This window comes from Pyrgilauda ruficollis, unplaced genomic scaffold (assembly GCF_017590135.1).
Source record: "Pyrgilauda ruficollis isolate IOZ18807 unplaced genomic scaffold, ASM1759013v1 scaffold120, whole genome shotgun sequence".
NCBI lineage: Eukaryota > Metazoa > Chordata > Aves > Passeriformes > Passeridae > Pyrgilauda > Pyrgilauda ruficollis.
In genome coordinates, this window is record NW_024510322.1 from 460,181 (window position 1) to 716,006 (window position 255,826).

At 40.9% G+C, this 255,826-nt stretch overlaps 5 protein-coding genes across 6 annotated transcripts; 4 read left to right on the forward strand and 1 right to left on the reverse strand.

Annotated features, from left to right (window-relative positions):
- Positions 1-18,182: 18,182 nt before the first annotated feature.
- C1QTNF3 (C1q and TNF related 3) lies at positions 18,183-32,409 on the forward strand. 2 transcript variants are annotated; one of them, XM_041490192.1, is made up of 6 exons: positions 18,183-18,373; positions 23,560-23,671; positions 25,874-26,028; positions 28,609-28,738; positions 29,442-29,541; positions 30,629-32,409. In XM_041490192.1, exons 1-6 carry the CDS (start codon positions 18,290-18,292, stop codon positions 30,786-30,788), a joined length of 741 nt encoding a protein of 246 aa, XP_041346126.1. In that variant the 5' UTR covers positions 18,183-18,289; the 3' UTR covers positions 30,789-32,409. The 2 variants fall into 2 exon arrangements, with proteins under 2 accessions (XP_041346126.1, XP_041346125.1); XM_041490191.1 differs by having other exon boundaries at positions 18,200-18,577.
- Positions 32,410-39,357: 6,948 nt separating this feature from the next.
- AMACR (alpha-methylacyl-CoA racemase) lies at positions 39,358-57,876 on the forward strand. The gene is made up of 5 exons (XM_041490219.1): positions 39,358-39,633; positions 42,308-42,451; positions 44,768-44,928; positions 49,482-49,668; positions 57,123-57,876. The coding sequence occupies exons 1-5, from the start codon at positions 39,375-39,377 to the stop codon at positions 57,530-57,532; spliced, it is 1,161 nt and encodes a 386-aa protein (XP_041346153.1). The 5' UTR covers positions 39,358-39,374; the 3' UTR covers positions 57,533-57,876.
- A 1,696-nt stretch (positions 57,877-59,572) lies between these two features.
- Positions 59,573-75,341, forward strand: SLC45A2 (solute carrier family 45 member 2). Its single transcript, XM_041490210.1, has 7 exons — positions 59,573-60,011; positions 61,068-61,244; positions 64,547-64,872; positions 68,745-68,888; positions 70,137-70,260; positions 71,178-71,383; positions 75,117-75,341. Exons 1-7 carry the CDS (start codon positions 59,573-59,575, stop codon positions 75,339-75,341), a joined length of 1,641 nt encoding a protein of 546 aa, XP_041346144.1.
- A 13,372-nt stretch (positions 75,342-88,713) lies between these two features.
- On the reverse strand, positions 88,714-90,067 carry RXFP3 (relaxin family peptide receptor 3). Its single transcript, XM_041490213.1, has one exon. The coding sequence runs from the start codon at positions 90,049-90,051 to the stop codon at positions 88,714-88,716; it is 1,338 nt and encodes a 445-aa protein (XP_041346147.1). The 5' UTR covers positions 90,052-90,067.
- Positions 90,068-98,820: 8,753 nt separating this feature from the next.
- On the forward strand, positions 98,821-240,980 carry ADAMTS12 (ADAM metallopeptidase with thrombospondin type 1 motif 12). The gene is made up of 23 exons (XM_041490214.1): positions 98,821-99,193; positions 103,682-104,043; positions 151,810-151,984; positions 173,690-173,886; positions 175,792-175,875; positions 177,645-177,769; positions 178,956-179,105; positions 181,683-181,826; positions 182,520-182,664; positions 187,419-187,511; positions 187,756-187,901; positions 188,741-188,910; positions 198,409-198,542; positions 205,542-205,662; positions 208,279-208,523; positions 209,886-210,027; positions 217,757-217,883; positions 224,864-225,074; positions 227,095-228,243; positions 232,820-232,972; positions 235,449-235,622; positions 239,162-239,315; positions 240,775-240,980. Exons 1-23 carry the CDS (start codon positions 98,821-98,823, stop codon positions 240,978-240,980), a joined length of 4,980 nt encoding a protein of 1,659 aa, XP_041346148.1.
- Positions 240,981-255,826: the final 14,846 nt, after the last annotated feature.

Consider the following 255,826-nt stretch of genomic DNA (forward strand, 5'->3'; position numbering starts at 1 on the left):
GATCTTGAGCACTGCATCTTGTGATGCACAAATTGGCTACAGGAAAAGGTTTCTAAACCAACATAATTCATTATTGATAATACAATAGTTGTATTTTATCTACAGATCTCTGATCTAGGAAGTCATTATTTTTCAGAGCCTTTGCCATAGCAAGGGAGAAACAGTGCACACCATTGTTCAACATTATTGTGTAAGAAGAGCATATTATTTTACAGTGTTTTCATAACCCAGTTCTGTTCCAAGTAGCAACTGGAACATGCAGGAGTGCTTTTAAACACTAGCTACAAATTCCCCATCGGTACCTGCTTCAAAGGAGTGAAACCTCCCCATTCCTCACATGCAATTCTCATCTCATCTGAAATGCACATATTTATACAGAGCCTCCCATGACCACAAGGAATCTGTTGAGATTTATCAAGTGTGTGCCCCAAATTCATAATTCATCTGTGTACTCATCTAGACTATGGACTCCTCTGCTACATGAACCCTTCCCCACTCCCCCTCTCCAACCTCACCTCCTGTTTCCCTGTTTATTCTCCTGCACATTGGCATTTCTGGCTGTGTGTCTCCATATTCCCACATGACCTTTTGGGAATGGGAGGTCACAATGTCTGCTGAGCCATTCACCCCTTGTTGTGTGAGCGTGTGGTGCTGGAGGAGCAAGTCTTCAATTCACAAAGAAAAGCCTGTTTATTTTTCTAGGTCTTTATGGCACGGGGTCAGTGATGCTGACAGTCAAATTCCTGCTGTATTTGCAAAGCAGCTCCTTGAATTTAAGCAAGAAAAAACACGTCTTACATCACAGTTGTTTTCATAACAGATCTAGAATCCTTGTATAAATTATACTTCATTTTATACTACACTAATTACTTAACTGATACAGCACCATGTACTTAGCTGATACAGCACCATGTAAAGTGCTGACTAAACTAGTCCCATAACTTATTCCCCTGAAGTTAATCCTTCACATGCAAACCTACTCCCAGCATTTATCTGCTTCCCCAGAAACCTTTCAAAGCACACAGGTCAGCCACGTGAAGTAGTTTTTCTGGTTTTATTTATGCTGCAGAAGTGAATCCCAGTGTGGCAGGACTGAGAGTGAGCGCTGGTGTCACTCTTAGCCAAAGTCATGGCGTTAGCAACGTGGAGCATCCCTGTGGTTTTCCCAGACTGGGGAGGGAGGTGAGGAAAGGGAGGTGAGGAAAGGGAGGTGAGGAAAGAGCCCTCTCCTTCAACACAATCAGATACAGCAGCAGGGCCCGCTCCACGCCTTGCCGACATGAAAATGCATACAGGAGAAACACTTGAAATTAGTAGAGATAAATTACAATGCTCACAGTTGTGCAAGATCCCTGCCCCGCTGTGCTCCTGCCTCCAGGTGGGTGCACCTCTGGCAAGGTCAGTCTGTGTCAGATATACCCCAGAGCAACCAGGGCAGCCCTATAAAGAAGGCACATCTATTCTTGCTTGCAATGGAGTCCTGTTTTCCAGCTTCTCTTCACAGCTGTGAGGGGCTATTTTCTCAAAACAGAAGGTCAGAGATGAGCCTGGAAGTAATAACTTCATCTAAAGTGTTTGTCCATACAGATGTAGAGAAGAGACATGGATGCAGTTCTCAGCCAGCCTAATTAATAGGAATCACACTCCCTATCTGTATTTTAGATACAGATAGGATAGCACTGAAGTCTTCTATGCAGTACTTTTTGACTTTTGACTCTTCTCTGACTGAGAAATTTAACATCTCACATGGCTGTCCCATGGGCTTTTAGCTCCTCCCAAGCTTGTCTCTGCTGTGGAGAGAGCTCTGAATTCAGAGCTGCTGTGTGACAGCGGGTGGAAGTGGGTGTTTCAGAGTTCTGAGGGTCAGCTTGAACTAGCAGGAGAGCTGTAACCACAGTGGTCCCTGGCAGTGCCCAGACTGCTGCAGGGAGAGAGATGTATTTTCCACCAGTCAGTCTCCAGACTATTCAAACCTCTCAAGCCTATTTCATAAAATCCCTTTGACACTGATTTTCTGCTGTGACTGCACCTGAAAGCTGCAGGGGAGTGCCTCTGTATCATCACAGGCACACGCAAGAGGAAGGACAATTCTAAGAACTAACCTTCTCCTCAGGAGTGTGGGTGAAAGACTGTTGTAGGCTAAAATGGATGCAAACCCAAAGCACCAAAAATACTGCTGATATGAACTTGCTGTCAGCTCCTCTCTCAGACACATTTTGTTCTCAGTTCCTTCCTACATGCTTCAGGCATGGCAATGCCATCAGGGTGAGTATTATTCCTTCCTGTTTGTTTGAATGAAGGCTTTAGACTTAGGTATCAGACTGTGGGTCTCATCACACCAGGATATTGAACACATATGTAAGAAACAAATATCAATGTTTGGACAATACAAAAAAATCACTTGGACATGAAACTCAAGAATTTTTTTTTTTTTCTTTCTCCTAAGAATGTGTTTTTGTGGCTTTGTGGAATCATTTTCATTTTCAGGACATAGAGAATATGTTAGCTCTGGGCAAAGTGAAATCCAAATTTAAAGGAAAAGGACTTGGATGCACACGGACTGGCATGACAGGTGTCTCTCCAACATCCTAGCTATTTTCAGATATAGAGGTGCTCCAGAGAATGTGCTGGAGCTTGAGATTTCAGTGTCTGGGCAGGACAGTTGAAGCTGCTCCTCTAGCTGGCCAGAGGAACAATGCTGGCTCAGGATAACCTGCAGCTGTGGTTGGTCTCTGTGGACTCCTTGAGGCCAGGTTATGGTTTTCCTTGCTGGCAGTTTGTACTGGTGTGGAGGTGAATAGCACGGGGTGACTGGAGAGTAAGGGGTGTTGGCTCATACGATGGAGAAAAAGACTTGGAAACATGCAGACAGTGCTGGTAAGTGTCCTGGCAGCTACAAGCAATCAAACAACTCTCTGTCTACCTTTCTTTCTTTGCCCTGAGGGTTATTTTGAGGGACAGATTTCTTCTATGGGATCTAACCAACATTTTTCACAGGGCTGGAGAAAGCGGAAGGTAAATGGTGGAGTGAGGCTGGCATGAGCACCACCATCCCAACTGCAAAGAGTGCCCAAGAAAGAAATCAAAGAGGCCAGATTGGAAACCTCTCTTGGACTACTCTTCCTCTCACTCCTCCCCTTGGGCCCAGAAGATCATGAGTGCCTGGGGGCTGGTCCCTGAGGTGTGCTGTGCTTGCCAGAAAGCCCTGGCTGTGTTGAAGCAGAGTGGAGTTTCTGCAGCCAACATTCAGGTTTCTGTGTTAAGACTGAAAAAAGGACAAGTCCATACTTAATTAAAATAATATGTTTATTGGAGTTTGTGCAAGTATCATGTGGTGTTCAAGGCCCAAAGCTGAAGGGTGCCTGTGTGTCGACAGGGGTGTTGCACTCAGATTTTAGTGAATTTCTACCTCCTGTACACACAATACTCCCTGGGCATCTTCACCAGTGTATGCTCTCAGAATTGTTCTCCACAACAGTGATGTGATCTCTGATTTATTCTGTGGGTAAAATCCAGACTTGGTGAGCTTTTTGGTGAGAAATTATTCTGGTTTTAACCTCTCTTGTGTCCAGGACTCCAACATGAAGCTTCCTGCACTCTTTCCCTGCCTGGTGCCTTTTTCTGTGGGTCAGTCTCCCTTGAAGTTGGTCTCTGGGAAATGTTTTCTGCCATGACAGAAATCTTCAGCTTTAGCCTGCCATGCTGTGGAGCTGCGACCCTACCACTGGAGGTGGGAATATTTGCTTTAAACTTCTTTTATCTTCCTCTGAGACAGTCCCTTTATTTTCTCATAACATAAAAACCAGAGCAGACAAAAGTCAAGCACTGATGTATGTATTTGCTTTCTGCAGTTTCCCAGACCTCACAGAAGGCACACCAGTGTCCTACATAAAGCACTTTTGACTGGAGAGCAGTGATATCCTAACTTTGCATTTACTATTTCTTTTTCCAGCAGCAATTGCTGCCCTGATCTAGATGGGTGTGCATAAGGAGAGTGTTAATCAGCTGTGGCTGTGCCCTGTGTGGCTACAAAATGCACCCACCTCCAACTTCTTGTTTGTGTCTTATGGTCTGTGCTTATCAAGTGGTGAGGATATCTTGAATGTGTATTGCCAGTTCCAGGCAGACCTCACATGTTCAGTCTGCCCAGGAAGGAATCCTCAAACAATTTTGATGAGTATTTTTCCATCGAAACCTGTAATGTTATTGAAGTTGAGAACTTCTGTGAAACAGCCTTGATTTTGGACCAAAATCTCAACATGAAAAGTGCAAATAAGTAACCTAAAGTAGTTCTGAAAAGCAGATAACAAAGAAAGAATGTTTAATTTGTGCACTTTAGCTTACTCTGTTTCTGTCTTTTTAAATCTTCACTTATCCCCCTTTTTTAATATTGTCACACTTTTACAGTGGGATGACAAAAGGAAAGAACCATTCCAAAAAAGTTGGAAGGAAGCCACCCTTTTTTTTTTTTTTTCATATTTCTCTTCACATTTTAAAACTTCAAGTGAAAACTGAGACTTGATGTGAAACAAATGTCAGTTTTATTCTGATATTTTATGTAAGGAAACCAAACACTTGAGTGTGGGGAATGAGGAGGGGGTTGGAGAAAGTCACATTTTCCATCAGGCACCCTTAAGGTATCTTGACCATAACACTGATATCCAATTTTCCAAACACAACTTTGTAGTAAAGGAGAACAGCAGCTGCCAATCTCCTCTGACTCTTTCAGCACCCTCCTTCAATTGCTCAGAACAGTGTAATTTGTTTTCCTCACCTCATATTCAAAATTCAGACAAAGGAAACATTTGGCCCTTGTCCTGGACAAAGCAATAGGCAAGGACTGCAGTGGGGTGGAGGTGTGCAGCTCCTGGTAGCTCTGCTCTGCTCTGGGGTGGATGCTGGAGGTCCTGCAGCCACACATGCCACCAAGCACTGTGCCCTGAAGAACACAGCACTGATACAAGACTTGTGCCCTGAGCGTCCTCCTGGGTGCTGCTGCTGCAGACATGTGTACTGCAATAACTTAGGTCACTCCAGCGCCGGCAAAAAGCACATTCCATGCTGTGCAAGTAACAATCAGCCCTGAAGATCATAACTGCCAAGTGTTTTTCTGAATAACTTAGACTGTAAGACACTCTTTACAGCAGACTTGCTGAAATAAAACATCCCCTCTCCCGTGTCTGGGTCTGTGAGCACACGGAGTTTGCCCAGCCTGCCTTGGCTCCAGCCACCTGCACTGCTGGGCTCTCACTAAGGGAGAAACAAAACCTCGATAAACAGCAGCGTTCCTCTGCTAAGCCATGGACAAGGATCTCCACCTATAAGAGTGAGCTGCAGGGTGATGAACAGTGCGAGCCTAATAGCCAGGAGATCCCTGTTCGCATTCCATGGTTTGCCCACCTCTGCTCCATAGCCCAGACACTCTTTCATATGTTGGCTCACGCTGCTCTGAGGAAAACAGAGAGGAATTTTCCACCATTGCTATCAGGGGTTAGCCACAGCAATGTGAGAGCCTGGCTGCCAGACAGCTTCCAGCTGGAAGCAGGGCTTTCAGCACAGTGTCATCTAATCCTTCTGGGAGCAAGTGACAGGAAAGCAGCCCAGAGAAATGCAGCTCCTCAACCAACCAGACAGTGATGGGTGGTGCTGCTTGGATAAGAGGCATCCTGAGGAATATACTCAACCTGATGTTTAGGGATCAGAATAAGCCTTGAATGTATTTTCCATTCTCAGTGGTTATAGCTTCTTGCGGGTCATTCCTACACTGCAAGACTGCTGGAGAAATGTGAAATCAGCACTGCTTTTACCAGGTTTTAAAAAAGCCTCATAGATAGGGCATTGTCCCTGTAAAATGAAAAAGCAGTTGTGATTCAGCCCTATGTGTTCAATGGATCAGGTTAAATTATTCCAGTCTAAGCCCACCTTGAAAATAAACATTTTCCTCCTCGTTTAATTTCTCTGGCATATAGTTCATTTCTCCTAACTGTCTTCTGGGCAGGAAAAAAGCTCCTGTGATCGACAGCACAGACAGCAACAGATGGTGCTGCCTTTGTCCAAGCACGACCGAGAGAAATAACCCTATTCAATAGCATTGTTTTATTTCCTCAGTCACTATTTTTTTTTTTTTTTGTGATGAGCTATGTCATTACCTTTTAAGTCAACTCTTTAGATACACACCAACTTTAGATTAAAAAAAAAATTAACAGAATAACCCATACTTCTAGTTTTGTATTCTTTTCCAACACCGCTCACAAGTTTAAAAGCAGATGGCTTTAAGTGTGCTGTAGTACCCAGCAGGATGGTGCAAAATTCCCTAGTGATTGCTCAAGGATGATGGCACTACTCATTATACTGTACCATGTAATGCATATGGGAGGTAAAAAAACCCCAAAGTTTCACAAGTGCAAAATAAGTTAGTTGTGTAAGTATGCATCCAGAGTAATTATAGACACAGTTTAGAAATGGATTGGCATAAGAGGATAATTTAGATTAAAAGTATTCAGCAAGTTTCTGCCTTGATTTCTCAAAGAATGGATTTTCTACACACAATTTTTTCTGTGCAGTGAAAATATAGCAGGGCTGGCAAGCAAAACCCCTGTAATCCTGATGCACAGGAAATATCCTGTGTAAAGGAGAATTTCGCGTTCTTAATCTATGGTTTTGGTCATCTAAACTAGTGATCTCTCTGTATTTTCTGATCTTGCTCTTTCAGAAGCTTATCAAACCCACATGGCTGATCAGACACATCCTCCTCTTGTGGGCCAGAGGAAGTTTCTGAATGACCTTCAAAAGCCTCCACAAGCAGCTCTGAGATACAACCTAGTATTGAATTCCCAAATTCTCCCTGGTCCTTGGGGCCAACACCATCTTCTTGAGCCCCTCCAGCATTCTACCTGCTGAGCACAGAGTGCAGCTCCTGCAGTAGCCCCAAACCAGAAAACAAACAACCTCTAAGCTGAGCAAAGGAAGATGAAAACACAGGTTTAAGGACTTTCCTCAAGTGCAACTGGAACTGGAAGTTTGGTGCCGTGCTGGAGAAAACAGGGTGTACAACTCACCCATGTCACAGAGCTGGCACAGGGAGGGCAGCTGCTGGCAGTGCTTGCCAGCAGCAGCTCCAGCTGGCCCAAGCTCCCTGGCAACATTCTCCCACAGACCTCACTGCCGTGTCTCGCACCAGGTTCAGCTCCAGTTTTTCCTCAATTAAAAGGGATGTGTGGCACCGGGCAGGATCTGTCTCCTTCATCACCAAGCTGCAGGCACGCAATGCGCTCCGGGCATGGAGACAAATGGGGCTGCCTCCTCCCTCTGCTGATGAAGCTTGTATCAAATAATCATATTTCAGATAGCTGGATCTGGCCTCAGCTGAAATGTTCCTTTCCCCCTTTTCACCCTCTTTGCCTTCCCTCTGCTCCAGTGTCTCAGTCCAGTGCAGGGATCCATACTGGGCAGTGCTGGGAGCTCCTGTGGCAGCTCCTGCTCCTCTGCTCACTGCACACTTGCTTTGATAGTAATGTCAGACCATTAGAAATTCTGGTCATTTTGGAGTTTCTCCTCCCCAGAAGCAAATATTTCCTCTCTGCAGTGCCCATCATAGACAGATCCCATAGCAACTTCCTTCAGTCACATAGCAAATTCCTTCAAGGTGTGAACCTGTTTGGATGCAGAAATTAATTTACAGCAGAATCTGCAATTAAGCCAAGCAGAAAAGTGTATTTTAAAAGAAATTTGCATATGTAGTGGGCAGTCTCTGGCCCATACTGCCTTCACTGAGGACTCAGTTCAGGCTTGCTGCTAGGGAGGAGGCAGATGAGGTCTCTCTCCCCTGTGGCTGCTGTGCAGAAGTGGGCTGGCACAGATGTGTTTGACAGAAGCTGTGAGCCTAGCAAAGTGTTTGTGGCCAGCTATAATTTCAACTTCAGCAGATCACTTCAGGTTTTCCCAGGTCCAGTTACATTCACTGCTGTGGGATGGTAAATCTGTGTTTCTGACTTGCACTTCTCTCCTGCTGGGTTGGGTTTAGCCTCAGCCTTAGATGCTCCTCTTTGCTCTGCCTGTGCAACCTCCTGGCATCCTTCTGCTGAAGAGAATTGATTTTTCCTAGTTTTCAGGAAAATGTGTGCTTTCCTGTTTCCTAGGACACAGGTAATCTGTGCCACGTTGTATGTTTCAGGAGGCAGAGTAGGAAATGGGAATGAGAATCCCATCAGCTGCAGCACATGGTAACGATATCACTTTTAGGAATTACTTGAAAGGATTGAGTTTCATCTTTCAGAGGCGCCCTGAGAAGTGCAGATTTTGTCTGAAAAAAAAAAAATTACTTAAAGGGGGATCTGTGGCTGGTCTCCTTCATCAATTTTGACAGTAGACAAGTGACACTGAGTCTTCAGAGGAGCTAAAAAGTGCTGCCCTGGGGAGAGGGGGTAACATTTGCCCCAGCCCCAATTTGCCCAGCCCCATCTCATCTGGTGGGGACGATCTTGGTCAGTGCCATCCAAGTTCCCTAGTGGGGTTGTGGTCCACCAGCTTCCAGCAGGCAGGCAGGCTCTGCTGGCTTTGCTGCTGCAACAGCAGATTTATGTCCAAAGGCTGCTGTGGGGTGCAGAGTTTGTCTCCCTTGCTCACCCTGGAGGTGCTGCTGCTCTGGCAGCTGCCTGCTTCACCCATGCCTAAGGTGGAGGTGGAGGTGGAGGCAGAGGCAGGGCTTGCTGCCTCGTGCTTCGGGAGCGTCTCTTCTCAGAGATTTGCTAACAATCCTGCGGCTGAGCCTTTCATAAAAATACTCAGGTTTCTTTCCCACCAGAACCTGAATTTGACGTTACTGAAGAAGTTAATAGAAATTACAGATGTGGAGTGATACTTGCTGAGCCAAAAGTGTCCCATTGCAGATGAACTCTTGGCCATAATTCAATGTCCCATCTGTTTTTTTTATGGACTAATGAGCTACATTAAAATCAGATCATTCATTTAATGTTTGCTTTAGCAGCTTCTGTGTCCTGAGGTTTCTGAGGCTTTTCTAGAAATGTGCTAGAGAAATCAGCTCTCTTTATTTCTCTCCAAAGCCTGAATGAATCTGAAAAATTTGTACCTCCTATGAATACATCCAGACTTCCACTCTTAGAATCATAGAATGCATGGGACTGGCAGTGACCCTTAAAGGTCACCTACTCCAATCCCCTGCAATTCAACCTTGAATGTAGATGGAGTATCTACCACCCCTCTGGGCAACCTGTCCTAGTGTTTCACCATCCTCACTGTAAAAAATATGCCTTTATATCGAATTTAAAGCAAACCTTCTTTATTTTAAGGACCCTTGTCCTATCACAGCAGACCCTGCTAAAAAGTGCGCCTCCATCATTTTTATAAGCCTCCTTTATGTATTGAAAGACCATAGGAAGGTTTCAGCAGCCTTCTCTTCTCTAGACCGAGTAATCTCATCTCTCAGCCTGTCTTTACAAGAGAAGTGCTCCAGCCCTCTGATCATTTTCAGCCTCACCAGACAAGAGACTCCACCCTGTTATCTTTAAATTGCCAAATATGCCAAGATGATTTTCACCTTCTCAAAAAAAAAAAAAAAAAAAAAAAAATTTTTTTCCTAAATAGAAACAGTAATAAGTTAACAAAAAATTAAATTAATTAATACACCTTAGCAGCAATTGATTTGGAACAAAAGACTTATCTCTGTGAGCTTTTACCCGATAAGGCTTGTAGAAAGAAATCTTTTATTTCCATAAATTATTATTAAAAATTAAAAGCAACATTTCTTTCCATAGAATGTTCCTAACAAAGTATAGTGACAGTCGTGCTGTGGGTGGCCATAACATGGCCATTACATTGCATTGCATTATAGTGGGGATTTTGAAACTGAACCTTCTGGCAGGGGATGATAGCAAAGGCACCAGCTCAGAGTCCACCCATTTCTTAAATGAATTTAATACTTTTTAGTTATTATTTGGAATAAAACCTCAGGATGCGTGCTCAAACCTACACCTTTGCAGGGATCATTTTCACCTGGAACTGGTGATGAGGTAGCTGTGACAGCACCTCACTGCCCAGTCTCTATGTTTGCGGGTGTGTGTCTTACTGGAGAGGATTAATTGCTTATACAAAGTACTTAGCTTCTCACATGACTTTTAGGTTTATGTTACTGAAAGAGAAGCTTTTTGGCTGGCCTGTTGGTTGACAAAACCGCAGCATGGGAAGAGCAAAGAAGAGGCTCCTGCTGATCTCAGCAAGAGCGTACAGAGCAATCGTGCCAGGTGGGGTGGCATGATCCACCATGTGGATCACGGCACTACAAGCTTGGGAAACATCTAACCCTTCTTAAAAGCATTAGACAGGTAAAGAGAAATGGAAGCAAAGCATAAGAAATCACTCAATTCAAGAAAGTTCACAGCTTCCCCCACCTATGGAAGCGCAGGGAGAAGAACTGGAACTGCTCTGTGAAGGATTTATCCACAATCCTGCAAGCCCATGGCTATCTCTGATGGAAACACCACTGTCTGAGGCAGGGCCACCTCCAAAAAGGCTATTCTAACCTGCTTTGGGTTATCCAGTGCATTTGTCTTACCATGAAAGTTAAAAAATATGACTCCCAGTGTTGCTAGCAGAAAGAATTTAGGGAAATCCTTCAGCATTTGAAGGCCTAAAGGGCAAATACCTTAGGCAGCGTTGTTTCACCACTAATTTTTACACTGTCTGCTGAACTGTAGTCTTTTTTATTTACTCCATGATAGAACATTTTATTCATCTTCTGAGGTTATGCTCATGGAAATCAATTCACATGATGCATCTTCCCCAAGGGCAGTGCACCATGGGCTGGAGACACTGCCTCACTGTGATGCCTTAGGATTTTTGCTTTCATGTTTTTCAAATCCTGTACTGCTTTAGAGTATAGCTCTAAAGCTCCATAGCCTGTCAGCTATTGTTCTCCTGTTTTATTCAGACAAAACAATTCCTCTCTAGGCCAGTAGCTCAAGGACACCCTACTGCCCCAGGCCCCAAAAAGTATAAACAAAAGTGATTTGGGGGGGAGAGGAAAATCAGGGGTACATGACTTCATTACCTGATGCTGTAATTGGAGGATTAACCCCTAATATGCAAATAGACCAAACTTATAATTGTCTGAAAAACTCTTGACTATCTTCCATCTTGAGTGTAGCCTCTCTTGGAGGCTTTTGACTGCCCAAGGTGTATCCATTGAAGGCCTTTAATAAACATCTGCTTTTGTTCTCTTAATCATCTTAATCATCTTGTCTATCCTTTGTTCTAGGTAGCCACTCCAAGGCATCTCCTGAGAGCAGGAGAAGGATCTTCTCCAGGAGTGAAGGGCACTCTTCTCACCACCTGAGCAGTGATACCTGAAATGGCATCACTGCTCTCAGAGGCCCCCTTGGCTCTGTGCAGCACCTCTTCCCACCACCCCGCTTCCTGAAGAGGCTGTTCTGATGGACCTGGCAGGTTAAAACATCACTCCCTTCATACACAGCCATGAATAAGTTGCTCAGGTCCTTAATTGGCAGCAAGGATGTGGCTGACAGCTCTTTTGTCTTTGATAAAGGGAAAACTCCAGATAACACAGACACCTGAAGCAGCAGCAGAAGTAGCTGTGCCTATGGCACTGTCCAACCAAACCATTTAGGTCTAGCTTGCTTTATTTCCACTTCACTCTCTCCTAATCAGTCCAGGGTTGTTGTAAGGGCATGAACAGGATTTGGTAACAAATGTGGCAGAAAAAATCTGGAGGAACTCCAGAAAGTCTTGCAAGAGCTGTCCCCTCAAGCAGAGTCACTGCTGACAGTCTCCAAACCAAAGGCTGGATGTGGCTGCTAACTGCTCTAGAAATGGTCTGTAAGTGTCTGGACCATTGTATCTATCCTTTCCTATGGATGAATAAGGAATTCCACAAGTGTATAAAGCCATTGTATAAAAGTGTAATATAAACCCCCCACCATGGTGATATAATATCCTTTTCAAAATACCTTTTTTTTCTTCACCATATGAATATTTAGAACTCAAATTAGGGAGACAAGCTTAGCTTTTTCTTGTAGGAAACTTATTCTTCTCTGTTATAAATGGTGCTAGTTGGCTAGGCTTTAACCCAGCGAGGGCTGCCAGCCCTCTAAGACAGTTTTACTTGTCTTCAGTCCATGGGCTCTTTCCCAGTTCTTATTACAGCATAAATTTTAAAAAATATTTTTAGTTCAAGCAGGCAAGCAATGAATGAAAGTGAATGTGCCAGATGTCCTCTCAATTCTGTCCAGTCTACCCATTTTTTCCCTCTTCTAGGGTAAACAGATGGTTGTGGACGGGGTATTTCTCACAAAGCTTTTACAAGGAGAACAAACAAAAAGCTAGGCCTTAGCAGCGTATTGCAGCTCCTGGCTTTATACACCAGGTTTCCCAAATGTTTTCCCAATCTTTCTAAGGCTGGCTTCTTAGGTTCTCTCAAGCTGGCCCATTTGGGGCATGTATTATTAGTGGGTGGTGATGGACTTGCCTCCTCCTACCACAGTCTGATTTATTTTATCCCTTTCATGACCCAGGCATGCTGACACAGGTTTTTATTATTTTGACTGCAGCCTGGACATAGTGTGTTCACAAGCAAGGGCTTGGACCTTTTGCCTAATGATCTCAGCAGAGCTCACCAGAAAGCTGAAATCCAAACCCAGAGTGCTGCCACTTTCCTGACAGTCCCACCCTTGAATGATGGTGTCCCATGTCCCAATATATTAATAAAACAAAGACTTGAATAATCAGATATATAATCACAACAGTCAAGAACTATCCCAGTAACAAGATCTTACCATGTTAATGGATCTGCCATAGTTAATTTTCATCCTGGGCCAAGCAGGGGAGGGAAAGCTGGGAGATTTTGACCATTAATATGAACTCTGTTTTTCACTTGATAGTCTGCTTTCTTGAAGACATACTGTCTTTTCTAGATCTTTGGAATCTGAGAAACTCTGTTAGAAATTATTTGTGTGACACTGGGTCATGCAAACTCTGGAATTCTGCTTACAGAGGCCAGACAAATATTTTACAGTTTATTCTATGACAGCACACTGAGAACCTTTTGTCTTTGTGCCTTTCATTGTGCAGGGCAGAAGAAATCTGCAGGCCTGAAACTGCTTGTCAGCTTCCCACCCAAAACCAGCACACCTCACCTGAGCTCACCACCCCTCCTGCATGTGCAGAGTTTGAGTTGAGGGTGCAGTCAGAATAGGAGCTCTCACAAGACATTCATTACTGCTTGTTGGATGGTTAACATAATGAGTAATTGTTTCTGTGGTATTTTAGCTGTGTACATTTTTGGTCCTGGCCAGGGCAAAGGAATTGCAGAGAAGAGTATATTTCAAGTAATAAATTTAAACATTTTGAAACTTGAGGGGAAAAAAAGGTGAATTAAGAGGAAGCCAAAGATTAGGGTTAGATCTTGTTTAATCCAAACTAGGATATCTATCCCTGACAAAAATGTTGACCACGGCTATTCTCTTGGCACCGAGTCTGTTCTCTCCCCACCCTGCTTTCTTGGAAGTCACTGTGCTCTGGCTCTTCAATTAGAGATGGATAACTGATGCATTGCACACTGGAAAAAGCTTATCACGCTGCATTAGTTGTTCCATCACTGGAGCCCCATCACCCCTGTGAAATCTATTTCTTCAAGTTTGAAAGGGACTTGGATAAACCACCTGGCCATCCCATCCGGGACCGTCAGCTGTCTGATCCAGGCAGTTGGTCACAGAGCAGTGAAAATGGCATTGATGGAGTGAATGTGTCTCCGGTACATATTTTGGAGAAAGGGTTTGTGCTGATGAGCTGGCAGAGGAGCAGATGAGCTGTGTTTTGGAGGATCAACCAGACTGCAGCTCTCCTGTAACTGGGAGCTCAGGCCTGAGTTTCTGCCCTTTTAGAGGGCAGTTTAGGTGTATGGATGGGGTAAGAAAAATGTTTTCAGGCTGTAAAAATAGAGGGATGAGGTAGCAGAGGTAATCCCAGGCTGCTGGAGCATATCACCTCAGGGTACTACCCTGGGGAATCCAAGAGGTGATGGACCTCTTGGTTGGAGAGGTCAGGACCTAAGCCCCAGCTCTCACATCATGTTGGAAAGAAAATTCCAGTGTCAAGCAAGGCAAGAGGACTTCCTGACTGATGGAAAAGTCAGAGTTAGGGAGAATCCTTTCTGAAAAGTCATCTTAACTGGGTGAGGGCAGAAGCCATGTAGTGGGGTTGGATTTGCCCTACCCTCATTCTCCACAACTGGTGGGATAGCTTCTATAGCCTAAGTTTGGGAAACACCTATAAAACACACTTCTCTGCTGTGTACCTCAGGGAGCTGATGTGACTGCAAACCACACACAGCTTGGGCACCACAAGCCAAACTGCACAAAGCACTCACTGCACCACCACTGCCTGCAGAGCTCAGTGGCTGTGGGTTACAGGAGAACAAAATGTTTAACCGTGGAGAAGGTGATGCATGGGCAGTGGCTGTAAGCCCTTTTTGGGTGACAAACGCCTGGAAAGCCCCATGAATCTGTCTTCCCCTTGGAGGCCCACTCTGGAGGCTCTCCTGGGGAGGAGGGTGGTGGGTTTTGCCTGAATCCCTGTTACTGACCAAAACTTCCACTGAAAAAGGAGCAGATCACAGAAGCTTTCAGTGAAAACACTTCATTTGTTCCCGTGGGTTTGGAGTGGTCAGCAAAGACATGGGAAAAGATTTCAAAGGTGCCAGGTTGAGGCTCTGCTGAGGCTGCTATAGCACTGAGCCAAAGGGCAGTGCAGTGCTGGGTGTCCTTCCTTGGCACCAGAGAGAGGAGACTTCATCCCTGTGCTGCTGCAGGAGTGGTGGAAGTTCCAGCCAGACCAAGCAGGTGGGCAGCCCGACAATGGCAGGACAAGGAATGTACCCAGGAGCAATGAGCCCAGAGAGTATTGTGGCCTGGGAGTTTGGAGTTGGTCAGTGTGTTGTGGGGCACAGGACAGGGTGGCTCTCATTCCTTCTCAACCCTTCAGCTGTGGCCTGTCTCTTTTACTGTCTCAGTGGAGACTTGCTTGTGAAACTGCAGGTGTGGATTATATCTGCGCCTGGTATGGAGGAATTATCACTGCAAACAGGATTAGCTGCGAGTGAAGGAGGCACTAATGTTTAATTACAGATACAAGCCTCTCTGGGCCACACAATACTTAACTTTTTTTTTTTTTTTTTTTTTTTTCTGTTTTGTTGCCTCTTGAAACAGTAGCCTTCAATTTTACATACTAACCTCACCAATAATCCATTTACCCAATGTCATTATGAATAACATAGTTATAAGAGTCAGTCCCCTTTCTCATGAAGCAGTTTTTACCTGCAGATAAGGTGGGAAGCAGCTTTCCCTCAACAGTTTTTGCATTTTAGGTGATATTACCAGGCATTAACAGACCCCTGTGCTTCACTTCATCTTGGGCTGCTGATTAGCAGAGAGAGGCACATCCTGCTGCCAGAGACCAACGGGACAAACACAGTGGCAGCCGTGTGTGAGTTCAGCTGGCAAAGGCTGGAGGGGTGATGCTAGGTGTGCAAATGCATAGCAAAGAGGTAGGGAAGGGGTCAGGCTTTATTTTCTTAGTCAGCATACCTGCAAAACACACCAGCCTAAAAGCAAAACCAAACCTTTTAGGTAAGTCCTTTTCATGAAGGCTCCACAGAGAATGATAATAAATTCCTTCATTGTTATTTTTACTTCTGAGTCCAGAATGTCTGCCTTTTGACAATGATTTTCAGCTATTCCTAGCTGAAGGCACAGATCAGAATAATGGGCAGCAAATATTTCTGCAGATGGGATTCTTTCAAAAAGATTGGAAATAAAAGAGCAAAGTCTAAACTCTGCTATTAATTGGGACCAAAAAATGTATGTAGCATCAAACCACAAGAGCAGTGATGGGCAGGGACCAGGTGGACTCGATTAGTGAGCCAGGAAGAGAAGGAATATTTCTTCCTCCTAATAACTGCCAAGAAACATGCTTGTTTCAGCTTTTGCATGAAATGATAGATGGTGGCTTTGAAGCCCAAATCTCTTTGGTTTTAATTCCTTCTCCTTTTGGGACATGGGTGCTGTGGATGTTCATTACTCATATTGGAAACATTTGCCACAGGAAGCTCCTGGAACAGACTTTGGAAAGCTATGAAAGCCCTAATGTCAGCCCAAAACATCAGGGCTGTCCTAGCACTTGGTGAATCAAATTATCAAGTGCCAATATAAATTAATGTTTGTCATCCCCAATTCTACAAAATCCAGGGTTTTCAAACCCCCTTCCTACCAAAAAAGTCCTCTCTATTAAAATGTGAACCCCATTTTGGCTGCAGCAGCTTCTGCAGAATCTGCAACTGTGTTTTCTGAAGTCTTGCTTCACTCGTCTGTAAATTCTCTTCCACCTCAGTTTCCCTGGTGAAATAACCAGAATATTTTCATTTTTTAAAAGATCAGGGGTTTTCAGTAGGCATAAAGCATAGGCTAATGAGCCTCTTCTGCAAGACAATTTAGTTAATTAATATTTATATACTGCAGCAAGGCTCAAGAGCTAATCTATGAAGTGTTATTTAATAATTCTGAATATCTGCCTTGGGAATCCGAGATTGAAATTCACTGCAATTGAATTAAGTTTCAATTAAAGGTTCCTGCCATTAAATCTTTAACATAGGAGCAATAAACATAACAAAAGCATGAAGCAAGAAGATGCAATTCTGCCTGGAAAGCCTGTGGGCCAAGATAATCAGGATAACCACCTCTGCTCCTGGCAGTGAAGAGTGAGTGTCACTGAGACAACTCAGTCATGTTTATCTTTGGGGGCAAGCACTGAGGCCACAGGAGCTGAGGTTTCTGCTCCTATGCCATACTTGGCTGGTGCAGAATGAGAAGAAGGGAAGACCAGCCCTTGGCTGGAGCACTGTCCCAGACCCCTGGTGTCTGTGGGGGTAGCACTGTCTCTGGGGGCAGTGCTGCAGCCCACATGCCTCTCTGTCTGCTGTTGAGTGGGAAATTACCATGGCAAGTGTCAGGGTACCAGCCAGCACTGACACTCCGTGCTTGTGACACCAGCAAACAGCCCCCAGCTGCAAAGGGCTCACCCGTCTCACTCCTCTCCAGCCAGGGTCTCTCCTGTGGCACGACTTGTCCTGCTGTCTCCCAGAGAAGGAAGCAGAATATGGAACAGAGAATCCTTTCTCACCATCATTCAGGGGCTTTCATCACTCAGCCGCCATCACATTGCAGGGCTGGGGATCTGCTTGGATCTACAAGGAGCTACTTGCTTTTGGGGAGCTTGGATGTGGATGTGTGTACAGAACTGCATCCTGCAGTTATGGCTTCCCAGAGAATACTAGTGGGTGGTTCAAAAAGTAAAATAAGGATATTATTATTATACACATATAATTTGATTCTTTTAGTCTGAAATAAGCCCCCGGTAAATTTATATTTACTTGGCAGTGAAAACATAAAACTTGGTTTGGCAATTACATTTAGGAAAACATTAGGAACTCAAGAGAGAAAATACTACTTGGCCAAGCATGTTGAACTAATGCTGAGAAATGGGGCTCTGTGAATCTGAATTCAGCCCAGTTTTTTAAAGCTACTTACCCGGCCTCCTTCCACTGTTGGCCAACTGACAGAAATTCAATATTTTTCTTCTAGTGAATGAAAAGCATAGTCAGAAACAGCCATTGGGTCAGGTTCATATGCAAAAGCTCCTCTTGTGCTTTTGTTTCCTAATTGCTTTTGGAAGGGTTTTTCGGACTGGGCTGACGCAGTTGTGTGTGTGAATTTCCTGGCAAATAAGAAAGGTGACTGTGTCCAAAAGACATTTAAGAGTGTGAATTCACAGCCTTTCCATGTCTAATCAAGGAGCGTAAACCATTAGCCACATGTTCCCCATTTCCATCACATTTTTTCACACTTAAACAAAAACATGCCAAAGGAAAGGTGCTACATTTTTTAATGCCCCCAAATAGGAACCACAGGAGTCCATTAAATGCTGTGGTCATTTCCAGCATACAAATCAATTTTCCTTGTGGTGGTGAAGTGGTGAATAATGCCTGGTTTGTTTAAAGGAGCATGACTGATTTTGGATGAAGGATCCTGTCACTTTGGCATTTTTAGTTTTATTTATTGCATGCAAGCGTATAAAACCTGGTACTGGTCTCAGTGCCAGGCTTACTAGAGGAAAAGCTGAAAGGACCACATAACGTCTGGTGCAGCAAAGAAGTTCTCCTTCTGCAAGGCATTTGCTGGACTCCTGAAAAATTTTTTTGATTAACATGGCAGAGAAGGATTTCGTCAGTTGGCATCTACTGGCTTTATTTTTTCTTCCATTTTGCCTGTGTCAAGATGAATACATGGAGGTGAGCAGAAGATCTTATAAACCAGTGGCCAAAATATTGCAGAGTCACCACCAGACTGGTCACAAAGGTTCCAGAAGCAGGGAAATATTGAAACAGCGGAATCAACTTATAGAGTGGACTGTTGATAATAGCACATCTACAGACCATAATGTCCTGAGACCAGAGGTAGATGATGTAGAACTGACTACCTCAGATAGAGTCCAGGTACTCTGAATTAATCTTCTAAAGATATCTTTAAAGCTAATGAGATTTTTTTTTTTTTTTTGCTAACATTACTAGTGATATATTTATGAAATAATTTTTATTAAAGCTGTGTATTGGTCTGTATCCTGCTGGGCTGCTTTATAGGATCTTTTAATGAGCTGGTAGAACCAGCACTGGTTGGGGACACTGGTTTCAACACAGCAGCAGCACTTTGTTCTGTTGAAACTGTGAACTTGTGAAATCATATATGCTGAAATACAGTCTCTTAATTATCCCAAGGTATTAATTATTTATGATATTAAAGTTTTTATATATTTATAACTCATTTAGAGGTGAAGGAAAATACAGCATTTCTAGAGGTATTTGGAGATATTCAATTAGCAGAGAATAATTTTACTTTAAAATTATGTATATAAAGTATATTTCTTGAGCTTGAAACAAAAATAATGAAATTCTGAATGTTCAAGAATTTTATTCTAAGGAGTAGCTTGAAAAAAAACAGATACTAATGTAATGAGTAGATTTAATAACATAAATCAACGGAGAGTTTAAGACGAAAAGAGGTTTGCAATGAAATTCTAAATTGTCTGCAGCATCTGCATTTTAAACTGACAATATTTTTCTGCCTTTCATGGCACTTTACATACCACAGTCATTAGTTTATAACACAGGGAAAATGGCATAACTTGATAATACAAAAAATATTGCAGTCCAAATTTGAAAGAAAAAATCTGAAGGGCAGAAGATTAAGCTTTTTCCAGCACTAGAAATGAAGGGGCTTTTTTGATCAATGTGTTTTATTAACAGCAAGAACATGAGTGGTTTTTCCTATAGCTGATACAAATATTTGAGTCCTGTACAGTTCACCTTTTACCCTCTGGGATTTTAAAATTTCTTCAGATCAAAATATGATATTTTGAATTGCCAAAATCAAGGGCATGCAGATAAGTGTTGAATAATAACACATATTATGATAAGCAGAGAAGAGGTCTGATTTTAATCCTGTCCTGGACTTGAAGAACTGAAACACATCCAAGTATGGGAATAGGTTTAATACACCACTGTATTCCCTGTATTAAAACTTCACAGAGTTTTGCATTTTGTATTTCTTGGGCAGGAGTTAAATGTTCCTCCAGTGAACTCAGCTGAACAGATATTTAACTGTAGGCATGTTAAACTGTGCTTGCAGAATATAAGCAGTGTAAAACACAACGTGTACAGTCCAAAGAGCCAGCCAGCATCTGCAGACCTCTCTACTGCAGGGAGAATTCTGCAGCTGTGTGCTGCAGACCATGTACAGATTCCCCTTTAACACTACACAATTTCAGATAATGCAGGATTTCATGCAAAACCACAGCTTTTTAGGGCACAAACTCTTCCCCCACAGAAAGTGTGTTCAGGCTGCATGTGTCTGTTGTCAGAGAATTTAATGTGAATTGTCTGGAGCTGCCTGCTGGGGAACTGGTTGTGACAATAAAAACAAGCCCGGTGATCTGAGTATAGCTGATGGCAGTCATTTACCTGCCAGCCCATCTCCAAGAAGCAATCTTTTCTGGGGAAATGATGCAATTTTTGGCTTACTGAAATGAAATGGAGCACTAGCAGCTGCACGACAGGGATAATCAATCACACAGTGGCTTATGCAATATGTGTTTTCCCCTTCCAGACTCCAGGAATTTCTAGGCAGAGGAAGAACAAAGGTGGCACTGACATGTTTTAATTAATGTTAAATCTCTCTCTTTCCCTTGAGTTGTATGGAAACTATTCAATTCCTGCTTTCTTGGTTGTTTTAGATGGAATAGCTCTACCCAGCTAAAGAAAATTTAGGCTGGGGAACTTTCCCCTTTTGCTGAAGTGTTTCAAAGGTCTCATTCCTGTTGTGGAAAAGAGATGATAGTATTTGTTGTTACTATTGTCCTTGCTGCGCTGGGTGCAAGGCCAGCTTCCACACTGCTGTTAACTCATGTAAAATATAACGTGCATTTCTCAAGAGCAAGACTAAGTGACTAGTGACTAAGAGTCATGACAGACCATTTTTCCATTTCAGGTTGCTCTTTGAATATCTTTAATGGCACTAGCCAAGCAGTGTTTTACCCTGAATTTTGGCAACTTTTGTTTGTTTCTTTGCTTGGAGAAGGGGCATGGAGGGCCTAAGTGCCCACAGAGACAGATATTTTGCACTCAGAACAGGAGCCAAGAATGTTGGAGGCACATCACTTGTCTTCTGCATTGTCTTAGACAATAAAACAGAAATTAATAAAATTAATCAGGAAGTCAAAAAGGGTCAAAGTCTGGGTCTCCAATTAAAACTTGTTCACAGCTTTAAATTAAGGGAATTTCATAGACCATCTGTTGCCTAGATCATTCTCCTATATACTAAATCATGGGAAATTCAGCAGATAACCTCAGAAATAGTTCCAGTTTTCTATCAGTGTTAGGATATCAATGTAGCAGATGCATTTCACAAGCTCCTAAATTATATTCATGTTCTGGCAGAAAAGCCAAAGATTCACTGACAAAATTTATGCACGAATGGCTGCAAAGGATGCCTTTGGCAAGTAGATTGCAACTAATCTCTATGTCACATTTGAGTGTAATTTTACTTTAGGAACATGTTTTTCCTTTAAATGTACTCTTCATGAAGTTCTCTGCTTTTAAAGATTAGAAGAAAATCCTAAATATTCCTCATCCTTGGCAGCTGACATGAATCATTTTTTTCTCCTAGTGAATGAGTAAAGGCAATAAATTATTTACTTTATGACTTGTATAAACAGCTATTTTTAAATCATTGGAACTGTTGCATACAACCAGACTGGCAGGACTTGCCTTATTTCACACCTAACAACCTGATGAGCTTTTTTTTTTTTTGAGGTAATGCCTACTAGCACTTGGTTATGACCATTGCTTGTATATATTTTATTTTAAAATAGCTGTTTCTCTAATAAAGTTGTTCAAGATTTCAGTGCATTGTCTGAAAAAGACAAATTGCCTCTGCACAGAGAGAGTCTCACATGCAGTCCACTTTGCTAGATTCATGTCTTCCCTCAATTACAATTTGTTCTAAGTCTTTGGATTTTTTTAGGCTGATATGACTTATTTGCTCTTGGCAGGTATGTGTTTAGTTCACCTTCCCATTTAACATGAATGTGAAGCACTATCTAAAAAAAAGCTGGAGATTTTAATCTCGATGCAAAAAGCAACGTTATTCTTTTAGGGGGTAAAACGTGCTCACACAATTCCAGTCCTCTTGTACTTGGCCCCCTTTCAAGGACTGAAAATGGGCTGAAAGCAGAGCTACTTCTTCTCTCATACCAGGAATGTTATAAAAAGTGCATTTGGTGATTGTCAGTTATGTCCTGCCTAACAACTGGAAGGTACCAAACAGCCAGAAAAATACAAACAGGTTCTCCAGGAAGAGTAAGGTCAAGAGGCAGAACCCATTTTTCTCATTAAGTACAGACCTCATCCAAAATTAATCTCAAAAGCATAGCCTTGACCAAACCCCATAAATATGAAGCCCTTCTGCCCATTGGCAAGTCTTGACTTTTCCATAACTCTTTGAATATGAAGGATATTTATTTAGCTGTCAAGTCGGCCTTTATTCCCATGGTAACTCCACTATCACTGGTTCCAGCTGGACAGGGCATGTGTCTGTCTTGTTGGAGGAGCTGCAGTATTTTGGTGGTGTCATGAAATTAATTTTCTATATCTCTAAGCTCCTAAGCCTCCTGAAATCAATGAATTCCAGGGGTGTGCTTGGTATTGTACAAAAAACAGGCAGAATGTTTCAGATGACATCAATGATGACACTGAGGGCAGGAATACAGCACACCTGCGTGTTCATTTGACAGCTGCCATCCTGACAGAGGCCCATTTTCTGCCACTAAACCAGTAAGTCTGCATTGGGAAAGTAATTTGACAATGATAAAGATTAGGGAAAAGAAAGTGAAGGAAGGCAAATAATAGAATGATTAAAGAAAAGTAGTAGTTGGATTGGTGTAACCATCTGACTCGATTTTATGAACTGCAGGTTTGCATCTCAGGATATTAGGAAAGAATTGTAGGGAAAATAAACAAAGAGGGAACAAATGAGGAGCTAGAGAAATAAAATCAAACACTGAACCTTGGCCTTATCTGACATACTGGAAGATCTATGATAACTAATTTATGAAATTCAGTCAGAATTGAATGAGTCTCCATTAGTATAAACACAATAATATGGAAAAGAAAACCACTTATTCAAAACCATGATTAAACTGATTACTATAGTAGCTGAGCTGTACATAATGAACTCATTACTTTATTTACGTTGCTGTATTAGTCAGCATACAGGTTTTCATAAAAAACACTACAAATGATCAAAAGCCCCTAACACCTTGTGTTGTGGTAAGTTCAAATTTTTATCTTGTGTCTTGGCACTTTTTTAGGGTCTCCCAACTTTAGTAGCCTGTAAATACACAGATCTGGGATCATGAAGAGGAATATGCTGCACAGATATTTTTTTAGTATCTTCTTTGGGTGGTCCAACACAGTTTTATTTATGTTTAATGTAGATTAGCTCACTGCTGAAGGTCAAATCAAGTCCCTTGTGTCCTACCACTTGTTGTACATAGGCATGTTTGTCATCAAATGTTAGTTGAAATGTGGGATCAGGATGTGAATCTAATTGAAATATTCATCTAAATTTAATTAGTTTGTGTTAATTCATTTTAAAAACCTTCATTATTTAACAGGACAAGTTGTTTTTTTAAAATATTTGTTACAGATTTTTGAATGCTTCGAGAGCTATTCCTTTAAATCTTCCAAAAATAATATCTTCAGGGATAACCTAACTATGTGAGAATTTCACGCCAGATAAGAACTGTTTTGAAAACCTACCAAGTATATAAACAGAAATGTATAATGAAGACCCTGTAACCAGCATGCATAAGATTGATGTCCTCCATGAATGAGCTACTTAAAGCTTATTTTTGTGCACTTAGCCCCCCCAGCCTGGACCGCAGAATCCAGACTGCAGTTCCTGCTGCCGAGGTGACTTTGGAGTTCGACTCTACCAAGGGCCCCCAGGACCTCCTGGGCCCCCTGGGATGCCAGGTAAAGATGAAGTTTAATTCACTTTTTTTATCAGTCTAATTGCAGGCCATAAATTACAGGTTATTCTATGAAATATCAGAGAGTGGGCCAATCATCAGTATTTGGGGACAGATTCATGAACAAGTTTTTCTATAATTTCAGAGGAGACAGATATTTTCAGACAAATAACATATTACCTTATATTCTAAGGTATTTTCCATTGAAAACCTATTTGTTATTAAAATTCAGCTTTCAGAAATTTATACTGAAAGTAATCTTATTACATCTCAAGGGAAAATTGGTCTCTCTTAAAACAGCATGAAGTTCCCAATAAGCTTGGAAGAATTTGTTCCCTGAAGCTGATTATTGTGTTCACCTTTGTATATCCAGCTGTGTTACTGTGTACTGTATTCAGGGGCTTTTCTTCATCTAGCATACTGCTAGCCAATATTTTACAGAAACACAATGCCCCTGTTCTCTCACAGAAATTCCTTCACTTTCTTCTTTCATCTTATCTTTCATAATAAAAAATCCCCTTTTTTTAACATAAAAAATGTCCACAGAAGAACAGCATACACAAGAAAAGTATATACTTTTGATCAGATAATTGATATGGAAATAGAAGAGCCTAGAGAAGGGAAAATGCTGGTTGCATGCTGGTGTGAGTTTGTTATATCATCTACCTTCAGTGATTTTGAAATCACCATTCCTAAAGCAGAGGTACAACATAAATGAACAGGTCACTGAAAGACAGACTTGTCTCTTCTTGAAAAACTTACATCTTCTGTTAACACAATAAAAATGCAATTCAGTGATCCATTACTTATCAATAAATTGTTGGATTCTTAGAAGCAGAATACGATTTTTTACTAGAGCCACATTTTCAAGGCTGCAGTGGACACACTGGGGCATGGCCCAGTCCCAGCTTTGCCCTTCCGTCCTGTCTCAGTCCCACTTTCTGTCACTGCAGGATACCACAAACCTGCATCCTGGGATTTCTGTCTCCTTCATCTGCTGGATTTCATGTTGTTGTGCCTGTAAGGGGAACAGCAGCAGTTGCTTTTCCCCTTGATTGAATCAAATGTTGCTTGCAGACTTCTGTTCTGAACTGGTAGAGCAGTTCTGGCTTAAAGGATAAAAGGATCATTCTTGTTATTTTTAAGAGCTGCAGATTCCTCTATCCAAACAAAAATGTGCATAATTTCTTTCAGCATTTGGCTTCCTTATTTGAAGGTTTTGGGTTTTTTTCTTAATAGAAAAACTCTGAAGGATTACTTCATCATCAGATTTGATCTCAAACAACACATTTCTTGTAAGTTTGTAACCAGAGAGAATAATCAAAGAACAAGCAGAGTGGCAAAGAGCCTAATTTCAATTCAGGTTGAATTAGAACAATGATGACATTAATTAATCCCCTGAGCTGAAAGATCAGCCTTTTGCTGCAGGATAATAATTGCTTGGTGATTCTAGCCAACTTTAAAATCCTGTCAGCTGCACAGACATTTGCTTAGTAATTTAGTCAGTCAACACCAGGAACTAAGTAATACTGCAGATGCATGAGTATGTTTTGCACTTAGTCTTTTTACTCATTTACTCATAGGAAGCCATCTCAAAAAAGCTTAATTATAAAAATTTAGTCTCTCTTTAAATCTAGGGCTATGCAATCAAATGATCCCTAGCCAGCACTCTGCAAATACACACTGTTCTGTTTTTAGCACAGATTTTAACAATTTTAATGCTACAGCCATTTACCATTTGTGTGTATCTGTTTTAAAGACAGCAAAATCTTATTCAAAATTATCCTCTATTATGATTGACTTAATTTACCAGGAAATTGGTGTTTATACTAAAGCAAAAGCAAAACTACTTCTACAGGTTGCCTAGTACATGTCAATAGTAAGTGGCTTTTGCTTTCCTTGAGCCTTGTGTCTGCTGAGGTCTCCCTCACATCTCCCCAACAGAGCAATGACTTGAGACACCACCAGTTTATGCAGCAACATGAGGGTTAACTCCCAAAATTTATGTCCTTCTGGAAATCTGCTCACCAAAACCTTTATCATCAACCTGATCACAGAGCAGTTGCTTATCTGTTTCATCTCAGCCTGGATTTATGGCACTGAAGAGTATCTGTGTTGCAAGCTGGTGGAAGAGGACCCTGTCACACTTATCTGTTAAAATATGATAAATTATATAAATAAAACAGAAAGCTTTGTTTCCCTTCAGGAAATCATGGAAACAATGGAAATAATGGAGCAACTGGCCAAGAAGGAGCCAAAGGTGAGAAAGGAGACAAAGGAGATATCGGACCAAGAGGAGAGCGTGGCCATCATGGACCCAAAGGCGAGAAGGGTTACCCTGGCATTCCCCCAGAGCTACAGGTACATCTCTGGCTTGTATTGGCTGCAGGAAACCTCAGATTATGGTTTTCTTGAAAAAACAGCACCTGAAGATACTTAAGAAGCAAATCCCCTTGTAAATTAATACTCCAACAGGCATATACAGCCCTTGTCCTTACTGAAAAAAGTGCTCTGCCAGGTCTTTCTGGAAAAGAAAAGTTTTAGTCAGAATCCAGCTGAGAAATAGGTAGGAAGAAACATATATGCTTCCCCTTGAAGGCAAAAAGCCAGGATGTGGGTTATTAAAGGAGAATAGCAGGGTCTATCATTTTCCTACCAAGCTGTATCACATAAATAATTGCACTTCCCACAGCATATGGAAAGAGTAAAGGAGTCATGTTTCTCAGCACAGACAGGCTTTATGAGACTCTCAGAAGCACATGTATCCAGCTCCTCAAAATACAGGCTCAAAATTTTTGAGTGCAGTACGAGTCCTCTAGTTTCAAAAGATACCCCTCAGTAGTTATCTGTACATTTAAACATCTAGATATTTTAAATATGTTTGGGGCCATGTGCGTTCTGCCTATGAATGAATAACTCAAAAGCCAGATGAGCATTTAGATATGGGTTGAACTGAGCTCTTGAGCTCAACTCTTATATTGGCACAATCTCACAGCTTTTCGTTTAAATCTTCTTCAAATCCCAGGAATCTGGCAGATGGCGGAGAGTTTGTGTATGTATATATAAATATATATGTATGTGTATATATATATTTTATATATATATACACACAGATACATATATATGCACAGATACATATATACATATTCATATAATATATGCATATATATATATTCACATAATATAAGCATGCATAAATATATACTTACAGTATAGCTGAATATCTTATAAACATGCCTTTATTTACATTCAAATTATGTTCTCCTACAATTTTAAAATTAACTACCACAGGCTTTTTTCTTACATAAAGACAATGATAGTATTGTAATTAAAATGGAGTGATGAAAGAGGGTGAACAAGGAAAGCTCATATTGCAATACTTATTTCAAGTACTTAAAATTCCATAATTTCTTTTATCAGATGTGTTTAAAAATGTTTACAGTATTTCTTACCACCATACTTAAGAATTTTAAAGTCAGGGTGGTATAGGAGAAAACACTTTTGAATACAATACTGTTTTAAGTACAGGATTATTTTGAAAAACTTTGTGTATCCATGTCGACCTGCTACTTCATAATGAGACCTAGGGAGAAAAGATATATTTTTCGGCTATTCTGTTCAGCCCACAAAAAGTAGCTCAGGGTCAAAGAGACTGTGAAATGGAATCTAGACAAAAAGCAATAAATTCCATCAATCTGCCACTGCAGCTGCTTTCCTTTAACACACTATGAACTTTGATGTGATCCTGGCTGAGAAGCAAGATATTAACAATTTGCCGTAATAGAAAATGCATCCATGCAGGGGTAAGGAAAATCAGCCCAAGCTTTCAGCTCACATCTGGAGCTCCTTAAATTTCTGAACAGATGGCTAACGATTTCCGTTGTTGGATCCAGACTTGCATTTGATTGTCTGTTTTAGTTTTTTTCTGGTTTGGATCTGAAATCAAAAGGAGTTCGGGCTGGGTTTTTTATTTTTTAAATACCAGCATAACTGGAATCTCACAAAAAATGCCATTTTTGTGATGGGCAGTAACAGATGCAATTGAATACTCGTCATTTAAGAAGCTGAGGTAGAAATAAAAAGCTAAGCCTATATTAACCTTTTGGCAACAAAGTGCAGCGACTCTGATTCTACCCCATTTATTCACATAATGGTGGGGGGATGACAGACTTACAGAAAAGGTCACTCCCTTCCCTAACCAGGCCAGCTGGCAGGGTCATTCCCTGGTATCTTGCTGAGGGTAATTTAAATTGTCGGGTGTGGGGTGTTTTGCACTGCTTCCTATGAAACATTTCTATGGCAAGAAGTAAAACATGAAGTTGAAGCACAGTTTTAATTTTCTTATTTTCCCCTCTTGGTCTCCACCACCCTCTGTTTTCAAGACTGAGGGCAACTGACAAGATAGAAAAAGCATTGAATATTGAGTGCCAGCTGCTGCACTTCTAGAAGACCTCTAGTAAAACTGCTTCATGTATTTCTAAGCAAGAAACACTAATCTGTATGGATTTTACTGAGCATTGTTTGTATTCACACATGCAGTCAAAAGCAATATCCAGTTTAAATGCATTGGGGAATACATAGAACTATATAAAACCTTTTTGTCAGAAACACCATCCATTTCAATACTATATTGCTGTTGCATCATTCTAGAAAGACTTAAAAGTAAATAAAATCTGAAATTAAGGTTCTGCAAACACTTGACCATACACTTACTTTACAGTTATGAATAGTCCAATTGAATATGAGAACCCTAGTCTTCTTCCAGTTTCATTCAATGGGAGTTTTGTTAACTGGAGTTTATTGGCCTTGGAGCAAGCCCTAGAAGAACATCTCTGTGAGGAAAATAAACAGACTGCAAATACAGGAAAAAATCTGTACCTGGTTGCTCTACACATGTGTTGTTTGTGAACGACTGCTTCAATAAGAACTGGATTTTTGCAGGTTGCGTTTATGGCTTCAATGGCTACTCACTTCAGCAACCAGAACAGTGGGATCATCTTCAGTAGTGTTGAAACCAATGTTGGGAATTTTTTTGATGTCATGACTGGGAGATTTGGTGCTCCAGTGAATGGTGAGCATTTGCAAAACAAAATAATGTAAATGTTGGAGCTGTAGGGAAATGTGTGGTCAAAAAGGGTGAGGCACTATTTAACTGCCTTTGCGCTCAGCCTGCCTAGCTCTTGCTACCTTCTTTCCAGAACAATGAATTTGAAAATTGAGCAAGCCAAGAGAGGTCTTGCCAGCCAGTGAGACTAGTGCTGACACCAAGGCAGGAGGAAGAGGCATGGCCAGGGCTGGGGAGGGAACAGGACTGTCTGCTTTGCTGTGGCTCTTTAGCCCATCAGCCACTGTGATGACAGAACCAGAGTCTTAATGTTGTAGCAAGCAGCAGCAGCTTAACAGTTGCCTCCTCCACCTTCTACCTCCTGTCAGTCTCTTCATCTTCATCCTCCCCCATGCCAATTCAGCTGCGAGCTGACCTGCAACAGATGTGTGGCTGGAAGTGAGGCACTACAGTTCTTCATGGGTTATTTCTCAGCTGCATCAATCCCCCCCTCTTACGCAGCTGTGATGCAGGAAGAACAACACCTGCCATATGCAGAATTAAAATTAATCGGATTTTAGAACGCTATAAGCAGAAACAAAATATCTGCTGACTACTGGAAGGCAGTTTTGTCCACAGCTGTTACGATTTCTAAGCAAGAAGCACAAATGTACAGCATGATTACTTCTTTCTATGAAGCAAACAAGTTGTTTTTTTATAACCTTTTCAGGGGTATATTTCTTTACTTTCAATATGATGAAACATGAAGATGTGGAGGAAGTGTACGTGTACTTGATGCATAATGGTAATACAGTGTTCAGCTTATATAGGTAAGTAAAGGGCCAGGCCATCTCAATGCAAAAAACATCTGTATGGTTGTGATAGCTTGCTCACCTTTCAAGAAACGTAAAATCGTTCATTTTTTGGAAAATTCTCTGGGGTAAAATAACCAACACGAATACCTATTTTATTTTGCCATCTTCAGCTTGCATATTTGGACCATACACACCAAAGATGCTGGACCTAAAATTCAGCCTTGATCACCATTTCCTCAAACTCAGGAGAAAAGAGTTAGCACTGCAAGTCAGGGCTTGAGTTCAGTGTTATCATGCTGTCATTCTGCTAAAATGTATCCTCATCCTCATTTTGCTTGTCAGAGAAAGGAAATAATGAAGTATTCAGTGACTAGTTACAGTCTTGTTAACATGAGGGCAAAAAAATTTATTTTAAAGTTGGGAAGTGTTTAAGCTACAGTAGTAAGGATGAGTAAGAAGCAAAGGTCTTCCATTTGCCATCTTTTTTATCATTAGCACACCACCACAGGCTGCTTCATCCCCAATAGATCTTCTCTGCAAAAGAAAAAGTGCTTCATTTCTATTCCCCCTGAAGCACTGATGTCAGAAAAGGCAAGAGGTAGAAGAAAGGGGACCAACACTCAGGCAAAGCCAGGAAATTAGCCCACATCAATGCTCCACTGAAAGGCTCAATATGGAGCAAGCTGCCTGTGCCTGCTCACTGCCTGTGCTGGGAGCACAGGGACTCAGCTCTTAAAATTAGTTGGGATGAATTCAAGGGCAAAAAAGCATTACAGGAAATCTGTAGTGTTGTGATCAATGAGCAGCGTTTCATTTTAAACAAAAAAGAATTGTTTCTGTGTCCTGGAAAAAAAATAAGTTACAATTCCAGAACTTCAGAAAGGAATGAAATAATGCATTTAAGTAAGGTGCAAAATTTGACTAGGAGATCAAATGCAGAAAGTTGCCAAAATTTCCTTATAAAGCTGAAAAAATGTTGGCAAGTCTTTCAAGAAATTTTTGCTCAGGATAGCAATGTACTTCTTGGATTTTTTTGGTAAAATTGTTTGTTTGGTCACTGTTGAGAAACAAAAAGCTGACTTGTTAAAATATTCATCCTTAGCTATGAATCCAAAGGGAAAGCAGATACTTCAGGAAACAGTGCAGTCCTAAAACTCGCCAAAGGAGATGAAGTTTGGCTGCGAATGGGAAATGGAGCCCTCCATGGGGACCATCAACGCTTCTCCACCTTTGCTGGGTTTCTTCTTTTTGAAACCAAGTAAAAAAAGGAAACAACCCAATAGATGTTTATGTGAAAAAAACATATTTTTTGGAACTTGTATATTTCACTGGACTGTGAAATAACTTTACAATATTGGAGGATCAAGAAGCCTTGTTTTGATGCAATGTGCTGCTACCTGTGTATCAGAGATTAGCTGAATACATTGGGTAGCTGACGCAGATTCACAGAGTATCTATTGTCATCTGGGTTGCACCTATTTAATCATTAAATGTTGCTATTGCTCTCGTCCCCAAAAGTGAATGAAAAACAAAGGAAAATGAATTCAAAGAATTTAAAGAGCAGTTTACATAAAGTCAATCTCATCTCTAAATATACTTTAGTTAAATATATGTCAAGAACTGAATAACTGATTCAAAATTTTTGGATCATTTATTCAGTACTTCCTACATGCTCATTTAAATTAGTATCATGGAAACAGGCCTGAATGTATTATAAGCAGGCTCAGGTGAGACCAGATCTAAAGGAAGAAGTTTGTACTGGATTGGAATGAGCTCAAATCAAAGAACAAAATGTGAAAATATAGATGTCAAGGATTCAGGTTTATTGCATTCCCATCTCAAACCTCTGAACATGTATCTGGTGTCATTTTTCACAGATTTTTAGCACATATTTATGCTTAGTCTCTCTCCCTTAGAAGAAGAATGTCAGTAGTTCTTGCCTTAGTAGCAGCTTGAAGCTAAGGTAATTTAGTTTGCAGTGTGAAGGGGATCAGGCAGGGGAACTGTAATGTTTCCCCCTAGCCTTAGAATTTTTAAAACCTGATGTACGCCAATGCCAGGTGTCAAAGAAAAGGCATATACGCTAGAGAAATCAGGACAGGCCAACAGCACAGAGATAAACAAACTTTGTGGTGTTTGGAGCTCCTCCAGAAGGATGTGCCTTATAATATTGCATATTTACTTAACAGTGAAGTTGTTGCAACAGTTTTCCTAGCAGCCTTCCAAGAATCAGTATTTCAGGAAAAGCCATTGCAAAGCAGCAGCTAAGCCAGTTCAGTATTTAAACTGGAGAAAGCAAATGCTAGCTGGCTTAGTAGTTCTGTTCCCAATACACTGGCCACTCTTCAGCATTCATGGCACTGGCTTTTCAAAATTTGGGTACCTGAAATTCTGTCTTGCTATTTTCAGTTCAATAAGCACAAAAATCAATACTGAAGTTTGAATGTATCTTGTTCTGGCTCTCCACACAAAAGTTAATGAAATATAAATTCCTTTTTATAGACATTACATTGTAATCAGGTATGACCTGCCATTGATGTATAACAAGAAGGTGGGGTTAGGAAAATATTTATTTGAAATTCTTTTATACTGGATACAGTTATCAGTAGCACAACAATAGAGCAAATGAATTGAAATCTGCCCCATGAATTTGTATGTCCTTGTACACATTCCTAGCGTATGTAACCACATCTTATGAAGAAAAATGCATGTTGATACTTGATGATTATGACTTGTGATTTTTCAGTTTTATGCATCAACCACTGAAAATATTAGCTTTAATGAACTGTTGTCTGATGTGTTTTAATAACTTCTTTATCAGCATGGGTCAGGTCTGTGCCATATAGGTTTTCAAAACCTGAGACCATGTTATTTTGTTAAGCTTACTTTGTAAAACATACATTTATCCAATAAAGATTAATGGTTACAAAGCTGTACTAGTTTGCTGATAATCTGTATTTACCAAGGACATTATCATTTGCAGACTACAGCAAGATGTTCTTTTAAATATGTTTTTCCTAAGCATTTATTTTGCTACTGAATGGGAGAAAGCCACCATTAAGGATTAAAATATATTTACTTTACACATGCGTATATACACACACACATATATACATAAAATTTAAATCTGTATGGTTTCCTTTGGAGACTTAATCTTTCTTTGTGACATGGCCATTTTAAGCCATTTTGGTCAGAAGGAAGCACTTAGAAACTGTATGACATACACTAATTTTAAGCTCCTTTTTACCTTATTATCCACTGTAATGGCCTATAAAAGAAAGTCATGTTTTGCCTTACCCATTTTGTATTGTTTTCATGAGTTTTGTGCAACTTGGCCTGCTAAGAGGGCAAGGTGACTAAGGATTATCACAAAAGCTTCTCTGACAAACAAAGAGCAGTTCCAATGTTAAAGCTAAACAGTTTTTACATCAAGGTTAAAATTCCTAGGTTGTGACTGAAATCCCAGCAGTCTTTTCTCTGCAATTTACTGCATGCAATCTCTGCTGATAATAATTTACAAATAAATAGTTAACATTAATTTCCTTCAAAAGAAGAAGGAAGATCCTTCAAAATACAGCAACTGATGTGAATATGAGTGTGTGAGCGTGTGTGTGTGTGTGTGTGTGTGTGTGTGTGTGTGTGTGTGTGTTCTTCTTCTTCTGTAAAATTAACACACTTTATATTCAGTAAGTCATGTGGACTATATGATCTTTTTTCTCAGAAATGTTCATGAAGATTAGTCATCTTTCCATTGCTGCTGATAATTGAAAGATTCTTGCTTAGCAGATGCTCAAGCCAAAATGCCTTTTACCAGACACTTTTATCCCCTGTTATAGAATACATGATATCTTGTAATTTGTGTTACAACTTAAAAACCTTCTGGAACCTGCAAAGCTTTAATTTGGAGTATACTTAATGGCTTCTTGTCTTTGCTAAAATGAATCTGTATCTCTCCCCTGTCCCTGAGCTCCTGGATTTAACAAAACTTGGCAAGACCCACAAGTCCCTGCCTGCCATGAGAGCTGTGGTTTGGTAGGTGATATTCGACCTCTGTGGTAGGTGCTGGCGCCCTGGCAGCAGAAAATGCTTCTCAACACAGAGCCAAGTCGAGTTCTGCTCTGTGTGAAACACCACCCCCAAATCCTGCTCCTCCCTTCCACCAGACTTCCAGGGACTGGAACAAGGACGTCACAGGCTGTCCTTGCTTGTGAATCCTTGCAAGCCAGCAACTCTCATCTCCAGTTCAGTCATGAGCATTAATTGCTGCATTTTGCAAATCAGGTCTGTGTTCAACTCAAGAGATGCTGGGTGCATCCCCCTGGCAGGGGTAAAACAAAACTTCTGCAAGACAAACACGAACTAGAACGAAACCAAACAGGAGAAAAATGTTACAGGTCTGGGTCCGAGTTTCACAAATGGTGTTTAAAGAAAGAAGTTTAATTGGAACTCTGTGAGAAAAGAAAGAAGTTTATGGTTTTACTTTCAGAAGTTAGTCTGTGGACTGATTGACTGAAAAAGCACTTTAGACTGACAATAGTTTGCAGTCTCAGCCTCACTGAGAAGCCTGTAAGTCAAAGGGAAATCTTTAAATAAAGTAATATTTTTCTAAAGAGAGAATAAGGAACAAACTTTACACTCAGGTCTTTCATCTTCCCCTCTCTTTCATTGAGCTTCTTATGTTACAACCTGCTGTCTTCTGAAGCAGCTTTTAATAAAAGTAGCTTTGAATTGAAACTTTTTAACCTTCTTCTTAGTTCAGATTATTAAAATGATTCTTTTGTGCTCAGAACAAAAAAAAAAAAATCACACAAGGACAAAACATGCAGGGAGTCATTGAGTGGTGTATGAAAAGACCTACAGTTCTTAATTTTGGTGAATGAGTAGCAAAGTTCCTCTGTTTTGCAGTTCTGCTTCAACAACCAAAGAAAATACAACCTGGGTGATCAGTGAAGATTTGAAAATCTGAGGCAACAAAAGGCTGTCATGCTCAGATAGCCATGAAGAAAACTCCAGAAACTATCCTCATAAATTAAAAGAACTTGATAGAAGATGCACTTCCTAGTATGACCAGGTTCACTCTTACATCAAAGGGCGAGCGCTCCTTTAGTTCTTGGGCCAAACCACACAGTTTTAGAAGGAATTAGAGCATCTGAAGCCCCCCAGTAATTTCCGGTCTTCTACCATTGGACTGATAAACTCAGTGCACACATGTTGACATGAAGACTTAAGGATGAGAGTGGGAGAGGCTCAATTTTGTGCATCTGCATTTGGAATGGAGCAAGCTATCCTCCATGAACACATTCACAGAATAATAAAACTCACGTGGGGAAAGGTTTTATTAAACAAAGAGACTTCTTGTATCAGCTGGTGAAAAATTGCACAAATGGAGGGCTATTTTCCTGCTTTTCTGGAAACAGTCCATCAGCCATTTAAAAAAAAAAAATCCACAAAAAAAAATTTTAAAAGAATCACATTGCTATAACACCAAGAGTGAAAACACCCATGTTCAAATTATCTTTGATATCTCAGCTTCTGTTTCCTGTGAATGTGTCTCATGGTGTGATCCTCCCATCATCTAGTCACATGCTACTTCTTTGGGCTTGTCCAGCAGCAAGTATAAGATGCTTGCTGAATAAGGACTTGCCCATGTACTGCAATATGATAGGAAGAAACTAATATATAGAACATCTTCATTCAGTATCCAAATGTACAGTTAACAAAGTGACTTTACTGTAGAAAATAGTGCAATACTAATATGTAAGAAAGATTGGCAGAATTAAATTAACTGCAACTACCTTCATTTTAGAATATTTTCTAAGAAGGTTTTTTTTTTTTTTTTTTTTTTTTTTTTTTCAATCCAGGAAGTTTTTTTGACAGAAAAACACTCCAGGCTCTTACAGCATAGTAAAGACTATGAAAGTTAAGAAAGTCTGCAAAGACTAGAATTTCAGGCCAGGAAATCGGAATTCAGAGATTGTGCCATTGTGTCATGTGCAAGTCCTGGTCTGCAGCTGGAAGTGATGGATGGAATTTAATTTGTCTCATGTTCATTTTTTTAACCAGAAAATAGCAGGAGCATCATTGTTTTAAGGAAAAATTTTCAGATACTGCATCACTTCAGATCAATATTTTCTTTCCTCCAAGACTACCTACTCCTCAGAATGCTTGTTCTGTCAAATCATTAAAGACTCACAAAATAAATAACATGTATAAGGTATGCCATAAGACACACAGTAAATGGCTCATGGGTGAGACAATGGAAATGGTTAATGAAAATAAAGGTTTCTCAATCCACCACCCTAGCAATGCAGGAGAAATTGTCTCTGGTGAATGTGGCAGACAGCGTTATCTGGCAGGAATGGCTCACTGGAGGTAAGTTTAGAGCAGAGTCGCTAAACAGTAGTTCATGTGACATCCAGCATAGACCTGAAGCTCAGTATTCAGGCAAATAAAATGTAAAAATAACCCCAGTTTAGAGTTTCCAGCCTCTACAATACTGGTTAATTATATACTCACAGGAAAGTATTTATTTTCTCCTGATTACCAAAAATAAGGATTAGCTATATAGAGTTTCTTGCCATTCCCTTCATCTAAATCATGAAAGCACAGTAATACCATATGCTGTGTCTCAAAGGAAAGAAAAATATTTTGCTTCAGGTACAAGGGTTAAGGTCCAAAGTACAGAAACCACCGTCACAGGCATCAGTATTTTGTAATCCTGGTAACCTGAAATTCCTACTTACCAGAGTATCAGGGGCCAAATTTCTGACAATGTGAAAGTTAAAGGCAATGCCTGTTCAGTACAGCTGGGACAGATCACCACCTCCATGACTGACTGGACTAAAAAAACTTGCAAATTGTAGTTTTTCAAGAATATGCCTATTTTAGTGAACAGGGCAGTTTATACAATTACCTTCTGTGGGTGAGACAGAGCTTTTATTTCTAAATCTATAATTTATTATCTCAGACAGACAGACAGATTTCCAAGTAGCATGAATTCACAGCTGCTTTAGAAGGATATAATGATCTCAGGATAGATTTTTTTGCTGCTGAATGGTGGACGTACACTTGGGAGAGCAGCACTGCACAAATCCACACTCACACAGAAGCACGGAAACACTGAAAAGCAAAGTGATGCTCCAAACTGATGAATCTATTGAAACTGCAGAGACTAAGGTGTTGCATTTGGCAATAACATTGTACATGGCACAGTGTGTCTGTCACAACAGCACAAGATACAAGGTTAGAAATGCAGAGTATCACCCACACTGTCTCTGTGGATATCAAGAAGTGTTATGAATGAATGCAAGCTTTGGGATAAAGCAACTCTGTTTGAAAGCTTTGACAAGCTTGGGACACAGAACTACCATCAAATTCCTTGAGAACCTTTAAAGTTCTCAATTTCAGTTTAATGCAGGTATCTTTGAAATTACTAGAGAAATTTCACCTGCTACTTACATTTTCAGGAAATTGTAGTTACCAAGATTTGAAATATTATAACAAATGTAATTTTTAGTTTTTCCTTTAACAAAATCAATACAAACTGTACAGATATCATTATCTCTTTTGCCATGCATTAAGATGGACTAAATTGTAAACAATATACACGTGAAAGAGGAGAATCCAGACTTTGTGTACAGCTGTAACTTCACATTGCTGCCTTAGTATTTTCCTAAGGACAGAAATGTACAGGTAATTGTAACCAACAAATCTGAGACCAAATGTAAAAATCTGGCATGCAGTGTGTATTACAAAAGTGCCTACACCTCTGCAAGACATACTGATATAACTCACAGTAAAAAGAATTTCAGTCTTTTAACACTAAATGTGAAAGATGAATTTCACAGGATGACAGATATAGCAACTCACTGATGTAATACAATAAAGCCACACAAGCACTATGACACAGTGTGGATTCAATCTCAAAACAACTCCTTTCCTATACCCATTACCTCTGCAAAGACAAAGTCATAGACCCTTCTGTTTACTGCTGCTTATTAATGAGAAATATTAAATGGCATCACATAGATGAACATCACACTGTTTTTTGCACACTGCAAGCCCATGGTAGAGAAGGTCTCCTTGTTTATAACACATATTTTCTGCTGGCCAACTTGCTGCTTCAGGAGAGTTTGCTGGACTCAAATCATTAGCCTTTATCTGATGGTTAATTAGAATATCTGTTTCTCTGCCATGCCTGGTTTTTTTTGTTTTGTTTTGTTTTGTTTTTTTTTTTTGGTTTGGTAAAATCCAATTTTTCAAATTGGAGTTAATGCTCATAAAATGCCGGCCTCACCTCCCTGAAACTGAAATAACTTAATAGGGTTCTGACTTAAATGTTTCTGCCACAGATTACTCACTGTAATTCTGGATGTCAACTAAACAGCAGGTGCAAAGGACTGCTCAGTTAAACCATAGCAAAATCCAGACATTATCCAGTGTGTGATTAGGGTGTTATTTAGATGGGGTAAACTAAAGAGCATCAGGTGAAATCAAAGGTTACACAACAGAAATTGCCTGTTCATATTCAACACTAACTCCAAAACCTGAAGGTGTGAGGAGACAAATGAAACTGAAAATTAGTCAGAGAAACACAATGTCACAGTAACATCATAATGTCTGTGAACACAAACCCTTACATGGAATACTGTCTTTAAGGGAGACAGATAACAAACAAAACTAGCCAGCTTCATCTGAATGAAAATGCAAGTTCTTTTCTCCTGGCCATTTCTTGTGGGTGGTACCATAGCAGTGGACATAATCAGTGCCTGCATTACAGGACCTGGTGTCTGCACAGAAAGTGAAGGGTATTCTGGCAACAGACATGTTATTGTAGAAGGAGAAAAGTTTCTGCATTCAAATTAGCAGCCTTTACAGATTTTCATAGTCTAACCAATTTAAAGAAATGTATAATGTCAGCATGGCTTACTCTGTTTGCTTCCTGGTAACCTGAAATACTGGGAGCAGAGCCTAAGCTTGAAAAGCTGTGTCAATACAGTGCCAAAGATTTCATTACCCTTTCTGGATTTATGTCTGTTCCTGTAAGCAGCTGATGCCGCAAGAACAACACGGCCAGGCTGCCCTCTTTTAGAGAAACATCTGGTGAAAAGAAACCGTAAGTTTTAATCCCATCGTGTGACCTGGGGGTCTTGGGTGTGTGGATTTTGGCCCATGCAGGTGCCCCGGGCATGGCTGGAGCCCCAGGCCAAGAACTGCTGACCCTCTTCCTAACAACGGGCCAGGAGACCGGCTGGAGACGATGACACCCAGCCTCGGACTTCAAAGGCTGGACTTGACTGTGTTGGAGGTCTCTTCCATCCTGAATGGTTCTGTGATTCTGTGACTTCCCTGCCCTTAGGCTGTAGGGGTGTAAAAGCCCATGGTTTCCTTTGATCGGGGTCCCTACACGGAGGCAGCAGATCACTATTTGTTGCTTATTGCATCACGATTAAATTATTTTAAGGATGTGGTCGTCTGAGCCTCTGCTATGGGAGAGCTAGTGTGAGTGTGGGGAGCTGTGCAGCTGCCAAGGGGCCTCGGTCCCAGCTCAGGCGGTGCGGTCTGACGGCCAGGGTGGCTGGCTCAGCATGGTCGGACAGGGAAACTTCCTCAAGAGCTGATCCCGGCCGCCCACTCCTCCTCACCGGAGGCCAGCGCGGAGGGTAGTGGCGGGCGACCACGGCTCGGGGTGAAGAAACACCCGCACAAGCAGGGCCGGTGCCCCCGGGCGAGGGGCGGCAGGAGCCCGCCCCAGCCCTCGGGGCCGCGCGAGAGCGGGCGGGGCAGCCCCCGGGCCGCCTCCGCGATCGATGTATGGGCGCTCGACAGCGGCCGAGGAGGCGGTGGCGATGGCGCTGAGCGGGGTGCGGGTGCTGGAGCTCGCCGGGCTGGCGCCCGCGCCGCTCTGCGGGATGATCCTTGCCGACTTCGGGGCGCAGGTGGTGCGAGTCGACCGCCTGTCCCAGTCCGCCGCGGCCTTAGCGCACGGAGACGTGCAGGCCCGCGGGAAGCGCTCCTTGGCGCTAGACCTGAAGCAGCCGCAGGGCGCCGCGGTGCTGAGGCGGCTGTGCGGCGGGGCGGACGTGCTCATCGAGCCCTTCCGGCACGGTGAGGGGCCGCGGCTGCCGGGGAACCGCGCCGGGGCGGCGCTGCGGCTGCGGCAGCCCGGGCCGGGCCGGGCCCGGCGGGGGCGAGAGGGGGGTTGGAGCTGCAGGGCCGCGGAGTGCCGTGCTGAGGGGCTCCCGTCTGTCTGTGGCCTCTGCGGTGCTGAGTGGGAAGCGGGCAGGGAGCAGCTCTGGAGGCACTGCATGCTGTGTGCAGGATTTTTGCAGTGCAGCTGCAGGGACGGACCGCCGAGAGCGCTCAGACAGGGCCGTGCCCCCGACCGGCTCTGGAGGAGCAGGAGGGTGTCCGAGCCGAGGGGTCCCACCGAGCTCGGAGCCCTGAACAAACAGGAGGGTGACCGAGCCGAGGGGTCACACCGAGCTCGGAGCCCTGAACAAACAGGAGGGTGTCCGAGCTGAGGGGTGACACCGAGCTGGGGGCACCATCCTGTGTGATGTCCAGGCGTGTTGCTAAAGTCCAACTCACTTCAGGGTTGCTGTGCCTGTCAGAGTTTGAGCTTACAATTCCTCTGAAGACGGGAGATCTGACATTATGGTTACACAGTTACAAAGCATATATCCCAGGGGGAGGAATATCAGAGTTAAGTGTGTTAAATAGAGTAGTATAATTCTGTTATACTCTGATTCAGGATCAAATCCAAGTTATGAACTACAGGCTTCATCTTCAAACATCATGTTTAATTTTAGGAAGTTGTGTTCTGCAGACTGATCACTTCCTGCCAGTCTTCAATCTACTTTATGAAAAGCTTCCTTGGGGTTTTGCAAGTACTTTCCATTTTTAACGTTAGGTTAAAAGTAAGACAAATTCTTCAAATACTCAATTACAGAATTTTTTCAGTTTTTCAAAACTGTCTTTTAAAGAGAACTTTCAGTTCATTTTTTAATTACAGTATGCATATTTACTAATTTACCACAAATAGGGATGCTTAACATCTGATTTTCAGTAGCAAAATTGGTGCTGTTTTAAGACCAATAGACATTTCAGGTTTACCATGTTCCCTCCATTTATAAGCCGTACACAGGCACTCACCTGATGGTTATGTCAGTATCCCTGGGTGCTCCATGAGGATGCTGTTGTGTTAGAAAAAATGCAGTTAAGGTCAGGTTGGACAGGGCTCTGTGTACACAAATCTAGTTGAAGATGTCTCTGCTCCCAGCAGGGGGTTGGAGTAACTGACCTTTACAGGTTCCTTCCGACCCAAGGCTTTCTGTAATCATGCTTCTTTGAGGAGCTAGCTGAAATGTTTTGGACATTTTACAGACAGTGTAGAAACAGGAGACTTTATCAGTTAAACATCGTACATGATGGACAGATGTGTGTCACAAGTAATTATTTTCCTTTGAAAAATGGGTTTATTGTTACCTTAAAATTGTTTTACTCCCCAGAAGCTAAGAAAAAAGAAATGAAGATGGTAAATTCCACTTCTTCCTTGTAGCTGATCTCCTGGTTTTTCCTCATGAAATTTTGTTTTCTTTGGTTTTATGGGCACTTGCTGGATTTTTTTCACAGTTGGAAATACTGGGAATTTTGTAACTAGATACTAGGTTGTAAGGGCCTGTAAATGACCTAGGGAAATCTGTGACCCATCATGAGACTGCTGGAAAACAGTGAGCAGGTGAGGGCCCAAGCTGCAGAACAGTTTCTTGCAAGGCATGTCTGACCTTACAACAATGACTTGGTGACACCAGAGGTGTTATTTGTCGTTCTGTTTCCACTTGTGCATTTGAAAATCATGCATTTTGCCAAATTTCACTGCTTTCTTCTTGGGAGTAATCACTTGCCGCTGCCCAGTAATTAGTACAATAGAAATGGGTCTGAATGAAATTGGTGATGTAGTAAAAGTATGGATTAGTTTTGTGAAACAAGCTGGAATAATAGATTCTGGGGTGGAACAGGCATTGAAATTATGTTATCCCTTCAATTCCAAATTATGTGGCCCTGCAATGCCATTATAGATAATTGTTAAAAGTCTGACCAAACTGCACCAAACCAGTAAGAAAGTACAATTTGTTTGCAACTTAAATTTCTTTTCTTAAAACCACTGTTTTAAGACTGCAAGATTAAAATTTTAGTCTTGATTTGTGTAAATCCATGTTGATTCAACTTATACACCACTGATTCTAAAAGTTCCTTACTCCCTTATTCCTTATTATTAAAAAAGAACACATTTACTCATGTGTGGTTCCAACAGATCATCTGTGGAATAGTGGCATCAGTGAGTTAAAACACACAGGAACATAAGGTATTGAGAAATTGTGAGGAAGGTATATTCCATTAAAATACGATGAAATTTCAAGTGATTTTAATACAGAAAATGTAAGTTTTCTCTTTCTGTTTTTGCCTTGTTTTATAAACCTTTGGTAGCTTTCTCTCTTGTCCAGTGGTGCATGGTTTTCTGTCAGCCTTTTGGAGAAGTAAAACAGGAATAAAAGCTGAAAAAAAGATCCCTAAAGCCTAATTTCCACTTGGTTTATATTAAAAATTTATGCAGTATGTTGGTAGTTGATGATGTTCATGTTGTAATATGGATACTGAAGTAGAATGTGCTACTTCATAAAGTGCAGTACAGTTCTGCTGTTGTATAATCTAACTGTGAGCATTATGTTTTGAGTATTATTAAATGTGAATTTTAATTCCTTGCTTATGTCTTTTTAAGGTGTCATGGAAAGACTTGGGCTTGGCCCAGAGGTCCTTCTGCAGGAGAATCCCAGACTCATATATGCTAGACTTACTGGTTTCGGCCAGACAGGAAAATATGCCAAGTCTGCGGGTCATGACATCAATTACTTGGCTTTATCAGGTAGGCTGTAAAATTTCCTGTTAAATAAAGTATCTTTCCTCCCTTTGATCAAGACTCAAGAACTTGTTGAAAGCAGATAGCTCAAAATTTATCTGAGGTGTAGTCTGGTAAAACAGCTGATCTGAAGTGTCGCTGTCAGGGAAATGGGGCTTTCCTTTCACTGTGCTTTTTCCTGATGTTTCAGTCGGCTGCAGCACTTGCTTAGCTCCTCTGTAAACTTCCTCACAAGTCAAAAACTGGTCAGAAGAAATGAGGATGTTTTCTGCCAGGTTATTAAGGTGAAGCAGTTCTGTTGAATGAGGGATCCAACCAACAGTCAGCACACAAAGGGGGGAAACATGTACTGGACAGGCTGTTTGTTTTTCCAGCAGCAGCAAGCTGTTGCAGGCTGGATCAGCATGTCTTCCCAGGCTGTACATGTTTTTCCTTCCTTTGTGCTATTCTAGTAAATATGTCTCCATTGATACCAACTGAAAGGAAGTAGGCTTCAAATAAAGTGGAAATGCTACATTCCATTAAGGTGTTGTGGATGTTATGCTGGTTTTAAGTGGTATGGTTTTACAAGTATGCAGTAGCAAACAGAAACAAAATATGGACCTCAGGTGCTGCCCATCCATGCATGGCCCTACCTCCTGCTCTTCACACTGCTTCTGTCACTGATGCATCCTGTAGAAAGAGGAGGCAAAGTGGCCCAAAAGTTCTTGGCTTCCCACTGGATAAAGTAGTTATTGTAGCCCCAAGAAAAGGACGGAGCAGAGGCAATGCAGACCTGGTGATCTGATATCTGCTACTATGAGGGGTCATAATGTTGTGGAATTAAATTTCTTTAGAGATGGATTCAGTCTTCCTCATGGAAAATTGTTAAGAGAGTAGAAAAGATTAAAGAAAAGATGTGTCGTTTGAAGCACTTTGACTTCATGTTAAGATGATTTCAAAGTATTAGGATATTTTTATCTATTATTGGAGGGAAAGAAACAGCATGGTCCATCCCTACCTTAGTTTGTAGTTCTTTCTGGTTTACAAATAGAGTGATTTTTATCTCTGGAGCTGATTCAATCGGTAGTGTGTTGGTTAGTGATAATAACTTCCTAAAATAATTTGCATGAAATTTTACAGATCAAGTTTTTCAGCCTATTAAAAGGAAATAGAGCAAGGTGTTTGAGATGTGTCAATCCTCAAAAATGAGATCTCATATTCTGAGTATTTTCCTAGTGATCTTTGGATTCCTTTAAGTAAAAAATAGTTTGTGTTAGGAACTCTAAAGAAGTCGGTATATTAATTTTCTGGTGCCTGTGATAACTTTTCAGACTATTAAAAGGAAGGTTTTAGGCAGCAGCAGGGGTTTTACTCATGCACTACAGGATTTGGAAACCTTTTGTACTGTGCACTCTGTTGTTTACTCATATGAACTGCATTAGACTATTAGTTAATTAAACAGTGCATCAGAACCATGCAATTCTCAGGAAATTCTGACCATGTATTCTGCAAGTCTCAGGCCACAGACACAGGACAGGGATGGTCACAGTGCAGTTTCTTACTTGCCCAAAGGGAATCGCTGCAAGGCAACTATAAAGAGTAAGGTCACAGTAAAGAGGTTGTTCAGGATGGCAGAGAAATGGTAACAAATTCAAAGCTCTGACTGAAGTAAACTGACTTAGCCTTTGCTCTAATTCCTTTTGTTTCTGCATAGTTGCTGGCATGAACATAGGTTCCCTGTGTTTACATTGCATGCAGTCAGAGATAACCTTCCAGTGTTAGTCACCTGTTCTTATATGCAACCTTTTTTTTCCCCAAAGGTAGTTGGCGAGGGAGGATAGGATTGAAGCACAGTTGTCAGTGTGACATCCTTTGTTATGATTATTAGTTCATTTTTTATGAGCACATAAGACTATACATCTGCATTTTTACTTTAAAATATTCAAAGAAGAACAATTTATCAAATTGGCTTTCAGACATATTCATAGTTCCTCTTTATGGGCAAGATTCAATGCATGGTCAAAGTACTAATATAGAATTACTGCACACGGGGTTGGATTTTTTAAAATAAAATTTTGTCCCTCTGTAGTCAAAATATCAACGTTTATCTGTGAGAGTTTTGTTAATCTCTTTAATTAATTACATCTTCACTAATGTGATTTCATATATTTTTACTCTTTTGTGAATTAAAGAGTCAGCCAAGCAGAAGTAGAAAACATTAGAAGATTGCCTTATGCCTTATTTATTTGCATGGTTTGAAAAGAATGGAACTTTCAGTTGTAGAAATGAGTGTTTATAATAATTTTATGCTTATCCCTGCTTTGTTTTCTCTTTTGTCAGGTGTGCTGTCAAAGCTGGGTAGAAAAAATGAAAATCCTTATGCACCTGTAAACCTTCTGGCTGATTTTGCTGGTGGAGGTGTCATGTGTGCACTGGGCATTGTTGTAGCCCTCTTTGAACGTGCCAGATCTGGCAGAGGGCAGGTCATTGATGCAAGTATGGTAAGCTTGTTTTCAAGGAGCTTCGGGTTTCTTAGGCTTGCTTGGGTGTTCTCCTACTCTAAATCTGGGAAAGGGAGGAGATTGTAAGGTTTAAAATTTAGAAGCTGGGAGAAGGAAAGTGAGTGATCTCATAAAATGGCTATTCCTTCACATGCAAGCAATTTTCATTAATCACTGCTGTCATAGCATCCTTGTGCCATGGAACACATACTGCAGCCTCTCCCCTCTGCCTGCTTTTGCCTGTCTGCCTTCTTACAAAAGTATTAGCTCTATATATTTGATGAATAAGTGTGGTGTATGGAGCTAGGGTGTATAATAAACAATTGGCTTACTGTGTAACAGCAAAAATGACAATACTGTTGGAGTAAAAATTGCATTATCTTTATTCAAGATACATCTTCTTATGAATTTGTGACAGGTCATATCTTATTTAGAAACACCGTTTCCTGGGATAGTTACACTGCCTGTGGATCATTGCCAAGAAATCAACTTCAAACACTTTGTGAATGTGCTGTAAAATAAATGAAAGGCTAAATTAGCTTAATAATGAATATTTTTCCACTGGAAGGCCACCCACTTATACACAAAGGAAAAATAGCTATTTACATTAATCTTTGAAACTTATGTTATCTGCAGGTGTTCTTCTGTTTTTCTTTTTAAAGAATGTTGTGGTTAAAATTTGACCTCCCTTTGAGATATCGTACAGTGAAGACTAATGTTTGACCTTAAATATAAATTGAAAAAAAATACATTAATTGAAACAAATCCTTTTGTTGAAGGGGTCTTGAAGAGAGTAGAGCAGCAAGAGATATTGGATTTCTTGACTTCACTAAATTTTTAACAAATTCACATGATGTTCGCAGAAGCAGTCCATGGCATTATGGTCTAGATGAAAATGTTATGGGAACAGTGCAAAACAGGACTAATGTTTTTACTTCAACAAAAGTTTTTAGTAGTTGATTGTCAAAATGAAAAACTTAACAAGCGGAGTTCTGTAGATGTTTGTTGGGGTTTTTTTCTTTGTTTTCTCCAATAAGCTGAATGACAGATGAGGGATTGCGTTTAGTAAATTTACAGATGATACACATATGTGAAGGACTACAAGTATGCTGGACTTGGAATTGAAAATGACCTTTTCAGATTGGAGCAATGACCTGAAAGAACTGGCTGCCATTCATGGACATTGCTGCTCTGTAGTCCTTTGTAGGCAGAAACAATTTGCTGCACAAATGCAGTAAAGTAAGAGAACAATTGGCTAAAGTACAGTCCTGGAGGTTTGTAGTAGTCACAAGCTGAACATGAGTCAACAATATCATGCTGTTACAAAACACATACATACTGTGTTAGGACGTATAAACAGGAAATAGAGCCAGCAAAGTTTCTGAAGCAATTATTCTAACCTATTTAATGTTTATGAAGTCTCAGGAAAATAGTGTTTCAGATGCTGACCATCATCTTTCAAAGTTTATAATTTGGGGAAGTCCAAGTAGCACAACAAAAATCATTACTCTAAAAACATGACCTAAAAGAAGAATTGAAGGAGATTGTGTATTTGTGAAAGAAAAACTGTGGAGAATTGTGACAAGTCTTTAAATACTGAAAAAAATACTTCTGGTAGATTTTAATATTATCAAATTTTCTTTGCCATAATTCAGAGAATTAAAGGAATTTGTTAGAAGATTAATCAGTTAAGTCTGCTAATGTTCTAATGAAATTTGTAGCTCATTTGGAGTGGAATGTGTTGTGAGGTTTGTAAAGCCTTTAAAATTGTCTCTTCCAATTTTTTCTTGTCTCATCAGAATTGTGGAATTTACAGTTCCCTGCTGATGTGCCTGGTGACCTATGAAATGGATGGAATATTGTCCAGTATCACAGGATGTACTTTACCTGGCCTTTGGTCATATTCCTTATTTCTTGAATAGACTTTCAGTGACACAGCTGATGAAAATCATCCATGCATCATCAGCAGTAAAAACTGCAGTAAATTGACTGGTGGATGAACCTGTTTTCACACCTAAGGGTTTTTTTTTGTGGAAGAAATTGTTTTAAAAATCACAACACTGCAGGATTTCAGCTGTTTTGTTTTAAGACTGTTTTTTGTTTAAGAGACCGTTTACTTAAGCTGTTGTACAATTTAGGTAGTCTGAATATGTTAAAGACTCAGACACATGGTAGAATTTTCTACAGTAGAAACTGCACTGTGCAAAAAGCAGACACTGGGTCCTGCATTTCATCTGTCTGTTTCAGAAGTATTAAGTGCCTGGCCTAAATTGATTCCTGCTGGTTGCTGTCCCTTCTCATTGACCCTGTAGGGATCATGGCTATCTTACAGGAAGCCAGATAGTTGCCACGTGGAGAGACACTGTGATGTGACTCAGTAGGCAGAATTGTACCTCTGCATTCTTGCACCACACTGGAGCATGTGAGTCAGGGCCACACTTGGGGTTCACTAGAGTTTCAGCCACAGAACCTTCTGCTGATGGTGGGCATCTGACTGATCATAACTCACTCTTTGTGAAAAGACAGCCACAGGAAGGCATGCTGGTAGTGATAGCTTGCATAATAGTCTCATGGCAGGAGCATTTAGCAATGCAACAGAAGACTGAGGTTCCAGGTTTTTCTCAGCCTGGAGGTGCTCAAAACCAAAACTCCCACATCCTAGAAGTCTTCATCAGTCACAAGGATAGTTTAGGTTGGTGTGGATTCATTCCCACTTTTGTTTGAGCTGTTTTCAGTCTGTGGAAAGAACAGAAGGCTTGCGGAGCAGACAGGTCACCCATTAGGGTGATGCCTCTGGATTCTTGTGCCTGCTTCAGAGACTGCAGATGTTCTTAACTTGAGGGAGACATGAAACACATAACTCTTACTATAATCATTCTACAATTACACTTAAGTGGAGTCTCTCCATGTTACAACAAGGTGACCACATTAGTGAATGTGTGGTGTTATTTTTACATGCCTTTGGAAGTCTGGTGCAGATGTTAAGACACTTTTTTTACTTGTCTCTGAATTGTGGTGGGCCTCAGGCAGAACCTAGCTGTCCAGTTGCCCAGACAGGGATATTTCTGAAGTCCCTATACCAGTCAAAAACAGATGTGCTGTTTTATTTTAAGTGTTTCCTTGGTAAGTGGCACATAGGTATTGTACAGCTGCTGACTAAGAGTTTTGTCAGCACCAAAATCTAATTTTCAGTTAGGGCTTATTCTGATATTTTCCCTGTCTTTTATTATCCTTACTTTCAGTGCTTTTTGTGTAATACTACTTTTTGTTAATACGAGAAGTGCGAGATCAGGTCATTAGTAAACAAACTTTATTGTAACATCCTTGCAATAATTTTGCAGATATGTAGATGAAGGTATGCAGTATTTTCTCATATAAAAGTACTTTAATTGACTTTAACATGTGACAGAAGTATTCCTGTCCTTGAAGCAGTACTAGAGCAGAACCCAAGTAACACACATTAAATGAAGAATCTCTCTTAACTGCATGCTTCAGCAATTTGCATGTTTTAATTTTTGCATAGAAAGGTATAAACTAATAGATCTTTCTCCATGAAAATTTCCTAGCCTTTTTTTTTGGTACAGTAGCTGTGCTTTTCTCTATAGACAGTACTAGGTTAGTTTCATGCAGCTGAAAATGCATGAATCAAGTGATACTCAGAATAATACAGCTCAGGTTTTAATCTGTTCTACTGGTATGTTTCTGGCCATACACTATGAACTGTCTTATCTTTGCTTACAGTACTTTCAATACAGTTGAAAGAAAATAAATTGTGCTGATGAGCAAATCTGCAGGATGTGATTTTTCTTGAAAGACTGGCACAACCTTGGTAATTATTGAAAAGCTGAACAAACTGAATTTTCATCTAGGTGTACTGCACAAAGACAAAATTTTGAGGAGCAGTTTGGAATGGGATTAAGCATGTTTTCTAGCACTGTATTCATCAAATTCTTATCTATGCAGAGATTCTTTTGCTATGTGTGTGTAGCTGTGGGAGTGATGTGGCAGTGATGACAGTGGGAGAAAAGTTTTTGTTTTAACTTAGTGTTGGAGATTTTATTTCCTTAAAACTTTCTGCTAAAAATAGCAGTCTTCCTATAATCAGTATATTTAAAGGAGATAAAAAATTGATATTTATGGGACTGGTACAGATACCTTGTTTCAAGAGGTTTAGAAGGTGTTGATAGCTGTCTGATGCCTAATGTTGTATAGAGCCACGAACCATCACTTGAAATTACTCACTTGTTCTCTGAACTTGCTAAATGAGGAAGCTTTGTGCATTGAAGGTGTGTTGTCCGTCTGAAGCTGCCTTAACTACATTTATGTTCTTTCTTTTTCTCTAATTCTAGATGATTTCACATATGCAGTGTAAACAGTAATTGAAAATTTTAAGAAATGGAACTGCTTACCAGAGATTCTGTCATTAAAAATCTTAGCTAAGGGCAGAATTGGTAGTAGCTTTTTGTTGCTTTGTTTTATACAGAATTTAGGTAACATGCCAACTAATTTACTGGAGCTTTTATTTATTTATTTTTTTCCTCTAAATCTTCAAGGTAGAAGGAGTAGCATACCTAAGTTCTTTCCTATGGAAGTCACAAAATTTGGGACTTTGGAACCAACCTCGAGGTGAAAACATGCTAGATGGCGGTGCACCTTTTTATGAAATCTACAAGACCTCTGATGGAAAATTTATGGCTGTTGGTGCCATTGAGCCTAAATTTTATAACCAGTTAATAAAAGGTGAGTAGGTTGGAGCAATTGTTTTATAACAGCAAAGCATGATTGAGTGAATTCTTTCACAGTTGGTTTTGATTCACAATGCATGGTTCACAGAATCACTAGATTGGAAGAGACCTTCAAGATCATCGAGTCCAACCCATGCCCTAACACCTCAACCAAACCATGGCACCCAGTGCCACATCCAGTCTTCTTTTCAACACATGCAGGGGTGGTGACTCCACCACCTCCCTAGGCAGACCATTCCAGAACTTTATCACTCTTTCAGCAAAAAACTTCCTCCTGAGTAATGGGAAATGTGATTTCTTTGTAAAAGCCAAACACTTTCTGAAGCTAGTTGGGTAGTTGTGTAACAGTTTAATTGACTTTCTTGTTCTAGCCTTTAATTTATTTCCTTTTCACCCCCAGCAACTACACTTAAATTGCAAGTTTTCTTTTGGAGTTGTTGTAAGGGTAGTTCATGATGTCACTGAAGCACTAAAAAACTTTTTTTGCAAATCACTTTCTTAAAATGATTATTATACTTTAAAAAGAACTAATTCTTTGAAATTGCAAATAGAATTTCAAGCAATTTCTATTACTTGTACTATAATTAAAAATAAAACCTATTTAAATTGTTTCAGAAAGGAATATTCACTGGAAATGGTTCATTGTATTTCTTGATAGAAAAAATTATTGTGGAAACAAATTCTGCTGAAATAATTAATTTCCACCACACAATTTCAGACTGCTTTTAGTGTCTAGCTGTGGATATAATATTTATATTTGACTGAGGTTCTTGAAATATGACCATAAATAATGATTTATCTTTTCAAGAAATTAGTATGGGTTATGCAAAATATTTAACTGTATGAAATTAAAACAAGTGTTCAGGTGCATCTTTACTTCTGAACTCGTTGTGTGCTTCAATCCTTTTGTCACATGGACTCTTAGCTTCTCATTGGTTATTTAATTAAATTTCTTTTCTGTTGTGCTTCTCTGGTAGATTGCCATGCTTTCCATACAGAATTTATGAAAATATAAACAATTCATGAAATAACTTAGTATTGTATTAAGTACAATGCAAATGAGAAGAAACTAAGGCTGCATACTCAAATACCCATATGTTTGGCTTAAGTGATCAAACATTGGCCTGCAGTATTTGTGGTCTGGAGTATTTTGTACTTTGGAGACTAAGTTGAATCACACTTAAGCTACAGGACTGGGATAGAATCTGTACTTATTCAAAAAGCACTACAATTCTGCAGTGGGATGTGGTTCTGCTTGTGACTCTTTCTCTGTGAACTTTTTCTGGACAGTCCTGCCTTCTTTTATTGATCCTTGTTACAGGGCACAACTTGGGCTTTTCTCTTTCAGCCAGGTTATATAGAGATAAGCCTGTGATGGATGAAACCAGTGGCCAGGTGATGTAACGTAGTCACTGATGGTCTCTGTTTTCTTTAGATGACTCTTTACTGAGGAAAATGCTAAAATTCTGCTTTTCTTTTAGTTGTTTCTCAGAAATTTAGAGCTTAAAGTTAGAGCAACTGTGAATTCTTCTGCTTATGTTGGGCACCCACACTGGACAACTTTATTTTCATGTTTGAAAGTACTCCTTATGTTTACAGTGCAGAGAAGTTGCTTGATTTTAACAGCTGAGGTTTCAAAAATAGCTATTCCAGCAATAAAGAACTAGTGAGTATCCACTTATAAGTAGACAAGAACTGCAATCATTGTTTCACATGTTTCAGTCTGTTTCTGCCATATTTAAAAAATCCAACATACATGCTGCAGTATTTGAGGAATTTTTTTTGCCATTAATTGTATCACTATCTTTGCTTGAATACACTCAGTGAGTTTCCTTTGTTTATTTTGTAAAAGTGTGTTGTTTAAAGTAAATTACCAAACTCAAGATTTTCTCACAATATTGAATGTAAAGGAACTGCTCTTTTGTTATTTTGTTTGAGGTGCATATTGTGATCTGTTCAGGTTTTCACATAGGAAATATTTATTCCTTCCGGTGCTTAGGATTTAAATCTTTCTGAAGCAATAGTGCACTAAATTAGAACAGCAGAATCTTCTTGTGACTTAGGGATTAATTTCTTTCTGGGATACCTATTGCAGAAATCAAATTCAGAATTTAAGCCTTTGAATATTATTGGGAAGAGAAAAGTGCCTGTGAGATTTGTGTCACTCTTTCACAAATCTGAGGATCTTTGACTTAGGCTGAGTCGTCTGTTCCAGGCATTAACTCCAGCTTTGAAGTGGATTTAAAATGGTATGGTCCAGTTACAGTTTCCATAATTTAATTTCATAGCTTTTCTCCATATTCCTGGTCACTTCTGCTGGTGAGCAATTTGATGCTGTTCCAGATAAAAGATATTCAAAAACCACTTGATGTCTCTCTGTCCATTTTCAGAGGGTAGATTAGTTCTTCCACTCCCAAAGAAAGAGAATACAAGGATATGGGTGTTGCAGATGTCAGTTGGAGATTTGAAGACTGCAGAATTGAGAAAGGAGTGTGATGTCTGAATGATTTGTCTCTGCTCACAGAATTCTGCTTAGCCAAAGCAGAACTGATTTTCTTTTGGTTTTGGTTCAGTTCAGTGTTTCACTGCAGAGTTCCAGTAGGAACCCAGTGCTGGACTCAAGTGCAGTTAATGTCGTGGGAGCCTCCTCTTAAGAAGGCTGCAGAGGGAAACTAAGTTTAAGGAAAACAGAGCACATTAGTTTGAGAATATTGTTGGCTTTGTAGATTGTGCTCAGCAGGGACAATTGCCAGAAATTGCCAGAAATTTATTAATTAAATAAATTTCAAAAAGGCTTAATGAGAAACTGAAGCTATGTAAAATAGATGGAGTAGAAAAGTATTTTGGGCTCACTATTGACTATTTGCTATTAACAGACAAGCTGTAGTCCTTTTGCCAGTATTAATTTTGTTACTACAAAAATCAGACAATAAATAGCTAAAATGCCTTGGCATCTTATGAAAACTCTGATGGAAGAAACATTTGCTACTGATGTTAAGCCTTAATCTTTCAACAGAAAGAGACAGAATGTCTTTCAACTGACCTGTGAATTGCTTCTGCAGGTTTGTTCTGTTTTTTAGCAATAGGTGCTTAGTCTTGCTGCAGCCGGGCTACAAGGGGTGTGAAGAACACAGTAAATGCTGTGGAGCAGGTGAGAGTAAAGGTTTGGTTCTGAGTTATGTGGTGTAAAGTCGGTTACCCAAGGTGAACTTAGTGTCCACTTGCATTGACGTGGAAAGCACTGACAGTCACTGAAGTATTGAACTTTAGTTCCTACTCTATGGTACCCCTTTCATACTACTTCAGTACTCCTATTTGTATTACTTCTGTTTAAAAAAAGAAGGAAAAAATTAAGAAGCCATTAAAAAACATAGTTTACATCATTATAAAGGATTTCCATGGGACTCTCCATTTTAATGTTAAGTATTGTGTACTGTGTTAAAAATCTGCTGATACACTGAAAGCAGTGCCACATTGTTATTGAGACATGCAACATGGGCAAACAGTTTCCTCTTTATGTTTTAGACTCAGTTATACATAAAGTTATGTTTTATTTATTATGATAAGCCTTAAACATTGTACAAATACTGTAGAGGGCCAAGCTCCTGCTGCATCAAAACATTTGCAGTTGTGGTAATTGAGCATGTCAGCTTGGAGTACAGCTGTGGATGCATTTGCAGTGAGGCCTGGTAGTACTTGGGCCTGATCAACTGTTACTTCCTAAAATATTCTTAAGTTTCAGAAACTATGATCAGAGAAAAAACTTCACATACTAAGTTTAATGAAAATTCACTACTCTCTTCTGAAATGTAGGATATTCTGAAATTCAGTTCCCTCTCACAGTGAGAACAAATTTTACTTGGTCAGAAAAAGAACAATGGCCTTCACCTTGCAGCTGTTGTTTAGGCCAAAATGAAGGTTTCCCATGCTAGTTGATTTTATTCAGTCATGTTATGACAACATAATTTCAAAATTATGACTCTGCTGTGACCACACAATTTTGAAAAGAAAATTAGCAAGTTAAACCAAGAAAATCCTGAACAAAACTCTGGTTTTAAAATAGTGTAACTGAAATAATATAAAAAACTGTTTCAATTTCTGACATACCAAAGCAGCTTCACTGATTTATTTAATGAATTTTGATGGTTTCTTTCTCTTGAAATCAGTGCCTGATTTTACTAGAGTTTGTCTAAGAAGTTCTGTAGAAGTAGAGATTTCAGTTTGCTTCATCAATAAACGATGTGGGGATATTTGTCAGTAAAGCTATAGCATTTGAAGGAGATTTAATGCTACATCATTATGGGGAGACAATTTTTCACTTTTCAAAAGTAATTTCAATGGTGTACTGAAGTAGCCTTCCCTGGGCTTTCCCATACAAAAACTCCTAGATGAAAATTCAAACAAAAAGGCTTGGAACTAAGTTGTGATTGCTGTATAAGATATTCTGTGTAAAAGATACTTTGTTTTTGACTACATTGAGTGACGTCTGTGCTCCTGTGGTATCCCAGACAATTATATGCCCTTTAATAGTTTCCTTGTTGAGTCAGTTGCTCCTGCTCTGATACTGCTCATCTGCACCACAAATGGTGAGCACGAGCTGGAAAATAAGAAGCTATAGTGCTTAAATGCTCTCAGTTCATCCTGTTTAAAGCTGAAGTCTTCAGTGGTAAGCAGAAAATGAGCATGTAATATTAAATTCCAGGTTCTGCATATTGTTCCAGTTTGCCAGAGAATGTGCAGTGAGGCTCAGCCAACTTCCCATCTGCCACAATCATCAAAAATAATTGTGTAATGGGATAATGGTAGAGCTCTGCTCATGTTGGACTGGCTGCTAGAAACCAAACCATACTTAATAAGAAAACGAGTACTGTGAAACAAAGTTTCCACTTGACAAGATTTCATGCTTGGAGACAGAAGCTCAGGTAGTGAGTATTTATTTTCCTTTTGTGGAAGGTAATTTTCCCTTACCTCATAGTTCATAAGTAAACTGTACCACACTGTAAGTCTCTAGTGGAATACTTTGAAAATCAATAATAAAATTAATTTTGAAAATACTGCTAGCTTTTATTTTATCGTGATATTCAGCCAGTGTGTTGCCTTCAGCTGATCTCATTTTTAGGATTACATGAATGGTTATGGACATAGGAGAGTAAGTTCAGTGATTTAAGGTGCACATGGCTTGATAAAACCATAAAGACTGATGATTTGTAGTATCATTTATCCTGGTATCCACAGGCATTTCTAATAAGATGTGAGAATGCTTATTTTGTCTTTGACTGATGAATTTCTTCTGAGAGCGAACAACTGCAAGGCTGTGCTTCTGAGTCTGGAGACTGGCAATTGCTGTGTGTTTTCCTTTGAAGTACCAAAATGCAATTTCAAAGCATGTATTCATTTTCAAAACTATGTTTAATAATCTTGTGATCAACAGTGAAATTCTTAAATACTGTGTTCAACTGGGGGGGCACTGTGGGCCCCAAGAAGTGCATGTTGTACAGATTATGAATGGAGAGAAAGATACGGCGCAGAAGAAAAGGAATTATCTCCCTTTCTTCTCCCCTGAATGTTTAAGCAGCAGTATATCTGCCTTACTCAGTGGTAAGGAAGCCACAGAAAGACAATACATTTTTCTGGCTATCTACAGCTAAAGACAAGAGGAGGTCTGCGTAAATTCTACCTGCAAACTCTATTACCCGAGCCTGTAACAGTTGTTAGTCTAATTATCAATCTGATACCAGGTAACCAAAGATATAAAAAAGAATGTTCAAAATTCAATTTAGTGGAACTCTACATTTCCTTTGCCTTTTACAGGGAACTGCTGTTTTTTAAGAAGTTAATTCTTTTTTGTTACTTGTGAAGCGCTATGATGATAGTTGTTTTCTAGTCTGTCTGATTTTTCAAATTAGCTTCTTTTGTATCTCTGCTTTTTCTGAATTTTTCATGCTGTGTTCATGCTCCTGAATTTCAAAATGTGACTGTTAGAACAGTCTTCAGTATATCACTTCTGATTTCTATATGGTATCATATATTCTGCTTATACTTCTGTACTATCTCCATTTTGAAACTGTATTTCAATTGCCTCTTTCTTGTTTTCTACCTCCTTTTTGAGATAATCTCTACAATAAGTGATAAAAATTCTTGCATCTCCTTGAAGTAGCAGAATGAAAGAGCAGAGACTGCAGAGAGCAGAATCCATGAGAATAGAAACAGATATTGGAAGCTGGCAGGACAGAAGAGATGGAAGTTCCCCAATGAGAAGGGATGTGATGCTTAGTTCAGGGATAGACCTGGGACTTGCCTGGTTCAGGCAATTGTCATTACAAGGCCTGCGTGCCCATGCTTTGCTCTGGTGGCTCATAAGGAATGTGGTTAGTGCATACCTGGGTGGTCCTTGCAAGTGAGGTGGAAAGCAGGGTTATTGAGCAGTTAGTGAGTGAAAGGGCTGAGGGAATTGGAAGCTGGGAAGTGAGCTGGAGAGAGGGAGCAGGAGATACTGCTGGAGCCTCTTTGGACAGTAGAGTGCAGAAGCAGGTCACTCAGCCTGCAGGCACCTGCAGCTGAGCTGCCACATGTGGATCGAGCTGGGCACATCCATCCACACCATCTTCTCATCTGTGGCCTGGAAATGGCCACATCACGTTGAACTTCAAACTCTGTAGCCTGCTGAATGTGCAGCTCTGGTAGATGTGCTGGCCCCTGAGAGATAAGTGTATTGCTGTAGTCCAGTGTCAGCAATGATGAGAGATGGTCAGAAGAATCCAAATTTTTTGTGGACTACATATGCTTATGTACTGTTCTAGGAGGGCTAGTAGTGTTTTCCTGCAGTGATTGGGTTAATCATCACATAAACAAACTTACACATTTTAGAACATCTCTTGCTTGCCGAACTTGATGTAATTTTCTTTTCTGATGAGTCAGTCTGATTTAATCTTCAGCTAGTCTTGATTTAATCCTCAGAGTTCTCTTTGCCAAAGTTTGCTCTTGCCAAGGCAAAGATTATATTTGATAATCCTGATTATCAAATCTCTTATGCTAACCAGGTCCAAAGTCTATCATATGTCTTGTGTGTCCCAATAGTCCAGGATGCATTCAGCAGATTTCTGTGTTGCTACTGCCAGGTAGGGAATATTATACCTGTTATACAAGCTTTTCTCAGAACATTATTACCTCGAGACAGCTGCTGCTTCTGTGAAGTGTTCATACAAATGAGTGCTTATTACAGGTATGTACTTAAAAGGTTGTAGCTGATGCAGTTTAGTTTAATTGCAAGTATCATAGAACATTTTATTCCTCTGCTCCTTGCCCTGCACAGGTACCCAAATAAAGTTCAAAGTGACTTTAATATTGCCTGCAAAATATTATCTTCTTGAGGAATATACTTAGTTGTGGGAAGCACTTAGTAAATTATCTAAGCTGTACTATAGTTAAACTTTGCTTTTCTCCTTTCAGGTCTTGGGCTAAATTTAGATGAACTCCCTGCTCAGATGAGTTTCTCCAGCTGGCCTGAAATGAAGAAAAAATTTGCATCCATATTTGCACAGAAGACACAGGCTGAGTGGTGCAGCATATTTGATAGCACTGATGCCTGTGTGACCCCTGTTCTGTCCTTTGAGGATGCTGCCTCACATCAGCATAACAAAGAAAGAAGTTCTTTTATCAACAGTGATGAGGGAGAGACAAGTCCTAGACCTGCTCCTGTTCTATCCAGGACTCCTGCTGTTCCATCACGTAAAAGAGATCCTTTTATAGGAGAGCACACAGAAGAGATCCTTCTAGAGTATGGGTTTACTAAGGAAGAGATTGCTAAACTTCATTCTGATAAAACAATAGAAATAAAGGACCTAAAATCTAGTTTATAATCTCTGACTATGCATATCAGATAAATTTCAGGCTGATACTGTAAGCTTTTATGCTTTAAAATGGAACTATATGACAAGTAAAGGTTGGCATAATATTGATTTTAAATAATTTGTATTTTTTAAATTATTGACATTTTAAATTTAATTTGAAAACAGTGAGACTTGTGTACTTGTGTACCTGGATGATCTGTTGTCTAGAATGATACTATAGCTATGTCCTGAAGATTTACACAGTTTACTTGGTGAGCACCTGTAAACTCTCAGAATGTTGTTTAAATATTGTATGCAATACATGTTAAAATTACTTGAAAGCAATTATTTTAATAAAATAAAGTTATATTCTTCTTAAATGAGTGATTGTGTTGTTTATTCATGAATTAGAAAGGATTTTTAAATTTGTTTTTCATATTAATTAATTTGCTTTATCATGCTGAAGCTGTGGTCTAACTAATGCTATTCTTTTATGTGCTGCTGCAGAGCTATTACCTCAAAGTTGATCTGTTTGACAGCCTATATTTTCTCAGTGCATTCTCCTTATTATATATTACATTTGGAATATCACCTTGCCTAGAAACTAAATTCAGAATCAAATTTTTTCATTTTAAAAATATCTGCCAACTAATAATCCTTTCCTCTCCTTATGGAAAAATGGTAGGCAACTTTGCTGCACAGGTTTTAAACAGTGGTTATTCCAAGTTGGTTTTAATTTACTTCAAACTTAAACTTTCGTTTGAAACCATCTCTTTCAAGACAGAAGAAAATATGCTTTCAAAAAGAATTAGTTATATGGCATTAATACAGTTTAGTCCAATGTTTGAGGAGTTATGACGTGAAGGGTTGGGTGTTTTGATAATTTTGTCTGTGGTTTGCCGAAGATTGGTTTGTTGGTTACAAAGGCTTCCAAAGCTGAGCTATACTTTAGCTCATTTTAATGTGTTGTGGCAAAAATGTCAACATTATTACCATAAAAAAACCTTTTACATTCCACTACATAAACCACAGCCTGGAAGAAAGAATTATCTAGTAGGTCCTGGCAAGTTGTCAAAATCATCAGCAAAACCACCTGGGGCTTCCAGCTGCTAATCAGTCTAGTGTGAGCTACTGAACATTATACACGGTTGCCATAGGACTTGACAAGTTTCTTAGTCCCAGATATATCTGATCGTGTTGGAGAAAAATCAGCGTTGTCAAATGTGATGTCCATCATGGATAAGTTTTGAAACCAAAATTATTGATGTCAATTTAAAACCTTGTGTTTCTTCAGGATGGGTTGGATCAGCTGCCTCCCTCAGGTGGCCAACCTGAAAGGTACAGTTTGAGTAAGGTCACTACAGGTTCCTTTTAAGGCCTTCCCCTGGCAAGTAAGACTGAAAAACCCACCTCTAAGTAATTCTGATACTCTCTGTTTTCAGAAACCAAGAAATAATCAGTTCTTTTGAGGGCAGTACACAGCACATACTTACCAGTGTACTGATAAAAATAAAAAAGTACTCATCAGTTGCTTCTTGACAGATTCCTGCCAAGCGTTATATCTGCCTCTAAGGCTCCCGGGCAATGGATAGGTTCACTTACTCATGCTTACGAAGTGCGTTGAAATCCTTTTCCAGATAGATTCAGATTTCTTCCCCCCAGGTTAGTCAGCAGGGAATGGTCTGATGCTCATGTTTGCTGAGTGGAAAGACGAGGACTGGGTTCCTGGTGTCACTGCTGTCTTACAGCAAGAGGAACAGCTTTGTGTCAGGCTAATCCTGTGCCCGGACCATGTGATGTATGTTCCTGTTGTATGTGTACTTCATGCGTAAACAGTAATTCCTTAGTTGTGGATAGTTGGGAGCAGTGCAGTCGCCCAAAAGCTCAGATCAGCTAATGTGAACACACGCTTCCCCGCCCCCTTCCTGGCATAACTTGTGATCGCAGAGCCATGAAAGTATGTGAGTCCCTCCCCCAGCACAGACCGATCCCACCCGGCATATGATCTGGGCCCCATGTCAGCCGGAGCAGGCAGCACCAGCTTGCCACAGCGCTGCTCGCAGCCGAGCTATGACCTTAACGAAAGAGAGCTTCCACGGGACTCTCCTGCCCACCTCTGGAGTGGCCAAGGCCAACATGGATGGCGCCAGAGAGAAGGAGGAAGCTCCGAGGCAGTCAGTGATGAGGACTGGAGCAGCGGTGCCAAGGAGGAGAGCGGTGGGAAGGCTGGTCATGCACAGCATGGCCATGTTCGGCCGGGAGTTCTGCTATGCCGTAGAGGCCGCCTTTGTCACGCCGGTGCTGCTCAGTGTAGGGCTGCCCAAGAACCTCTACAGCCTCGTGTGGCTCATCAGCCCTATCCTGGGCTTCGTGCTGCAGCCCGTGGTAGGTTCAGCCAGTGATCACTGCACCTGTAGCTGGGGCAGGAGGCGACCTTACATTCTGGGTCTGGGCATCATAATGCTGTTAGGCATGGCTTTGTACCTCAATGGGGACGTGATGATCTCAGGTGAGTGAGGGGCATGCGCTGTGCTGACAGACAAAAACTCATCTTAGCCTTTTGAATGAGAAAAAGGAGAGGGGTTCCCCTTTTCCTTCTTAAAATGCGCTGTTAAATTGTGGTATCGTGTGACTCGGGTGCACTGAAGGAGCTGGGGAGCGCTGTAATCTTTGTGTGCATTCAATCCTAACGCTGCATGTTATGTACCCTCCGCATAGTGTTCTGCATGTGATTGCGGTCTGTTGTATGTTGGTTTGGTTGCCTGATAAGCTGCTACAGGTGTAATTTGCTTAGGCCATAGAAGTTTTTATGAGCTAAGATCCACCTTATTAGCTTAAATAATGGTAATATGATATAATACATATCCAAACTGAATCCCTGTTCATCCCTATTTTAGATGGATTAGTATTCAAAATCCTTCTATTATTGCAGCACTGTCTTGACTCTTGCATTGTGCTGGTTGAAAAACAAAAATCCTTAACTGCTTTGAAACTCTGTTGCCTCTGAAACATGCAAAATCAAATGGGAGTGACATCCATATTGTTACATTTTAGCTTGGGATGTAGCTTCTTAAAGTCTTGATACAGAATTGTTGCTGACTAGGCAGATGGGGGAGGTGTGCATTTTAGGGATTTATTTATTCTCTCTTCCTCGATATTATTGATGTTGAATATACTTGGTTTTACTGACCCAGAGAGGGATATTGCAGTCAACTCTTGAATATCTAAAACAATATAAGGATTGGACAAAGAGAAAAAATGAAGGTATTACAAAATGCATGTGTTAGACTACCAGAGCGTGCCTTGAAGGTGTAAAGGAATAGATTAAGGATAGTGATGCTCTTGGTTGTGGAGCTTGAAGCATTCTGAGCATGTGCTGACTCAAGGCAGCTGAGCCTAGCCCAGCTCAGCACAGAATCAGCTCTCCTGCTTCTCTGATGAGATTCTGGTGCCACTGGACTCTCTTGTGTAACCTTAGATTTTGAGGTATCAGGAAAGACTAAATGTGGTTTTGCAGAACATGGCACTGTTGCTGTCAGAATGAGGGTGTTTTTCTTTTTTTTAGCTTTCATCGATGAGAGAGACAAGCAGCGGACGTGGGCAATAGTCATTACCATGCTGGGAGTAGTACTTTTTGATTTTGCAGCTGATTTTATTGATGGTCCCATCAAAGCATATTTATTTGATGTCTGCTCTCATCAGGATAAAGAGAAGGGTCTACATTACCACGCCCTGTTTACAGGTACACTGATCCCTTCTTTTCCTCCCTCCCTCACAAAGGAGGGGAGGGCAATTGCATGGGTTTTATCCTCACTGTGTTTCTAATCTTGAATGAACTGATCATCTGATCCTGCACTTCAGTCACGAGACTTTTGTTGTTGCGTTTTCACTACTCCAGAGAACAGCAGCTTGTGATTGCTGCTGCCAGAATTCTGAAGAAGGCTGCAGGCACAAATCATTACAGCAACACAGGCATGATATAAGAGTAGTCAGGTTTTTTTTAAATGTGAAGTAGGGTTTGTTCAGTTTGTTTTGGGTTTTTTTCAAGTTTTTGCTGAAGCAAAAATTAATGGATGTAACTTGTTTCATTGCTATTGCACATAAAAATAACTTGTTGTGTGACATACAACAAGAGCTGCACAAACCAATTGATTTCCATTCTTCAGCAGTGCTCCAGTATGTGCTGTATAGAAACAAGAGTTCTGTGTAAAATTCAGAAATTCACAACTCCCACAAAATAAGTCCAAGTAGTTCAGTTCAAGTTCCTGCAAATGAAGTTAACAGCTTTATTTGCCTTTGTACATTTTTGGAATGTTGCCAAGTTACAGAAGGAGACAAAACTATTGGAACAAGTTCAAAGGAGAGCCCCAAAGTTGATAAGGGGACTGGAGCACCTCTCCTGTGAAGATGGGTCGATTAAGTTGGGGCTGTTCAGCCTGGTGAAGAGAAGGCTGTGTGGAGACCTCAAAGGAACCTTCCAGTATCTGAAGGGAGGCACAGGGAAGCTGGAGAGCGACTCTTCTTCAGGAAGATGAGGGGAAATTTAGGCTGGATGTTAGGAAGGAATTATTCCCTGTGAGGGTGGTGAGACACTGGAATAAGTTGTCCAGGGAGGTTTTGGATGACCAACCCTGTCAGTGTTCCAGGCCAGGTTGGATAAGGCCTTGAGCAGCCTGGTCTATTTGGAGGTATCCCTGCCAGTGGCAGGGTGGGTGGGTCTGGATCATCTCTAAGGTCCATCCCAAACCCTGAACATTGATTCTACGGAATCATCTGTGCCATGGGAGACCTGTGTTGAGGAAATGCACAGGAAGACACGTAAGGCTGTGCATCTGTGAAGTGACCCGGGAGGAACCTCCTGCCATGTCTGAGAGTAATCCCTGTAAAGTAAAGCACTAGACAAAATGAGAAGTCATGCAATCTTTGTTACAGCAGATTTTTGTGAGTACTGAGCTCCCAGCAGGAGCACAGACATGTAAACTCAGTAGCAGTTACTCTGTTCAAGGAGGGAGGTGTAGTAGCTACTGACAACTCCTGATTTTGGACACATGAAATACCTATGTCCGGGAACACAGTTTATAAGGAAAGCTTAAAGCCACATGGGAATGAAATCTGTATTATCCGTCAGATAAAATGTTAAGAAATCACTTGTTTGGAAAGAGAGAGGAGTGAGTCTCTTTGTATATTCAGCACAACTCTGGCTGCAATTTTTTTATGGATGACACTTAAAAGTCTCAGAATTTGAAGCTACAGATTTAGCTGATTCAGTGTACTGATGTGTGAAAAGGGATGTGGGACAAATAACATGAAATATGACTGGGGCAGAGTGCATGACTTGGTCCAGCATCCTGTGCTCTCCACAGCAAGTTCATCTTAACCCTTCCTAACTGAAAGTTCCCTGGTCTAGTGTTGAAATTCTCTCTTGATTCAAGTTCTACAGCCTCCCAAGGCAGTCTTCTCCAGCAATTCACTGGCCTTGGTGTTTGTTTTCTTAAACTGTAGTATTAATATAAATTCCCTACAGTTTACATTTTTATCCCTATTAGACACAGACAGCAATCTTCCCATTTCTTCTCCAGGTTCTGTTTTAGATATTGTTTCTTTTTCCCACTTTAGTTCCTTCTTTCCTTTTATACTTAATACTTCTAAGATTTTACTCTCCAGCTTCCCTTCAGTTTAGGGTTTGAACATGAAACTTGATAGCTTTGCAGTTATGAAACCCATGGCCACTTATTCAAGTGGAAGAAAGAGTGCACACGTTCAACAATCAACATTCAGGCTGCATTCCAATATCCTTATGCTTATTTTTCAAAACAGTAGGCAAAGACATCCTGTAATGTCAAACATTCTGTTTGCAAACATACCTGAAAATAAGGTTGTGTAGATTTTTTTAAAAAAGTTTTAATAGTGTAATTGTTTTTTATGACAACAAACAAGGACACAATCCCCTGTGAAATGCCATAGTGCACAATGAAGGAGGACCACAAGCAGACCCAGGAGGGCAAAGAAGGTACAGAAAGCCCAGACTGAAATCAAAATCCTATGTTTTTTGTGGAAGCAAGTGCAGCTGCTGTTAGTTTTTGTTCGATGCAGGGCTTTGCTGTGGACTGTTACCAGTTCTCCTATGCAGAAGGGTAGAAATGCTTCCAAGTTCTTGGAAAGTGCCTATCCCGTGTAACTCCCAGCCATCCATCCCCCAGAGCCACCGGGTTAAGAAGGTGTCAGGACTCTACAAAGGTGCCACCCCTACCAGAGCTCTGTGCTGAATGTAACAGAGCTCCTGTGCATCTCTGTGTGCTCTTATAACAAAGAGAAGAATTGTAAAAAAACAACTGACTGAAAACTGGGTTTATTAATGTCAAGGAACAAGTAGCATTCTCATTTTACCCTTCTGTCTACCTCTTCTGAGAAAATTAGTAAATGGGATTACACACTTATGCTTGTTCCTTTCTGTTTTCTTATCCAAGTGGTGTTGTATTTGGATTTGTATAAGTACAAAACAATGCATTTGGGTTTATTTCCTTTTTCTAAAAAATTTCATGTGGAGTCAGTATTTCTGTTTGGACTAAGCCAAATGCATTTTACAAATTCTAAACTGTAGAAACTCTCAAAATAATTTTTAAAATCTTTGTTCTGTGAAAATAAAAAAAAAAAAAACCACAAAATTTTTTTGTAGAATTTAATTTAGTTTTACTTTATGGTATTATTTATCATATTTGAAATGGCATTATTTACCATTTCAAAGAAAATAGAGCTTGAAAGAGTGAAAAAAAGAGATGGAGCCTATTTTTTTTTGTGTTCAGGCAATTTCTAGAGAGCTCTGCCTGACAGATCTGAGGAGATTTTTCAAGAGATGTTTTAGTAACTGCTCATGTATGTGGTTAATTCAGTATTCCTATTTCTTGTGATAAATATCTGAAGAGTGATTATTCCATCATTTCTAGAGGGCATCACATATTGAGGGTGTTATGTACTCTTTGTTTATTTTGTCAATGCTAGTAGACATTTTCTTTTCCTTTTTTTTTTTTTCCCCTGCCATTGTAGGTTTGGGAGGAGCCCTGGGTTACCTTACAGGTGCTATGGATTGGGGTCAAACTATACTAGGATATACCCTGGCATCAGAATTCCAGGTGATTTTCTTCTTCGCAGCCTTGGTTTTCATAATCTGCCTTACCGTACATCTGTGCAGTATTCCTGAAGTCCCACTCAGATATGAAAACGAAGAGGCAAAGTTCTTGTTGGAAGTGACTGAACCCCAAAAATACAACTCCATAGAGGAGGAAATAAGGAATGGCCATTTAAAATCATCATGTACGGAAACAAAGGCTGCAGCCCAGGCAGGGAAATGCGCGGTTGCGTCACGCACAGAGGTGAGTGCAGAGGTGATTTTATAGGTTGTATCTTTGCATCCTTGGGGACCCCTTAACTAGCTGATGATGATTGTTTGTAATGGAGTCCTTTCACAGGCACAGAAAAGAACCCTCCACTGGGATACAGAGACAGGAGAAAGTCTGCTTGCCTTTTTCTTGCCTTTTTTTTTTCCTTTACAAAATATTGCCAGCAAGAGGCATGAGACCAGATAGTTCAGATGCTTTGATCCATTGGCAGGGATGAGGGAGAACCTGGCTTGGTTTTCTGCTCAATGTCAGTCTCTTGATGTCCTCCTCCTGTGAATTTTGTAAATGAGATCTACTTTGTCCTTTAGTCTTGATATAATTAGCATAAAATTGTGGACAAAGACTGCAGACCATTAATGTTTGATGTAGGTCTCTAATTCTCATTGAAGTCCACACAATTTTGTACATAATACATGTAAAATGTGTGACATTTGGGTTTTCTGCTGCTCAACATTTCATTGAACACTAATGTGTTTAAAATTGCTACTTCTACAGCCGTGCTACCTTGCTACCAGAGTTTGAATTTTATTTTGAGTGATATTGTAGCTATGCCTTTGGCAAAATTTGTGGTGAGAGAAAACAGTGAGTACTTTTAAATCCTCACTGTTATTTTGTTTCTGATGTATTTTTGTGAGAGATTTCTCCAAAATAAGGCACCTAGGAAGAGGTGAATCTACCAGAAAAATATCTGGAGACCCACTTCTAGTATTGTGTTGAGAACAGATGGTTGTTTTTATGGTTTGGTTGATGACTTTTAGTGCTAGAAATCCTCATGGTTATCTCATGGTTCCCTAGGTAAGCAAAGTATAACACAATAGTGGTGACACAATTGCTTCTCATTTTAATTCCACTTGTGATTTCTTGGCATTATGCATATCAATCCCTGATACACTGATACAAATGTTTGATAAATCAGGTAAAATATACTAAGCATGTACCAACAGTTATAAGTAGGAAAGAAATACTCTTGTTTAATCTGTAAGTAAAAAGGATTTATTATTTCTTACTATTCATAATTTGTTTTATAATAGCACTTGGTATTTCTAACTGGAAGAAAAATATTATGAAATTATTAAAATATTATTAAATTATTTCAATATTATTAGATGCAAAATACATTAAATGAGCACTGCCTGATGATAATGCCAGGCAAGAAAAATAATAAGAAATTATTAAAATATTATGAAATTATTTCAATATTATTAGATGCAAGACATATGAAATGAGCACTGCCTGATGATAATGCCAGGCGAACAGGGAGTGGGGCAGACAGCAAGGCAACAGCTGTGGGGAGAATCTGACAAAAGCACTGTGATGCTGTCTGAGCTTCCCCACGTCAGGCCAGCTTGAGCAGCAGCGTCCTTCACCAGTGCTGCTCACTCTGAGCATCCTCCCAGGTGTTGGAGATGCTGAGCCTCATCCATCGCTTGCACCATGTACCTCTAGGAGGAGGCAAATGAAGTTGAGAGAGCGATGCAGTGGAAGTGAGGGGAGCAGACTGTGGTTTGGGGCAGCCTCTGCCTTGGGAAGAAGTAATTCCATGGAGCCAGTAACATGAGGAACGTGGAGTTCCATGTCTAACTCCGGAGGTGAAGCTGTGGTGGGAGCCTGTGCCATTGCCCTACTCTCTGCCTTGGCTGGGCAGCCTGTCAGAGTCCCCCAGCGCTTTGATCAGTCTCTTGTTTCTTTGATGTGCATTTCTTTGTGTGCATGAATTCTAGACACTCACTGCTTTAATGATCCGTCTCCTGTGGCACATGTTTGCTGAGTTCATTCATTACCATAATCACTTCCTTGAAGAAATGGTTTGGCTTCCTGTTTTTCTGTCTCTTTTTTTAAATTGCAGGCATTCATGGCTATATTTCTTCTAAATTAAGGCCTGTGTTCTCACATGCTAATAGCTAACATGATTATTAATGAGATTTGACCTATTACAGTATGAACAGACACCCAAAGCAATTAGCCTTGTATTCTTTTGAATGGTGCCAAATTTTTCAGGGTCCACTGCCATAAAGCCCGAGTCATATTGCTTCTTCTGTATTCTCATCATCTTACGCCCCACATTGTAGTGATTTTGTAGAGATTATTTGGTATTCTGAGCTTTTGAAGGATAAGGTACTTAAACAGAGCAAAACTTCAGCACATTGTTTAAATTAGCATGCAGTTTGTGTGCTGGTATATTTTGAATGTGTACATTAAACATTTTTTGTTTCCATTTCCACTCTCTGGAATATTTAAATAGAAAGAAAACATTTCTGTCTTGTTGTCAAATTATTGTTTGTTATCACTGCAGTGTTCTTTCTAATTCCATGATCTTATCTTAAAACTTTGATTGGAAAGGCTATTTTAAAAAGCAGGGTGGAAGAATTACAAACTAAATAAAGCCAAGTCAAACAATAGTAATTATCCTCGAAATAACACTAATGAGTCAGTCTGGAATTCTTTTGTTTTCTTTTTATAATTGTAGAAGAATATAAAGCTTACCCTGTTTAAAAAAAGACAGTGATGCCAAGAGAAATTCCAAAGGATTTGGACAATATACAGTCCAAGGTGGAAGTCAGCAACTTGAATTTTGGCATTCCTGTGAGGATTAAAAACCTCACACTGAAGCAAAGTATTTTCCAACTTTATATGTGGTGATTATTCATAGAGTAGCTTGCAGCATAGCCTAGTTCAAAGGAAAGTAGATTAGTGAAAAGTATATACAAGACTGAAGAAAGAAAGGAAAAAATGACATTTTACAGCAAATTGAAGACAAGATCCAGTCCAGGAATTTTGAGTAATTAGCATAACTTTTGCAGTTCTTCCACATTTCATAACATACATCTTCCCTTACCATCTCTCCTGACACTGTTGTCTCCAAATATCATCAGAGAAAACTGTAAGTTTTCCATCATGCACAGTTAAAATAGTATGGTTTTTTTCACTCTCTTTAAAAGTAGTGAACCATGCAGGAGCTTTAATACAGGAAGAATTACACGTCAAAATACCTGATATCAAGCACACCTACAGTAGTTAAAAAAAAAAAGTAATACAAATTATTTGATGAATGTGACTGGAGAAGGAACTGAGAGTTTTGGGGTACAGGGCTGGGACAAGGAGGGAGATATCATGGGGCATTAAAGGCAGTGAGAAAATTTGATTTTCCTCATCAGTGAGATTTGTTAACTGGTACCAATTAAGTTTTGATTATGAAATGAGTTATTTTTCCCCTGGTATGAGGTGTTCAGATGCTGGGGCTCACATTCTCTGTGTGCTACCATGGGGAACTTCAGCTTCCCCCTGCTTCAAGGACAGCGCATAGTGGAAAGCTCATTATATGCTCAAAGAGGTAGAAGTTTCCTAGGGAATGTAGCTCATAAAATGGAAGTGAATAAGGTCTCAGAAATCCACAATTGACACTTTTTAAGTTTCAGGAAGTATTTTGAGCATAACTTTTTCTGCAGCAGCTTTAAATTTTCAGTGTAAAGCTGATGGTCTCTATAAAGACATAACTTTTGTTTCCTGTTGTTTCTGTTGTAGGTTCATTGGGGTTTTATTTAACTCTCTGAGTCTGCTTTGGCAGAAAATTTCCCTGTTATTCTACATGTAAATAATTGTCCTACTGATAATAACAGCAAAAAATGTTACATTCCTGCTGGTATACTCCATCTCTTCTATAGTTCCTGTGAATTTTATAAATTGAAGAAAATTCAATACCCAAGCAAACCTTCCTAGCAAAAAATAAAAGACTTTGGAAGTTTAGCAATGAAAAGATACTACTAAGGCCTTCTTCATTTGCTGTCAGCTATTTCTTTAGCCTTCAGGACAATAATACTGTATTATTCTTGAATATTTGCTTTTAGGAAAAGAAGCAGATGACCCTTAAATCCCTCTTGAAGACACTTCTAAGCATGCCATCCCACTATCGCTGTCTGTGTGTGAGCCATCTCTTTGGATGGATGGCTTTCCTGTCCAACATGCTTTTCTTCACGGATTTCATGGGACAGGTAAAGAATAAAATACTCTCACTACTCCTTCCTTGTAGCATCTCCTCTTCCATCAAAAAAGAAACGAAATGGTGTTACTATCTTGAGGAAATGACACTGGTGTCAGATCCATTTATATGTGGATGGCTCAACAATAGTTTTGTAAAGCAGCTAATTAAGGTCAGGCCCTTGTTCCAAGCCTGTCTGGGGAGGTCATTGGGGAAAACCTTTAGTATTTGTAAGGCTATTTGTGTCTAAATGTTCCAAGTGAAGCTCTCAGAGCTGGTCCAAACATATCCATTTTCTGCTTTGGCTTCAGAGATGCTCCCAGATGGGCAGGTTTTCTAGCTGGGGCAGTGCTTGGACGCACTGGCCTTGTCCTGGTGTGTGTGCAGCATCCCCACAAAGCCCCTCCCCATGCACTGCAGCCTCCCTGGCCTCAGGCCATGCAGCTCTTTGCACACAGGGAGCTACTTGGTAGCAGAAAGTTTTATCTTCCTGCATTTGTCTGTCCTGAGTCCCTTTTCTCAGCAACTGCTTGCCTTCACAACACCCAGTGGTGCCTTTTCCATGCCATTCCCAGGGACTGTATGTCCTTGACAGTGGTTCTTGCCTGTATGGATGTGTCTGCCTCCTTCCTTCCAGAGCACTAATATGGTCCTGGCACAAATCTCTCACTACCACTCCCTGCTCTTCTGTGGTTTCCATACAGTATTACCATTTCCTCATCTTTTTTGTCTTTTCAGGCAAGGCAAGAGGGAAGGTTTTTTTCCCTGCAGTGTAGATGAACAACTGAAAGAAAAAGGTTTTGCTTGTCTAGAAAAGTAACTGAATAAGACAATAACTGTGTGGAAAAATGAGTGTGTTGAGGAAAATCTGAAAGAAAAAAGAGAAAAAAAAAAGTTGTAGATAAATTAGGGAAAAAAGGCAAGGCAAGAAGACAGAGAGAAGAGAGACAGTTGGAAGTGAGACACCCAAAGGATAGAAGAGCAAATCAGTCGATGTAAAATAGTCCAGAAAAAGGCAGAGGGTAAGAAATGAGGCTGGGATGTGATAGTCCAGGAGATGTGAGTGTGAAACCTGGAGAATTACAAATGAGTGGTTAGGACACTGCTCAACAGATTTCTTGGGTGCTGCCTACCAGGGATGGGGCCCTGTGCCCATGAGAAGGAGGCATTCCCTACGTGGTGCTGTTCCTGCCTTCTGTGGTGATATTCCTGCCTTCTGTGGTGCTATTCCTGCCTTCTGTGACTTTGTGGTCTCTTTCAGGTTGTGTACCATGGGAATCCCTACGCACCTCACAACTCCACACTTTACCTTACCTACAAAGCAGGGGTAGAGATGGGATGCTGGGGACTGTGCATCAATGCAATTTCTTCATCATTCTATTCTTGTAAGTACCCATTAATAAACTCCAACACTGTGTTTGCTGTTTGCCATTGTTCAAAAACCATAAAAGGATGCCAAATTACCTGGAACTTTTTTTTTTTTTTTTTTTTACATTAAAGCTTTAAGGAATGTTACATTGTCAGCATTGTTAGAAACTCACATCTTAGCACAAACAATTCCTGCCCACATGATGAGGGCTGACTTTGGAAGTAGGATGTTGTTCTGCACATGAACTGACCCTGAAAATCGTTCTGAAATTAATGCCACACCAAATTCTTAGGTGTTCTTTGACCTAGCAATGCTGTAGTTGTAGGCTCTCAAAGGCGACCTCTCCCCATTTGCATTCCCACTGCTGAAGGTCTTGCCAGAAGCTTGAATCTGGCTCTCCAAAATTATGTGTAAACATGCTAGCACAGCTCCCCAGGTAGATTTCACCATAACCCTTCCCAAGGATTAAAAAACTCATGATCTGAAAACTCAAATAAGTAGCATTTTGGAGGTTGATTTAAGCATCTAAAAGAGGCTTGAGGGAAATGTTTTCACCTTTGGAGCTTAATTGCAGGCATTTCTGGGTGGCCTTTCTGTGGATGAACTTCTATTCAGCACAAGTATCTCTGGGTGCAGCTGCAGTGCAAGCTGCAGGTTGAGCTCTGGGTAGTTGACAAGGTATTCCTTGTCAAGTTTATACCTACAATAATTTGAGGTAATTTCCAAAATCATTAAGATTATCTTCTTCATTGTATTTTATAAAATTTCCAAAATCATTACGATTATCTTCTTCATTATAGATGAAGAAGATAATCGTAATTATCTTATAATTTTTAAGATACAAGGGCTTTTTTTTTTTCTTTGAAAGAACTCCCTGATAAAATGTGACCTATTTCTTTTAATCTTATCAGCATTTTCACTTTCTTTTCACAGACTTGCAGAAAGTCCTTCTGCCATACATAGGATTAAAGGGACTTTATTTCATTGGATACCTACTTTTTGGACTGGGTACTGGATTAATTGGCTTGTTTCCCAATGTCTATTCCACTCTGGCTCTTTGTTCACTCTTTGGAGTCATGTCCAGCACACTGTACACCGTGCCATTCCACCTCATTGCAGAGTACCACAGGGAAGAAGAGGTGAGTGCAATGTCTCAAGAAGCATTAAGTTTATATCTGTCTGTGTCTGTTCAACCTGTTTTGGGGGTAAACTGGATAGAAATTAGCAGTTTTAATTTCAATTTTGAACTATTAATAATGACACATATGAATGGGAAGTTTCTGACAGAGGGAGTTAACATCCCAGCTCCAAACTCTCCAAACAGACCTTCAGTGAAACAAATAATTATTTATCATCACATCTGAAACAAAGCCAATCACAGCACATGTTGAGGCAGTAAGCAGGTAACAGGGCTTGGTGTTGTCTTCAAGTCCTTCCTTATATCCTTCCTTCCAGCCAGGTTAGCAGAGGACTTCTGAGGGCCTGAGGTAAATAACAAGCCTGTAAAGGCTGTCAGAATTTTTTATTAATTGCAAAGTGTTACAAAAGCTCTTAGCTAATAAACAAATGACATTCAAGTAGAAACAGCATTATATAGTTCAGTATTAAATCATGTACCACATTCTCATTATCTTTCTAAATGTCTGTGGTTGGGTTTTTGTGCTCCATGGCCTTAAATCCTGTTTCCAAGGAAAATCTGGAAAAATGCAAACCTTGTATCATGTTACTGGGCACAGCAGGATCTTCATGTGTTGTAAAGTGTTGAGTTCTTCAATGGAAAAATCCTCTGAAGTCTCTTAAGTTAGTCAAACAGCTGGAAACAAGAAAGATTAAGGAGAGATGGAAGAAATTAGGAAAAGTCCTCAGTATATCTTGGGACATCTGAAAAAATTAATAAAGGCAATGCTGAACCATTGGAAAACCACATAAAACATAGTTGAAAGTAGCAGAGGGCTAAATCAAGTGCTACACAACATGTCCTGCTGTTTTGTACCACTTTCACTAGCACCTTCTGAATGACGATCACAAAAGAACTCTAATTATTCTACTGAATGCCGGGAGGATATCTCAAAGTGATTACATATTTCGTATATATGATTCATAATTTTTTGGTCAATTTCTTTGCTTCTTCCAACAGAGAATGATCATGATGTATTATAAACACAAAACAAAAGACTGGGAATGAGCCCAGGTTAGGGTGAAATCTCAGTTCTTACCTCAGGTCAGCCAATTCAAGAGAGGAGGAGTAAATGCAAAATCTGTTTTGAGACAGAAGTGAAGTAAAATAAGCTAAAGTGTGCATGAACTTTACACTTAATAGGCCTGTATATTCATGTGTTACTTAAAAGACAGCTAGTGGTTTCTTGTTTGGTGTATGGTATTTGCTCTGACAGATGTTAAATGATATATAATTCTATGTTAGATTTTATATTAATGGGTTGAGGTTTAGATCAAATCTTCTATAATGTACAAAACAGGGAAAAAAAAGAGTAAACATCAAGTACAAGAGTGCATTCATTTACAGATTCATGTATTTGTGGTCAGAACTACTGCCACATAGCAACACTGGGAACAGCCCAGCAAAATAAATAAAATTTATTTTTCAAAGTGTCTAAAATTGGGACTTTATCATTTCAGAACAAGGAGCAGATATCTTCCCCCACTATGCACTCTACCAAAATCATATGCTGTGTCTTATAAAGCTGCCATTTCAGCTCCTGTTCTGTGCTGCTGTTCCCTAGGATCCAAATTCAATTTTTTTTCTACTGAATTAGGAAGAGACTGTTTGTCTCCAGTATTTGTGAGCTTTGTGTAGCTCAAAGGCAAGGTAATAGAGTTTGCAAAAAGCAAAAACCATCTTAATGGCTAAGAGAATTTGGATACCAGAACACCGCGGAGCCACTGGCCTGCAGTGTGGGAACTTCTTGTCATTGGAACACAACCTCCTCCTTTTACCAGCCTATGCAGGAAGAAAAGAAATATGCCAATTATCAAATAATTTTCCAATAAAACAGAGTAATTTCTTTCTGGAGGAAGGGACCCCCAGAGATCATGTAGATCCTTCTCAAGGAGGACAACCTGGAGCAGGCTGCCCCAGGCCTGGTTTGAATGATTCCAAGAAAGGAGACTCCACATCCCCTCTAGTTAACCTGTTCCAGTGACCCACCAGCTCACAGGGTGCTAATGTGCAAGACACTTCTACATAATAAATGAAGGCTTTTGCTCTGCTATGCATATCATAGCAGATACACAGATTAGTAATTAAAAGTGGTCCTCGGCAGTATAGAAGAATCCTAGTCTGGATGTTTGTTTTCAGGTTGCTTTCATCGCCAGCAATAAAAGTATTACATTTGTATTTTAACACTGATTTCCTTTATGTGCTTTGAGCCATAACTTCAGGTTCCTGCCTATATGTGTGTGGGGCACATCAGCACTGCTGTAAAACCTTTGGATGTGGTTCCTCACAATAGCCTTCCCTGTAAAGTGGAAAGATGGATTTGATGAGTGGACTGTTATATGGATAAGAAAGTGGTCACATCCAGAGGGTCATGGGCAATGACAGAATCCAAATGGACATCAGTGACAAGTGGTGCCCTCAAGGGTCTGCACTGGGATCAGTGTGATTTTTCTTTAATGACACAGATGAAAGCATTGCACACCTGAAGGACAGGATGCCATCCAGAGGGACCCAGACAAGCTCCAGGAGTGGCCCATGGGACACCATGAGGTTTAACAAGGCCAAGAGCTGCTGCTGCACCTGGGCTGGGACAGCCCCTGGTCGCAGCCCAGGCTGGGCATGAACAGCCCCAGAGCAGCCCTGCCCAGAAGGGCCTGGGGGTGCTGTGGGTGAGAGGCTGCACATGCCCCGGCCATGGCACTGCCAGCCCAGAGAGCCAAACGTGTCCTGGGCTGCATCCAGAGCCCCGTGGGCAGCAGGGCAGGGAGGGGATTCTGCCCCTCTGCTCTGCTCTGCTGAGACCCACCTGGAGCACTGCATCCAGAGCTGGGCTCCCAGCACGGGAGGGACAGGGACCTGCTGCAGTGAGCCCAGAGGAGGGACACAAAAATGGTCACAGGGCTGGAGAATCCCTCCTGTGAGGAACAGCTGAGAGAATTGAGATTGTTCAGCTGGAGAAGGGAAGGCTTCAGATTGACATAACTGTGGCTTTCCAGTATTTGAAGGGAGCTTGCAAGAAAGATGGAGAGGGGCTTTCCACAAGGGCACATAGTGATAGGACAAGCAGGAATGGCTTCAAACTTAGAGAGAGTAAATTTAGGTTAGATATCAGGAAAAAATTCTTTACTGTGCGGGTGGTAAGGCACTGGATCAGGTTGTCCAGAGAAGTTTTGGATGCCAAATCCCTGGAGGTGTTTAAGGCCAGGTTGGATGTACCTTTGAGCACCCTGGAAAGTGTCCCTGCTCACAACAAGAGCATTCGAAGAAGATGATTTTTAAAGCTCCTTCCAACAAAACCATTCTGTGATTCTATGATGATTCTTTGTTAATATGATAGTATGGCTCCTTCAGCCATGAGTCAGAGCCAAATTATTCATGACAGGATGACCTGTACTGTTTAATGTCAGTTTGACAGAGCTCAAGTTGACCTAAACTTGAAAATCATGTCTAATTTTTCCGGTCAATTTTCAATTACTTCCTTAAGAGAAGGGATCGAGGGAAAAACTGCAGATAAGAAAAAATTTGGTGGAAGCTTGGAAAGCTCACTGTTACTTAAAATCCCTGTGATACAAGAAGGGGAGCAGTGAGCTATTGCCCTGCCCCACTGCGCCTGGGGCTGTAACAACATCTCGGCCAAGAGCTGCGCATTGCTGACACTGTCCCATTTCTGGGGTTTGTTCTGTGCTTCTTTGCAGAGCCTGAAGCTGCAGGAAGGGGAACAAGCAGGGGAGCACGGGCGAGGGAAGGGCATCGACTGTGCTGCCCTGACCTGCATGGTGCAGCTGGCCCAGATCATTCTCGGCGTGGGCCTGGGGCTCCTGGTGAGCGTGGCCGGCAGCGCCGTCACTGTGATTTCGGCATCCACGGTGGCGCTGATCGGCTGCTGCTTCGTGGCTTTCTGCATTCGGTACGTGGACTAGGACTGCAAGAAGCAGTTGGAAGGGATCTCCCCAGGGGAGCGTTTTCTTTCTGGGTCAGTGGCACTGGTGCTGTTGCTGTGCTGACGCTGCTGGCACGTCATCCTCTCTTACCTCCTTGGATCGGTTGCAATTCCAAAGCTTTATGAAATGGAGACTTGATAAAACTGGTTGCCTTATGCCTCAGACACACACACACACACACACACACACACACACACACACACAGACAGTGTGTTCACATGCTGTGACGTGATGGTGTGTGTGGCCACGGTATTTTGATACTCTACACCGGGAGTCATTATGAAACCCCTCATTACCAATTTGTGAAAGTTAGCAGATGAAGAATGTGATAAACTGAAGTAATATAAAAGGACAGAGTTAGGAAGAAAGTTTTTATTTATCTTGTTCTTCAAGTGTCCTAAGCTGGGGGCTGTTCCCTCCAGTAGTCAAAAGCTGCAGGAGATTCAAACAGGTGTCAGAGGTCATGCAGGGTGCAGTTCTGTTATGATTAGTGGTACTGCTAAATGGGATCAGTTCATTACCAGCTACTGTCTAAAGCAGATTTGAGTGTGAAAAATGACTGGAATATAAAAAAAGATTGAAACCTGTTGTTTAAAAGCATTACTGTAAAGTAATTATTTTGTACTGGATCCTGCTGCTTCTGCATGAATGAAGTGAAAGTACGGGCTGAGCTTGTCAGGAAAGTCTGCCCAAAAGTGCTTTGCAAATCCATGCGTAGGTACCTAAAAATCTGTCTATGGGAAACAGCTGCCATTTCTTCCTTCTTTAAAAAGTGGCCTCTCAGTTCTGATGCTGTAATTGAAAAAATAAACTTGGCCAATGTAAGAGTTTGACAGCTGGTTGACCACATAAATCTTGACATTGGATATGACAGCATTTATCTTAAAGTAGCATTACTCTTTTCTCTGTTTTCCTTCATGCTTTGCCTGAAATGGCATTTGCTGTCTACAGAATATTGTAGATAAATTCAGTTCTGCAAAGCACAATCAGGAATTATTGTACAGTAAATACATAAGCCCAGTTATTTGTATTTAATTGCATATGAAGCTTCTTTCTTATTTTTATAATACTGCCACAGTTTTGAAAACCTTTTTGTGAAAGCAATATACTGTATTTATGCTGTGCTTCCTCTGTCCTGAAAACTGTCACATCCATCCACTCTGTCATATGTTAAGCCACCTGAAGCCATCTGCTAATGCAATATTGTTAATGAACATTGAGAGACTATGGGCAAGTATGGTGTTTATGGTTGGTTTTGTTCTTAATGTTGCACATGTATCATCAACACTGTTCAGAGAAATGCAGTGTTGAGCTTATCAGCTCTTAGAAGCTCTGAAAGACACGAACTGACAACATCAACAATAAAAGGTTACATTTGAGCATCAAGTGCCTCTGCAGAGATACTTCATCCTTTTTCTATGTTTTCAAGAGTAGATCAAGATCAAGAGATCAGCTTCATCCTTTTTCTATGTTTTCAAGAGTAGAGTGAGTCACATATTCTCAGGAAAACCAATTTTCCCTTAGGTAAATTCTTATTAATTTCAACAAGCCTGTGGGAGCCTCAGGTACCTTTTCTTGATGATGGCTGTCTCCACTGTAGGCCCCAAAAGGGGCTCAGTGCCTGGCAAACCTCACCACAGCATCAGCATCCTGCCTTTTGAAGAAGCCACGTTTCATGGGTTTTTTGCTTTGTGGCTCTTCATTTCACACCCATGAAAGTAAAAGCCTGGGAAGACAGCCCCTGGACTGTGTTTGAAACAGTTTGCAGGTGCAGAGACAGCTGGAGCACGAGGGCCTCAACAGGCACAAACAGGAGGAAGCCAGAAAATGAAGGATTGTTGTCTTCTCAATTAGCTTTATGCCATCATTAACTCACTAACTTCCATTAACTCCATATCTCCTGGGAGGACGAATTTTCAAGGGAAGGGCAAGGCATCTATGGAGCCATAAAAACAGATAAAGGAGGAAGTGATCTGGTTTCATAGGACTGCATCACGTAAACTTGTGCACCAGGAGCTGAGGTCACAAGGCTCTGATTCCACTGTGAGGCTGCGAAATGTTTACTTATGTCTTTGTCAATATTTTCTTTGAGGTTTAACACTATTAGAACATTAATATTTAAATGGTCAATGTTGTCCTTGCTATGTTACACAAAGAAGATGCTGGCATTGATTCAGACCCACAAAGAGACCACAGATCTGGGGCAATGTAAGAAAGGTTCTGAACCTGCAGAGAGAAGTGAGAAGAGCCCACCATGTACATCAGTGCTTTTATTTACAGATTTATTCAGAGAAAATTGTTTCAGGAACTCATTATTTCTCACAACCTCGTGATCTTTCCCTTAAAAACCCACTGTCAGCTACAGATGACAGAAACATTAAAGTCATCTTTTCTCTGGAAATCTCTGTAAAAACATTCTGTATTGTTCCCAGGACTTCAAAACAGTATCTTTATGAGTCTTTGTTAGAAATGGGAAACAGACAAAAAAGTATTTACAATTTGGAAAACAGTGTCTAAACAAAAAAATGATGGTGCTCATTCTGAAGTTGAAAATGTATCTCAAGTGTTACTGAAAACAATATAAAATGTTACTAACTCATAAAAGGGGATAAAACACGTATTTTGTTTAGCAATAGAAATGTTACTAATGTATGTTACTAATATATTACTAATACATGAAAGGGGATAAAATATTTATTTCAGCAAAAGAAATGCTAAAATGTTAAAAATGTTAGAGGTTTTGAAGGATTGTACTGTAATGCTATTAATTTAAGAAGTTCCACCTCTTCTCTGCTTTTTCACTAGTTCTGGACTTGAGCCATCAATATGATTATTTACTGTACTTAACATCAACTTTAAAGCAGTGATGTGAGTATAAAGTTACAAGTACCTTGTGCCTGATCTTTCTCATCTTGTTTTATTTCCATATACATAAAATCAAATAAATAAAGACCCTCTCTGTATCATGTTTACGTAAATAATACACTTAGACGAACCACACAGAATCACAGGATGGGTCAGGCAGGAAGGGCACACAGTGGGTCATCTGTTCCAGCCTCCCTGCTCCAGCAGGGCCATCCCAGAGCACTTGGCACAGGATTGTGTCCAGAGGGCTCTCGAATGCGCCCAGTGAGGGAGGCTCTACACCCCCTCAGTCACCTCTTCTCGGGGCTGAACAAGCCCAGCTCCCTCACCTTTCCTCATGAAAGGGATGCTCCAGTCCTTTAATCATCCTTGTATCTCTCCTCTGAACCCTCTCAAAGATGAGATGTCCTGTGATAACCAACCCTCTTCCCTCTCACAGAAATAGTCATGGATGCACAAAGCAGGGCAGGAGACAAGTCTGTCACCTTATCTTTGTGGCGCTTCCCTTTTTCTTTCTCTTATGAACATCTGCCACTTACTCCCCTTTAACAAGCAGGCATGTGATGCAAGCAAATCCTTAAAGGAACTTCTAGACTCTTCTTTAGAGGACTTGAAGTCTTAGTAATGTTACAAGTATTCTGATTTTTTTCCCCACTGTTCATTCTGTGTTTCATAGTGTTCTCATTAAGTTTCTTTGACTTGCTTGAAAACAAGCAACTCAGGTGGCTTGTTGCAGATAAACCTTTTTTTCCAGAAAGGCTACACAAGTCAGGATGAATCATAAATGTCTTTGCCTTGGGAGAATTCACAGCTTTCACATTGGTGCCTATGAATCACTACCAGTCCCTGCAGCTCGTCAAAAGATGGTGCAAGCGAATGTAGCAATGGTGGCACTTGATATTTTTTGAACTGTAGAAGGATTGGGTAGAAGTATCTGCTGTAAAATATCGGTAAATGTTTTTGGCATGACAAACCTATAAAAAATGAGCTATAAAACAAAATTTTCCCCTCTAAGTTTCCAGCATTCATTTCCATTCTCTAGCTGCTCCATGTTGTTTATTTAAGAGGCAAATGTTCAGGGTCACTTGTTCAAGACTGAACTGTGAAAAGTGATTTGTAATTTTTATGGACCCTGATGTGACGCATCCACAAATGCTGAGGGAGCTGGCAGACATCATGGCCAGGGGACTCATGATCGTCTTTGAAAGGTCATGGAGATCAGGAGAGGTGCCTGAGGGCTGGAAGAAAGCAAATGTCACCCAGTCTTCAAAACAGGCAAGAAGGAGGACACAGGGAACTGGAACCAGTCAGTCTTATCTCAGTCCTTGGAAGGAGCAGAGGCCTGCTCGGGTGTTCACTGATGACACATGGCTGAGGAGTGGCCGATACCTCTGAGGGCCCTGCAGCCCTTCAGAGGGACCTGGACAGGCTGGAGAGATGGGCAGACAAGAATTGTGTGAAGTTCAACAAAGGCAAGTGCAGAGTCCTGCACCTGGGGAGGAACAGCCCCTGGCACCGGTACAGGCTGGGCCCAGCCTGCTGGAAAGCAGAAGGACGAGGAGCTGGGGATCATGGTGGACAACAAGCTGTCCGTGCGCCAGCAGAGCCCTTTGAGGCCAGGAGGGCCAGTGGTGTCCTGGGATGCATTGGGAAGAGCTTTGGCAGCAGGCCAAGGGTGATCCTGCCCCTCTGCTCAGGCCTTGTCTGGAGTGCTGTGCCCAGGTCTGGGCCCCTCAGTAAAAACAACCATGGAGCTCCTGGAGTGGGTCCAGCAGAGAGCTACAAAGGTGGTCACGGGGATGGAACATCTCTGTTATGAGGAAAGGCTGAGCAAGCTGTGCATGTTCAGCCTCTAAAAGAGATGACTGAGGGGAGACCTCATTGATGTCTGTCAGTGTCTGCAGGGAGGGGTCAGAGCACGGGCTGGGCTCTGCTCGGAGCTGCTGAGCAATAGGACAAGAGAAAATGGGCAGGAATTGATGCATGGAAAGTTCTGCCTGAACATGAAGAATTTCTTTACTTTGAGAGCAATGGAGCACTGGAACAGATTTCCCAGAGAGCCTGTGGCATCTCCCTCAGTGGAGTTATTTAAGAACCTTGTGGATACAATCCTGTGCCTTGTGTTCTAGGATGACCTAAGGCTGGAACAGATGAACACCGTGGTCCCTTCCGACCTGACCCATTCCATGATTCCGTGGCCTTCTATGACCTTCAGTTGCATGCATTGCTCCTACAGATACACAAGATGTGTTAAACAGCTGCATTTCCTAATTTTTTAATATTGGAAATAAACACTTTACCTCCCAGATATTAGTATTTTACTTTTGTATTAAGGATAGTGACTTCACGCAGAGCCATCAAACTGGAGGCTGTTCCAGTGGGCAAGCACTCGCAGCAGCAGGAGAGAACAAAAGTCAGTTTGGACTGCGCAGGAAAACAAAAGTCAGAAAACCGGGATTGCGCAGCAGACAGAGACGAGCAAGCCCTCAGTTTCCCGCGGTGCGAGGCTCCCGGAGCAGGGGGAGTTTTTGTCCCGGGTCATTCCCGAGGCTCGGCCGCGCCGGGGGAGCGGGGCCGGGCTGCGGAGCCGGGCGCTCGGCTGCCCCCTGCTGCTCGGCGGCAGCACCGCCCGCCCGGCCTGCCCGCGCCGCTGCCGGCCCGCTCCCCCCGCCCCTCTGTGCCCGGACGACCAAGGGAGGCTGCTCCTTGCCAGCTGTACCCGGTTGCCTATTGTGGGAATCCATAAAATCAGAGGGTTTTGGGAAAGCTGCAAAAGGCAGGCCTTAGGGACAGCAGAACTGCAATTAGAGCGAAGCAGTGGCCATAAAATAAGTCGGCAGAAAAATTATGTAATAAGTGGAAAAGTAAGGACAAATAGAACAACAGTCTGTGTATTAATGCTTGTCTAGAATAACTCCCTAAGCTGCAGAAAAGTATATCCAGGGAGATATTAGGAAGTTCTAAGCTTGGTAATGGAGCTCTGTGCATTGTGTTTTAAGGCTTACAAGCAGGTATTGTATTCGAAATAAGCAAGCATTGTTTTAACCAAAGGTACCTGTGCTTATAGTGATTGGACAGAACTACTGTCAATATGCTTTTGCTTTGTGTGATTGGTCAAAAAACTTATAAAATAAGTTGTAACATAATATTCTTGGTCTGCTGCCTGGGATGTGAGCTGCTGGCATCTTTCCATTGTCATAACCCTGTAATGAGACTGATGCTGGAAAATAAAACAGCTCAAGACGTGTTCCTAGCAGTCCCATCCCGTTTGTGATTTATACACAGCCCCCGGCTAAGGATAGCCTAATGCATTGCAGACACTGCTCTAGGGACATGTGGTGGTGGGAGCCCCCCATGGACACATTTAGCATCAAATTCATGGCAGAACCTGGCCATGGAAACCTTCAGTGCTGAAGCCAAGAGGCAATCCTGCAGTGCAGCCGTTTCCTGCTTGTTTGGCAGACAAGTTTTTGTTGCATTGGCTCACAGCAGCTGACGTGCATCAGGAGGCAAGGGGACATTGAGGGCAGCACAGAGGGAGGCAGCATCAGAGTCTTGGACACCTCTGTTTTCAAGGCCCCTCTGCTCGTTAGATGGTGAGAAGGAAATGTGACAAATGGCATATTTGTGGAGGCTAAGGAGTGACAAGAGGGAAGGGAAATGTCTCTGACAGAGATGCCTTTCACTGAAGTCTGGGAGTTTTACACTAGGGCCACACGGCTGGCAGATCACTACAAAAGTGCAAATGTATCTCAGATTATTTGGGGTTTTTCCAACATTCAGATCTGATTTTTAAAAAAAATGTTAGCTTGCAATGCAACTTGCAAGTTACTCAGTTTCCACAGATTTTGAGGGCTGAGGCACTTCTTTCTTTAATAACTGCTGCAGTTCTAATAAAACACCCATAAAATCCCAGCAAGCAGAAATATTTCCCAAATATTGTTAGATTGTTAGATTGCCATAATATTGCAAAACATGGCAATAAAAAAGCTTTTGGTACTATGATTCTCTCTGTGAAAAAGATGGCACCTTATCAAAGGGTGGTGTTCTTTTCTAGACAGGGATTTTGCATTTTGGAATATTTTCCTTGGAATTACTTTATATCAAGTGTGCTCAAAATTCAAGATTTCAGTTTACATCTCTGAAAATCTAATCCTAGATCTGAAATTTAAACCAGATTCTTCTTTTCTCTATCTATGATCCACTGTACAAACCGAGCAGTTATTTGCTACTGCTGTAGGATCTCTTATCTTCATTTCAGGACTGCATGGTTTGCTCTCTATACCTCTGTATCTGTCAGTGGATTGGCCTATGAACAAGGGACTGGATTTCAGCAGGAAGTGACTTTTGATGGGCAAGAGGAAGACTGTATTTCCTCTGAGCCCTCTCCACAATTTCAGCAGAAATTAAAAGTAATTAAAACTTTTAGAAAATAATTTAATAAATGATTTGAAATACATAGTAATAGATGATTTGAGGGCATAAAATTTGTAGAAGTTTTTCAGAATAAACATCAAGCAAGACAGACACTAACGCCAATTCCACTGTATTTCAACAAAGACATATCCAGAGCAATCCATTTGCTATCAGAAAATCACACAAAAGCACAGAATAGTTGGGTTTGCCTGTGGAGATGACCCAATCCAAGCCCCCTGCTCAGCACAGGGTTGCTAAAGAAGTACAATCAGCGTTAAGTCAGATTCTGAGCATCTCCAAAGCTGGAAATTCTTCAGTCTCTCCAGGCAACCTGTTCCAGTGCCTGACCCCACCATTTGAAAGGTTTTTTTTTTCCTTCTTACATTTCAATGACGGAATTTCCGTTTGTGCCTATTGCCTCTCATCCATTCCCTGGACAATACTGAGAAGAGTCTGATTTTGTCTTCTTTAATCCCCACCCACATCAGATATTTACACACACTGACAAAGCCTTCTGAGGTCCAGACTGAACACCTTCAGCTCTGTCAGCCTCCCCTCACATGGCAGATGCTCCAAGCCCTCCACCATACTGCAGCCTCCCTGGTAAATAATCCAGAACTGGTAACCTGCTCAGGGCTGGACACAGCATCCCAGATGTGTCTCACCAGGCTGAGCAGAGGAAAGCAGCCCCTCCCCTGACCTGCTGGCAGTGTCCTGCCCAGTGGAGCCCAGGATGCTGCTGGGCTGTGCTGGATGGGCCCACTGCTGGCTCACGTTCATCTTGTCCCAGCTCCTGTTCCACTGCTGGCCCATGTTCACCTTGTCCCAGCTCCTTCTCTGCTTTCCAGTCAACTGGGCTCCAGCCTGTGCTGGTGCAGAGAATGCAGGACTTTGTTATCCCTTTGGTCCAGATGCCTGAGCTTCCTGTCACACCATTTTTTCAGCCCCTTTGAATGCTGGCACAACCCCCTGGTGTGTGAGTCACCCACCTGATGTCAATGTGCTGATCAGACTTCTTCACAAATACAGACACAAGTCGTTGTCCACAAGATTCCAGTTTTATCCAGTATGAGGTTCAGCTGAGCGAAAGTGGAAAGCTTCATTGACAATGATTTTAGAAGTCAGTATTGAACAGTTAATTTGGCATTATACAACTGACCATACTCATTCAGCTGATCTGAAGGAAAACCACAAGTCCTTGGAGAAACAGTATCTCATTGTCCCAAGAAATGGATGAGTAAGGGAGCGAGCTGGTATCTGAGTAAGACAACTTATTTTATTATTTCCCACACTGAATAGTAATCAGTCCTTTCCAACCAGGAAGTCAATGTTTCCAAAAAATTGTTAACTAAAGAAACTGCTTCTGTCTGCAGCTGATATTTTGGCCCAGTTTTCTCAGCCATCCTGTGAGTCTATATTTTACAGTTAGGATTTTGAAAAGGACTCTGAGTCTATGCACAGACATAGGCAAAGAAACCTGCTGATGAGTATTGTCAGATGCACTTTAGCACAGGAATGAGTTAACTGGATACTCATAGCACTGACTGCTACTGAGATTGTACCTAGAAGAGATTCTTTTAACTGCTCTCATCATTATAAAAATATATTTCCAGTAACCCCCTTTAAATGGAAAAATAGGAATTCTCTTTTGAGAAAAAACCCTCACTAAAAAAAGAAGGTCCAAGCTCTCAACCTAATGGCCTTAAGCTGCACTGCACCCATATCTACTCCTGCTCCAGCTCAGGGATAAAAATTAGATCAGAGTTTCTGTGCACACACTCAATTGAATAATCAATTTCAGAGCAGACAGTTGTGAATGGGAATGAAGGGGACTGGACTTTTTTTACTGCTGAAGTGAGTGCCAGAATAACTCACTGGGAAAGTGAAACAGCATTTCCACCGAAGAGGCATTTCAAAGGGAAACCTGGAAATGCAATTGGAGGTTGTTATTACATTAAGACCTTGGTTAGTTATTTAAGGCGCTGAGATACTTAAACGTCCCCAAAGAATCAAAGTCTTTGCCTAATGAGAATATCCGGTCTTTAAAGGTTCTCTCAGTTTGTCACTAGATGTCAGCCTGCACCTTCAGGTCCCTACCCTTCTATAACCAAGAGCACCTCTCCACCTGCTCCCCCCCAGGAATATGTAACAGAAGGAGACCAAGCATGAAAATCTTGTCAAGAATTCAGTAAGTATTGTTTTGTATCCTTCAGCAATGTTTATTTTAGTACATGAAAAGATGATTGTTACAAACTAAGACATGGACATTTGTAGGAAACAGAGTTTTTGAAGAGTGTTGTTGTCATTACTTATGAAACCCCGGGATACTAGGTAGGATTTGTTGTTGTTGAGCTGGAATGATCCTCTGCTGAGGCCACACACCCTATGCAAACAGAGCAACTGTACCTTCTGCCAAGACCTAGGCTGGTGCCCCTGCCCATGGAACACACAGCACAGATTTCCTGCTGTTGGCTGGGACTCACGGCCGTGGTGAAGCAGAATTTCTCTCTGCTCATGCACTACTGCTCTTTGGCTGTGCACTGACCTGCACAGCCTGGGCTGCTGGTCTGGCCTAAATCAGCATTTGGCCAAGTGTGAATGTGTTGTGCCTCTTTTTTTTGAAACAGCAGATCTGTGACTTACACTGGGTGGATCAGTGGCTTGTGAGAGAGCTGCCCACTAATTTCATTGCCCAGTCCCTACACACTCTCATGGTATTTTCATGTTTGGGTGATTTGCCAAATGGGAAGTTTTTATGTCTCTAGTGATCAGACACCTGGGGTTTCCTCTGACAATGGTACATTGGCACTCTGAGCTAACTATGTGTTTGTTCCGAACACCACCCATTTTATTTACTGTATTGTTTACCTGGCACAAAATTATGTCTACAAGGACATCCACAAAAGCACGAGTTTTGCCATGCAGAGCACCACAGAGGCTGTCTTTCAGGCAGCTTGCTATCTACTGAAATTCATAGTTACACTTCAGACACTTGGAAAGCTGTTTATTTAATGCACAAGAACAGTTAAACATCAGATAGGGAAAAAAATTCCCAGCAAGTTAAGCAAGAAATTACACTGTTCAAAAGCAAACAGTAAGAAGAGCGTCTGTCTGTGAGATTCTTCCCACGTCCTTATTTTAGATACTTTCTCCTGGCCTACAGAAACATGATTATCTCTTTGAACTCTGGACTTAAGAGCTCGTGGTATCCTTTTCTCATACAACTATGCAACTTTTTTCACCTGCAACAAGACATTACGGGTTTTCTCCCAGATCAGAAATGCAGTTTTTTGCAAATCCTTTAGCACATTAAGTGGCTTTACCAGCAGGTCCAGAAAGACCGCAGGTTCCTGGATAGCATACTGGAACTTTAATTGAAACAGGACCTGGGAGGAAGTTAACCACTGTCCTTGGGAAGGGGAGACATAGAACCCAGATCTGGATCCAATTCCTCTTCTGTATTTGCTGAAAAAAATCTCTCCACAATTTCTCTTTGGAGATTATACCCTAACCACTATGCTGCCAAGCAGAGTTTGAGGGCTTTCGTTGCCATTAGGATCCAGCAACAGTGAGCAACTCAGGCAACAGGGAACTGTTTCAAGCCAGAGAATATGAGCACGTTCACAAAGCGGCCCAGAGATTCAGCCATTCCCCTGGGATGTGGAAAAAGGGAACTGAATCTCTCAGGCTGTGGGGGACAGCTGTGACCACAATTTAGCATTTCACAAGGGAGGGGAGAGGAGCATAATCTGCACATACATTGAAGCTGGAACAGAAGCAGCACATCCAGGCACAGATTCAAAGGGATGGGGGGAATGAGTTGAGTTCACAGCCGCTTCTGACTTAGCGTGGCCTGGCACAGGGTCTTCTGTGTTGGGATGCTCCCTCACAGCATACACTGTGGCCAGTCCCGACAGAGATATCCCCATTAAGCACAGAAATAAGTGCTACAGAATTAAGCAGATTTAGGCATGCTCAGGAACAAGTTTCTAGGCACAAAAATTTTACTAGAAAAAACTTGAATACCTACAGACTTCACTGGTCAACCAAGTCAGGATTTAGGAGGTTAGATAGGCAGATGTACAGTACTTAGATGCTCAAGTTCTTCTGTGGATATGTCTGATTTCTTCGGAGTCTTTGCATCTGTGTAAGTATGCCCATCAGCCACCAGCTCACTTCTGCTGCTCTTCAGACAACTTGCAAATCAGTATCTTCCCCATTAGCAAATGCCCAAGGCTGGAGAAGTCTTTTCTGCCTTGAAAAATAAGATAGCTTTTCCTTGCAAGTAGCAGAACCAGCTGCTTTCAGACCAAACACAAATTTTATAACAGGAGTTACCAACACGTACAGTACCCGTAACAGAGTCTGAAAAGTGTGATTGCCACTATGGTCTAGCAGTTTTCTCTGGACAGAAATAGCAAGTTTTCTCCATGTCAGTACTTAGAAGTGACAAACAACCCTCTGCCTTTTTACAATCAGCAGATGCTGGAGTTAGACTGCAAGGAAAGGGGTTGGAAATAGAAAACAGTTTCAAAAATTGTATTTAAATAATCATCTTATATGCAGTATTAGGGATCAATGAACTTGTTCTCTGAAACCAAAACCAGGAATGTTGCACTTTTCCATCATTTAAAACAAATACTTTGATCTTTTGATTTCAATTTTTTCCCTCATAATTAAAAAAAATATTTTAAGAAGTAGATATATAGCCTCATCATAAAAACTTTCACAGCTTAAAAATACACTTTTTTCATCCCCCTAAAAAGTTCAATTCAGATAAGCCTCAAATTATTTCCCAGGCATTTCTGTGGAACAGAGGCTGGTAAAGGCCAATCCCTGACATTCTCCAGGCCACAAAAGCACTGCAGGCCCTAGGGCTGCTCAGACTAGAGGAACTGAACTGAACTCCTCTGAAACACTGGCAAGAGTCAGTGCAAACCCTCAGCAGAACTAAAGCCTTTGTGCTTGGTTTTGAGTGAACCCAGAAGTATCCCAGAGCAAGTGATTTGAAGTGGCTAGGAGTGTTTCTTTTTTCCCCTTTTTTAAAAATTTTATTTACATTTGTGCTGATTTCCTGAAGTGAAATATGAACAGTCTGAAGTGCAGTAAAAATTAAGCCTGCAACCTCAGTGTCCTGGGAGAGATGCTGTCTTGCTACACATGGTCTGGGGCTGTGAGGTTTCCTTTCCCCTCAGTGGCCTGGAGAGAGGCTGGGGATCAGTATTAGGGGGCTCACACCCTCCCTCCAAACCCAGGCAAAGGAACACCCCATGAAGATGCAAATTCCATCCTTGGGTTTCTCCTTGGCTGTCTGGGTTGTTTTATACTCTGGCAGCAGCTGGCGGGATGGGGTGTAGCTAGAAAAGCAGATCCTGCACTGATCTGGAGGGGAGCACAGTGTTCCTTGTCCCTGCTCTTTCCCAAGTCCCTAAAAGAGGGGAAAGGTGCCAAGCCTGAACAAGCAGGAGCTTTGTACCCACTTGTCCCGGCTGTTCCACTCAGGGTAGGTTTGCAATAGAAGAGAGGCTGTCTGATCCCTGAGCCCTCAGTGGAGCCCAGGAAGCAGTGACCAGTCAGGCCTGCACCAATTACAGGGTCCTGCAGCAGGGAGAAAGCAGCTCAGCTCCCTCTCCCTGCCACAGACAAACACATAAGGTGGGAGGGCTGCCTGCAACTCCAGCTTGAGGGGACGTGGCCGAGGCCTTCCAGCTTCAGTCCACCCCACCCAGCCCCTCACCTCTCTGTGCTGCTTTGCACATCCTGCATCCTCCCTGGTTGGAGTCCCATCACCCTCATTAGTCCTAGTTCCCCAGCACAGGTAGAAGCACTAAAAGGCATCTCATAGAGACACCCCACCACTACCTCCTCCTAGTCCTGTTCTCCAGCTCAGGGTGCATCTTCCAGAAAACAAAGTCCATCAAGTGTCTCCGAGGGCAGACAAAACCGCAAAAGAGCATCTCTCACACAGAAGTCCTCCTTTACTCATCCCTCCTCCTCTTGTCCTGACCAGGCATTCAATATCCCCAGGCTACATCGGGCACTGTGCCACCCCCCAGAGCCCCCTGCCATCTCAGCAGTGCTGCTCCCTGGAGCTGGCAGGCAGTAGGTCGTAGCGGCTGCTGTACATCACCACCCCAGGGGGATAATAGGCCACCTCTGCCTGGACAGCTGCAGCACGGGGAGCAGCAGGGACAGGGTGGACAGGCATCATGGCATGCAGGGCCTGCTCCTCCTTCTCAGGCTTGGTGGTGTCAGTGAAAGGGCGCATGGTAGTGAGGGAAGGTGAGGTGATCCTCCAGAGGAGGTTCTTCAGTGCCTTGCGGAACTCCCTGCGCATGAGGCAGTAGAGGATGGGATTGAGGCAGCTGTTGGAGTGTGCCAGACACACGCTGATGGGGAAGAGGTACACTTGGGAGAGAAAGTACTCGTTACTGAAGTGCACCACGTTGAGTTTGATGAGTATCCCCCAGGTTGTAAGTGCTTGGTTAGGCAGCCAGCACAAGAAGAAAGACAGCACCACGATGGACACTGACCTAGTCACTTTGGAGCGACGCTTGATGCTGGGGCCACTGCAGGTGCTGCCCACGTGCTTTTCACTGATGAAGCGCACCAGGAGCAAGTAGCAGAGACTAATGACGACCAGCGGCACCAGAAAGCCCAGCAGCACCTTCTGGATGTGGTACAGACCCAGCCAGAATTGGGCATTGTTGCCTCGGCCCTCTGGGAACTTGACAAGACAGAGAACATCATCAAAGACAGTGGCAGTGGTGGAAAAAATGGCATGGGGCAGGGAAGCCAGGACAGCTGACAGCCAGATGAGTGCACAAAGCCACTTGGCAGAGCAGCAGCCACCCAACGGGTCCCCTCGACGCTGATTCTTCAAGGCTGAAGCCACAGAGCGGTATCGAGCCACACTCATGGCAGTGAGAAAGAACACACTGGCATACATGTTCATTGCTGTCACATAGGAGACGATCTTACACATTGCCTTGCCAAAGAGCCAGTTGAAGTCCAGCGCGTTCTCCACTGCCCAGAATGGCAAGGTCAGCACAAACTGGAAGTCAGTCACTGCCAGGCTGGTGACAAAGAGATTGATGGAGGATTTCCTCCAGCCTTGCTTGCTTTTCATCAGGTAGAGCACCAGCAGGTTGCCCACCAGTCCCAGGGCACACACCACGGAGTACACCAGCGAGATGACAATACGCACCACGTCAGAACTGTCCCCCTGCATGCCGTCGGCTCGCTCCAGGTTGATGGTCTTCAAGAACTGCAGGAAGGACACGTTGCTCCCGTTGTCCATCTGAGCGCTCTCCAGGAAACCCAGCGGCGTGTCCCAGGACTCCCTGTCCGCTCCTTCCTTTATGCCAGGGGCTGGCGAGCAGGCACCGCGCTGGCAGGGCTCGCCCATCCCATGCTAGGGTGGGAGACGGGTCCGCGGGAGCTTTTACCCCAGAGGCTGACCGGCGGCGGCGGGCCGGTTGCTGGGGCAGCGGCAGGGTGCGGGCACGGCGCGGTGCCGGGGCTGTGCGGTGCCGGGGCTGCGCGGTGCCGGGGCTGCGCGGTGCCGGGGCTGTGCGGTGCCGGGGCTGCGCGGTGGCACGGCTGGCGCCGCTCGGCTCCGCGCCCGCTTTTATCCTCGCCGGCGGGGCGGGGCATGCGCGGTGGGCGCGGAGCTCTCCCCGGTGCTGAGCGCGACCGCCGCGCCCCCGCGCCCCGCTGCCCCCACGGCTGTTCCCGCGGATCGCCCCCGTCCCGTTCCGTCCCGAACCGTCCCGTTCCATCCCGTCCCGAACCGTTCCGTCCCGTCCCGTCCCGTCCCGTCCCGTCCCGTCCCGCACACCTGCCCGGGAACCGCTCGGGTGAATCAACCGGGCGCTCCCTCGGGCTCAGTGCGGCAATTGCCCGGCCAGAGGTGATGTACTCTTCCCCCCGCCGCTGTCAGGGTCCCTTCCCCTATATGATCGCCCATCTCCTGATGTGATCCCCACTCCCCCGATGTGCTCTCCTCTCCTCTCCTCTCCCCGATGTGATGCACCCAGTCCCGCTACGATTCCCCTCCCCGATGCGGTCCCCGTGGATCAGCTCTCACAGAACCCTTCCCCTCCTGCGTGGGGACAAGTTTTGGGGATGCCGCACCTTCGCCAAGCCGCAGGATGACCCGGGAACCACCCGCGCTTTCTCGCTTGAGAAACCTCGGCACCGGGCCGGACCGCGCCTCCCCTGAATGACCGCACTCCGGACAGGGACCCACGAACGCCCCCCCTGCTTTTGGGACTTCAGGAGACGGTGTCTGTCCCTCATTTTAAAGCGAACGGCACGGACAGCGAAGCTGTAAATGCGGGCTGTCGCTGCAGCGCTCGGGCGAAGGCGGGAGCCGCAGCCGCCGCTTCCCCGGCGGCAGAGGAATCCCGCCCGCAGGGGGCCCCCCTGCCTTGCGCGGGGCCGAAAATCGCTTCCCACCAAGCCTGCCGCAGAAACAGACAGCAACCGACGGGAATAGGAACTCAGGTTTCCTTCTTCTGTTCCGCTTCTAAATAAATCAAGATCACTGCGCATTTTTAAAACCAAATAAATTCTGAATATACCTAAGTAAAGCACTGCGAATCAGCCATCTGGGGGAGATTTACGGAACATTTAACAAGTACGTTATTTTCCCATTGATTTATCTCACTGAACTTCCTGCAAAGACATAGTCTTGTGTGCTATTTGTTATCAGCAGTCCACTCATCACTTTGATTTGTATCTGCAGGGACCCTGTAAAAGTACGGGCCAGATGATGGTATGGCGGTGTTAAAGGCGAACAAGAGTAATTAGAAACTTTATACATCATTCATATTGCTTATAGTGAGGGTGCAATTTACTGGAATTAGCAATGCAAGGCTCTGGGAAGGTTTTGTCTGCAGATTACTTGGTATAATAAATAGCTTGGTGAAAAAGAGAACGATTTGGATCTTCAGAACACCGGCCACATCAGGCCTCAAAAAATGGGCTCCTGACATTTTTTCCTGTCATGGTTTAACCCCAGCCAGCAGTCAAACCCCTTGCAGTCACACATTCACTTACCCACCAGCAGAACTGGGCAGAGAATTGGAAGGGTAAAAGCTGGAAAACTCGAGGGTTGAGATGAAGACAGTTTAATAGGGAAAGCAGAAGCCACACTTGCAAGCAAAACAAAACAAGGAGTTAATTCATCACTTCCCATGGGCAGGCAGGAGTTCAGCGCCCATCACATCTAAGTGTCACTTGGGAAGACAAATGTCATCATGGGAAACATGATGACATTCCTCTTCTTCCCTCCACTTTATATCCTGAAGGTGATGTCACACGGTCTGGAATATGCCTCTGGTCAGTTGGGGTCACCTTTCCCGGCTGTGTCTCCTCCCGCTCTCCCAAGCCCCCCCAGCTTCCCCGCCAGCGTGGCAGTCTGAGGAGCAGAAAAGGCTTTGGCTCTGTGTAAGCTCTGCTCAGCAGTAACTAAAACATCTCTGTTATCATCACTGCGTTCAGCATAAAGCCAAAACATAGCTCCACACCAGCCCCTTTGAGGAAAATTAACTTCATCCCAACCAAATCCAGCACATCTTCACAATTTTTCCAAATTATGGATTTTTTTCCCTAGGTTTTCATACCTATTAATCACTGACTAGGGTTGCATCTGGGTGGCATTTTCAATACACAGCATTAAGATGCATCTCTCAACCTGCTGAATGGCAGCAGTTTTCCAAATTCTTTCAACCAGAGGAAATCATCCTTGCAGTGAAATTCAACGACCCCATTAGTCCCATCAGTGCTGCACAGTCGACTGTAAAACAGCACATGCAGAAGAGAAAGCCACTGATTCCTTAAAACCAGCAGAAGAACCATCATATAAACAAGCAATGTGAAAATGCTGAGTTTCAGCCAGACCTGCAGATGTTCTGTAAACAGTGCAGAGAGTGAGGTGTCTCCCAGCCCACAGCAGCAATGACTGCCTTAGCACTAGGGTCAGCACTTACCCAAAACCAAGGTTAGTAAAACATTTGAAATAAGCAAGTTCTTGTTCAATTTCCCCTCTCCACTTAGCCCTGCTACTATTATAGCCCCCAAAGAAAAAAACAATATGTAATCAAGACAGAGACTTGATAAATTATTAGTGAGGTTGATAGTACAGAAGTAGACTTTTTCTAGATTCAATTCTAACCTATTCTCATCATGTTGCTATCTTCACACCCAATTTTAAATATGTCACTGGAAAAATTGCAGCAAACATGTCTTGCATAGAATAATTTCTTCTACCATTTCTTCTGTTTGGCACATCTTGCTGATTATATTGCTGAGACTGAACAGTCATAATGATTCAGAAAGGGGAAGAGGAGGAAAATAATGTCCAACCTTATATTGCTTTTTCTGTTAGTCACCCAGAGAAGCAAAGGAGTGTGAAGTTTGGTACCTCCTGGGAACACCTGGTAGTGGATTTTGAACTCAGGTCTGCAAGTGTGAAATGATTGTCCAAGGTTTTTACTCATGTTTACACCCCAGAAAAATTCCTTTTTAGTCCTGGGTGGTTTTTCTTTTGTCATTCTTCATTTCGGAGACATTTTAGAGGTAGGTAAGGGAACTTGCAACACCTCGATTAATAATAAAAGAAGTATTTGCTGAATGATTTATTTAGCACACTGCCAGAACACTGCCATAGCTGAAAAAATGTTAAAAAAAGCCATCAGCTAGTTTCAAAAAGTATTGGAAAACTCATCAGATACAATCACAAGGACTGTTGTCCTGGAAGACACTGTTGTCTGCTTGTTCCCTATTCATTCCACCCATGCTGCCAAAGCTGTGTTGCAACTTTCCAGAGCCTTCTTTTTATCCAAGTGTCAATGTCTGTATTACTTACTCAAAATTTCTGAAAATTCTAATAAACTTGACAGGCAGAGGCTTCCATGATACACTCTGGCAATAACAGTGAAAAAATGGCAGATTTGTGTATTTTGTTAATCTCAAGCAAATCAGGCAGAGGCTCTTTTTTGCATATATGTAGTACTATGCTAAAATAATCCACAGGGCTGAGATTCCTAGTTTGCCTGCAGGCAGCATCAATCAGTACACTAGACTTAAAAAGGCTTTCAGTTCTTCAGACCACCAACAGAAACTGCCCACTGGTTTTGACTATATTGTGTCAGTGTCCTGCAGGTGTTTCTCAAATAGCATTAAAAAATGTTTTATTTTAATATGCCAAATAAACATTTGCTGAAATTGTAATTTTCCTACAATTTACCCCAAAGAATTCCTATAATTTTTCACTCCCTTTACAGACCTCATACATAAACAAAAGATTTATTATAATTACAACAGTGACTGAACCAGCTGTATGCTCCTCTGAAATATTTTGGCAAGAGAGATGGTGTTCTGTTTTCAATATGAAAGGCATTTTTGTAGCTTAAAGCAGATTTTAAAAATATTGAATGTATCACTAAATACAGAAAAATGGGACTATTTCTCAGGATATTTTTGTAGTAGTAAGAGATTTTAAATTTCTTTTTCATATTTGACACACAAAAAGCAAAAATTAGTAATAGTAAAGCTCTAGAACAGATTTTATTAAGAAGATTTACTAGTGTGTGTGTGGCTTAAATGGGCTTTACATTATTTAAATGTTGCATTCTTGCAATTGAATTCTGTTTAATGAATAACTCTTTTTATGGCATCCTGTCTCAAAATTCTGGATCAGGAGAAGGAAACTAGAAAACAGGAAAGGGATATTTCAAGTTTGCTTAGTTCTTCAGTTCTAATTTCTGGAACTGATATGGTCTCTTCTTTTTATGAGCTCAGGGCTACAATCTCATCCTTCTGACCAAATTCAGACAGTAACTGTTAACAGTTTCAGTTCCAGTTTCAACTGGGTTTTACAACTTCACCTTCTCCATCCTGAGAGTGAGCTTGGTGTGACTTGGTATGTGTCCACCATGGGAAGATTTTCATGGCAATTCTTCTCTTAAAGTATAGTAGGAAATGGATAAAGGCTTTCATTACAAAATCTCAGAAAACACAATGATCATACCACAATTCATGGACCACAGACATATCCTCCAGAAAGTATTATTTGGACACAGAAATAGGTTTCAGTAAAAACAGAACAGACCAAAACAAAACCCCTAAAAATACCCCAAAACCAAATAAATAACCTCCCAAAAACTTTGATTATGTTCATCATTCTCTCATAATTTACTTTCTAGGCAGACTACTGAGAATATATTTTCTGGGCACTAACTTTCTTAAAAAGGTAATTCAAACTGACCTGTTGCTGCAGAAACATGCTTTTATTTGGTCAATATGGATAGCATGACCAATTAGTTTATAAACTCACATGGTGCAAGCATGAAATTATAATTTTGTGAATTAGCTCAGTAGTCATAAAAGACAATCCATATTTGAAGACTGACTAAAAATCTGAGTGTGAGCATACAAAAAATTTCATGTTAAAGAATCAGTGACTACTTAGAGTTTGCTTCATTCTCTTGCTTAAATCTGCCCACAGACATACCAGAAGTAGAATGTCAGCAAATACTATTTTTTTTTTTTTTGCAAGAGTAACTTATGAAATTCCAAAAATCTGTAACAATTATAATGAAATGGGAGTTGAGAGATTCAACAGGATCTCTGGCTCAATCACCAACTGTTAGGTATTTTAAGAGGCTGCATCTCTAATGAGAAACTGGGAATAAGATTAAAGATTAAAAAAAAATATTCACAAACTTCTTTATAAATCTGGCAGAGAAATAATACATCAACAGTGGCAATTACCCAGCAAACTCCACAGGGTCCTTGGTATTCAGAGTCATTCCCTTTTAGTTCATCTCCCTGCCAACAGCCACAGCATCAGAGAATCACAGAATAGTCTAAGCCCACCACACCATGTGTGATCCATGTTGTTACCATTTCTAGTACAAGCAAACTGTTAAGCTGCCAGGATAGTTAGCAGTCAGGTCTGGACAGTGTTTCACCTTGGATGTGACAGACAAGGATGTGTTATACTCCAGAGGTATCTCCTCTCCCTGTCAACTGCAGAAGCAGAGCAAGTGTGTATTTTATAATTTTGTATCTTTAAATTTAAATTTTGAGCAGGAGACTCTCATTCCTAGTAAAGCAAAATTTCCTTGCATGTCTGTCTTTGCATGGACTTCATTTTGTAGCAATTCTTTTATGTCAAACAATATAATTTGTGTTTTAGTTCCTCACTGCTCAGAACTTCTGCTTTTCTGGCTCTGTAAACATTTCTACATACATATAAATTGCAATACATAAATTTCTTTTATGTCTGTCCTGGAAGTCTACTTAAATTTACAAGAGTTCAGTATTATTTCTGGTTTGTCAGTCCAGGATTGATTGTGTTTCATTGTGACCTTTCACTAAATGTACAGGCTTTTCTGAGTGGAGCTGCACCTACTGAACTGCAACAACTTTGTTGCCAGAAGAACACAGCTGATGTGGAGATATATTCTTTTTCTTTTCATAACTGAGGTTGAGTTAGCAAAAACAACTCACTTTCTTTCAAAAGAAACCTCCAAAACCTCAGGTTATGCTTCTTTGGAACAGGAAACCACTGGGAAGACACAGTGTCATAAATTCTGTTCACTTAAAATGGCCTTAGTACGTACTCACATGAGGTGAGTGCTTTCTACTTGTGCCATTGCTTCACATCTTGACGGTTTTTAGCTGGGATAGATGTAGTTTTCTCCTTAGCAGCTGGTACGGTGCTGTGTTTTGGACACTGTGTCAGCTACAGCAACAGCATCCCTGAAGCAGGAACCCTACTGTCCTCCGGGGTATTTTCTGACACTACACCCAGTGAATCATTTTTTTCTGTGTATGTGCATGCTGGCATAAAGCCCAGAAAATTATGGATGTCTCAGACCAGATTCCCACAGCTCCTTCTCCACTCTGTATGACTTTTCGATTACAAATTTTTGTCATTAAAAAAATATAAAAAATCAAATAAAAACAAAACTCATTCCCACAAACTCTCTTGAGCTTTTAGTTCTCCACCACTTCCAGGGTTGGGCAGAATTACAGGCAACAGGAATTAAGTTTTTCTGCTGAGGAAGAAACCAAGATGGAATCCTGCAGGAAATACTAGTTGCTTCCCATCCGATTCACCTAGCAGTGAACACATAGCTAAAGAGATGACTGAAAATGGAAGCAAATAGTTAAATGTCTCTCACAGAATGGTTATTTTTCTGATGGTTATTTTATCTGATGTTAAACCAGTATTTTGTAAACATATGCCCATCCCTTGAACTGTCATACCTTCTTTCCACTGCTCCTAGCCTGCTGTCCTCATTTTACAGTACTTTTCCTTTTTATTTCATTTGGTGGAGATACTTCCTTATTCGCCAACTGAATTATTTTAAAATATAAATGTCAAATTGTGTGGCTTTTTCTATGCAACAACTGTCAAGTGTTTTTTAGATGTTAAATATAATATATATAATATCAATTTCAGGTCACACTTAGCTTTAAATTAATTTCAGGCAAGTAATGATAAAGAGCTAAGCCTCATGCTCAGTCTCATAAAATAGCCTCATGCCCCCTGTGTGACTAGACTAAGAATCATAATGGCAAGAACACCAGAAAACTTGTCACTGTAACAGATGAGATAATATTATTTGTGTGCAGAATATATGGACAGACATATTGAAATAAATACTTGCAATTAACAAATCTTCTCTTAGCAAGTACTGTTGGGTATCAAATAAACCATATCAGATATCAAATATTCCTTTTGCATGGTCTGTGTCCTTCCACTAATTAGAAGAGAGCACATGATGATTCCTAAATCAATTATCACTCATATAAATATGTCCATTTCCAGAGTTACCTGTCTGAGTTCTGGGGGTAGTCACACTTTTTACTGGTTTAGAAAACCTTTTTTTGCATTTTTGTGCTCTGGAGTCTGGAGTTCACAGTTCTTACAGCTAAGGCAGTTGAACTGCGGCAGCCATTCATCTTGGGAAAACTGAGCAGAGAAACAAGCATAATTAAGCACAGATTGCTATGAAAGTATACAGGAAGTCCGTGGTGGAGTCAACTTTAATCAGGAGGCCATCAAAGCAGATGAGGAACCCAGCCCAGGTCAAAAGCATGGGATAGCACCAAAGTGTGCACCCACCCGTCGATCCTTGGCCCAGCAGTAACCATAGCAGATGCTAGATGAAGAGGAGACTTGGCAGAGAGCACATGGCATGCACTTAAAAAAGTAGATGCCAAGGTTATTTAGGCATTTTTTGTTGATAGGGAGGACATTCAGAATAACCCCAATGTGCCAGTACACTGCTAAACACAGAACAGTCTCAGCACCCTGATGAGTCTTAACCTGCTTCAGGGGAGGTTTAGGCTAGATATTAGGAAGAATTTTTTCACAAAGTAGGATGATTAGACTTTGGCATGAACTGCCCAGGGAAGTGGTCAAGTCGGCATCCCTGGAGGTGTTTAAGGAAGCACTGGATGTGGCTTTTCCTACCATGGTCTAGTTGACATTTTGATATTCAGACCGCAGGTTCGACTCAATGTTCACAGGTCTTTTCCAGCCTGACTGACTCTGTGATTCTGTCAGGCAGCCTGGAAACTGGGCTCTGGCTGCTGGGCCCCGAGGGGCCATGGGCTACGGGATCCTTCAGCCGGGGAAGCCCCCGCATCCCCTCCCGCCGCATCAGAACGTGCTGGACAACGGGTCAAACTCCCGCGTAACTCCAACACTTTCTCCCGCGGCGGGGGAACCTCTGCCAGGGCCTGTGCGGGGCTGCGAGGCGCCCTGCCCCGGTCCCTCGGGGGAGACCACCGAGGGAGAGGATGCTGTCTTGTGCTCGGCCCTCCCCGAGGGCTGCCGGGGCGAACGCCCCGCTTCGGCCGCGGTGGAGGGCGGAGAGGGGCGGCAGTCCCCGTTGGCGGCCTCGCCTCTCCTCCCTCCCCGCGGGCCCGGCCCGGTTCGTCCCGCCGCGTTAACCCCGGCGGCTCCGAGGCGGGGGCTCCCGGGCGCTGCTCCCTCCCCACAGCCCTCCTTCCTCCGCCGGCAGAAACCAGACACCGGGACGGCCCCGCGCAGCCCTTGTGCGGAGCGGCGCCTGTGTCCGGCGGCGCCGGGAGCGGCCCGGCCATGCCGCGGCCCCGGTAGGCGCCCCGCTCGCAGCTCCCCGCCCGCACCATGCCATGTGTGCCGCGGAGCCGGGCGGCACGCGTGCTCTCCCTCTGGCTCCTCGTCCTCCACACCCAAGCGCCCTGCCTGGGCAGGGCCCCGCCGGCCGGCAGCTCCCCGTTCCCCGACGGCGGGCAAGGTCAGTGGCGGCGGGCGGGCGGGACGGGGCGCGGCGGGGAGCGGGTTCCGCCGAGGGTGCGCTGCCAGCCGGAGCAGCGCGGCTCCGGGGCGCTGCTCGGGCGGGAGGGGCGGCCAGCCGGGCTGTGTCGGGCCCCGGAGCTGCCCGGGCGCCCTCCCAGCGCTGCCCTCAGCGCTGCCGGGACGCGCGGCTCCGCGCCCGGGGCACAGCGCTCTGGCCGCGCCTTCCTGCGGCAGTCATCGAGTTTGGCTGTGTGGCGATGAAGGTGTTGCTAAACCCTGCCAGTTGCAGATTTTCCCCGTCTAGAGGCAGCTCTCTAAATGCCAGGGTCGTTTTGTGCTACTACACCGAAGAAGTTTACTGTCCTGATTGTTTATTTATTTTTAAATAAGCGATCGCTTCTGTACCAAAGCAGCAGGCGCTGCAGAAGGATTGGTTTTATCGGGGTTCAAAACCCGCTGTGAGTTTCTCACATTCAGTGAGGATGGTAAATTACAAGTCGGACTTCAGCTGCGGGAGGGGTTTCTTTGAGGCTGGCCTCACAGTTGGGTTATTTTCTCCCACTTTTGGAGTGGGGAGTGCAACTCAGGAATTTGATTTTTTATTTTAGTTTTTGCCTGTTTAAGAAAAATCATAGCTCCCAAGAGAGAAAAATTATGAGTAGTTGGAAGACTCTGCCTGGCAGTAGAAGACCCAAAAGTATATGAGGAAATTTTGCTTCCTGATGTAATCGACAGCTGTGGGACTTTTAGGAGAGTTTGAACACAAAAGAGAAAGTCTTCTGTATCTGTCAGAGAGTGTGGAAAGGAGAGGTGTTTAAATAAGGTGCCTGAAAAGTGTTTCGATAAGGTGCCTGAAAAGTGAATTTTTAAGTATCATAAAGTTGGTTCCTGTTGGATTAATTGAAAGTGGATACTAGTAATAATTACATCCCCATGACTCTACATGGGACAGAACATGGATGCGTTAGCATGTAGGAGCTGTTTAATTGCTGTTTAATTTAATGTGGAAATGAATGTAGAAGTAATTTAACTTTCTAGGCATGGAAAACAGTCTTTTCCAAGAATTTGCAAATAGCATTGAGTAAAGGGGCAGTTAAAATGTGGCTAATTCTTTACACAGGAAGGTTTCTTGCAGCATGAGGTGTGGACTGAAATTTGTATGTGATAGAGCTGAAGTGTTCTGCTCTCTTCACATCCATAAGTGTGAGAGATGGGACAGTTGGGGATGCCCTTGCTGAGTGCTGAAGGCCTGCTCTCTGCCGTGGGGCTTTGGAGCTTGCTGTGTTTCCTGGGTATGATGCTTCCTCACAAAATGAGCTACACTATTTCCTATCCCAGAGAATGGTTTGAAAAGAAGCCAGAGGGTCTGAGCGGCACATGTACACAAACTACAAAGATGGAGATGAAACAATGGCAAATGATGATGTGTCACATTTTGAAGGAATTTTATCAGGGAACATGTTATGTATTTAAAGTAAATTGTGGTTTTCCTGTCATGTGTGACAGATCATGTACATTTTTCTCTTTATCCTAGTTTATTCACTTTGTGTGCAGCAATTCTTTATAAGGCAGTTTTCTCTGCCATGTGTGGCAAATTTGAATCCACAGAGGAGCAGAACACACAGGAGTGGTTTTGAATATTATCACATGTTTTTAATGATGTGGAATTAGAAAGGTCTGCAGGGAAGATTTCTCTGGCAACTTGTAGAGTACTTTGGCTCTTCAAAACGTCATGACTCGAATGTGTGCTGCTCGTTGCCATGTTTCAAACTCACTTACAGCACCAGTGCAAGTCAGCATACCCAGGCTGTAGTTCTGGAAAGACAAAGCATTCTCTGGAGCTGCACAGTCACCTTTCCTGGACTGTAAATCCTGAGCAGTGTCCACACAACAGGCGGGACTCCTCTGGAGTGGAGAGTATGCTGGGTTTCCAAGGGAGATGCTGTGACATGCCAGTGCCACAGCTTGTCAGTGGCATTTGTTCTCTCCATTTATGTTTGCTGCTGCAAAGTTTTATGGAAACTTGTGGTGTTTTAATAGGAATTCATGTTACTATGTGAAATTAGAGGCATTCGGTATTGAAGGATGCAGCCCTTAATTTTGAGCAGTCTGGGTTGCATGAATTTTGTTCTTGTTCCCTAGAAGGGCAGAAAGGGATCACCAAAATTGTACCTCCTGTCTGTTTTACACTTGTCCTGGGCTGACTATATGATGCTTTTATCCCCAGTCGTCTGTTCTGTTTCTTCTCCAGGCAGAAACTATGCTGTCTTAGGCTTAGTGTGGAGCTCAGTACATTTTTCTGTTGTAGTTAGGACTGCCTTTTACCCAGCAGTCTAGGCAAAACTGTACTGATAGTGATTACTTGCAGAAATATCATTACCCTCATCCTGTTAGACTTTTGTGTTGTAATCTTATTCCCTCTGATCTTTTGAAAGCTTTTTAATAATTCATTTATGCAGTTGTATTACAGTACATTATTATTGCAGCATAATTCCCCTCTCAGTGATTAAACAAGTATTTAATGCGCGGATGGAAAAAGTTCAGTTTCTCTGCTTTGATAATCCAATGCTTCTGCATTATTTCACATCTTACTGATGCTGATAGCCTACTTTTCTTTAACTTCTATACAGTAAGTGATGCTATAGTGATGAAGTAAAAAACGTCCTTGCATAGTTTTAAATCCAAAACCACAAGTCTTTGGTCTTCCATGGAGTTCAACAGTTAAGCCACAACAAATTAGGTTCAAGACATCAGGCAGAGGCAAATTGCACAGTGACAGCAAATGAGTAAGTTTTCCTCCAGGCATTTAATTTGATTATTTAATGAGTTGTGCTGATAACCATAGAAATGGGGGCCTGGTCTTCTAGCATTCTGTGTTGCAGCATTCTTAGCTGCAGCATTCTTGGCTGCAGATGTTAAACTGTGAGACTTCTCGGAAGCATAGGGCTAGCAAAGCCCTATGAAAGTCCCATATCTGGGAAGTCCCACATCCCAATATGGGATGTGGGACTTCCGAGAAGTCTCACAGTTTAACATCTGCAGCTAAGCTGTATTTTTGGGTGTTTCTTATCTCTTCTACCTGCCTTTTTTTTTTTTCTTTTCTGCTTCACTGTAGAGTGTGAGGAGGCTTGGGTTAGCTTCAGCTCTGAATTATCAGGCGTCCAGCACCTTTTGTGCTGTCCACAGGCTGTGCAAAGTGCAGGCATGAAGGTGTGCACTGAGTTTCCAGTGTCTCAGTCCCCTTTTGTGGACAAGGGCAGATGTTTCTCAGAACCTGTGGTGTCCAGGTATTGTCCATGTTGTCAAGACCTGGCTCTGTGAAGGTCCAAAACCCCACTGCAGTGGCTTGTCCTGCGGAAGCTCTAAGTCCACTGCAGGCTTGTGTACAAAGAAATCTGTTGTGTAAGAGAATAAGCTTGCTTCTGAAGTAAAGGTGCTGCTGAAACTAGGCCAGATTTCTGGTGTAGTTCTATATGTGCTGGGAGACCGGGAGTTTTTTGTGTTTTGTTTTGCTTTCCTTTCAATTGGAAGTGTTTCAGTGCGTGTGTCTCAGGGGTCCATGGCCTGAGGAAACTCAAGCAGCCACGTCTTAAACTGCAGCTAATGAGGACAGCTGAGATGTGCTCCTTCCAGAAGGGGATGAATCCAGACAGCTGCCTGCTTAGGCAGGATTTTTCCTCTGTGACTTTGATGGTATAGGCAATGGAGGGAAAAGTGCTTCTAAAAGGGTTGTCTAACTAGACCTAGCCTGGAAGCAGCTGGAACAGGCTAATTGCTTTGTTAAGCAGCTTAGTTAATGAATGGGATGTAGTCACTTCATGTGTGAGTGGCTGGGACTTTGGGAATGAAGAGCAACTCTGGGTAAGGAGGAACTGGATTAATGCATGTCATCATAACTTCTTTTAATTAAATGTATTCAGACTGTCATTTCTTGGGTAGAATTCAAGTATCCCAGCAGATCTGGCCCTTAGGGTATGAGTTCTTATGGATTGTGTTTTACATGGATTTGTGTTATTTGCATGGGGCTTTTGTGTTTCCCAGTAATTTGAAAAAATAAAATTGGTTATAGTTGGTGTTTCTTCTGTGTATGCTTCCCCTGTTGCAGCAGGGGACAACAATGTCAATAATGCTCTCTTCCCCTGCTAGATTCTGACAAGTGATAAGATTTCCAATCTTACCCTGCTTGGAATGCCTTATACGACAGAGCACTTCATTCTCTTCAAACCCTTTGAAATTCTGAAGCTGCAGCTGCAGCAGCTGCTAAAGCTGGTGCGACTGAGATGCTGTTACTACAGATAATCAATTTGTGCTCTCTTCACCTTTGTGTATTTGCAAGGCTCTGTGTCCAATTTCAGGTGGTCAGTTTTTTGGGTGTGTGAAGATCACACTCCTAGATCAGAGTACCACGTGCTGGAGACCTAGGTCATGGAGGGTTCCCAGCCCTTGTGGGACTGGGAAATGAACGGTGTGCGGGACAGTCAGTCTTTTATATGAATAGTGACAAAATGTTTGAAAATAAGAATGTTTAGCTTCTAAACTGAGTGTTACAATGGAAGAATAGAAAGTCCAGATGAGGAATGTACTCCATGGTAGTCTCTGCACTGCCTGTCAACAGGATGCTGTGGTAAATTGCTCTCACTTTTGATTTTTCCTTTAAATTATGTGAGATCTGAACAGGCTAGCACTCACTCTAGTTTTGTTTCTTTTTTTTTTTTTCCCTTTCTCTCAGAGCAATTTTTGAAGACAGTGCCAGAATACCATGTGGTTCATCCGGCAAGAGTAGATGCAAGTGGGCATTTTCTTTCTTTTGATCTACACCATCACATCTCAAGTCTGAGGAAGAAGAGACATCTCGGAAAAAGTGAAAATGTGGTATATTACAAAATCAATCACAAGGAGAAAGATCTATTTTTTAACTTGACTATCCACATGGGATTTCTTTCCCATAACTACATAGTAGAAAGGAGACGTGGCAACCACACCAGAGCAAAGATTTCAGCTCACTCAGGAGTTCCTTGCCACTTCCTTGGCACAGCATGGCAGCCTGGCTCCGGCAGTGGGACAGCAGCGATCAGCACTTGCAGTGGCCTGGTAAGTGGTCTGATCTTTACCGGGGTTCTGGGCTATTTCTGGTGTCATTAGAGCTGAGCTGGTACGAATATGTCTGCTGAGAAACTGGATGAGCCAGTCTGATGCCTTACTAACTTAGAAAGAATGTTTAATTCTATGGATGGTGTTTGGGTTTTTTGAAGAATCAGAAAGTCAAAAGATGATGCTGAGACCCCTTGGCATTTATTTTTAGCTAGATTTTTTCTTTTTTTTTTTTGGTGATCTGGACTGAAGGTTTCTGTCAGTCTCATAGGTTGAAGCCATCCAAATATCGAGTCATTGCTTTGATTCCATTAGCACTTGGATTGCCTTAACAATGCATCTGTATATGAGCTTCTGTTCTGTTTTCCTCTACAAGGAATGTAGCTCAAGTACGCTGAAATTGCTCTGTGAATCACACCCCCATGGATGATAGGTTGGGAAAATGCAATTGTTCCCTTATGAACTGCGCTGCAGTTTCAGATATAAATGATAGGTTAGATGCAACCTTAGCAGAGCTCTGAATTCAAGTGTTAACCACTGCTAGGCATCTCATGTCAAAGAGAGCTTCTAAGGCTGGAGCTTGAAGTCAAATATTTCTCAGTATCCCGTGGTTCACACTGAGACAAGGAGATGGACATCCTTTTCTTTTCCATGCTTTGTTTTTTTTTAATCACAGCCATAGCTTCAGTTTCTGTTTGTGCTAGAGCATGAGGCTGAGTATGCCTTTCTGGATGAGAAGAAGGAAAAACTGCCTGAGTGTGAAGGGGATGTAGCAAGGTGTGTAAAGTGGCACGTGTGGTGTGTGAGAGACAGAACCCAAAGGGTTTGTGGAATGTGTGGAGGTGATGGTGAAAGGCGTGCAGCGTGCATGTGCTCTCCTGCCTTGACTCCGCGTGCCTGGAGTGCCACATGGCAATGTTTGAGAGCCCCTGAAGCAGGGGACTGATGCCTCGTGTCCTGCACATCTCAAATCTGCAGCAGGCTGGGGACTGACGCTTCATTTCTGAGCCTGAACGCCAGGGTGAGTGAAGTGTGGAGTGTAACCTTTCCCTGCTAGCCTGTCAGTATCAAAGTGTGTTCCTTGCTGTTGAGCTGTGTGAAGCTTTCAGAAACTATGGAAATTCTTCTGGCAGTGTGCGAGAAACAGCATGAAGACAGTGCTTGTATATATGAAATAGGAAACTCTGGCGTTTTCGAAAGTGCTGATAACACATTTGGCATGTTTCCTGGAGAAACAAACCATTGCTTGAGGCCAGAAATTTCAGTCCCACAGGTATGAAGATTCAGGGATTTTATTTTCTGAGTTGCATTTCTGGTGGGGACCAACTTATCAAAATTTCTCCAAAACATGTTTCGGTTATACAGGGTCAGTAAATAGAAGGATATATGGTGATACAAGTAGTTCCTTTTGTTGTTTTGTGCTTTACCAGAATATCTTTGTTATTTTTCATTAGGATGAGAGGTTGAAAATGAGGTCTTCATTATATCTTTGTAAGTATTTAGTCTGCAACAAGAACTAAAAAAAATGCAAATGGCATTTTACATTCAGCCTGGTAATATCCTTTAAAGTTATCCTTCCATTTGTGTTACAAAGTTTTTTACTTTTATTTTCACTTGTAGGTTTTGAAAAAACACTTGTATCAGAAAAATCGCTATTGAGGTTTTGTGTTCCCATCCTGCCCCAAAATCAAACTTTGTAAATATATAATCACAAATTAATTCAGGTTGAATAAATGAATTTTGCCTCTGGATAAAAACATGATAGTTTTGATGTGGTGATTTTTGAAGTGCAGAAGTTGCTGCTCTGAAGAGGGTGCAGTAAGAGTTGGGTCTGTATCTTGATTCCCCTGAGTGCCACAAGCTGGAGAAAGGTAGTTTAGCTTGCCTTTCCCCAAAAGTTTTCCAAAAGATCTAGTGTCATATGAAAACATCTACTGATGAATAATTTTATCAGCAATGAGAAATAAAATCTGATTTTCATAATAAAAACATAACATTTCTGAAACTTTTTTTTGTTTGTGGTTGTCTCCACATTTCTGAGCTCTAGTGCTGATTTATTTTTATCCTGGTGATCCTCAGTTTTTTGCTTTTCAGCGTCAGGTCTATTTCTGTCTTTTTTTTTTCTTTCTGGGATGAGTTGTGTTTTTCTATTAAAAATGTTTTTTCCATTTACTTTTGTGAAGGAGGGGAGGAGAACGAAGGAAAACTGAGAATAAGTAAACACCATGAAATTAGAGAAACTTGCTTCAGATACTAAAGTAACCTGTGGAGTGAGGAGAAATGAATTGCTTATTTGCTGTCGTAAAACTGCTGGTATGCTCAAACCTTATAACCCAAGAGCTGGTGAAAACCAGTACCTTAGCTTTCAAATACTGGGAGCAGGAATGTTAGTGATGCTCCTTTCCTGATACTGTTTGGTCTTGACACTTTAGGTTCATCATCAAATTAAAACCTACTGTGCTTTTGTTGCTGAGGCATTTTTTAATAAGCTCAGTGAAGCACCAATTTACCATGGTAATGAAGGACAGGAAACTCCGTGATCCTTAAACTTCAAATTTTTGGCTTTCTTGGTAACTGGAGCTGGTAAAAAAAAAACCAAATTGGAAAATACTGATTTGATTAAATAAATATGTTTTATGGAATATCCTCTTGGCTGTCATTTTTAGTCCCAAGTGGTTGCATTATTATTTTTTTTATTTTGCCCAAGTGAATTGCTTAACAATATGTCCACCCCCATTTTACAAATGGTGACCTGAATTGGAGCAAAATAAAATCGTAAAGATGCCTGTGGGAGGGTGGTTCTAGTCCTCTTTGTGGAAAAACTTTTCATTTTGAGTCTGTTTGGTTTGTATTTGAGAACTTCTTAATTTCCAGGACAGTAGTGGTGTATAAGAACCAAAAAGAGATGTGTGCTGTAGATTTGTGTTTGTCATAAAAATCACTCACATAGTGCACTGAAAACAGAAAATCTAGAAATGTATTTTCATCTCCCTTTCATTTTCACTTTGAAATGTACTCATACTTCCCTTGGCATTACACAGGCATTGCTGATGTATTTTCTTATGTTCACAAAATGGCCTGCAAGGGAAATAACAGAATGATAGATGTGAGATATAAGGATGGGTGGCACAGTCATTGTGTTACATTATTCTTTTTTAAGAAAAAGTAACTATGTCTTTGTTTTCAGAAATATATAGGGGGAAAAAAAAAAAGATTCATAAAGGAATTTGGTCAGATTTGGGCATGGGGATACAGAGGATAATTATCAGAGATCTGGAGGAAATAAGATGTAATTTCCAAATCTATTTTTTCTTACACCTTGTGAAATCTTAGTTTCCTTTTCATGTTAAATAGGTCATGACCTTCTTGGCAGGTTGAAGAGCATGATGCTGTAATCTCTGTGTCTTCCTCGATGGGTCAGTTGCTTAGTAAAGTCTTTTGCACTTCTGGACCTTTTTGAATAATGCATGTCTTAACATGGGCAGAGTGGGACAGACCTCGCTGTTTATTTTGGGTCACACTTGGATGAGGGAATCCCGGAGGGGAAGTCACTACTAGAGCACAAGAAACATCAAACTGTGGCACTTGGCAGGGGAGCAGACATGAAATCACTTAGAGACAGGAAAATTTCCAAGATGAAGTAAAGGGAGAAATTTATTTGTTTTTATATCTTTGAGTGAGAATGATGTTTGGATTGGCTGTCATGGCAGACTATTTAGGGCACTCTTCTAATAATGCTTTGAGTTTTCCCAGTGCCTTTCCACAGAAGGCTACAATGAACTTTCCCAACATTAATTTCTTAATTATCAGTTGTGTGTGTGTGCTAGTCCTGAGAATCCCTTGTGTTGGAGTAGTGGTGTCAGCTTGTCCTCTCAGTAGGGCTGGGAGCGAGCAAAGCCCAGTGAAGTTGAATGAATACCCTAGGTTTATCTGCACCGAGTCCTACAGAGATGGGAAGTGAGTTTTCCTCTGATAGTCTATCCTCTTCATTAGGAACAAGGCCCTCTTTTATCTCTCAGTAACACAGACATTGTTTATAGTGTTTTTAGATGACAGAGCATCATTAAGGCTTTGTTTCCTTGACACTTGTTTACAGAGCAGAGCTGTCAATCAACAGTTGCTTCGGGGGTATGCATTTATCTTCAAAGGCAGTGCAAGCATTAGCATGGAAAAGGGAGGAGAGTGGAAGGACATGAGTATGGAAATCTGTGCACGTGTATCTGGCAAGGTCCTGGCCATACAGGGCCTGTGGGCAGATCGTGCTTTGGCTGTCTCCAGCTAGTCAGAGGGTTGCCTCTGTCCTGGCGGACATCACTGTTTTTAAGAAGTGCTGGGTGCCTTTGAAAAAATTTTTGAAAAGTTTCCCCCACCTCCGTTCTTCCCTCTGTGCTGAGCCACCGTCAGGACAGACCTTTGTGGACCTTTAATTGGTGGCTGTATGACTGTTTGTGTAGCAGATGGTAGGAGGTGCTCCAAGTGGGACCTCTCTGGGCACATCTTTGTCCTGACACCTGTGACAAGCTTGTCACTGAAGCTGAATGGTGACTGAATTCTGCTTGAGTGTAACAGTTCTCTGTTGCGTGATATCACCTTTGCATGAAGCCCAGAATGAGCTCTGGTACTCATCCAGTTCCACCTGTCTTCTCAGTGCAGCTTTTATCTTTTGAAGACTTGCATCAGTTTGGGGGAATTCAGCATAATCTCTGTTCTCCTGCTACATGCCAATAAGCTTTTCTAGTTAATGTGAGATGCTTTTTTTTATGTTGACCCACATGTTGCTGTCTTATGATCCATCCCAAGTTGAACAGTTCTGTGCAGGTATCGTAAAAGTATTTTAGTGATAGTGGGCTCTGTGACAGTGGTCTAGTACTGCTGTTTAGACTTTCCTCTCCTATAGATACAGAAAACTTCCTTCAACGTGTTGAACTTGGTATTTTCCCTAGATGAGGTTTGAGAATAAAAGAATCTTTAAAACAGTTTTATAATATTTGTTCTAAAGTAATGGAAGAATAAAATGTCTTGCTAAGCTTATAATACATATTTTTATCTGCTTCTGTATCTCCCAGCATTTGAGCTTGTTTGATTACTGACCATTTGTTTGTTAATCTGTTGTTAAATGTAGTTGCCAGGGTTTACCAAAGCTAAAGTACTACACAATTCACTCCTGTACCCAGAAAGATACCTGTGTCTTTTTGTTCACTTGTAGTACATGTGCAGCTAGTAGAATTGTTCTTCTTCCAATGGAAGTGTCTTTTGATTATTAAAAGTGGCAAAATATGTGGCAGTGAGAAGACAGTTAAGGAAAGGGAGCATGTCATGTCTTCCTCACTTGAACTTTTGACCACCTAAAACTGGATTCAGTGCTGATCCCTGACCTGTGGCTGGACACCTCCAGAACACATTTGGGCATGTGTGCTGTTTAGGTGTCTGTTTTAATTTTAAGAGTTGACTTGGAATGTATTCCTGCAGTGCTTCCTGAGATAGATGAATTCCATTCTGTGTACGAGGCTTCTAGGAGACAAAACCAGAAGTTCTTCAGTGCTCTCCTGCTCTTTTCTCATCTCTCCTTTCTTCCTCTGAGACAGTCTCTTGCTTCCTTCTTTGTCTTTCTCCTGAGGGATGGTACGGGGTGGGTCTTGCTTGTGTCTGGAAGTATGTCCATGTCTGCCTCTCTGCCAGTCATGTCTCCTTACTTTGGTGTCAGTGACATCTCCACCTCATCCTCTTTTGGTTTGTCTGGCAAGAGATAATCTGGTGGAAACAAAATGTAGGAATATGGTGTTTGGAGAGAGGCAGGAATGAAGTCAAGCTGCCAGCGTTTTCCTTGGGGATGGGAATTCCTCCATGGCTTGATACCATGGAGCTTCCACAATCTGATTATTGCAATTTGGCTTGTTCTGGCAATCCTAAAGAAGGAAGGAGCTGCCAGCTAGCCTGGTTGTATAGCTGCTGTACATCTCTTCTCACATGCAGTAGTATGGAAAATACTGCAAGTAGAAAAATATACACTGAAAGTAAATGCAGTTTTTGCTGTGCATCTGTTCTTTGTTGTGCTTGGTTTGCCTTGTTTCTCCATTATAGTAATAAATATCTGGGTATTCTCCTTGACTGACTAGTGTTATGGTTGTGTTGCATAGTTCTGGTTTTCTTTTGGAAGATGATTCAAAGGCAGGGTGTGTGGTGGTCTGTGGTGGTCTACCCCCATTCCCCAGTAGATTCATCATTCAAACTTTCATTAGTATTTGCTGCAGTACTTTAACACCCATCCATTTCTTTGTGTTTAAGCTTCAACTATCCATCTGCCAGCTCCCTTCCCCCAGTCTTTTGTCTGCAAAAATACTCTTAATTGACAGGTCAAATGAATCTCATCAGTGATCTCAATACATGAGAATCTGGCTGTGTCTGTGGCTCCTGCTTTTGGCCTTGTCACCTTTAACCAATATGAAGTTGTTAGACCAGAAACTGGGTCTAACTGGAGCTTTTATAACATTGTGTCACATTTTAGTGGAAGAGTCATTGATGGGGTAGGTTAAAAAAAGTATTAGTCTTTGTGGGCTGTTTTGGATGGAGTACTCAGATTTAGAATGCTCCTTTAAGATAATGATTTTTGAGAATATGAAAGAATGACTCTTATAAGGTAGTTTTAAGGAATCTTAAATCTTTTATTTATATATATATATATATATATCTGTATATTTGCTAATTATTTAGGAATAATGTTCATGTGCAGAGTTGTCAATCATCTTTCCAGTTTCCATGAGTCTTTTTAACCAATCTACCATGTCATGATTTCCTTACTTTGGTGTCTTTTTATAAAACTTTTATGTTTACTGAGGGAGACCTGTGAAATTCTGATTTCAGATTCAGGATGCAGAAGTAAAAAATATGCATAACATCTATTCTGCTTTGATTCTTAATAATGTAAGGTTTGTAAAATGGTCTGTTCTTTATTTCTTCTAGTATCTTCTATTATCTTTGGAATTTTTTGGCTCATTCTCTGCAAAAGAAGTGGAGGCATCAAAGCCATTAAGTTCTTAAGAATTTGGCAGGTAAAGGTGGGAACTTTTGATCAGTGAGATGATGGTCGTGCGCACTCAGCTTGGCCAGTGGCTCAGCACAGCTCTAGGTTGCCACTGAGTGAGCTGCCATGCTGCTCACGTCCCTGCTGATGGTGAGGAGCACTGGGAGCTCAGGAGAGATTGGAGGAAATTGCTCTGACTGGGAAGATGGAGCACATGTGAGAAGCAAATCTGTGGGAGACAAAGGCTTTGATAGCTCTGCTGTTCATATAACTTTTTTTCTTTACTCCATTTTCACAATAGCCTCTTCAGTTCTCTTTGTCAGAGAGGAACAGCTGCTGTCTCTGCACAGTGTCAGCATCAGAACTTGGTTATATTTGCACAAACATCACAAACATCACACACACACACAGAGGCAAATCTGTATTCATACATGTAGCTCTGTCACTGCAGAACAGCTGCACTGCAGATAAAACTCTAGGTTTCAGATCTGTTTGGTGTGCTGAGAAGGCTTCTGTACTGTTGTATGTATTGCTTGTTACCAACCTGTGGCCAAAAAATTTGTTGTGTTTGTTTTTTTTCCTCAAGAATCTGGTGCTTAACAATGTACTTGCTCAACTAATTTGTTAACTGCAACAGAATTTAAGTATTTAGTGATTTAGTCTGGGATATTTAGTTGCTTTATATACACAATGGCTCCAGGTGTGCTCTGGAGAAGGACAAGCATTAAAAATGAGTAAGTGGTCATGAAAAAGTTTGTGGTCTTGGTTAAACAGTGGCTTTGTTTATACTCATTCATGGTGTGTTCCAGTTCTCACAGCAAACAGCAGATTCCTAATAAACTGCTTGTAGATGCATGGAAAGCCCAAGAGTAGATCTAAATTAATTCTGGTTAGAACTCACAGTAAAGGCTAATGCAGACACAGCTTTGGGTTTCAAGATTCCTTTTTTCAAATTTCACTCCTCCCTCCCACCCCCTTTTGAAATGTATATATTAGAAACAAAGACAGTTTTAAATGAACAGCCAAACTTGAATATCTGCTTATTTTATGCAGTGTTAATTCTGTTTCCTTATCTAAACAGTCATTGACCAAATCTGGTCAAAACCATAAAAATGGAGACTGTGGATAGAGTGAGTGTCTGTTTTATCCAGCATCCTCTGTCCAGCAATGAAAAAGTAAATATCCGGATATGAGTAAGAGCATGGCAGTTGGCCATCTCCCTTTTGGTCATCCATGCTTCTGTTTTCAACTCAGATCAAATTTTTGGAGGAAAACCTATTGATATGTTAATATTTCACATATTATCTGGACAGCCCTTTACTCAGTGTTAGAAATATGAATCTTTACATATGAATGATAACAATTTAAAAATTTTTAGATGTATCTTCATTTGTTTTTCACTAGCTTTTTGTATCAGTTTCATTTGATGCTTCCTGGAGTTGTTGTCATGGAGGACACAGTCAAACACTAAGCTTAGTGTTTGGGATTATTTACTCAGTGACATAGTGTATTCCTAATTATTTTTTTGTTTCCTTGTAATTCCAGACACCTGACAGCTTTGTTGGACAGCTGTTAAGATTAGTTTATTATATAGTTCTATTTTTTTTCCTCATGAAAATAGCAGCTCAGGTTCTTTCTGCAAAGTCGCAGGTAGATCAGAGTCCATAGGCTGCTTTCCCCCCTTCACTGTACAGTGCTGTATCAATTTTCATGAATGTATTAATTACTTTTTCTTTTCTTTCTTGTCCAGCTGCACATTCTCAGTAGTTTTCTGACATTCATTGTTGTCCTTCGTCCTTACTTTAATAGCTTCTTAGAGTTTTCTAATATCCTGTATAGCAGATTGTAAACTAATTGTTAATCCAGATGGTAAGACAAGGAAATTGGTTGAAGGAGAAAAGCCATAGCCAAGAAGTTTCATTATTAATAAAAAACCCACAAAAACCATTAAGTTGCTTTTCCAAATGAATTAATATAAAATTGCTGAATTGCTAACTGTGAGATCTAATCTATAATTTCAACTGACTGTGTAGAAGATGGGTAAATTTGTAGACAATGAGGTATCTTGAATGGCAGGGGAGTAAATGGGTAAAATGAGCAAGTGGTGGAGAAGAACTCCAGCAAAGTGATGAGAAAGTAGCCTTTAACCCAAGACATCCCAAACTGGAAGGTTTCCAGAACATCTAGAGGTCAGTGATTGTGTCCTTTTGTCTTTGCTCTGTTCTTGCAGCCTTTCCATAAAAATCTGCTTGTGTCTGCTGATGAAGGCTCCTGAGTTGGAAGGATCTTTGTTTTAATTCTGTCTGGCCATTGCTGTGTTCTTATGGCACAGGGCTTACAGCAGGTGTTCACCAACCCAGAGTATTTTTGCCCTATCATCTGTATTTTAATACAGGTGCCTTTTCTTGAAAGTTGTGTGTGAAGTGGAAAGCAAGAATTGGTTGTTGTTGCTGCCACGAGGCATAAGAAATTCTTTTAAATACAGGTTCTTTCTGGCTTTATTTTCTGTATGGAGTCTGGATGTCCTTTTTTTGGATCTTCCTCAGTAGATCTTAATGTTTGTTAAATTGTTTTCGCCATGTCTGTAGACAACACCAATGTGTTTGAACTGCATTGCCTGCATGTTTTACAACAACAGCTGTTGTCTTTTTCCAAAGAACTTATAATCAAAAAGGGAAACTGTATTTCTTGTTACATCATATCAGTTTAGAGTGGCTGAGTACTTGCTGAGATTTTTTTTATGTATCTTTATATCATGTTGTTAAGTCACAGCTGGTGGCAGATGCTTATCAAGAAACAACAGGTGTGGTATAATCCTTTTTTCATCAAAATGCACAGCACAAGCTACTGCTGCTTCTTGGAAGCAGGATCACAGTCCCAGCTGTCAGAAAAAAAGGGATAAATTAGAAAAGTACAGGTTTTCTCCTTACACAGAGAACTGCATGTTTCTTATTTTATTGCTAGCTAAGCTACAGAGACAGCATGTCACTTGTTTATCAAATTAAGTGTTCTCTTTCAAATCAGGAAGTGGATTTCACTTGGCTTTGGAAAAGAGATCAAAAGTCTGAGAGTAGCAGCAGTTCAGGAGAAATTGCCAAGGAGTTTTATGAAGCTAAATGACCATTACTGCACCAGTGAAAGCAATCCAGCTCTAAGGAGGGAATGAAACAGGAATGAAACAGGAGAGTGTGAATTAGCTACGACTAACCACAAAGCCCCTGCCTGCAGTAGTAATCACTGCCTTCCAGGAAATCGGTAGCTGTCTATTCAAAGAATATAGAATTTAATATTAATATTTTTAAGATAAAATAGAAATACCATTAAATTCATTAAATGTCATGCCAGATCATCAGCTACAGTTATTTACCCAGGTGAGGTTTTAGGCTATTAAATTTATTTTGCACCAGTATTCGGAATTGCTTTAGAAAGGAGTATTATTCTCCAGCCCAGTTGTGTTATCTTTTTGGTCATTTTCTCATAATTAGGACACGTCATCTTCTGGCAAGGCTGCAGAGCAGCTTTTGGCATAGTCTCTCCATGTTATGGCTGTGAATGTTGCTTTATATGGTACTATTTCTAGTTAAGTTGATTATCATAACACTTCTCAATAAATGTGTTCTGTAAAGGACTGAATGACAGTTAGATATTTTAAAATATAAACAAACCAAGTTTGTTTATGTCAAGCTTCTTTTTGGAGACTGGAGCCAGCTGAACTGAGTTGCATTTTTTCATCTTTTACAAATGTTCTGTGTTTCCCCATTACTAAGAACTTCTGTTCTTTGAACTATAAAGTCCTATGATAAAAATGAATTGAAAGCCATTATTCATCCAGACAGTCCAGTGTGAAGCCTCAAGATGCAGAACATAGAGATGAAATGATGTACAAAGTCGGTAAGTGGGTAAATGGTGTGCTAATTAGAAGCTCAAATAAGAAGAACATATTAAGCATAATAGCTGAAATTCTCACAGTGGATGGATTTCTGTGAAGTGTAGGAATTCGTGAATTGTCCATCTGCCACTGGCATTCTTAGCCCTCACACAGGCTATTTTTGTCTACAAGTCAGGAGATCAGAATTATCTAAATTAAAAATAAAACCTAAAATTCAAAGCAGAAAACCTCCACTAACTCAACCCCTCCCCCCAAACCCTTAAGCTTCGACCAGATTTCTTAGGACCTTTCTTTTTAATTTTTTAACCTGATTACAAGACAAGGTCTCTTCAGGAGTTTAACCTGAACATGGCAGTAGATTGACCTGTTTATCTGTACATCTGCAGCAATGCCACAGAGAATGGAGCAGTGTTATTCACTGTCATTTGTCATTCCACTGTAGAATTAAATCAGGTCACTAATTTATACTTGCATGGTACATCTACCACTGGCGGAGTGCCACTGTGTCATTGCTGACTGCAGTCCTGTGAGACATTTGGGAACTGCCCATCATCCTCCCCACCCACCTGGCTGCATCCCAGTAACTGGGCTAATGACATTTGGCAAGGTGAGTATGTGTTTATTTGTGTGTAGCATTTATTCTTGCGTATTTGGGATGAGTCAAGGGTGCTGATAGCTCTGTGTTTTGGAGCACTGTGTCACTTGGGGTGACACATTGCAGTTTCATGATATTATTGGGAGAAAAAAGACTGTTCATATGGCTCCTTAAGTCTCTGTTCCAGGGGTGCTTTTATTTAAAATTTTCATTGATACTCATGGGACAAGAATCAATAATGTGTGATGAACTTTGCTCAGGATGCAGATCTAGAAGGTATCATCAGTATGGAGAAGCACCACGATATTGTGTCATTAAACCAGAAAATAGTAGACGTGAAGTTGAAGAAGGGAAAATTCAAGTGTCATAGTCTAGAGTCACAGACTTAGCAAATAATAGACATTTCTACCTTAAAAACTCTTTTGTTATAAGTGTGAAGCTAAGACTTGAATATACTTGCTTTATACTTTGTGAATTTTTTGGGGGTAATTTGTTAGTAGAAGGATGTTACCTTGGAGAAAAAAAAAAAAAAAGGAAAAAAGATCCTAGGATTTGAACAGAGAACAGAGATTAGAAAAAGATGGGAAAATGTGACTAAAGGTTCACTTGGGATACTCCAGGTGTTTCTCATCACTCTGTTTGAAAAAGGGTAAGAACCTGTGGGAAGTACCACATCTTATTTTACTATTCCCCAGGTGTTTGCTTTCAGCAGTTTTGAGAAATAGGATGGAGTAAGAGATGTTGGTCTGAGACCATCCTTTTCTTCTTATGTGAGATTTAGTTTTTGTAAGGTAGAACTGACAACTGGATTTGTAGATTTAGGGTTTCCCTTCTTGTCTTGTTTCTAGCTGCCCGAGTTCTGTTTTGAACACTGGGACCACAGTGATTTGTGAGGGTTCACAGTCTTTTCTTGAAACGTGCAGGCTGTTATCCATGGGAAGGCCTGGAAAACTAAGAAAACACAAAGTTTTAAATTGTAGCATAAGAGATAAGGTAACAGTGGGAGATGATTGAGGCATACCTGGCAGTATATAAAGGCGAGATTTCAGGAAGTCAAGACATCCTCTTTGAGCACTGCTCTGAAATCTGGTTGATAAGACATCTTGTGTCCTTCATGAGTGGTCTTTGTTCATTTCAACCTTATCTTTCTTTGAAAGATATAAAGACTAAAATGAAGATAACACTCCAGGGTACAATGTATCTGTATTTGTATAGGTCTACATAATGTGATTGATGTAAATAATAAAACCAACGCCTTTCCCAAATATAGCCCTCTGATTACCCAAAGATTTCTGAACCACGTGAGATGCCTAATATGAGCTAAATTAACACACTTGTGGGTAATACAGGAAGGCAGGGGAGACAAGAAGTAAAGGAGAAACAGAACTTTAAGACAAGGTTAAAAAAGAAAATGGGTGTTGTTCATGCAGTTGATTGCAGAGTAAAGATCTTGGCAGCCATAAAGTTCTGTTGTCTGGGAACTGTTATGCACGGAAGCTGAGGCAGCGTAGAGTGAGTACATCCAGAGGAGAGTGAGCATGGCAATATTCCTGCAGGGCTTGCTTCAAGGAGTGTTTTGCTGTGGTGTAACAGCTTTGCAGCCAGGGAATCTGGCATATGCTGTGGCCGAAAAAGTTGTTCTGGGCAAAAAGCACATTTATAACAGGTTTGTTTCAGGGTGTCCCATCTGCTTTCCTGTCTGGGGTATTTCTGTTCCTTAGCATTAAGTGTTTCTCTGCTGATCACCACAGGTATACAGCAAGAGAAAATGAAGTGGATCCTGAAAGCAGGGTTTACATGAGGACTGTACTCTTTACCCCATCCAATATCATCCTTTCATCCTCAGACTTTTGCCCAACTTCTTTGCTTTGGGGCAGCCAAGGAAAGGTTACTGGGCAGTTTATCTCAGAAAAGCAGAGAAGTGCATCTCAGTACATTGATATGAGAAATGTGTGGTGTCCACAACAGCAAGTGCTTTGGCATTTGATCCAGTGAAAGGAAGGAGACAAGTACAAGGTGCAAGCAGGGCTTAGGATGTTTTTTGTAACATCCTCCTTCGTCCCATTCTGAGATCAACTTACAGATGCAAATACATTTCATACCTGTCCACTGTAAACAGTGAACCCTGGGGAGCCAAAGTTGTCTCACATCTTCTTGGTCAGTCTTCATTTAGTGGTCTGTAAGCAGACCAGTGAGGGTTGCTACATCATTCAGGCAGGATGCACTCAGAACATGAGTCCCTCATAACTGATTTTACCAATATGTAACAGGGAAAGAATATATCTTAATTTTTTTTCTTTTGCCTTGGTCTTACTATAGTTGCTGTGGTATTTTGTATCCATTAGAGTGCATGCTGTCTGAAGCAAGTTAACATTTCTGTCTTCACATAACCTTGTCTTAAGACCCCTTTTGTTCCTTCACGGCTGACACACTGATGCTGTGTTGCTTTGCTGAGTGCAACTCTTTAGTCTAATGGCAGCTTCCAGGTGTCACTTCTCACTCTGCCCTGTGTGATGTGGCTCAGTCTTCTTCTGTTCTTCCCCTGCTCTGGCTTTTGTTGCTCCCTCTGATCCCTGCTTGCAGGTGTGGCCACCTGCATGTCCTCTCTAGTCCAAAAACAAGGATGGCAGTGGATTTGGAGGTAGTCTGGGCACCCCTTTCCCCCTCCAGTGGCATCCTTTTATTCTCTTCAGCAAAGTGCTGTGACGCCTTGGGGCAGTACCAGAAATATTGATTGCAGGAGAAGGCTCTTAGAGAGCAGAGGTCCCATACACTGAGGGAGTGTGGGATGATGTGGTATAAGTCACTCTAAATACAGCCTCTGACTCTTGCGGTTAGATAGGCTCCAATTACTGCTTTCTGTCTTTTGTTGGTGTCTCCTGGGGTCGGATCCTTGCTTGTCAGCAGGAGTGGGGAAACCTGGGAGTGACTGGAGGTGCTGCCCAGAGTGCCCTGGAGCTCACTAACTCTTTGTCCAAAAGGCTTAATAGTACTACAGTTTCTAAGACGATCATGTATCTTTTTGGTGTTGGTTTCATTAAGCCTTCAAAGTCATTGCTTTCAGTTGCTGAAGTAAGATAATATATCTTACTTTGGTTTGTTACATGATCGCAGTGCACTGGAGTTGCAGAGAGAGAAGCCTGGGCATTCTTTACTTGTGTGCTGAATTCTGCAATCTAAGAACCAGATTAACTCTTTAGAGAATTATTTTCTGAGCAGTTTGCCAGGGCTGGAAAGGCTTTTGGAGGTCATCTTTCACTTTAAGAAGTTAGTGAGCAAGTATGTGAGGCAGCAGACTATTTACTTTCTGGCTTGGATTCTTTTCAGTGTAGACTTGCACTGGTTTTAGTCAGACAGCAGACATGGTGCTTTGTAGTCTCTGCTTTTTTCAAAATCTCAAAGGTTAATTTGTGCTCCAGCAGCTGTATTAAAAACAGAGAGGTGAACTTTATGTGAACAACAAGAAATTCTAATTGTTTGAAGTTCTGTTGTCTGTATAGGTGTTGGATGACATCACAGAAAATACACCCTAGTCTTCCAAATCTGTCTAGTGTGGAGGCTGAGGCAGGGACCAGCTCTTCTGTTTTACCCTAATGCTGAAGAATGAAATGTACTGCCTGTCTTCTGCAGCAGTGTAAACTGAATGGCTGACTTGTGACACAGTTCTGTGTGTTGTGTTATGTGTTACCAGAGCAAAGGTTACACAGAGGGGTATTTTCTTTCTGTGCGGTTGGAAAAATGAAAGTAGTTCCAGGTTATAAAATGTGATGGTTTTTACTCATCAGTTGTGCCAAATTTTTTAAATCTGGGAAATGGCTAGAACTGCTCCCACTAGAGATGAGGTGTGGGGACAGGGCTGGGGTGGGAGGAGTGATAGAGCTGGGCAGCAGGGTGAGTTGGCGTGGTGGGTGCCCACGAGGGACCCGTGGGTGCTGCTGGAGACTCTGCTGCTGTGTTTTCTTGGCTGCCTCTGTCGGCAGTCTCTTGACAGGTTCCTTCCATGAACTAGCTGGCGCTTCTGCCCGGCCAACTAAGTGGCTGCTTGCCCAACCCAATTGTGAAATACAAATTAAAGGCAGTATTGAAATGCAGAGGATTTGGTTTTGAACATGAATTTACTGTAAGAGGTCTAATAGCATAGCAGCAGTTTGGCATAGTATCTCATGGGGTTTTTGGAGTATGAGAAGAGAGAGGATTTTTGTTATAAGCAAAACATTTTTTGAGCTGTAAAAATGATAAAATGATTTGCAAAAGTCGGTCACAGTTAAGGGGCAAGTTCTGCTCTTGTTGCATAGCCAAGAAAAGGGTAAACACCAGTGTATGTTGAATGTTTTTGTGTGCTCTGAGAATTTTAGATCTTTGAGTATGTTGATGCAGATTTCTTTGCATATAATGAAGCAAGAATGTAGTACTTTTAAATAACATTTTTGCAGGATTATTAGGCAACATGATGGTAGCACTAGAGTGGGATGTATAATCTGTTTTACTGAAGAGTATAATGTCAGCATCTTCAGTGCAGCTCAAGTTACTTGTGTGGTTTTGTCAAGAACTGTGTGTAGAAGTACTGTTGCTATCTAGAGGGCTTTATTAAAGATAGTTCAGTACCATTTGAAAATGGAGGTGTTGCTTAGTAGATTTGAAGTTAACTACTTGTCTCTGTAGCTACTAATGGTAGAAGTAAGGGTACAGGAAAGTTTTCAAATCTATGAGACAAATGCTGGAATCATGTCTGATAAACTTGGTAAGGAACTAGAAGAGACCGGTGTGAGAGGCAAAGGATGTAAAGGAGCAGACAGTTTGGGAATAGCATCTTACTCTGTGGGCAGTAGTGAGGGGTGCAGGTTACCAGTGAAGGGGATGCCTGTGAGAGCTGGAAGTCTGCTTGCTGCAGTTCAGACTGTTTTGTATTGCTTCATGTCATGAGGTATAAACAGCTGTGGAAATTGGAAGTCTGACATGAGAATGCAAGACCAGCACAGTCCCAGTTTCTGTACTTCTGTTATCAGAACAGCTTGCCCACATCCACACTGGTGGGGGTTTTTTTTATTGTTTGTTTGTTTGCTTGGGAGTTTTGTGTTTTTTGGTGGCTTTTTTGTTTGTGTTTTCCTTGGTTTTTGTTTCTTTGTTTGTTTGGTTTGGTTTTTTCCTGTTTTTTTAAAATTAATCTAATATATTTAATTTTAAAGTAGAAAACAATCTCATTGCAAACAGAAGACTACAGCAGGCTGCAGGTAATACTTATTGAAATAACAAGCCCATAAGAAAGAGAGGAGGCAGTTGGGAAGAGTCCCCTGGGAATATAATCAAAGCTGATTTTCAAGCAGTTGTATTTTTTTGTGTTGCTACTGCTCTCATGGTAATGGTTTTAAGCTCATTGGGAAAAATAGAAAGTTCATGTCCTTAGGACAAGACAGACTTGAGCCTGGTTTAGAACTCCTAGGATATTTTTTGCTGCCACACATCTCTTCCTTCTTCTTTGTACTCTGTCCTAAAAACACCTTGTGTGTGTCACTGTGGAAACACACATCAGAGAGTCGTAATTGAAGGGCTGATAATGGGGACAGGTTTAGATAGTTCAGATCATTGATTTTCAGGAGCTGTGCGTGCCTTTCAAAGAAAGTTAAGTGCTGCATTGGATTTGCCAAAATAGAAAGATTGGAGAAAAGCAAAGCAGTGGCAGTAATTGTGCCACAGGGAAAAGTGTGTTTCTGAGAAAACGTGAGTCTGCTCCTGTAAGCAAGTCAACACTGACAGATTAAAGAATAATGGGGTGGCAATAAGTATATTTTTAGTAAATTAAGCTCTAACTGTACAGACAAGAAGACCATGGAGAAAAATACAAAATACTGTGTGGTAGGTAGATAACAATGCGCAGTTTTGAAGTGAACACCTCTTCTTGTAGTTTGGTGTGGCATCTCTGAGGAAAGAAAGCAATTCTTGTGTGGTAGCTGCTTTCTAGCAAAGCTCTTATGTGCTGGGAAAAACCTGAGTGTTGGTGAAAATAGAATAAATGTATTGCTTAGGCAAAGCAGAGGTGGCTTTGCCATCAGAAGAGATGTAAAGCAGCACTTGCTGCAGGAGATGGTGATGCCAGGAGAGATTCCCAGATCCGTTGTGCATCTCCCAGGGTTCTGTTAACCCTTTTGGCTGCAGGCGTACATTAAGGACAGTTTTCAGCCTTCCTAAGGTCAAACCAAGACTCTCAGAGTTTCTGCTTTGCAGACAAGAGCTTTGTTTCCAGAAGCATAGTTTCTCTTTTGTGTGAATTTTTGTAGAAATTCGACTGTTTCCTGGAGCTCAAATTACAAATGGTTGTGTGTCTTATCACCTGTCTTCCTGAGAAAGATGTGCTTCCTGCAGTGTTTGCACTGTCTACAGATGGGACCAGGAACATTTTCATGTTGTCTTTTAGACCTTTGTACAAATGTTCAGTGCCAGAAGTGACAAAATTGATAGCCCCAGAGAGTTTTGGTGGAAATGTACCTGCTTGGTAATGGCTCCTCATTTATAATTGTAACTTCAGCTCTCTCACTTATCAGGTTTTGAGTCAGAGGAATGAGCACAGCGTTGATTTTTTTTTTTTAAAAAACAACATTCTTCATAAAAATGTGCCAAGACAAACGCCTTAGAAAGCCTAAATGTGTCATAAACATATGTTTTCTGGTCAAACTCACAATCTAGTTAGGAAATGTGATTAGAAAATGTAAAAAATGTAATTTCATTAGATAGAATCTGTTGGCTTTGGCCATACTTCCTGCTGTTAATTCTTTACCAGTCTGGTTAGTATCAGCTGTCCTTCCTTCTTTCCCTTCCTGCCCACCCTGAATCATGTCAAGCTGACATGACTGTGATGTTCTGTGATGTGCTGTGTGTCTTCAGTACATACTCTACAAGCACTGACTCTTCTGAGTTATTGGAAAAATTTCTCTTGTTCCAAAATTAGTTGAACACCTTAAGTTCCCAGGTGTTCTTGACCTTTCCCTTTACAGCTCTTGGATACAAGTTATCAAAATTTTCTGGCCCTAGAAATGTGAAGATTTAGGGACTAAGCTTTGCTCTTTAACACCTTCTTTAGTTATTTTTAAAGTAGGAATAGTGTGCCTACATTACAGGACTGTCTTCCCATCTATAAAACAAGAACACTTGGGTTAACAATTCTGGTTTGTTTTGTTTTGTTTTCTTCTGTGTGTCAACAGTTCAGTCATTTCAGTTTAAAAACAGAGGTTTATTTGTCATTTGTTATTCCCAACAGGTGTTTTATATTTGTGTTTCACTTCCTGTGTAATCAGTGTCTGAGGGGTAGAAAGGGTGTAGACAAGGTAGACACCTACAACAGTTGAGCTTTTTTAATTCTTCCTCTCTGCTGACTTAGGCATCTGTTCATTTTACCTGGGGACACTTCTGGGAAAATTTGCAAATACCAGTTCTTTGTTTCTGAGCCAGGTAGCATAGCTTGTTCATGATGTCAGTGGATGTAGGTAGGTTCTGTTTATTAAGGTGAGATTTTAACTGTATCAGTTAAAATAACAGAGCAGCATATGGGTAGCTTTTCAGGCAGGTAACTAATATTGTTTAAACTCAGTTTGGACTTGAAAAAAGCTTTAGTGGACAAATGCAGAACTATAGCTTAGCTTTACCAGGTTTTGATTGCAATTTGAGCAGCACTGAAAGAATTGGACTCATTTTAAAATAGTGCTTTCACAAGTGTAGTTCAGAGCAACTGAAGTCATTCAAATTGTGCCATTTGCATAAGCTTGATCCTTTAAAATACCTAATAAAAAAGCTGAATAAATGAAGACCTGCACATCTGTCTCCCTGAAGGTTTTATTACATCAATTTCTTCTTTCCAAAGATTTTTTATTTTGTTGCTGTGTGACTGTACCATGTTTTAGGATGCCTTTGTTTTTGGCTTTTCAATTTAGTTTCAAAAACCAGTGTGAGATAAAAGTACAAAATAGATAAACCATATGAATACCAAACATTACCAAAAATTTTGTTTTTCAAGAAAGACAGAAACACTCTAGTAATGGCATTATGGCTTATGCGTCAAATTCTCCCCTGTTGATGATAGCTTATGTTCACTCTCTTGGGTCTTTTATAAGTTTTGCTTCATTGTGCAGGCTTGTAAATCTCAATTATACTAATGGGTGTCATGCTTTCACATTGTAGGAAAGAAGTGCCAAATACAGCCCCCCGTGGGATGCCCTCATCCAGCAACTAACACTTGGAGCCTTTCTCTTAGCTATCAAAAATATTTAACACTGGGGAAAAGAACATTAATACAGCTTGTATTTGAGTCCAGGAACAATGATCCAGAAAGCTGTTTGCTGTTGTGTCTGTCAGGCTTTTGCATATTGAAACAAGAGGTAAAACAGTTGTCATAGGAAAGGAAGTAAGTGGCATTTGCAGGGTTGATGGTCAGTTAATTATTGCTGAAAAATACATAGCAACTTGCTCTTGCTCTTTTTAGAGATGGTATTTGATATGCTACCCTCATTTACTGAAATGTCTTGTAAAATAATTCTTTGCTGTGAATTAGAAGGCCAAACATTTGTGCTCCCCTGTTTCTGAGAAACCGGTTCTCAGAAGGGCATGAAACATAGGCTGACACCATGATATGGCATTTTAATGAGGCCTGATGTCCTGTCTCTGTTTTGAAAGAAATCGAGTCACAGATGTTAACTGTGCTTTCCTGAGCAGGACGGGTAACTCTGATTGTTACCGTACTGCTGGTTTGGTTGCAGCATCTGGAAGAGAGGCTGAACAAAATACATTCAGAGAGATGTATGGACCAGTTTTAGGGGTTTTGATGCTTTAAACCAGTGCTCTTAGTAGAGGATAATGGTTTATTTCAGACACTTTAATGGGTTTATTTTAGGTGCTTTATCCAGAGGGTGGTGAGGTGAGAGCATGTTTGCATGGGATGGGGGTCCAGCCTGCTAAGGGCCAGACTGATCCTTATGAAGGCCTCTAAAAGTGTCCTGCAGCAGCTGAGCTCTGAAATGAGCTTATTGGTGCTTCACAGCTTTGCTGGCACAGGTAATGTTTATTTTTCATTAATAATTTCCATAGGTATTTCAAGCACATAAAATTATATGGAGGGAATCTATGATGTTACCTCTGACTTAAGCAGGGGTTAAGTCTGCACATTCAGAAAGGAATGAAGTTACTACAGCCAGGATTTTTGCATTGGCTAATCTGGTCCAGGTTTATGTCACATTTAGGGTCTCCTAAAAGTATACTCTGAATCGTAAGCCTTTGACTAATTTAATGAGGTATTTTGTCTAGTCAAGGCTCCATAATTTAACATGTCTCTCAAAAAAATGGTGTATTTTTGCCTTTTCTGTCTATTTCCCTTTATTTTCTCCATTCCAGCCAAAACAAATTACCTTGACAAATATTTGACCTCACTGAGTATGCTTGAGACCGTATCAGAGCTGATGGAGTTTTTGACTCTGGGGTGCAATAAACAGATTGACACCAGAGAGATTAATGTTTTGGCTCTTAACATTCCCTGAAAGTCCTGCTGCAGGTGATGCCGCAGTTAGGATTTCTTAGAACTTAAAAACATGTGCAAGCAAGATAGTAGAATATTTAATATGGTGGAGTAATGATTTCATATTATAAACTTGTAACTCAGAGGGCAAGCCATCTGGTTAAAAATATGTGCATTTTTCTCATTTCAAGTATAGCCCCAGGGTTGTTTTTTTTCTCATTTTATTTATTTCAGCTTTTGGTTTGGTTGAGAAACTAGTTAATGATGTGTGGCAATCGAAGTCATCAATAGCTAACAATGAAAATGAGAGTTAATTTTGGAATACTCTTTTCTCTCACTCCCCTCTGTTATCCAGTAAAATGCAAAATGAACCTATTACTCCTTATCTTAAGTTAAATGATTAGAGACAGACACTGTGGTTTTTCCTTGGATTTTTTTTCTGGGGGGGTTGATCTTTCCATGAATGTCTTCTGCAGGTGTTTAATATGTATGGTGTGGAGATATCCACAGATGCAAGAATAGAAGGATGTCAAATAAATAGAAGTGTGACTTCCTGCTCTGTTTATAAGTGCTTTTATATTTTAGAAACTGCTTTTGTGGTGTGATTTTTTAAAATGGAGGGTGAACTGTCTCTAAATGTGTGTAGAAAACACTGGGTTTCATAACTGGGGGCCAGTTGTTGCCCTTGATATAACAGATGTAAGTCTGCTGTGTTCAAGAATTGTTTCTTCTCAGGTAGCTGTAATGAAGGGAGCAGACTCTGTAATGATATTCCAAGAGTGAAGAGCTGGACAGGGGTGAGAGGCAGTAGGGCTTTTAGCTGCTACTCAGATGGACAAGAGGGCTTAGTGGCCTTCCGTGAAGTGTGGGGTAATTGAAGGAGAATATCACAGAGATTGTGTAGCAGCTCACCTCATCTGCACTTTGTAATGCGGATATCAAGGTGCGTGAGCAAGGGCTCGATGTCCTCAGGTACCAGGAGGGCCCAGCTCCAGCAAACTTCACCTCCTGACAGCAGCCCAGACACAACTCTCCTGTCCTGGTCAAGGTGAATTCAACACCAGCTGTTGTGTTTTACCCCATGGCTGCCTTGTATGAGTCTTGACAGTCTTGCTATGAGTCTTAAATGAGAGGCAGTTTATTGAAATCTAAAAATATATTAAATAGCCAGGTATCCAGGTTTATTCTTATCATCAGCTGCTAAGTTACCATCTGATGAAGCTGGTTGCTTGAATCCTGTCACTTAGCTGAACTTCAAAGATGGTGTGGAACTTTAGTTCTGACTTGAATAAACATTTCTGTTCAAAAACTTAATAAAGTCCAGAGTTTTCTCTCTGTGTTTTTGCTATCTTTGCAGCACTGGTGTGTGAAACTAATAAATGAAATTGAAATGGCTTTTTCCATGTGGCTCTAGGCTATAAGACTTTTCAGACCTGGTGGTATATAACATTGTTTTTGAAATAATAACTCATATTTTTAGAGAAAGTGGGGGGATGTGCGTGACTGACACACATGGCCTTCCTTTGTATCATCTTCAAAGAGGCTCTTCTTTATTATTTTTCTTGTGGTCAAATAAGAGGTAAAACTTAATCTAGAGAAATCCTAGTCTCCCAAGCATTTTTATAGACTCATAGTTGTTGGTTTGGGTTTTTTCCCCTGATCACAGTCTCCTTATTATATGTGCTGAACTTAGGAAAACTGGAGAAGGCTCTTGCATGGAGAGGGTATGTATAAGAAGAGTAGATTTTCCAGCTGAAGCATGCTTGAAATTCATTATAGCCCTCTTTTTTCCCCTTTTTTTAAAAGCCTGTCAGGTCTAAGTTTCCAAATATATTCTCCTTGCAGAGTTGCAGGAGCATGGACTATCCCTGGAGTTGTAAGTGATTGCATTTCCTTTCCTTTGGTGTGGCAGCTCCAATCTCAGTCACTCCTCCTTTCTCCTGTGAAAACAGTATCTGAAAAACACACGTTTGGTGGTACATGATCACCCTGTGTTTGATACACTCTTATTCTGTATAATACCTGTATAGTTCTGTTGTATGATGAAGTTGTGACAAGTGACTAATAAAGAATTTTGGACAGCAGCCACTTCTGTGCCTTGATAGTGCCACATTAGTGACAGACAGAGGTAAGGAATTTTATTCCAAAGGTGTCTAATGCTCAGTGAAATGGATATTAGTAGTTTGGTAGGTTCAAGACATTACCTACTTTTTCAAAGTGGTGTTTGCTGAAAGACCTGTTGCATTCTGGAAAAAGTTACCACAATATGTATTTGCATTCAGTCCTGCTGAATGGAAAAGAGGGAGGCCAGATGGATGAAGATAAGATCCTGAATCCTATTCAGTTATTAAGGCAGCTATGTAAAATCCTGCCACAGTCCCACAAAAAGATTCGGGTTTTATGGATCTGTCTTACCCTGACAGCTCCCACTATACCAACATCTCACCTGCAGCTTGCAGACATAGATTCTGGTGAAGGCAAGGCAAGGTTAATTGTAGTCATGGCAATGGTTTTGGCAAATAACATTTATCCTTTGTGTTACAACCTGCTTGGGAGAATACTGTGTTCAGTAAGTAGGTGAGCCACATTAAGGCTCTACTCAGGAGGTTTTCATTTTTCCCCGGCACATTCAGAAAATGCAGGACTTATTTAGCCTTGGATCTCTACTCTCTATAGTGAAATGCTTAAATCTGTGGTGTATCTGCCTAAACAGGTGACTATATTGATTGCATCTGAAGTATTCAAAGCCACTGAGCTTAGAGAAGGACTTCATTGTATAGCTCTTCCCTGACATAGACCACATGGATCTTAATGGGTTTTTTTAATTTGCTTTTCAAAGGAGGATCTCCAAGCTTTCAGAATGTAAACATCCCAGAGATAGAGAACTGAACCTTCAACTCCAGCTTTTATCTGAATGTCCAACATCAGCAGCTGTACAGATGTAATCAGATTGGGGAGAGACTGTTTTTCTGGTTTTGACTGTAGATTTCTTTAGACTGTGTGGTGCCCAACCCTTAAATATGCCGTTTTTGGGGAACCAGAGCACGGGAATGATCGGGAAAGTTTTGCTCTTTTATCTGCATATAAATAGCTCAGTTCCTTCTCTTTTTAGGGGAAGATACCCATTCTCTCTATGGAAACGCAGAGGGATGAATAGCCATTTAAAAAACCCAGCCCCAACCCCTACAAAGAAAATCAAACCAAAACCCATAATTAAAAAATCCCTGACTGAAAGTAGCTGGGCTGTGCATGCTGAGGAGAAGCAGTGTGAGACAGTGCAGTAATAAAACCAAAATGGATGATGTTCAGCTTCTCATATTTTGTCTCAATGCTTTAGCTACCCAGTGTGTTAGACCTGAGAAAGATTTATGATGTTCATAAATGGCAGAGATGGGTCAAAATGCCTTTTGAGAACAAGCACCTTACAATCCTAGCTGGTGTGGCTTTTACTGAAAATCTGTCCAGGCTGTACTGGAGACTTAATGTCATTTAATGCCATGCTGGTGAATTTGGTATGTAATAGATTTACATATTTGCCTTTTCTGGTATAGACAAGAGTGTTTTTGTACTACCCAGTTGTGGGTCACTGGATCAGTGGAGACTTTAGTTTAAAGTATTAATTTTCTATCACTTGATAAGCATGTTGGTGTTGTACACAGTGATTTATGTGTGTTATTGAAAAAAGCCTTATTTGTGTTTTTCTCTCCTATCTGAAGCTTTTTAAGCAAACTAGCATAGTTATGAGCTTCATGTTTTGTTTAAATTTCAAACATGCTATGTTTGAATTGTGAGTTGTATTGTTAACCAAATCACATCTGAGCACTACTTCTGAAAAAACGCTAAAGTACAAGCGTGGTAAACAGATGGACTTGACTTTTTTTCCGAGTTCTTTTGTTAACTTGAGTAAATTCTCTTTTTTTACAGGAGTCAGTCATTATACCATGGCTGTATTTTTTGAATTTGGAAATACGCATTGTAAAGTCATGAAAACTGGGTAGTCCCTGCTGTTCCTCTAGTAGCTGCCTGCTTGAGCAGGAAGAATTAAATGGAAGAGTTGAAACTCAGAGTAGGTCCTAAATGGACGAATCCAACCTACTGCTTCAGGTTTAGCAATTTCAGAATTACTTTAGTTTTCAAACTCCTTCATTAGTTTTCAAACTCATTCATTCAACATGCTGTGAAATTACTTACTGAAATGCTAGTGAAAAAGTGTGTGAGGGAGTTTTTGTTTGTTTGTGTGTTTGTTTTTCTTTTTGGCTCAAAGTGATACCAATTGATTCATGTGGCCTACAGAGACAATACAACATATCTATTTGAATTAAGATATCAGACTCTTACCCCAGATTTCACCCATTTAGACATGTTTTGGTAGTGTTTAACATTAGGAAATGTAAACGTCCATGTGCTGCTGATGCAGAAGGGAAACCAAGGGCACCTTAAGTACCTGAAGTCCCACAAGTTCAGGAAATTGTTTGGTATATCCAGATGATTCTTGTAAGTTTGCTGTGTTGCAGAAAGTGGTGTTGGTTCCTTTCAGATATTCCTCAACAGTTTGATGTGAGGAAGATCCATCCTAATCCCACAGATGGGGGTGAGTTTCGTCTCCACTGCTTCAGTTGGACATCTAAAGATAACATTTACTGGCACAGATTGTATTCAAGTTCTTTCCGTCTTGCTTCAGAGTTTTGTTATTCCTATGTGGGTATTCAGGTTACAATCCCAAATATGTTGGCCATGCAACAGGAGAGACCAAAGGTGTGTAATTTCCCTGGCAAATATGGGGTTTGTAGGTCTGTGGTAGCTGGTTATAGTGATCTGTTGGATGACTGTGCTACTTACTGAAACTTATCTTTTCCTTTCCTCTGGTTAAGATTGTCAAGAAGTCTCCACTGATGCAAAATGTAACCATTTCCTCTTTAGAAGGACCATTAGAAATGAGTGATGTCTCTTGTTTTTGGTGGCCTTTGCAACTTCATTGTTGCTGTAGGTGCAAGGTGGCAGTTCTGTGCAGAACTGTATTCCTGCTGCTTCCACAGTATTTAAATGAGTGAACCAGATGTGTTTTATCCTTCTGAGCTTGTGTGTTTCTTTGCCAAGGGCAAATTTTCATTGAAGGCAGTTTCTCTAGGATTTTTCCACAACCACGTGCAGCTAAAAATTTGATTAGGTTGTTTCTAAAGGATGTTACCACAAGTGTTTTTTCCAGTCTTTTAGCTGGAATGCATTTGCATCTGACTCATCCCAAATGTCAGCAACTAGAGAGAACTGGTTTGAGTTTAGAATTGCATCTGAGGCCTGAAGATATTCGGATATTCTCTTTCTGTCACTAAGGATACCTTATCCATCCTTGCTGTTTGTTCTTTAAAATTCTTCTTTGGTGAGGTTGAGAAGTGCTGTCCTTCTCACAGGTGGTAAATTTTTACAGAAGTGTCCCTCACAGGCAGTTAATGGAGTTCCTGAGAGAGAAGTTTCCTGGGAGGAAGATTTCTAGGACCAAGGTGTAGACGCTGGGTGGTTGTGTGGTATAGTCTGAGCACTGAAAAAGCGTGCAGAAAGAAAAAATATGGGATATGACATGAGTAATACAACAGTGGGTGGATCTGTTTATTTTCGATCAACTTTCGCTTGCTGGAAATTCTTGCTGGACTACCCTGGTTCTGATTGTGTCAAAGTAAACTGAGTTAAAGAACTTCAGGTGAATCTGGTGAGAAGAACTGCTTAATCTTCTTCTTTAGGAGAAATTTTATTGAAAGCTAGAAAAGGTCTCCTCAGGTTCCAGGAATAGGATGCTGATTGCATGCAAAATAAATTAAGAGAAACACAGATCCAAAAAGGCAAAAAAAAGGATTATTGTATCCAGAAGTTTGTTTGAGATGATGAATACCTGGCTATGTCTGGATGTTCATTCAAAGTAAAAAGCTCAGTCTCTAGGAAGCAGACTCGGTGTCCTTCATCCTTTTGAGCTTTCAGAAATAAGATTTTGCTAATTCCATGTGTTTGTGAGTAGCAGGTACTGGAAAGCCATATGTATGGGTTTTTTTACAATCCTGTAATTCTGTTACTGAGAATTAGAACAGTTGTGCTAAAGCTCTGTTCTTGGTGTGTTGTGTGTGCTTTGTTTTCTTTCTGGTTTTGGTTCTATTTTTTTAATAGTTTCCACTCCATGCCACGTGGTAATATCCATTCTGCTGTATGCCCTTTATTATGGATGGAAGATGCTTCGGAGCAGTAAGCATAGTGTACTTGTCAAATATATCACTCTTGCAAAAGATGGCAATGTGTGGGAAGAATGTACCGCAAATAAAAAAAAAAAAAAAAAAAAGGGTTTTATTGAAGAAATCCACATTAACAGCTTTAAGTTTGAGAAATGTCTGCTGCAGTGTTTCTGTTACAAGTAGTATTGAAGGGTGCATGTGGTATGAGATTTTTCAAACACTTGGTCATAAATGCTTTCTGTATTGATTTCTTTCAAGTGTTCATAATGACACTCAATTGTTGCTAATTCAAGAGTTTCTCATTGCTTACTGTGTTTTGTTTGATGAAAACATGTTTGCTTTTTTAGGTTGTTTGTTTGTTTGTTTGTTTTTTCTTTTTTTGTGAACAAACTTAGGTAGTTCTTTCAAGTTTTTCTGTATTCATCAGTGTGACACACAAAAATTCATTAATTTTTCACAAAGCTAAATTAGCTAACGTAGTAGTACTATCCCATTTTATATACTAACTGAATACAGAGAGATGAAATCAGATGTGGTCACTGCTTTAAAACATTTATTATAAAGTATCAGAGAGTTCATTTATTCTTTCTCTGACAACATAAAATCACAAGTTTTTGCATGTTCAGTTCCTGTCAGCTTCCATTGCAGTTTTGATATAAAAACAACCAACCAAAAAACTGATTTGTTATTAGACCTTGCTTATGAGGTTTTATGTTAGTGATGTGCCCATGAATTGTATGTTGATGTTTAAAGAAATGTTGGTTAAATACTTGCACAGGGCTTGAGAAACTGTTGATTGTATTGGGAAAAATGGAGTTACTGCAAAGAACTGGAGTGGAATGTGCCCCTGCTTTTTTCTGTTCATTTTAGAATTTGGCTGATGAGGACGATTTTATTCAGAAATAGTCTATAAGCACAGTGCAGTGGTCCAAAATCTGAAACTCAATGCCATATTAGGTATAGCTGCAATAAGCTGCAACTTTGTTGGAATGATTACACAGGAGGACTGGAATTTGGAACATGAACAGGGTTATTAGCACAAAAATGCCATTCTGGTGTTATTTAGTGCTTGATTGTTTGGACAAACTACACTTCATATTAATGGAGTTTCTAACACTCTCCTAGTATCTTTCATCACCAACCTGTGAAGTTGTTGCACTGGAAAAGCAGAACTGACATAATTTGGACTGAAAAATAATGCTGTTCTCAGCTGAAAACTTATAATTTTGACTAACGGAATCAGTGGAATTAAGGAGAAGAATTTAAGAAGTACCCTGAAAATTCTGCTGCATGCAACTGGCAGTGAAGACCTTGTCACTAAGCCTGTGTACAGTTTTACCCATATTGCTGTTTTAAAACCAGTTAGAATTCCTAAATAGCCAGGAAAGGTCCCATTTGTCTAATCAGCACTTCTGCTCCAGGAGCAGACAGAAATTCAAGGCAAACGTGGGCTGTGTGGGACACTGCATTAATTCCAGTTTAGCTGCTGTTTGCTGAGTCCAGTTTGCAATTAGTGGAAGGCTGGTAGGGAGCCTTAGCAAGGAGAGAGGGAAGAAGGTTTGATAGGGATAAATAAACATTAGGTTCTGGCTGCTGTTGCAGCTGTCTAGGAAAGGATTCTGCAGGACAATAAGGACCTGCAAGGAAGGCTTTGAGGAAATGGTGTTTAGCTCAGAAGTATTTTTGTGGCAGAAAAGATCAGAAGCCAGTACATGAGAGAGGAATGATTTTTATCTGTCACACCACATAGTACTTAGCTTTATTGGCGTTATCCTTTGGAGGAAGAATGTGTTTGTGTTTTCCACTCACAAGAAACTAAGGATTACCTCCCCTTTTTAACACAATTGTCCTGCACCCAGTTGAAAAGACCTCTTTAAACCTTGCTCCAAGCACAGGCTAACCTTGCACTGGAAAGCATTGGCAGAGTTCTCTGTGACTGAATTTCGCTGCATCCATGCATGCTTTGAAGAAAGTCAGTTTTCATAAAGGTATCTTTCATAAAGGTATTCTTCTTGGTAACTGAGATAACAGTGTTGGAAACCCAAAGCAGACAAATCTCAGATTTCATGTTTCAGTCTTCCAGCAATCTCAGGCAAATGAAGGACTCGTACAGACTCTGGCCATGCTTTCACAGACTTGCACATCTCTTTTGTTAAGAATCTAGCTTTAAGAAGCTGAATGGTCTGAAGGGGTAGTGTTTCCTGACCTTATCTGCTTCATGGGTTCCCAAACCTTATGCTTTGAGAACTGACATAGTACATGTAGCACTATGTGCTCTAAAATTTACCAGGAGGACACATGTAAGAAGCATCATCTGTATGAATTAGTAAAAATAATACAGATTAAATGACATGTTTTCAGGGTTAAGATATTTCAGTTTTATGCAGTGTCATTTTTACAAACTGCTTTGTCATGTTTTTCTTTCATTACAGCTACAACTTGCTGATGAAAATGAGCACTGTAATTCAGCTGTATTGGAATGGGATGGAAGAATTAAATGTCTTACAGGACTGCTTTGTGAATTGCAAGAATAAACACAGTACAGGGAGGTATTCTTTGAGTAGTGTTATTCACAGCAGCAAAAATTTACACAGAGGCATAAGAGCCTCACAGAGGGTGAACTGTCTGATCCAGTATTTTATTCACTGGTATTGCCACTGTTACTTCAATATAATGAAATGGTCATCAAAAGGAAGGAAATGAAAATAGTAAATTCATAAAACCTACATTAAAAGCAGAAAAGATCAGAAAGCTGTGTGGAAAAAAATTCCACAAAGACTTTCAGTTACATAAATTAATGAGAATATTTAGATATGTGTTTCTCAATTAAATACTTCTTATATTTTGCTTCCAGTGCCTTATGGTTTTAAATGTTTCATTAGTTTGATGAATGAGGAGTTACTGCAAATGATCATAATTTAGAAATTAAGCATATTCCAGAATCTCCATCTATTCCTCATGTGATGACTAGAATATCTCTATACAGTAGAGAATATTCTCAGTACTGCTTGTAGGGCTGCAGTGGCTACACGTGCCAAATTTTACATAAGTTAAATGAAGACATTGTGCCCCAGGTGTCTGACTTTCACACAGCAATACAGACTTGGCAGCACTCAGGTTTTATAGCTGAGTAGAGGTGGTGTTCACCACTGTGGCAGAAAGAAGGCTGCAGTGGAACACAAATTACTGCGGTGGTATCCCAGGCCATTGTAAATGAGATGTATTGGTTGGAATATGACTCTGTCCCCTTCTCAGCTTGTGCAGACCTACATGATCAGTGAAGAGGACACTTGCCAGGGCACTTCTTTGTGTGCAGTTTAACTCATCCCAAGACTGATGGTTCAGACCAGATGAACTTGCCTGTTCTTCAGTTATGGGGAAAGAGATTCTGAGAGCACAAGCTTAAGGGTATATATTTACATCTGGTCTGATGAGTGCCATGGCTGGAGTTTGGTACTGACTTTGAAAAACACTAAATTATGTGTGGAGCTGAATGGCCCCAGTCAGCCCAGTGCTAGGAGGGTAATTATTTTTTGTGTATTTCAACTCGTGAGAATGAATTTAACATCTGGGATTCATTTTTACCAGCTGTGCCAGAGAGAAGACGCTGCAGGGACAGGGAGAGTATCCAAAGGGATAAGATTTACAATGAAAAGCCTCCCTAAAAGTAGTCAATATGTGGTCTCTTTTCTAATGCAGGACATTGGTTTACATGATTAAATTAATAGTTTCCTTGATAGTTGTTCTGTAGTCATCTGGCAGCCACAAAATTGGTAGATGCTCCTTGGTTCTGCTGTAGAGTATCTTCTGAGTTACTTAAGAACTGCTTCTGAAGACTCTGCATTCACCTTGCTGCATAATGTGGGCTGTGATGGTGGCATGAGTTCCTTTCCTTTCACAACTAGTAATCTCTCTTCCATTTCAAACTTACACTTCTGACTTGTGTCTCAGCTTGGGATCACTGACCTCAGAGTGATCAGACTCAAGCCTTGAGTCCATTCTCCAGAGTCCAGTTCCCACTGATGGGAATTTACTCAACAAGATTTACAGTGAACTCCCTCAACTTATTGTATAGCATAGCTTAGAAAAAAAATCAGAGCATAAACAGGGTCATTATTGCACAATGACTTCTTAAGTGTGTTTGGTCAAAATTTGAACTGATGGCCAGCTGTAGCCAGGGAATATATTTCCTTCTCCTGCTGTAGTGCTACACATAGTGATTCTTCATTGTGTTCTTGAGCTCCTTTTTGTTTTGTGTCACTGCTGGAAGCTTGGTAATATGGTATAAGAGCAATTGATGTATTTTAACTCTGTCTGTTGTTCATTATCGCATGTATTGCATCAGAATGCAAGTCAGACCTGCATAAGTCAGAATAAAAAAAAGGCACTTCCAGTATTGCATTCTGTGTGTTGCAGATTAAAAGAAATTAGTGTCTTTACTCCAGACAGAGAGCAGATGCTTCTGATCATGATGGTAACAAAGGTTTTGTCAGTGAAGAATAGGGATGGCCAAACATGACTAGTCAATGCCAGGAGATTAGAGATCTTTAACAGAATTCCCGCAGGCAGTCCTTGTCTGGGGCAGAAGGCTGTTTCTTTCTAGTTCAAGAAGAAAAAGGCAGTCCATTTCTTGAACCTTCATGACTTAGTCCTCCCTGTAGTTGCAAGCAAGTGGGTTTTGGCGCATTGAACTATCAGGAAAGGTTTTGAAACTATTTATCCTCCTGGCTATTCACTGAATCCATTATTAAGAACAACAACCAAAAAATTCCTCTTGAGGGAACTTTCTCTATCAAGTTAAATTCTGTCTGGAGTTATCACTGGGTCTTAGTCTGTCTCTTAAATCACCCTCTCAAACTTTGAAAGTTTGAGAATATTCCACTTGTGAGGCTCAGTAGTTTCTCAAAAGATCAGAAAAAGACCTTTTTTCAAAAGACCTTCCTGACAAAACATTCTGCCATCGTCTAGTGCCACACAATTACATGGAAACCATGGGCTTGTTTGCAGGTTGCAATACCCTCTCTGGGCTTCCTTCTGGGAACTGGCAGCAGACCTTCACATGAGCTCAAAGGCTTTGTGTAGTAGCTCTTGCTGCTCCCCAAGCCTCTCTGTGGGCTTGACCATTCACACCCCTGCCAGTCTCTGAATTTTCAAAGATGCTTTGGTGTCTCAGTGAGGAAAGGGCTGAGTTCTGCTAAGCCTGCCACATCATTCAGCAACATTCAGTCTTAAAAGGAGCAAAGTTAGTATGAAGGAAGGAAGGAAGGAAGGAAGGAAGGAAGGAAGGAAGGAAGGAAGGCTTTAAGGTATTTCTTGCACCAGCATATCTTAAACATTGCCTTTTCAGAAAGTTAGGATGTTTCTGGCTTATCTCCAGCTTGACTCAACATTTACCACCCCACAGCAATTCCATCTGGAATCCCTCATAGTCCCGCAATTCAGTCCCGCAGTTCAGTCTGGAGTCCCGCATTGACCCCAGAAGCATTTGGCAAATACACCGGATATATAAGGATGCCTGGAATATCTGCTTGAACAGAAAAACAGAGCCTCCGTCATCAACTCCCTCCCACCAGAGTCCAGATCTCTACCATTAGACACTTGTCATGAGGAGACCTGCCTGAAGAGTACCTTTAATCACCCTGGTGCCTGCAACTCTTCTCCTGTGAAGGCTTTCACAACTTCATCACATCAGGCTATGAGCACTCAGAATCAGTCCTTGTCCTTCAGTCAGTGATCCTAAAATACATTATTGAGGTTTAGGTCAGCAGGTGGTTTTAGGTAGTTCTTCGATGGCAGACTCAGAGAGGTAGAATTCTGCTGCAATCTTCTGTGTGAGTTGAACAGAAGCACAAACTTTGTTACTTGATTCCTTGATAGCCCATGAAAACAAAACATAATGGCAATACCACTGACTTCTCCAACCTTTTAACTTGGTTAGTTGTGTCCAAATGGACAACTGAGACATCCAATGCGGGTGAAAGGGCTATCAGAAGAATAACTACACCATGAGACAGTCACAAGAGTACTCACCTGGACATGGAATGAAAATACTGTGGGGTATTTTTCAACAGGATCTTTGAACATAATAAAGTTTTCTGTGTGCTCCTCCAAATATTGTAAAACTATGTTTTTCTTTGATGGTGAATTACAAAATGTGCCGTTTATTAAATGGATGTATTTTCGAAATCCTGGATGTTGGTAGAAGGATGCTGTGGTCTAAAGGTCTGAACTTGGATAGAAATCTATTAGGAATTAATCCAAAAGTACTTCTCATGTGCATTTCACTAATCTGCTTGCGGATTATTTTTCTGTCTGGGCTCTTCTACTAGAAATCAGTCCACAGGCTTTCCTATTAGAAGTCCCCTTGGAAGCCCTTTTGGAAGTGGGGACTGATGAAACCCTTATTCTTTTGCTCCTTGCAGAGATGTCTTGTGTTAATTATCTAAGAGAAGAGTGTGTTTCATTTGCAGCATAGGGATTGTGAAGCATTTCTGGGAATATTATACTGTGTTTGAAAAGTAATAAATGTTGCAAAATAATGAAAAGGTTTAGCCCAGGCTTTTTTACAGTTTGGGAGGAAATTAATAGATTGCTGTTCTGGAGGGCTAGAAGTGGCCTGCATCAGTGCATCTGTGGAAGTACAAGCAGACAAACTTTAATACACAGACAATTGTCTCATTTATAGACGAGCTTTCTGATGTGCTTCTGATTCTTCTGTATATTGTGTATCTGTATATGTGTAACAGATCCTGGACTCTGGCAAGCATTTAAAAAAAAAAAAAAAGAAAAGGCTTAATTGGTGGCCAGTCTTAGAGATCCATAGGATGCATGTTTTTATAATGAACTGTGCCTTGGCTACCACACAGAGAGTTTGATGGGTTCCTCAAGAGGTAAAACGTGGCCCATAACATCTTGTAGCTTTGGCTGTAACATGGATTTTTTTTTTTGTTTCTGAGACTCACAGGGAGGTCTGTAAACCCGCATATGCATCCCATTGTGGCAAAAGAGTGTACATGGTGTTGTTTATTGGATTGTTTTTCAAGCCATATCTCTATAGGGAGCCCGAACGACAAAATAAACCTTTCTCATGTGGGGCATTACTTATTTTTACTGTTATTGTTATAAAGAGTAATAATTCACATGGCAGTAGTGCTGTGAATTATTATTAGTGCTGTGTGTCTGAGTCACAGGCCTTGTGGTAGGTTCTGCATAAATATCACCAAAAACTGCTGTGAGACTGTGAGTGTAGAATAAAAGGCAGCAGGATGAGTGCAGACTGGAAAACGACGTTTTTCTTTGGAAGATGTTATGTTAGACATACATTTTGCTGTTATAAATTTTCCTCTCAGCAAAAGGAATGAAGATTTCTGTTTGATCCTGCGAGTTTGTTGGGCCTTTCAGTTCAGAAACCCAGCTTGCAAATGCTGGCAATTCTGTGAGCGTCCCTAAAATGTGCAGATGGTGTGTGTCGCCTAGGAAGCAGTGTTTGCTACTGGGTATTGATGTCACTAATATTAGTGTTAGAATCTTTGTCAGCTGTTAGTTCTCCAGGTAATTTGGAGTTGTGGGTTTCACTTTATTGTCCAAAAATCCATGTGGATTCCTTATGTAGAAGAATCTGTATTAGTGGATCAGTAATACTGGCTGATAATCTCTGTCTCTTTTTCATATACAGGCACATGTTGCAAGCATGATATTTCTAAAAGATCTATGGCAATAGCGGAAAATAATTTCTCTACAGTTTGAAAAGGGCTAGTATATATTTTTTCAACAAATGTTCCATATGAAGAACTGCAGATTCAGTTCAATTGACTTATTTATGTGTTACCAGTAGAATGAGACAAAGGTCCGAAGGTTTGTTGCAAGTTGAGGATTGATTGTGCCGAGTTCTTTTCTCAGTTCTAGTGTAGCTGGAGAGCACAGTTTCTCCAATCTTCTGTGATTGTAGGGATCCTGCTGAGATGCCTGCTGTACTTCTAGTGTTTCGTGTGTTCTTGATTTTAATCTCTGCATGTATGTGTAACTGTATCTTTTGCTTATCCCTCATTTGCTTGCTTTCTCCGCTACACATTGCTGTGGCTGAGAGCTGAACACGGTTTCAAATGCTGGAGCTAGAGCTAATCTTTCACTTCTGCAGCTGTGCTACAGTCTTCCTGAATTAGCAGGATTATTGTTTAAGGACGTCAGACAATCAAATCCCAACAGCTTCCCTGGAGCCACAGAAGATAAAGGCTGAGACTTGAACTGTGGAAAAAGCCATGAGAAAAGACTGAAAGCTAAGGAGACTGAAAATAAAAGCATCTTATCTTTATGTATAATTTTTTCTAATGCTTCTCAGTGAAAGGTAATCTAAGACTGTGCTAAATTAATGGGATCACATTATGTGAGGAAGCCAAACATGGGGTTTTGGGCAGTTTGGGCAGTAAGTGCACGGGGAAATACAGAGCCAAAGGAGGAGGGATCCGAGCAGTGTCTGAGCAGGCGTAGCCGGGAGTGGCTGTTGTCCTCTCAGCAGCACTGGGCAGACTGTTGAAACTGTAAAAAGATTTGTGTGAGTCTTGATGTTGTGAAGAAAATTAGGCAGAATCCAGAGATCTCCGGCCCAATAATAACTGGTTTTGGCTGTGGAAGGACAAAAGTGTGTCCTGGTCTAGGATTAGGTCATGTAGCTACTGGAAAACAGCCAGCAGCACTGGGAAAAGAAGCCTCCCAAAAGGGATTTTTAACTACCAGTTGCACTAAACCAGCCCTGTGATTCTGGTTTGCTCTGGCAGAATCTATCTTGAAAGTCTTCTCACACGAAATTTGAGTTTGGGACCTATAAGTGCTGCTGTGCTTTGAGTACTGAGCACAGAGTGTGGTCAGGCATATTTTAAAGTGACAGTAGAAGGATGGGAACAATGCATGTGTTTTCATCTGAGCTTTCAGGGGATTATTCATTGCCTTTGGTATCCACATGTAGTTTGTTGTGTGGTGTAGGCTGTCAGGTCCATTCCTGCTGCAAATAAATCAGTGAGGTGGAGAGCCAGAGACGTATTTGTTTATTTTCTCATTTTCATTGTCACCGAGGAGAAATAGAAAAGGCTGACAAAGAAACACAGCCACTTGAGAAAATCTTGCCTGAATTTTTTTGGAGAGGAACACACACACACACACACAAAAACCCCAACCCAAAACCAAAAACCAAAAAACAAAAACAAAAAAAAAAAAAAAAAAAAAAAAAAAAAAAAAAAAAAAAAAAAAAAAAAAAAAAAAAAGAAAAATAAAAAAAAGGCAAAAAACCCACCTCCCTTTCTCTTCCCTTGTGCAAAAATATTGTTTTTCAATGGTAGCATTTCCATTACTGATGCTTCAGTGGAATTGTCAGGATCTGTCACCATGCTGTAGAAAAAACCTCATTTGAGAATGTGTCTTTCAAAAGGTCACAGTCTCATGTCTCAGTTGAAAAGATTTCTACAGTAAAATTCTGGTATTTACCTGTGCAGCTCCAGCCGATAGTGAGAGCAGAATAAATTGCTTATTGTATGTACTGTTTGTCTAAGTTCAAGTTTGAGAGAGGAAAATTGTGAAATATTGATGATTCAGTCCAGAATTCCTTCATAAATTGGCTTGTTGTTCCCTGGCTACACAAAAGCCTGTTAGAGCTTTATGAGTCAAATACACATCTCTTTCAAAGAACTTTTAAGTCCGCTGGAGTTCTGTCAGGACTGCTTATATACTAATATCTAGTGTCTTCTATTTCTTCCCATTGTTACCAAGTTTTTTAATTTTTAGTATTCCTAGTAAGTCATGCTGAGTAGTAGCTGAAGATGCTTAGTATATTTTGTGTTTATGTAAACTTCTTTAGTAAAACATTTTATTGTGCAGAACCAAGAGCATGTCTTGAGGAGCATGTGTTATTTGCAAACATCTCTCTTACGAGATGTACGAAAAGTACTTTCTTATTCTTTTGCATGTTTCTCTACGTATCACTGTATTCAGTGTCATGTAAAAAGTATTGAAAATCCTAAGGGAACAAACAGCTAAATTCTTAGAAAAGCTGAACATCTGTGCATTTTTTTTTGAGTTTAAAAGGGTGTTCATGGTTTCTGAATTCCTGGGAGGTACATTATGAGGATTTCAAAATATGCCTATTTTAGAGAGAAAACTTTAACACCCTGTGAGCAAAAGAAGACAGCAGAACTTTAACAGAAAAAAAATGAGTTATTTTATTATTATAACAAAATACTTTCCTCACCTGCTTGGTTCCAAAGAATGTTTTACTGCATTTTTTTCTCCAGATAAATAGCTCAATTCTTTTCTATTTTGGCCTTTTTTTAGTGGTATGGCATACTGCATTCAAACCTAAAAGGCTGACTGCTGCTTTTAAGACAAAATGAAATGCTTTTATTGCAAAAAGTGTTGTATTTCCAAAACAGCGAAACCAGTCTCTTTGCAGATAAAAAAATGATTTTGATGGAAAGTCTAATTCTTGTCAGTTTGAAATAAAACCAGTAATTTTTTCAACTTTCAAAACGTGTTTTTTTACAGGAATAGTTTACCAAGAAAAAACCCACACATATCCACACTTATCAAAACAGTGTGAAATGAAAATCTTAAATGAATAATTTTTAGATTGAAGCCATATCCTTTGAACTCATGGATGAGTTGTACAACTAAGACATTTTCTTTTTGCAGGCAGACAAAAATGTATTTCCCAAGAATAGTTTGTACAATGGACACTTCTAAAAGAAGTGGTTGCTGCTTGCATGAGGATTTAAGACCTATGGCAGTATAAGGTCAGCCCAAAAGCCCAGCCTGCCCTGAAGTTAGTCTGGGACAAGAAGGATTAGTCTGACGTGAGAGAGGTATGCACATGTTCTGCACTGACAGAGAGGCATACCTGAGGGGTTTCTGAGGCTAATGTTACAGCTTCAAGGAAGTAGAAACCTGGAGCACGAAAGGTACAATAGGGACAAGCCCTTTGGACTGCAAAAAGAACGAAGAAGCACTCAACCAAGAAAGCCTCTTTTTCTATAGAAAAAGCTCCTGCAAAGACAGCATCTGAGCAGCAAATGGATATTTCCTTCTTGGTAAAGGGTTTTGATTTTCCAGACCCTTGGCTTGGTTGAGTATGTGACTGACTTTCAGAAGGAAATCATGATCAATAGCAGATTCCTGGCAAGAGGAGTAAAAGAAGACTGGAAAGTTGGAATATCTCCTTGACATACAGTCTGTTTCTGAGCTGCAGGTGGTATTTTTCTAATCAAAAATGAGGGACTCATCTTCCCTACATAAATTTATCCAGCCATTTCTGGTACCTCTCTGAAACATTACTGATTTCCAGGTTTTTGTGGCATCTGGGAGGACTTGAGCAAAGCGTTTGACACTGTGCCACATGACATCCTTGTTTCTAAACTGGAGAGACACGTTTGGCCCAGAACCCAACTGTTTCCAGGGCTGCATCCAGAGCCCCGTGGGCAGCAGGGCAGGGAGGGGATTCTGCCCCTCTGCTCTGCTCTGCTGAGACCCACCTGGAGCACTGCATCCAGAGCTGGGCTCCCAGCACAGGAGGGATGTGACCCTCCTGACTTGGGTGAAAAAATGTTTCATTTCCTTACAGCTTATTTTGAAGCTCCTTACTTTTTTTTGCTAGGGCAAAGAGGCAGGAACTCTCCAGACTGTCTGTGCCACTTGCTGCTTCCCCATGTTGTCTGTTTCCCCTGTTAAGCCTTTTTAGGTGCTTATTACACTCAGTCTTTCTCTGGAAAGTGTTGAACTTGTTGATTTGCCACCAGCTTCAGAAGCACTTTAAAGTATCCCATCACCTCAAACATCTTTGACATTTCATCAGATCACTCTCCCAGCAGATGAGTCCTGGAAATTACCTAGTTTTTATGCTAGTCTTTGTCTAAGTAGTTTACTGAGTTACTGGTTTTGTATCAAATTTGATTTGGGTTTTACTGAGTATGTCCTGCCAAGGAGTATTTGTTTGTCTTGCAGGCTTTTGCTTTTACTGGAGTGGGCTTTTTGCACAACTTGTATTTCACAGTATAGGTCATGTCTCTGCAGCTGTGAGAGAGAAGTTAATTTCCTGCCTGTGAGCTTTCGTGTCACGGCTGCACAGATAAATTTGATGATATATCAGTGTGTGAACTGTATCTCTTATATTAGTGGGAATGAATTTCAATCAGAATTCAGACTTCAAGGAGGGGCTTATATCACATTCAGAGCTAACGCTTTTAAAAGCTTTGTGCTTTTAAACGGACCTGAATTCAGTGCTGAATCAGATAAGCCTCCACCTTTGTTGTGTATGAGAGGGAGCTGGGATTCATAGTAGATTTGTAAAAATATTTGTGGTGGTGTGCCAGATGCAGTCATGAAAGCACATCATTCTCCAGGCCCGAAGGAGTTCAGAACATCTGTGGTGATTGCCAGTTACCATCATGCTGGTTCCCAGAGTGGCACGTTCTGAGCATGAGCTGTGTACTAGAGACTGCACTTTGTCATGCAAGCACTGGATCTCAGTTTGAATCTTGTTTTTATAGTTTCATTTAATTTCTTCTCTCCTCTCCTTCCACATCCCAGTTCCTACTTTCAGTCAATTTCTAAACAGAGACTGGTTTGTGGTGCAGAGTAACCTTTTTTGGTGTAATGTGTTACTCACTCACCACAGCTGCCCTCAGCTGGAACTGAACTTTCCTGTTTTATAAGGTATTTGGTTTTGATAAGCTCCCTCCCCGTTCACTCCTCCCCAGGCAGAGCACAACAAGCTGCAGCTTGAGCATGGCTTGCAGGCTGTCACAAGGCTGTGCAGAGAAAATGGAGCAGCTGCTTGCACACAGCACCCTGGATACAAGGGCAGTCAGTGTGTTTCAAGCTGCAGTTGTTGAGCAGAATCCATGACTCCTCATGGATTCATTAGAAGATTCTTCCATGTCACTGTGCTTGTCCTTTGGTAATGAGAAGTCACCTTCTGGAAGGGCACTGGAGACATGGCTGGTAAGTAAAGGAGAGGCTGAGGGAATCAGTATGGGCTGCCTTTAAGGTCACCTTGAAACGACACTGATGTTAAGTGATGGAATGACCCTTCCATGGCATGGTGAAATTCATTCTTAAGTCCTGTCTGTGCTGTGAAGCTTCATGGGTTTAGAAAAAAAAGAGGCAGAATCCTCCTCTCACAACACACTCCTCCTCTCGCAACACACCTATGATGACAAGTGCAGACCTAAAATATCCTGTTTGCTTCTGACACCACTTCTTGGTTTTGGGCTGAGCAGAGTGAAGGGAGGAGAAGAGTGTCAACAGGTGGGTCAGTCTGACCTTGCCTCGCAGACTTATTTTTCATCAAGCAAAATGATTTCTGTTGAGAGGAAGAAGTTTGACTGTGACCTTCCCTTGCTCTGCTGTTGAGAGGAGTAAGGTTCCTGACAGACTTTCATCCACTGAAAAATGGGATAATTGTGCTTTCTTCCATCCATCTGCACATGTTGTGGCAGCTGTCATCATTTGTATCTCTGCTTTCTGGCTGTTGACTGGGGGTCTTGTAGGTCACAGTAATACAAACAATACTTGTCAATAGAAACAAAGCCACTTGTCATTTGATCAAATGTTTGCATTTACTTATTCTCTAATAAAGTTTGAACTCTGCAGTATTAACATTGTCATGCTCACTGGCTTGAAATTAGTTTTAGAATATAAGTGAGCAGGAGGCCAAAACAACTGTGGTGCTTTCTGTCTCTGTGATTAGAGATCATGTCTGCTTTGTGAATCCTCTTGCCTGTCTTTCCATTCTTAATAGAAACCACTGTTTAGGCACAGAACCTCTTAACATTCTCGTGTTAAATCTTTACTCTTCAGCATTAGATAGGCTTTAAATCATCAAAGGTAACCTGTTTTGCAAACTGTGAAAATGTACTGGCTTCCAAATCAAAGCTTCAGCACTTCTCTTTCAGAGTGTCAGAGGAGATTTCAAATGCTGAGAAGTACAAACTATTTTTACAGAGTTAATTTGCATTTTCATGAAAGGTAGTTTTAATATTACCAAGGTAAAAATTCCCAGTTAGTACCATGTGAGCCCCCTGGAATACAGTGCTTTCTGAACAAATTTGATTAGAAAATTAGAGTGAGATATTTCAAGAGTATTTTCCATGAAGAAAACAGCTGTTGCTCTTACTCTCCTAAATTGTCTTTGGAGGAATTGGGCAAACTCTTTGTTTGGTCTCAGAACAGTAACATGTGCCTGAGTTGTTTTTTGATCCCAAATGAAGTAAAAACTTGATAATCTCACCCTCCTGGGACTAAAGTCAAAGTAAGCTTCTTGGTCTTGAAAAAGCAGCGGGGTTTTTATTACTTTTTTCACCACTAGTTACCATTAAAGCTTCCAATATAAAAACAGGGGAGGGTAAAGGGCAAAGCATAAATATGGGGAATAGTAAAAAACTCGTAAAAGGTATGTTATTGTTCACCAAAGAGTGTCCTTCAAGCTGGATAGCAAAGCTGATTGATTTTCAAATTTATATTTAGCTTGCTATTATATTCACCCTGAAATAGAGCTTGAGACCTTATTACTTTTTCATAGTCCTTGCTTGATGCAGTGCAAGTGTGACATGGCTGACTTTTGCATGTCATCTGGGCATATGTAATTCTGAAGGTAACATCTTCAGCTGATGCAGCTTGCTGTGTGGCTCAGAGTGCTGGCAAGGCACCATGCACCCAGGCTCTGCTGGTGGGGTGTCACCTCAGTGCCTTTGGACAAACCAGGCAGCCCAAAGAACTGTGATGTTGTCTTCCTCCAAGCCCCAGGGGACTCAGCAGCAGCTGAGCAACAAGGAAATACTGACAGAAGGAGCCTCAGATCTTCAGAGTGCCCTGGACTTCAGGCAGTCCTTGGTGATCTGTCTCAGCTGCAGTGTGAAAATCACACTGGTAAATGGAAGAAGAGTTGAAACTGTGATTGAGTTAATGAATTTTTAATCAACTGTGCCATGCCATCTACCTGCTGCATGCTCAGCGTGTGGCAAACACACCTTGTTTCATCACTGAGGGCTGTGTAAAATTTATTAAATACTATCTTTACTCTCTTTCAAGACCATAAAAATGTCCAGTTGCTAGCACTCTAGTGGGCAAAAAAGTTTTCCCTGTTGGAATTGAATGGTGTGTCTGAGCTTCAAGTGCAGCAAAGAAGGACAGTTTTGGCTTGTGTGGATCCAATGGGACGTATTTCAAAAAGTATAAAGTGAGAATGTGGAAAGGAGCTGGACAACATGAAGTGACTGCTGCTAGACACAGTTAGAGATGTAGGAGCTTCATGTTCTTCATGAACTGCTGGATTTCAAAGCTGCAGAGATGGTACTTAATGAAGTTCAAAGAAACTTAATGGCCAGGTAATTATCATAATTTGTGGACTTCTGTAATGAGAAAAGAAGATGGGATATTTCTACTATGCAAATATAGCTGCAGCAGCAGGGTGTGCAAAAGTAAATGTAGGAATAAGATACCTGGACTGTTTATTTTTAAGGAAAATCACAAAATAGAAGAAATAATAAATGCTTTTAGGATGGACAATAAAGATGGTAGTGGTAGATGCTATGACCTGAATGAAGCATGAACAAAGATGTCTTTTAAAATTGTGTGCTCCAAGTTGTACATTTTGAAGTGAGCATGCTTCAGTCTCTACAGAAGATTAATTTCACAGAGAATTTCCTTCAGTAGAAATGAGTGTACCTCAGCTGCTTCAGATTCTGTGTGAGGTGCAAAGCTTAGAGTGAGTTCAAGGTCCGTAGAAGTGACACCTGACTCAGAATTATTTAATGAACTGTATCTGTGTCACAGCAGAGGAGCAAATGAATGCACATTTTGGATTGTTTGCTTCTCTTACGTGTTTTTATAACAAGTGAGGGGGTTTTAATGCTTTAGCTTCTTAAGACTTATCCTAGATAACCTTTATCCAGAAAGAGTGAATAGAAAAAAAATGAAGTTGAGTGTGGTCAAGATCATGCTGGTGCTATAACCCGGAGGATTGATTCTCTGCCAAGTCTCTCTGAGTGGTTGTGTGTCTCAAGTAGTTGTATGGTAGCTGATAGACAAGGCCCTAGAGACTTGACTTCTCTCCTTGGCTGAGGATATGCTCCCAGCCAGAAAGACCCCTCTCTCTGAAGTATCCAGAATTCATAGGTTCCTTAGGAATGTGGGAACTGGAGGATATCAGACAATCCTTCCTCTCCAGATACCTTATCTTCTTCCACGAGAGCCCATCTTGCTGTAAATTTGGCTATTTTTTCCCCCTATCCTCTGTGTCTGAACTTTCTGAGCTCACATTGTTCAGGGCATAACTTTGCACCTCTGGCCATTTTTCTGTCAGTTCCTAAAATATTATAGCAAGTGTGACAAAAGTATGTAAAATCTCATGGAATTGCAGTATTCTGTTCTTTCACTTACTTTGTCATAAAAATAAGCTATTTTTATTTCAAACCAAAGCTATGTTAAACCACAAGGCTGTGTTTCAGTATCACAACACTTTCTTCACTAAGTTGTGCTAAAAGCATAGGCTTTTTTCTGTAAAAACACGTGTAAGAGTTAGAGTGGGTGGTGTTCATGAAAATCTTTCATCAAATTACTCAGTACCTCAATAGCCCAAGCTCTTTCTGTTCTCAGCAACATCATGACAGGTGTATTTTTTTTCTAGTTCGGTCTGAGGATGTAGTGAAAAATCTCATCTGGATGCTAGGTTTTTCTTCTGGCTGAAATAGAACAGATGAGAAATTCAAAAAGAAAGATCCCTGGGAAAAAAGGGGACATACAAAAAGGAACTAAGTGATTAGCTAAAATAAATATAGTGTGTAATGTTAACAGATCATTTACTTCATCAGCTCAATTTAGATTATTTGCAGCTGCAGTTCTCTTGTAATCCATGTTTCATATGTCACAATTTTTTCTTTAATTCTTTTATTCAAATCTAGTTTCTCTTACCATGTATTACAGTTATAATAAGCACCTGGAGAAAAGTACCTAAAGGTAAAACCCAAATCTTGTCACCTTCTTCCATGTTGCTTCTAAAAGCTGCAGTATTTTCAGATTCTGTTGATGTCCTGTTGTCAAAATTACTGTTTGAAACTTGTTAGAAATATTGTTCAGTTTCATGGAGTTACTCACTGTTCTCACTACAGATGTGATTTTTTTTTTTTTTGGCATTATTGTCAACATATTGTTACTGTAACTTTAGACTACAGATTGTTGTTTTTTCCCTCCCTTTTTCTCCCAACAAACACCCACTAATTCTAGGCCCTCCTGTCTGGTGTAGTATTGCAATTTCAAAACCATAGCCAAGAGTAGAGCTGTTCTTTCCCTTTCCACAGGACTCAGCTTCAGTTTCCCGCATAGAACTGATTGAAAAAAATATTCCAGAAAATGTATTTTGACAAACTTCTGAGCTTTTGACCAAAAGAATATGTGAAAACTATGTGCTTTCCACAGGAAAATGCAGATTCTACAGAAAATCAACAGTTGGTTGAAAACTTTTAAGTCAGAGGTGTTCCAGGATCATCAGTGTCCTTTTGGCAAGTGACATGCACTGTTGGAGATGTGATATGTTCAAGGAGCTGTTTGTGTCAAAATAATGAGGCACATGAATTAAAAATCCCATGAAGTGATGTAGCAGCACTCCCAATACAGTATGGTAAACATTTGCAGCCAGAGCATGTCAGAATCTGAGGGCAAAGAGTGAGATTTGAAAGAGGGGAGAAGAAGAGTTCATAAAAAATATTGTGGTAGATTTGTAGATTTTTCACCTGTCGGCTTTGAGGGAAACACATATCCCCCAAACAAACAAACACACACACACACACACCCCACTGCTACTTTCTGACCCTGTCTGTTGCTGTATTACATGGTAGCTTTTCATGAGGAAGTTCAAATGAGGAAAGCTTCTCTGCAGTAATTTTTCTTCTGTGGTGATAACTAAACCCTTTTATTAATGTAAATATGAATGGCTTTTTTCTGATGAGGCTTTCATAACTGCCCTCCTTTGTGTATTCTGGGGCTGTGTGAATGCACTCAAAAGCAGGTGAAGCTCAGAAAAAGCTTATGTTGTATTTACGTAGCTTGAAATCTGATGGACTTTAAGTGAAAAATCCTTGCTGTTATATTTGTGAGTCAGAAAAAAACAGCTATGAAGAGTAAAACTAAAGACGTATTTAATCAGCAAAGGGAAATTTGCCAGTCCTCAGTGCTTTGAAGTAAGTTTAATGTGAAGATTGGTCTTTTTATGCTTTGGTCTCAGTTAGTGTCAGCATTTAATTTATTGGTGGATAGCCTGTGCAGGGTGAAAGTGCAAATGCAATGCAAGAGTTCAGTAAGTGCTGGAAGTCTCTGGAAGCTTTTGGAATGCCTTGATGTGCTGGAAATGGGCTTTTACAGTCACATTCATATAATGAAGTTTTTGCTTTTTTCCCTACTCCATACAGCTTGAATAGACAGCTGAATTTTAACATGCAGGCATTGATGAGGGAGCTTGAGGTTACTAGGCTTACTTCCCCTTTTATAGCGTTGTCTGGCCTTTCTTGTTGCAGATAGACATTGACACAATAATCTGGCAACTATTGCCACTTGCTTTCGAAAATCAGGGTCTGCAAATGAAGGTGGCTAGTTCTTCCTGGTCCCAACTGGCTTAAAACCCCATAATACAATCAAATAATCAAGTCACAAATTACAAATATCCAGGCAAGACTGAACCCTGTGGAATGAGAAGGAATGGGCAAGGATTTGTGAAGGTGTATTGATTCCCTGAGCAGCATGAGGAAAGCCACATCACAGATTTCCTGGTATGACCACTGTAGATGCATTCTTGCTGTATGGATTCACTCTTGCCTGAAAGTTTTATCCAATGTGAACATGGATAAAACTTGTCTGCTTCTGTGTGTGGGTCAGATCCTGTGCCTTGATTTATGATTTAAAAAGAAACATAAGCATTTAATAAGAAACATAAGCATTTTTTTGTGTGTTGTTTAATAATCAGAAGTCTCAATCTCTTTTTTCTTAAAAATGAAACAAAACCCATACAGGCAGTAGCTGTAATCCCAGATGAACAAACACGTGACTGTGAGTCCTGACCCTTTGATGCATTAGGATTATAGACACAGCTTCAAACCAACACCAACCTCTGGCTTTAAAACTTTGACTTCCATTGGAAAGAAAGAGTTTCTGATCTTCAGAACTCTTGGGTAAACTGTGAAATGACAGTCACCGTTATTTGTTTGCAGAAGTTTGCTGTGGGATGTATTGGCCCTGTGGCAATATGTGTGGAGGCAGAAGGTATCTCAATGAGCTGCCCCTTGTCTCCTATGAGAGACACTTATATTATAATGATTATAAAAAAAATTATTTTGATTATAATGATTATAAAATATGATTATTTTGTAGTTTTATAAGAGTGCTTTTCTTCCATTCATATGATTTCTTTCATATCCTTAACCTCATACTGCCTTTCCCAACCATTCAGAGAAACTCTAAGGCTTTGGAATATTTAAAAATATTTGAAAATTTGTCTGCCATTCTGTTTGAATACAGCAGCTGCAGGAACAGACTGTTACTGCATTTTTTTCCCCCCTTCCAGAATAGGCTAAGAGGGGTGCACTGACCACAACAAGAAGGAAGAGGAAACACAGCCATAAGACTGGAATACCCCAACCTCCTGTCCCATATCCAGTGTGGTCTGGGTTGTCAGTAGATTGTCTACTTTTAGATTTAATACTGCTCCATATATCTTGACGTGGAAGGGCAGTACAGTGGTTTCGCAGTGTTTGCAGTCCCTGCCAGAGTGCTGAGGCACAATGGACCGAGGCCATGCCTGGCTGGAAGTGTGTCCTGGATCATGGCAGAGTGAGGTGTAAAAGGATCCTGTGCAGTCCGGATGGGTATCAAGGGCCCTGTAGCTTAGGCAAAGCAGGGAGGATGATTCAGAAGTTTCAGCATGTTGCAGCCTTTTTAGCTGATGTACTGGATGTTCTTAATGGCTTGCTAATTCACGAAAAACTTCTTATTGCTTCCATTGTAGTGTTGGCCTGGGGGCCAGTGAGGTTTTATGGTCTGAGACAAACTTGGACCACACAGTCCAACCTGTCTGATGGATTGGGTATTTGATTTTGGGACTGCAGCTGGGAACAGAATTTTGATTTGCACTTATGAAACAGCTTCTATTCCAGTCTTGATCTCTGGGGAATGGATGCAAAACACCAGAAGAACAAGATGCAGCTCTTCCTTGTGCATCATGTTTGTCAAATCAGCTTTTGACCTTTTACTGGCTTTGTAAAAATATGAGAGTCTTTGACTCAGTTTCAGGTTATTAGGAAGGAGATATTTTTTCTGTTTGACTTTGGACTGTAATGAATGTGAGGTATGGAACAGCCTAGATGTATGCAGCAGAATAAATACTGAAAACTTGTTGTGTTCCTATTTCTCCAGAGTAATGAATGGCTTGTGAGGAAAACTTGGGGTTGGTGATATGAAGAGTATATTTATTTTTGTCTTCTAGTACTGAACAGAAGAGATTAACTCTTTTGTGCTTATTTTCAGACTGGATATTTCCATCTGCCCCATGGGGATTACTTCATTGAGCCCATTAAAAAGCATCCACAGAAGGAGGGAACACCCCATCCCCATATTATCTATGGTGCAAATAACCTTCAAAATGCTTTAAGGAGAAGACGGGCCATCCCGATGGAAAAGGAGCGAACATGTGGACTGAATGGTACTAATTTTGCTGGATTTCAGCCTATTAGCTTTCTGAATCTTTTGAAGCAACTGTTTTCCAGTGGTGTGTGCCTTTCCTTCTGCCAGGCTTTTAAAAATTCTGTAAGAAAAGATTATGCAAAATGAGAGCATCTCAATCAAAACACCACAGGAGCCACCCATCTGTGATCCTTTCTGAACAGTTAAATATTCCTTATGACTACTGGGATATGTTTTTCATGCCATTGATCCTTTCTGCCCCTCAATTTTTCTCCAACCAGAGCTGTTCAGTGAGTTTGGAACTTGAATTCTTGAGGAGTTCTGGGATAAAAAGATTTGCAGTCAGCATTATTTTTAATAAAATATTCTCACTCCATACAAGTTCTGTCTTCAACATAAAATAACTCCTCTCTAGTCCATGGTTTAAATTTAGGATTTCTAGATTTTCTGTGATTGTTAGCAGATTATTGACAGAGTTTTATTTAGTTATTCTGAAAGTGAAGTACAGGGCATCAAGAGCAAGATTTTTTTAGTGGAAGTAAAAATAGCTTGAATATTCATGCAGTGATACCCAGGATCATGTCTTTCGTGAAAACAAACTAGTACACTATGCTGGAAGGGAAGACTATATCTAGAGGGTAGTTGGCATCTCATAATTGCACAATTAGTTCTTTTATTTAGTTAAAGAATTTAATTTATTAATTTCACATGAAGAATATACAGATTGTTTTAGTTTTCTGATGTTTGAGGCCTTAAATCTGAGTCTGCACCAAACTTTAGAAAAGGCGTAGTATTGGTAGGGATGAATCAGTAATTACTTACATGACCCAAGGCCTGAGTTATGTACAAATAGAGCTGCAGAGTACACAGGAATGTGTTTCTGTCTTTCACAGGTCAGTGGTTTAAGAGAAATTGGTTCTTTTCCAGGAATGGGAAATTAAAGGAGGAATGTAGGAATTGTTAAACCCCAATCATGTCTGCTGGTGAAGTTTTACTGCTGTGTAATATGGGTTGGTAAATTAAAGAAGCAAAGAACAACTTGACCCCCCTATATTTCTGGTTATAGACCTGAAGTGCACTTCTTGCTTGCTGGCCCAAGGTAGTGCAAAATGGTAACAGGGGAAAAACATGAGAAAGCTGATGGGGAAGTTACTCAGTCTTCTGTGATACTGGGAAGGTAAAGGGGAAGCCATAAGAATTAGTATGAATGCTGCTTCGTTTTATTATTCATCAAGTAAAAATATATATCTACTTAATAGAAAACAACCCTGGATTTGGCAAAAACAGGAGTGTCTAAAGGTGATGTTTATACTGGTGTCAATTTCAAATAGCTCCTTGAATTTTCATTCCTTCTGTTGACTACTGGGCTAGACAAGAGAAATTAGTTTAGATTTGAATGTGATAAATGAGGAAGTTGTTCTTGCCTACTGTCTTCCAGGTTTCTTTTATGGATGCAGTAACATATGGATGAAATAACATCTGGATGCAGTAATTTTAAGTGTGGAGAGAAGGTAGAAGATCCTTGGGAACATGCTGTGTGCTTGCTTTGTGTGGTCTGCTTATTTTCTTTCTACCTCTCACTTTTTGCTTCTTGTATCTTTCTTCAAAGTCATGCAGAATGAAACAGAAAAAGACTGGCTGTACCTGGACTCTGTAAAAAAAAGCATAACTTCCTTGCATCTCTTAGATTAGCTAAGTCTGCTCTAATAGACTTGTCAATTTAAACTCCCTGTCTGATGTTACTCATTCCAAAGTGACAGAATTATTTCTGGTGATAGTATGTTAATTGTATTGCAGGCAAACAAAGATAGTGCCTTATGAACTAACAAAATAGACAGCTATAATTTATGTTTCCTTTTTAACAGTCAGCTTTTAGAGGTAATATCTGCTTTTAACCAAACCATAATCTTGGCTGTCATACAAGTTAAAGAATCAGTATGAAGAAACGTATCGGGGTAAAACCATTCCCATCATTATATTTTTTCCCTTTGTGTGACAGCATATAACAATCCTAGAATCTTCAAAAGGCCCAAACATTTAAGTTGTGTGTTACGTGTCCTGGGCTGCATCCAGAGCCCCGTGGGCAGCAGGGCAGGGAGGGGATTCTGCCCCTCTGCTCTGCTCTGCTGAGACCCACCTGGAGCACTGCATCCAGAGCTGGGCTCCCAGCACGGGAGGGACAGGGACCTGCTGCAGTGAGCCTATATATTAGCAAAAGATATTAGCAAAAAAATTCTCTATCTTGAGGGTGATTAAGCTTTGGAACAGGTTGCCCGGAGAAGTTGTGAATGCACCATCCCTGGAAGTCTTGAAGGTCAGGCTGGATGAAACTCTGAGCAACCTTGTCCGGTGGAAGATGTCCCTGCCTATGGCAGGAAGTTGAAACTATATGATCTTTCAGGTCCCTTCCAAACCAAGCCATTCTGTGTTTTGTTATCTCATTTCTGAGTAGCCAGCTTTCCAACGGGGGTAGAAGAAAGAAAGAATGCAGTGTCATCTTCTATTGATACTGCACATTGTCAGAGCAGTTGCTCTTGTTAGAAGTGAAGTACAGAAGGAAAAGGGAAAGTGATGCAATTCTTACTTTCTGTGCCAAATGTATTGGCTACTTAGGCTTTAGTGAATACTTTGTGCATAAATAAATTTCAAAGTTAGTAAGTTCACTCTGCCACCTTTTCGGGATTTCATGCACTTCATGCTTTTGAGGTTGGTGCCAGAAATCATGTACACCCATATGACATCACAGATAGCTTAGAATAATGCCTTTTGGGATCACTTCAAGGCAAACCATTTTCAATTTGTAGTTCACAGTTAATTGTAAAAATGAATTGTATTTTATAGGTTAAACTCCATTTTGTGTTTTCAACCCTCAGCGACTGCTGAGCTGGGGCTTAGCTGATGAAGAGTTGCCTATTGTATGTCTTATAGGACCTGGTGTTTAGATATTTTAACCTTGTGGGCTGAGATTTATCATGCAAAGTGTCTGCATTTGTTTATTTGAGCTCTGAGTTTGTTAGGCTTTTTAAAATTAAACTGAGATGCTTGCATTATTTCTGTGACTTACGCTTGGTGTGTGTTCGGGTTAAAGTTTGGTGGTGATTTTTGCTTGAAGAAATTGAATCACCTTGATGCTTACGAGTCAGTGCACAGAGTTGAGTGGTGATAATAAAAATCTTTTAGTCAGAAACTAATCTGCCTGTCAGGCAAGGAATATAAAGACTAGTTGTATAGACAAAATCAGAGTAAAGGAATTACTACAGGGGGAAATGTGTAGAGGATGCTAATCTCCTGTGCAGTCTTTTTCCAGGTGTGTTTTTTTTCTTTTAATGCAAGATGGAAGAAGCCTTGTGCAATAACGACTTTTACAGGTTTTACTGTGGCAACAACTGCATGAATATCCAGGGTCCAACCTGCTTATTACTTGTCTTGCCTACATGCAATAATGCTTTAGAATCAGTGACTTTCCTGTAGTCTTGCAATGATTACATTATTTACTTTATAATTGGTATTATCTTTAAACAGTTTCAGATACTTGGAGAAAAATCATTGCAGTAAATTATGTAAATTAAAACTTATGCTTGTGCTGCACACTTCCATTGCTGCTCAGGCAAATGCCAGCTGACTCAGTCATTAGCTGCATGCAGAACTGAGTTACTACTCTTGAAAGTAGCATAATAATACTGGACTCTGCTAGCACCTGTCTCACTGTGCCATTTGAAATATGTGTGAGAAGTAGCAGAAAAGATAAATGAAAAGTGTCCCTGTGCCTTATAAAAAAACCTCTCTCTAATCCTTTGTGCCCACAGGATAGGAAACTGAGGATCTGGAAATTTGTTTTATTCTTCTAAATAGGTGATTCTAAAAACTTGACAGTGGTCTAAGATATAATCTAAAGAAAGAGAAATTATCCTACCTTCTACAGAACAAAAAAGTGATCTCCTATGTCCTTTTTTTGTTATTTGTGAGCTTCAAAATAAGATAAATTTTGTGAAGTTTGTGAGTGAAAATGCTGTATTGTAGTGAAGCTCTTCCTAAGTGCTACTTGGAGGGGACTGGAGGAAACAGATGGATTTAGGCTGGAGAGAAGGACAGGTTGCTGTTGTACAGAGGGTGAGGGCAGTTATGTTTATTCAGATTGCAACCCAGTGATTCCTGCAGAAGGCTGTGAAATGTAACTAAGGTGTGAAAGGTTTGGGGTATTAAAGTAGATCTCTGAGAATGTTTAATTGGAGGTTTAGGTGTACAAAAAATTGTTATATAATTTATCCTCATTTTGCTGTTGAAGTATTTGATAGATCTGAAGTTAGGACTAGTTTGGGTTTGACATGGGCCTCCAGCTCCTTGTCTGCAGAGAAGTTACAAATCTTGAAACTTATTTTTTTTGCATTTGGAGCAATTTTACCCCAAAATTGTAACTGTGATAGGATAAAGCTGGAGTGAAAGAAAGGAGAGAAGAGTCTGGCTGTTGTGTGAAATGATGAGGAGGAGAGGGGGAGTTAAAGGAGCAGAGCAACATTGTCTGTGCAAAACTGTTTTTTAACAATTTTTCCATCATCACTCAAAATTTAAGTATTTTGAGTGATGATGGCATAATTAATTTAACAGAAATCTAGAGTGCCATTAAGCTGTTTCAGACAATTACTACCTGTTGTACTTCCTCTGTCTGACTGCAGGACTTTATTCAGTCATTGTCTTGCTTTTTGGTGATTAACTTGATACTGTCAAAGGCTTCTTTTCAGTTTTTATGCTTGCAAAGTGTACAGGATGAACTAGTAATACTGGCTTTTGACCCTGAAATATTTTGTTTAATCACTTGAAAGAAGGAAGGGGAGAAACCCCAGGGCATTGTTTTATTCTCAAGCAATAACCTATCTTTTGTTTTAGAAGGATATTGTGGCCAATGTGAGCAGCTTTGCTTGAACTCCTGGTAGAGGCTCAGTAGCTTCTGTCACTTTTAAAGAAAGTTGCTGATATTTTCCCAGTATTTGTTTGTCCTGTATTTAATCACATCAGTTATAATTCAGCTTAATTCGCTTGGTTTCTCCAGGACATGGAGACAGTTATTCATAGGATGGTAAGTTGGTGCATTGAAATTTAGTAACTGAGGTTAATTCAGCCTGAGTTTAAGGAAGAGCACCTTTCTCCCTGCATGGCTCTTGTTCCTACAACTGACTCTTCTAACCTGTTTTTGAGATGCTTATCATGAAAAAAAAAGAGCAAATAGGGACATTCAGTCGCAATGACCTCTATTTTAAAGCAGGAACAACGCAGCAAACAGCTTGCAAAAGAACACGGAGTATCTCTCATCTCTGAAACGGTTTGCACTGAACTGAAAAAAGTGGGTGCCTCCTTGTGTGGGCAGCAATATTTAGCATTTCATATGTGGGGAATCTGGGAAATAAAGTCATGAGAACTTATCACAGCAGACAATGTGACAATTGCTTCTAACTGGTATCAAAACACTTCCCCACTCCCCAGACAACCTCATGGAGTGAAACCAAAAGATTCTAACTTTCTTTTGGTTTTCAGGAATACATGGGAGTTTTTTTTTAGTTGCTCTCAGTACAGGTAGAGGAGAAAGAAATAAAATACTGTATTTTCTGCCATTCTTCCTCTTCAGTTAAATGAGTAAGGAGTCAAAGCTAGAGGTTTACCCAAGTGGATTGAAGTTTGTGCTGAGCAAGGGCCTGAGATGGCTCAATGCTGGCAGAGTGCTGGCACCTCCTTTCCTTATCCCTGATGGTTTTCTCATTTTCTTCTCTTTTCTGATGGAATTTTACTTTTGGTATTTCACTTGCTTCTATTAACTGAAGCAAAGGAATTTCCTAAGTGCTTGTGTTATGCAGGAGGTGGGGAAAAAAAATCTGGCAACGCAGAATTGTTCTAAGGTCATAATTGTTACTTGTCTCCACCATATACGCTACCTCATTAAAAGACTGAATAAATTTTTAAGTTCTGTGACAAGTCATTTTCCAAATAATATGAATCAAACCTATAAGTAGGGAGAAGTTGTTTTCATTGTGGTTCACCAGTCTTTTTGTTCATTGACTGTGCCACTGGAAAGAAATAGTGTTTGCTACACCATGCTTGCTTACTGTGTTCACTTTCCTCTGTGATCTCTTCCACGTCTTCATTGTAAGTTTGCTTAACTGTTCATCAGACTGAGGAGTCTCAGTCTGCATCCAAGCTAACTTAATTCAGCATGTCAAACTGAGTACTGTCTTAGAGGAATATATTGTGCCCTTGCTCTGTACCTGTTATCAAACTGTGTGTGATGCTATTGCACTTTTTGAATTTAGCAATTGATTTGGTAAACAAATGCCTTGGGAATATAAATGTTGAATTGCTGCAGTATTAATTTAGAGAGCAATAGCACACTTTAAAATTAACCTATTACATATCACATCCATCCCTTTCTCTTTTGTAGAATAATAATAGCCTTGAATAATTGTAAACCACATTTTCAGAGGTGAAATAGGAACTCTTATTTCTCTATTTCTAAACTCTAACTCAGAAAGCTAAGCTGCACTTGGTTAAACGTTTCTGATGCAGGAGTTTGAAAATTTGGTCAGAACACTTGATCCATTAACAGAGTAGTATTGGCAGAGATGTTCAGCCTTCAGTCTGGTTAGGACCAGATTTCTCAGTCATACTAAGGTCCCTGTGAACCTTCCAGTAAGAAACTACAATTACCTTATTATTTCTGGGCAGATCACAGATTTCCAGTCCTTCCCAGAAGTGCTGGACTTGTTCTGCAGGGCTGATGAACTGATAGGGGCTCAATGTCTAAAATTAATTTCTCTGGAGTTGCATATCCTGGATGAGCCGCCTGTTGTAGATGATCCTCTTTAAACAGGTGTCTGAGTTCAGTTTTTCTGCACGAAATGCTACATCCTTGATGCTTGCCCAGTCCTTGCTTGTGTCTGTATTCTCTACTCTTTGTGTCCCTGAATTTGGATCCATTTTGTGTGCTTGGGGAGACAATTTGGAGCAATTGTACCTCAAAGGCATTCATAATATTCCTCTAAGCATAGGTTTTAGCTTTATAGTTAGTTGGGAATGAGAGGGACTGCAAATTTGGGAGGTTATTTTTTCTATCACTACTACTTCAGTTAACTTGTAAGCTCCCTCCATTTTAGGGATAAGTGGGGCCCCATTTGCATTTATCCCAAACCACGCACAATTGCTTGGGCTGGACAGATATCCTGCACCCCTGTGGTATTTAGGTACTGTCCTGAAATAAACTGTATGTAAATAACAGACTGGAGAAAGGTCATATAGATTGCACACATTTTTTTCCTAATAAATGGAATTATCCCAAAGATTCCATCTTAATGCAGAAAAAAGATGGACAGAAGATTGCTGTGCTGAAAGGTATAGAAAATGTTTTTAGTTGCTGCCCTTAAATACTGCACTTGTTTGAAGATTTTGTGGAGCTGTTTTCTTGCATGTCCAGGTTTCTCTATGAAAGACCATAGAAGAGAACATTGATGTGTTTCCCCCCACAGTCTCATTTAGACTTAACGACTTTTCTTCTCTTGCAAATGCTCAACCTAAACTTATCTCAGCAAACAGCATGTAATAATATGTCTTAGCTGAATAAAAATAGGTATTCCTGTGCTCTTTAAACAGCAATGATGAATTCTTCACACACATAGATTAGACTCCTACAGAAAGTCTCTTCTAAACTGTTCTAATCAATGTCAAGAAACACTGTCCCAAAAATAATGTTTGTGCAAAATAAAAAGTCCGAAGCTTTTATGTCCTTTATTAGTCTTTCTTGTAAAAAAATGTCTTGGTCTAATATTTTGCTCTTCTGCAGAACAGCTTTTGAGTTGAAGCTACAGAGAGAGATATTTTTTTTATTTTAATTACTTTTAAAACACAGTTAAACAATGTCAGCCTGTCTCCCATTCTGCCAAAGTTGAAATTATCAGCAAGTTTCTTGCCTGCCCAAACTTTAAAACAAGCTGAATCAAGATCCTTCCTCTCTGATCTTCCCTGTTGCTGGTTGAGCCCCCAGTCTGGGCTCCCTTCAGCTCTGTGGAGGCTTTGGATTTGAATCAAACTCTTCTTTCAAATACCGTGGTTTTAACAAGGGATCATTCCTGTCATTTTCTCTGACATTATTTGCCTGATGTTCTCCAGCTAGAAACACTCTCTGCTTTATGGCATTTTCTTTTCAGCTTCCCAGCTGCATCCATTGCCCACGGTGAGGTGCTTCTGTCAGTCAGGTCTTGCTCAGAATAACTGGAAGATGATGAGAGAGTTGAAATTTCATCTGTCAGGGAGGTCACAGGAAGGAAGGGCAGTAAAAGAAGGGAGTTTCCTGCAAAGCCTGGACTGGTAGCATTGACTGGCAGCTGAAAGTTGTCCAAGCAGAGATAACCTTTATGTTGGGGAATTAATTACTAAACAGCCTCTTCCTCAGCTTAGGATTGTAACTTGGTTTTGTTCATCATTATCTATTTTTTGGATATTTTTTTCTCTCTTTAAGCTACAATTAATGTTACTGTTTTATGATGAATGCAAACTGGATATTTCTTTCAGGCAAACCTGCATTTTTCCCTCTTTTTGGTCCAATGCATTTACATATCTTTATCATCTCTAAGGCTTCCTGGTGAATAGGAGTCGGGGAATTTTTGCAAATAAAAACTGAAATTGTCATGAAAAAAAACCACCAAAAAACAGAGGCTCAATCTGTTGGCAGGGCTTTGTTTAATTCTCTTTCCACAGAAGTAAAAATTTCTAAGTTCAAACCCAGTTCTCAGCAAGCACTTTCAAACTCCTTGGCATTTGAGTGTGGAAGCCCCAATTACTGCTGTCTGTGAAGGATTCTGGCATAGTTTTCTGTAGATAGTGAACACAGGGAGTTCTGTTAACTAAAGCTGGTGTTAATGGTGAACCTCCAGTCCATGCATGACAGAAATGCGAATAAATTAATGGTGTTAAGACATCCAACAGGTTATAGTGCCTCTGACAGTCAGTCTCTAAATAGGAAACTGGAATCAAAAGTCACCCTCAAAACTCTGGCTAAAACTGGAAACATCCTTTAGCCCTGCGGTGGTATTCACGAAGCTGAGTGGGACACAGCTCACCTGAAGCTGGTGTTACCCCAGCAGGGTAGCTCATGCAGGCTGGTGACAGGAGTTAGTAACCTCTCACCTCAGAGGTGCTGTTGGCTGCCTCCCCTGGGATGATGTGATTTATCCTGTTCCTCCCCTTGCTCCTTCTAGGAGTTCACAGATGCCTCTGTCAGCTCTCCCCAGCTGCAGGACCGAGTCTGTCCCTGCTCTGCTGCTTCAATGTCTGTTGTCTGTGTGCAGGTGCCTCTTCAGTGGCTCAATCAGACAAATGAAATCTTGTGTGCCAGCTTGGAACAGGAGAGCCTCAACAGTCATCTCTCAAAATGTTTTGAAGCTGGAAAATGTTGTTATCAGGACTTGCTTCTAAAGATGAAAATGTTAACAGCAGGGTGTGTCTAAGATTTTCAAGACATCGTATTTGCGTAATTCACTTTGGTGACTGATCAACCCCTTCCTTTCTTCAGGGGAGAAGTTCTCATCTGCACGAGCTGTGCTCTAAGTGCTGATGTTTGTGGCGGAGGCACAGCAGGGTTGGGGCTGAGCCTGAGCCTTTGAAGGCTGTATTGCTTAGTAACATCATCTGATATACAAGACATTTGGCCTCAGCCAGGGACAAGGAGGCCCCTCAAAATGCTAACATGTGCTTTTTTCTTTGAGCACACTGGTGTGATTGGTATTTTAAATGCAGTGGATAAATGGAATGGAAAAAACAACAGCTGGTCCAGAGGAAGGCCAAATGAACTCTGTTGTGTAAGCCCAGGGATAAGAAGGTTATGGCATAAGCAGTGTTAATGATATCATATCAAACGTTGAAAGAATATAATTTTCTTTCAAGATTAATTCCAGACTGCCTTTCTCTTATTTTTCTTAGTAATCTAAACCAAAACCAAACTAATTAAAAATCATTGTTTAACTACCACTTCAAAGACTATTCTATTAATCTTTCTATAACTTTATGCATTAGTTTAGTTGGGGTACTTTACACTTCTTGAACTGTGGTTTGAACATTTAAAACTTAGATGTCAAATTTCAGGAGTTATGGGTGAACTATAGTAGGTCTTGTTCATGAATAATGAATTTTGTTGCAGAGAATGTTTATTTGATGAGGTGCTTTATTGAAAACGTGGCCTCTGTGTCTGCAGCATACCTCAAGCATGAAGGTCTTCAGGTAGGTGCAAGAGGACTGAGAGATGAAGAAAATGGAGCACAGAATTTCACTAAGTTGATACCTGTTAGTCAGTGCTATCCCCTTCCCCATCTTCCTTTCAAATATCATCTCATGAGAAGGTGACAAGAGGACTAAATGTCCTACAGTATTTTATGGAAATGTCTATTTATTTTGCATGTTTCTAAGGATGGCTGATGAGGCAAGGAATACGATCCAGGCATTCTCTCCAGCCTTCACCCTTGTTTTTACAAAATGGCTCATTGCTCCTCACAGTCCTTTCATAATGAAAATAAGTCATGATAGCTTTGAGTGATGTCTGGAAAAAGTGCTGTTTTCTTCATAATTTCAGAAAAAGGAAGGGGGAAAAAGCAGTTGAAATTTAAGTACTGTAAATGTAACATTATGAGTCAAACCTAAGGGCTTGTGCAGTCCATTAGAACAGCTAATTAGTTCTGTTATAAAACAAATGGCATTACCTCTTTGTTTGCTCTGTTAGTTCAGGTAAATGATTTCTGAATATTACTATAAATTGGCATCTTTAGACTGATTTGTAATTTTTAAGGTTTTTACATAGTAAAACTCAGTGGTAGCAGGTGAAGTGGTTAGAGGTGCTTCTCTTTTAGGCTTGGGTCTTTGCTACAGAAATTGCTTTGGCACTGCCTTATTTCTAAGATCCTAAGGTCAGAGCAGGACAGTGAAGCAGACGTAGCTGTCAGATGAAATGTGTTTGTCAGACGGTGTTGGATTGCCCTTTGCACTGGAAGCACAAGTCTGCTTTATTTGCTCTCTAATCACACTTTGTGGTCCAGTATGTGGTTTACACACCCTCCTCAGCACGGAGGTTGCTGTTTCTTCTGGATCTGCAGAACTTTCTGAGCTTATAGTTAGCTACCAGCTTGCTGCTTTGCACAAAGAAAACAGAGGGGAGAGCTGAGCATCCTGTGTGCAGAGAGGATTGCAGTGGGGGTGCAAAAGCTGCTGGGGGTGAAGGCTGCAGCTAAGATGGCTCTGGCAATATGGGGGTCTCAGAAAAGGCTATTTTTCCTTGAGTCTCACATGGAGCTGGCACCATGACCTGAATTCTGTTGTGTTTCAGCCTGTCTGCTGGGCCATACGCAGTGTGCTGCAAAGGGTTCTTGTTTGTCCCCTATAAACCTAGCCTTAGTGAATTAATGAGCAGGTACAGTTTGTAGAATGGGATCATTGGAGAAGTCCTGAGAATGTCAATAACACATAAAATAGCTAATTTAAGTACCAAATCTCACTCTTGCTTCACTAAAAGCCAAGGACACCTGTTTTCCCCATGAGTTTCAGAGCATTTGTAAAACACTGATTACTGTCTTTCTTTCTAGCTTTTAGAACCACTCTCAAGTCCTTTTAGTGCACACTACCTATTAACTGTGAAAAAATATTTTTGAGAAAACAAATGTGAAAAGGAATGTGTTTATACCAATGAGCTAAACAAAATGTTGAAATGCAGCACTAAAATAAAATCTGGCAATTTGTGAAGGGACCCTAATGGACCTTCTGTTCAGCTGCTTGGATGACTGAAATAGTTTTGTTTAAAAGTTATGGGGAGTACTGCAAATGCTTTATATTTGGTTTTAGAGTACACTTCTTCCACCTCATTGTCCCTCTGTGTGTTTTGCTAAGAAATTGTATGATTTATTTTCTTTGATGTACCATAGGTGCTTCTACAGCTGACATAGAGAATACTTTCTGGTTAGTTCTGAAAAAAAGCAGGGATCTATACTCCTACTTAATAGACTTTAGATAAGATGCTGGAAAAAAAGGGGAAGCTTAATCTAGATTCTTTTTTTAGCATTCTCCTGCCTTTTTGTGTTTTAAGTCAGAATTTCAAGGCAGCTAACTGACAATTTTTAACCTATTGATTGTAAGCTCAGGAAATTCTCATAGCCAGTGCTCAGTGAAATAATCACATGTATATTTTATGGACACTTTGTTAATTTATGTAAGAAAATGCATCCTCATACATACAGAAATATTTAGCAACTGAGGTCAGATTATTTCTTAATCAGTCAAATCTGCAAGTACAAAGACAAACTCCCATCGGGAACCATTTTTTAAAGAAAAAATTAATTTTATCTGCTTTATGCTTAGATTTGAAATGATATATTTCTATCTAGGGCTTCATAACTGGACTACCATGTTACAGCGGGAGAACTCTCTCAAATCCATGTGTTTTAATCTGAATTCTTGACTTATATGTTTTACATCTGAGGAGTTACAGTAGATAAATCTGTCTTCTTGAAATCTGCCCAGTGTTTTTGTGGTGGCAGTTACAAAAAGCAGTGGGGTAACAGTGGGGATAGTTTCAACTGGGCACCCCAACTCCTTTGGATGTGTGTGTTCAGTAACCTCTCTGTTAACACCTGGAAAAGGATTGTTTGAAATATGTCACAGTCAAAGCAGTACTTTTTGAAGGCTAAACTAGAAACTTTTGTTTCATGTAAGTGTGAGTGTATTTGAGTAACTGAATGATAAAATACCCAGAAAATACTAAACCAATGTCAGAATGTGTAGCAGAAACCTGATATGGTAAACATATAAAATAGCTGCAAAATCAGGCAGTCTGTATGGTGAACATAAAGAGATCATCTTTAATAACTTTGCCTGAGGACTTTTATTCAAAAGACTCCTGTGGTATTCTCTACAATATGTACTTTGGTTCACCATGCAACTTTTTATATGTAAGGTAAGTGCTGAGCTGGCATTTGTTCTCATTGTGGAACACTGTGGATATTCATGTTCACCACTATTCCCACACAATGAGATCATGTTTGTGCTAATCACTGAAGTACTCCAGTGTTCTTTGGCGTGGCAGCCAAGTAGCATACAGAACTCTTTGTGTGTACATTAAATGTTCTCAGTCTCTTGCTCAGAGTGGCTGGATCCTGACTGCTGAGAGGAACGGCTGGGCTGTGCCTCTGCCATGAACATTCACACTGTCATAGCAGGTCTGACAGGCACAACGATCTGCTCACTGGTTTTGACTCTCAGAGCTGTTTGGAGATTCTGGGGGATGAGCTGAACAGCACTTTCCAAGCTGTCTTTGGCCCAGAATGAGTCTGAGCACAGTGGAGGCGTCAGGGCAGACATCTGAAAGAGAGTTGGCCTGAAAATGGTGTGAGGGGTTCAGATGCCTGGACTCCTGGGGGTCACAGCTGAGCTGGAGCCTTGCCGAGTATTCAGTGAGGGGAGTTGTTTGGTGTTTTGGGAAAGGAAGAGGTGCAGTTAGGGAAGGAGGTGCAGAAGACTGCTGTAAGGTCAGGACAACAAGCAGTTTACTAATGGGATGATGTGAAATGGCTTTAGTTCATCAGCCTTGCCTTTCACACATAGTTTCTAACCAAACTGCTGAGATTCAGCTTTTGTGAGGGTGAAGCTATGAGCTGGAGCAGTGTCTCAGAGTGCAGGGAGGCTGCATCCTCTTCTGGGACCACTCAGCAGCCTGGGTAATCACAGCAGTGGTAGCATCTCCCAGCTGTGCTGTGCTGCCTGTGTGTGTTTGCCTCTGACTTCCTTCCTATCTCTCCTGAAGAGGAGGCTGGAGCAGCTGGTCCCAGCTGGCTCTGTACTCATCATTTGCAAGCACAGAGAGATGCAAGCGGCTGATTCTGCTTTATTAACTTGAAGGGAATTGATGAGCCAGTGAGGAGTTCCTGTGTTGCACAGGTTGGGTCTTGGGGACCTAGAGGAGGCCCTTAAACCCACTTAAATTTGGGATTCTGCATGGGGTAGCATAAGCAGGCAAAACAGTGCTGGGCATATGTTAAGATCTGATTTGTGAGAGATGCTTCTGCCCGAATAAAGGTGCAAACAAGACTATGTGCTGAAGCTGACAATATGGATCTTATTTAACAATGAATGTGAGGTAGAGAAATAGAGAGAAGTAGAAGGGGGAGGAGAAAGGAGGGTGAGATCAAGCAGAAGATAGTCACCACCTATGGATCAAGCACCATCCTGTTGGCCCTTCTTCATCTGGCATCCTGGAGTACCATTTTCATACAGCCCAAGTTCCAGGGAGCCACAGGATGTTCACAGATGGTGTTCTCACAACTTGGGGTGATACATGGATGAGCAGGTGTTTCCTTCTCCACCGTTTGCCACAGGAGGAATTTTTTGTCTGGATGTGTCAGCCACGATGTGCTAACCAGATCCTGCCACCAGGCCTGGAATAGCGACTTCCTGTTGCAAATTCCTCCCTTCTGCGCTTAACTCAAGTTCTCACTGCGGTGATTTATCTTATGGCAGGTTCCATCTGTGGCCTTGACAGTGTTTGAAACAGGCACCTGTACTCCTTAAGCCCTTTAAACATACTGATTTTGGCATGATGAGGATATTACAGGGAGCGTTTTGTGAAGGGTGTCTGTGTGGAGGAAGACCTTCCTTGGTTGTTGCAAGGGTGAAAAAGCCAATATGGGCCCCTTGGGTGTATGGAGCAGCAGTCTGTCCTCTGCAGGAAGGGGCAGTGACAGAGTGAGGTCTTTGCAGAGGGCTATTCTTAGATTCTGTGAGCTAAACAAGAAAGCATGTGTGAGCAGAAGCCTCTTGTTTTTCTGCATGGGGACCCAAGTGCTCCACTTCTGCATCAGTTTATCCCTGCTAAAATCTCAGGAAACCCTGGCTGAGGATGGACCAGTGTGGAAGAAAGCACATTACAGTCCAGAGCAGAGAATTATGCTGTCACACGAGTCCTTGCTACTCTTCAGCTTCTGGTTCTGTTGGGAACAGAACAAAATAGTTCTTCATATTAGGATTGGATAGGTTTCAGTACTGTAGGGACTTTGGTGTCTGATAAAAGCAGAGCTGCTGATTTCTGAAGTAAAAGGAAATGCATGAGGTTACTTAGAATCCGTGAATCAAATGTGATTATTCTCAGTTACTCTTTCATGAGGAGATGACTGCTAATATTTATTGGGCTTAGATTCAGTTGGTCTTGTGAACTTTCCTATGTGAGCATGAATGCTACAAGAGGCCCAAGTTGCTTTTGTGGAAGAGGAATGACTCTCCCCAGTCCCTGTGGCACAGCACCCAGCCTGCAGCTGCACTCACAGACGTACTAAGCCAGTAGGTAGAGGCCCCTTTGAGCTGCCTCTGGTCCCTTTAGAGGCTGGTTGCAATCTTCACAGCTTGCAAATCCCATTCTCTCGTCTGACCCACTTGTAGAGAGCAAACCTTCCACGTGAAGCATTCGCAGTGCTCAAATCCTTGGAATTACAATCTTTAGTAGTCCTTTCTTGTTCTTTGCTTCTTCCAGCATAATTGTTTTCGTTTTTTTCTGGCACCTTTCCTTGCCTTGGTCCTCTGTCCACCATTCCTATGGTCTTGCCCGCTCTTGGAGCTTGGCATTAGGGCAGCCTGCAATGAGTGCCTTTGTGAAAATTACTTAAGTGACTTACAAGAACTGATGGGCACTCCAGAGACCTGTGCTGCCAATTTCTGAATCCTGATGGTTCATAACTCTCTTCCTGTCCACAAAGCCCCATATAACATGTACCCTTTGAATGTTTCAGTACTTTTTTTCACCGCTGAGTTCCATAGTGCCAGCACAAACTTATATGCAGCATACAAGCTAAGGGAGTAGAGTCACAGAATTGTTTAGGTTGGAAGAGACCTCTTAAGATCATTGAGTCCAGCTGTTATCCTAACACTGCCAAGACCACCAGTAAACCATGTCCCTAAGTGCCACATCTACATGTTTTTAAATACCTCTGGGAATTCCGACTCCACCGCTGCCCTGGGCATCTTCCAGTGCTTGGCATGCCTTTTGGAGAACTTGTCCCTAATACACAACCCGAACTTCTGCTGGCTCAACTTGAGGCCATTTCCTCTCCTTCTGTCCCTAGTTACCTGGGAGAAGAGACCACCTCCCACCTGGCTACATACTCCTGTCAGGGAGTTGTAAAGAGTGATGAGGTCTCCCCTGAGCTTTCTTTTCTCCAGGATAAGCACCCTCAGCTCCCTCAGCTTCTCCTTATCAGATTTGTGCTCCAGACCCTTCCCCAGCCCCATTGCCCTTCTCTGGACACTCTTCAGCATGTCCATGTCTTTGTTGAAATGAATAAGACATTGTAGCCTTTTACATTTGTTCTTGGTCCTGGCTGCAGCTGGTTGGTGACCTCTGATTGCCAGCATGTAGCCAGTTTGGATTTCTTTCGTTATCATGTGAATGAAATTTATGACACATACATTTTTGGAAAAAAATATGGAACAGAAATTCTTGGAGTCTGATTCAAGAGCTTCTGGATACTATTTGGAAAACCAAACTAAAAATCAGTTCGACACTGACAATGCAGACAACTACTTTAAGATGTCACTCTGAGGTTTTTTGCCTAAATATTGTGTGAATGAATTTTTAGAGAGACATAAAAAGAGAAAGATTATTAATAAACCCCATATGTTTTAATTCTCATTTTCATCATAGTGATACCCCAAAACTGCATTTCTCTATTATTTTTAGGTTAGCAGTTCCTACATGATTTAGTAAGATACATTATTACATAAACATAATTCACTGGCAATTTGTAGTCTGCAAATTTGTTTCACAGTGAGTGTATTCTGTTTTAGATGATACTTGTTTTTCTTTAAATTTTAATGGAATTCTGCTTCAAGTTAAATTGTATTCAGATGCCATTTTACCAAGAGCTAGATTAATTCATAGAAATGTCACCTTATTCTTCTAATCCATTTCATTAATGTTTTCACCAAAATAAGAAGCAACAGACACTAAAGTTGCCAAATGAATGAACATGGAAAGTTCAAATTACGTGGAGTAATGTACTCCTAGGAAAACATCTGACACAGCTATAAATTTTAATTGTCCCTTATTGTCTTGGTTTTAATTCCTGGGTAAAAAAGTAAGAACATTCAGGCAGAAGGACAATCACTGAGACAGAACATTGGCAACTTCAGGCATATGTCTCCCACGACATTGTTCTCTGTGTACCTCCTGGTGCCCAGTGCATCTCTCATTCCATCTTTACAGCCTGAATGGTAATGAGCAGCAGACGCTCAGCTGCAGTATCTGATTAAGTACATCAGTCAAGACAGGTCCAATTTTAGCTTCATTCTACTTCAGAGTGGTGTGACTTCGCTGTTTGATATGCCATTTTTTTGACAGCAGGAATGTCAAAGTTAAACAAACCTTGCTGAGTTGTAAACTTTCTTTCTCTGTGCTTGTTTTTGCTGGGACTTGGGGGTTGTCAGCACGGGCTTGTACGTGATTAAGTAGTTGTAATAGTTTCCTGTGTGAACACTTCTTCAGACTCAGAAAGCATTTGTATGACTTAGCTTGGCCTGTTTTAGAAATGCTTATAAAAACACCTGGTTTGGTTATCTGTTCAGTTTTAAATTCACACACTCGCTTCCTTTTTTACAACAGCTTTCCCATTATAGCATGTGAGTCCTTACTCTCACATTGTCATCATCTAGAATTAGTTTTGTCTCTTTATAAGCAGATCCTGTGTGTAGAAAACTACCTTGTTTATTTCAGGAGGGGAACAGGGGAAGTGGATTGCTTGCTGCATTTGATTTGTTAGCAGTCAGGAAGTCCTCGCAGTAGATCTGCTATGAAAGTTGCTCACTTTATTATGAGTGAGAGTATCACTTGTACAGTGACTGTGTTTCAACACAGTTTATTGACATCTTGAAAAACCCACCCCTAAACAGTATCATTTTGTTAATACTTAAACTAAAGGCATGTCTTAGAACAGAGTGAAGGGTTTTGGAAGAGTCATAATGTAGCAAGTTATGAACAGTGTGGAATTTATTCGTCTAGCATCATTCACGCTTCCTGTCTGGGGTTGTAGTATTTTGACTGTGAGCAGTATAGAGTGGCAAAAATGACAGAGCTCTTGCACAAAGAGAAGGGAACTGAGAGTAGAAAGTGAAGACAAAAATCAATGCTACTATATTTTGTGTGACAGTCTTCAGTTGTTCTTCTCTACAACTCAGTCATTCTCCTCTTCTGGGAACTTCCAGACATTTTGACCTTGCCTTTGCAAAGCCCTGTGTACCTCCAAAGAGTTGAAGGCTGGCTATGTGTAATTAGCACCTGGAGGTCCCCTTGTGTTGCACTGTATGCTACACTCTTCCTTAAGCAACCAGCAGGAAACAAAAGTGGGAAAAAGCCAGTTTTGTGGAAATCTCAGATAATGCCTTTAAGTAAGGTGAGTCATGTTTGCTCTTTTAGGGAGTTTGGAGGGTGGAAGGCAAGCAGAAATTAACTGCTTAACAATCAAGCTCATTTTGAATAGATGAGTTGTTCTAAGTGAAGAAGAACTTATGTGGGGTTTTTTAATTGAGATCATCTATAGTTAAAGATTAGAAAGCTCTTTCTTACAAAGGACTGGCAAAGAATGTTGTCACCTGATGAAAAATTAAATTGATTTGTTAGAGGGTAGAGCTTTTTTTCATATACACAAACCATGTAGCTTTAAACTGTCCTGAAGAAGTTTGTGCAATACTGATTTTTTTTCTTATATGGTTCAATCTTACAGATAACTTAAAGTTTTTCCTAGTAGCTGAAAGTTAAGGGCCTTTTATGTTGTTGTTAGTCAAGTAGGATTTGTAGGATAGTTTAAAGGGACATTTTTATTTTCACTAAAAACAATTTGGAATTAATCTTAAAACCCAACCATTTTGCTGAAGTTTATCAGCCATTTCTATCTAGAAGCTGATGAAAAGTTGTCATCTACATAATTTCTTCTGATTATGCAGTCAAATGCCTGGATATCACATACCCATGTTGGGATGTGGTATGTTACTTGTTGGGCTGAATCAGTTTTTCTAATGAAAGCTTCACATCTACAAAATTATCTCCCACAATAGCTAGAAACTTCTGAGTATTGCTGCTTGAATTTAATTCAGTTTGTTATCTGAATCTCTTACCAGCCTTGTTTTTGTTTAGTCTTAGACTGTCCTGGCTACGCTCTCAGCTCTACATTCCTTTTGTATTCCTAAGCACTTCAGCAATATTCCTATCTGTGTTACACCCCTTCTTCAGAAATCCAGGGAAACCCTCAGGGTAGGAGTACCCCCTTCCTCTCTTCTGTTTTTTAGTCTCAGGCCATTCCTCACTTTTTGGATAGTCCTGAACTGGTGGGCTCCCAGTCAAGACTTCCATATCTGGACAACAGGGTGCCTGTGATTTCTCAGTAAATCTGAAAATACTTATAACACTTTACTCATTGAAGGTAAAAACAAGGAAATGTTATTTAACTTCACAGTGGGATGGTTAAAAGAGACAGTCAAAATTTGGAGAGACATAAAGGCAGAAGTAGAACTGTACTTTGTAGGTGCCTGTATTTTCATGTGGCTCCAAGAGGTTATCCTCTGTGCTTTGTCTAACTAAAAAAGCTGCCAGGAGACTTCACACAGTGGGGATCCAGTCCTTAGGTGTCACCTACCCAAGTGATGTACCCTGCACAGGAGGTTGTCCATCACTGAGGAGAGTTCTTTCTTCAGAATCCTCTGGCTATCTGGCATTCATTTTCACCTCTTCTCAAATTTTCATACAATACAAAGCTTCCTGCTTAACCAGGACTCCAAACTTTTCCCTGAGGGTTCACCACTGCAGTCTCTATGACTTTATACATTTCTACCCCCATTCAGCTATCAGCTGCCCAGACAATTAGCAATACTTTTTGCTAGCTGTAAAAAGAAAACCTGACAGCTGGCCTGAGGTTTTATTTGGTCATAAACAAAGCACTTAACCAGCAGTCTGAACAGAGTTTTTTGTTCGGATAGCTGTGGGGAAGGTTTTTCTCAGCACAAAACCCTTAAAAATGTAGATAATGAGAACTGTGCTTCATAGAAATAAGAATGCTGAAAACTGTGCAAATGTGCAAGGGAGGTTAATGAATACCAGCTCATAAACAGCCTCTCATTGAGGAGACGATTGCTCTAACTGAACAAAGATTGAGGCAGACAGCTGGAGTGGTGCTGCAGTGTGGGTTAGTGAGGTTAGGGAGCAGGTTATAGCAGTGATAGCTCATTGCTGTACAGGACACTTGTGCATGGTGGCTCAGTTCTAAATGTGGTCATTAATAAACAAAAATGTTATTTTGTTTATTAATGTGGCATACTTCAATTGCACACATTATGTGTTATGAGGATTGATGCGTCTTTCAGGCTTACATCAGAGATTTCTGAATATGTGAATATATAAACCAAGGTATTTATCATTTACACCAAGAGGTACACACATCCGGTGGTGCCTCGTTTTGTTAGGTACATAAGATGCTGTGATTGTTCTGTCTGTGCTTGGGTTTAAAGGGCAAACAGCTCATTCATGACAAAGGGGTAGCTGGTGTGAAGGGACCCAGCTGCCAGGTCATCCATTCTTCAAGGGCAGAGGGTCTGGGTAACTGCTCCTCAGCACTGGGAACTGGACATGGAGGTGATGTTGGATAACTGTCCCCTGCCCACAGTCATGGAGGTGATGCTGGAAAGGCTGTAAGCACTTGGAGCTGCCTTTCTGGCCCGTGGATTTGCCCCATCTGGAATTAGGACATCTTTCATGAGTAAGATGACAAGGGACTGCTGCAATACATGTAACAGAAACAAGTGCTCCTGATCCTTTGTAGGACTCGGGGAAATCCCACCACTGTAGAAACATTTCTCAGGGTCATGGGTTGGAAAAATGCCAGCAGTTGCTGTAAAACTGGCATCTCATTTGCTTTTCAGGCCCTCCATTATTTAAGTTGCTGGTATGTCCCTGGTAACATGGACAGCTGGCATTCAAAGCTAGAGTGAGTGGAGAGGCATTAGCTCCACTGAACACAGTGCAAGGTTGCTAGCAACCCTACAGAGCAGAATCTGCTTTGTGAAAAGCATTAGATGCACAGATCCCAAAATTACAGTGGAAGCAGTAAGTGTCTGTGCTGTCATCAGGCAGGATGGCAGCAGGTGAGGATCCCGTGGCTGCCCTGCTGGTATTTAGCTGACACCTGCTGGTCAAGTGTCCCCACTTGTCAGAGATATTCTCCATGCACAGAACAAGGCATTCTTGGATGTGCCAAGAATGTATTGGACTTAACGTGCCATCCTGATGGGAAAATGAGCTGCCTATGAAGAAACCATATGCCTTATCTTAAACTATCAACTTGTGTCATTGGAGAGGTTAGAGCCAAAATACAGGAGAGAAACTCCTTGAAAAGGGCATCCCCAATTCAATTTTTTTCTAGCTTGGCTCTGTCTCACAATGCTAATCCCTTGCATTTTGAGTGGAGTGACTTTTTAGTGTGTGTTTAATCCATCTCAGAAAATTCAGAACTTCACTGGACAGCACCCTTAGCAGTCTGGTGTCACTTCGGAGTTGCCTCTGCAGTGGGTCCGGAGGGTGGCAGCCAGAAAAGTCACTTCTAATATCATCCTGTAGGTGTTACAGCCATACAGTTCAAGATTGAAAATATTTTCAAGTCAGCATTGCTTTTTACCCTTCCAGATACCCACAGCTTTTTCAAGCAGCAGCAGCATCGAAGGGAGAGATGGGAACAAAATCACGCAGCTGCCAGGAGGGTTTCCCGGCGCTCTGTCAGCAAGGAGCGATGGGTGGAGACGCTTGTGGTGGCAGACAGTAAAATGGTTGAATATCATGGAAGTGACCATGTGGAGTCATATATCCTCACTATAATGAATATGGTATGTACAATGCTTTGGGGTTTGTGGATAGGCGAATGAAGCAAATCTGAATTTGATTCTGCTGCTGATCTTCTAACAGATCTGCAGTGTTGCTCATGGAGAAAAATGTAGTATCATTAATATATATGAATTGAAACTCTGTATTTTAAACTATTTTTTACTTTGTATTTGTATAGGCACAATTTTTCTCTGGATTTATGTGAGATAAGTCTCACATCTGTAAAGGCTAGACTAGCTTTCTTTCCACTGAAATAATCTGTCTCCCTTGGAACCTGTTGCTCAGTGGTGATGCCAGATTTTTGGCTATGACAGAGAGAAATTCTGCAGGTTTTAAGTATGTAAATTCTTTTACATATTTGTGGTTGAGAAAGGTACACAGGAGCCTACTAGAAATTGTAGTAACTTTGCAAACCATTTTAGCTTTTTTTAACCAGCTTGTTACTGTTTTGGTGACAAATCCAAACAGCAGTATATGAACTTCTATGTGGCAAGTTAACTGTCCCAGCTGATGCCAATACAACTGTTTTTCCATATAAGTATTCTTCTTGGAGTACAAAGTTTGCATTGGAATAAGGAAAAGTTGAACTTCAAATGCTTTCCTGTGTGGCAAGTTTCAAAATAGAAGTTGTTCGGGAAAAAGCCATAGCATCTGCCCATAGATAAGCCTTCTGTTATTAATACCTGTTATCAATATTATGTGTGCTATGGTAGATATTGAGCTTGAGAGTACATTGAGGACGTGTTCTGTCTGGTTATCATGGAAATGTGCAATATATGTGGAGGTAATCAGAGTGTAATTCTAGCCATCGTGACTGCTCTGCCCTGTGAGTTTATACAGTATGTTCCCAGCTGTGCCCCAAGCAGTGCCCTAACTTGCTGCTGAGGCAATGAGTGTGAATAAACAGGTACAAAGGTTGTTTGAGCACGTGAGGTTTTGTCCACACAGGGAAGAATGCTTGGAATAAAACCCAGTCATTACCAGGTTCAGGAACAAACAAGACTCCACATTTTCTCTGCAGTCTGACCTTAGATATTAGGGTTATTTGAAATGTTTCAATTTTCAGTAGAGTACTTTGAAAAAGATCCATACCCAAATCAGACCTCTGTAAACACAATTTCTACTTCATTTTGGTATTTCTCCTTTAGTGGTCTTCTCCATAACAGTTTTGACCCAAAGGCAGTCCATTTTTTTCATTCGTATTTCCTATAATAGATGGCATAGGTCACACATATAGATATGTATGAATAGGTTGTGATTATCTTCTGCTCTGATTCCTTTTCCTCCTGCCTAATTCAACATTGTAATGATGTTTATAACAATTGGGTCACATTTTTGCAGAGTTCAGTTCTTGTTCTTTTTTATGTGGAGTCTTTTTTGAATGGAGTTGTTATCTTTGCTTTCGTACTTACCATCCTCTCCTGTACTCTGAAAACACAAGAGTAGCCATTATTCAACTAATTTCTGTTTGCCTAGTACTGACTAAATTTGCTTTTTTTTGTAACAGAATCCTGTTTGTTTGAAACAGGACAATTTGATATGCTGGTTTATTTGCACCCTGAGTGGACCTGTCCATCACTGTTGTATAACTGTAGATGTTGTGTTCCTTTCTGCTAGTATTTTTTATGAACTCAGAAATTTTTGAATCATTTTAATCTTGTTTGGGCTTTTGCTCTTTAGCTTAGTAACTTTTGCCAAAGGCGGTATCATCATTCATTAGGCAGAGTTAGCCTTTGCAGTAGGTATAATATGTATTTGATTTCAGTAAACTTTCAATGATTTTAGAATTTAAAAAGTAAAACAATCCCCAGATCAACAGTATGCTAGAAGTAAACATATTTTCTCTCTGAAGTTGTGTTCTGCTATAGAGGAATCAGTTAATCTCATATCTCTTGGCTCTGGCACAGGTCACAGGGTTGTTCCACGATCCAAGCATTGGCAATGCAATTCACATTGTGCTGGTCCGGCTCATCCTCTTTGAGGAGGTGGAGGTAAGGTTTTTATTTACCTCAAAATATCACTTACAAAACTTCTGGGTACAATGCATTGAGCTGTAATTATATTTGCTTAAAATAATTTTTTAAATTTACTCTGTTAAAACCTACAACATTTTAGGAGAAATGCTGCCCTGGATAGCAAAGTATTTTAGCTGATGACTTCAGGTATTTCTGCATAAAATTGCATAGGAAAATGTAATTAAAACTGTAATAAAAACAGAAATGCTGCCCTGGATAGCAAAGTATTTTAGCTGATGACTTCAGGTATTCTGCATAAAATTGCATAGGAAAATGTAATTAAAACAGGCAGGTTAAGAATGAGGAAATGGAATATCCCCAGTGTAAGAAGAACATGGGATGCTAAAGAAGACTAGATAAGAAACAGAAACTACACGTCAACATTCAGGATCTAATTACCTAGCATTGCCTGAAATGTATTGTGAAGTGTAGTGCTATGGTATTTGCAGATCTCTGAAGAGATAAGTCTCGTATTGTGCAGTTCAAACACATATTTTTCTTTAAATCTCTTTTGAAACAAAGTAAAATGAGGACAAAGTAGGTGTTAATTGCTTTAACCAGCTCTATATTGATAGTTTCCAATGTCTGTGTCTCACAAATATGTTACTATGTGCTTAAATACATGCTGATTGCCATGATTTTATGGTTATTTTTAAGTCCTGTGCACAATATAGCTAGCTCTGACCACAGGTGCACCTTAAAGGGATTTTCTCAGTGGCTTAGAATTTATAACCACAAGCCAGATGGTCCCAGTGTTATCAAAGGCAGTAAACCAAACCTCATGGCTGTGTCTTCAGAAATATTTATTGGGATAGAATCTTTCCTTATAGCTCTCAGCATAAATGGGATAAAAACTTGAGGTTGCACCTAAACAAGACAATCAGGACCTGAGATCCATGATGACCTCCAATTAACTGTATTTGCTGAACTTCTGTGGCTGTTTGGATAAAAAATGTGGATTTCTGTTGAGTAATGGCAATGTTGGAAGCAGCAGTGTTAAATACCTTTCAAAATTTGTTTTTAGGTTCCCCAGAAATTACTGTCTGGTAACAGTTAATCCCATACTTTGATGCTTGTTAAAAACAAAACAAACTGAAGCAAGATAAAGTGAAATGTCCAAGACCAGAAATTAGAAAATTCAGTTTTGGATTAATTAATTTTGCATACTTTTTATTTAAGGTTTTCAGTAATTCGCATGTAAACTGTATAATAATAAGTTGAGGAAGAAACATTTATGACTGCATTGTTTCTCTTTGGAATTGAAAAATAATGTGCAATGAATACTCTGTTAGAATCATAATTGTTGTCTGAATATGACAGTGTTCACATAACATTAACTGACAAATTTGATCACAAAGTCCCACAATAAGTAATCTTCACCTTCTCTTCAGAGGAAAATTTGATTTCAAGAGAATATAAAATGCTTGAAAGTTTCAGTTCAGTGTTGGGTCTTATGAAGCTCATTTATCAAAATGTATGTAGAGTTTTGCATTCTGTAATTTTTCCTTTAGCTGCACCAATTACAGAAATATCAGCATTTTAACTTAGTATTCAATGTGGTGTCATTGCTCCTAATGATGGCTCTAACTTTAGGCAAAAGCATAATTGATTACATTTAGATTACCCATCTTCACAGCTGACTTCATTGAAGTGTTACTGCAATGCAGTGTGGTCTTCACAGTAATATATTCCTTCTTTACAGTAATATATTCCTTCTTTACAGTAATATATTCCTTTCCCATTAGCAAGGCTTGAAGATAGTGCACCATGCTGATAAGACATTAGCCAGCTTCTGCAAGTGGCAGAAGAGTGTCAATCCCAAGAGTGATGTCAATCCCACACACCATGATGTGGCTGTCCTTCTTACCAGGTATGACAGCAGTGACTGACTGCTGTTCAGTTGCATTTCTTTGATGGTGATATTTCCTTTATAGGCTCAGGCCATCACTTAGTTCATCCTGCACAGAGCTCAGAAAAGTGGTCCAAATATTGATGCTACATGTGCATATGGGTTAGAGATGCATTTTAGTCACAAAATAGAGATCTGTGGGTCCCAAGAGGTGAGCAATTTCCACAGCTCAGGTCACTTTCCCTGCTTGATCCTATCTCATTTTGTGCTCAATGACTGCTCTATTCTCCTTTGAGACAATATACCAAAACAAGGTAGCATGTAGATGAGCAGCTCCTGAAGAAATGTGCAGGTGCAGCTCAGAAAGGACGAGTATTATGCAAACAGGATGCCATTCATTTTTAAAAAGCAAGCATATGGTTTTTAAATATCTCCGTATTGAAGGAGACACAAAATAATTTTTAATGTCCAAGCAAGGGAGGAACAGAAAACTTGAAAGTGAGGTTGTCTGAGATTATGCAGGGAGTTTATGTCATAGCATGAAATGGGACTTCTGCAGGTCTGTAAAAATTTATTTAGTCTGTACACAGGTGGCAGAAAAGATTGAGTCTGTGATCTAAAAAACACCAGCCCTTGCCTAAAGTCTGTCAGGCAAAAAAACCCAACCTAAACCACCCCTCAAGTGGCTCAGTAAAAAAGAGTCACAGAATCGTTAGGTTGGAGGAGACCTCCAAGATCATCAAGTGTGCCCTTTGACCATTCCCCACTTTCTGATCCCTATTCTCAGTCAAAAATCTCAAATTAAGAGTGTGAGATAAAGTCTCACAATGATGTGAGATTTCTCTGTCCAAATGTAAAGTACTCAGACAGTTCACTTGAATGAAACTGAGCTATGGTGACTTTAATAAACTGTGCTTTAAAATGCTGCCAGACATGGAGGTTCTAAAACTTTGACTTACGGGAGTTGACAATAAGTGTATGTATCTAGGCATGACAGCCACATAATACTGGGTACAAATTATAGCAGTATAATATCGTAGTAGAACAAGTGCATGTTGTTCCATACATGTTTGTAAAAGACTTACCCCCAAGAGTTATTCAAAATGAAAATTAGCACATTGTAAGATGGAAGCTTGCTACCCATGTTAGTGACACTCCACAGCTGGTTTTAAGCTCTTTAAATGGCACATCTCTTTTTTGGTTCTAGAAAGGACATTTGTGCTGGCATGAACCGTCCCTGTGAAACCTTAGGCTTGTCTCACCTCTCAGGCATGTGTCAGCCTCACAGGAGCTGCAACATCAACGAGGACTCTGGCCTCCCCTTGGCTTTCACTATTGCTCATGAACTTGGACACAGGTACAGTTGACAGGGAAGGGGGAACCTGTCTGAGTCAAATTTGTTATTTGCATGTTAATACTCAAATTGTGAGACAGAAAACAAAACAAAAAAGTGAGTTAATGTCTCTATTATTAAAATCAGAACTTATTTCAAAGCAAAAAAAAAATTCTTAAGCCTTTGATGCGTGTTTCACATATACAGCTATTCAGTACATCAGAATGAAATAATTAAGCTACAAAGAAGCATCACTCAATTGTGCTGATTTTTCCAAATGTGTGCTAGATTTTTATGCAATTACTTAGATAATCTCTAGGTCAATCCAAAACATTTACAGAAAACAAACCTATCTCACTATGTCAAGGTGTTTCAGTAGTGCAGATTAGCTAGAAAACATTTTTAACTCATGGTGAAACTCATATAGAAAAACATATGTTCATCTTATAATATATTTAATATTTATCCTTTTTTTTTTTAAAGAACCAGCAAAGTCTTTTTAGGGTATTTCTTAGTAACTTATTTTCTGTATAATAATGCTATTGTGGGTATACCCTTAGACCAAGTTAAATAAAGTTCCTGGATATTTTGTTTTCGATATGGTTAATTTTTTTTTTTAATGATTGGATATTTTTGTTTGAACTAAATTTCTTAGAATTTTAGATTTTTGGAGGTGCTTTGGTTGGTTAGGTGGTTTATTAACTCATGTGAAAAAAAAAAAAAAGATTTTTGAAACTGTTTTGACACAGCTCTTTTCCTCAGGGCAGAGCATTATCTCATGGATACTCTGGTTTGACTGTAATTTTTTGCCTGCACTTTTCAACTGGACTCTGTTGCTTGGCTAAGTCACATGTTCATTGCTTTATCTACAATCATATTAATTTCACTGTGCACACAGCCACAGGGTGGACAGAGGATCAGGATGGAGCCTCTGTTTCCTCATAGGATATAATGATGATGATGACGGTGATGATGATGGTAATGACCCTGTTGACCATTAATTGGCCATTATTTATTCAACCTCTCCACTGCCAGAAAGGAAAGTATATAAATAAATAACGCTGAAATCACTCCAGTTGGATCTGGGTGCTGTGGGTTTAAGTCACTTGGTCCCCATAGCCTGTTGCTGGCAGGGAGCTGTTTTCATTCTCACCAATGATCTGAGGAGACTCCTTCCCCACAGACCCATCTGTGACCTTCCCCATCTGTGACCTTCTCCTTGTCTGGGCTGGCTGGCTGGTGACTGTGTCCTTTGGAGGCTGTGAGGCTCAGTACTGCTGTGCTTGCCCTTGCAGGAGTGGTGCAGGGCCTTTCCTTAAGGACTGTCTCCATAACGAATATCAAATAGTGTAGGTTTTATTGTCAGCCTGTTAACCTACCTCAAGCCAGGCTAGTGTGCTCACATTGAGAAGTTCAAGTATAGACAAGTTTGTAAGAACACATGAACAAAAGAGGACAGACGTGCTCCCGGAATACCTTAGATGAATGCCAATAGTCAGCTCTTCCCCACACTGTCTCTCTAGATGTTTGCAGCCTTAGGATTCAACAGACCCTGTTTGTGGAAAAGAGCCTGTCAGAAAGGGGAGATCCTTGCATTTGTGCTTCTGACTCATTACTGGAATTGGTTCTGACTGAAATTACCTCCGCTTTCAGAACTTTTGAGTCATGATATGATTACATTTTTGAGAAACGTAGCCTTAAGTATTTTGAACACACTTTATCTGATTCGTGACTGAATCATGACCTGAGTAAGCTCTCACTGCTTTCAGGACTTACACACCTCCAGATGTTAACAATGTAGGTGTCAACATCTTCATATATCAGTATTTGTATATGTTATTATTTATATTATGAGATAATCCTCACTCTGAGGTGATGAAGAGGCATGTGTGTTTACTCAGTTGAATACCATTCAAACGTTTGAGTTTATGACTTCTGCAAGCTGTTGAATAAAAAAATTTCTCAGCAAGTCAGAGATGCTGGAGAGAACCTGCTGTGGAGATCTGTTTGCATAGATTGAGAAAATTAAATGGGATGAAGGAATAGAGGTTGGAGGAAAATTCAATGAATATTCAATAATTTTGTAAACAGTGTCTCTGGTGCAGTCTAGCAAAAGTTTTAAAAATGAAAAAAGCAGCAGAGACATAATTATGAGAGAGGCTAAGACAGAATGTAACAAAGCCTCATCTTAGTTAAAGTGGTGCCAGTTGGGGTTCAAGATTTAGGGAGCTGTCTTAGCTGTAACAGCTGTAACCTGACTTTTGGGTTTAAACTTTGATTTCTGCCCCAACTGTGCACCAGTGTTTGGACTCCCTTAAAAGTACAGAAGTATAGTCTGTGACAGTGTGTTCTTTATTTTGTGCAGGCCAATATTGTTGTGCGTAACAGACATGTTTGAAAGCCTGTGGGGGTGTAGATTTTTCGTAGATTTTGAGTCGTATGTTCTGTGTGTACATTTTCTTTTAGCAAACAGATAACTACAGCTCTGCAGGAGAGGAAGCAACATAAGTGTCTTTTTTAAGCATGGAGTGGAACCTGTAGGTAGGTGTTTCGGTACAGCCAGTCGGCTGGAATTATTAGATGCTGTTTTTTTATCTCCAGTTTTGGAATCCAGCACGATGGAAAGGAGAATGACTGTGAGCCTGCTGGAAAGCGCCCGTATATCATGTCCCGACAGTTGCAGTATGATCCTACTCCCCTCACCTGGTCCCAGTGCAGCAAGGAGTACATCACACGGTTCCTAGAGTGAGTGGTCAGGTTGTGGCATTTGCCTAAATTGAGCACAACTGTGCTGGAGTTCAAAATATATCTTGTATTATTGCACTGATTATTGTAGGAGGTCTTGGTATGCTTGAGTTAATTTCCATGGGCGACATATCACTGTCCTGTTGCTTACTTATTTGGGAAAAGCTCTCTAAAGACTTGCAGTCTGGAAGTGAACTCAAGGCTTGTCATATTGGCTCGGGTTTGGTGCAATCTGCAGCTTTTTGCAGTTACCAGAAAGAAAGAAGCCTTTCCATCAAGGGCACTGGCGGAATTTCATAGGCTCTGCCTTTGGCCACAGTGCCATGTGTTTGGCTTCAGTGACTTGTTCAAATCTGTTCCATTTGTTTTAAGACACAAGTTATACCACACAGCAGTGTGGTATAACTTCAACCCGAGACTATGGGGTTCTCTGAAGACACTGTGTAAATCATACTGAGCTCATGGTATTTCCTCTTTGACAAGCTGTATTTTGCTGTTTTAAAACCATCTCTTGCTAGACAGAGTAACTACTTTGTTTGCAGCATTTCAGCCTAACTTGGCTGGAATCTGGAAGTATTATTTACATGGGCCATAATCAAAATTACCCCTAAGAAGTATACTAAAAGTTGGTATAGAAACATCAAAAAACTGTGATGGTAGGGAGTTTTTTCATATGGAATTTCTGTCTTTTAGTCGTGGGTGGGGATTCTGTCTGGATGACATCCCCCAAAAAGAAGTTCTGAAGTCCCCAATCATTGCTCCTGGAGTGATTTATGATGTGCACCACCAATGCCAGCTTCAGTATGGTTCCAATGCTACATTCTGTGAAGATGTGGATGTAAGTGCTCAGTGTTTTTCTTCATTCTCCTAGTAAGAATTCAAAATTCTTGAGCAGCATGGAAGTGTATTCAGTGCACCTCATTTACAAATGCAGTGTGTTTAGAGTCTCAGACTAGATGTGCAGTGCAGGCATTGCCTAACACACTTAATTCTGCATATTCTGGAAGCAAGTTGTTATGCTGTTTGCCTTGTATTTCACAAAATCTTTGCTGGATCTCAGCCATACCTATGGGTAAGGGTCTGTCCTTCTGCAGTGGAGTCCTTTTGGTTTTAAATTTGTAATATTAATTCTTAGGTAAATTATTAATGCAATTTAAGTCAAATTGTAAAGTATTCTTCAACCTTGTGGCTTTCAATTGATCACATCATTCTGGGAACAAATCTTCCAGTTCCAGGAAGAGTTTTCTGTAGAAATTAGGGTTGTGTTCTCTTCCCATCATGCTTTTCATACTCTTTATGATCTAACAAACAAAAGAATATTTCAGTCCCTGTGGAAAATATTTATTGTGAAAAACCAATATTTTTGCATGGAACATTAGATATTTATGCAGAAGTGTATAATTCATAGAGTACCCTGAGGTCTGTCTCACAGCATAGCAAAAAAGTGTTGTGAGGGGATGCAGGGGAGCAGTGTAGTCACAGCAACCCTCACAAGGTTGTGGAGCCCTGCAGAGTAACAGGTTGAATTAGCTAAAGTACAGTGGTATGGCGTCTTACTGGAATAATGGTACCTGGAATGTTTGGAGTCTTTGGGTCTGTACAGCATTGTCAAGGTTATCGTGGGTGCTGGGTCTTCAAAGACACAAGAGCAGTTGTTGGTTGTACTGAAGTTGTTTTTTGCATGAGTACATCAGTCTCAAAGGCAAGGAGATCAGAGTATTAAAGTCCGTGCCAAAAGCTTTCTGGCACAAAGTCCCGATGTTTTGAGCAAAAACAGCAGCAGCAGCTCCCACACCTTTCTTCTTCTTCTTCCTTCTTCTTTCTCACCCCAATGCAAGGGATTTTATTCCTAAATCATCCAATCAGCTAAAAGCATGATTTAAAACACATTTCTTACACCAGTCTGAGCTTAATTCTAATGTGTGAAAGTGGTGTCAATTCTTACCCAAAATTGACATACATAATTTTATGTATTTACACAAATGGTACTATGTGTTTTCTTACCCAAAATCAACAAATATAATTGTATTGATATATGTGAGTAGTTCTGTCTATTCCATCTAGAAAGGCAAGCAATGTTCTGCTATGTTTTTGTTATGCCTGGACCTAAGTTAAACTGGGCTTTAGGGCCTTTTACTAGCTAATACAGTCTCTTAAGGCACTTGAAATACATTTCTACTTGCTTAAAATTAATTAATTCTGGTTCATGTCTGTGTGGCTTAATATATTTCAGCTTCTTCTCTAGCGGTTCTAATTAAAACCCTGAATTTCTTATTCTCTCTGAGGGACTCAGAGAGGCTTCTGTTTCATGCACTCCAACACAGCATATTTATACGTAGAACAGCTCAGCAACCATCTTGCCAAGTGCTAGCCCAGCTAGGTGATCACTAATTTTCCTGTGTTTTGAGCAGCAGCGTTCAGTAAATGCTGGAGACAGCTCCCAGTCTACTGGCCCTGTCAAACACAGATATAATTTGGCTATTGGCAGTACTGGTATGAACACAGCTGTGGACTGGGCACTGCTGATGTTGACAGATAATTGTGTGTATCTCCATCTACCCTTCTCTTAGAGAAATTATTTCTGATTAATCTTTTCAACCTTAATGGATAACATGATTACCAGTGTTGAACTACAACTGCTGAATCTGAAGAAGGTATTGAAAGATTGCTTTCATTACCTGCTGTTACAGTTTCCTTAGTTACTGTAATTTGTCTGTCGGTACAGATAGAAAATTAGGATGTAATTTTGCAGTATTGGCTCAGTCTGTCTCTCCTTGAATTTGAACCTAATAGGCCTTTACATTCGCATCTCCTGATTAACCAATTTTACAGCTGGACCTATGTCATAAAATTAATTGGTATCCTCTCGTTCTGCATTTTACTGAAAGGCTTGTATTTTGCTGGTAGTTGCACTGGCAGGAGATGGAATTGGGAACAGTAGGGTCAACCTGGAATGTTGAATCATAAGTCCTTTTGTCATTTTGTCTAAGAGGTCTGACTCTTTTTTGCCTTTCCTCTGTTTACTTAGCCTTGCTCACTGACAAGCTGCTTTGGTTTTGTACATTTTAATGTCTGACTGAATTTGATCCACAGATCCTTTTTGAGAGAACAATCTGCATTTAGCTGAAGATGCCCTGGGGTTCAGTGATTATATTTAGCAAAAACTAATATTTATAATTCAGATAGTGGTTTTCATTAAGCACTTAGACAGTAAAGTGTCCTGTGAAGTATATAAATATTGTCCCTCTAATAAGGCAAAGAAGAGCAAAATATGTATTAGATGGAGGAATTTTCTAAGTCATAGCTAGACCCATAGCTTCCTATAGAACAACCTGTAGGATATCAGAATGCTTATCTTACTGCCTTTTTATCCAAAACTTCCATTGGCTTCCATAAAACTGAGGTTTTTTTGGATTCAACTTTCTTCAAGGAACAGATCCTATTCTCATAGATTGGGTGGAAAGTGTATATCATACTGCTGATGAAAAGACACTTGCTTTGCATTGAGTCCATAGCACAATCATGAATTTCTGCATGTTACCTCCAAAGGCATGCAGTACATAGTGCATCCTCTCATATTGTTGTTTTTCATATTGTAGTGCATCTCCTCTGCTGTTGTTTCAGTATTCTTAGAGATGAAAAACAGTTGTGGGACGTGGAGATAAATATGGAAAAATCCTTGCAAAGCTAAAGAATTCCCTTGGTGAATTCTTGACTTTGAAATCTATTTGTGCACCTAACAATAAAAGTAACTGCCAATGAAAAGCTGTGTTCATTTTCTATGCCAGTTTCTCTGATGTTGTCTGAGGCATTGTGCAAGAGTACACTTTATAAACTAAAACCACAAAATATATTCTGTGTATGAAAGTTAAAATAAAGGATGACTTTGATAATGAGAGAAAATTTATCAGCCAGAGCACTTGGGTAGCTCTGTCTTAAGAACCTGGTAATGATGGCTTCACAAGGCCTTCATAAGGAATGCTACCCTTGAACTATAAACAGAGAACTGCAAAACAAGGTTTGTCTTATGTACATTGCCCAAAAACAGTGAACCAAGATGCAGTGGCCCAGACATTGTATTCCAGATGGAGGGCTGGAGTGCTTTGAGATGTTCCATGCCATCAGCTTTTTTCTGGTGCTCCAGTTGACAAGCCAAGGTAAACACACAATAGAAAAAGTAAATGAAAGTGAACTCTCTCAAAGCTTGTGCCCAAGCTTGGCTGTTTTAAACAGAAGCAGCTCAGAAATGGGCAGCCAAACTCTGCATTTCCCACTTGGATGAACATTGCTGCTAGCTCGTTGGGGCTGCATTTTTGGAAGTGTGCAGTTTATATGTTAACTTCCAAATCTGGTATGTGGCTTGCTCTCAGAATCCCAGTGGGAACTGCTAGTGGGGTCCTTATCAACTCTTTTCTCTGGTGGCACTTGGAGCCGTCCCTTCTTCACAGGTTGATGCTGTTCCTCTTCCACAGCTGGACTATGGCATCCAAACAGCCTGAGTCAGGACTGGGCTTTTGCTTCTGCTGTTCCTGTTGGCAGTGTGCAGTCCCTCTGAGACTCCTGCTTTCTTTGCTTTGGAAGTGGTGTTTCATGCAGAGCCCTGATCAGTCAGGAGTTCCAAGCATGCAGGGCTCCTGCGTGCCAAACAAAGAAAAGCTGGTGTGCATGTGAACTGAAGAGGGAGAAAGGGCCCTCCAGCTCTGTCCTCCCTTTCTAGCGGATAGTTCTGGCTGAGTGAAGTGGGTTTGGTAAAAGACAGCTGAAATGTTTCTTGCCCTGCTTTCTTTGTTGCCTCTCAGGAGTTTCTGTCTGTTCTGTGGAGCTGAGCCACTGCACATGGAGCAGCATCTGGAATGCTGTGTTTTATTGGCAACCTACTGCATTAAACTGGCACCAGTTTCTGAGTTACTTAACATACAAACATTCACTAACCAGAGCCTTTACTCTTCCCAGCCCACTATGCTTTTTTCTCTGCCAACTAGGCTGACTGCTTTTTTTTTTTTCAGATCATTTCCTTGTCATCTGCCAAGCTGATGTTTAAAGAAGCCTGATCACTTTTTCCTCTTCTAGTTTTGGGACCTCCATTAATTTTGTTGGAGACATGATGCTGTTTGTATTTGCCTGCCTGGCTTCTGTAACCTTCTTTGATTTCACTGTATGTTTTCAGGCAGACAGCAATGCAGAATTGAAGATGGTATTGGTTAGTACTCGTCAAATGAAAATTTGTCTTTTTTCGTTCACCTTATCTGCAAACAGCAGTGTCCAAAGTTTGTTAAGCCATTTTGCTTGTGTTTATCTGGGAGCTGAGCAGCCAAATAGGAGAATATTTGAAGTCACATAATGCAGGGAATTCACTTGATAGTATTTACCATTTCTTTATTTTTCAAATAGTCTCTTTTTGCACAGTAATGGCTAGTACCTAAATTTGGACCCTCGGTAGTTCCTATCTTGTGAACAACCCTGATCCCTCTGGAAATATAACCCTTACAAGGCTTTTTAAGTGGCTGTACAAAAATCTGGAAAGCTTTTGAAAATCTTGACCATAGGAGTTCTGCCCTGCCTCAGACTGCTGCAGTTTTCTTCCTTTTTCAGAACCTTTGCCAGACCCTCTGGTGCTCCGTGAAAGGCTCCTGCCGCTCCAAACTGGATGCAGCTGCAGACGGCACTCGGTGTGGAGAAAACAAGGTGACTGTGAGCCGCGCTGTTTGCAAGCTGTGCTGCCTGCCAAAGCACAGGGAGGAGCCATGAGTAGCTCTGCTATTGTTGAGTGGGAAGGACGGTCATCCTGTGACATCTCCATTTACAATTTCCGCTTAAGTGTTCAACCCTCATGAGCTGAAAGAACAAATAATTCACAGAAACTCAAAAAATTCATAATTTCCCTGTCATAATGATCTGAAGCTCTTTGTGCTTTCTGTTCTCTCCTCAGTGGTGCTTCTCTGGTGAGTGCATTACAGTGGGGAAGACTCCCGAAGCAATCCATGGCGAGTGGGGCGTTTGGTCATCCTGGTCCCATTGCACAAGGACATGTGGGGCAGGAGTTCAAAGTGCAGAGAGGCTGTGTGATAGTCCAGAGTAAGCTGAGTGCACTATCTTTCCCTTTTCCCTACTTTTTGTTTAAGATTTTGAGGTTCTTACGACATTGGAAACTCTCTTGTATGAGACTCTTATTAGCAGGTGCCATATCAAAACGTCACAGATACTGACACCTCTCTTCCCAGTTAGGCATACCTGTGTGAAATTCAGCTGCCTCATCTTTTACAGTCGTCTTATTCTTTATTTCTTATCCTCCACGGAGCTTATTTCAGTGCAAAATGGGTAAAAAACCATACTTAACATTTAGGCTTTGCAGAAATAGTGTAAGTATTGCTTTTTTAATACTACAATGAGTAAATAAATGTCCTCAAACACCAGGTGAGAACAGTTTCTAGAAGTCTGATCCTGAAGACTAACCTTTTATGTTTTCTTCTAGTCATCAGCCTCGTTTGAGCTTCAGACACATGAGTCAAGTACAGAACATGAAATGCAGAATTCCCCACTACATATCTAAGTTCATGAAGACTCCTCGTCTCATTTTCACAAATCACTAATGGCAGGAATCATTTGTCTTTTCAGAGAGAACTGTCAAACACACTGCAAAGCATGGGATTTAAAGTCCATTTGATAGGTTAATTTGTTGTGAGCTCAGCCAGGTAGTGCCAAGCACTTTTTTGAGATACAGGAGTTGTCTAGATCTCTGTGCTTCGTACTGACATGTTTGAGTACTCAAACGTCATGTGAAGAGTATCTCTACCCTGTCAAGGATTCAGAGTCACCTTGTTGTGCTCCTGGGGCCTGAAATATGTTGTTTGTTTAAAACTTCTTTTTTTTTTTATCCATGGTCTCATGTCCCAGTCCCAATGTTCCTTTTCTAGACCCCAGTTTGGAGGAGACTACTGCACCGGAGAGAGGAAACGCTATCGCATGTGTAACATCAGCCCCTGCCACAAAGACTTGCCAACCTTCCGTCAGATGCAGTGCAGTGAATTTGATACAGTTCCCTACCAGAACGAATTCTACCACTGGGTTCCCGTTTATAACACAGGTATGAAGCTACACAATTTTTTTAATGTCTTGTATAAAAAGTCAAAGCTACGTGCCTATGAGAAACGTCTGTGAAGGCGAGAAGTCACTGAATTATAAGTTTTCTAATGAATTAGAGAGAGAAATCTGGTGTGCTCCTCTGTGCTGGTGTGCCAAAAAGGCAGTGGTTCTTCTCTACACTTTGGTGTTTTTTCAGAGCTCTGGTGATAATGGCTGTGATTGTAACTAGTTCAGTTCCTGAAAAGATACTGCACTAAGAAAAGCTGTTGAAGTCATGTCTGTACTATTTGTTTTGAATAGATCTAAACCATCTTTTCCAGTGTCAACCACAGAACAAGAAGCAGAGTAGTGTGGTGTAGAGCTGCATCACTGGGCCTGCAGGCATCACTGCACCCAGTAACTAGAGCTCATCCACTGCACAAATGTGATTTTACTACTTCCAAACTCAGATCTGTATGGTAGGTGTACTTGATGTTAGGTGTACTAATATCTGAACTGGTTCAGTATCATGCTACCCTGTATTGCAGAGGCAGAGTCAATGACTCTGCTTTTTAACTTGCTTTGGAACAGCTAGTTACTAAATACAAGGGCAATCGTTATCAGTCTGCAGTTTGATTCTTGGGTTGTGCATAACTGTAAGGTGTAGATTATTCAACAGAATCACAAAATTGTTGGGGTTAAAAGTAATCTCTGGAGACCATCCATTACAACCCCCCCGGCCAAGGCAGGGTCACCTGGGGCAGGTGGCATGGGAACACATCCATGTGGGTTTGAATGTCTCCAGAGAGGGAAACTCCACCAACTCCTTGGGCAGCTGTTCCAGTGCTCTCCCATCCTCTGTGTAAAAAAGTTCTTCCACGTGTTGAGGTAGCATTTCCTGTTTTAGTTTATGGCCATTGCTCTTTGTCCTGACCCTGGGCACCACTGAAAGGCGTCTGGCACCATCCTCTTGGCACTGACTTTGAGATATTTATATGCATTGGTGAGACTCAGCCCCCACAGTCTGTCCTCACAGCACCTCACAGAGGTGGTCCAGTCCTTTAATCATCTTTGTGGCCTCTGCTGGACCCTGTCCAGTAGCTCCTTGCTTTTCTTGTACTGAGGAACCCAGAACAACCAGACTCTTCCCGATGGACCCCAGGAGCCCATTGGCCCTCCTGGCTGCCAGAGAACGCTGCTGGGCCATGGGCAACCCAGGTCCTTCTCAGCAGAGCTGCTCTCCAGCAGGTCAGACCCCAAACTGAGCTTGGGGTTATTCCTCCCCAGCAGGACCCTACACTTGCCCTTTTTGAACCCCATTAAGTTTTTCCTTGCCCAGCTCCCCACCATCAAGGTCCCATTGCATGGCAACAAAGCCTTCAGGTGGAGCAGCCACTCCCCACAGTAGCAGCAAACTTGGTAGCAATGTGTTTTTTAATGAAAAAATAAGACAGATAGGATAAGGAAGATCAGGATTAAACTTCCAGTTTCATTCGCCAGTAGTATTTTTCAGTTAATTGTTTTGTCAGCTATTGCTGGTTCTGAATTGGTTTCCTAAATTTCAGCTACTGTTTCCATTTCATGTAACAAATAACACCATTGAAGATGAACCTAGAGCAGGCAGACTTCCAGTAAAATTTCTGATGAAAGAAAATATGGTTGAGAGAGATTTTTTTAGAAGAAATCCCAGTAAAGCCATGACAAATGATAACAGCCTAACATTTAGGCCAAAACCAACCTCAAACAACATTTTCTGCCGTCACCTGTCATTGAATTAAGATTCCAGACCTCTGTTACTCAGGGTGTGCTACTGCAGGGTGCAGCGTTCGTTCTGTTTATGTCCTGTCTGTGACACTGCAACAGAACAGGTGGTTCTGCATGTACATTTCTTACAGAAGGTCTGCTTCTAAAGAACATTGAGAATCATGAGTCAAATGCTTACTGCACGCTGGAAGGCAGGGCTGTGCTCTGTCCATGCTGTATTTCAAATGGAACTGTTTGGAACTGTACAGACAAACCAGCTCTATTTAAAAACTGTGCTGCTGAGCCTGATATGTTTAATCTGGAAAATCAATTGCAAAATCCTTCAAATATCAAGGATATATTTTTTTTTCCTGTGGCTTGAGAACTTCTTGACTGTTTTCATCCATTTTCTCAGCAGCCAGAATTTCAGCATATATTTCCATGTCTTTCCCATTATCATGGAGGCCCTTAATGTTTTCACATTCCACTAGCAACATTTAAGGTGTTTTCCTGCTGCTAAACTCTTAAAGTAAAGCTGGCTTCCTCAGACAGACAGGCTTTCCTGGTAACACTCAAATAACAGAAAGCTGCCCAAATCCTGTGCTGATTCTTCACCTGACATCATTGTATGATTGAGGGTGGGTGGCTCTTGTGGGAACCTTGCTTCCAGTTTTGTCCAGCCAGAATTACGTGAAATACATCTGAGAGTTTTCCTCCCATCTCAGTTTCAAATATTCTTTCACATTCTTTCAGTGGCTAAAGATGTCCTGGCTAAAATACCCGCAGATAAGGTCATGAAACAGTGCTGTCTCTGAGAGACACAGGAGTTTGAGCCTTCCTTGCATGTGTATGTCCAGACAAAGCAAGACTTTAAACAAAAGCAAACCAACAGCCTTTTTAAACCCCCCACAAAAATGAGCTGATGTTTCAGGTCTCTGGAGACTTTACTCTCAATGTCTTCCATATGTAAACCAACCTTTGTCAGTTCCCTTAGTTACTCTCTTAACTTGTGGAATCCAATTTCAAGGATTTTTCACAGCATTCTGTTACTATGTTGTCTTGCTGTCAAGAAAGCTTTGGCTTTTGTAGGGGGTTAATCTTGCCTGGACACCAGGTGTCCACCAAAGCCACCATATTGCTCCCTTCTTCAGCTGGATAGGGACAAGAGAATGTAACAAAAGGCTTGTGAGTCAAGATAAGGGCAGGGAGAGATCACTTGCTGATTACCATTGGGCAGACTGGACTTGGGGAAATGCATTTAATTTATTAGAAACTAAATCAGAGTATAATAGTCATGGGAAACAGTATTCCTTGAACTTCTCCAACATAAGTCCTTCTCTGCAGTTCTTCCTGATCTGCTTCAGCATGGATTCTTTCCACAGGCTGCAGTCCTTCAGGAGCAGGCTGTTCCAGCATGGATCCCTAGTCTACGGGTCCTGCCAGGAGCCTGCTCCAGCTCAGGCTTCCCATGGGGTCACAGCCTCCTTCAGGCACATCCACCTGCTCGGTGTGGGCTCCTCCAGGGCTGCAGGAGATCTCTGCTCCCCCCTGGGCCTCCAGGGGCTGCAGGGGCACAGCTGCCTCACCAAGGGCTGCACCCCAGGCTGCCGGGGAATCTCTGCTCTGGCTCCTGGAGCAGCTCCTGCCCCTCCTCCTTCACTGACCCCATGTCTGCAGAGCTGTTCCTCTGACATATTTGTACTCCTTTCTTCCAGCTGCAGTTGTGCAGGTTTTTTTCCTCCTTCTTAAATACATTATCCCAGAGGTGCTGCCACTGTCACTGGCGGTTTGGTCTTTACTGGCAGCAGGTCCTTCTTGGATCGGTCTGATGTGGGCTCTGTCAGTCATGGGGGAAGCTTCTAGCAGCTTCTTGCAGAGCTACTGTGACAGCTACAGCTGGTTTGAAGCTGCCCAGATGAAATTTGCCACAACAGAAACTAGTTTGGCTAGCTTAGTTCATTAAAGAGTGGAAGTGTGGGAAATGGATTTGTCCATTACCAAGTCTCTAGGTAAGACAATGATAAGTAGGAGTCGAACTCAAAACAGGGGGCACCTGCCAATCCCAATCAATCCTGAATGCAGACATATCCTTGGCCAGTGGGCAGGGCAGCCTTGGAACCTCGACCAGTTGGTTGTTCAAGCACGGGAATTTTGAACCCCCTATAAAAGGGGACATCCATCAGTAAACTTAGTCTGTTTTGCGTGACCTTCAGTGTGTTCAGTTGTTGTGTGCCTGTCTCCAAAAATGCGACCAAAGGTGGTGACCTCTGATGTGACACAACACCTTCTGCTACCCCTGTAGCACCCCTGCTACCAAAGCCTGGCCATGCAAACCCTGTACAGCTCTTTGTTTTAGTATCAGGCATTTTGGATCTTCTCATGCTGCACTTGGGATATAAAGGGGAAAGAAAGCATAATTAAGTTTTCCCAAGCCATGAGTGCACATACAGTTTTTATGTGGAAGTGTCTAGTTGAGGAAATAGATTCCTGAGCCAGATATTCTGCGACATTTTAGACATTCTCTGTTCCTTCATCCCACTGGAAAAAAACAGTAGATTTTCTGGATAGTCACAGTTCTCTCTCCTGGCTTTAATTTCATAGCTTGTGTAAGGCAGTTACAGCAAATGTCACATACCTAAAGAGTCTTTTCTCTTGTGTAAATTGTAACTTCACAACATAACAAAGACATTTTTGAATAGCTTATGATTTAAGAAAACAACCAGCTTTAACAAGCAGTCTCACAGAAAAGCTTTAAGTCAATCTTGCTGTTTCCTAGCCTGTTGTTTGAGGTTTCACTTGAGAATTTTCTGGTTCAAATGACTTTATGCCTGTTGGGGAACTTGCATAGTGCTGTTATGGCATTGCTCTGGACCTCAGAAACCCATGTGCTCAAGCTGGAGCATCAGAGTACCCCTGGGAATCTTAAAATGATGGAGACCTCCAAGTTCAAGGGTGATAAACTATCCAGCAGCCTGAGCAGGATATTTTCTGAATTTTTCTCATGACCCAGGCCCCTATTTTGACACTTTGGGCAGACTTCAGTACACATCCACTTCTCTTTCCATCAGACTGACCCCGTGTTTATTTATTTCATACCATTTGACAAATTCCATTTATATGAGTCTGATAGCTTCTCAGGGCTTAGCTTCCATCTATAAGTCCTACATTAAATCATATAATTACCTTTATTTTCTGTATCAGTGCCAGGATCATTTAGTCAGTCATTAGGTCAGATAGGAGTTGTGTTAAAAATGTTTTAAATTTCATATTTCTTCCAAAAGATTTCTGTGTGTCAAATAAAATATCTTCTGATACAGTCACAAGGGCTGAGCTAACAGGATGAAATGTCCCTGTTTCAGAAATAAACTTCGTTTTGGAGTTCCAGGCTTGGTTAAAGTAATAAGTAGCTTCACCTCATCTTTTTTTCCCCCCCATTTTGTCTGTTTGGTAATTGTCTTTTCTAATTTTCTTTGTTTGGGATTTCCTCAGTCAATTTTGAGTTCTCACAGAGATGAGGGGTTGAAGAGAAGAGGCTCACCTCTTTTCTTCCTTGTGAAGTTGGGAAAGATACTGAAGCCTTATCTTCTTCTGACAGACCCGTTAATCACATCCTTCTTAGTCAGGTTAAGCTGGATCCCTCCTGCATGTGAACTCATGGGAATCAGCTGTAAGGTAAACAGATTTAAACTGGGAAGGAGATATGTTCCGTTCTACTTATCTTCATGTTGTTCTGTTTACACTTGGTGAATCTGAACTTTTTAACAATATGCGGAGGGGAGAAATATCACATGCCCAAATTTCAGGACTTTTACTCAGCTTTTCTGATTTGCTTCTTCAGTTTCGTTCTGATTACAGATAAGTCACTGGACCCTTAAGGGAGCTCTATGGCTTGGGATTCCATTTCATCTTCTATATATTAGGGAATTGATCATGTCTCTGGTCAAATCAGCAGCAGGTGTAAGATGTGGACACCATGTGAAAAAACAGGTTGTAATTTTTCTGGGCTGCTGAGTGTTGGTGGCACTTGTGCTAAAATCTTAAGTCCAGATGGGAGTAAGGCACTGGCAGAGGGATGCAGCCAGACTGAAGAAGGTTGACAGGAGGGCAGCGTGGAAGTGAGAAAGTCACTCAGAGGGACTTTTTACAGGGTTAGTAGAGATAGAACATAGGGAATGGCTTTAAGCTGACAGAGGGCAGGTTTAGATTAGCTATAAGGAAGAAAAATCTTTACAGTGAAGTGTTGAGGCACTGGCGCAAGTTGCCCAGAGAAGCTGTGGGTGCCCCGTCCCTGGAAGTTTTCAGCACCAGGTTGGACACAGGGCTTTGGGCACTGTGGTCTAATGGAAGATGTCAGTGCCCATGGCAGGGGTGTAGGATGAGCCTTAAGATTTCTTCCAGTCCAAAACATTCTGTGATTCTGTGATTTGAAGAACACAGATTGAGCAAAGCAAGTTTTGCTCTAGAAAGGAAAACGAGGAGTGAGTTAAATGCCAGCTACTCACTGGAACATTTAAGGAGTGTTTAGCATGTGTATGCTTGAGCTGATAGAGATATGTGGTCATTACTGAGTGCTCACAGATTGGATCTGGTATTTCATGCATATGCTGGGTTGCAGGAATTTATGTATATTTTGGCCTAAAAGTTCAAGGATTACAGCCTTTTTGTTAAAATCTCATCATGATTTAATCGAATTTGCTGAAGTAACTGAAACTGAACCAGCTGCTTTAATGAGCTCCTTCTGAACAACTAAAGTGCTCCTGTTCATCTGAGTTAACTCTTTTTAGATTTTGGGTCTGAAATAAGAGAAAAGGCTGAACTCAATGCAAGTCTTCCACCATTGCAGGAATTTTTTTTTTCTTGTGTGTGGGTTTCGTGTCGGCTCTGTGTTTAAAATATTAGGTATCTGTTCTTTGTAAAAAATATTAAGATATTGTTTTGGAGGTCATTGGCTGATTCTGATGCAGTTTATTTATAACCCTAGAAAAACAGAGCCAGGGTCCCTGAGCTCAACCATAATAAATAATAATGATAGGTAGATAAACAAATAATTTTAGATAGTGAATGCCAAATACAGTGCTAGTATAATTTCCTCAATGGTGACCTAATCAGCCTTTCTGTAGATGAAAAATGTAATAAATATCAGATATAATTGAGTTTTGGGTGGATAAGTAAATATCCTATAATTTCCAGAGGGGCTTCATAAAATACATCTAGAATAAAAAACAGTAAAGTTTGTGTGGGTTGAGTCTAATTTTAGATCAGTTAACACAATCAGGAAAAACAGGAAAGCTTTCATACATAGAAAGCATTTGCAAGTATGAAAGTTTGTGTGGTTTTTTTGGTTTTTTTTTTTTTTTTACATTTTATTTTGACTTAGTAAGGGGGTTATTTTTCTTTAAAAACTGATTCTGAGTTACAGATTTACAGCATCATAGTTATGGCAGGAGTTTGTCAGCACTGTCATTTTCTTCTTGTCTGTGATTTCTGAAATGAAATTGCTTTTTTTGTCAAAACACAGCTGTGAGGAGGTACAGATATCAAACTTCTGTTTGACATATTTCATTAGAAACAATGCAGAAGCTGAAATGTCTTTCTGTAAAATCTGTCTATCTGAGCAGGTAACAGAGTATCTGGAATTGTTTGATGCTCCTTGTCATAAACGTATTGTGCTTTGTATTGAAAAGTGCTACATTGAGAATGCAGGCAAGGTGAAGCAAAATTGAGAGCATTAAAGTAATAACTTTAGTCACACTGCCGTAAAAAGAATTCTGCAGACAGAATTAAAATCTCTTGTATCAATTACCATGACAGCTCTTATCAAAGCAACTGGTGGATGTTATGGCTGGCAGCTTTCACAGAGGGGCTGAGGGTTGGTGGGGTTACACACTTCATGTTCTTGCCTGAAAAACTTTTTTAGCTCCTCCTCCACTGATACTCTTGAACACAATTCACATCAGCTGGAATTCCACCAGCTGTATAACCATGGTCCATGCATGTGCTCTGGGTCTCTTCACTTGCACTTTGTGAAGGTGTTTTTGTTTGAGAAGCCAGAAACTCACATTGCTGACAGACCTAAGGTGTCATTTCAGCTCTACTGACAAGAGGGGGAAAAAAACCCTTCATTAAGGAGGTTTTGAATTTCCAGTACTGTTCTTGGTTTTTTATTTTTAATTTGTTTTTGTTTCCAGTCTGCAGTGTTTCTGCATGTTTACACAAATGAGATTCACAGTACCAAAGCTCGGGCTTTGCAGGATTCAGTTCTTAATCTGTGAGAGCTTTGAAGGGAGGAATTGCAGTCATCTTTGTGCACTGTGCGGTGTTGTGGGTATGTCGGTGCTGTACAAACCAGGGTAATGAGAGCAAATTTTCCTCCTTCAAAAGGATAAATCCTTTTGTTGGAAATTAATTAGTTTATTTGCATTATCAGAAGTTTGCATTTCTCTTCATTACCAAAAATTTCTTTAAACACAGTCCTTTCTATGACACAAACAAAGCCAACAAATGAGGAAAAGATAAATTCATCAACCAGGATGTGGAAGGCTTAGAGTTACCTCTGAGACCAAGGGGGCAGCTTCTGTCAACTCTGTCAGGCACAGGATAAAACTCACTCAGCATTAGCACCTCTGCAGCACAAAGGAAGGTAGTTTTAAACTTATTAAATAATGGTGCCTTGAAGTCACTACTGACTGGTAGGTTTAAGGCCCACTGCTTTTCTCAGCAAAGCATTTCAGGTTGCTGAGCACGAACAAATTGCTTTAGTGCTGCGTGAGGCTGGGGTCTTCGAATAGACCAAAACCTGAAGACAAGTCTTGTGTTGGTGTCCTTCATTAATATGATAGTGGATGATTTTTAATTCAGGCAGATAGTTCTGGTTCTGCTGCAGAGTTTTCAGAGAGTGTTACAAAGCCAGGGATTATGTCAGTCCTTGCTTTGATCCTAATTTCAGCTCTAACTGACAATTTATTTATCAGACTTGTGTCCTTCGTGTCTCTGATGTCTCAGTTTCAAGATTTCCCATTCACAAAGGCCAGTGTCTGTGAGACAGGGAGGTTGGTGTTTGGCTCATCTTACTCTGTAGATGGAATGGATTAAGGCCCTGTTCCATCACAGAAAATCTTGTTTCAGAGGCCACTTGTTGCTCTTGCTACAGCTTTTCTCCTCCCTGTTGCTTCTGTGGGACATCTATCTGAAAATAGCCTGAGGCTGTCAGACTTGCAATATTATCCCTATTTCATAAGTTGTCAAGCAGGAAAAAAAAAGTTTGAAATAATTTATTAAGTGTGAACAGGTAGAGGAAAATGATGAACAACAAGATCAGAAGCGGGCAGCTGACTGCTCTCTGAGAGAGGCTGACAGCAGTGATGGAAAGTTTAAATTACCTCTGGAATTATTCAGTAACCAGCTGATGGAAAACTTTCTTGTCAGTGTCCTTGGTAATCTCACCCCTTCTCTAGTGACAGCTGGATTTGCTGGTTTCCCATCCCTTTCTCCATCACAGCTGATGGCCTCATTGCAGCCTCACTCAGCAGTGGCTGCTGATGTGCCAGTGACAGAGAGCACGCAGGTGTGAGGGGACCAGCCTCCAGCTGCTTCCCACAAATCCACAAGTGCTGTTTATCAGGCCTGTGTCACCCTGGCTCTGCTCAATTCTTCTAATTCTGCCAGTTCTGGCAAGCAGCAGGGAAAGTGAGCAAATGGCTCAGCAAAGACCCTGTGCTTTGTGCTTCAGTGTCCTGCTGGTGTGTTGTCTGAGTGAGTGTTCCTGCTTTCCTTTCAGCAAACCCCTGTGAGCTCCACTGCCGCCCAGTAGATGGCCATTTTTCAGAGAAGATGCTTGATGCAGTCACTGATGGCACTCCTTGCTTTGAAGGAAGGCACAGCCGAGATATCTGTATTAATGGCATGTGTAAGGTATTGGGTATGTTTGCATGTTTCTTTCTCTACAATTTAATTTTAAAAAGTTATGGGAAGATGCTTAACTATTTTTTTGGTAGGACCAAGGCCAAGTACTCCATTTTATCACATATTTATAGCAGGTTTGTAGCAAAAGCTTTCCAAGTAAACATAAGAGTAATTTCTACCCTTTTTAATGAGTCTATTTGACTGACTGCTGATTACTTTTGGTGCCTTTTAAACCCTCTGTTTTTTTCCCAGTATTTTAAAACATCAGTTCAAGAAAAGCTGTTTCTGATTAGAAGTTTTCACAAAGTATTGTAGCTTTAGGGTTGTAATTGGTGTCACTGCTGTCCGTCGGGTTTTTTATGAAAATGTGATTTAACCATACATGTGTAGCTGTTCTGAGCTGTCTATTAATAGGATCAGACTTTGCAGTTGAGGGCAGTAAAAAATAATTTACAACACTGAACTGAGTAATGTCATACAGTGAGATAATGGGCAAACACAGTGTATATGGCTCAATAATATTGTGCATTGAAGAATAAGTATAATGGTCTCTGCATATTCTGTGTGTTGGTAGCAGATTTCCAGGATGATGTGTGTGTCTGTATGACATTTGAAGGAGTGTTCTGTAAATTCTGTAACCTCCACAATCTCAGCATTGCATTTAGTCACTTTCTTATAAATAAAATGAGTATTTTTTCTTGTAGAGGATATATTTACATCTGTGGTTTATTTCTTCGGATGGAGGGTTTGTCCTGTGCCTCCTTGAAGTCTAATAGCTTTTTTGCTTTTAGCATTTTTGGAAACAAGAGCAGGACTTGGTGACTTGGTAAACTACATTAGCTTACCCAGTATGGGTGTTGTGTGCCCCAAGCCACTTAATTGTATAAAAATGCAACTGGAAGGGACTTCAAGAAGTTGTCTATTTCATCCCTGTACAAATAATACTCCTTTTTGGACATTTTCACATTCTTTTCTTAAGGACTTCCAGTGATGGAAAATTCGCCTTTTTAATAGGTGATTGGTACACCCTCTTTTTAAACTTATTTCATTAGAATGACAGTGCCTCAGAGACCAGTAATAAAAGATGTGTTTTAAGCTTTCCTTGCAATACTTGCATTTATGAAAGGGAGTTACCAAGATCTTGCTTAAGTTCACAATGAAGAGATCCTGCTTAACTTTGCTGAGAGGCAGGACGGGCCTGTGAACTATGATGGTTTTGAATGGTTCAAGCCAGAATGAATCATATCTTTAGCATATTGAAACATATAGTAGATGTTGCATACCCTACCAGTGCTTTTGGACTTCACTTTTGAGAGACCAATTACCAAATTCAGAAAGGCTGTCCTTGTGGAACATTCATTTTCTGATTTCCAGTCCAGATGGACTGGGATCATTGTGATTAATTTTAGTTTCCATATGCTTTCTGTATTGAAACCTTGCCTGTGCAAGTTCAGATTTATACCTGTTTTAGAGATAGCAAGACTGAATTAATCCAAATTGAGAGATCAGAGATGAAAGAGAAGCTAATCTAATTGCAGTTTGTGGAGCCCAGGTGCATTTCAGCAATAACAGTTCTGTGGACCCAAAGATTTTCTGAGAAATTCCCCCCAGGGTGCTGTCGGTGTTGCTCATGGTGACTGTTGCTTCACATCTCGTGGCAAACAGATTCATTTGGAGTCAGGATCACAGAATGAACAATATAGCCATGCAAAATGAGACCAAATGATGAATAGGTAACCCAAATAGGTCACAGTATTGAAAGATAGCATGCTTTCATCTGAAATAGGTACCCAGCACAACACCTGAGGAGAAGCTTTTTCATATGTCATCTAATTTACTAGTATTTGAGTCCAGCTAGCTGAACACAATAGATATATTAAAGGTCCTGGAGAATAAGTCTGGAAATGTGTTTAGTGTAATTAGTCTGGCAGATCATTGTTGTAGTTTGATTGCAGCATGTTGATAATGATATAGAAAAGACATTCGTAAGTGTTAAAGCGCTGTTCTGGTTTTCAGAACTGTATCTCACAAGAGCACTTCACATTTGTCCTGAGTACTAAAATAACACTTCACTTTGGTCTGAAATTGAGAAAAAAATGATATTAATATGGTATGAGATCCGCTGTCTAAATTGCTCACATGTGATTGGCATGTAGAGTAGCTATTTTTTATCAAGTAAGTTTAGAGTTTTCCTACTGGGTATGTCATAACAAAATAGATAGATCCAATAAAGAATTTCATCTTCTAAATTCATCTGATTTTAGTCTGATTTTGCAGTTTGTCATGAATTTATTCAGAGCAATCAGAGAAACTGGTCTTTCTTTGATGGCTAAATGTGGATTGAGATGCTTCATTTTAGCTACCTGAGGTATACCGGATGCTTTCCTGGCTGGCCTGACAAAGCCACAATATGCATCTTCAAGGGAGAAGTGAGTACAGACAGACCACTGATTTCACTTGGTCCTTTTAATTTATCTCCTCTAATTTTTTGGAGGTGCTGCCCGTGCATCAGTGCTGAAGGAAGGCGTTGTGAGTGCTGAAGTGAGGTGTTGTTTGCACCGTATTCCTTTAGAACTTGTCGATTCAAAGACAAGCTAAAATTGTTAACTCATTTGAAGGCCTGGCCTATAAAATAGGTGGGTTCTCTCTCAACACTGACCATACAGAGCAGAAAAGTTCTGTCAGGAGATCTGATAAGATCTGTCAATAACTTAATCTCAAATCATCAAGCTATGCTATGACTAGTTCTTTTTTTTTACTGTATGTCTTAGCCCTCATTTTTCAATTGTTGTTTTCTCCCTTTTATTTGGGAGATCTTTAAAGCACATAGCCCATATTCCTGTGCTTAAATTATGCATCACAACTGCACTCTTAATTCTTACTAGGTGAGTCCAGTAAGAACAACCTTACTAGGTTGTTCCCCCAGTGTTAGTGAGTGGAGATACTGCCACCAGAGTATGGTTGTTTAGCACTGATAATGGGGATTTTTTATTAAGTACAAGCCATTTTTTATTAAATACAAGCCATAATCTAAAAGTGAAGGCTTACATGTACTTAGCACTGGAGTGTGCAGATGCTGAGAGTGGAGGATCTGGCATCTGTGATGTTTCTAGCAGCCATTCATCTCCTGCACAGAATTTTGATAGGCCTAAGTGATGTTCAGTCATGCAAATCTGTGGTAATTCACAGCTGTGACTGTGAAAGACTGACACTGTACTGGAGAATTACACAGCTGTGTAGTAGGGAAGGAACCAATTTTTTTCTGTTACTGAAAAGCAGATTGGATTTTTACACAGCTTGGATTTTTGTGCAGTAACTTCACCACTTCACACTTCAGCTTTCTCTTCCCACTGCTAGTCCAACAGGACATTTGATTCAGACCCATATAGACAAATTACAAGATAAATTGCTAACATCAGGACACCTTTCTTTCCATTCAAGGCAATGTCATGGCCAACATGAAGTAAATATGATTGCTTTGTTTGAAGACTTGTGGGGGAGACCAAAAAGGGAAGACTTTAAAGTTCAATATAGCATTCACATAATGAATATTCAAGCAGTACCCTTCAAGGCCATACCCTTGAATAACAGCAAGGACTTTTTATATCTGTCCCCCACTGCCAATCTGACTCAAAAGCCTCTCCCTCTGGAAATGGAAAAAGGCCAATATCTCTGGCTGTTTTCCCTTTAGTCACTGAGCAGCAGGAAATAAATTGTTTCTCCTTCCTGTAATTCAGCCGGGCAGTTCAGGTCATTACATCTGCCTCTGCACTGTGTGCTGTGAGCAGAAACAAAGCTGATCTCAGATGCATTAATAAAGGCTCTTGGTGAGTGGGACAATGGCAAAGGGCTGCAGGGAGGGATGCTAAGTTGTGTTGCCCATGCCATGGCACACAGTGGTTCCTGTAACGCAGCATGGTTCACAGGCAAAGGGTGCACAAGTACATGTGTGTATTAAGAAAATCAGAGCCTAATTGCTGCTGATATTCTTTCCTACTTTACAACCTGTATTAGTCTTCAGAACCCCTTTAGCAAGTGCTTGTCAGAAATTCATCATAGAGTCATATCATGGTTCAGGTTGGAATGGACCTTAAATATCATATAGTTCTGGACTGCAAGTGCACATAAATGGGTCATATTGACTTTCTGAAAAGTTTGAGGCATGTTGAGAAAATGCATCCACAAGAATAATGAGGAAAGCAAGTAAAAAGAAGAATGAAGCATCTTGAAATTATTATAATGGATGGCAAAAATAATGTGGTATTCACTGGAGTGATAAAGGAAAACATGGTCTGGAAATTAAAGTTCATGGAAATGTATCTGGAGTAAATGACTGCTGTTTATTCTGAGACATGAGAATATTGCTTCGTGATGGTTTTTAATGGCTTTGTAAGATGAGACCCTGCTGTTAGATGTGAAGGTCATGGCAGCACCAGCAGCACCCCAGGGCTGGGGAATGAAGCGAAGACTTTATTTACTGTAGCAGAGTAAATTGTCTGCCCTACCTCATTCTTGGGTATTCCAAAACCCCGGGAATATGTAGGAATGTTGCATGTATAGGTTAGGCTCATATCTGATCGGATACAAACTTCTATATCAGAAGAGCACTGAAACACAAACTTCTGCTGCTGTTACTGGAAGGCACAAAGGGATTCCCTTCACATCATAGTGATGCCATATTTTGATGCCATAGACCTGTTGCTAAAGGAAATGGCCAAGTGGGAAAGATCTGAGCTCATGGAGTACAGCCCATGCAGAAGCACTGATTCGCTAATCCCAAAGGCAGGGAAGGGATGATACCGTGTTGCTGCCATCCCAGTTAGAGCCAGGGCTGCAGCTGTTCTAATCAGAAGTAATTAGTTAAACCTGTGGGGCTTTTTTACACCCCCGCAGTACTTGCTAGGGAAATATGCTCAGTGATGTTCATTTCAAAGTATCTGATTGACAGTGTGAAAGAGATAAATTAATTCTGCGTGCAGCTGCTCAAACAAGAATGCACAGTAAATAAAGGACAGAAACCTTTTCCAAAACATGAATTTCCTACCAGAAAATGATAATTTGGAAAAAAAAAAAGTACAATTTGAAGACAAGTAATTTTTAAAGAAGTTCAAAATACAAGCTCCCAGCAGTGAATAATTATATTTTCTAACAGCAAAGCACAAGAGTTCCATCTTCAGACTTTGCCCATCTTTCTGTTCAAGTATTTATGTGCATAGTATAGAAAATAAACCTCAAATTCTATGACTCTCCAGTATCTTATTATTTCTCTGGTCTAATAATAAGCCAGATAGCTATGACTTCACTGTTTGCAGATGATTAACAGATGTACTAATAGTACAGTAGGTGTACTGTGGAATGCATCACTGAGAAAACAGCAACACTTCAGCCTCTCTAAATTATTAGGAAGTGTTAAACTGGTGCAGAGACAGATCTGAACTCCTGGAAAGATAAAGAAACCTCCTGTTCATGTAGCAGTGGTGTCTGTGCATTCTGAATAGTTGATTAAATCCGTCCCTGGTCAAATAGCTGCATACTTGGAGGCAAAAAGTTAGTTACCTTGCTAACATATCGTTATCTCTGTAGTCTTCTGTACTGCTCATAAGTGTGGTCCTTGGTGCCAGGATCTGTCTGTGTGCAAAACATTACAAAACCTTCCATTTTTTGAAAGTGGCCTTCACAGAAAGGAGGGAGAAGCTGAGGCTGCTGCAGAACTTTTTGACATGGCTGTGACTTTTCAGAGCTGATGTGAAAGGTGCTGAATATGAATTGGCAGTAAGTGATAGATGCATCTCTTTTTTGGAATCTTCTTTTAAGTGATGCAGTTTGGCACCATCTGTAGCTTGAGGACTTTCCTTGTTTCTGTTTCTCACAGTTTCTCTAATTGTTCATTAAATCATTGGCAGTTATACAAATGTTCAGGTATTTCTTAAGCTGTTATTATATAGAAAAATACTAGAAAATGCAGGAGCCTGTATACCTAGGTTAGTCTAATAGATGGATTTTCCTGTCAGAATCTTGCAGAAATATACAGTAGCTGATGTACTGAAGGTAAAATAAGATGAACATCAAAAGAGGTTCATATACCAGATTTTCATACATCAGGAGGGTTAGACAGGTTGGCAGGTATAGCACCTGAAAGCTTGAGAAAAATCAGAAAAAAACCTGAGAAAACCTGTTGGGGGTGACTTGATGATGCTGTATACCCTATCTCAAACCAAGACAAAACCTTGACATACTACCAGACTTCTGGCTATTCGTCTGTATCACAGGCCTCCAGGTATCTTAGATGTTATTAACAATCACTAAGAGTTGGACTTTATGCTGTGTTCTGCAATCTTGCCTGTTTTTGAAGAGAGGCAGAAAAAAAATCCCAAAACCAAATGCAAATTCTGTTGAAATTTAAAGACGTTAGAGCACAGAATTTTTGGGTTGAGCAAGGAAGTTTTTTCCTGACTCAGGATGAATGCATTCTGACTTTCTTCCTGTAGCAAGCATAAACTGGAAAATATTTTTTAATAGAACTTGACCCACTTGAGCCACTGTATCTGGACCCATGCCCCTGTGGTGACAAGCTGGGGAGTCATTGATGTAAAATTTCATGCCTACTGAAGAGTTTCTCTTTGGCAGGGGGATTGACTGTAGTAGAGGTTCTGTGCTGTGAGATGGCCACAAAAAGCTGGCAAAGATTTCAATTCTGTTACTGCATTGCATTCCCAGGAACCTGTGGATGGCTCTATGACATAAGAAAGCAGACACAAATCCTAGATATAGTGGCCAGTCCTACATAATGAGACCATTTGGGTGGCACATTTCTGTCTCAAGTGACTGGTCACTACTGTGTGTTTTGTGACATGATGATGGTTATTGTTTGTTGGTTTGTTTTTCACCTTGGTGTAATACACTATACAGGATATGTACTACTCCCCTGCTCAGAAGTGCAGTGATAGATGAGCTCTGAGTAATTCATTGTGGAGGCTGCATTTATTCTGACACTGTTTTTCTTTCTAGGCTGTTGGCTGTGATTATGAGATAAATTCCAACGCAACAGAAGACCAGTGTGGAGTTTGCCTGGGAGATGGCTCTGCTTGTCATACAGTGAAGATGATGTTTAATCAAAGTGAAGGATTTGGTAATACGGATTCTTCCTTTAAGTTTTTCCATTGGTGAAGTCATTTCTCTATGTAAAAATTATTAAAGTGCTTCTCATTGAAAACTGAGTGATTATCTGTGTGGGAAACTGTAAATGGGTGTTTCAGTGAATCATGCTTCTGCCAGAAAAAAATGCATGCTTTGTGCACAGTCAGATCTGGTCGTCATTGATCTGTAATGCTGTGCTAATGACCTGAGTGAAACTACTCTTTTCTCCTTGAAGCTGGAAAGGAGAAGCAAGTTCTTCAGTCCTTGTAGAGCTGTGCACACAGCAAGGGTTTCATTAATTTGTTCATGTCTGTTTGGGGAGCATATAGATTTAATTTTAATTTAAAAGGGAAGGATTAATAGCATCTGAGGGTTGCAAATTCACAGGTGTGCAGAAGCACCCACAATAAGGTTGCTCCCAGATTTAATGAGCTCAGTGTGTAGGTAAGACAGCTCACAATTTGACTGTCATTGAATCTTGGATCTCTAGATCCTTATCAAATGAAACCACATAACCAATAACAATTACATATACACCATCCACAGAATTTTAAACCAAAAATTTATTATGTTGAGTGACGAGCTCAAAAGCTTGCTGCTGATTAGCTTTCCTTTCAAAATCAGATAATGTTTATTGGGAATCAGTGAGAGGCTCTGGGAAATCAGGAAGTAATTTAGCTGGTGGGGAGGGCCAGGGAGAGGCAGAAGATGATATACTGAACAAATGAGAACTTCCCTTACCAGACAGTTGCAATACATTTAAAATAAGGTTTATGAGCAGCAGCAGGTGATTCAGACAAAAATAACTATGCAAAATCTTGAAAGGATATACATGCTTTTGTGTTGCAATAGAATACAAATTGGCTTATAGTTTTTATGCTTTGTGTTTCAAATAAATTATATTCTAATTAAATAGAAAAAAAACAACCAACCCAACCCTACTGTAAAAGGACACCAACATTGCAAAGCCAAGCTGCCAGGATGTGACATAATTAAGATTTTCCATGCTGTGTTAATTTGTCCTGGTTGTAAGTATGCCTTCTAATCAAGCCTTTAGTTACATAATCACACACTGTGTTTGCAACATGTCTTCTCGTCACTGAATAGATAGAACATTTGGGAGAATCATTAGACTTGGTTACTTACAATAGACCTAGACAACTGATTTCCGGAATAATACAAGTCATTCAGTGAGCTTCCAGATTTTCTTACTTCATTCACTTAGAAAAAACTGATTCACTTAGAAAAAAGTGTTTGGATTTCCAATCAGTCAAGGAGACTTGCAAAAGGTAACATTCAGAAAATGCTCCTTCTTAAACATCAGTCACTGGAAATCCATATATATAATTATATATTATCAGTCTAACTGGGAAAGACTTGAAGTAGACAGATTCTATTTTGTACCATAAGCAGCATAGGACATTTTTACCAATATTCATTACACCACAAAAGAGCTGCAAAGAAAATCAGATGTTGAAGACTCTCAGGCACTTTCAGCAGCAGGATGTTGTACAGCACATAAATAGTTCTGGTGGGAGGAGAACATTGATACTGAAGATTGCTTAGCATGCCCAGCGTGGTTTGTCTCACTCGTGTGAGTGAGTAATCAAAGGTGATAAGCTCATTTCACAAGAAAGATGAACAGGATGTGATTCTCAGAATTTAATTCATGACCTCAGAAAGGTGTGATGAGAACTGGGGAACTCATGTTCTGGTCTTGAAGTAAACCAGCACAAAGTGCAGCTCACACTCCCAGTGCACCAGCTTGTAACAATGTCATCCATCTAATTTCTAAAGCTCAGCTAGGGGGAATAACAAGAAAGCTACCTGTGTTTGTGTTCAAGTATCTATGTGAACTTCCTATTTTTACAATTTTGTAGTAACAACAATAGCAGCTTCCTGTAAGGTGAGAAGCACAGAGTCTGATGTCACATATTGCCTGTGATGTGAACAAAATTCTGTAATAGATGCTTTGGGTAATTCTTAACATACTGACCAAAAATCTCTAGATACCTATCCATGAAGAGCCCTTGAACTTTGTTACGAAGATCTGTAGTTTAAAAATATGTGCTGAATTTATAGTAGCAATTTGAGGCATTTGAATAACAGTCTTTTGTTATTGTTGTTTTTGTAAGGCAAACAGTCACAGAGAAGTTAAATGCCTTAAGAGAAGGTACATGGAATTCTGTGCATACCTGTACATTGGGTAAATTAACATAACATAAATGAAAATGGTTTTGCAAATTGAAAAAACCTTTCCCACAACAGACTGGCATTTCTCCACATTACAGTATGCCAGAGCCCTCAGGCATGGATATGGAAATATTGATGCTCACGTGTGGAGTAGATTTCCCCTGGCACAGCTCTGAAAGTCATTCACCTCTGCATTCCTTTTAAATGCCACTGGCATCGCCTAAACACTATTCCCCAACTGACACTAGAAACCCTGACTTGGAAAGTCACACTATTAACAAACTGAAATACAAGCTCTGTGGCAGCACATTTGTGTATTTTTTCAAGCAAAGCTGTTGTTTTAATCATCTTACAAATAAGTAAAATGCAGTGACATTTCTGTTGTTCACCTCCATAAATTTTTCTTGTCTCTTAGGATATGTTGACGTTGGGCTCATTCCAAAAGGTGCAAGGGGAATCAAAGTCATGGAAGTTACAGAATCGGGAAATTTCCTTGCTATGCGAAGCAAAGACCCAGAAAAATACTTCCTGAATGGAGGCTTTATCATCCAGTGGAATGGTGAATACAAAGTGGCAGGCACAATATTTCAGTATGACAGAACAGGGGATCTAGAAAATCTGACTGCTCCAGGACCCACTAATGAGTCAATATGGATTCAGGTAAACAGGAGATCAAGAGCAGAACCTGCTAATTTGCATGGCAGCAGAATGTGCTGGGGCCCTGGAAGTGGGGCTGGGAAAATATGTATGTTGGTCTATAAGCCACTGTAAATGTGCTGTCTTGAGAAAAAAACAAAAACAGTTGAGCTGTTTTGGAGAGAAATAAGCACCTTTCTTTGAGAGTAGTTCATCCTGCCTAGGGACACATGTCCTGTATTGCACTCCCATATTTGTTAAAGATTGGTATAATCCTGTGCTGCCGCTAGGACAGGGATCCTGCTGCCTGTAGTTGGTCAGTCCTTTGCCCAAACTTTCTTGTCTCTTTTACTAAATGTAACCAACACATGGCTGTGATGTGAACCAGATCCAGATGAAAAAAAGTTGTCACAAAAGGGGAGCTGATATCAGGCTGTGAACAGTGAGAGCTAGGGACAGCTGACAGCAGTGGCAGCTTACACAGAGCAAGGAGAGCCTACAGCACAACAGATGGGTTAATAGCTTATGGTAAGTGAAACTGACCCATTTAACATCCACAGAGGCTGATTTCTTTTGTTTCTTTCATGTTGCTTTATGGATTCTGACTTACACGTAACCAGTTTCTGTCAGTTCTGAAAAAATAATTTGGAATTGGCCTTTTGATCTTTGGAAGTATCTCTCACATGCTTCTTTGCATGTGTATCCACCATGCAATCAAAAGAAGTATTAGGGGTGTGATGGGAGACCACTTTCACACTTCGTCTGGTGTGAAGTTTTCTGGTGAGAAGACAAAACTAATGAGTGCTCAGACTTCACTTTTAGTACAATTGGGAGGAAGAGTAAAAGTTCATGGCTGAAGACTTTTTTTCCCTTGATGATGTTTACTTTCTCAGGTAAATTTCTTGAGTACCCCTTCCAACCCAATTCAGTTGGAATTTTTCTTCTTTATTCAGAAACACAGAAAAATGATATTAAAGCAGTGTCTGAATAGCATCTGTAATTTTCTGACTTAATGGTTGTTTTGTAACAGCTATTTCAGCAGGTAGTAAAATTATAATTAATAATGGGGATAGGCAATAGCTCTTAATCAGCACCATAGGGATGCTCTGGATGGACTTTGCATTATCTTTTCTTAGAGTCAGTAGAATACCAATTATGGTGACCCATTTATTCCCACCTGTGATTGCAGAAATGCATGGTAAACAACTGTGTCTTTGAAAGATTAATGTATGCCACTGTCGAAAAAGAAGTAGAAATTCTACAAGTCTGCTTCTCTGAATTGGTATCAGACTTTATGGGCAGCTTTAATTATTCCAGTTTCACACTTTGAGAGCTTTTGACCAGTAGATTATTAATCAAACAATTAATAAACCCCACTCTCTCCAGCTGCTTTTTCAAGAAACTAACCCTGGAATCGAGTATGAATACACTGTACGTAAAGAAGAAAGTAATGAGAATGAGATTGGAGAGCCAGAGTATTTTTGGCAATATGGAGAGTGGACAGCCTGCAGTGTTACCTGTGGAAGAGGTAATCCTTCACTTCCTTTTTCTCTTACTGTTTTCCTTCATTACAGCTGTAGTCCTCAAAGAGGTAATGCTCTTTAATCTGCCTTTGGTGGGAAATCAGATCACATGGTTTCAGAAATAATGTGAGCAATAATTTGTTTATGTTAAGTGGGGCAGAGCACTGGAACAGGCTGCCCAGAGAGGCTGTGGAGTCGCCTTCTCTGGAGCTATTAAAAATCTGCCTGGTTGTGATCCTGTGCAGCTTGCTCCAGGAGTCCCTGCTTTAGCAGGGGGGTGAGACTACATGATCTCCAGAGGTCCCTTCCAACCCCAGCCATTCTTTGATTCTGTGAATAATGTATTTTGACTCCTAAATAAAAATGTTTAAAATTATGTAAGTCAAATAGGTTTCTAAAACACCTGCCCTGAAATTCTCAGCTTCTGTGAAGCAAAATAAGAAGGTACAGTTTTCTTTCCCTTATATGTTTTTTATCAATACTGTTCACCATAGCCCTTCTTTCCAGCAATACAAATTTATGACCTACTATTGTTTCCCTTTTAAGTCTTTTCTATATAATAACTACAAAAAATTACTTAATTGCAATTAGTCTTGAGAACTTCCATGTCTTTGCCAGTTTGGCAATAGCTTGGGTACCACTGCAGTTATACTGTAGTTCTGTGCATCACTTTAGGCCAGACAAGCAGAATGATGACTGTGAAGCAGGATTTAACAACAGGTCTGTTGTGGCTTCTGGTAATTCACACAAAATGCTGGCAGGAGAACTTTCTCTGAAGTAGCTGACATCAATGAGATAAAATTAATATTTGTAGTAAATCAACAATAAGGATAAAGAGACCAGATATTTACAATAGTATTTTTTTTTTTGTCCATGTATTGTGGGAATAATTTTGAAAATGTGACGAAAAGCTTGTATATGAAGGGAAGTCTGAAGTTGGGAGAAAGGAATTGTAGCCTTCTGTCTGAATTAGCTCTTGATTTTCACAGAATTCTGGAGATACAACCATAAGCTTGTTTTTTGAAGATTCTGTACAGTGTGGAAACTGTACAGAAGAGTAGAAGATTAGTGTTACAACGAGACCAATAATATGAGAAAGACCTTTTCTAATGGTAGAGTTTTGTTAGTGGTTTTTGGTAATTACTTGGCAAAAGCAGTAATTACTGCTTTTTTAACTGCTCTGTGGAAGAAAAGAAAAAGGACAAACAAGTGTTGTAACAAACCGAGTTGTGATTCTAAATGTAGTGATGATTGCAGGAATGACATTTTTTAATCTCTTCTGCCAGGGAAGACTCTAAAATAATGCATTTTCAGTGGTTTAAACAAAAGGCATTTTATGACTTAATTTTATAAGATTAAAAGAAGAACTTTTAGAAGCCTAGTATAAAATATCCCATCCCAATTACATCCAAATATTATTTTAAAATATTTATATATATATATAATCAACATATTACAGAGATGTGTGTTCATTCATATATATGTATGCTTGATTAGATAGATGTTGTGATATTTTTTCTGGATTTTTTTTGGGAAGAGTCTCTCAGCACAAAACTTTATATGCTTTCTAATGGGGAGACACCCACCATTTTCTTTAAATAGGTGCACAGAACAAGTGGTTTTGCTTAACTGTGTTCTGTAAGTTTATTTCTGATACCTGCCTTGTTCTGAGTCATGTTTAATGTAAAAATTGCTGTGATAAAAAGGGGATTGATTTAGTAGACTGTTTGTTATGCTGTTTTGAGGTTCTTTTTACATTAGCTGCAGTTTTTCCAGAACTGTTCTCACTAGGTAAATTGTAGCCCTGTTTACTCTCTTCTGGCTAACAAACTGTGTGATGTGGCTTTGATTTCTGCCCCATGGGTTACTTAGATAGGTAACTGTGGTATGTGAGGTTTTTTCAGTTCTTACCTACTAATTGGCTTCCTCTGTTAGCTGCATTTTTGCTCTTAATAAATGTTTTTTAAGCTTACTGCCTTTGTGTAAGTAGAAATCATGTGTTTCAGACAAGATTGTGGACTTGGGGGCATCAGTTGGAAGGGAAACCGAGAGGTGCATCCCAGTTCATGAAGGGCACAGACACCTCACCAGTTCTCTGCATTCCTTCATGGACAGAAGAAAAGAAATTAATAAACCTGTAGCCCTCTCTCCCCTGAGATATAGGTGTTTAGAGAAGTAACTGTACAGGTCTAAAGAGGGATGTAGTTTTCTGATGCAGTGATGCAGCCAGGATATTGTCTCTCACTCCCTGATCATTAAAACAGAGAAATCCTGGCTCCAATGCATCACTTGGAGTGGGAAATCTGATAAGCCAATCTGCCTGCAGCTCTCTGCAAGTTCACATTGTATTTGGTTGTGCTCTGGCCATGGGGATGTGGACCCGCATCACTGCTCAGAGCACCACTGAGGTTGGAAAACACCTGCAAGATCAGGGAGTCCCAAGCCTTGACCAAACGCGACCTCATCAACCAAACCGTGGCCCCAGGTGCCATATCCGGTTGTTTCTGGAACACTCCCAGGGATGGTGACTCCACCACTTCCCTGGGCACCCTGTTCCAATGCTTGACTACCCTTTCAGTGAAGAAATTCTCCCTGATGTCCAACTGACTTTCACAAAACTTCCTTCTGACTTCCTCAAAACTTCCTTCAGGCTGTGAACGATGCAATCAATTTTATGTGAATGTTCACTCTGTTTAGATTCAGAACTTACTGCTGTTGGCAGTAACACTTGTTGTACCAAATCACTGGCATTTGAAGTGTTTTGAGACGCTTATAAGATAAAAGTGCACTGAAGTAGACAAGATCATCTTCTGCTATGGGTGTGCTGCAGGACAAGTCTTATTGAAGATAAGCCTACAGAGAGATAAATAAGAAAAGCTGTATTTATTTAGCCTAATGTTAGTAGTAAATAGCTTTTAAGGGATTATTGCAGTTACCATTTGGTAAACAATAAAACAATATTTTTAGGATAAAAAGGGGGACCAAGAAAGATGAACTGCTGAACTAACTTTGACAGCCACAGCCAGTGGGAGAAATTGATCCTTACCTAGACTTCTGTTCTCTTGTCAAACCTGGACCTGCCAAAGATCCCGCACAGGTCCTTTCATCACCACTGGCCAAAAACACAACAATAAATTCAAGGGTACTTCAGCCTTTGGTAGCCACAGAAATCAGAACAATACAAACAAATGCTTTCTGGAGCCAAGAAAGAACATTTGCATTAGGGAATAAGAAATTCCCTAGGCAGGGCAATGAACTGATGCAGGAAATTTTCATCAGTCCTAAGAAAAAACAAAGTGATTTTAGCCCTATGCAGCTCTTGTGCATGTGCAGCTCTTTATCCATGGGAAATGTACCTGGAAAAAGTCCCAGTGATGAATAAGAACTTTTAGAGTAAAGCTGTCTCTTTCCAGAATGAACTCAGGACAGCTCCCAGATTCTTCACCTCAAGGTTACGCCATGCCATGCCCTGTGCATCATATGCATATCCTTCTCCAGCTCCACTGCAATGGAGAAACAAAATATTCAAATGTTCTCATGGCTTCTTTCATTTCCTTCATGTGCTTCCATCTATTGTAGTGTCAAAGAAGGTTGTGGCCAGTCTACTGTAACACCACTGAACAGGAAAAAAATATACTGAAAAAATCAGTGCTTTCTGTGGCAAGTATACCTAATGCTGCATGCAGGGCAAAGGAAAACACACTGCGATACCTGATATTCTATTGCAATGTATAAAATAGATAAGCAGTTACATTGCAATCCAGTTCACGGCAAACAAGCACCAAAGGAGATAATTTGTAGTAAAAGTCATAACCCTTTCTCTGTCCTGAGTGCAGGACAGGTTGAATCTCTTCCTGCCATTTGCTTTGTGCTGAAAGGAATTGCTTTGCAGTCAGAATGTGTGCACACTGCTGCAAACTACTGCAACCTCTGGACAAGAGCTGTCCCACCAGAGCCTGCTCTCAAGGCAGCAGGCAGAGAGAGCCTGTAAGCTTTTCTACATGCATATTAATTTAAATGTGTCACTGAGGTTCTTTTCTAGACCAACTACCTATTATTCCTCCTTTAAATAATCATGGAATGGGTTATATTGGAATTACAAGTATAAATACTTCCTCCTTGTCTAAAGGCTTTGGTCTTGTTTCTTAGAACCAGCTTTGAGTGGCATTAAATGTTACAAAAAGCATAGCACAGCACAGCTGCAACGACGGGAGCATATTAGCCAACATCAAAACTTTGTTTCTCCACAGATAGTATTGGTAATTGGCAGATTTTCAAAGCTCTGCTAAAGGACTTAACTCTAAGATTCTTTTTGGGGTTAACTGTTATGTGCCCTCTAAATCCTTCACAACTTTTGTAAAGGCCACTCTGCAAAATTATCTCCAAGTGTTCCTACACTTTTAATGTTGGTTTTAGAGTACAAAGGTCACTGTTTCCATTCACTGTTGTGTGTCTGAGTTTTATAGCACTGCAAGTGTAAAGATTGTCACTTGTATTCTGTGCATAACTTGTGTAGGCACAGAATATAATTTGCTCATTCAAATACAAAGTGGACTCCTTGCAGACTATCTAAGTGCACAGCTCAATTACATGTTCAAATGAGCTCTAAATTCAGATATGTGTGTTTCTCATACACCTTTTATACACTTGCTTATGATCCTTAATTTCTGTTGTTTACAGCCCAAACTGAGGGCTCTGCAGCAAAAAGATTTCTAATCTCTCTTTCAAAAGCCTTTCACACCCAGATGACTTTGAACTGGTACCTTTCTTTGCAAACCAAGTGAAAAATCAAGGTATGTGTGGGTCAGCCTCACATCTAAAGAGTCCTGCATTAGGGATGAAGTGTCACAGAGAAGTAGAAGGAATCTCTGAGTAAATTTAGTGAAATGAAGATTATTCTCTGATCTGATGATTATCTTTCTTGGTTTCTCCTATCTTTCCTAGAAATACCTGTAAGGTTTTTTCACAGAACTGAGATAGTACACATCAGTTGAACTAATCAGTATTGAGTTCAGAAAGAAGTAAAAGTGGTGAATGGAGGAAAATGAGCTACCTCTCAAAGCCATTCAGAAAAAATATTTAGGTATCAAATTTTACTGAGATTTCAGTATATTTAGAATTTTTAATCATGGCTTAAGTAAGATATTACCCTCTTAACTTGTATAACTGTAAATACTTGCTGGGGCAGGGTCAGTAGTGATAGTTGTCTTCTTCTGCAGTGTTTTCTGGTTCAACTTGCTCAAAGTGATAAAACCATTTCATTATGTCATAGCATGTAAACCTACATCTATATGTGTGTGTTTCTATATGCATATAGGATTCCTTCCAACTTTGGAGCTGAGCTGCCAGAGATTTTGAAACTACAGTGGGAGTTCACATAACTTTCATAAAGAGGTTGTTTATTAGAATAAACTAGTTCATTGATGTCAGGTGGTCATTTATGAGAATGTACAGCTTCAAAACAAAACCTTTTGCAAAGGTTTATAGGCGCTTTAAAATGAATTGCAGCAGCTGAAATGACACTAAAATTTATCAAAGCAAAGATTTCTTGTTGTTTGTATTTGGAACAACAACATATCATGATTTTGAAAGTAACAGAAACATTTCCACTGGCTGATTTGTTTTCAGCTAGCAGAAAGTTTGCTGAATTTTCTAGTCACATTTATACCAGGGCATGAAAGAGAGCACTGCTCCCTGGGAGTTCTGCACTGAGACAAAAGACTTTCTCCTGTTTGAAGTCACCTATGAATGTGAGATCACATGTCCAGGCTTACTTCAGTCTTGCAGCTGCACCATGGACCCATGGACTGTTGAATGCCTCAGTCCCTTAATCTTCCCTTACAGGTGACACTAATCACAGTTCTAGAAGATCAGCCTTCATATCTGACTGGAGCAGAGTCAGTCATCAAATCTTGTGCTGTAGTCAGTAATTGTGTTATATGTCTCAGAAATCTGAAAGTAATCAAAAAGTGAAAGCATTTCCTCACATACCTGATGTTCTCAGGTGGTAAAAAAAAAGGATTTCTATGAAATGACCCAAATACGCATGCAAAACTCTCTTCTGTGTTCTTGACCCAGTGCAGGATTGATGATTGGATTTGTTGATCCCACAGGGCTTTTCCAACCTTAACATTTTTATGATGCTCTGAGTATATAGAGGAATATATTACTATTTCCCAATTATTTTCTATGGATTGCTGTTCTTATCTTCCATGTAGTTTCCCACACTAGTTATTAGGAGGCCTGAGGAAAGAAAAAGCTTGTTTCCTAAACATACTGCTAAATAGCCTAACACTTGTCCTTGGTGCCATAACAGTGCTGTTAGGCCCTGTGCATCCCAGAAGGAAGATAAAAGTTCTAGAGATGCAGTGATCTACCAGTGTGTATTAATTGTTGTGAATAAATAGAACAGTTAATTAGAGTTAATAAATGATTTTTCAGTCTTTTTAGTCCTTAAGATTTGTTTGGGCTATTTTAATGCCTCTATATCAGTCTCACTGCAATCTTTCAAACTGTAATATTGCAATGCTTTTGTTTACATTGGGTTGCAGCAAGAGATCTACCTCAAATTATTGCAGAACTATGGGGGAAGCAGGCTCCTGAAAACTGGCTTTCTTTAGATTCACACTAGGTTAATGTAGTATTTTGGTTCATGTTTCCTTCTGTTAAATAAGTGGGGTTTTGTATAAATGGAAATTATAGGAAATAACCCAAATGGTTTGTTTGGATTTTTTCTGTGTGTCTCTTCATCACTGTGCTTTGCCTCTTGTGCTGAATGTTGTGTATTATTTACTTAGAAAACAGAAGACATTTTTCATCATTGATTTCAGTCAAAATGTGCACCAAAACTTCTTAAAAGTTGAATTCACCTTAAAAGTCACAGGATTATTCTGTGGCTCTGCTTAAACAGCCTTCCCAATGAGCAGAGGAAAGGTCAGCAAAGCCAGGCTTGCTGTGAATAGCCTGATGCTGCTGCTGTTTCCTCTTGTCTGTGGGTAACTCGAGAACCCTCCATAGCCATTTAAACCCGCTTGAGCCCTTTCTGAGGCTAACAAATACATTAAGGAAAGTGCTTTCTAATCTGTCACTTGAGCTCTGATCTGATCCAAAAGAGCTCCGCTTAACCTTTTCAGTTTGACTGAAGGATGCGCATACCTGGGGATTTCTGCAGTTCATCCCATCCCGCGGGGATTACTGCTCCTTTCCCTGTGTGTCCCTGTCTCTGCAGTTCATCCCATCCCGTGGGGATTACTGCTCCTTTCCCTGTATGTCCCTGTCTCTGCAGTTCATCCCATCCCGCGGGGATTACTGCTCCTTTCCCTGTGTGTCCCTCTCTCTGCAGGTCATCCCATCCCGCGGGGATTACTGCTCCTTTCCCTGTATGTCCCTGTCTCTGCAGTTCATCCCATCCCGCGGGGATTACTGCTCCTTTCCCTGTGTGTCCCTCTCTCTGCAGGTCATCCCATCCCGCGGGGATTACTGCTCCTTTCCCTGTGTGTCCCTCTCTCTGCAGTTCATCCCATCCCTCGGGGATTACTGCTCCTTTCCCTGTGTGTCCCTCTCTCTGCAGTGCATCCCATCCCGCGGGGATTACTGCTCCTTTCCCTGTGTGTCCCTCTCTCTGCAGTTCATCCCATCCCGCGGGGATTACTGCTCCTTTCCCTGTGTGTCCCTCTGTCTGCAGTTCATCCCATCCCTCGGGGATTACTGCTCCTTTCCCTGTGTCTCCGGCAGGGCTGCGGCGGCAGATCGCCCACTGCGTGCGGAGGGGAAGCGGAGCCGTCAAGAATTCCTTCTGTGACCCAGCAACGCAGCCGAACGGGCGGCAGAAGAAGTGCCACGAGCAGGACTGCCCGCCCAGGTATCGGGTTCTGGGAGGCTCTGGGGGTGGTAAACAGCATCCTTGCTCAAGGGAAGCTGTTCCTGATGCCAGGCTGGCATGGCATCCGCAGCCTTCCTTCCATGTGCCGTGGTGAGGGCTGCCACGTGTTGCAGAGAAAGGTGCCAGAATCCCTACAATAAACAAATCAGAAGTGAGCCGCCCTGAGAGGTTTCTAGGTCAAGTTACTGAGCAGTCTGTTCTGGAAATGGCAGAGATTGTTCTCTCATGTATGCAGATACTATTTTTGTTCAGTTTGGGTACAGATGTGCCTGAAGATGACATAGGTTCTTATTTAAAAACTGTATTCTTGCCTTAGCTCAGGTGAGCTAAGAAGAATTACTGTGTGTTCCAAAAACAGCTAGCAGAGCCTTTAGAGGTTGTTTCTCAGTATCTTTTAATACAGCTTTGTCCTTTTTATAGAGGTGATGAGTGGAAATATCTACTTCTAAAACTAGTTTTTATACTTTCTTTGTAGCACAGTACTTGGCATTTTTTATTATGTTCCTTCTTATTTATAACTTTGAGTGAAGTGCAGTTCTCTTAATTCCATGATCACATGGGAATAATTCTTTCCTTTCTCATAACATTGTCTTAATTTATATTCATCTCTGGTTTTTCTGTGCTACCATTTTAGCATTTAGTGAGGTAAGGAAGACTAAACATTCCAAGTGCCTGCAGAAACTGTGGGCTTGTACAGCAGGCACAGATTTGCTGAAAGAGATCAATATTGTTTTTTGTTTCATGCTTTAGATACTTTGGTTTTGTCTTCTATTGTCTGTGAAAGTTGTTTATCATGCTGTTCACGAAGGTACACCAGTCTTTCCCTAGTAATTCTAGTTCAATCAGAGTCAAATCGAAGCAATGAGTCCTTGGGGTTCGTTGCGTTGCATTTGCCAGTAGTGAATTTCATGAGACTTTGATGTTAAAAGTTCTTTGTGGTTGTTGGTTTTATTAGTTCTTTCCAAGTATCTTCATAACAGTATACGATGCTTCTGTGGGATTTACATCTTTGTGCTTGCAGCATGGACTACCAGCATTTCATAATTCTTTGTAGATTGCCAGGAAGTCAATTGAAAGTAGACCAAACTTTTTATTACTTGACTAGTTAAGAGCTGGGGCTACCCATACTCATTGAAGTGTTTTTTTTCATGGCACATATAAACTGTACTATCAATTAAAAAAATTCCCAGTTAACTGGGAATTTATGAACAATTTATGCCATTTGTTGTAAGTGACAACATTATTCAGACCTGCTCTTGCATGTGAGAGAGGAGCATTTGTCCCTTGTTGAGCAGATTGCACAAAGTCGCACATAAACCAAACTCTTCTGCAGACCAGGCAGAAAAGCTCTTGTGTGCTGACAGCCTGTTATGCTTCTTGAGCTCATTCTGTGCTGCAGGGAAAACCACAAGTCATCCTTCTAAGGACAGCAAAATCACAACAAAGTGCAGTGCAGGAAAACCATATGTATTTAATTCTAGAGTCATGTTGTATATTTATTTTTCTCTTAGTAACACAAAAGTGACTGTAGGAACTTGACCAAGTCCCTGTTCTGGCTCTCAGCAGGTCCTACATGCCTAAAGAGGAATAAGTGAAACATAAATCAGATTTCTTTGTAATGCTCTTCCAGCTTCCAACTGGTTTTAATTCAAGGCATTTCCAGAGGTTTTTATGGCTTGTCTAATCAGTAACCTCCAATGAACCTTACTCATCCAGCCTCTCCCTGCAGCCTTGAAAAACTTCTATTACATAGAAGTTCCTCTGCAAGAAGCACCATGGCACTAGTGAAGCACCACCGCATTTTAACTGTTTGGAACATGGCTCTCACTGTCTTCTGTTGGTGGCCCTGAGTTCTTGTGGCACAAGAGATGGCAGCAAAGAACAAATTATTGCTCACTCTTCCCAAGCCCTTCCTCTTGTAAATCTGCTCTCTGTTCCAGCCTGTAGTCCCAACATGGGGTTAGTTGTTCAGTTTTCCCTGCCCATGTGTCACCTCTAATGCAGACAGATGGACTAATCTTCCTTTGAAACCCAAGACAACTTAGTGCAGTTTGTTGCTTCTAAAGGAGGTCTGAATGCTGGAGGCAGGTGTGACTGTCCCTCATGGCATTATTTGGGATAACTGAGAGTCCATGTGGAGCTGCTGAGGACAAAGTGTTCCATAGAGAGGTGGCTAAATTCTGTGCCAGAGGTGAGGACAGTGCTGTTAAACACAACCCTGCAGGAGACCTTTGTTTAGTGCTGCAGCCAAAGAACTGAAATTGTTGGATGACTTTGCACTTCTCAACAGTGAACCACTTCTCAAAAGTGAACCAGGTGCTTTATAGTAGGTTCTATCCGAAAAGTTATGGCTGTTCTCTACTAAATCACACTGATGAAAAACATGCTACTATACCACTAAATAAGAAGTAGATAATTTATCAAAAAGAAGCTACAGACAAAGAATAAAATGGTTGTGGCTCTCACAAACCAGATCTTATCTCATTAATCCATTTGAGGAAGTCAGTTGTAAACTGTTTAAATTACAGATTTAGAATTACAAATTTAAATTACTTCTGAGAAATCTGAGCTGGATAACATTCTTGCCAGCTGATTTACTCTGTATTTATTTTATGCTTATTATTACACTTATTATTATACTTTCTCCTAAAATAATTCAGAGGAAAATGAAAAAAAAAATCACAATACATGTATGCCATGTTTTGATTCAGAACAAAATAAAGGTGGCTGGACAGCTGAGAGTTAAAATGTTATACAGCCATTCATGTGCTGCTTCAGTGATATTGCTTAGATGCAGTGCATCAAGACTGTAGCACAAATGCTTGCTTTTTTCCACATCATGCTGTGGAGTATGATTTCCAGTTGAATCTTTCTTTGGTGGGCAGGTATTTAGTCCTATAGGTGTTAATGTTAAAATCAATGGATACTATTTGAAAAAGAGTGAGATTTTAACTACTTATAGCATTGTGAATATAATTTTGCTTTCCCCTGTAAAGAAAATTGTCTGGAGCCTTTTTAACTTGACTACCCACTTGAACAGAGTAACCATAAATAGATTATTTTAAAAGTACTTGGAATCTGCTACTTTTTATCTGTTGTTATTGCATTGTCCTGCTTCCAGACTGCTTAGTACACTTCCAATAGCATAATAAGAATAGGAAATCTTGGTTTCTATTCCAATGCATAGAGTGAGAATCCGTGAACCATTGGAATTTGCTGTGCCTGATGCTGGATAAATACATGAAAGCTAACAGTCTCTCTTTAGGTGTGACATGCCGTGATGGGAAGGAGGGAGCTTTGGGTTCCACAGCCCCAAAATTCCATGCTATTGCTTTTTCAACAGGATTCACACATCTTCTGTGTATAGCTGGGGACTATGTCACAGGCTTTGGGGCTCTGCCTACTCTGTAATAAGCCTCAGAAACCCAGTTTGTGAGGAAAAGATAAGTCTCATTTAAGGCAGCTGAAAGCCACCTGAAAGAATGAGATTTTCTTCCTATTTCTGTCCCAGGCTTGATTGCAGAAGAGCTGAACACTCACACCTGCAGCTCAAAACTACCTGAAGTTATGTTTTCACCAGACAGGCTGCTCTCTCTTCTGACAGTCTGAGGAAAAACAGTGCTCATGCAAATTAATTATCTAAATTGTGCATTTTGCTTGTTTGTTTGTTTGCTACCACAGTCTTTCTGTGCCATGCCTGCCTATGGAGATAAGACAGTCATTTCACTTTGCAGGGATCTGTCGATGCATTAATACTTAAGAACCATTCAGTTGCTGTAGCAGTAAATGCCAGAGCTAGAATCAGAATCCAGTATTGGCTGCTGACTCCCATGAGGCTTTAGTGCCCACCAGCTTGTCCCAGTCTCTCACCACAGTCTTAACTTGGCTGGGAGATCCAACATCTTGGCCATTTCCTCTCAGAGGTTGCATATTTAGAGCTCGGATTGCTGTGTTAATTCTGGATGTGTGTGGCAGTCACGTCCAGTTTTGGTTATGCCTCTGCACTGTGAGGAGACAGCAAAAGCTCCAAGACAAGCACAGCTTGGCAAAGCAGTCACTCAGGTGCTACTCTCTTCTTTGTGGTCCAGAGCCTGCTCCGGAGCATCCTGTGCCAGAACAGACAAATGGATGTTGGCTGTTTTTCCATCCTTGCTTTGCCTTTGTTCCCCTTTGGCTGAGATGCTGCAGTTCAGGTCCTCAAGCAGAAACCAGGAAGAGACAGGAGCACAGGTGATTCCATGTCAGATTTCTGACTCTTGGATTATTAGGCATATGCATGTACCCTAGGATGAAAATAAGAAAACACAACATCAAAAATTCCAGTTACTATTAAGAGTAAACTTCCAGTTAGAGCAAGTTTTTTTGAAGTTACCTGCACTGAGTGAGGAGGAAGTCTACAGAAAAAAATTACCTGGCTGACTGTAGTTTTATTTTGATCATGGAGATGGAATAGAATAAAATCTTAATTCTGGGATTTTCTAACTGTGGAGCACCTGACTTTGTGACTACTTCCACAGCTTTAAGAAGTGTTTTGTGTACGACAGTTAATCACATGCCATTACTGCTGCTCAAGGTAGGTTCTGTGGTAAGATCTGATAATTTATTGCTTGGAGATTGGTGTTTCAATGCACCAGTTGTTAAACCCTCAGTCAGAGGCATTTGAAAATGCTGAGGGGGAAGAGGTGTCAGTTTAGCATATCTGTACCTCGAAATATGTAATCTGGTCCCATTAAAATTAATAGAGCAGTTCACATATTTATGTTCCATTTGTGTGGAAATGTCAGCATTTTACAAGATTATAGAAGAGATAAAATTGTAAAGAAGATGCAAGAGACGATAACAACCCTGAAATGGCTTGATTCAGCTGGTGATAATTTACTTCTTTTTTTTTATTGCTGTGTTTGGCTTACTTTTTATTTACTTGTTAGAGTTCCTTTGTTGTTTGCAGACCTAGAAGAGCAAGAAACAATCTGAAGGAAGGCAAGAGGAGGAGAAAGATATTTAGGGTAGATATTTTATTAGGGTAGATATTTTGGGGAATATTTTTTAGTTTAATTTGGAAAGATTAGTTTATTTAGAAAGATATTTTTGGATATTTTTTAGTTTAATCTGGTCCGAAGTCCTTAGCACTGGTTTGTGGTGCAGTGGACTGCATTCTGGAACAAAGCAGTCAGTGGCATGAGGGGCTTTGGGGTAACTTAAAAGGAAATGCTATGTATGTATAGATTACTAAATAGGAAGAAGATAGGTGTAGGTACCACAGAGAAGACCAGATGGCTGCACAAATAAGCTGTATCATAGCTTGATGGCTCTGAGTCTTGATTGTTTGGGTTGTTTTTTCTTTAATTATTAGGAATAGATACCAGTGCCTTCCACATCAGTGGCAGCTCATTTACAATGGAGATAAAAATGAATTAAGGAATCCCTCTCCCCTCTCTACTGTAGGGAGGGGAGAGGGATTATCAACAGAGACAAAGCATAAAAACTTTTATAAATCTGGATGCTGAACTTTGATGTATTTATCAGAATAGGATTATTTTGTGTCTAAGTTCATGGACCTTAAAAGAAAAAAAAAAACCAAAAAAACCCAACAAAAAAACCCAACAACAAAAAAAAAAAAAAACAACCAAAAAAACCAAAAAAAAACCCAAAAAGCCAAAACCAATAGAATAGTGTTGGTTGTAAGCCAAAAGCAATTTTATGTGCCTTTTTAATAGAAAGGTGTTTTTGGAATATATTCCTGCTTTGTTTTCACTATAAGGCTTTGTTGTGACCTCCTTGAAAACTCTGGAACAAGCAATATTGTTTAGCAGCTTTTGTGCCTTAGAGTTTAGAGCTGAGCCAGATTTTTTATGCAGTAGCTTGAAGTTGTATTCTTACTTGGGGCTTGCTTAACTGAAGGAAAAAAGCTTTTCTTGGTGTGATGTTTTTTCCTTTTTTTTTCAACTATAAAGATAAATCTTCAGGTAAATGTCACAGCTGATGCCAGTGCTTCTCAAACTGTAGAAACCAGGAAATTTTTGCTTCTCTTTCTTATCACAGAAGGGATATATGCAGGTGCACAATCTGCTCTAGGTCAGCATGAGAAAAAATAGTCGGATGGTGCTGGAGAAATGCTAAGGTGAACCAAATGTAAAGGGAACAGCTCTTGTTGGTAAGGTGTTCTGCACTGGAAAATACTGTTATAGAGGAAAGTTACCCTCAGTTTGGTGGAAAATTGCATACCTCAGTATAGAAGAATGACTTTAATCATGACAGAGACACATAAGGGGCTTGTTTCTACTTAGTTAAGGAATGAAATACAGGAAAGTCCATCCTATTGCAGGCCTGGACACCATGCCCAGAGGGACAGTACTGCAGGGCACTGATGCCATGCAGCATAGCTCTGACTAACCTGGTTTTGGGGCTGTATGCCTCACTACTTCCCCTAATGGGAAGATGCCTTATGGAGGGAGGTAACCCTTGTGGAGAGCCAGTTTGAGTATTTGTGCAGTCCTGGCTGCTTAGACGTGGGTAAAGGGACCTTTTGCACCTCTGTGCTGTCATTGCAGACTCTCCAGTGATTCTCATTTGTTAACTCTTCTGTACTGAGGTACCAATAAACAAACAATGGGATAGAGTAAATCGATTACTTGCTTAAGTAGATTTGCTAGCAGTTCCTCAGATTTGGATTTGAAGGACTCCCTACTAAGTAGATTTTTACACTATTGAAGCATAATGCTTGTTGCCTGCTTTTGTCTGGAAATCCTGCCTACTTCTGTCTTCTGTCTTTCACTGACTGGCTGGTACTGGAGCACAGGGTGGATGGGAGAGCTTGAGTAATCTGAACTTAATGTGAAGAGCTTAGATCTGAGCCCAGATTTTAAATTACTGGCTCTTTTTCTTGCAGTCTCTGACCTTTTCCTTGACATGCTTGTGGTGGGTTGTTTTCTGATGTTTCTCACCCTGCTGGTTTTCAGGTGGTGGGCAGGGGAGTGGCAGAAATGTTCGACCACATGTGGCCCAACAGGCCAGAAGAAGAGAACTGTACTTTGCATCCAGACAGTGGGATCTGATGAGCAAGCACTGGACATCACAGAGTGCCAGCACCTGCTTAAACCAAAGACCCATCTGTCATGCAACAGAGATATCTTGTGCCCATCTGACTGGACAGTGAGCAACTGGACTGAGGTAAATTCTTGTTAGCTGAAAGACTGAACTTTTTCTCAAAAATGACCTATTATAGTCAGCAAAAAGGACCAGTGATCTGCTGTTACGCCTTTTAACATTTTTTTCTAAAATACTTTTCTATAGTTTAATATGTTCACAAATCCTTTGTGCAGAAAAAAACCCCAACCCTGCTTTCTAAAGACTTCAGAAAGTGCTGTGTGTTAACTTGCTGAGCTTTTGGGACTGTAGAACGTGGTGTGCTTAGTGCTAGAGTCTGTGTGAGAGCAATGGCTGCTGTGGGCCAGACTAGGGGGATGACTGCTGTCATCTCTGTAGGTCAGCAAAGTGGTTTTAAATTCTTTACGTTCATATCTCTTGCATCCAAGGCTCTGCCTTTTTTTCCATAGCTTTGGGAACCTATGGGAATTGTTCAAAGCTGCACCCGGAGATGTTCAGGTTGGACGTTGGGAAGCATTTCTCTTCTGGGAGAGTGGTCAAACCCTGGAACAGGCTGTCTAGAGAGGTGTTCATTGTCCCCAGCCTGTCAGTGCTTAAGAGAGCATTTGGACAGTGCCCTTAGCAGCATGCTTTGACTTTTGGTCAGCCATGAAGTGCTCAGGCAGTTGGAGGGGATGACTGTTGAGGGTTTCTCCCTGCTGTAAATACTATCTTCCCTTCTTTTTTGAAGGGAAGATAGTATTTACAAGGAAGATCTTTCTCCTCAGTTTTTTTTCATTAGACTCACTGCTATGAGAACAGAGTCGCATACTGAACTAAAAAATCTTGTGGCTGTATTGGATTGGTTTATGCTGCTCACAAACCATCATCACAGAATATTGATTTTTTGTTAATTGAGTAACCTCCATGTTTTAAATACCTGTGAAAAAATAGATTGGGTTTACATTACTAGCAGTACAGTTATATAAGAATGGCACAGTGCTTGTGCTCACATGCTGTTGGATTATGTTTACAACTTACTGATAAAAATGCATTTTTACCTCTGCAGAAACTGGAGAGAGAGTGTAGGACAGGTATTTCACCTGCACAAATGACAGGAGCTGATGAAGCTGTCTGCTGTGAAGCTACACTGGTTGCTTTCCTGCTCCTGTTGCTGCAGAGCTGATATTATTTTACAGCAGAGTGTACACAAAGTCACTGGTGTTTCTAATGCCCTGTTACCCAGACTAGCTCTAAAAGGAGTTAAATGTGCCAGGGACAATGAAGTCCTGGCAAAAGGAGAGTTCATCACTTCATGTTGAGCACCTGGTTAGGTTTCCTTGCATCCTAGGAAGAATTCTTCCAGTAGGTTTTTTGTAACACCTCCACTCCTACTCAACTCATCCAGCCTTAGTATCTCCAACCAGAGAAGAGTGATTTTACAAAATCTTTAGTTGAGAGACAGCTGTTGAAGGCATGGCTGTACCTGTGGGCCTGAGGATGAAAAACATCACAGAAAAGCTGGGTCTCCTAGCTCCCAGCACTCTTTTTACACAGCAGCTCTCATTTAAATAGAAGCCAGATTGGCTAATTACTTTGGTAGTCTCTAATTGAGGGCAGACATGCTAGTAGCTCTGGCAGCAGTTCATGGTTGTACTAAGACTGAATGAAAAATCCATTTCATAAAGTCAGCGAGGGTCTGTGAGCTGCATGGATCACCACAGCAGGTTTGTGGCACTGTGAGCAGCACTCAGCCAGTCAGGTGTGGGTTCAATACCAGGTTTTTAGTCTGCTTTTTTATAAATCTGGTGGAAAAGGTATTGGCTAAATGACTTTGTGAGTCAATGAAGAAATTTAATTCTATCATATTAATTTAATATTTTGTCTCTATCATGTAGTCTTTTTTCACTGCTATTTCTCCAAGGTGACATTTACTGTCAAAAAATTTGGAAAGAACTCCATGGTAGCAGAACATCACTAGAATGAATTGTTCTTCAGGAAAAGCTTTGTAATTTATTATTTGTCATTATACTTCTTTATTATAAACAAATGCCATCTGATACTTCTGTGAAGGGGAGATACATTAATTCTGTTTCATTTGCAGTGCACAGTCACTTGTGGTGGTGGAATAAGGACTCGTAATGTCACTTGTGCCAAAAATAATGATGAGCCATGTGATAGTTCCAAGAGACCAAACTCTAAGGCCCTGTGTGGTCTTCAGCAATGCCCTTCTGCTGGAAGATTTCTGGTTCTCCCACAGGCACCCAGAAGAGGCAAGATCATAATCAGAAAAACAAATGCCAATCCTGAACGGAGTCTTCCTCGCAGAATGCCCAGACCAAGCCCCAGGTTCCATACAACAACAAAAATACCCAAGCATGAAAGTGTAACTCCCAGTTTGCCTACATCCTCTGGTTTGGTCAATGTCTCAGGAAAAGAGGGAGCAGCCAACAGGACATTACAAAGTAATTTTGCTGAATCAAGTGATGTTTACAATTACCCAGTTGTTTCTACTGAAAATAGCTCCTATCAAAATAGTACTTCAAGGCCTTTTCATAACAGCTTAAGTACTGAAATTTTAAGGCATGCTGAAAACACTTCTAAAAGTGAGCCAGTTTCTACTACAGAGAGGGAGATGCAAAGAAGTGAGGACACTCCTGTTTCCTCTTTTACCAGTAACCCAGAAATAACTTCCAGCTATGATTACTTAACTGAGGACTCTGACAACACTGATGGGCCACTTGGAGTCAGCAAGAAAGCAGATGATGTCTTTTACAGCACAGAACTCAATCCTGAAATCAGGACCAGAAGCACAACCTCGGACACTGCCTCTCCTGTCACTCAGAAGGAGAGTGTGACTTCTCAGACCCCACCAGCATCTCATCACCGAGACCTTTCTGGGCTCAATCCTGTTAGCAGAGCAGCACAAGGGCTGGCATTTCCAACAGCAGCAAACTATGTCAGTCTGCAAGTTGACGTACCTCTTGTAGAGGTAACAACCCCACAAGCACTGGTTACAGAAACGCCCACAGAGCTTGGTAGTGCCCCAAGGGACCAGACTGACAGCAGAGAAGAAATAAAGCTGCCTGACACCGTAACCACTAGCACACAATCCTCACCTCCCAAGCATGCTCTGAACAGCCAAAGTGCAGCATCTGAAGATGTTTTAATGAATGTCACAGACAACAGCCACGTAATAATATCCAACAGTTTGCCCAGTGATGCCTACTGGATAGTAGGCAACTGGAGTGAAGTAAGTTATTTTTTGCTCATAAGAAGTGGAGAGTGTGAACAGCTGTCTGAAACACTGCTGAGGAAATGGAGTTTCTTAGTTTGTCACAATTTTCTGAAATCAGTGTCGTACACATGAAATATTTATCACGGAAAAAAGTGGTAATTTGGGATATCTAACATTAGGTTGCTTACAGAGAATTAATATAGTCATCATGGGGCCTAGCCATAATTTACCAACTTTTATTTAATACCCTTCCCACAGTAAAGTTTTATTTTTATGTAAACAGAGTTATTTTCATGCTAAAGGATTTTATATTCTTGAACTCATGATATCTATAAAGTGAGAGATGTTGGTGTCGGAACTAATTATCTCACTTTTTGGTGGCATTTTTTACCAAACTAAAGAAAAATTCCCTGCTGTTGATCTGCCTCTTTGTCCAGCACTGATGGGGAATGCTATCCAAGGTCTGTTTCTCTGTACCTGTTTGCTCTTGGGTCTGCCGGGAATGATTCACAATCATAGAAATGCGGAAATTCAGGGCCAAAAAGGACAGGATGAGATGACTAAGTGTATCTCATGTCACTGGAGGCATATCTAGACCCCGAGATGGTGTTGGATGCAGACAGTGGGTAAGGCCCCTGCTCTGTCCTCAGTGCATCAGCACTTGTTCAGTTCATGTACTCCTGCTGGCAGTTTGAGCTTTCACCTTGTGCCTTCCTGTGGCCAGGTGAGAATGGCCTTAGTTTCCCATGTCCTAGTGGGACAGGTGAGCATTCCCTCCTGCACATATCCCTGTAAGAGAAGGCCTGCTTTTAGATCTGCTTGAGTGCAAGACCCTGCAAGAGAAGACCAATGGTTGTGGCCCCAAGCCCCCACAGTCTGAGCAAAGGCTTGTCATGCAGAGATGCTGCTGTCCTACTCATTCATTGTCCACCTTGAAATATTTTCGTTATAAACAGCAAACATCTTCCATACTGAAAATGAGGGTTCTCTTTTTTTATATGGAGGAAAATTATCTTCTTAACTCTTTTGGGGTCTGACATCTAAATTCTTTTGAGATTTTCCTTGTGTTCTCTAAATTTCTGGGGACTTCATTTTTCTTGTCTGATCTTGCTTCAGTTTCATCACATATTTTTTATCAGTAATGTTCATTGTGGTCCAGGTGGACACATGACATATAAAATCAACTAATTATTATCATTTTATATATTACCCTCTTTGTGAACACAGAAATGAGATTTGTCTTGTTTTGTAACCTTCTTGTTTTGATGTATTTAATTTGTGGTCCACTGTAAGTGTTGGATCCCTACTACAGTATTTCTAGATCAGCAGAAGTTCTCAATTACATTCAGGAGCTCTCTGTGTGTGTGAATATATATATATATATATATATATATATATATATATATATATATATTATATATGTGTGTGTGTGTATGTCTGTGTGCATAAAAAGTTTTCCTAAATGTAGTCTTTTGTAGTCTTTTTTTTTTTTTATTTCAGGCTAGTGTTTTCTTACAGCTTTTATTGTGGTGAGGTGTCATTGAATTCAGATTTCAACATTCCTGCCTACTCTCCCAGCTTGTCATCATCTTCAAATGCCTTAAATGCATGTTGTCTTTCCTCATACAGTCAGTTAATGAAAATGCTAAGAGAGCCTGGCTTTGGAGCCCTGTAGAACTATATTTGAAAAGTCTGTTCATTTTGACATTGAACCACTGAGAGCCACTTTATTACAGTTTTTCAATTAGTTGAACACCAACCTTGTGATTATTTCTCCTAAACTGTATTTATATTTGCTGAAAGAACACTTTGCAGGATCATATAAAAATGCATCACAGCAGCCAGCTCCTTATTTTCGTTAAGCCATGTTCACCTGTCAGAAAAGGATATTAGACTCAATTTAATTATTTCTTCTAGATGGGTCCACGTGGGCTTTTCTATTTCTTTATTATCTTCGTTAGTATTTGCTACTTTGATCTTGATTGTTTAATAATTTGGTTTTTATCTTCTTATGAAGTGTGCTTGGGTAAAGCATTCCATTAGACCACAGATAGGACTTTTTCTTTTCCTAGAGATTAATTGGAAGATATTCTTATCTAATCCTCTGGGGCTTTTCCAATCTATTATAAAAATTGATTTTCAACAGTTCAAAGATTATTGAATAAACACTTGAATGAATGTAGAGATAAGGTTAATAGATTTGGTTTCACAGAACTGATGAAGTCAATTTGAAGATACTTAATGCATCTAACTTTGTTATTCTTTAATAATTTAGTAGTCTTTTGCTACTCTCATTCAAGCTGTTGTTTCTTGTTAAAATAAATTTTATGGGAAGTGTGGCACATTGAACTTCATTTTCAAATTTGAAGAAGTGATGAAAAAGAAAATTTATGGAGTTTCCATCTTTGGAGATATTCTGAAGCCATCTGGACATGGTTCTGGGAAACTGCCTCTAGGTGGCCCTACCTGAGCAAAGGTCCTTTCCAATTTCAACCATTCCATGGTTCTATTAATAAACTTTGCTATTCTGTTTCATTCTAAATAAAAGTTATCTATTTCGTATACACACCTTGAGTCTGACATTTACAGAACCTTTTCTTTTTGTTCATTACTTTTAATTAATTTTCAGTCTACAGTTTTCTGACTTTATTTTTGCTCTTTCTGTTTGCTCATCCTTAGTAAAACTTTGAATCTCTTCCTAGATGACATCTCTCCAAGGCATTGGTATTTCAAGACCACTGCACCCACCCTGATGAATATCTTGCTGCGCTCTTTCTCTTTTAGTAGCTGTCAATATTTTGACGTTGCTTTGCTCTGTAGGAGATGTCCATACTAGTAAATAAATAGTGCCAAGGTGTGACATGTCCCATAAGAGGGCTGGCACTTGTCCCCTCAGGGGAGAGCACTGATTTGAGGAGGGCAGAACAGAGCCCATTTCCACCAGTGCTTCTCTGTAAATTTTACTTCTTTCCTACTACTTTTCTGGGCCATTCTGGGCTTTCACTTTTCCCTTCCTAAGAGCTTTCTGGGTAGCAAAGATACTCCATTACCAGCAGATCCTCTCGTTCTAATACTGGTCGTCTCATTCTTCTGTTGGTCATGTAAAGTCACCTGCACTTTCTCCCTCTGTGACCAACATGTACTGTGCCAAGAGGAAATTTTGGTTCCCAAATGACAAAGGGAAAAGCGGTATGTCTTCAGAAACTTACTTAGCATCAAACAACAGTCAGGAAAGCTCAGGCTTTATCCTGAAACCATTTAAGTATCATTCTCTCTTGACCCTCTGCCTGCACACAACAGGGTTTGAAAGAATCCTGCAGTTTCACCTTCCCCAGACAAGAATATAAATCTTCCTCAGTGTGATCTGCCCAGCATCATCCATGGAGCCACCTTTGCTCTTCTCACTGTGCTCAGAAAGGGGCTTTAGTCAAAGACTAATCATCCCTTCAGTGAAGTCTTGGTGTTGTCAGGCTGGTGTAGCAAGGCTGGGGAAGGCATTAAGCCATCAGAAAGCAAGGCAAGGGCAGTCTGTCCTCTCAGTCAGAAGAATTGCCTTGGATAGGTGTGTCACTAGGAAGAACAGAACGCTGGTATGCAGTTTCCTTTAACAGGACCTCTGTGGCCACTTGGACATGTATCTCAGGAATCGCCATGAGATCAAACATCTCCAGTGTTGATTTTTTTTCCTGCCTTAGCTTCACCTTAAGTTTTCTTATTTTTCCAAGGAAACTTACTCGGCGTTCCATATTTAACTTTCCCACTGCCACGCAGGGAGTTCAAACCACACAATAGCATTTGCTCTCTTCATTGTTTTGCTGACTTAATCCAAGATTATTTACGCTGTTTCTCATGCCAGCTACAGGCTGCTTAGTGTGTGTTGAATTTGGCTCTACATGTATAGCTCACTGACCCACCCTTTCTAAGGCAGAAAAAGGTAAATAAGTGTCTCCAAGCCTTTTTCAACCCCTTCTGAACCCCCTTCAGAGTACAATGACAGTGTTTGGAATTTTTTGTGGGGAGTGTGCACTCTTGGGATATGGACTGGAATAATCAATATTCTCTTTCCTCAGACACAAAAATCCTCCCAGATGTTGAAAACACTCAGCCACTTTCTGAAATAATGATTTAGAGAAACATTTTCCTGCACAGTTTTCCTAAGATTCTCACATATTTATTTAAGATTTTCAGCATCATGCACTCAATTACCTGACTCTCTCATCAGCAGTATTAGGGGTAGAGAGGGAACATGCTGAAGATTGGATGCAATTACATATTACTTTGGATCCCCAAAGATAACAGAAGAAAGCAGTGGAACAGCTGGTACAGATTTAGAATGTCTTGGTAAGCAGGACTTTGCCAAAGAAAAGAAGTGCATAGTATAAATCAGGATTGGTATTGTTCTAAGAAACCACAAAAAGCCCTTCTTCAGAATATTAAGTAAAATTTAGGTGAATTTTGTATCTTCATTTGGATATCTCTGATAACATATCTAAAATTGCTCTAGATGTTTATATTTAGGTTCCAGGATTATTTCCAGAATGATGTACTAATGTTGAGTTTGCTCCTGGGGTTTCCTCTTGCCCTTGTGCAGTGCTCTACGACCTGTGGAATGGGGGCTTTCTGGAGACATGTGGAGTGCAGCAGCAGGAACACATCTCACTGTCAGGACAAGAAAAAGCCTGATCCTGCAAGGAGATGTTATCTCCGCCCATGTGCTAGCTGGAAAACAGGAAATTGGAGCAAGGTAACTTCATTCAGGGCTGTGTATGAACAGTAAGCTTGCAAATTTCAGTGGGTATGAAACTCTAAATATTTTATTTTTAAAACAATTATTTACTCAGTGAGTGCATACATGATTCCCAGTTGACCATTCAGCACTAATTTACTAATTTCCTGATCAAGTTATATCTGGAAACACATCTGCTGTGAATTTTGTTCTTCCTGTGGTGGGTTGTGCTCATTAACTCTTGCATCTAGAGCCAAAGTAGGATTCTGCTCATGTTCTGTGGAGCTGACAGAGAAAAGCTGTGCATAGTTGCTTGTGGAATCTTTTAAATCTCTGCCTCCAGGGACATATCCTAATTTTAAGAAGCAGTGGGAATTTGGGAAAGGGAGTTGTCGTGTTCCTCCCCACCCTTGTCACCATGTCCTGTCTCTTGACAAGGTCTGTTCCCCATTCACATAACCTCTAAGTCTGCTCTGTGTTGGATTCTGTCTGGTCCTGGTTTTGTACCCATGGCCTGTTCAAGGGACAGAAGAGTGTCCAGGGTGGTAAGTGGAACCCAAAGAATTGTGCTTGAGTCCCATTTTGATATTTTAAGCTGTGTGAAGAGCACCTGGAAGGACTTAGGTGACTTCTTGAAGCTTATTACATTTTGTCTTCATGCAGTCTGAAAATTGAGTTTCAAACCACGGGTTATTTTTCAAGGCTAAAAAGAGATAAACTACAAAATTTTGTTTTAAATATTGTTGATGTAATAAGGAAAAAGATAGGTGTCTCAAACTTTTCCAGTATAGATCACTTCTGTGGACAATGTTGTTGCCATTGGGCTAGAGGGCAGATTGATACAAATAAAAAGTTATAGTTACAAAACCTGTGTTATTATTGAGCTCTTAGACATAAAATTGATTTGTACAGGAATTGCATGCCTCTTTAGAAAGTTCAGGAAAGGCCAAGGCTTTACATAACTACATTTAAGCCTTCGAAATTAATTTTCGGAGATACATAGACATCCTGCCCTCCCAGCTGCAGTAGGGCAATTTCACCTTCACTTTTTCTTCATAAATGTCGTTGCTCTTGCAACTAGTGAATGATGGTCATGCACGAAAAATAGCTAGCAATCAGGTTTAATGATAAAATATAACAGGAAGCAAATTTTTAAAATGTCAGACCAGTTATGAAACAAGTTTGAGGCAAGAGGCTTCTCCTATCAGATTTGTGTTACCCTCCATTTTTTCCATCAAGTGAACTATACAAACCTAATTAAAGTTTCATATATTAAAAAAAGTTAAATTTTGCTTGCTTTACAAGTGGCAGTTGTTTTTTGTTACTCATTTTGAATATTTTGAAGATATATTGTCACAGCAAGATGTCTGGGTTCCCTGCTAGTGCAGTAGAGCTTTTTCTGTTTTCTACTCTCATTTAATTTTTCCCCTCCCCTAAAAGAAAGGTGCTTCAGACTAAATCTTAGAGCCTGTGTTTAATGCCAGATATAATTTGCATGTATCTTGAGACTGTTGTACTCAGTTTCTTACAAAGTCACTTCTGTCTGCTGTTTCTATCCAGAGAGACAGAAACCTGTCCTGTGGACAAGAGTAAGGATTCCCTTTCCATCCATTCTTCATCTCCTAGGGGAAGTATTACATTCAGGTTCCTTGCTCAACTAAAGGTTGTTTATTTATGCAAAGGAAAACATTACCAGTTGCTATTGTATCATAGTGGTAAGGGTGAAAGGTGATCTTAGAAGCTTTCAGTGGTGCAGTTGGAATTGGCTTTAATTCTGCTTGAAGAAAAAATGTGTATATTTCCTTATCCCTGGTGTAGCAAATTCAGTTCTTCATCAAGAGCAGGAAAGGTCCTAAATTTTGGTGCCTGGAGACAGGACCTGGTGATGCTGCATGAGGCTTGGAAGAAGCTCTGGCTAGAAAAAGGAGACTGGAAGGGTTCACTTAGTTGCTCAGCAGAGCTCTAAGCTGGGCAGTGATTTCACACTGAGTGAGGCTCAGGGTGCCTCTCTCTTCCCTCCCACCTTCTCAGACTGAGGCTGCTCTTGGGGTATGAACTGTCCTGGTTCCATGGAGGTGCAAGGAAGATGAGGGTGGGAACTGCTACTCACACCCTTCCTCTCTCTGAAGCAGCTAAGGAACTGACAATATCCCTGCCAACAGAATCCATTTTTTGTATTTATTGCATTATGACTCTTTCACTATGACATTTTTGGAAATAGCTGGCAAGATTTCCCAATTAAATATGTATTCATATTATTAATGGGCCATAGCAGTGTAGCAGGGCAAGTACTTACATGGTGTGTTCCAGGCTGCTCTGAGGAAAGCCACTGTGTTTAAGCCTCAGGACAGGCTGGTGTTACAGTAACCTGTAAATTCCCTCTGTTCAGGATGCTCAGAGCTCAGGCTGTCCTCCTGCTCTGTGGCTGGGGAAGGTACAGCCCCTCAGTGGGGCTCGTCATGTGGAGATGTGCCCCTCTCTGTTTTGTGTACAGTGCTCTGTGAACTGCAGCGGAGGCTTCAAGACCCGAGACGTTCACTGCATTGATGTTGGGGAAAAGCGGCTGCTCAGGCCTTTCCACTGCCAGTTACTCAGCTATAAACCACAGCTCAACACTAGCTGTAACACAGAACCGTGCTTGCAATGGCACGTGGAGCCCTGGAGTGAGGTACTGTCCTTAAAAGAAGCTTTGTGAGTCAGCGGTCTCCTTTCAGGTAGCAGCGGCTGTTGGGTCCCGTGCTGTCAGGTAAAATTGTGCTCCAAGGAACACACGCAGCTGGTGAGTTCTTGTGCATGGCTACAGCAAAAATTAGCACAGGTGTTCATAAGGCTTCACAAAACCATTCTTACAGCTGGAGCTTTAAATTACCATGTCCTGTAGGGGAGAAGCAGATGGCCTGGAAGGAAATTTGTTGCAGCTATCCTCTTGGATCAGTAAATGTGGTTCATTTAGATGAATCCTTTTTGCTGCGGTTTTAATGTTGCAGTCTCATTAAATATAGAATGTTTTTTTACGCTTTTGGACTGAAATTTTATGGAGCAAAGGCTTACACCAGACATAAGACAAATCTGACTTTTCGGTCCCTTTGTAACGCAAATCTGTGCCAACCAACTCAGAGGCAGCCAGACACATATTTATATCAGCTAAAGCATGTGGCCTGCTTTTACTTTAGAATTTAACCCCACTGAAAGCAGCTCTGGACAACATGTCACAATGTTTGCAGCCCTGTGGACCTAATGCTTTGGGATTTTAAGGGAGCTGATCACATTTTCTTCACAGGGCACTAACAAATCACAACTGGAGGAGACCAGGATGGGCTGTCAGAACAATCAGCAGGGGGAGGAAAGATAAAAATAATGGAATGATTGCATTTGTTTGCCACTTAAAATACTTTATAAAAACATTAGTCCAACCCTGGAAGTTGTCCTCATGCTAAGGACAGCAGGTAGAAATGGATTGAAAAGGTTCATTTATCAGATGTTAGATATATTGTTCTGTCCATAGAGGTGCAATTCCTTGTAGGACAGTAACAATGCATTATTCAAAGTATATCTGATACCTTATTTCATATCAGAGTGTAAAATACTTAGTGTATTTCAAGCAGACTCTACTACAGACTAGTGAAAAAATAGTAAAAAAATCGGTGAATAAGTAATTCTAGAATGTGGACAAAAGAATGTTTAAAAAATAACCTGAGTCTCTATTTTTGTATGATATTTTTACTGCCAGAGAGTTCAGTTGTTGTATGGATTGAATTTTAACGTCCCCAGCCACCTCACAAAAAATGAGATGCTGCATCTTATGAATGTGTTGTGTCTTCAGTCAATGGTACAGATTAATCCTGCTGGCATATGACTTCTACTCTAATTCTTGTTAGAGATGTTACTGGTGTTGGTGATGTTGATGAACAATTCTGTGTTGCCTGGTCTGTGTAGCCACTTCTACTCTGCCCTTTAGTCTTTCCAGTAGTATGTGCCAGGAGCTGCTTTTTCCCATGTGGCAGCTTCTTCTCAGTCTCCTTCCAGTCATATGGAATAAGTGTCTCAGTGCAGAGCTTTTCCTCATGTCGGGACTTGAGGACTTGATGTCCAGGCAAGCCTGTACATCTTTGTGAACCCATGGGCCTGTGACCCTGAGTCCTTGTTATCTGTGGCCCCAGATTTCTAAATGAACATGTCCAACCATCTTTGTGGTCTGTTTCTGGTTTCTGATCCTTTCCCAGCTCTGACTGTGCCCCTCTTTTGGCAGTGTTCGAGGACGTGTGGCGGTGGCCAGCAGAAGCGGCGCGTCTCCTGCCCACGGGAAGGGCACTGTGACTGGACCAGGAGACCTGATGCCATTGCATCATGTAGCAGGCAGCCTTGCACACAGTGGATTCACCAGCCCTGGAGCCCAGTAGGATTCAGTTTATTTCTGTTTTATTTTTTGTCATGAGTTGGCCATATTTGGTCATGTTATCCACTTGTCTCTGAACATCAGCAGCTGTGGCAAGTACAGTTCCTTATGCACAGCTGAAGCTGCAAGAGAGGAACTTCTGAAAACATTACTGAACATTTCATAGCCAGCCCCTGTCTGTTCCTTCAGGTGACATATAATGTAGCTTCTATTTTTTGCTGCTCTATTAGATGTTGTTGGAATTCTGGGATCTTTTATCTTGTCTAAGAACAAAGGAGTTTCATCATTAACATTCTTCCACTGCATGTTTGAAATTTTCCACTGTTTGAGGCTGTTGGAAGGGATTGGGTGATCCTCAAAACAACTTTGGAGAATTTGTGTACTTGCCCATACAAAGAGAAATTCTGAATTTTGACCAATAACCTCCTACTTAGTAGCTGGAAATCTTATTGACAAATATGAGGTGTATCTTTGGGCAACCTTCTATTATCTGCTATACATATTTATCTATAAATATTTATAGATAAATATGTGTATCTATTGCTATACATATTTATCTACAAAGAAAGTAGTACATGTAATAAACCTTTCACTCCAGTTTCCTTAATAAACATTGCATACATTACAAGTACTCCTCACAGCATAATGGAATATTGAAGTAATGCTAAAAGCAGGAGCCACAAAACAGGGAACATTGGAGTCTCATTTAACACAGAAAATTCAATGAGTTGGTTTTGACACAAAGCCATTAGATGGGACATGTCTATAAGGTAATGTGGTGTAACACTTAAATACAGAAGTGAAGCACATAAAATAAGTAACAGAATACCAAAAATTATAGCAACTATTTCAACTTATATAAAAAGTAATAGCAACTTATTTATTTATCCCATATTGTTGTATTCATTAATAATTTTACTTTATAAAGGTATTTTAAATGTCAATATAAAGTTATTGCAAGAATACCTAAGATCTTTCATTCTGTGCCAGTGCTATTGTGCTTCATGTACAGAGATACACATTAGAGAGGGGATAATTTACAGAAAAGTTACAGAGGTTCCACTCCTGTCTTCATCTCTTGTGCTTCGTTAGCTGACATTCTCTATCTGCTGAATTCTTTATCTCATTTATCTGCTGGCACTATTTATCTGTAGAGAGAAAAAATTTAAAACTAATTGGGATTCTCAGACGCTCTGAGAAGTCACAAGAATTGAGTACCTTTACAGAGTGGTACAGGAAGATATTTTAAAAGTGTTTGGGATTTATGGCGTTCTGTGTGCAGTCAGAACAAGCAGCTGGCAGTTCTTTTGTGGTCATAAAGAAAGGGTAACCACCTGTTTGAAATCCAGGAAAGAAACAAAACCTTATTGGGCTTCTTTAAAAAATCTTAGCTTGGTCATTTATGGACCTAACATTGCAATTGGTTATTCATGTTTAACTTAGATAGTCAGAAAACACAGGAAGCAAAAATCGTCCTAATTTGTACAAATTTGGTTTATGAGTCTCTTCTGATGTAGGACTGGCTTTCCAAATCATACTTTTCCTCTGTAGAAAACAGTCCTCTCCCCCCGTTTATACATTCCAAGATGCTGTATTTTTACCATTTACCCTCTGCTGTATCCTGCCAAATCTGGCCACAATGCACCTTGGAGGTGTCTGGATGGAGCATACAGCACACAGAGTACTGTAATGGCATTGCTTCTGGATCACATGGGCAGTTTTAGCTTCCTGCCACATCACAGCTTAAATATTGCCATATTGCAAAATTTCCATGTAGAAAATATTTATGTGTGTTAAAATTACTCTTTCAGTGTGCTGTTTCTTGTGGAAGGGGCATTCAGCAGAGAACTGTGAAATGCATGAATACAGAAACTAATGAAACTGAAGATGACAGTATGTGTGTGGATAAAGCCAAGCCCACAAAATATCAGAAATGCCATCTGCAAGAGTGCAGGAAAAATACAGGTAGAGTAATATACATGCATGAAACAGTTTTCTCCATTTCTGCTGAGATTCTGCAAAAACTGGGAGCTGGCTGAATCTATCAACTTCTTTTGAATAGTGTGGGCTCAGTAATTACAGGTCACCCTGGCCTGCTACTGCTCAGCTGCTCTGGTGGCAGAACCACAGTGTTGTCTCTTCCAGCATTTCTGGCCTTGTGTTGCCATGATGGGGAGTGCAGTCTCTGAGCATGCATCCCTAATTTATGATGACACAACTAAATTAGTAGGTCTCCTTCTATTGGTCTATTTTAGGTAACTCAGGGTGCAGTGAGGACTGTGGAAGGACACACAATAAGTCCAAACAGATGCCATTTCTTAAGGTAGATCCTTCTATGGAAGCTGTAAATTCTGGACTGGGAGTGCAAGCAAGCAAATTCTTACAGACGCTATAAACACTGTTTACAGTGTTATAGACACGATATACAGTGTCCCACAGAGTGAGACTGTCCAAAATCAAAAGGTGAAGAGAAGTGCTTTTGTGAGTCAGGGTGTCCTCTACCTCTGTCCTTCAAAGGCCCAGGAGCCCAGCTGTGTACATAGTTAATAGCCCAAAAAAAAGAGGCATCAGGGGAAAGGGAAAGCTTAAATGAGCAGCCTGTGTACTGCTGCCTCCAGAGGGTACCCTCAGATAAGAACAGCAACATCTCACTGCCCTTCTAGAAAAACTTCCGAAAGCCTTTTGGAAGATGATCTTCCCTATTAGTCAGTGCTAAGGGTCTAATTTGACAGTGAGACAATGGTTTGATTCTGGAGGGCAGTGTGGATCTGACATGCTCTTGAGAGTGATGCCTCACTCCTGCTGCTGTTCACAGAATTTTAGCACATGTTTTGCCCTGGGGTGGATTGGTCTGCTTATTTCCTGTCCCTCTCATGTTCAGAAAGAAAAACTCAGATAAATACTGCACAGAAGTAATAGTTACTTCTGTGAATAAAAGCTCAAGTGACCCATAAAACATAAATGCCCTACTGGGTAAGCACTGGTCCATGCAGCCCACCCTGCACTCTCCTGCCTGCGCTGGCTGGCTGTGCAGTGCCCTGCCAGCCCTGCTTGTCTTAGGGGCAATTACAAGAATGCAAAAGCACCAAATTCAGATCATTGTTGCCAGGCTTTCTCTGGCAGTCCTTATCAGGAGAAAAGTTGAAGGGGAAAACATAGATCAGCTATGTCTGCCACGAAAGTAAAGTCTCACTGAACAGTCATGAGTGCTGTGTTTTCCAAAACAGAAGGTCATGTGTTCACTGAAAGATCCTAGAATTTCAGTGGGAGGTCAAGCTGACCCATAATACAAGGGAAGAGGAAGCCACCATAAATAAGACCTTTAACAGACATGACCATCTGATATAAAGCAGTTCAAAATTCTAGAAATACAGGGAGCGTGTAATCAAAATACAGCTAACTCTTGTAATCTTATTCACTACAGGGCTGCCCTGCAGCAGAGACCAGCTGTCAGTTCACTTCTGCCAGAGGCTGAAAGGCATTGGCAAGTGCTTGCTGCCATCAATACAGACTCAGTGCTGCTTCACGTGTAGTCAGCCCCGAAACCGGAACAAAGCAAGACATGGGGATCAGCGAGGCTTCAAACAACAAAATTACACTAAATCTAGAAGAAAACCACCTCCAAACTAAGAAACCAACAATCAAGGAGCTTGGCACTAGCTATTTTTTTTTCTTGTTTCCTTGAATAGAGCTTCTGTTTACAGGTTTTATGTTCCTTACTTTTTTCTGAACCATCCAGCATAAATGGAAATCTGTGATCAAAACTGGGAAAGCACATCACCTAGGGTTATCAGTCATAACTTACTGCTTCCGTTTTTTTCTCTGTAATAGTCCAAAATTTGTAACGTAATTTTCAATGTACCAGCAGCTAGTACTACTTAGGCATGCATAGACACTAGAAACAGGCTTGCAAGAATTTTCTGATTTTTTTTAACTTGTTTTTCCATCTGTTTTCCAAAACCCACTTGAAACACCAGCACTGGTTACTCAAGAGTGCTTAGTGAAGGTGGCTCTTGGGGCAACAGACACATACGTGTGCCATGGGTCAGTTCTCTTTATACTCCCTTGCCTTTCTTTTTTAGGAATCAAGGTGAAGTGGCAGTGTTTCTCTAAATTCACTGCTCACTTAATAAACTTTAAAGTAGAGTTTTGTAATTTCTGATTATGATAGGCAGGATGAATTGAAACTTGTTTTTTTCAGGAGAAAAGAAATCTTTGCTTAGTACTTGACAGAACCTCTAAAGGATACCTCAGCCATCACCTGTTCTTGACAGTTTTCTGCTACAAATGTCTTGCTGCAACCTGAAAAGCCCATAAAATGTGGGATGTTCAGTTCCCAAATATATTTTAAGCAGCATTTCTTGGTACCACAAAGGCCAAGACGTTTGCATCTACCACCTTAACAGTCATAGAATCATTTAGGTTGGAAAAGACTTTTAAGGTCAACAATTCCAATCTCTAACCCAGCGCTGCCAAGTCCACCACTAAAGCACGCCCCTAAGTGCCATATCTACGTGTCTTTTTTACACATTTAGGGGAGAAACCAGCAATATCTTTCAGACAGTTTTATACATTCTATCTGGTAGAACAGATGAACAATTTCAGCATAAAGAAAAATCTGGTTTTGCAGATCTTTTGCTAGACAGGCAATAACACTTTTATGTATTATCTGTAGTTCCTCACCATTTAAAATTAACTGTCCAAGGCCATTTGAAATTAGATAAGGCAACCAGCTCAAGACTATGGCCAGTCTCTATAGCTGCAGATATTCAGACACAAATGATACATGTCAGCAGGACATGAAAAGCTGTCAGGAAATTGATGGAGCATAAAGGTTGTACCAGCTTGTTCTGCAGCAAAAATTTAACCTCAGGACTTACCCTTTGGAAAGGGTGGTGTTCTCTCTCTCCTGACTTCTCACTTCCATCAGTTTTGTGTTAGTGGTCAGCTCCATTTAGTTCAAGAGTGTTACAGCTGCTGAACAGAGGAGCCAGGAACCTTCACTGTAATGGTTTCCACTCTTCACAGCACAAAGAGTAAAGGAGTCACAGTGAGAAAGTAAAAGACTTCTAAGCTGATGTAGGTAAGGACAATTGGAAGTTGAGTCTTTTGCATTTAAAAGCTGAAATCTTTCTGTTCTTTGATAAATGAAAAAGAAAGGAAAGAGCAGTAAGCTGGCCCAGCTAAACAGTTTTGCTAATTTCATGTTAACTTATGTGATGGAATTCAGCTTTACAGACTTAAACGTTTCCTGCAGCTTCAAATGTGGCGTGCAAGAATTACTCATACTATGCTTAGAAATCAATTTTACACCATCAGCATAAAGGCTAACTAGCAACTGGAAACTCTGTAATTCACACAGATGTTCAGTGGTAGAGCTATCATGCCATCCAGTATCTCCTGGTACAGCATAAGCCCACATTCACAAGGGCACTCTACCACCTCACTCACAGCAGACTTCTCCCACAGTGTAAATCCATAATCATAGTGGAACTGAGGGCTCCTGGGACAGGAATCTGAGGCCCAGAGTAGTATCTGCATACCTTGGACCCCAGGCATGAGGGCACTTCTAGTCATCTGTTTTGGTAGTGAAGAAAATGCCAAAACAAACTGCAGGGAACCAAGACCAGATCTCTTGAACAAAGCTGGGCATTTTGAAAAGAGCTGGACAAGAGCAGACATTTAGATTCCTCTGGAATTCAACAGGATTTGGACACCTTGGTTCTCCTGGCTTTTTCGAAAATCCCACATTTTCACCCTGCTTACCTTGCAATTTCAGATTGTAGTACAGGGAAATGCACATTTTATGCAGTACATGGTGGGACACATTGTCATGAATCCAAGTGTCACTGTGGTTACAGAACTATGACTAACAGTAGCTTTTCTTCTAGGCAGACCTTTATGAAAGTTAATAGAAGTATTTCAGCCTGGCTATAATGTTTTAACCTAATGATGGCCACAAGTCAAATTGTTGTTTTTCAAAGGTTTGTGTCCTTTGGCTAAGGACTTACTTCTTCACTTGAAGTCTCTGGGAGTTCAAAATATGCAGCATGGTAAGGTTAGATTTATTAACCTCTGTGGTGGCAATATAACCCCAGTTTTAGGTGCTGATAAAACAAAATCCACTGTTAAAAGTGTGGTGCTAGGGTAACAGACATGGGGATGACTTGCAATGGTGCATGTGTGTGCATGCACACACTCTTACAATAATATATGTCTGTGGTGTTGCTGGCCAATGCCAGACATGATGCTTTTTAAGTTTCACAGTTTGCTTCTCTCCTTCTGGGGACTCTTTGAGCAATAGAAATCTGGGCAGTTTTTACTCCTCTGGACACAGAAGCACTGAATCATGTGCAGGAGCAGAGGTGTTGTGCCTGATTCAGGAAGGATTTGGGCAGGGCTTGGGCTCGGGCTGCGTGCTGTAGAGCAGTTCCCTGACAGCCAAACAGCCTGGACTGGTGGGCCGTGCAGGTGCTCCTCACATTCCCAAAAGCATTCCATAGGATTTGGACGGGACAAAGTCAGATTACTCTGTGCATAGAGGTACCTGCGTAACATTTTATCCACAGAGGTCAGCAGAAAGAGGCCACCAGGTATTTGGGCTAATGAGAAAGGAGCTGACTGAGTGGATGTGGTGCAGGTTGGAGGAAAATGCCTGCAGGAATTGGCCTTTCCAGTGCTCCTTAAGTATGCAGTTAAACCATTTCTGCCTTCATTGTTTTCTTCAGGGAGCTGTTATTTCATTTGAAATGAATAAAAAGTGAATAAATTATATTATGGATATTATTCAGAATAATCGTTCTACCCAGGGAAACACAATCATTAGTGTTTCTCAGCTTAAAACTTTAGGAAAAATACTGTGACAACATGAGCTGTTTTAACAGAGCAGTGTCACTGCTGTTATGACACAACTGTTCTTAAGTAAAGGTGGATTTATGATCTGAATCCGGATGGTCATTAGTTTCAAAACTGAATTGAATACTAACTGCAGAGGTGTATTATCATTATATTATTGTATTAGCCCGAGACACATCAGCTTCAACAGATTGCTCAGGAAAAAATGTGTATTTGTCACATTCACAGCTTGTTCTAACATTTCAAGGTTTAAAAAGCAAACTATGATGACATATTTGTTTCAAGCTTCAATAAATGGCATTGCATATGCTTGATGTCTCTGGTATTTTGTGTTTCCAGTGCAAGATCTGTACAATGGAATTTCCAGGACAAAAAAAAAAAAACATTAAAATATATTTTATATGTCAGGGGTCCCCATCACTAAGTTGTTTTGGTGCTTGATACTCCAGCATAAAAAAGATAATAAAATGGGTGAGGGGAAAAAGTAGAAGAATGTGGTGCTAAGCAAAAATATACACTAAAAGGATTCATGACTTCCCGTGAAATAGAGAAAACCTTACCACTTCTAGTGGTTAAGCAGATATGTCTTTATTTGTTGGCAGCAAGTGAGGGTGTCTGTTGTATCTATTGAAGAGTTGTGTTTAATATTACCATGCCCCTTGTCCCACACCCCGAATCTTCTCCACACTCAAGTTTTGCCAGTCCTGCTGGTGCTTATGCCCAGAAACTTGGCCAGACCAGCCCTGATCCTTGACATGCTGCCAAGGAGCCCAGTTCGGCTTGGGCAGAGAGCACCATCAGCTCCCACTGTGTCCCCAAACTCCACCGTGCACCCGTGCAGGGCTCAGCCTCACGCGCCCTGTGGGAGCCGCAGGAAACTGCTCCTCACTTGGGAAAGTCCTTGGAAAGGCAGCACCCTGCACAGGTGCTCTCAGGGAGAGGGTCTGAGGAGTGAGTGGAAGCTCCCTGTGCTTTGCCAAGTCCCATTAGGCATTCCTGGATGAGCCAGTGCTCAGCACAGCCTGTGGTGGCTGCAAATGGATGTGGGGGTTTAAATAAGTCCTTGCCTTTTGCCCAGGCCTCTGGCAGCAGGCAGTAACTTTATTTAGAGGTGGCCAGCACCCCAAACCCCACTCTCATTTGCAAGTTCTTCAAAAATGGCTCATTTGGTCTATTATAGAATTGAAAACTAACAGACATAACACTTAAACCAAACTAATACTGCACAGGAATAAGGACAAAAAGAGACTACTAGTAGGTAAATACAGGTTAAAGGTACCTATTAATGTTATACCTAGCAAAGGAATAATTTAACTTAGGATCCAATATATCTTACCATCCCATTGTGGGTGGAGCACACATGAGATCCTTTCCCTCAATCCCCAGGGAAGTAACCATGGAGCTTGTGTCCAGACTCCAGGGAGAGGTCTCCTACAATTTCAGTGTGTGTCTGTGTAGAAGGCTTCTGCCTCTGTGCTAACTTGTGTGTCTTCCATAGTTTGTAAAACAGGGTCTCTTAGTCAATAATATTTCTTTTATCTCTTCCCACACCAGCTCTCCAGATGAAGATGTTGGTTCTTAGCTGAGGCCTGAGCCCTTTTGGTGCCAGAGGCCCCCTTGCTGAGCCTTTCAGGCCAGGTTATCTCTTCATGCACCAGCTCTCTGTGGTCAGGGGGCAGGGGGGTAGATGTGCTGCCACAAGCACCCACCAAAGGAACTGCCTGCTGGCTGCCAACATCAGCTCAGAATTAAACCAGCATGGTGACAGGGTGAGGTAAGAGAAGGACAATTCAGGTGGGCTGTTCCAGACAGAGGTACTTGATGCAGCAGAGCTGATAGTTTAATTTTGTGGATATAGAAATACAACATGTTGCAGACTTAAGAAGGAGAAATTTCATCCCTGCTGAATGTCCTATCATTGTATTCAGAGGGTTCTCATGTTCCCTGGAGAACAGGAGTTGGTGCCAGACACCTCTGTCTTCCTTGGATTGGCTGATCTGACTGTGTTTCAGAATGGTGATTAATAAGATTAAACGTGGTTTAGTGCTGCTGCCCAGCACTGCAGCCTCCCTAGCTCTTATTCCATCAGTAGAATATGGGGAGCTCACATGAGGATACTAATTATTTCTGTCACTGGTTGATCCCAACCTCCTCTTTTCTCTTAGTGAACAAATGCAGCACACTCACAGGAACAAAACCTGAGATGTGCCAACGAAGGAGTACAAGTTTCTCCTACAGATGCAGTGGTTACAGCAGTAAGACCCAGGGAATGAAAAATAACCACAGGAACCTCAGAATGGCCAACCACAGTCTGTAAGCTCTGTCAGGGTTTTTAAAGGAGTCTCTGGAAACCAAGGAACTGCTAAATAACCTAGGCATCACTCAATGCCAACTTGGTATCACAAACTAATAAAAAAAGAAAATATCAAGATTCTTGAAGGCTTCTCTTAATTCACTGTTACCATTATGAGTTGTCAAGTAATCATTTGCTAGATAAAAGTAAAATATTTGGGACAGAAGAAAATATTTTCCTGGTGGGATTGGATGTTTTGGAAGGCAGCCTTTTGCCAGATCTCTGGCATTACCTCTGTCTCTGTCATGTTAAAAGCAGGTGAGATGGTCTGGATTCAGGGATTCAGTGGCTTCGACTGGGACATGAGACAACAGAGGATGAATTGCAGAATCACAGGATGGTTTGAGTTGGAAGAAATCTTAAAGATGATCTAGTTTCAACACCCTGCTATGGCCAGGGACACCTTTCACTAGACCAGGTTGCTCAAAGCTCCATGCAGCCTGGCCTTGAACACTTCCAGGGATGGGGCACCCACAGCTTCTCTGGGCAACCTGTCCCTTCCTCACAGGGAAGAATTTTTTTCCTAATATCTAATCTAAACCAGCCTTTTGTCAGTTTGAAGCCATTCCCCCGTGTCCTGTCACTAGATGATTTTACAAATGATCTCTCTTCATTCTTTTTGTCAGCTCCCTTCAGGTACTGGAAGGCCACAATTAGGTCACCCCAAATCCTTTTCCAGCCTGAACAATTCCAGATTTTTCAGCCTTTCCTCACAGCCAGGGTGCTCCATCCCTCTGATCATCCTGGTGCCCTCCTCTGGGCTGGCTCCAGCAGGTTCCTGTCCCTCCCGTGCTGGGAGCCCAGCTCTGGATGCAGTGCTCCAGGTGGGTCTCAGCAGAGCAGAGCAGAGGGGCAGAATCCCCTCCCTGCCCTGCTGCCCACGGGGCTCTGGATGCAGCCCAGGACACGTTTGGCTCTCTGGGCTGGCAGTGCCATGGCCGGGGCATGTGCAGCCTCTCACCCAGCAGTCTGGGCAAAGGGCACTGCAGTTCACTCGTGCTGGAGATAAGGAAAGCTCCCACTTGCAACAGTGCCGTGCTTGAGCGATGGCAAATGTGGCATTAATGGGAAACTGCCATAAGGAAAACTCCAGGGTGAGGGAAGCTGATCAATGAATCATCAGAGAGGGAATGTTTTATTGCAACCCCATCAGGACTCATTGTGAACAGAAATGCAGTGAACCTTCAAGCTCCCCACACGCTTGTTTATACAGATGGCAGTCATGGAGATGCTATGTTTCCTGTTTATTCTCCTATATCTGTTATCTGTTTCATACAATAGCTGAACTAAAGAAGCTTGACATTTAATTACCACTGTGTTCACTTGGAAGTATATTTCCTTGCTGCTTGGCTCTGGAAGTAAAAATATTGTCCGGTTATAACAAATGGGAGGATGAATCAGACTCATAACAAAGAGTGCTGGCTGATAAAATTACTGTCCTGTGCTGCAATGCCTATCTGAAAGCTAATGAATGGTGGTCTTTTGCAAGTTCTTTTCTGTCTGACTCTGTTGCTAGTCCGAGCCTTCATGGGACTCACCCTGGCCCTGGCAGTCATTGCAAGTCACTGGAGTGCCACACGCCTTGGAAGACAAGTGAGATTTTTGTCTCCTAGCAGCTGTAGAAGTGACTGATTTCACCCTCCTGCCCATCTGATGAGACGTTGAGCCCAGCTGGTCTCAGCTTCACAGCCCTGTAAAATTGAAGTTTTGCTTTACATCTAAACTGTGGGGGGGCCATGATCACCCACAGGCTCCAGCACGAGGCAGGAGTTTGCTTTCAGCAGACTTCTTTCCCTCTTGTCAGCAAGTGCTCCCTGTGTGTCACCTGGAAGCTGACAGCTCCCTGTTGCTCCTGGGTCACTTCATTTCTGTTCATGCCTCTCTTCCAAGTTTGTGTTTAGGCAAGGAGGCAGAGGGGATGCTGCAGCTGCCAGATCCTGCTGTAGTTAATGGGAGCAAGAACATGTCACGGTAATTATTGATGTTACACGATCAGCAAACTTCAGATTTTGGCTGAAGCTTCCTGCTGGCATGCTCTGCCATCCCACAGGGGTGGTCTGACTGACCAGGGTGCCCCTGTTTATGTGAGGGCCCTGCTGGGAGCAGGCAGCGCTGCCTTGTGTGAGGGTGCTGGGGCTTTGGATCTGCTGCTCCTCTGCCCTTCCTACACCCACTCAGACTCAGCATCCATCTGCCTGACCTGCAGTCACCCTCCAAACGGGAAATGTGTGTTTCATGCCTTGTTGGACTCATGGTATCCCAAGGAGTACGGAGATGGGGAACACAAAAATATTCTCTACCAAGCTCAACAAATCGTTTGAGCAGCCCATCGCCCAGGGTTCACTGACTGCTGTTGTAACAATCCTGTGAGGAGGTAAAAAGTGCCACTAATACATTGGAAATTTTGTTCGGGGAGCTTTTATTCTGGTGCTGTGATTAACATGGCCATGACCTTAATTGGGTCTGAAACTACAGAAAGGTAACCAAAACTGGAGTTGAAATTTTCCATCCAATACAGACAGTCCCCCTTACCCTTGGTAGAGAATGTGTCTGTGTAAATGGGAAGTAGCAGTGGGAATAAACTATACTAGAAAGTTAAGTTTCTGAAAAGTAGATATTTTAGTGTTTGAAGCCTTTTTTGCATTAATTCAGGTTTTGTGAGTATCATGAACAATGTCAAAACTAATAGTTCCAATATTTCTGAAATTAAATGTTCCTTTTGAGGGGTGTTGGTCAGTGCTCTTCACAGGACAGAAACTCTATTGGATAGTTTGTGTACCAGTTGCCACTTCCTTGGAGTTCACATTTGGATGAGTGAGTGCCTTCATTACAGTTTTGTGCAGGATGCTGGAGGGGACCCTCTCCTGTCTTTCCTCTTGACAGAGTTTTCCAGCATATAGTGACAATTATGACAGCACAAACAGCATAATGTCTTGACCATAGATGATCTGTTTGGGATTTTTGTTTAAATACATAATCAATCCACTGAGGAAGAAAGTGTTATCCAGAAAAGCTATTTATTTTCTGGTGGCCAGATATGTTGTGCTGGTTTCATACAGGAAATCTGCTGAGCTCAGAGCTGAAAGCTGTTGGTTTCCCTGGATGTATTTTAGTGGCCAACAGCTGTGAGAAGCTGGGGCTGAATTGGCTTTGCAGTTACCAAGAGTCCCCAGACAGATTTAAAGAGTCTGACTGACTCCCACTGTTTGTGCACACACACCAGGCTTTTAGATGCTTGAGCCTGAAGACCTTTGATAGCAAAAGCAATAAAATAAATCTCTGAAGGAAGAACATTGTGTGTCCTCTGTAACAGCCCATGACACCTGTCCCTCTTGAATGAGAGCTGCCTGCTGAGATGAAGATATGCAGTATATGGAGAGCCAAGCCCACTGTAAATTAGAGATACAAGGGCGATTGGTTTCTTCTCTTTCATTATCTTTATTTATTCAGAGAATGACTGTAAATATTTAGCCCTAGATTAGTGAATTAAGATTGCTGCTAAGAGGACTGTTGTGTCCTTAACAGTATTTGCTCTGATCAAAGGAACTATGGAGGCTGGAATTATGTGGAGATTGTGTCCTGGTGAAAGCAGCACATTTTGCATGCTCATGAGCTGGGCTGTTCAGATGACATGTTTCATTTAGGGAGAGAGATGGATTTGACAAGTGGTCTGTTAGAGGGATATGAAAGTGGTTGGATAGTAACACCCAGAGGGTAGAGGTCAATGCCTTTGAGCCCCAGAGGACATCAGTGGGACACCCAGAGGTCCTTAGTGGGACCAGTGTCATATCTTCATTAGTGACAGACAAAGGGATCAACTGCACCCTCAGCAAGTTTGCAGGTGACACCACGCTGAGGTGGTTTGACACACCTGCCTGTCAAAGCCAGATTGGATGGGACTCTGAGTAACCTGGTCTAGTGGGAGGTGTCCCTGCTGATGGCAGGGGGTTGAAACAAGATCATTAACTTTCTTCCAACCCAAACAATGCTGTGACTGACTCTGTCCTTTCCATGACTGATTTTTCAAGCTTTCTGCTTTTTGCTAGCTGCCATTTTTGTACCTTCTTCTTCCAAATGTCTTTCTTTTAGGCCAGGAATAGGTCTAGCTTCCATTAGAAATCTATTTCACAGAGGGGTGCCTGCAAACTTTGGTCAAGTCACCTCTCCTGTTAAATGAGACAAATACACTGAGTTTCTTTAGGCTTATTGCATGCACTTTAATTCTGCTCTCGTCGAATGCTTAAAAATGTAATTTCAAAGTGCAGATGCCCAGACTTGCAAATCTGAATTTGTCATTCCACACAACACTGGTATTCTGTCACTTTTCCAGCCTCGAATTTTAGTTATTACACCTTATCCATTACATTATAAACACTAACTCAGATGGTAGTTTGTGATTACTATGATGCTATTTTGCAGTGTCAGGAACTTCAGCATACAGCCCCCCTCATATATGACCTCTTGTCTTCCTTTTCCTTTTCCTTTCTTTTTGAAAGCAGATTTTAAAATTCTACTGACCAGCAAGTGACCCAGTTCACCCTATCTAACCAATCTTCCTCATTTACTGTCTTCCTAATTTTTGTCTCATCTGAAAATATTCTCTGCATTGATTTTCTGTTTTTCCCAGATCACCAATGAAGATATTTAATGGCAGAAATATCTTTCTACAGGAGTAAAAGCTTTTGGTTGACATTTCCCCTTTATTTTTATGATGAATTCTGAATGTGTTTGTGTTTGACATAGTGGTAGTTTTTGCAATCAAAATATCTCACGGGACAAATCAAAATTTTTCACAGATGTCTTTTGCCTTATCTAACCCAGCTTATCTGCTGGAGGGAAGCTGTATGAAACTCTGGTTTCACTAGGTTGGAGAATAAAGCTAGCATAAGCCACAGGAAGCCACAGGCCTAACTTTGGTCTTACCAAAATTTCAGCCTCAAGGCACACTCAAAACATGCTCAGCAACAGCTTTGAAATGTCTTTGATGTCAGATTTCTGTTAGCATAACCACTGAGACACCTTTGGGTCAGATGGATGGTTGCCATCTTAAATATCCAAAATGGGAAGGAAACAAAATAAAAGATTCCTGGAGATCTATTGCTGGACAGGTTTCTCTGTTGTCTTTTGACACCTCTAACTATGCATTTGAAATAATAGGAATTTTGAAAACTTAAGCAGCTGCTGTTCCATCCAGCTGCAGAGTGGATCCGAACAGCCAGACTCCTGGAATTTGCTACAGCAGTGAAAATATCTGGCTTCTCTTCACAGTAATGGCTGATATGCTGACTGTAAAGCTTCAGCCTATAAATGTTTTTAGGACATCCCCTCAGCTGTCTGCCAGGAACTTGCAGGTCCGGTGTTTATGGCTGGATGAGGCCTGGCTATGGAAGAAGGGGCTTATGATGTGGTGGATCCTGGGTTTGAAGGTCTTCCTGAGCCAATACTTCTGTGTGCCTGAAGATTTGAGCAGCAGAGAAAACTGCAATAGAAGATGGGGTGCTCACGTTGGGAAAGATGCATCCCAACCCCACCGTGCTACCTTGGTGCAGGTATTGATCCAGAGCTTTCCTGCTCTTGCCCAGTGACCATTAGCTGGCCATGGCTCCTACAGAGTAAAACCAAACTGAGGAAGGAAGGGAAACTGTCAAGGGAGCTGGCTGTCCTTATCACTGCAGTTATTGAGCAAATAATGCCAAATACCTGTGTAGCTGCAAATAATGCCAAGTACCTGTGTAGGAACAGCGCTGCTTTTGATGTAGGGAAACTATTCTATCTCAGAAACAGCTTAGAAGGGGAAGTATTTTGTTTTATTTGCAGCTAGTTTGGTGCAAAAAGAAAGCAACTTGGAGCTCTGGAAAATAGTGAGAGGTTCCAGGTGATGCAGATCTTGTTTTGAATCCAGGTGCTCTTTGGATCTGCTTGCCTGTGTTGTGCTAAGCAGTGATCCTTCCAGGTGCGTCCCAAAAGCTCAGCCATAGGCCTATGGTCAGGAAAAATGTCCATGGAAAGCTCCAAAGCAGTGGTTGTCACCGGTGACTGATAAAATGAAGTCAAAACATGCACAGTTTTCATAAGAGAAGGAATTTCATTGTCTCAGTGAAGGACTTGCCACTTTCCCCTTGTGCCACCACTGCATGAGGTTGTGAATAAGGAATAATTTGCCTCTGAACTGACTACTTTGAGAACACTTATCTTTGGTGACCTAGGCTCTGAGCCATTTTATGGCCAAAAATACCTCTTTCTATACAAAATAATGTATTATTTCAAATGTCAGTGGTACCTAGCTTGTAAAATAACAGCTGAACTCAGAATGTCTAGACAGTTCAAAACTAGCTGTTCAGGAGCTTTTTAATGAGTAAAAAGATACTTCACTGAAGATATTTTGTTCAACTATGAGATCATAATTCATTTTAAAAACATGTGCAGTACAGAATGAGTGACATCTTATTAGATTAAAAAATAGTATCATAGCTATCATTTTCCTTTCATAGAAAAAAATGTGGCAAACTTGTAGTTCTTACTTAAATATTGATAAGCAATTAAAACCTTGACCTGTGTCTATTTATTTGACCCTGTGTGCAGTCCTAGCAGCTACTGAGAAATGACACTTAACATGTTTCTGAAATGATGGTGTTAACTCCAATATCCTGTCTAATTTCCTTTCTGTGCCTACATTTCCCTGCCATAAATACTGGAGGGGTACTGCCTGGTAACTGATGAGCTGTGATAGCATTCACTGTTCCTCTTGGCTGTTGAATAGCTTCTATAAGCTACGTGTTGCATGGCACTGGATGTTATTTATTAACACATGCAATTCAAACCAGGATTCATATGAAATTGGTATCTGTGGCATCTGAAGACAGTCCTAAAATGATGTGCTGAACATGATTTCTACCTCAAGTACTAAGCCATGCTCCTTTGAAGAACAAGCTGAATAAAACTGCAGTTCATAAGATTTTTTAAATGAGAAATGAACTAAAAATTGCTTTACAACATTTTTGTTGTAAATTGTTGAAATTCCATCTGTGTCCACACCAAAAACCAGCTTTGCAAAGCTTTGGATAATTCTGAATGAAGTTTCAGGTGTTGAGCTAAATGTACCTTGGATGAAATTTGCATGACTGTAAGTTCCCAAGCTGAAAACTTCTGGTAACAGTGCATGGGTTTTTTCTGAACAAGCGTCTGCATGTTTATCCTTTCCAGTCTCCAGCTCAGCTCCTCTAGCCACTTTCTTCTGATTCTATTTCCATCATATCTGAAACTGCATGTGTGATTTCTTCCTCATAGACTTCCTTCATCATCTTTGTGACCCTTGAAGTGCTCCCTTCAGTACGTCTGTGTTATTTCTGCTGGGGAGCCCACCACGTTGTGCAGCATCCCCGATGTGTCCCACCAGGCTGAGCAGAGGGAAGCAGCCCCTCCCCTGACCTGCTGGCAGTGTCCTGCCCAGTGGAGCCCAGGATGCTGCTGGGCTGTGCTGGACGGGCCCACTGCTGGCTCACGTTCACCTTGTCCCAGCTCCTGTTCCACTGCTGGCTCATGTTCACCTTGCCCCAGCTCCTTCTCTGCTTTCCAGTCAACTGGGCTCCAGCCTGTGCCATACAGGGAGTGCCGGAATTTGCATTTCCCTTTGCCCAGCTGCCTGGGGTTCCTGTCAGCCCATTTCTGGAGCCCATTGAGGACCCTTTGAATGGTGGCACAACCCCCTGGTGTGGAGCCACTCCTCACAGTGTGACTGTGCTGTCCCACCACCCACATCTCTGAAGAAGACACTGAACAGAACTGCCCCCAGTATTAGCCTCAGGCACATCACCAGTCACTGCCTTTTGCCCTTTTAGCCCTTTTAGTTCAGACACCTCTCATACCCACTTACCTAGTCCATGCTTCACCATTTTGTCAGTAATGGTGTTACAGAGGACAGTAGCAAAAGCCCTGCTAAAGCTGAGACAGACAGCAGGTAGGTATTCAGGTGGGTGAATTCAAAACACTGATTTTCTTGACTGATGGTAGCTCCTCTGACAGCCTAGGGTAGTTAAATATGCTTTCACAAAAATCTCATTGCTGACAGCCCCCACAGCTGCAACTCAAAAGCAAAAGGTTGTCAAAAGCAAGAAGGGACTAGGAACATACCCAGCAAGTTTAGCCCTTTTCAGAGTGTGAAACAAATAATGTCATGTCATAATTCAGACCTCAGTCTTCTCATCCTGCGTTTACTGAAGGGCAGCTGAGAGCCAAATGGTTTTTGTAACTGGGATGGGGAAAAGAAAACCAGCCTGTCTTGCACTGAGTCATGTCTGAGGATGAAAACTATTGGGCTGCAGTTCTTTAATGAGATTGATTTTTATTAAATTCCTGTGTGCTGCTATTACACCCCATAATCTTTGCTGAGGGTGGTGATGCTGCCCTCCCTGCTCGGCACCTCCCATGCAGCAGCTCTTTCCTTCTCTTGAGAAGCAATGCTTCTTGTCAAGCATAAATGCTTCTTTTTATAGTGCAGAAGTCCAACAATAATAAAGAGCTGTGGACAGAAAAATATCTCCACCTCCACCATGAAGACTGAAAACCATTTGAAGGAGGAAGGGAAAAAGTAAATTGCTATTTTTTTTCCTTTTCAAGAGGATGATTTGGATCTTTCTGCACACACCAGAGCTGTGTAGAAACATCTTAATTGCTCACCTGACTTCTGAAGATGACAGGAAAGGAAAGGGAAAAGGGAAAGAGGAAAGGGGAAAGGGGAAGGGGGAAAGGGGAAGGGGAAAGTGGGAGGAAAAGAAAAAGGGGAAGGGGAAAGGAAAGGAAAGGAAAGGAAAGGAAAGGAAAGGAAAGGAAAGGAAAGGAAAGGAAAGGAAAGGAAAGGAAAGGAAAGGAAAGGAAAGGAAAGGAAAGGAAAGGAAACGAAAGGAAAGGAAAGGAAAGGAAAGGAAACGAAAGGAAAGGAAAGGAAAGGGGAAAGGAAAGGAAAGGAAAGGAAAGGAAAGGAAAGGAAAGGAAAAAGGAAAAGGAAAAAGGAAAAGGAAAATGAAAATGAAAAAGGAAAATGAAAAAGGAAAAGGAAAAGGAAAAGGAAAAAGGAAAAGGAAAAAGGAAAAGGAAAAAGGAAAAGGAAAAGGAAAAAGAAAAAGGAAAAGGAAAAGGAAACAGGAAAATGAAAATGGAAAAGGAAAAAGGAAAATTAAAAAGGAAAAGAAAAAGGAAAAGGAAAAAGGAAAAGGAAAAAGGAAAAGGAAAAAGGAAAAGGAAAAAGGAAAAGGAAAAAGGAAAAGGAAAA

Bases quoted from the DNA above. Each gene is read 5' to 3' on its own strand.
- RXFP3 (XM_041490213.1), bottom strand. From the start codon at position 90,051: ATGGGCGAGCCCTGCCAGCGCGGTGCCTGCTCGCCAGCCCCTGGCATA.
- SLC45A2 (XM_041490210.1), top strand. From the start codon at position 59,573: ATGACCTTAACGAAAGAGAGCTTCCACGGGACTCTCCTGCCCACCTCT. The intron at 60,012-61,067 runs GTGAGTGAGGGG...TCTTTTTTTTAG, and splicing joins TGGGGACGTGATGATCTCAG to CTTTCATCGATGAGAGAGAC. The intron at 68,889-70,136 runs GTAAAGAATAAA...GGTCTCTTTCAG, and splicing joins TCACGGATTTCATGGGACAG to GTTGTGTACCATGGGAATCC.
- AMACR (XM_041490219.1), top strand. From the start codon at position 39,375: ATGGCGCTGAGCGGGGTGCGGGTGCTGGAGCTCGCCGGGCTGGCGCCC. The intron at 39,634-42,307 runs GTGAGGGGCCGC...TGTCTTTTTAAG, and splicing joins CATCGAGCCCTTCCGGCACG to GTGTCATGGAAAGACTTGGG. The intron at 49,669-57,122 runs GTGAGTAGGTTG...TTCTCCTTTCAG, and splicing joins TTATAACCAGTTAATAAAAG to GTCTTGGGCTAAATTTAGAT.
- C1QTNF3 (XM_041490191.1), top strand. From the start codon at position 18,290: ATGGCAGAGAAGGATTTCGTCAGTTGGCATCTACTGGCTTTATTTTTT. The intron at 23,672-25,873 runs GTAAAGATGAAG...GTTTCCCTTCAG, and splicing joins TGGGCCCCCTGGGATGCCAG to GAAATCATGGAAACAATGGA. The intron at 26,029-28,608 runs GTACATCTCTGG...GGATTTTTGCAG, and splicing joins GCATTCCCCCAGAGCTACAG to GTTGCGTTTATGGCTTCAAT.
- ADAMTS12 (XM_041490214.1), top strand. From the start codon at position 98,821: ATGCCATGTGTGCCGCGGAGCCGGGCGGCACGCGTGCTCTCCCTCTGG. The intron at 187,512-187,755 runs GTGACTGTGAGC...TTCTCTCCTCAG, and splicing joins CTCGGTGTGGAGAAAACAAG to TGGTGCTTCTCTGGTGAGTG. The intron at 225,075-227,094 runs GTAAATTCTTGT...TTTCATTTGCAG, and splicing joins CAGTGAGCAACTGGACTGAG to TGCACAGTCACTTGTGGTGG.